Source organism: Engystomops pustulosus, chromosome 5 (assembly GCF_040894005.1).
Source record: "Engystomops pustulosus chromosome 5, aEngPut4.maternal, whole genome shotgun sequence".
Taxonomy (NCBI): Eukaryota; Metazoa; Chordata; class Amphibia; order Anura; family Leptodactylidae; genus Engystomops; species Engystomops pustulosus.
The window spans coordinates 118,611,718-118,900,075 of record NC_092415.1 but is presented as its reverse complement, the minus strand read 5'-3'; positions in this window follow the sequence as shown (position 1 = coordinate 118,900,075).

Sequence of the window (288,358 nt, the reverse complement as noted above, 5' to 3'; positions counted from 1 at the left end):
TTTGTCTCCTAACTCATTTTCCTAACAAGACAACCTCAATGATAAGACGCACACTGTTTTTAATGCCTTTCAGGCTAAAAGAGCTAAGATCGTGATTGTCTCTGTTGCTGAATGAGCTAGGACGCTATTTAACTCTAATCTAAGAGAGACTCACTAACTTCATGTAGGAACACCGTTACTTTGTCTCCTAACTCATTTTCCTAACAAGACAACCTCAATGATAAGACGCACACTGTTTTCAAAGCATTTCTTGCTAAAAGAGCTAAGATCGTGATTGTCTCTGTTGCTGAATGAGCTAGGACGCTATTCAACTCTAATCTAAGAGAGACTCACTAACTTCATGTAGGAACACCGTTACTTTGTCTCCTAACTCATTTTCCTAACAAGACATCCTCAATGATAAGACGCACAGTGTTTTCAATGCATTTCTGGCTAAAAGAGCTAAGATCGTGATTGTCTCTGTTGCTGAATGAGCTAGGACGCTATTCAACTCCAATCTAAGAGAGACTCACTAACTTCATGTAGGAACACCGTTACTTTGTCTCCTAACTCATTTTCCTAACAAGACAACCTCAATGATAAGACGCACACTGTTTTCAATGCATTTCTGGCTAAAAGAGCTAAGATCGTGATTGTCTCTGTTGCTGAATGAGCTAGGACGCTATTCAACTCTAATCTAAGAGAGACTCACTAACTTCATGTAGGAACACCGTTACTTTGTCTCCTAACTCATTTTCCTAACAAGACATCCTCAATGATAAGACGCACAGTGTTTTCAATGCATTTCTGGCTAAAAGAGCTAAGATCGTGATTGTCTCTGTTGCTGAATGAGCTAGGACGCTATTCAACTCCAATCTAAGAGAGACTCACTAACTTCATGTAGGAACACCGTTACTTTGTCTCCTAACTCATTTTCCTAACAAGACAACCTCAATGATAAGACGCACACTGTTTTCAATGCATTTCTTGCTAAAAGAGCTAAGATCGTGATTGTCTCTGTTGCTGAATGAGCTAGGACGCTATTCAACTCCAATCTAAGAGAGACTCACTAACTTCATGTAGGAACACCGTTACTTTGTCTCCTAACTCTTTTTCCTAACAAGACAACCTCAATGATAAGACGCACACTGTTTTCAATGCATTTCTGGCTAAAAGAGCTAAGATCGTGATTGTCTCTGTTGCTGAATGAGCTAGGACGCTATTCAACTCTAATCTAAGAGAGACTCACTAACTTCATGTAGGAACACCGTTACTTTGTCTCCTAACTCATTTTCCTAACAAGACAACCTCAATGATAAGACGCACACTGCTTTCAATGCATTTCTGGCTAAAAGAGCTAAGATCGTGATTGTCTCTGTTGCTGAATGAGCTAGGACGCTATTCAACTCTAATCTAAGAGAGACTCACTAACTTCATGTAGGAACACCGTTACTTTGTCTCCTAACTCATTTTCCTAACAAGACAACCCCAATGATAAGACGCACAGTGTTTTCAATGCATTTCTGGCTAAAAGAGCTAAGATCGTGATTGTCTCTGTTGCTGAATGAGCTAGGACGCTATTCAACTCCAATCTATAAAAGACTCACTAACTTCATGTAGGAACACCGTTACTTTGTCTCCTAACTCATTTCCCTAACAAGACAACCTCAATGATAAGACGCACACTGTTTTCAATGCATTTCTGGCTAAAAGAGCTAAGATCGTGAGTGTCTCTGTTGCTGAATGAGCTAGGACGCTATTCAACTCTAATCTAAGAGAGACTCACTAACTTCATGTAGGAACACCGTTACTTTGTCTCCTAACTCATTTTCCTAACAAGACAACCTCAATGATAAGACGCACACTGTTTTCAAAGAATTTCTTGCTAAAAGAGCTAAGATCGTGATTGTCTCTGTTGCTGAATGAGCTAGGACGCTATTCAACTCTAATCTAAGAGAGACTCACTAACTTCATGTAGGAACACCGTTACTTTGTCTCCTAACTCATTTTCCTAACAAGACAACCTCAATGATAAGATGCACACTGTTTTCAATGCATTTCTGGCTAAAAGAGCTAAGATCGTGATTGTCTCTGTTGCTGAATGAGCTAGGACGCTATTCAACTCCAATCTAAGAGAGACTCACTAACTTCATGTAGGAACACCGTTACTTTGTCTCCTAACTCATTTTCTTAACAAGGCAACCTCAATGATAAGACGCACACTTTTTTCAATACATTTCTTGCTAAAAGAGCTAAGATCGTGATTGTCTCTGTTGCTGAATGAGCTAGGACGCTATTCAACTCTAATCTAAGAGAGACTCACTAACTTCATGTAGGAACACCGTTACTTTGTCTCCTAACTCATTTTCCTAACAAGACAACCTCAATGATAAGACGCACACTGTTTTCAATGCATTTCTGGCTAAAAGAGCTAAGATCGTGATTGTCTCTGTTGCTGAATGAGCTAGGACGCTATTCAACTCTAATCTAAGAGAGACTCACTAACTTCATGTAGGAACACCATTACTTTGTCTCCTAACTCATTTTCCTAACAAGACAACCTCAATGATAAGACGCACACTGTTTTCAATGCATTTCTGGCTAAAAGAGCTAAGATCGTGATTGTCTCTGTTGCTGAATGAGCTAGGACGCTATTCAACTCCAATCTAAGAGAGACTCACTAACTTCATGTAGGAACACCGTTAGTTTGTCTCCTAACTCATTTTCCTAACAAGACAACCTCAATGATAAGACGCACACTGTTTTCAATGCATTTCTTGCTAAAAGAGCTAAGATCGTGATTGTCTCTGTTGCTGAATGAGCTAGGACGCTATTCAACTCCAATCTAAGAGAGACTCACTAACTTCATGTAGGAACACCGTTACTTTGTCTCCTAACTCATTTTCCTAACAAGACAACCTCAATGATAAGACGCACACTGTTTTCAATGCATTTCTTGCTAAAAGAGCTAAGATCGTGATTGTCTCTGTTGCTGAATGAGCTAGGACGCTATTCAACTCCAATCTAAGAGAGACTCACTAACTTCATGTAGGAACACCGTTACTTTGTCTCCTAACTCATTTTCCTAACAAGACACCTCAATGATAAGACGCACACTGTTTTCAATGCATTTCTGGCTAAAAGAGCTAAGATCGTGATTGTCTCTGTTGCTGAATGAGCTAGGACGCTATTCAACTCCAATCTAAGAGAGACTCACTAACTTCATGTAGGAACACCGTTACTTTGTCTCCTAACTCATTTTCTTAACAAGACAACCTCAATGATAAGACGCACACTGTTTTCAATACATTTCTTGCTAAAAGAGCTAAGATCGTGATTGTCTCTGTTGCTGAATGAGCTAGGACGCTATTCAACTCTAATCTAAGAGAGACTCAATAACTTCATGTAGGAACACCGTTGCTTTGTCTCCTAACTCATTTTCCTAACAAGACAACCTCAATGATAAGACGCACACTGTTTTCAATGCATTTCTGGCTAAAAGGGCTAAGATCGTGATTGTCTCTGTTGCTGAATGAGCTAGGACGCTATTCAACTCTAATCTAAGAGAGACTCACTAACTTCATGTAGGAACACCGTTACTGTGTCTCCTAACTCATTTTCCTAACAAGACAACCTCAATGATAAGACGCACACTGTTTTCAAAGCATTTCTTGCTAAAAGAGCTAAGATCGTGATTGTCTCTGTTGCTGAATGAGCTAGGACGCTATTCAACTCTAATCTAAGAGAGACTCACTAACTTCATGTAGGAACACCGTTGCTTTGTCTCCTAACTCATTTTCCTAACAAGACAACCTCAATGATAAGACGCACACTGCTTTCAATGCATTTCTGGCTAAAAGAGCTAAGATCGTGATTGTCTCTGTTGCTGAATGAGCTAGGACGCTATTCAACTCTAATCTAAGAGAGACTCACTAACTTCATGTAGGAACACCGTTACTTTGTCTCCTAACTCATTTTCCTAACAAGACAACCTCAATGATAAGACGCACACTGTTTTCAATGCATTTCTTGCTAAAAGAGCTAAGATCGTGATTGTCTCTGTTGCTGAATGAGCTAGGACGCTATTCAACTCTAATCTAAGAGAGACTCACTAACTTCATGTAGGAACACCGTTACTTTGTCTCCTAACTCATTTTCCTAACAAGACAACCTCAATGATAAGACGCACACTGTTTTCAAAGCATTTCTTGCTAAAAGAGCTAAGATCGTGATTGTCTCTGTTGCTGAATGAGCTAGGACGCTATTCAACTCTAATCTAAGAGAGACTCACTAACTTCATGTAGGAACACCGTTACTTTGTCTCCTAACTCATTTTCCTAACAAGACAACCTCAATGATAAGACGCACACTGTTTTCAATGCATTTCTGGCTAAAAGAGCTAAGATCGTGATTGTCTCTGTTGCTGAATAAGCTAGGACGCTATTCAACTCCAAACTAAAAAAGACTCACTAACTTCATGTAGGAACACCGTTACTTTGTCTCCTAATTCATTTCCCTAACAAGACAACCTCAATGATAAGACGCACACTGTTTTCAATGCATTTCTGGCTAAAAGAGCTAAGATCGTGATTGTCTCTGTTGCTGAATGAGCTAGGACGCTATTCAACTCCAATCTAAGAGAGACTCACTAACTTCATGTAGGAACACCGTTACTTTGTCTCCTAACTCATTTTCTTAACAAGACAACCTCAATGATAAGACGCACACTGTTTTCAATGCATTTCTGGCTAAAAGAGCTAAGATCGTGATTGTCTCTGTTGCTGAATGAGCTAGGACGCTATTCAACTCCATTCTAAGAAAGACTCACTAACTTCATGTAGGAACACCGTTACTTTGTCTCCTAACTCATTTTCCTAACAAGACAACCTCAATGATAAGACGCACACTGTTTTCAATGCATTTCTTGCTAAAAGAGCTAAGATCGTGATTGTCTCTGTTGCTGAATGAGCTAGGACGCTATTCAACTCTAATCTAAGAGAGACTCACTAACTTCATGTAGGAACACCGTTGCTTTGTCTCCTAACTCATTTTCCTAACAAGACAACCTCAATGATAAGACGCACACTGTTTTCAATGCATTTCTTGCTAAAAGAGCTAAGATCGTGATTGTCTCTGTTGCTGAATGAGCTAGGACGCTATTCAACTCAAATCTAAGAAAGACTCACTAACTTCATGTAGGAACACCGTTACTTTGTCTCCTAACTCATTTTCCTAACAAGACAACCTCAATGATAAGACGCACACTGTTTTCAAAGCATTTCTTGCTAAAAGAGCTAAGATCGTAATTGTCTCTGTTGCTGAATGAGCTAGGACGCTATTCAACTCCAATCTAAGAAAGACTCACTAACTTCATGTAGGAACACCGTTACTTTGTCTCCTAACTCATTTTCCTAACAAGACAACCTCAATGATAAGACGCACAGTGTTTTCAATGCATTTCTGGCTAAAAGAGCTAAGATCGTGATTGTCTCTGTTGCTGAATGAGCTAGGACGCTATTCAACTCCAATCTAAGAAAGACTCACTAACTTCATGTAGGAACACCGTTACTTTGTCTCCTAACTCATTTTCCTAACAAGACAACCTCAATGATAAGACGCACACTGTTTTCAAAGCATTTCTTGCTAAAAGAGCTAAGATCGTAATTGTCTCTGTTGCTGAATGAGCTAGGACGCTATTCAACTCCAATCTAAGAAAGACTCACTAACTTCATGTAGGAACACCGTTACTTTGTCTCCTAACTCATTTTCCTAACAAGACAACCTCAATGATAAGACGCACAGTGTTTTCAATGCATTTCTGGCTAAAAGAGCTAAGATCGTGATTGTCTCTGTTGCTGAATGAGCTAGGACGCTATTCAACTCCAATCTAAGAGAGACTCACTAACTTCATGTAGGAACACCGTTACTTTGTCTCCTAACTCATTTTCCTAACAAGACAACCTCAATGATAAGACGCACACTGTTTTCAATGCATTTCTTGCTAAAAGAGCTAAGATCGTGATTGTCTCTGTTGCTGAATGAGCTAGGACGCTATTCAACTCCAATCTAAGAGAGACTCACTAACTTCATGTAGGAACACCGTTACTTTGTCTCCTAACTCATTTTCCTAACAAGACAACCTCAATGATAAGACGCACACTGTTTTCAATGCATTTCTGGCTAAAAGAGCTAAGATCGTGATTGTCTCTGTTGCTGAATGAGCTAGGACGCTATTCAACTCCAATCTAAGAGAGACTCACTAACTTCATGTAGGAACACCGTTACTTTGTCTCCTAACTCATTTTCTTAACAAGACAACCTCAATGATAAGACGCACACTGTTTTCAATGCATTTCTGGCTAAAAGAGCTAAGATCGTGATTGTCTCTGTTGCTGAATGAGTTAGGACGCTATTCAACTCCATTCTAAGAAAGACTCACTAACTTCATGTAGGAACACCGTTACTTTGTCTCCTAACTCATTTTCCTAACAAGACAACCTCAATGATAAGACGCACACTGTTTTCAATGCATTTCTTGCTAAAAGAGCTAAGATCGTGATTGTCTCTGTTGCTGAATGAGCTAGGACGCTATTCAACTCTAATCTAAGAGAGACTCACTAACTTCATGTAGGAACACCGTTACTTTGTCTCCTAACTCATTTTCCTAACAAGACAACCTCAATGATAAGACGCACACTGTTTTCAATGCATTTCTGGCTAAAAGAGCTAAGATCGTGATTGTCTCTGTTGCTGAATGAGCTAGGACGCTATTCAACTCCAATCTAAGAAAGACTCACTAACTTCATGTAGGAACACCGTTACTTTGTCTCCTAACTCATTTTCCTAACAAGACAACCTCAATGATAAGACGCACACTGTTTTCAAAGCATTTCTTGCTAAAAGAGCTAAGATCGTAATTGTCTCTGTTGCTGAATGAGCTAGGACGCTATTCAACTCCAATCTAAGAAAGACTCACTAACTTCATGTAGGAACACCGTTACTTTGTCTCCTAACTCATTTTCCTAACAAGACAACCTCAATGATAAGACGCACAGTGTTTTCAATGCATTTCTGGCTAAAAGAGCTAAGATCGTGATTGTCTCTGTTGCTGAATGAGCTAGGACGCTATTCAACTCCAATCTAAGAAAGACTCACTAACTTCATGTAGGTACACCGTTACTTTGTCTCCTAACTCATTTTCCTAACAAGACAACCTCAATGATAAGACGCACACTGTTTTCAAAGCATTTCTTGCTAAAAGAGCTAAGATCGTAATTGTCTCTGTTGCTGAATGAGCTAGGACGCTATTCAACTCCAATCTAAGAAAGACTCACTAACTTCATGTAGGAACACCGTTACTTTGTCTCCTAACTCATTTTCCTAACAAGACAACCTCAATGATAAGACGCACAGTGTTTTCAATGCATTTCTGGCTAAAAGAGCTAAGATCGTGATTGTCTCTGTTGCTGAATGAGCTAGGACGCTATTCAACTCCAATCTAAGAGAGACTCACTAACTTCATGTAGGAACACCGTTACTTTGTCTCCTAACTCATTTTCCTAACAAGACAACCTCAATGATAAGACGCACACTGTTTTCAATGCATTTCTTGCTAAAAGAGCTAAGATCGTGATTGTCTCTGTTGCTGAATGAGCTAGGACGCTATTCAACTCCAATCTAAGAGAGACTCACTAACTTCATGTAGGAACACCGTTACTTTGTCTCCTAACTCATTTTCCTAACAAGACAACCTCAATGATAAGACGCACACTGTTTTCAATGCATTTCTGGCTAAAAGAGCTAAGATCGTGATTGTCTCTGTTGCTGAATGAGCTAGGACGCTATTCAACTCCAATCTAAGAGAGACTCACTAACTTCATGTAGGAACACCGTTACTTTGTCTCCTAACTCATTTTCTTAACAAGACAACCTCAATGATAAGACGCACACTGTTTTCAATGCATTTCTGGCTAAAAGAGCTAAGATCGTGATTGTCTCTGTTGCTGAATGAGCTAGGACGCTATTCAACTCCATTCTAAGAAAGACTCACTAACTTCATGTAGGAACACCGTTACTTTGTCTCCTAACTCATTTTCCTAACAAGACAACCTCAATGATAAGACGCACACTGTTTTCAATGCATTTCTTGCTAAAAGAGCTAAGATCGTGATTGTCTCTGTTGCTGAATGAGCTAGGACGCTATTCAACTCTAATCTAAGAGAGACTCACTAACTTCATGTAGGAACACCGTTACTTTGTCTCCTAACTCATTTTCCTAACAAGACAACCTCAATGATAAGACGCACACTGTTTTCAATGCATTTCTGGCTAAAAGAGCTAAGATCGTGATTGTCTCTGTTGCTGAATGAGCTAGGACGCTATTCAACTCCAATCTAAGAAAGACTCACTAACTTCATGTAGGAACACCGTTACTTTGTCTCCTAACTCATTTTCCTAACAAGACAACCTCAATGATAAGACGCACACTGTTTTCAAAGCATTTCTTGCTAAAAGAGCTAAGATCGTAATTGTCTCTGTTGCTGAATGAGCTAGGACGCTATTCAACTCCAATCTAAGAAAGACTCACTAACTTCATGTAGGAACACCGTTACTTTGTCTCCTAACTCATTTTCCTAACAAGACAACCTCAATGATAAGACGCACAGTGTTTTCAATGCATTTCTGGCTAAAAGAGCTAAGATCGTGATTGTCTCTGTTGCTGAATGAGCTAGGACGCTATTCAACTCCAATCTAAGAAAGACTCACTAACTTCATGTAGGTACACCGTTACTTTGTCTCCTAACTCATTTTCCTAACAAGACAACCTCAATGATAAGACGCACACTGTTTTCAAAGCATTTCTTGCTAAAAGAGCTAAGATCGTAATTGTCTCTGTTGCTGAATGAGCTAGGACGCTATTCAACTCCAATCTAAGAAAGACTCACTAACTTCATGTAGGAACACCGTTACTTTGTCTCCTAACTCATTTTCCTAACAAGACAACCTCAATGATAAGACGCACAGTGTTTTCAATGCATTTCTGGCTAAAAGAGCTAAGATCGTGATTGTCTCTGTTGCTGAATGAGCTAGGACGCTATTCAACTCCAATCTAAGAGAGACTCACTAACTTCATGTAGGAACACCGTTACTTTGTCTCCTAACTCATTTTCCTAACAAGACAACCTCAATGATAAGACGCACACTGTTTTCAATGCATTTCTTGCTAAAAGAGCTAAGATCGTGATTGTCTCTGTTGCTGAATGAGCTAGGACGCTATTCAACTCCAATCTAAGAGAGACTCACTAACTTCATGTAGGAACACCGTTACTTTGTCTCCTAACTCATTTTCCTAACAAGACAACCTCAATGATAAGACGCACACTGTTTTCAATGCATTTCTGGCTAAAAGAGCTAAGATCGTGATTGTCTCTGTTGCTGAATGAGCTAGGACGCTATTCAACTCCAATCTAAGAGAGACTCACTAACTTCATGTAGGAACACCGTTACTTTGTCTCCTAACTCATTTTCTTAACAAGACAACCTCAATGATAAGACGCACACTGTTTTCAATGCATTTCTGGCTAAAAGAGCTAAGATCGTGATTGTCTCTGTTGCTGAATGAGCTAGGACGCTATTCAACTCCATTCTAAGAAAGACTCACTAACTTCATGTAGGAACACCGTTACTTTGTCTCCTAACTCATTTTCCTAACAAGACAACCTCAATGATAAGACGCACACTGTTTTCAATGCATTTCTTGCTAAAAGAGCTAAGATCGTGATTGTCTCTGTTGCTGAATGAGCTAGGACGCTATTCAACTCTAATCTAAGAGAGACTCACTAACTTCATGTAGGAACACCCTTGCTTTGTCTCCTAACTCATTTTCCTAACAAGACAACCTCAATGATAAGACGCACCCTGTTTTCAATGCATTTCTGGCTAAAAGAGCTAAGATCGTGATTGTCTCTGTTGCTGAATGAGCTAGGACGCTATTCAACTCCAATCTAAGAAAGACTCACTAACTTCATGTAGGAACACCGTTACTTTGTCTCCTAACTCATTTTCCTAACAAGACAACCTCAATGATAAGACGCACACTGTTTTCAAAGCATTTCTTGCTAAAAGAGCTAAGATCGTAATTGTCTCTGTTGCTGAATGAGCTAGGACGCTATTCAACTCCAATCTAAGAAAGACTCACTAACTTCATGTAGGAACACCGTTACTTTGTCTCCTAACTCATTTTTCTAACAAGACAACCTCAATGATAAGACGCACAGTGTTTTCAATGCATTTCTGGCTAAAAGAGCTAAGATCGTGATTGTCTCTGTTGCTGAATGAGCTAGGACGCTATTCAACTCCAATCTAAGAAAGACTCACTAACTTCATGTAGGAACACCGTTACTTTGTCTCCTAACTCATTTTCCTAACAAGACAACCTCAATGATAAGACGCACACTGTTTTCAAAGCATTTCTTGCTAAAAGAGCTAAGATCGTAATTGTCTCTGTTGCTGAATGAGCTAGGACGCTATTCAACTCCAATCTAAGAAAGACTCACTAACTTCATGTAGGAACACCGTTACTTTGTCTCCTAACTCATTTTCCTAACAAGACAACCTCAATGATAAGACGCACACTGTTTTCAATGCATTTCTGGCTAAAAGAGCTAAGATCGTGATTGTCTCTGTTGCTGAATGAGCTAGGACGCTATTCAACTCCAATCTAAGAGAGACTCACTAATTTCATGTAGGAACACCGTTACTTTGTCTCCTAACTCATTTTCCTAACAAGACAACCTCAATGATAAGACGCACACTGTTTTCAATGCATTTCTTGCTAAAAGAGCTAAGATCGTGATTGTCTCTGTTGCTGAATGAGCTAGGACGCTATTCAACTCCAATCTAAGAGAGACTCACTAACTTCATGTAGGAACACCGTTACTTTGTCTCCTAACTCATTTTCCTAACAAGACAACCTCAATGATAAGACGCACACTGTTTTCAAAGCATTTCTTGCTAAAAGAGCTAAGATCGTGATTGTCTCTGTTGCTGAATGAGCTAGGACGCTATTCAACTCTAATCTAAGAGAGACTCACTAACTTCATGTAGGAACACCGTTGCTTTGTCTCCTAACTCATTTTCCTAACAAGACAACCTCAATGATAAGACGCACACTGTTTTCAATGCATTTCTGGCTAAAAGAGCTAAGATCGTGATTGTCTCTGTTGCTGAATGAGCTAGGACGCTATTCAACTCCAATCTAAGAAAGACTCACTAACTTCATGTAGGAACACCGTTACTTTGTCTCCTAACTCATTTTCCTAACAAGACAACCTCAATGATAAGACGCACACTGTTTTCAAAGCATTTCTTGCTAAAAGAGCTAAGATCGTGATTGTCTCTGTTGCTGAATGAGCTAGGACGCTATTATACTCTAATCTAAGAGAGACTCACTAACTTCATGTAGGAACACCGTTGCTTTGTCTCCTAACTCATTTTCCTAACAAGACAACCTCAATGATAAGACGCACACTGTTTTCAATGCATTTCTGGCTAAAAGAGCTAAGATCGTGATTGTCTCTGTTGCTGAATGAGCTAGGACGCTATTCAACTCTAATCTAAGAGAGACTCACTAACTTCATGTAGGAACACCGTTACTTTGTCTCCTAACTCATTTTCCTAACAAGACAACCTCAATGATAAGACGCACAGTGTTTTCAATGCATTTCTGGCTAAAAGAGCTAAGATCGTGATTGTCTCTGTTGCTGAATGAGCTAGGACGCTATTCAACTCCAATCTAAGAGAGACTCACTAACTTCATGTAGGAACACCGTTACTTTGTCTCCTAACTCATTTTCCTAACAAGACAACCTCAATGATAAGACGCACACTGTTTTCAATGCATTTCTTGCTAAAAGAGCTAAGATCGTGATTGTCTCTGGTGCTGAATGAGCTAGGACGCTATTCAACTCCAATCTAAGAGAGACTCACTAACTTCATGTAGGAACACCGTTACTTTGTCTCCTAACTCATTTTCCTAACAAGACAACCTCAATGATAAGACGCACACTGTTTTCAATGCATTTCTGGCTAAAAGAGCTAAGATCGTGATTGTCTCTGTTGCTGAATGAGCTAGGAGGCTATTTAACTCTAATCTAAGAGAGACTCACTAACTTCATGTAGGAACACCGTTACTTTGTCTCCTAACTCATTTCCCTAACAAGACAACCTCAATGATAAGACGCACACTGTTTTCAAAGCATTTCTTGCTAAAAGAGCTAAGATCGTGAGTGTCTCTGTTGCTGAATGAGCTAGGACGCTATTCAACTCTAATCTAAGAGAGACTCACTAACTTCATGTAGGAACACCGTTACTTTGTCTCCTAACTCTTTTTCCTAACAAGACAACCTCAATGATAAGACGCACACTGTTTTCAATGCATTTCTGGCTAAAAGAGCTAAGATCGTGATTGTCTCTGTTGCTGAATGAGCTAGGACGCTATTTAACTCTAATCTAAGAGAGACTCACTAACTTCATGTAGGAACACCGTTACTTTGTCTCCTAACTCATTTTCCTAACAAGACAACCTCAATGATAAGACGCACGCTGTTTTCAAAGCATTTCTTGCTAAAAGAGCTAAGATCGTGATTGTCTCTGTTGCTGAATGAGCTAGGACGCTATTTAACTCTAATCTAAGAGAGACTCACTAACTTCATGTAGGAACACCGTTACTTTGTCTCCTAACTCATTTTCCTAACAAGACAACCTCAATGATAAGACGCACACTGTTTTCAAAGCATTTCTTGCTAAAAGAGCTAAGATCGTGATTGTCTCTGTTGCTGAATGAGCTAGGACGCTATTCAACTCTAATCTAAGAGAGACTCACTAACTTCATGTAGGAACACCGTTACTTTGTCTCCTAACTCATTTTCCTAACAAGACAACCTCAATGATAAGACTCACACTGCTTTCAATGCATTTCTGGCTAAAAGAGCTAAGATCGTGATTGTCTCTGTTGCTGAATGAGCTAGGACGCTATTCAACTCTAATCTAAGAGAGACTCACTAACTTCATGTAGGAACACCGTTACTTTGTCTCCTAACTCATTTTCCTAACAAGACAACCCCAATGATAAGACGCACACTGTTTTCAATGCATTTCTGGCTAAAAGAGCTAAGATCGTGATTGTCTCTGTTGCTGAATGAGCTAGGACGCTATTCAACTCCAATCTAAAAAAGACTCACTAACTTCATGTAGGAACACCGTTACTTTGTCTCCTAACTCATTTTCCTAACAAGACAACCCCAATGATAAGACGCACACTGTTTTCAATGCATTTCTGGCTAAAAGAGCTAAGATCGTGATTGTCTCTGTTGCTGAATGAGCTAGGACGCTATTCAACTCCAATCTAAAAAAGACTCACTAACTTCATATAGGAACACCGTTACTTTGTCTCCTAACTCATTTCCCTAACAAGACAACCTCAATGATAAGACGCACACTGTTTTCAATGCATTTCTGGCTAAAAGAGCTAAGATCGTGAGTGTCTCTGTTGCTGAATGAGCTAGGACGCTATTCAACTCTAATCTAAGAGAGACTCACTAACTTCATGTAGGAACACCGTTACTTTGTCTCCTAACTCATTTTCCTAACAAGACAACCTCAATGATAAGACGCACACTGTTTTCAAAGCATTTCTTGCTAAAAGAGCTAAGATCGTGATTGTCTCTGTTGCTGAATGAGCTAGGACGCTATTCAACTCTAATCTAAGAGAGACTCACTAACTTCATGTAGGAACACCGTTACTTTGTCTCCTAACTCATTTTCCTAACAAGACAACCTCAATGATAAGATGCACACTGTTTTCAATGCATTTCTGGCTAAAAGAGCTAAGATCGTGATTGTCTCTGTTGCTGAATGAGCTAGGACGCTATTCAACTCCAATCTAAGAGAGACTCACTAACTTCATGTAGGAACACCGTTACTTTGTCTCCTAACTCATTTTCTTAACAAGACAACCTCAATGATAAGACGCACACTGTTTTCAATACATTTCTTGCTAAAAGAGCTAAGATCGTGATTGTCTCTGTTGCTGAATGAGCTAGGACGCTATTCAACTCCAATCTAAGAGAGACTCACTAACTTCATGTAGGAACACCGTTACTTTGTTTCCTAACTCATTTTCTTAACAAGACAACCTCAATGATAAGACGCACACTGTTTTCAATACATTTCTGGCTAAAAGAGCTAAGATCGTGATTGTCTCTGTTGCTGAATGAGCTAGGACGCTATTCAACTCCAATCTAAGAGAGACTCACTAACTTCATGTAGGAAAACCGTTACTTTGTCTCCTAACTCATTTTCTTAACAAGACAACCTCAATGATAAGACGCACACTGTTTTCAATACATTTCTTGCTAAAATAGCTAAGATCGTGATTGTCTCTGTTGCTGAATGAGCTAGGACGCTATTCAACTCTAATCTAAGAGAGACTCACTAACTTCATGTAGGAACACCGTTACTTTGTCTCCTAACTCATTTTCCTAACAAGACAACCTCAATGATAAGACGCACACTGTTTTCAATGCATTTCTGGCTAAAAGAGCTAAGATCGTGATTGTCTCTGTTGCTGAATGAGCTAGGACGCTATTCAACTCTAATCTAAGAGAGACTCACTAACTTCATGTAGGAACACCGTTACTTTGTCTCCTAACTCATTTTCCTAACAAGACAACCTCAATGATAAGACGCACACTGTTTTCAATGCATTTCTGGCTAAAAGAGCTAAGATCGTGATTGTCTCTGTTGCTGAATGAGCTAGGACGCTATTCAACTCCAATCTAAGAGAGACTCACTAACTTCATGTAGGAACACCGTTACTTTGTCTCCTAACTCATTTTCCTAACAAGACAACCTCAATGATAAGACGCACACTGTTTTAAATGTATTTCTTGCTAAAAGAGCTAAGATCGTGATTGTCTCTGTTGTTGAATGAGCTAGGACGCTATTCAACTCCAATCTAAGAGAGACTCACTAACTTCATGTAGGAACACCGTTGCTTTGTCTCCTAACTCATTTTCCTAACAAAACAACCTCAATGATAAGACGCACACTGTTTTTAATGCATTTCTGGCTAAAAGAGCTAAGATCGTGATTGTCTCTGTTGCTGAATGAGCTAGGACGCTATTTAACTCTAATCTAAGAGAGACTCACTAACTTCATGTAGGAACACCGTTACTTTGTCTCCTAACTCATTTTCCTAACAAGACAACCTCAATGATAAGACGCACACTGTTTTTAATGCATTTCTGGCTAAAAGAGCTAAGATCGTGATTGTCTCTGTTGCTGAATAAGCTAGGACGCTATTCAACTCTAATCTAAGAGAGACTCACTAACTTCATGTAGGAACACCGTTACTTTGTCTCCTAACTCATTTTCCTAACAAGACAACCTCAATGATAAGACGCACACTGTTTTCAATACATTTCTTGCTAAAAGAGCTAAGATCGTGATTGTCTCTGTTGCTGAATGAGCTAGGACGCTATTCAACTCTAATCTAAGAGAGACTCACTAACTTCATGTAGGAACACCATTGCTTTGTCTCCTAACTCATTTTCCTAACAAGACAACCTCAATGATAAGACGCACACTGTTTTCAATGCATTTCTGGCTAAAAGAGCTAAGATCGTGATTGTCTCTGTTGCTGAATGAGCTAGGACGCTATTCAACTCTAATCTAAGAGAGACTCACTAACTTCATGTAGGAACACCGTTACTTTGTCTCCTAACTCATTTTCCTAACAAGACAACCCCAATGATAAGACGCACACTGTTTTCAATGCATTTCTGGCTAAAAGAGCTAAGATCGTGATTGTCTCTGTTGCTGAATGAGCTAGGACGCTATTCAACTCCAATCTAAAAAAGACTCACTAACTTCATGTAGGAACACCGTTACTTTGTCTCCTAACTCATTTTCCTAACAAGACAACCTCAATGATAAGACGCACACTGTTTTCAATACATTTCTTGCTAAAAGAGCTAAGATCGTGATTGTCTCTGTTGCTGAATGAGCTAGGACGCTATTCAACTCTAATCTAAGAGAGACTCACTAACTTCATGTAGGAACACTATTGCTTTGTCTCCTAACTCATTTTCCTAACAAGACAACCTCAATGATAAGACGCACACTGTTTTCAATGCATTTCTGGCTAAAAGAGCTAAGATCGTGATTGTCTCTGTTGCTGAATGAGCTAGGACGCTATTCAACTCTAATCTAAGAGAGACTCACTAACTTCATGTAGGAACACCGTTACTTTGTCTCCTAACTCATTTTCCTAACAAGACAACCTCAATGATAAGACGCACACTGTTTTCAATGCATTTCTGGCTAAAAGAGCTAAGATCGTGATTGTCTCTGTTGCTGAATGAGCTAGGACGCTATTCAACTTCAATCTAAGAGAGACTCACTAACTTCATGTAGGAACACCGTTACTTTGTCTCCTAACTCAGTTTCTTAACAATACAACCTCAATGATAAGACGCACACTGTTTTCAATACATTTCTTGCTAAAAGAGCTAAGATCGTGATTGTCTCTGTTGCTGAATGAGCTAGGACGCTATTCAACTCTAATCTAAGAGAGACTCACTAACTTCATGTAGGAACACCGTTACTTTGTCTCCTAACTCATTTTCCTAACAAGACAACCTCAATGATAAGACGCACACTGTTTTCAATGCATTTCTGGCTAAAAGAGCTAAGATCGTGATTGTCTCTGTTGCTGAATGAGCTAGGACACTATTCAACTCTAATCTAAGAGAGACTCACTAACTTCATGTAGGAACACCGTTACTTTGTCTCCTAACTCATTTTCCTAACAAGACAACCTCAATGATAAGACGCACACTGTTTTCAAAGCATTTCTTGCTAAAAGAGCTAAGATCGTGATTGTCTCTGTTGCTGAATGAGCTAGGACGCTATTCAACTCTATTCTAAGAGAGACTCACTAACTTCATGTAGGAACACCGTTACTTTGTCTCCTAACTCATTTTCCTAACAAGACAACCTCAATGATAAGACGCACACTGTTTTCAATGCATTTCTGGCTAAAAGAGCTAAGATCGTGATTGTCTCTGTTGCTGAATAAGCTAGGACGCTATTCAACTCCAAACTAAAAAAGACTCACTAACTTCATGTAGGAACACCGTTACTTTGTCTCCTAACTCATTTCCCTAACAAGACAACCTCAATGATAAGACGCACACTGTTTTCAATGCATTTCTGGCTAAAAGCGCTAAGATCGTGATTGTCTCTGTTGCTGAATGAGCTAGGACGCTATTCAACTCCAATCTAAGAGAGACTCACTAACTTCATGTAGGAACACCGTTACTTTGTCTCCTAACTCATTTTCTTAACAAGACAACCTCAATGATAAGACGCACACTGTTTTCAATGCATTTCTGGCTAAAAGAGCTAAGATCGTGATTGTCTCTGTTGCTGAATGAGCTAGGACGCTATTCAACTCCATTTTAAGAAAGACTCACTAACTTCATGTAGGAACACCGTTACTTTGTCTCCTAACTCATTTTCCTAACAAGACAACCTCAATGATAAGACGCACACTGTTTTCAATGCATTTCTTGCTAAAAGAGCTAAGATCGTGATTGTCTCTGTTGCTGAATGAGCTAGGACGCTATTCAACTCTAATCTAAGAGAGACTCACTAACTTCATGTAGGAACACCGTTGCTTTGTCTCCTAACTCATTTTCCTAACAAGACAACCTCAATGATAAGACGCACACTGTTTTCAATGCATTTCTGGCTAAAAGAGCTAAGATCGTGATTGTCTCTGTTGCTGAATTAGCTAGGACGCTATTCAACTCCAATCTAAGAAAGACTCACTAACTTCATGTAGGAACACCGTTACTTTGTCTCCTAACTCATTTTCCTAACAAGACAACCTCAATGATAAGACGCACACTGTTTTCAAAGCATTTCTTGCTAAAAGAGCTAAGATCGTAATTGTCTCTGTTGCTGAATGAGCTAGGACGCTATTCAACTCCAATCTAAGAAAGACTCACTAACTTCATGTAGGAACACCGTTACTTTGTCTCCTAACTCATTTTCCTAACAAGACAACCTCAATGATAAGACGCACAGTGTTTTCAATGCATTTCTGGCTAAAAGAGCTAAGATCGTGATTGTCTCTGTTGCTGAATGAGCTAGGACGCTATTCAACTCCAATCTAAGAAAGACTCACTAACTTCATGTAGGAACACCGTTACTTTGTCTCCTAACTCATTTTCCTAACAAGACAACCTCAATGATAAGACGCACACTGTTTTCAAAGCATTTCTTGCTAAAAGAGCTAAGATCGTAATTGTCTCTGTTGCTGAATGAGCTAGGACGCTATTCAACTCCAATCTAAGAAAGACTCACTAACTTCATGTAGGAACACCGTTACTTTGTCTCCTAACTCATTTTCCTAACAAGACAACCTCAATGATAAGACGCACAGTGTTTTCAATGCATTTCTGGCTAAAAGAGCTAAGATCGTGATTGTCTCTGTTGCTGAATGAGCTAGGACGCTATTCAACTCCAATCTAAGAGAGACTCACTAACTTCATGTAGGAACACCGTTACTTTGTCTCCTAACTCATTTTCCTAACAAGACAACCTCAATGATAAGACGCACACTGTTTTCAATGCATTTCTTGCTAAAAGAGCTAAGATCGTGATTGTCTCTGTTGCTGAATGAGCTAGGACGCTATAAAACTCTAATCTAAGAGAGACTCACTAACTTCATGTAGGAACACCGTTGCTTTGTCTCCTAACTCATTTTCCTAACAAGACAACCTCAATGATAAGACGCACACTGTTTTCAATGCATTTCTGGCTAAAAGAGCTAAGATCGTGATTGTCTCTGTTGCTGAATGAGCTAGGACGCTATTCAACTCTATTCTAAGAGAGACTCACTAACTTCATGTAGGAACACCGTTACTTTGTCTCCTAACTCATTTTCCTAACAAGACAACCTCAATGATAAGACGCACACTGTTTTCAAAGCATTTCTTGCTAAAAGAGCTAAGATCGTAATTGTCTCTGTTGCTGAATGAGCTAGGACGCTATTCAACTCCAATCTAAGAAAGACTCACTAACTTCATGTAGGAACACCGTTACTTTGTCTCCTAACTCATTTTCCTAACAAGACAACCTCAATGATAAGACGCACACTGTTTTCAATGCATTTCTGGCTAAAAGAGCTAAGATCGTGATTGTCTCTGTTGCTGAATGAGCTAGGACGCTATTCAACTCCAATCTAAGAGAGACTCACTAATTTCATGTAGGAACACCGTTACTTTGTCTCCTAACTCATTTTCCTAACAAGACAACCTCAATGATAAGACGCACACTGTTTTCAATGCATTTCTTGCTAAAAGAGCTAAGATCGTGATTGTCTCTGTTGCTGAATGAGCTAGGACGCTATTCAACTCCAATCTAAGAGAGACTCACTAACTTCATGTAGGAACACCGTTACTTTGTCTCCTAACTCATTTTCCTAACAAGACAACCTCAATGATAAGACGCACACTGTTTTCAAAGCATTTCTTGCTAAAAGAGCTAAGATCGTGATTGTCTCTGTTGCTGAATGAGCTAGGACGCTATTCAACTCTAATCTAAGAGAGACTCACTAACTTCATGTAGGAACACCGTTGCTTTGTCTCCTAACTCATTTTCCTAACAAGACAACCTCAATGATAAGACGCACACTGTTTTCAATGCATTTCTGGCTAAAAGAGCTAAGATCGTGATTGTCTCTGTTGCTGAATGAGCTAGGACGCTATTCAACTCCAATCTAAGAAAGACTCACTAACTTCATGTAGGAACACCGTTACTTTGTCTCCTAACTCATTTTCCTAACAAGACAACCTCAATGATAAGACGCACACTGTTTTCAAAGCATTTCTTGCTAAAAGAGCTAAGATCGTGATTGTCTCTGTTGCTGAATGAGCTAGGACGCTATTATACTCTAATCTAAGAGAGACTCACTAACTTCATGTAGGAACACCGTTGCTTTGTCTCCTAACTCATTTTCCTAACAAGACAACCTCAATGATAAGACGCACACTGTTTTCAATGCATTTCTGGCTAAAAGAGCTAAGATCGTGATTGTCTCTGTTGCTGAATGAGCTAGGACGCTATTCAACTCTAATCTAAGAGAGACTCACTAACTTCATGTAGGAACACCGTTACTTTGTCTCCTAACTCATTTTCCTAACAAGACAACCTCAATGATAAGACGCACAGTGTTTTCAATGCATTTCTGGCTAAAAGAGCTAAGATCGTGATTGTCTCTGTTGCTGAATGAGCTAGGACGCTATTCAACTCCAATCTAAGAGAGACTCACTAACTTCATGTAGGAACACCGTTACTTTGTCTCCTAACTCATTTTCCTAACAAGACAACCTCAATGATAAGACGCACACTGTTTTCAATGCATTTCTTGCTAAAAGAGCTAAGATCGTGATTGTCTCTGGTGCTGAATGAGCTAGGACGCTATTCAACTCCAATCTAAGAGAGACTCACTAACTTCATGTAGGAACACCGTTACTTTGTCTCCTAACTCATTTTCCTAACAAGACAACCTCAATGATAAGACGCACACTGTTTTCAATGCATTTCTGGCTAAAAGAGCTAAGATCGTGATTGTCTCTGTTGCTGAATGAGCTAGGAGGCTATTTAACTCTAATCTAAGAGAGACTCACTAACTTCATGTAGGAACACCGTTACTTTGTCTCCTAACTCATTTCCCTAACAAGACAACCTCAATGATAAGACGCACACTGTTTTCAAAGCATTTCTTGCTAAAAGAGCTAAGATCGTGAGTGTCTCTGTTGCTGAATGAGCTAGGACGCTATTCAACTCTAATCTAAGAGAGACTCACTAACTTCATGTAGGAACACCGTTACTTTGTCTCCTAACTCTTTTTCCTAACAAGACAACCTCAATGATAAGACGCACACTGTTTTCAATGCATTTCTGGCTAAAAGAGCTAAGATCGTGATTGTCTCTGTTGCTGAATGAGCTAGGACGCTATTTAACTCTAATCTAAGAGAGACTCACTAACTTCATGTAGGAACACCGTTACTTTGTCTCCTAACTCATTTTCCTAACAAGACAACCTCAATGATAAGACGCACGCTGTTTTCAAAGCATTTCTTGCTAAAAGAGCTAAGATCGTGATTGTCTCTGTTGCTGAATGAGCTAGGACGCTATTTAACTCTAATCTAAGAGAGACTCACTAACTTCATGTAGGAACACCGTTACTTTGTCTCCTAACTCATTTTCCTAACAAGACAACCTCAATGATAAGACGCACACTGTTTTCAAAGCATTTCTTGCTAAAAGAGCTAAGATCGTGATTGTCTCTGTTGCTGAATGAGCTAGGACGCTATTCAACTCTAATCTAAGAGAGACTCACTAACTTCATGTAGGAACACCGTTACTTTGTCTCCTAACTCATTTTCCTAACAAGACAACCTCAATGATAAGACTCACACTGCTTTCAATGCATTTCTGGCTAAAAGAGCTAAGATCGTGATTGTCTCTGTTGCTGAATGAGCTAGGACGCTATTCAACTCTAATCTAAGAGAGACTCACTAACTTCATGTAGGAACACCGTTACTTTGTCTCCTAACTCATTTTCCTAACAAGACAACCCCAATGATAAGACGCACACTGTTTTCAATGCATTTCTGGCTAAAAGAGCTAAGATCGTGATTGTCTCTGTTGCTGAATGAGCTAGGACGCTATTCAACTCCAATCTAAAAAAGACTCACTAACTTCATGTAGGAACACCGTTACTTTGTCTCCTAACTCATTTTCCTAACAAGACAACCCCAATGATAAGACGCACACTGTTTTCAATGCATTTCTGGCTAAAAGAGCTAAGATCGTGATTGTCTCTGTTGCTGAATGAGCTAGGACGCTATTCAACTCCAATCTAAAAAAGACTCACTAACTTCATATAGGAACACCGTTACTTTGTCTCCTAACTCATTTCCCTAACAAGACAACCTCAATGATAAGACGCACACTGTTTTCAATGCATTTCTGGCTAAAAGAGCTAAGATCGTGAGTGTCTCTGTTGCTGAATGAGCTAGGACGCTATTCAACTCTAATCTAAGAGAGACTCACTAACTTCATGTAGGAACACCGTTACTTTGTCTCCTAACTCATTTTCCTAACAAGACAACCTCAATGATAAGACGCACACTGTTTTCAAAGCATTTCTTGCTAAAAGAGCTAAGATCGTGATTGTCTCTGTTGCTGAATGAGCTAGGACGCTATTCAACTCTAATCTAAGAGAGACTCACTAACTTCATGTAGGAACACCGTTACTTTGTCTCCTAACTCATTTTCCTAACAAGACAACCTCAATGATAAGATGCACACTGTTTTCAATGCATTTCTGGCTAAAAGAGCTAAGATCGTGATTGTCTCTGTTGCTGAATGAGCTAGGACGCTATTCAACTCCAATCTAAGAGAGACTCACTAACTTCATGTAGGAACACCGTTACTTTGTCTCCTAACTCATTTTCTTAACAAGACAACCTCAATGATAAGACGCACACTGTTTTCAATACATTTCTTGCTAAAAGAGCTAAGATCGTGATTGTCTCTGTTGCTGAATGAGCTAGGACGCTATTCAACTCCAATCTAAGAGAGACTCACTAACTTCATGTAGGAACACCGTTACTTTGTTTCCTAACTCATTTTCTTAACAAGACAACCTCAATGATAAGACGCACACTGTTTTCAATACATTTCTGGCTAAAAGAGCTAAGATCGTGATTGTCTCTGTTGCTGAATGAGCTAGGACGCTATTCAACTCCAATCTAAGAGAGACTCACTAACTTCATGTAGGAAAACCGTTACTTTGTCTCCTAACTCATTTTCTTAACAAGACAACCTCAATGATAAGACGCACACTGTTTTCAATACATTTCTTGCTAAAATAGCTAAGATCGTGATTGTCTCTGTTGCTGAATGAGCTAGGACGCTATTCAACTCTAATCTAAGAGAGACTCACTAACTTCATGTAGGAACACCGTTACTTTGTCTCCTAACTCATTTTCCTAACAAGACAACCTCAATGATAAGACGCACACTGTTTTCAATGCATTTCTGGCTAAAAGAGCTAAGATCGTGATTGTCTCTGTTGCTGAATGAGCTAGGACGCTATTCAACTCTAATCTAAGAGAGACTCACTAACTTCATGTAGGAACACCGTTACTTTGTCTCCTAACTCATTTTCCTAACAAGACAACCTCAATGATAAGACGCACACTGTTTTCAATGCATTTCTGGCTAAAAGAGCTAAGATCGTGATTGTCTCTGTTGCTGAATGAGCTAGGACGCTATTCAACTCCAATCTAAGAGAGACTCACTAACTTCATGTAGGAACACCGTTACTTTGTCTCCTAACTCATTTTCCTAACAAGACAACCTCAATGATAAGACGCACACTGTTTTAAATGTATTTCTTGCTAAAAGAGCTAAGATCGTGATTGTCTCTGTTGTTGAATGAGCTAGGACGCTATTCAACTCCAATCTAAGAGAGACTCACTAACTTCATGTAGGAACACCGTTGCTTTGTCTCCTAACTCATTTTCCTAACAAAACAACCTCAATGATAAGACGCACACTGTTTTTAATGCATTTCTGGCTAAAAGAGCTAAGATCGTGATTGTCTCTGTTGCTGAATGAGCTAGGACGCTATTTAACTCTAATCTAAGAGAGACTCACTAACTTCATGTAGGAACACCGTTACTTTGTCTCCTAACTCATTTTCCTAACAAGACAACCTCAATGATAAGACGCACACTGTTTTTAATGCATTTCTGGCTAAAAGAGCTAAGATCGTGATTGTCTCTGTTGCTGAATAAGCTAGGACGCTATTCAACTCTAATCTAAGAGAGACTCACTAACTTCATGTAGGAACACCGTTACTTTGTCTCCTAACTCATTTTCCTAACAAGACAACCTCAATGATAAGACGCACACTGTTTTCAATACATTTCTTGCTAAAAGAGCTAAGATCGTGATTGTCTCTGTTGCTGAATGAGCTAGGACGCTATTCAACTCTAATCTAAGAGAGACTCACTAACTTCATGTAGGAACACCATTGCTTTGTCTCCTAACTCATTTTCCTAACAAGACAACCTCAATGATAAGACGCACACTGTTTTCAATGCATTTCTGGCTAAAAGAGCTAAGATCGTGATTGTCTCTGTTGCTGAATGAGCTAGGACGCTATTCAACTCTAATCTAAGAGAGACTCACTAACTTCATGTAGGAACACCGTTACTTTGTCTCCTAACTCATTTTCCTAACAAGACAACCCCAATGATAAGACGCACACTGTTTTCAATGCATTTCTGGCTAAAAGAGCTAAGATCGTGATTGTCTCTGTTGCTGAATGAGCTAGGACGCTATTCAACTCCAATCTAAAAAAGACTCACTAACTTCATGTAGGAACACCGTTACTTTGTCTCCTAACTCATTTTCCTAACAAGACAACCTCAATGATAAGACGCACACTGTTTTCAATACATTTCTTGCTAAAAGAGCTAAGATCGTGATTGTCTCTGTTGCTGAATGAGCTAGGACGCTATTCAACTCTAATCTAAGAGAGACTCACTAACTTCATGTAGGAACACTATTGCTTTGTCTCCTAACTCATTTTCCTAACAAGACAACCTCAATGATAAGACGCACACTGTTTTCAATGCATTTCTGGCTAAAAGAGCTAAGATCGTGATTGTCTCTGTTGCTGAATGAGCTAGGACGCTATTCAACTCTAATCTAAGAGAGACTCACTAACTTCATGTAGGAACACCGTTACTTTGTCTCCTAACTCATTTTCCTAACAAGACAACCTCAATGATAAGACGCACACTGTTTTCAATGCATTTCTGGCTAAAAGAGCTAAGATCGTGATTGTCTCTGTTGCTGAATGAGCTAGGACGCTATTCAACTTCAATCTAAGAGAGACTCACTAACTTCATGTAGGAACACCGTTACTTTGTCTCCTAACTCAGTTTCTTAACAATACAACCTCAATGATAAGACGCACACTGTTTTCAATACATTTCTTGCTAAAAGAGCTAAGATCGTGATTGTCTCTGTTGCTGAATGAGCTAGGACGCTATTCAACTCTAATCTAAGAGAGACTCACTAACTTCATGTAGGAACACCGTTACTTTGTCTCCTAACTCATTTTCCTAACAAGACAACCTCAATGATAAGACGCACACTGTTTTCAATGCATTTCTGGCTAAAAGAGCTAAGATCGTGATTGTCTCTGTTGCTGAATGAGCTAGGACACTATTCAACTCTAATCTAAGAGAGACTCACTAACTTCATGTAGGAACACCGTTACTTTGTCTCCTAACTCATTTTCCTAACAAGACAACCTCAATGATAAGACGCACACTGTTTTCAAAGCATTTCTTGCTAAAAGAGCTAAGATCGTGATTGTCTCTGTTGCTGAATGAGCTAGGACGCTATTCAACTCTATTCTAAGAGAGACTCACTAACTTCATGTAGGAACACCGTTACTTTGTCTCCTAACTCATTTTCCTAACAAGACAACCTCAATGATAAGACGCACACTGTTTTCAATGCATTTCTGGCTAAAAGAGCTAAGATCGTGATTGTCTCTGTTGCTGAATAAGCTAGGACGCTATTCAACTCCAAACTAAAAAAGACTCACTAACTTCATGTAGGAACACCGTTACTTTGTCTCCTAACTCATTTCCCTAACAAGACAACCTCAATGATAAGACGCACACTGTTTTCAATGCATTTCTGGCTAAAAGCGCTAAGATCGTGATTGTCTCTGTTGCTGAATGAGCTAGGACGCTATTCAACTCCAATCTAAGAGAGACTCACTAACTTCATGTAGGAACACCGTTACTTTGTCTCCTAACTCATTTTCTTAACAAGACAACCTCAATGATAAGACGCACACTGTTTTCAATGCATTTCTGGCTAAAAGAGCTAAGATCGTGATTGTCTCTGTTGCTGAATGAGCTAGGACGCTATTCAACTCCATTTTAAGAAAGACTCACTAACTTCATGTAGGAACACCGTTACTTTGTCTCCTAACTCATTTTCCTAACAAGACAACCTCAATGATAAGACGCACACTGTTTTCAATGCATTTCTTGCTAAAAGAGCTAAGATCGTGATTGTCTCTGTTGCTGAATGAGCTAGGACGCTATTCAACTCTAATCTAAGAGAGACTCACTAACTTCATGTAGGAACACCGTTGCTTTGTCTCCTAACTCATTTTCCTAACAAGACAACCTCAATGATAAGACGCACACTGTTTTCAATGCATTTCTGGCTAAAAGAGCTAAGATCGTGATTGTCTCTGTTGCTGAATTAGCTAGGACGCTATTCAACTCCAATCTAAGAAAGACTCACTAACTTCATGTAGGAACACCGTTACTTTGTCTCCTAACTCATTTTCCTAACAAGACAACCTCAATGATAAGACGCACACTGTTTTCAAAGCATTTCTTGCTAAAAGAGCTAAGATCGTAATTGTCTCTGTTGCTGAATGAGCTAGGACGCTATTCAACTCCAATCTAAGAAAGACTCACAAACTTCATGTAGGAACACCGTTACTTTGTCTCCTAACTCATTTTCCTAACAAGACAACCTCAATGATAAGACGCACAGTGTTTTCAATGCATTTCTGGCTAAAAGAGCTAAGATCGTGATTGTCTCTGTTGCTGAATGAGCTAGGACGCTATTCAACTCCAATCTAAGAAAGACTCACTAACTTCATGTAGGAACACCGTTACTTTGTCTCCTAACTCATTTTCCTAACAAGACAACCTCAATGATAAGACGCACACTGTTTTCAAAGCATTTCTTGCTAAAAGAGCTAAGATCGTAATTGTCTCTGTTGCTGAATGAGCTAGGACGCTATTCAACTCCAATCTAAGAAAGACTCACTAACTTCATGTAGGAACACCGTTACTTTGTCTCCTAACTCATTTTCCTAACAAGACAACCTCAATGATAAGACGCACAGTGTTTTCAATGCATTTCTGGCTAAAAGAGCTAAGATCGTGATTGTCTCTGTTGCTGAATGAGCTAGGACGCTATTCAACTCCAATCTAAGAGAGACTCACTAACTTCATGTAGGAACACCGTTACTTTGTCTCCTAACTCATTTTCCTAACAAGACAACCTCAATGATAAGACGCACACTGTTTTCAATGCATTTCTTGCTAAAAGAGCTAAGATCGTGATTGTCTCTGTTGCTGAATGAGCTAGGACGCTATAAAACTCTAATCTAAGAGAGACTCACTAACTTCATGTAGGAACACCGTTGCTTTGTCTCCTAACTCATTTTCCTAACAAGACAACCTCAATGATAAGACGCACACTGTTTTCAATGCATTTCTGGCTAAAAGAGCTAAGATCGTGATTGTCTCTGTTGCTGAATGAGCTAGGACGCTATTCAACTCCAATCTAAGAGAGACTCACTAACTTCATGTAGGAACACCGTTACTTTGTCTCCTAACTCATTTTCCTAACAAGACAACCTCAATGATAAGACGCACACTGTTTTCAATGCATTTCTTGCTAAAAGAGCTAAGATCGTGATTGTCTCTGTTGCTGAATGAGCTAGGACGCTATAAAACTCTAATCTAAGAGAGACTCACTAACTTCATGTAGGAACACCGTTGCTTTGTCTCCTAACTCATTTTCCTAACAAGACAACCTCAATGATAAGACGCACAGTGTTTTCAATGCATTTCTGGCTAAAAGAGCTAAGATCGTGATTGTCTCTGTTGCTGAATGAGCTAGGACGCTATTCAACTCCAATCTAAGAAAGACTCACTAACTTCATGTAGGAACACCGTTACTTTGTCTCCTAACTCATTTTCCTAACAAGACAACCTCAATGATAAGACGCACAGTGTTTTCAATGCATTTCTGGCTAAAAGAGCTAAGATCGTGATTGTCTCTGTTGCTGAATGAGCTAGGACGCTATTCAACTCCAATCTAAGAGAGACTCACTAACTTCATGTAGGAACACCGTTACTTTGTCTCCTAACTCATTTTCCTAACAAGACAACCTCAATGATAAGACGCACACTGTTTTCAATGCATTTCTTGCTAAAAGAGCTAAGATCGTGATTGTCTCTGTTGCTGAATGAGCTAGGACGCTATTCAACTCTAATCTAAGAGAGACTCACTAACTTCATGTAGGAACACCGTTGCTTTGTCTCCTAACTCATTTTCCTAACAAGACAACCTCAATGATAAGACGCACACTGTTTTCAATGCATTTCTGGCTAAAAGAGCTAAGATCGTGATTGTCTCTGTTGCTGAATGAGCTAGGACGCTATTCAACTCTAATCTAAGAGAGACTCACTAACTTCATGTAGGAACACCGTTACTGTGTCTCCTAACTCATTTTCCTAACAAGACAACCTCAATGATAAGACGCACAGTGTTTTCAATGCATTTCTGGCTAAAAGAGCTAAGATCGTGATTGTCTCTGTTGCTGAATGAGCTAGGACGCTATTCAACTCCAATCTAAGAGAGACTCACTAACTTCATGTAGGAACACCGTTACTTTGTCTCCTAACTCATTTTCCTAACAAGACAACCTCAATGATAAGACGCACACTGTTTTCAATGCATTTCTTGCTAAAAGAGCTAAGATCGTGATTGTCTCTGGTGCTGAATGAGCTAGGACGCTATTCAACTCCAATCTAAGAGAGACTCACTAACTTCATGTAGGAACACCGTTACTTTGTCTCCTAACTCATTTTCCTAACAAGACAACCTCAATGATAAGACGCACACTGTTTTCAATGCATTTCTGGCTAAAAGAGCTAAGATCGTGATTGTCTCTGTTGCTGAATGAGCTAGGAGGCTATTTAACTCTAATCTAAGAGAGACTCACTAACTTCATGTAGGAACACCGTTACTTTGTCTCCTAACTCATTTCCCTAACAAGACAACCTCAATGATAAGACGCACACTGTTTTCAAAGCATTTCTTGCTAAAAGAGCTAAGATCGTGAGTGTCTCTGTTGCTGAATGAGCTAGGACGCTACTCAACTCTAATCTAAGAGAGACTCACTAACTTCATGTAGGAACACCGTTACTTTGTCTCCTAACTCTTTTTCCTAACAAGACAACCTCAATGATAAGACGCACACTGTTTTCAATGCATTTCTGGCTAAAAGAGCTAAGATCGTGATTGTCTCTGTTGCTGAATGAGCTAGGACGCTATTTAACTCTAATCTAAGAGAGACTCACTAACTTCATGTAGGAACACCGTTACTTTGTCTCCTAACTCATTTTCCTAACAAGACAACCTCAATGATAAGACGCACACTGTTTTCAAAGCATTTCTTGCTAAAAGAGCTAAGATCGTGATTGTCTCTGTTGCTGAATGAGCTAGGACGCTATTTAACTCTAATCTAAGAGAGACTCACTAACTTCATGTAGGAACACCGTTACTTTGTCTCCTAACTCATTTTCCTAACAAGACAACCTCAATGATAAGACGCACACTGTTTTCAAAGCATTTCTTGCTAAAAGAGCTAAGATCGTGATTGTCTCTGTTGCTGAATGAGCTAGGACGCTATTCAACTCTAATCTAAGAGAGACTCACTAACTTCATGTAGGAACACCGTTACTTTGTCTCCTAACTCATTTTCCTAACAAGACAACCTCAATGATAAGACGCACACTGTTTTCAAAGCATTTCTTGCTAAAAGAGCTAAGATCGTGATTGTCTCTGTTGCTGAATGAGCTAGGACGCTATTTAACTCTAATCTAAGAGAGACTCACTAACTTCATGTAGGAACACCGTTACTTTGTCTCCTAACTCATTTTCCTAACAAGACAACCTCAATGATAAGACGCACACTGTTTTAAATGTATTTCTTGCTAAAAGAGCTAAGATCGTGATTGTCTCTGTTGTTGAATGAGCTAGGACGCTATTCAACTCCAATCTAAGAGAGACTCACTAACTTCATGTAGGAACACCGTTGCTTTGTCTCCTAACTCATTTTCCTAACAAAACAACCTCAATGATAAGACGCACACTGTTTTTAATGCATTTCTGGCTAAAAGAGCTAAGATCGTGATTGTCTCTGTTGCTGAATGAGCTAGGACGCTATTTAACTCTAATCTAAGAGAGACTCACTAACTTCATGTAGGAACACCGTTACTTTGTCTCCTAACTCATTTTCCTAACAAGACAACCTCAATGATAAGACGCACACTGTTTTTAATGCATTTCTGGCTAAAAGAGCTAAGATCGTGATTGTCTCTGTTGCTGAATAAGCTAGGACGCTATTCAACTCTAATCTAAGAGAGACTCACTAACTTCATGTAGGAACACCGTTACTTTGTCTCCTAACTCATTTTCCTAACAAGACAACCTCAATGATAAGACGCACACTGTTTTCAATACATTTCTTGCTAAAAGAGCTAAGATCGTGATTGTCTCTGTTGCTGAATGAGCTAGGACGCTATTCAACTCTAATCTAAGAGAGACTCACTAACTTCATGTAGGAACACCATTGCTTTGTCTCCTAACTCATTTTCCTAACAAGACAACCTCAATGATAAGACGCACACTGTTTTCAATGCATTTCTGGCTAAAAGAGCTAAGATCGTGATTGTCTCTGTTGCTGAATGAGCTAGGACGCTATTCAACTCTAATCTAAGAGAGACTCACTAACTTCATGTAGGAACACCGTTACTTTGTCTCCTAACTCATTTTCCTAACAAGACAACCCCAATGATAAGACGCACACTGTTTTCAATGCATTTCTGGCTAAAAGAGCTAAGATCGTGATTGTCTCTGTTGCTGAATGAGCTAGGACGCTATTCAACTCCAATCTAAAAAAGACTCACTAACTTCATGTAGGAACACCGTTACTTTGTCTCCTAACTCATTTTCCTAACAAGACAACCTCAATGATAAGACGCACACTGTTTTCAATACATTTCTTGCTAAAAGAGCTAAGATCGTGATTGTCTCTGTTGCTGAATGAGCTAGGACGCTATTCAACTCTAATCTAAGAGAGACTCACTAACTTCATGTAGGAACACTATTGCTTTGTCTCCTAACTCATTTTCCTAACAAGACAACCTCAATGATAAGACGCACACTGTTTTCAATGCATTTCTGGCTAAAAGAGCTAAGATCGTGATTGTCTCTGTTGCTGAATGAGCTAGGACGCTATTCAACTCTAATCTAAGAGAGACTCACTAACTTCATGTAGGAACACCGTTACTTTGTCTCCTAACTCATTTTCCTAACAAGACAACCTCAATGATAAGACGCACACTGTTTTCAATGCATTTCTGGCTAAAAGAGCTAAGATCGTGATTGTCTCTGTTGCTGAATGAGCTAGGACGCTATTCAACTTCAATCTAAGAGAGACTCACTAACTTCATGTAGGAACACCGTTACTTTGTCTCCTAACTCAGTTTCTTAACAATACAACCTCAATGATAAGACGCACACTGTTTTCAATACATTTCTTGCTAAAAGAGCTAAGATCGTGATTGTCTCTGTTGCTGAATGAGCTAGGACGCTATTCAACTCTAATCTAAGAGAGACTCACTAACTTCATGTAGGAACACCGTTACTTTGTCTCCTAACTCATTTTCCTAACAAGACAACCTCAATGATAAGACGCACACTGTTTTCAATGCATTTCTGGCTAAAAGAGCTAAGATCGTGATTGTCTCTGTTGCTGAATGAGCTAGGACACTATTCAACTCTAATCTAAGAGAGACTCACTAACTTCATGTAGGAACACCGTTACTTTGTCTCCTAACTCATTTTCCTAACAAGACAACCTCAATGATAAGACGCACACTGTTTTCAAAGCATTTCTTGCTAAAAGAGCTAAGATCGTGATTGTCTCTGTTGCTGAATGAGCTAGGACGCTATTCAACTCTATTCTAAGAGAGACTCACTAACTTCATGTAGGAACACCGTTACTTTGTCTCCTAACTCATTTTCCTAACAAGACAACCTCAATGATAAGACGCACACTGTTTTCAATGCATTTCTGGCTAAAAGAGCTAAGATCGTGATTGTCTCTGTTGCTGAATAAGCTAGGACGCTATTCAACTCCAAACTAAAAAAGACTCACTAACTTCATGTAGGAACACCGTTACTTTGTCTCCTAACTCATTTCCCTAACAAGACAACCTCAATGATAAGACGCACACTGTTTTCAATGCATTTCTGGCTAAAAGCGCTAAGATCGTGATTGTCTCTGTTGCTGAATGAGCTAGGACGCTATTCAACTCCAATCTAAGAGAGACTCACTAACTTCATGTAGGAACACCGTTACTTTGTCTCCTAACTCATTTTCTTAACAAGACAACCTCAATGATAAGACGCACACTGTTTTCAATGCATTTCTGGCTAAAAGAGCTAAGATCGTGATTGTCTCTGTTGCTGAATGAGCTAGGACGCTATTCAACTCCATTTTAAGAAAGACTCACTAACTTCATGTAGGAACACCGTTACTTTGTCTCCTAACTCATTTTCCTAACAAGACAACCTCAATGATAAGACGCACACTGTTTTCAATGCATTTCTTGCTAAAAGAGCTAAGATCGTGATTGTCTCTGTTGCTGAATGAGCTAGGACGCTATTCAACTCTAATCTAAGAGAGACTCACTAACTTCATGTAGGAACACCGTTGCTTTGTCTCCTAACTCATTTTCCTAACAAGACAACCTCAATGATAAGACGCACACTGTTTTCAATGCATTTCTGGCTAAAAGAGCTAAGATCGTGATTGTCTCTGTTGCTGAATTAGCTAGGACGCTATTCAACTCCAATCTAAGAAAGACTCACTAACTTCATGTAGGAACACCGTTACTTTGTCTCCTAACTCATTTTCCTAACAAGACAACCTCAATGATAAGACGCACACTGTTTTCAAAGCATTTCTTGCTAAAAGAGCTAAGATCGTAATTGTCTCTGTTGCTGAATGAGCTAGGACGCTATTCAACTCCAATCTAAGAAAGACTCACAAACTTCATGTAGGAACACCGTTACTTTGTCTCCTAACTCATTTTCCTAACAAGACAACCTCAATGATAAGACGCACAGTGTTTTCAATGCATTTCTGGCTAAAAGAGCTAAGATCGTGATTGTCTCTGTTGCTGAATGAGCTAGGACGCTATTCAACTCCAATCTAAGAAAGACTCACTAACTTCATGTAGGAACACCGTTACTTTGTCTCCTAACTCATTTTCCTAACAAGACAACCTCAATGATAAGACGCACACTGTTTTCAAAGCATTTCTTGCTAAAAGAGCTAAGATCGTAATTGTCTCTGTTGCTGAATGAGCTAGGACGCTATTCAACTCCAATCTAAGAAAGACTCACTAACTTCATGTAGGAACACCGTTACTTTGTCTCCTAACTCATTTTCCTAACAAGACAACCTCAATGATAAGACGCACAGTGTTTTCAATGCATTTCTGGCTAAAAGAGCTAAGATCGTGATTGTCTCTGTTGCTGAATGAGCTAGGACGCTATTCAACTCCAATCTAAGAGAGACTCACTAACTTCATGTAGGAACACCGTTACTTTGTCTCCTAACTCATTTTCCTAACAAGACAACCTCAATGATAAGACGCACACTGTTTTCAATGCATTTCTTGCTAAAAGAGCTAAGATCGTGATTGTCTCTGTTGCTGAATGAGCTAGGACGCTATAAAACTCTAATCTAAGAGAGACTCACTAACTTCATGTAGGAACACCGTTGCTTTGTCTCCTAACTCATTTTCCTAACAAGACAACCTCAATGATAAGACGCACACTGTTTTCAATGCATTTCTGGCTAAAAGAGCTAAGATCGTGATTGTCTCTGTTGCTGAATGAGCTAGGACGCTATTCAACTCCAATCTAAGAGAGACTCACTAACTTCATGTAGGAACACCGTTACTTTGTCTCCTAACTCATTTTCCTAACAAGACAACCTCAATGATAAGACGCACACTGTTTTCAATGCATTTCTTGCTAAAAGAGCTAAGATCGTGATTGTCTCTGTTGCTGAATGAGCTAGGACGCTATAAAACTCTAATCTAAGAGAGACTCACTAACTTCATGTAGGAACACCGTTGCTTTGTCTCCTAACTCATTTTCCTAACAAGACAACCTCAATGATAAGACGCACAGTGTTTTCAATGCATTTCTGGCTAAAAGAGCTAAGATCGTGATTGTCTCTGTTGCTGAATGAGCTAGGACGCTATTCAACTCCAATCTAAGAAAGACTCACTAACTTCATGTAGGAACACCGTTACTTTGTCTCCTAACTCATTTTCCTAACAAGACAACCTCAATGATAAGACGCACAGTGTTTTCAATGCATTTCTGGCTAAAAGAGCTAAGATCGTGATTGTCTCTGTTGCTGAATGAGCTAGGACGCTATTCAACTCCAATCTAAGAGAGACTCACTAACTTCATGTAGGAACACCGTTACTTTGTCTCCTAACTCATTTTCCTAACAAGACAACCTCAATGATAAGACGCACACTGTTTTCAATGCATTTCTTGCTAAAAGAGCTAAGATCGTGATTGTCTCTGTTGCTGAATGAGCTAGGACGCTATTCAACTCTAATCTAAGAGAGACTCACTAACTTCATGTAGGAACACCGTTGCTTTGTCTCCTAACTCATTTTCCTAACAAGACAACCTCAATGATAAGACGCACACTGTTTTCAATGCATTTCTGGCTAAAAGAGCTAAGATCGTGATTGTCTCTGTTGCTGAATGAGCTAGGACGCTATTCAACTCTAATCTAAGAGAGACTCACTAACTTCATGTAGGAACACCGTTACTGTGTCTCCTAACTCATTTTCCTAACAAGACAACCTCAATGATAAGACGCACAGTGTTTTCAATGCATTTCTGGCTAAAAGAGCTAAGATCGTGATTGTCTCTGTTGCTGAATGAGCTAGGACGCTATTCAACTCCAATCTAAGAGAGACTCACTAACTTCATGTAGGAACACCGTTACTTTGTCTCCTAACTCATTTTCCTAACAAGACAACCTCAATGATAAGACGCACACTGTTTTCAATGCATTTCTTGCTAAAAGAGCTAAGATCGTGATTGTCTCTGGTGCTGAATGAGCTAGGACGCTATTCAACTCCAATCTAAGAGAGACTCACTAACTTCATGTAGGAACACCGTTACTTTGTCTCCTAACTCATTTTCCTAACAAGACAACCTCAATGATAAGACGCACACTGTTTTCAATGCATTTCTGGCTAAAAGAGCTAAGATCGTGATTGTCTCTGTTGCTGAATGAGCTAGGAGGCTATTTAACTCTAATCTAAGAGAGACTCACTAACTTCATGTAGGAACACCGTTACTTTGTCTCCTAACTCATTTCCCTAACAAGACAACCTCAATGATAAGACGCACACTGTTTTCAAAGCATTTCTTGCTAAAAGAGCTAAGATCGTGAGTGTCTCTGTTGCTGAATGAGCTAGGACGCTACTCAACTCTAATCTAAGAGAGACTCACTAACTTCATGTAGGAACACCGTTACTTTGTCTCCTAACTCTTTTTCCTAACAAGACAACCTCAATGATAAGACGCACACTGTTTTCAATGCATTTCTGGCTAAAAGAGCTAAGATCGTGATTGTCTCTGTTGCTGAATGAGCTAGGACGCTATTTAACTCTAATCTAAGAGAGACTCACTAACTTCATGTAGGAACACCGTTACTTTGTCTCCTAACTCATTTTCCTAACAAGACAACCTCAATGATAAGACGCACACTGTTTTCAAAGCATTTCTTGCTAAAAGAGCTAAGATCGTGATTGTCTCTGTTGCTGAATGAGCTAGGACGCTATTTAACTCTAATCTAAGAGAGACTCACTAACTTCATGTAGGAACACCGTTACTTTGTCTCCTAACTCATTTTCCTAACAAGACAACCTCAATGATAAGACGCACACTGTTTTCAAAGCATTTCTTGCTAAAAGAGCTAAGATCGTGATTGTCTCTGTTGCTGAATGAGCTAGGACGCTATTCAACTCTAATCTAAGAGAGACTCACTAACTTCATGTAGGAACACCGTTACTTTGTCTCCTAACTCATTTTCCTAACAAGACAACCTCAATGATAAGACTCACACTGCTTTCAATGCATTTCTGGCTAAAAGAGCTAAGATCGTGATTGTCTCTGTTGCTGAATGAGCTAGGACGCTATTCAACTCTAATCTAAGAGAGACTCACTAACTTCATGTAGGAACACCGTTACTTTGTCTCCTAACTCTATTTCCTAACAAGACAACCCCAATGATAAGACGCACACTGTTTTCAATGCATTTCTGGCTAAAAGAGCTAAGATCGTGATTGTCTCTGTTGCTGAATGAGCTAGGACGCTATTCAACTCCAGTCTAAAAAAGACTCACTAACTTCATGTAGGAACACCGTTACTTTGTCTCCTAACTCATTTTCCTAACAAGACAACCCCAATGATAAGACGCACACTGTTTTCAATGCATTTCTGGCTAAAAGAGCTAAGATCGTGATTGTCTCTGTTGCTGAATGAGCTAGGACGCTATTCAACTCCAATCTAAAAAAGACTCACTAACTTCATATAGGAACACCGTTACTTTGTCTCCTAACTCATTTCCCTAACAAGACAACCTCAATGATAAGACGCACACTGTTTTCAATGCATTTCTGGCTAAAAGAGCTAAGATCGTGAGTGTCTCTGTTGCTGAATGAGCTAGGACGCTATTCAACTCTAATCTAAGAGAGACTCACTAACTTCATGTAGGAACACCGTTACTTTGTCTCCTAACTCATTTTCCTAACAAGACAACCTCAATGATAAGACGCACACTGTTTTCAAAGCATTTCTTGCTAAAAGAGCTAAGATCGTGATTGTCTCTGTTGCTGAATGAGCTAGGACGCTATTCAACTCTAATCTAAGAGAGACTCACTAACTTCATGTAGGAACACCGTTACTTTGTCTCCTAACTCATTTTCCTAACAAGACAACCTCAATGATAAGATGCACACTGTTTTCAATGCATTTCTGGCTAAAAGAGCTAAGATCGTGATTGTCTCTGTTGCTGAATGAGCTAGGACGCTATTCAACTCCAATCTAAGAGAGACTCACTAACTTCATGTAGGAACACCGTTACTTTGTCTCCTAACTCATTTTCTTAACAAGACAACCTCAATGATAAGACGCACACTGTTTTCAATACATTTCTTGCTAAAAGAGCTAAGATCGTGATTGTCTCTGTTGCTGAATGAGCTAGGACGCTATTCAACTCCAATCTAAGAGAGACTCACTAACTTCATGTAGGAACACCGTTACTTTGTCTCCTAACTCATTTTCTTAACAAGACAACCTCAATGATAAGACGCACACTGTTTTCAATACATTTCTTGCTAAAAGAGCTAAGATCGTGATTGTCTCTGTTGCTGAATGAGCTAGGACGCTATTCAACTCTAATCTAAGAGAGACTCACTAACTTCATGTAGGAACACCGTTACTTTGTCTCCTAACTCATTTTCCTAACAAGACAACCTCAATGATAAGACGCACACTGTTTTCAATGCATTTCTGGCTAAAAGAGCTAAGATCGTGATTGTCTCTGTTGCTGAATGAGCTAGGACGCTATTCAACTCTAATCTAAGAGAGACTCACTAACTTCATGTAGGAACACCGTTACTTTGTCTCCTAACTCATTTTCCTAACAAGACAACCTCAATGATAAGACGCACACTGTTTTCAATGCATTTCTGGCTAAAAGAGCTAAGATCGTGATTGTCTCTGTTGCTGAATGAGCTAGGACGCTATTCAACTCCAATCTAAGAGAGACTCACTAACTTCATGTAGGAACACCGTTACTTTGTCTCCTAACTCATTTTCCTAACAAGACAACCTCAATGATAAGACGCACACTGTTTTAAATGCATTTCTTGCTAAAAGAGCTAAGATCGTGATTGTCTCTGTTGTTGAATGAGCTAGGACGCTATTCAACTCCAATCTAAGAGAGACTCACTAACTTCATGTAGGAACACCGTTGCTTTGTCTCCTAACTCATTTTCCTAACAAGACAACCTCAATGATAAGACGCACACTGTTTTTAATGCATTTCTGGCTAAAAGAGCTAAGATCGTGATTGTCTCTGTTGCTGAATGAGCTAGGACGCTATTTAACTCTAATCTAAGAGAGACTCACTAACTTCATGTAGGAACACCGTTACTTTGTCTCCTAACTCATTTTCCTAACAAGACAACCTCAATGATAAGACGCACACTGTTTTCAAAGCATTTCTTGCTAAAAGAGCTAAGATCGTGATTGTCTCTGTTGCTGAATGAGCTAGGACGCTATTCAACTCTAATCTAAGAGAGACTCACTAACTTCATGTAGGAACACCGTTACTTTGTCTCCTAACTCATTTTCCTAACAAGACAACCTCAATGATAAGATGCACACTGTTTTCAATGCATTTCTGGCTAAAAGAGCTAAGATCGTGATTGTCTCTGTTGCTGAATGAGCTAGGACGCTATTCAACTCCAATCTAAGAGAGACTCACTAACTTCATGTAGGAACACCGTTACTTTGTCTCCTAACTCATTTTCTTAACAAGACAACCTCAATGATAAGACGCACACTGTTTTCAATACATTTCTTGCTAAAAGAGCTAAGATCGTGATTGTCTCTGTTGCTGAATGAGCTAGGACGCTATTCAACTCCAATCTAAGAGAGACTCACTAACTTCATGTAGGAACACCGTTACTTTGTCTCCTAACTCATTTTCTTAACAAGACAACCTCAATGATAAGACGCACACTGTTTTCAATACATTTCTTGCTAAAAGAGCTAAGATCGTGATTGTCTCTGTTGCTGAATGAGCTAGGACGCTATTCAACTCTAATCTAAGAGAGACTCACTAACTTCATGTAGGAACACCGTTACTTTGTCTCCTAACTCATTTTCCTAACAAGACAACCTCAATGATAAGACGCACACTGTTTTCAATGCATTTCTGGCTAAAAGAGCTAAGATCGTGATTGTCTCTGTTGCTGAATGAGCTAGGACGCTATTCAACTCTAATCTAAGAGAGACTCACTAACTTCATGTAGGAACACCGTTACTTTGTCTCCTAACTCATTTTCCTAACAAGACAACCTCAATGATAAGACGCACACTGTTTTCAATGCATTTCTGGCTAAAAGAGCTAAGATCGTGATTGTCTCTGTTGCTGAATGAGCTAGGACGCTATTCAACTCCAATCTAAGAGAGACTCACTAACTTCATGTAGGAACACCGTTACTTTGTCTCCTAACTCATTTTCCTAACAAGACAACCTCAATGATAAGACGCACACTGTTTTAAATGCATTTCTTGCTAAAAGAGCTAAGATCGTGATTGTCTCTGTTGTTGAATGAGCTAGGACGCTATTCAACTCCAATCTAAGAGAGACTCACTAACTTCATGTAGGAACACCGTTGCTTTGTCTCCTAACTCATTTTCCTAACAAGACAACCTCAATGATAAGACGCACACTGTTTTTAATGCATTTCTGGCTAAAAGAGCTAAGATCGTGATTGTCTCTGTTGCTGAATGAGCTAGGACGCTATTTAACTCTAATCTAAGAGAGACTCACTAACTTCATGTAGGAACACCGTTACTTTGTCTCCTAACTCATTTTCCTAACAAGACAACCTCAATGATAAGACGCACACTGTTTTTAATGCATTTCTGGCTAAAAGAGCTAAGATCGTGATTGTCTCTGTTGCTGAATAAGCTAGGACGCTATTCAACTCTAATCTAAGAGAGACTCACTAACTTCATGTAGGAACACCGTTACTTTGTCTCCTAACTCATTTTCCTAACAAGACAACCTCAATGATAAGACGCACACTGTTTTCAATACATTTCTTGCTAAAAGAGCTAAGATCGTGATTGTCTCTGTTGCTGAATGAGCTAGGACGCTATTCAACTCTAATCTAAGAGAGACTCACTAACTTCATGTAGGAACACCATTGCTTTGTCTCCTAACTCATTTTCCTAACAAGACAACCTCAATGATAAGACGCACACTGTTTTCAATGCATTTCTGGCTAAAAGAGCTAAGATCGTGATTGTCTCTGTTGCTGAATGAGCTAGGACGCTATTCAACTCTAATCTAAGAGAGACTCACTAACTTCATGTAGGAACACCGTTACTTTGTCTCCTAACTCATTTTCCTAACAAGACAACCCCAATGATAAGACGCACACTGTTTTCAATGCATTTCTGGCTAAAAGAGCTAAGATCGTGATTGTCTCTGTTGCTGAATGAGCTAGGACGCTATTCAACTCTAATCTAAGAGAGACTCACTAACTTCATGTAGGAACACCGTTACTTTGTCTCCTAACTCATTTTCCTAACAAGACAACCTCAATGATAAGACGCACACTGCTTTCAATGCATTTCTGGCTAAAAGAGCTAAGATCGTGATTGTCTCTGTTGCTGAATGAGCTAGGACGCTATTCAACTCTAATCTAAGAGAGACTCACTAACTTCATGTAGGAACACCGTTACTTTGTCTCCTAACTCATTTTCCAAACAAGACAACCCCAATGATAAGACGCACACTGTTTTCAATGCATTTCTGGCTAAAAGAGCTAAGATCGTGATTGTCTCTGTTGCTGAATGAGCTAGGACACTATTCAACTCCAATCTAAAAAAGACTCACTAACTTCATGTAGGAACACCGTTACTTTGTCTCCTAACTCATTTCCCTAACAAGACAACCTCAATGATAAGACGCACACTGTTTTCAATGCATTTCTGGCTAAAAGAGCTAAGATCGTGAGTGTCTCTGTTGCTGAATGAGCTAGGACGCTATTCAACTCTAATCTAAGAGAGACTCACTAACTTCATGTAGGAACACCGTTGCTTTGTCTCCTAACTCATTTTCCTAACAAGACAACCTCAATGATAAGACGCACACTGTTTTCAAAGCATTTCTGGCTAAAAGAGCTAAGATCGTGATTGTCTCTGTTGCTGAATGAGCTAGGACGCTATTCAACTCTAATCTAAGAGAGACTCACTAACTTCATGTAGGAACACCGTTACTTTGTCTCCTAACTCATTTTCCTAACAAGACAACCTCAATGATAAGATGCACACTGTTTTCAATGCATTTCTGGCTAAAAGAGCTAAGATCGTGATTGTCTCTGTTGCTGAATGAGCTAGGACGCTATTCAACTCCAATCTAAGAGAGACTCACTAACTTCATGTAGGAACACCGTTACTTTGTCTCCTAACTCATTTTCTTAACATGACAACCTCAATGATAAGACGCACACTGTTTTCAATACATTTCTTGCTAAAAGAGCTAAGATCGTGATTGTCTCTGTTGCTGAATGAGCTAGGACGCTATTCAACTCTAATCTAAGAGAGACTCACTAACTTCATGTAGGAACACCGTTACTTTGTCTCCTAACTCATTTTCCTAACAAGACAACCTCAATGATAAGACGCACACTGTTTTCAATGCATTTCTGGCTAAAAGAGCTAAGATCGTGATTGTCTCTGTTGCTGAATGAGCTAGGACGCTATTCAACTCTAATCTAAGAGAGACTCACTAACTTCATGTAGGAACACCGTTACTTTGTCTCCTAACTCATTTTCCTAACAAGACAACCTCAATGATAAGACGCACACTGTTTTCAATGCATTTCTGGCTAAAAGAGCTAAGATCGTGATTGTCTCTGTTGCTGAATGAGCTAGGACGCTATTCAACTCCAATCTAAGAGAGATTCACTAACTTCATGTAGGAACACCGTTACTTTGTCTCCTAACTCATTTTCCTAACAAGACAACCTCAATGATAAGACGCACACTGTTTTAAATGCATTTCTTGCTAAAAGAGCTAAGATCGTGATTGTCTCTGTTGCTGAATGAGCTAGGACGCTATTCAACTCCAATCTAAGAGAGACTCACTAACTTCATGTAGGAACACCGTTACTTTGTCTCCTAACTCATTTTCCTAACAAGACAACCTCAATGATAAGACGCACACTGTTTTCAATGCATTTCTTGCTAAAAGAGCTAAGATCGTGATTGTCTCTGTTGCTGAATGAGCTAGGACGCTATTCAACTCCAATCTAAGAGAGACTCACTAACTTCATGTAGGAACACCGTTACTTTGTCTCCTAACTCATTTTCCTAACAAGACAACTCAATGATAAGACGCACACTGTTTTCAATGCATTTCTTGCTTAAAGAGCTAAGATCGTGATTGTCTCTGTTGCTGAATGAGCTAGGACGCTATTCGACTCCAATCTAAGAGAGACTCACTAACTTCATGTAGGAACACCGTTACTTTGTCTCCTAACTCTTTTTCCTAACAAGACAACCTCAATGATAAGACGCACACTGTTTTCAATGCATTTCTGGCTAAAAGAGCTAAGATCGTGATTGTCTCTGTTGCTGAATGAGCTAGGACGCTATTCAACTCCAATCTAAGAGAGACTCACTAACTTCATGTAGGAACACCGTTACTTTGTCTCCTAACTAATTTTCTTAACAAGACAACCTCAATGATAAGACGCACAGTGTTTTTAATACATTTCTTGCTAAAAGAGCTAAGATCGTGATTGTCTCTGTTGCTGAATGAGCTAGGACGCTATTCAACTCTAATCTAAGAGAGACTCACTAACTTCATGTAGGAACACCGTTGCTTTGTCTCCTAACTCATTTTCCTAACAAGACAACCTCAATGATAAGACGCACACTGTTTTTAATGCATTTCTGGCTAAAAGAGCTAAGATCGTGATAGTCTCTGTTGCTGAATGAGCTAGGACGCTATTTAACTCTAATCTAAGAGAGACTCACTAACTTCATGTAGGAACACCGTTACTTTGTCTCCTAACTCATTTTCCTAACAAGACAACCTCAATGATAAGACGCACACTGTTTTTAATGCATTTCTGGCTAAAAGAGCTAAGATCGTGATTGTCTCTGTTGCTGAATAAGCTAGGACGCTATTCAACTCTAATCTAAGAGAGACTCACTAACTTCATGTAGGAACACCGTTACTTTGTCTCCTAACTCAATTTCCTAACAAGACAACCTCAATGATAAGACGCACACTGTTTTCAATGCATTTCTGGCTAAAAGAGCTAAGATCGTGATTGTCTCTGTTGCTGAATGAGCTAGGACGCTATTCAACTCTAATCTAAGAGAGACTCACTAACTTCATGTAGGAACACCGTTACTTTGTCTCCTAACTCATTTTCCTAACAAGACAACCTCAATGATAAGACGCACACTGTTTTCAAAGCATTTCTTGCTAAAAGAGCTAAGATCGTGATTGTCTCTGTTGCTGAATGAGCTAGGACGCTATTCAACTCTAATCTAAGAGAGACTCACTAACTTCATGTAGGAACACCGTTGCTTTGTCTCCTAACTCATTTTCCTAACAAGACAACCTCAATGATAAGACGCACACTGTTTTCAATGCATTTCTGGCTAAAAGACCTAAGATCGTTAATGTCTCTGTTGCTGAATGAGCTAGGACGCTATTCAACTCTAATCTAAGAGAGACTCACTAACTTCATGTAGGAACACCGTTGCTTTGTCTCCTAACTCATTTTCCTAACAAGACAACCTCAATGATAAGACGCACACTGTTTTCAATGCATTTCTGGCTAAAAGAGCTAAGATCGTGATTGTCTCTGTTGCTGAATGAGCTAGGACGCTATTCAACTCCAATCTAAGAGAGACTCACTAAGTTCATGTAGGAACACCGTTACTTTGTCTCCTAACTGATTTTCGTAACAAGACAACCTCAATGATAAGACGCACATTGTTTTCAATGCATTTCTGGCTAAAAGAGCTAAGATCGTGATTGTCTCTGTTGCTGAATGAGCTAGGACGCTATTCAACTCCAATCTAAGAGAGACTCACTAACTTCATGTAGGAACACCGTTGCTTTGTCTCCTAAATCATTTTCCTAACAAGGCAACCTCAATGATAAGACGCACACTGTTTTCAATGCATTTCTGGCTAAAAGAGCTAAGATCGTGATTGTCTCTGTTGCTGAATGAGCTAGGACGCTATTTAACTCTAATCTAAGAGAGACTCACTAACTTCATGTAGGAACACCGTTACTTTGTCTCCTAACTCATTTTCCTAACAAGACAACCTCAATGATAAGACGCACACTGTTTTCAAAGCATTTCTTGCTAAAAGAGCTAAGATCGTGATTGTCTCTGTTGCTGAATGAGCTAGGACGCTATTCAACTCTAATCTAAGAGAGACTCACTAACTTCATGTAGGAACACCGTTGCTTTGTCTCCTAACTCATTTTCCTAACAAGACAACCTCAATGATAAGACGCACACTGTTTTCAATGCATTTCTGGCTAAAAGAGCTAAGATCGTGATTGTCTCTGTTGCTGAATGAGCTAGGACGCTATTCAACTCTAATCTAAGAGAGACTCACTAACTTCATGTAGGAACACCGTTACTTTGTCTCCTAACTCATTTTCCTAACAAGACAACCTCAATGATAAGACGCACACTGTTTTCAAAGCATTTCTTGCTAAAAGAGCTAAGATCGTGATTGTCTCTGTTGCTGAATGAGCTAGGACGCTATTCAACTCTAATCTAAGAGAGACTCACTAACTTCATGTAGGAACACCGTTACTTTGTCTCCTAACTCATTTTCCTAACAAGACAACCTCAATGATAAGACGCACACTGCTTTCAATGCATTTCTGGCTAATAGAGCTAAGATCGTGATTGTCTCTGTTGCTGAATGAGCTAGGACGCTATTCAACTCTAATCTAAGAGAGACTCACTAACTTCATGTATGAACACCGTTACTTTGTCTCCTAACTCATTTTCCTAACAAGACAACCTCAATGATAAGACGCACACTGTTTTCAATGCATTTCTGGCTAAAAGAGCTAAGATCGTGATTGTCTCTGTTGCTGAATGAGCTAGGACGCTATTAAACTCCAATCTAAGAAAGACTCACTAACTTCATGTAGGAACACCGTTACTTTGTCTCCTAACTCATTTTCCTAACAAGACAACCTCAATGATAAGACGCACACTGTTTTCAAAGCATTTCTTGCTAAAAGAGCTAAGATCGTGATTGTCTCTGTTGCTGAATGAGCTAGGACGCTATTCAACTCTAATCTAAGAGAGACTCACTAACTTCATGTAGGAACACCGTTGCTTTGTCTCCTAACTCATTTTCCTAACAAGACAACCTCAATGATAAGACGCACACTGTTTTCAATGCATTTCTGGCTAAAAGAGCTAAGATCGTGATTGTCTCTGTTGCTGAATGAGCTATGACGCTATTCAACTCTAATCTAAGAGAGACTCACTAACTTCATGTAGGAACACCGTTACTTTGTCTCCTAACTCATTTTCCTAACAAGACAACCTCAATGATAAGACGCACAGTGTTTTCAATGCATTTCTGGCTAAAAGAGCTAAGATCGTGATTGTCTCTGTTGCTGAATGAGCTAGGACGCTATTCAACTCCAATCTAAGAGAGACTCACTAACTTCATGTAGGAACACCGTTACTTTGTCTCCTAACTCATTTTCCTAACAAGACAACCTCAATGATAAGACGCACACTGTTTTCAATGCATTTCTTGCTAAAAGAGCTAAGATCGTGATTGTCTCTGTTGCTGAATGAGCTAGGACGCTATTTAACTCCAATCTAAGAGAGACTCACTAACTTCATGTAGGAACACCGTTACTTTGTCTCCTAACTCATTTTCCTATCAAGACAACCTCAATGATAAGACGCACACTGTTTTCCATGCATTTCTTGCTAAAAGAGCTAAGATCGTGAGAGACTCACTAACTTCATGTAGGAACACCGTTACTTTGTCTCCTAACTCATTTTCCTAACAAGACAACCTCAATGATAAGACGCACACTGTTTTCCATGCATTTCTTGCTAAAAGAGCTAAGATCGTGATTATCTCTGTTGCTGAATGAGCTAGGGGGCTATTCAACTCCGATCTAAAAGAGACACACTAACTTAATGTAGAAACACCGTTATTTTGTCTCCTAACTCATTTTCCTAACAAGACAACCTCAATGATAAGACGCACATTGTTTTCCATGCATTTCTTGCTAAAGGAGCTAAGTTCGTGATTATCTCTGTTGCTGAATGAGCTAGGAGGCTATTCAACTCTAATCTAAGAGAGACTCACTAACTTCATGTAGGAACACCGTTACTTTGTCTCCTAACTCATTTTCCTAACAAGACAACCTCAATGATAAGACGCACACTGTTTTCCATGCATTTCTTGCTAAAAGAGCTAAGATCGTGATTATCCCTGTTGCTGAATGAGCTAGGGGGCTCTTCAACTCCGATCTTAATGAGACACACTAACTTAATGTTGAAACTATTTCTATTTCAGTTATTTTGTCTCCTAACTGATTTTCCTAACAAGACAACCTCAACAATTGTATAGACTAGGGTCTGAAGGAAATGACCTGTCAGCATCCAATTAGAATATTCAAGTTGTACAAAAGGATAGGGATACCCAAGAATGTATAGCAAACTATAAAGATTTTATTATAAATTCAAGTACATACATTTAAAAACATTTAAAAAGCACTAACTGTGCAAAGAACAGTCCAGACAACCCCATGCCCATCGAGTGTTAGTAATAATAAAGTACAGGTAAATCAACAGCCATAAATAAATATAGACAAGATAAGTAACAAATCCACAAGTGTGGTATAAGTGAATTAGCTGTGCAGCAGATCAAACCATAATTACCTACATAGTGTGAATATGGTAGTTAGGCACCGGGAGCTGGAGAGATCCCCACGCTTTTCGCCTGTGGGACCAGGCTTCCTCAGGGGTACCTGGGTATAGGTATGATATCATTATACAGTCTACCTGCCCCGGACATCCGGCACGGACCAACCGCGTTGTGCGGTTCAAGAGTGCGGCGTGCGCGCCAAACACCGGAAGTGTATAGATCACATGCTCGTGTGTGAGTCACGTGCACGTCCGAAGACCGGAAGTGAAAATAATATATCCAAGATGGAGTGTAGCAAATTATAGCGCATGCGCAGGTGGCGTGACAGACACGAGGGTCCTGTCACGAGCTTATATTTTGACTGATTCATTCCATAGCGCTGCGCAAACGTAAGTACATGTGTGCATAGACCCCTTTTTCTTTTTCTTTTTTTTTTTTTTTTTTCTCCCTATATCCCCTTTTTCTTTCTCACATTTGGTCCTCCCTATAGAACTATATATATTTTTTGTGTGTGCATTTGTGGACCCCTCTTTGACCAGGGCCTCAACAGTGTGATACCTGCATACTCACCTCTGCGGGTCGCACGCTTGGCCCCCGGTCTCATATCACCACTTTTGATTGAGTTTTTTTCACTATGGGATATCTGTTTTTCTAAAAAATTTTTACTTTATTCCTATTTCACAATAGGTATTGCACTAAATTTCCCCCTGTACATCCTGGGTAACACGTCACGACTCATCTAATTCCAAGTCACTTCCTTTGGCAGAGATCTAAGGAGAGAAAAAGAAGAAAAAGAAGAATTACTTACCAGGTTCCTAGTTCCTATGGATGTAGACTTTTGTCTTTAAGACAGATATGGACTCCTCTCTAATTTGAAATAATCCCTGACTATGGTCTTTTAAAACAGCTTATCAACCTGATTCCTGTTAGGTCTCCCTCAAATTTTCTTATTGATAATATACCTTTATTTGATTGTATTCTACCTTCACTTCTAACACATTGCCTCTCTATTTTCTTTTAATACTAAAAAATAAATGCTATACATAATGAAAAAATTCTCTCTGCCTGCCCCTGGCATCTGACACGAACCACCCTTGCGGTTCACATTACCTCCCTAATAACCGCTTCTAGCACTATTTCGCGCTTGCAATTGATATCACATAGTATCTAATTCATCTTTACATTATGCACTTAGGCACTTTATCACCCCATACTTATCTGCACAGCTCTTAGCACACACCCATGATATATTCAAGTATTGTACATATTCTCTATTTATTTAATCCTTCCCACCTATCCTATGCACCTTTCTTACACACGTTTTTATCTACATATTCCTTATTAATACCACTGTGATCATTGATTTCTTTGGGATTCCGTGTCTGTTATACTTCTCAGACACTTGTCCCATGTTACTATAATGTTTGCGGTCTATGCACACATGTACTTACGTTTGCGCAGCGCTATGGAATGAATCAGTCAAAATATAAGCACATGACATGATCCTCGTGTCTGTCACGCCACCTGCGCATGCGCTATAATTTGCTACACTCCATCTTGGATATATTATTTTCACTTCCGGTCTTCGGACGTGCACGTGACTCACACACGAGCACGTGATCTATACACTTCCGGTGTTTGGCGCGCACGCCGCACTGCTGAACCGCACAACGCGGTTGGTCCGTGCCAGATGTCCGGGGCAGTTAGACTATATAATGATATCATACCTATACCCAGGTACCCCTGAGGAAGCCTGGTCCCACAGGTGAAACGCGTGGGGATCTCTCCAGCTCCCGGTGCCTAACTGCCATATTCACACTATATAGGTAATTATGGTTTGATCTGCTGCACAGCTAATTCACTTATACCACACTTGTGGATTTGTTACTTATCTTGTCTATATTTATTTATGGCTGTTGATATACCTGTACTTTATTATTACTAACACTCGATGGGCACGGGGTTGTCTGGACTGTTCTTTGCACAGTTAGTGCTTTTTAAATGTTTTTAAATGTATGTACTTGAATTTATAATAAAATCTTTATAATTTGCTATACATTCTTGGGCATCCCTATCCTTTTGTACAACTTGAATATTCTAATTGGATGCTGACAGGTCATTTCCTTCAGACCCTAGTCTATACAATTGTTGATACGTAACTTATCACTCTGTCTTCTATACAGAGTGCTTCTTGGATTCACCCTTTATGTTAATACGTGGAGGTCTTATTCATGTATATTTATCCTTTTCTGCAATAGTAATTGGGATGGACCTACAGGCCCGGGAAGCTACTTGGACCAGTCAGGTGTCCTCGGTTTTTATGGATACACAACAAACAAGGCCGGATGATGATTTCAAAATGATAAGCAATGAATTGTTGGAGGCGCACAAAGCCCTTACCAGAGTCTGGTGGAACATAAGGAGTCTTGAAGAGTACCATAAGCTCAAAATGTCACCCAGAGGGTTGAGGGTACATATCTTCCCTTCTTGGGAAATAGAGACTATGGAAAAAGAACGATGGGAGAAAGGACTACACCAGTGCTCCTGTATCTTAATCAATATGCTCCTGGATCACGACAGGGGCCTTATATGCCAAATTCGTGAACAAATTAAAAAATGTGAAAATAACCTAGCCAAATTTGATCAGGAGACACAGGTAATTCCTTTCCAAACTAAACTTAAGGAGACCATTGATTGATATGAAAGAGACATAATCAAGGGCAAAAGAGAGAAATTTGCTAGAGATAGGAAAGACTATGAGAGAGGACGGGTATACAAGTGGAACCATAAAGGAAACAAAAGACGTTTTCACCAACGGCCCCGCTCAAATGTCGCCTACACAGACACTGCCTCAAGCGAACCTCCATCATCGGATACCAGCGAATGTGAAAACTCTCAAGATGAAGGTGCGAGATCTACAAACAGGAAGAGGGGAGCTAGGCACCGAGATTGGTCACCCACCTATAAGAGGGATAGACCTGCACGTGCCAAAAAAGATACCAAAGGTAACCTACAAATCATAAATCTATCCCCTTACCAACTCTCCGAGGTTGAAATTAGGGTCTTACAAAAAGGGCTATCCTTTTCTCCAATGAATTATCTAAATAAATTTGAATTGACCAAAGATTTATATCTGTTTTGCCGACAGTTAACATTTAAATTATTGTATCATCAACCGTCCCTACTTGATTCATTGCCAGACAACGATAGACGCGTTCTGAGGGACCTACTGGAATTGTTGGATGAGAACGAAGCACCTTCAGGTAGGAAACCATTCCCCACGAAAATCCCCTCCCAAAATACACCTAACTTTAAGTTATTTCCAGCCATTCAAATTTTCTTTGACCGAGTGTCATTGGAAATAAAGAAACTTAAAGTGGATAGGAATTGTATGGAGAACCTGTCCAAACAGGAACGCATTGCCCTAAGAGGTTTGCAAAATCATAAAGACTTCCTAATTAAGGAAGCGGACAAGGGGGGTAACATTGTGATATGGCCGATGGAATTATATGTTAAGGAAGCCAAACGCCAATTAAACAACAAGGAATTTTACACTCTGTTACCCTCCGATCCCTCCCAGATTTTTAAGAATAAGGTTGATCGCACCCTGAAGGCAGCATTACACTGTGGGATCATTACTAAGAAGGAGCACAGATTCCTAACCGTGGAGAATCCAAAAACACCGACATTTTATTTACTGCCCAAGATCCATAAATCCCTCGAAGAACCGCCAGGTAGGCCGATAGTGTCTGGGATTGGTTGCCTTAATGAGAAACTCTGTGCTTATGTTGACTTTTTCCTACAGCTATTCGTTACAAAACTTCCCGCCTATGTACGCGATACCACGCACTTGATACAGCAAATTGAAGGAATACATCTACCGGAGAGTGCAATGCTGGTTACGCTGGACGTTGAATCGCTGTACACAATTATTGATCATCAGGTGGGTCTTGAGGCCGTAGAGTTCTTTTTGAACAAACAGATTTCCCTTGACCGCCGACATGATTCATTTATTATAGACTTGCTATCTCTCATCTTATATCAAAATTACTTCACTTTTGATAGGTCTTATTTCAAACAGGTGTCCGGGACGGCCATGGGTGCACGGTGCGCTCCCTCATATGCCAACCTCTTTCTTGGTTGGTGGGAGGAGCGCACCGTGTACCAGTTGGCTGACTTTGATGCCAATGTTGTGGGATGGTACAGATACATCGATGATGTATTTATGATCTGGAAAGGGACACATGACCAGTGCCTCACATTCATCCAAGACCTCAATAAAAATCTGTGGAAAATCATACTGTCTGCCTCCATTTCAGATACATCCGTGGAATTTTTGGACCTTAAAATCAAGAAAGAAGGAACCCATTTGATCACCTCTCTCCATAGGAAACAGACTGCCACCAACAGCTTACTATCCTTCACCAGTTTTCACCCGAAACATCTGAGACAAAGCATCCCGGTGGGACAATTCCTGCGAATCAGGAGGAACTGTAGTGACATCACTGACTTTTATAAACATGCAAAGGATCTCACTGGACGTTTCAAAACACGTGGATACCCGAAAAAGGTAATCTCGAAAGCCTTTGTCAGGGCAAGGGACAGTGATCGACAGACTCTGTTACAATCTAAAACACGGGACAATGAGTCCAAGCCCTGTTTAACTACCATGTACAACAACCAATGGACCGATGTTTATCGTATCCTCGATAACAACTGGGATATCCTTCTAAGTGACACCAGACTTCATGCACATATCTCCAACAAACCCCGGCTCATTGCCAAACGAGCCCGTAATTTAAAAGATGTACTTACATCTAGCCACTTCTCGAGACCCACAACACCCCTTGGGAGAGGCCTACAATTGAAGGGGTCCTTCCCCTGTGGTGACTGCTCCATCTGTCCCCGGATGCCAGCCACAAACATCTACATACACCCCAACAACCATTTGGAATTCAAATTACACAACTTTGTAAATTGTAAAACCAAGAATGTCATATATGTGTTGAAATGTTCTTGCCCAATGATTTATGTGGGACAAACAGGTCAAGAGCTGAGAAGAAGAATACAGCAACATCTATCCTCAATTACGACGGCGTCAAGTGACCTGGCCAAGGGGAAAACTCTATCTACGGTGGCGGCAAATTTTCTGCAGGTACACCGGGGAAACAATTCCAGCCTTAGGGTGTGTGGGGTGGAGAGGGTACAATGGAATCCCAGGGGAGGTAGTTGTAGCAAAGAACTGTTAAGATTGGAATCAAAATGGATCTACAGACTTGACTCCTTGGCTCCACTGGGCTTAAATGCAGATTTACTGTTTACAGGCTTTTACAAGGACTAGGCCTCCCTCTTGATCTAATGCCTCTTTTTGATCTAATACTGTCTATTTGTCCCCTTTTTCTTTTTTTTTTCTTTTTTTTTTTTCTCCCTATATCCCCTTTTTCTTTCTCACATTTGGTCCTCCCTATAGAAATATATATTTTTTGTGTGTGCATTTGTGGACCCCTCTTTGACCAGGGCCTCAACAGTGTGATACCTGCATACTCACCTCTGCGGGTCGCACGCTTGGCCCCCGGTCTCATATCACCACTGTTGATTGAGTTTTTTTCACTATGGGATATTATCTGTTTTTCTAAAAAAATTTTCCTTTATTCCTATTTCACAATAGGTATTGCACTAAATTTCCCCCTGTACATCCTGGGTAACACGTCACGACTCATCTAATTCCAAGTCACTTCCTTTGGCAGAGATCTAAGGAGAGAAAAAGAAGAGAAAGAAGAATTACTTACCAGGTTCTTAGTTCCTATGGATGTAAGACAGATATGGACTCCTCTCTAATTTGAAATAATCCCTGACTATGGTCTTTTAAAACAGCTTATCAACCTGATTCCTGTTAGGTCTCCCTCAAATTTTCTTATTGATAATATACCTTTATTTGATTGTATTCTACCTTCACTTCTAACACATTGCCTCTCTATTTTCTTTTAATACTAAAAAATAAATGCTATACATAATGAAAAAATTCTCTCTGCCTGCCCCTGGCATCTGACACGAACCACCCTTGCGGTTCACATTACCTCCCTAATAACCGCTTCTAGCACTATTTGCAATTGATATCACATAGTATCTAATTCATCTTTACATTATGCACTTAGGCACTTTATCACCCCATACTTATCTGCACAGCTCTTATCACACACCCATGATATATTCAAGTATTGTACATATTCTCTATTTATTTAATCCTTCCCACCTATCCTATGCACCTTTCTTACACACGTTTTTATCTACATATTCCTTATTAATACCACTGTGATCATTGATTTCTTTGGGATTCCGTGTCTGTTATACTTCTCAGACACTTGTCCCATGTTACTATAATGTTTGCGGTCTATGCACACATGTACTTACGTTTGCGCAGCGCTATGGAATGAATCAGTCAAAATATAAGCACGTGACAGGACCCTCGTGTCTGTCACGCCACCTGCGCATGCGCTATAATTTGCTACGCTCCATCTTGGATATATTATTTTCACTTCCGGTCTTCGGACGTGCACGTGACTCACACACGAGCACGTGATCTATACACTTCCGGTGTTTGGCGCGCACGCCGCACTGCTGAACCGCACAACGCGGTTGGTCCGTGCCGGATGTCCGGGGCAGGTAGACTATATAATGATATCATACCTATACCCAGGTACCCCTGAGGAAGCCTGGTCCCACACTGCTGAACCGCACAACGCGGTTGGTCCGTGCCGGATGTCCGGGGCAGGTAGACTATATAATGATATCATACCTATACCCAGGTACCCCTGAGGAAGCCTGGTCCCACAGGCGAAACGCGTGGGGATCTCTCCAGCTCCCGGTGCCTAACTACCATATTCACACTATATAGGTAATTATGGTTTGATCTGCTGCACAGCTAATTCACTTATACCACACTTGTGGATTTGTTACTTATCTTGTCTATATTTATTTATGGCTGTTGATATACCTGTACTTTATTATTACTAACACTCGATGGGCACGGGGTTGTCTGGACTGTTCTTTGCACAGTTAGTGCTTTTTAAATGTTTTTAAATGTATGTACTTGAATTTATAATAAAATCTTTATAATTTGCTATACATTCTTGGGCATCCCTATCCTTTTGTACAACTTGAACAAGACAACCTCAATGATAAGAGGCACACTGGACCGAATACCGAGGGGTGGCCGCCGCCATGATGTTGTGAAAGGCCTCGGTCTCTACCAGCCTATAGGGTAGCATCTCCAGGCTGAGTAATTTGGAGATGTGGAAGTTGAGGGCTTGGGCGTGTGGGTGAGTTGCACTGTATTTCCTCTTGCGCTCCAGAGTCTGGGGTATAGAGAGCTGGACGCTGCGCATGGAGACATTGGTGTTTGCTGTGGAGGATCGTGGAGGCGAAGGTGTGGTTTTCGCACGGGAGGTGTTTGGGCCGGGGTCCTGGGCAGGGGGCTGACTAGCAGAAGCAACAGATGACACAGGGGAAGGTGAACGGCATTGGTTCCATTGAGTGGGGTGTTTAGCATTCACATGCCTGCGCGTACTGGTGGTGGTTAAGCTGGTAGTGGTGGAACCCCTGCTGATCCTGGTGTGGCACAGTTTTCACACCACAGTCCGTCGGTCATCCAGTTTTTCTTTAAAGAACCTCCAGACTTTTGAAAATCTAGCCCTCGCCACGGGAGCTTCACTATGTGAAACATTTGGCGCTGATGCACCAGCTCTGGCCCTGCCTCTCCGTCTGGCCCAAGCACTGCCTCTTCCAACCTGTTGTCATCGAGGACTCACCTCCGTCTCAGAAGCACTGTGTTCACCCGGCCTATAAACCCAGCCTGGGTCTGTCACCTCATCATCCTCCGATCCCTCAGTCTGCTCCCCCCTCGGACTTCCTGCCCTGACAACAACTTCACCACTCTCTGACAACCGTGTCTCCTCATCGTCCGACACCTCTTTACACACTTCTTCCACTACGTCAACAATGTCATCATCACCCACAGAATGCGACCAGTGGAAAACCTGGGCATCGGGAAAGAGCTCAGCAGCAACCGGACAAGTGATTTGTGACTCTGGGAAGGGTCCAGATAACAGTTCCTCAGAGTATGCTGGGTCAAATGCCAAATTTTCCTGGGAGGGGGCAGACTGGGGGGAAGGAGGCTGAGGTGGAGGAGCTGGAGGAGTGCTGATTACGGTGACATGGGTGGACTGCGAGGAAGACTGACTGGTGGACAAATGGCTAGAAGAATTGTCCGCAATCCACATCACCTGTTCGCACTGTTCTGGCCTCAACAGTGCTCTACCACAAGTCCCAATAACTTGAGACATGAACCTAGGGAGTGTAGCTCTGCGGCGTTCCCCTGCTCCCTCATCAGCAGGTGGTGTCTCACCCCGCCCAGGACCACGGCCTCTGACTCCTGCAGTAGTTGGATGCCCACGTCCTTGTCCTCTACCTCTACCCCTGGCCCTCGGGTTCAACATTTTCAAAATTAAAGTGTTAACTGTATTTTTTGGTTTTTTTGTGTTTTTTTTTGGTTTTTATTTTTTTTTTAACAAAACAATCAGAAGAAATCACACAGCAACCACAGAAGATGCTGACAGAAGGGTGCTGACAGCACACAACAGGATTTTGTGCTGTGCCTGTGATTACTTTCAGTTTTGAAAAAAAAAAAAAAAAGCGGCAGACTGTGCCTAATTCAATCAAACCCCTAATAAATTGTCCCACTTAGGTGTTTGAGATGGATATGTGTATCACTAAGAGCTAAATAGAACGTTCGCAAGTCTCCCTGCAAATTCGTCACAATATGGTACTAGCTGCACTACTAGTGCCAGCAAGGCCAGCCACAAGCAAATAAAAATAAATAAATATATATAACGCTATTGTAGCCCTAAAAAAGCTGGTTGGGTTCTTGTATGGCTAGTTTCTAACCTACACTGACAGCACACAACTGGATTTTGTGGTGTGCCTGTCACTTTAAGTTTTGAAAAAAAAAATCGTCAGACTGCCTAATTCAATCAAACCCCTAATAAATTGTCCCACTTAAGTGTTTGAGATGGATATGTGTGTAACTAAGAGCTAAATAGAACGTACGCAAGTCTCCCTGCAAATTCGTCACAATATGGTACTAGCTGCACTATTAGTGCCAGCAAAGCCAGCCACAAGCAAATTAAAAAAAAAATATATATATATATATATAACGCTATTGTAGCCCTAAGAAAGCTGGTTGGGTTCTTTTATGGCTAGTTTCTAACCTACACTGACAGCACACAACTGGATTTTTTGCTGTGCCTGTGATGATGACTTTTAGTTTTGAAAAAAAAAAATAAAAGTAAAAAAAAAAAATCGTCAGACTGTGCCTAATTCAATCAAACCCCTAATAAATTGTCCCACTTAGGTGTTTGAGATGGATATGTGTGTCACTAAGAGCTAAATAGAACATTCGCAAGTCTCCCTGCAAATTCGTCACAATACGGTACTAGCTGCACTACTAGTGCCAGCAAGGGCAGCCACAAGCAAATTAAAAAAAAATTATATATAACGCTATTGTAGCCCTAAGAAAGCCGGTTGGGTTCTTGTACGGCTAGTTTCTAACCTACACTGACAGCACAGAACTGGATTTTGTGGTGTGCCTGTCACTTTAAGCTTTGAAAAAAAATAAATAAATAAAAAATCGCAGACTGTGCCTAATTCAATCAAACCCCTAATAAAATTGTCCCACTTAGGTGTTTGAGATGGATATGTGTGTCACTAAGAGCTAAATAGAACGTTCGCAAGTCTCCCTACAAATTCGTCACAATATGGTACTAGCTGCACTACTAGTGCCAGCAAGGCCAGCCACAAGCAAATTAAAAAAATATATATATATAACGCTATTGTAGCCATAAGAAAGCTGGTTGGGTTCTTGTATGGCTAGTTTCTAACCTACACTGATAGCACACAACTGGATTATTTGGTGTGCCTGTCACTTTAAGTTTTGAAAAAAAAAAAATTCATCAGACTCTGCCTTATTCAATTAAACCCCTAATAAATTGTCCAACTTAGGTGTTTGAGATTGATATGTGTGTCACTAAGAGCTAAATAGAATGTTCGCAAGTATCCCTTCAAATTCGTCACAAAATGGTACTAGCTGCAGTACTAGTGCCAGCAAGCCCAGCCACAAGCAAAGACAAAAAAATATTCTAGCCCTAACAAGGGCTGTTGGGTTCTTTTAGACTCACTCCTGCCTAACAGTAACATAATATAATACCCTAACGCTATCCCTGCAGCAGCAGCAGCTCTCTCCTTAACGGCATCCAGACAGAGAATGATGCGAGCAGCGCGGGCAGGGGCTAGTCTATTCCAGGGTCACCTGATCAGGCCAGTCAACCACTGCTATCGACGTGTAAGTGTACCACGTCATGCTGGGTGGAGTGCAGAGTCTCCTGGCTTGTGATTGGCTCTGTTTCTGGCCGCCAAAAATCAAAACGGCGGGAGATGCCATTTTCTCGAGCTGGCGAAATATTCGAGTATGCTAATGCTCGAACGAGCATCAAGCTCGGACGAGTGTGTTCGCTCATCTCTTATAGCGAGCACATATAATAGTGGGCTCAGAGGACAACCCTGTCGGACTCCAGACCCGACCTCAAAAGGGTGCCTAACCCAACCGTTTACAAGGTGGAAGGTCTCAGCCCCAGCATATAAGGTCTGAAGCCAATTAACAAACCCACCCGGTAGACCGTACCGCAAAAGTACCGACCAGAGGTACTCATGGTTGACTCTGTCAGCTTTCGCCTGATCTAAGGACAGCATATACCCCTTCCAGTTACCTGCCTTACACTACTCCACTGCCTCCCGGACACCGAGCACAGCACTAAAAGTACTTTGGCCTGGAACAGAGCAATGCTGGACCCCTGAAAGAAGCAGGGGTGCAAACTGCACCAGCCGATTAAATAGTACCTTTGCCAGAACCTTCCTGTCTGTATTGAGAAGCACTATGGGCCGCCAATTCTCAATGCGTGACGGGTCCTTAACCTTTGATAGAATGATTACAGCCGACCTCCTCATTGACTTTGGCAAAGTGCCCGAGGAAAGACACTCGTTAAAAACCTCAGTCAAGAGGGGAATTAAACTTCCTTTAAAGGTCTTATAGAACTCGGATTTTAAGCCATCCAGAACAGGCGATTTCTTGAGGGCAAGACCCTCGATCGCCTGTCCTACTTCCCCTTCACTAATTGGTTCTATCAAAATGCCAAGGGAGGGGTCTAACCCTTTCTCAGGGACTGCCTCAGCCAGAAAAGCCGACATCACATCTCGATCCAGTTCCTTCTTCCCCAAGAGATGCCCGTAAAAGGATCTGATGACTTCCAGGATCCCTGATTTGGATCTCTTCAGGGAACCCGTACTGTCTCTCAGTCCTGTCACAATTTTACTATTTACTGACATTTTGCAATACCTGTAAGGGTCGGGCGAACAGTATTTCCCGAAATCCCTCTCAAGAATCAAAGATGCGTGCCTATTGTACTGACATTTCTTGAGCAAAGATTTGACTCTGGAGATCTCCTCCCTACTACCTCCAGTCAAGACTAGATGTTCGAGTTTCCTCCTCAGACCTTGGTACAATCTATACACATCAAGGCTTCGGAGGCTTGAGAGCTGACGGAAATACTTTGCCACTCTTTTTTTGAATATCTCCCACCACTCAGCCTGGGATCTAACAATAGTGTAAAAATCCCCTCAGAAAACCACTTGCCCGGCTTGTAAAAAGAAAAGGCTTAATCCTCATAAAAAGATCCTTGCGGCCACCTCGTGTTTGGGGGCCATATATATTAATCAGACGCAAATCTTGTCCTTTCATGAGAACATCAAGGATTAGACACACCCCATTTCTAATCTAATCATTCGTCGGCATTCTACCTGTGCAGTAAAAAGAACCGCCACTCCGCTATATGGCTCAGCCACAAGAGACCAATAAGATGGTCGCCTTGTCCCTTCCTGCCTTGCTTTGGCTACCCCAGGCAATGTGGATATCCTGGTCTCTTGCAAAAATAAAATGTCAGCTTCAACCCGGCTGAGAAAATCAAAGCTGCAAATCTAGCCATATTAGACTTAATGCTAGCCACATTTATGGAGGCTAGCGTCAACGGAGTGAGTGCTGCCATAGAGAATGATTAAATTAGACAGCCTTCTTCTTGCCCCCCTTCCCTCCATCCCCATCTGATGAGGATCCCTTTCTCCTTTTTAATGAGGGTCCACTCATATCCATTTTTTTCCCTTTTTCTTTTTCCTACAGGTCTCATCTTCAGATTCCAGGCTAGCCTTCTCCCCTGAAGACGGTGGTCTCATCAGAGGAAGGGGATATGTCCCTGAGGGCTTGGTAGCGATTTGAAGTAATGCCAGAACGGCCGCAGGTTTCTACTTCCTTCAATCGGATTGCAAGGGATTTTGACCTGCCAGTATCCAGTTTGTGGCCCTCAGCTCCACCCTCTCTCTTCTCCTCCCCTGCACTTTCATTACAGTAGAGGCCAGAGGAAAGGCTTTGCTCCTCCATCTCGATCCTTCCTAGCTCCTCGTCCACCTCCTCGTCCCTCGGGGTCTCTGTCACATCCCTTTCAGTATGGGGCTCAGGACATGCTACAGAACTTAATCTTTGCACCCCTGGCTCCCTCTTTTCCTCCGCTCGACCTCCCGCCTCAGCTGAGAGGGGGACTTCTTCTTTGACCCCTTTGCTCCCCCACCTCCGCCACCCCCCACCACTGAAGGATTGCGAAGGAGCGCGGGCACCGGCTGAACGGGTGACCCAACTCACCACACAGGTGACAGCAAATATCTCCACAGTCTGCAGCAAGATGTCCAGACCCCCCACAAAGTGAGCACCTCCGCACATTACAGTTTGCACTGAGGTGGGAGGGGTCACCGCACATGTGGCAGAGCTTCAGCTGTCCCTGGTAGAAGACAGTAAAGTCCCGCCATTCCGGCTGAGCCTTCACCAGTTCTTAATTCGCCCAGAAGACCTCAAGACCCTCTGGGCGAACAAAACTGATGTCAAAATCAGGGGTCCCATGAGGATGTATTAAAGGGAACCTGTCACCTGGAGACCCATTTTTAGCACTGCCCCAGTTCCCACAGAACATAGTACATACACTGCCAAAGTGTTTTTGTATAAAAAATTGGTTTTACATTAAAAAAGATATGTTATATTGTACCTTTCATTAGCATCTGCTGTGTGACTAGGCAGTTGCCAATTGGGAGGGGCTGGAAAGGAGCAGTTCCCCCCCACCCTTGGGAAACATGTGACCTTTTCAAATATATGAATAACTCCCCACACTCGGGATTGGCTGTAGAGGAGCAGGGGGCGTCGCTAAGCCAAGTGATGGGTGTTTTCATAGAATTGAAAAGGTCACATGGAGTAGCTGTTCCCCAAGGGTGGGGGGGGCTGCTCCTTTCCAGACCCTCCCATTTGGCAACTGCCTAGTCACACAGCACATGCTAATGAATGGTACAATATAACATATCTTTTTTTCTGTAAAAGTTCCACCACCCTTTTCCTTGGGGGGCAACCATCATTACCTCTCCACCTAAGATGGACGACATTCCTCCTTGAGACCCCCTGCCCATTTGTAGGGAGTGACCAAACTACCTCCCCTTCCCTTCTCTCTCGTAAGGCCCCAAGACCATGCCTCTCAATCCAAAAGGACAGGTCCACCTGCTCATGGTACTTTGCCCAGCACTCAAGGCTTTGAGAAGGCGCCTTTGCAATGTGCCGTCCCCGGAATCTGAAGATGGGAGCTGTCCCGGGGCCCCACCCACCACACTGGCATAACTCCTACCAACCATGCGCCAACTTGGAGCCTCCAGGCCTCACCACCTCTTCACTCACACTTATTTCCATACTGGCCAGGTTTGGGGGGGAGACTTCCTGTTCGTTTACGTCACCAGTAATCTCAGATGAAAGTCCCTGCCCTCCACTGGCAGTACCTGGAACAGTTTTTTTCTCCTTTCCCTGGGCGGGAGAGGGCAGATGTCACAATCTCAGGAGAATAGTGAGTGGACTCCCTGGACCACCGCGGGGGATAACAATACTAGCCACAACCCGGGAGCGGACCTCAGATGGCAGGATCACAGGACCTCGGATGGCAGGCAGGACCTCGGATGGCAGGACCACAGGGCCTCGGAAGGCTACTGGATTACCGGACCACCACAGCATTGGACACCAAAAAATCTGATCCAGAATTCGCTGCCCAAAAACATGGCTGGGGGACAGAAGCAACAGGAGGAGTCGCAGGAGCCTGCTGCTGGGAGGCAATAATCTGCAGGGTGGCAGCGAGTTTGTCCAAGTTCTTTTTGCGCAGCAATCTCTTGGGACTGCTGGGCAATAGTGCTGGGAAGGTCACCCAGAAGCTGGAATGGATCCTTGACACTGTCCATGGCTTTTGCAGAGATCATGACTTTGGCAGAGTGCATGGCCGGATCTTACTGTCACAATCTCAGGGGAATAGTCAGTGGACTCCCTGGACCACCCCGGGAGCGGAGTCTAAGTGAACTCCTGGTCTTCGCCAGAGCCCGACGCAAAGCGCAACTGCAGGGAAGAAGCATGCAGCCTACACGCTGGGAGCCAGAGTACAGGCCCGAGCCAGGAGAAGTAGGTGAGGGCAGCAGGCATGGGTGCACCCGCGATCCATACCGAGGATTGCGGGTGCAACCGTGACAGCAGAACAGGGATATCCTCTGCAGAGACCACATCCTCCCTAGGAGAAGCTGCATTTGTGGCCCCTGGCACCACTGAAACACTACCCCCTGCCACATCAGGGAAACTTGCTGCACCAGGACCCTTTTTTATGCCACCTCCTGCCTTATTTGGCTCCACCACCATGTTACCACCATGCTCTGCACTGCCACCAGAGAAGGGGCCTTTTGCCACAATCATAGCCATATGATTCTCCCCGCTTTTATAACCCTGTTCCACCACAGAAACAGAGGCGTGCACTGCGGGACCCACTCCCTTTACAGGGGGCGAGTTGTGATGCACATGAACTAACTTCACCTCCTCCTTCACCTTCAACTTTTTCTTTGGGGAAGACTCTTCCTCTTCCCCTCTAGATGCTCCTCCGGACCAGGGTCGTCCCCAAACAAGAATCCCTCAAGATGCACTTGGGACTCCAACTTCCTTATTTGGGCCATCACAGCCTCACCGCTAATGTTCTCAACCCAATCAGACTCACCAGAGGAGCTCTGGGGTAACCGAGCCTGTTCTGGTGTGAGAGGCACGCTTGAGGACAAACAACCCCCCTCCACACCAGCAACTGAACTCCTGCAGGAGTAAACCTCTCCAGACGCCATTTGGGAAAATCTGTTTCTCACCAAAAGGCCCTCCAGCCGCAATAATCTGCTGCTTCTTTGCCTCCAAATCCTCTATGTCCTTCTTAAGGGCTTTAGCCATGGCAATACACTCCTGTCTTTTCTTCTGGGGTGCACTGCTCACCGCCACGAGGCTCCATGCAGGACGCCGAGTCTCCCAAGCCCGGCACAGGTGTTGACTCCGGGCTTGATTGAAAGGGACTCCTCCCGGATACGGACCTCCTGGTTCTCAGCGGAGCTGCAAACAGACATGTCCAAATCGCCGGAAGACCCGAATCCACCGCAGAGAACGCGCCGCTTGATCGCGAATGGACCGGGTAAGTAAATCTGCCCCATTGTTTTCCATGCATTTCTCACCATTGGAGCTAAGTTCGTGATTATTTCTGTTTCTGAATGAACTAGTTGGTTATTCAGCTCAGATCTGAGAGAGGCATACTGACTACATGTAGAAACACTGTTACTTTGCCTAAACTCATTTTCCTAACAAGAAAACCTCAATGATAGGCAAAGATAACAAGGAGGCTATTCAGCTCAGATCTAAAAGAGACCAACTGACTGCATGTAGAAACACTGTTTACTTTGCAAATTGTTTCTTTGCATTTCTCGCAAATGGAGCTAAGTTTATGATTATCTCTGTTGCTGGATGAACTAGGTGGTTATTCAGCTCATATCTGAGAGAGACCAACTGACTACATTTAGAAACACTGTTACTTTGCCTCTTAACAAAACAACTTCAATGATAGGCAATGATAGACGCCCTTTTTTTCCATGCATTTCTTGCTAAGAGAACAGAATGAAAAAACAACAAGAGAGGACGGCGCCTCGTGTAATACTGTTAAGATCAATGGTTGGTGAGAGAAGAGAGTACTGCTCCCCTGAAAGCACCTTGTTACAGTGCAGTTTGTAGCCCACCCTGGGGAAGGGTTCCGGATCGTACGGCTAATTGAAGCCAATAGCAGGAGTAGATGGATGGTTTGTTCTAAGCAGCTCCCACAGCTCCAAAATACCCGGACCTCGAATAGAGGCTGGTGTAGACAGTGGAGTAAAAAACGGAAAAAACAGGAGAAAGAAGCTATCGTGGGGCGCTAAAAGGCCAAATCGTATCTACAATAGTGATAAATAGCTGGAAATAATCTGTATTGAAAATCTTTTATTATATAAAACAACAAGCAGTGATAAAAATAAAAGTCTAGTTATAAAAGTTTATAATAAATAAAAGTTTCGGTTATAAAAACCTTCTTCAGACCAAAATAGACAGATAATACAACCGGCAGATAACCTGTATGTAGATAGATAAAAAAAATAGATACTTACAATAGCTGAAATTACATTATATGAATATAATATAATGTAGACTTCACCTAAAGTCTACCTAGTTTATCTATTATTTATTTATTTTTTTATTTATTTTTTTTAAATGTATTATTTTGAGAGTTATAGAGTATTTGAGACAGTAATTTTATCATACACTAATTTTGTTTACATCTATATGTGATGCTACTCAATGTAAATGATTATTCCTTACATCATATTGCATTATTCTTGCTTTCAAACTATTCGTATAATGTAATTTCAGCTATTGTAAGTATCTATTTTTTTTATCTATCTACATACAGGTTATCTGCCGGTTGTATTATCTGTCTATTTTGGTCTGAAGAAGGTTTTTCTAACCGAAACGCGTTACCTAGACTTTTATTTTTATCACTGTATGTTGTTTTATATAATAAAAGATTTTCAATACAAATTATTTCCAGCTATTTATCACTATTGTAGATACGATTTGGCCTTTTAGCGCCCCACAAATAGCTTCTTTCTCCTGTTTTTTCCGTTTTTTACTCCACTTTCTCGCTAAGGGAGCCAAGTTTGTGATTATCTCTGTTGCTGGATGAGCTTGGAAGTTAATCAGCTCAGATCTATGAGACACCAACAGACTGTCAGGCTCACGGGATGTGGATCCTCTGGACCACTGCAGACGATGACTCAAGCCACTACCTGGGACCGGTGTCTAAGTGGTACCCGGTTTTCACCAGAGCCCGCCGCAAAGCTGGTTAGACAAGCTGCGGCGTGGTACCACCAGGTCATTCCTCAGGTGTGACTTGTCTGCAGTGGCGGCCAAGGTTGATGTACAGAAACAGCAGTTAAACTCGAGGTCACAGTCCAGGCACAGGGTCAGGGCAGGTGGCAGAGATGCAGCAACAGGGTCAGCAACAGGAGGTTCAAGCAGAAAGGTACGGGAACACAACACACACGATAGCAGCACGGAGGAACACTGGTACACGGGAACACGGAGGAGGTCAGGTAACACAGGAACATGGAGGGAGTCAGGAACGCAGGAGACACAGGAACACAGGAGACACTGGAACGCAGGCAAATCGCAACAGAGCTTTCTCTAAGGCTGTGAGGCACAAAGATCCGGCAGGGTTAGATGGGAGAGGCAGGTATAAATAGCCTCATGGGAAATGGCCAGCGCCAATTAATGACGCACTGGCCCTTGAAATTTTCTAAAGCTGCCGTGCGCGCGCCCTAAGGCACGGGGACACGCGCAAACAGAGCGAAGCCGGGATTCGGGAGCGGGGAGAGGTATGATGCGCTGGCGCTGCGCCTGCGGGCAGTGAGAGGCACAGGTGAGCCCGCGACCCACGATATGGCTCGCGGGACCACCCGTGACACAGACTATATGTAGAAACACTGTTACTTTGCCTCTTAACTCATTTTCCTAATAAGACGACCTCAATGCTAGGCAATGATGGACGCACATTGTTTTCCATGCATTTCTCGCTAAGGGAGCTAAGTTCGTGATTATCTCTGTTGCTGAATGAGCTAGGGAGATATTCAGCTCCAATTTAATAGAGACCAACTGACTTCATGTAGAAACACTGTTACTTTGCCTCCTAACTCATTTTCTTAACAAGACAACTTCAATGATAGTCAATGATAGCCGCACATTGTTTTCCATGCATTTCTTGCTAAAGGAGCTAAGTTCGTGATTATCTCTGTTTGTTGAATGAGCTAGGAGGTTATTCAGCTCAGATCTAAGAGAGACCACCTGACTTTATGTAGAAACACTGTTACTTTGCCTCCTAACTCATTTTCCTAACAAGACAACCACAATGATAATCATGATAGCTGCACATTGTTTTCCATGCATTTCTTGCAAAAGGAGCTAAGTTCGTGATTATCTCTGTTGCTGAATGAGCTAGCAGGTTATTCAGCTCAGATCACACCCACAACCTTGCAGGTGGAAGACGGGAGCTCTACCAGATTAATAGAGTTTGCCTGGCTTTGGTAACTTTATAGAAGACTCCTAAACAGGATTACACAACTAGCAGACGGTTCAACCAATTCGTCACATGATATAATCGAGCTGTGACGGGATTCAAAACCACAACCTTGCAGTCAGAAGACTGGAGCTCTAACAGTAAGATGTGCCCTCAACAGTGAGTTTCTGGTGCTAACTAAGAGGATTAATAGAGTTTGCCTGGCTTTGGTAACTTTACAGAAGCCTCCAAAAAGGGATTACGCAACTAGCAGATGGTTCAACCAATGCACCACATTATATGATCGAGCTGTGACGGGCGGAAGACATGAGCTCTACCAGTAAGCTACGCTCTCAACAGTGAGTTTCTGGTGCTTACTAAGCGGAGTAATAGAGTTTGCCTGGCTTTATAGAAGTCTCCAGAATTGGATTAGGCAACTAGCAGACAGTTCAACCAATGCCTTACATTATATGATCAAGCTGTGAAGCAATTCAAGCCCACAAGCTTGTGGGCAGAAGTTGGGAGCTCTACCAGTAAGCTATGCTCTCAACAGTGAGTTTCTGCTGCTTACTAAGAGAATTAATAGAGTTTGCCTGGCTTTATAGAAGTCTCCAGAATTGGATTAGGCAACTAGCAGACAGTTCAACCAATGCCTTACATTATATGATCAAGCTTTTTCGGAATTCAAACCCACAACCTTGCGGGCGGAAGACCGGACCAGTAAACTATGCTCTCAACAGTTAGTTTCTGGTGCTAACTAAGAGGATTAATAGAATTTGACTGGCTTTGGTAACTTTATAGAAGCCTCCAAAAAAATTATGCAACTAGCACACAGTTCAATCATTGCATCACATTATATGATCAAGTTGTGACGGGATTCAAATCCACAACGTTGTGGGCAGAAGACTGGAGCTTTACCAGTAAGCTACGCTCTCAATAGTGAGATTGTGGAGATTATAGAGTTTGCCTGGCTTTAGTAACTTTATAAAAGCCTACAAAAAGGGGTTACACAACCAGCTGATGGTTCAACCAATACATCACATTATATGATTGAGCTGTGACAGGATTCAAACCCACAACCTTGCGGATGGAAGACGGGAGCTCTAACAGTAACTCTCAACAGTGAGCATCTATTGCTTGCTAAAAGGATTAATAGAGTAGCAGGTTGGGTGAAGGGTGGAAGCAGCTGTGAGAGGAAAATGAAAAGGGGAGGGGTGGGCAGTTTGAGTTGGTAGGAAGGGGGGTGTCAGTTGAGTGGTGAGGAGGGGAAGGGGTGTTTAGCAGGCAGAGTAAGCTGGAGATGGGGGAAATGAGGGGGGGAATCAGTCGAGGGAGAGGGAGGGAAAGTGGAGTGTCAGTCGAAGAAGGGAAGGAGGGAGAGGGATAGTGGGGTGTTGAGGGGGAAAGTGGGGTGTCAGTCGAGGGAAGAAGAGGGAAAGTGGGGTGTCAGTTGCGTGTCGAAGTGGAAAAGTGGAGGGGTACAGGTTCTATGAGAAGCTGACTCAGGAGGACTCCTTAGGAGGAGTAATTAGTAGTAATAGTAGTAGCAGTAGTAATTAGGAGTGTTGGAGGGGGAGGGGGGGTTTATAGTTGGTGTGAGAAATATAACCTGGGTGACCTTTCCATTATTTATAAAAAAAAAAAAAACTCCTTTGTTCAAATGAAACCCCCCCACCCCTGCCTCCGTCCCTCCCACCTTGTCTTCCAACTTCTCTAAGGAAGGGAGGTTTAGCTACATGTTAGATTACACGCCACTCTAACGTGTAAGAGGACAGTATATAATCCATTCCCTCCACTAATCTCCTTACGCTGTTCACTCTCTTCCTTGGAGCCAGTCAAAGAGGAAGAAGTGTCCAGGCTCCTTTCCTCTGCTCGACCCACTACCTGCATCAGTGACCCCATCCCCTCAGATCTCGTACAGTCCCCCTCCCCAGCTGTGACTTCTCACCTAAAAGTTATCCTGAAGTTCGGTAAATAGTTTATTGCTGGCTGAGATGTTTAAAGCTTTTGATTTAGTAAAATTTATTTTGAAGTTTGAGAGGGTTCCAAATTGTTCTATAGGTGACAATATGTGGTAACAGGTCATCTGCGAACACAGCATTTAAATGGGTTGTGTTGTTTACCTTTAGACCCTTGATGTCTGGGTGCTCTCTAAGGCCCGTTCCACACTTGCGAGTGTGATGCGATGAACTCGCATCACACTCGCAACGCATGCTGCCAGGAACGCACAGCCCGAACGCTGCACACTGGGAGTGAACTGACATGCTGAGTTCACTCCCAGTGTGCAGTGTTCGGGCCGTGCGTTCCCGGCAGCTTGCGTTGCGAGTGTGATGCGAGGTCATCGCATCACACTCGCAAGTGTGGAACGGGCCTAAGTGACTGCATACTTAGTGTCCCTGGTTCTTGTGGGCTTCTGTCTCGCGTTGGGCTAAAGGTCATATTCATGGCAGAGCACTTGCCTGCTGCCTGGTTACTTTCTGGTTCTAGGCGATTTTGTGGAACCCACTACGGACAATTGCTGATGTTGTGGTAGAGGTGGTAATTCTAGTGAATGTTCCGGAACCGCTTGCCAGGATTGGATTTTCAGTGGACTGATGTCCAATATGTCCCATGCTTGCGGAAGATATTCTGGTGTTCTAATCTTGCATCTTTTCCCTCTGAATTGAAAGGTGAGACCAAAAGGATATAGCCAGCGGAATAAAATCATTTTGCTCTTTAAATAATCTGTAAGCGGTCGCAAGTGCCTTCGCTTATTGAGAGTGGAGGAGGACAGATCTTGGAAGAAGCTGATTTTATCTCCTTTGTAGGTGTACTCGCCCTTCTCCCTGGCTGCTCGCAAGATGGCGGCTTAGCAAACCGCATGTGATATCTCATGGCGGGTCGTCTTTCTTGGGCACTGGTCTCAGGGCCCTGTGTATGCGTTCAATGCACACTTGGTTTGCCCTTTCTGTGGTTAACAAGTCTGCAAATAAATCCATTGCGTAGCACTGCAAGTCCTCATAAAGGATTACCTCAGGGACTCCTTTAATTCTCATGTTTTTCCTCCTGCTGTGGTAATCCTGGTCCTCTATTAAAGAGAAAGCAGAGTTAATTGCTCACAATTGGGCTTTGTGGCGTTCCTCCATGGCCACGCTGTGGTCTAGAATGGCGTCTTGTGCTTCTTCTAACGCCTCTACTCTCCTCCCCATTTGCCTGATCTCTGATTTCAGTTCCTTTGCAACAGGTGTTAAGGCTTGGAAAAGCGTCTTTTTCAGGAAAGACCTAGTTAGAGGCACCTCAGAGGCTACTGCTGCATCACTGTTGTCTGCTAGACTTTTCAAGTCTGAGGCCCCTTTCACACTTGCATTTTTCACGCGTGTTTTCTGCTCGTGCTTTTGACGCACAGAACTTGCATTGCACTCTGACCCATTGTAACCATTGTTCAGACTTGCATTTTTTTTCACGCACACATTCGCGTTTTTTTTAAATGCGCATTTAAATCTCGACATGCTCTACTTTTGCAAGTCACGCACGTGAAAAACGCACCATACAAGTCTATGGAGATGCATCAAAAACGCATTGCACTCTGAGACACTTGCAAGTGCATGAAAGTGCAATGCGTTTTTCCTGCATCAATTGCCATAGAAAAGATAAAGCTCAGTCCTGAGTCCATTTTACGCGCATTTCCTGCGCGTGAAAACGCATTGAAATTGCATTGAAATTGCATTGAAAACGCGCATGAAAAATTGAGACACTGAACAAACTCTGACTGAAAACTGATTGCCAACCAAAAAACCAAACCCTGATCGCACCCTGAGCAAACTCTGACGTGATCTGCAATGCAAGTGTGCAAGGGGCCTGACTCTTCCGGCACATCTTGCGCCCCATGACTGGCGGGGTTCTTTTTAGAAAATTGTCTAGATCACCTTGATGTTTCCTTGATCTCGGCGTCTCCGCAGCTCTCTCCTTAGCTTTGCCCATCTCGGAAGCAAAATGGTTGCTGCTTTCTGGCGGATGACGTATCCTCACAGCATGATACGGCCGTCTCGCTCAGCGCTCAGGCTCCACCCCTCCCTTTTATCTCCAAACTCCTGGAATGCCTGGCCGCTATCTCTCAGCTAACTCCCTTCTAGACCCCCTGCAGTCTGGTTTCCGCTCTATGCACTCCACTGAAACTGCTCTTTCTGAATTCTCCAATGATCTCCTCACTGCAAAATCTCTCAGTGTCGGGGTTCCTCAGGGCCCAGTCCTAGGTCTTCTTCTTTTCTCCCTCTATACTGCCCCCATTGGACAAACTATCAGCTGGTTGAGTTTCCAGTATCATCTCTATGCTCATGACACCCAAGCTATATACTTCTGCACATAACATCACCCCTGCCTTAATCCAGAACACTAGTGAATGTCTCTCTGCTGTCTCTAGCATCATCCTCTCTCTTCTTGAAACTTAATCTTTCTAAGACTGAACTTCTTATCTTTCCACCATCTACTAACTTGCCTAACTCTTACCTCTCCATCTCAGGCCCGCTGTCTTGGGGTTGTGTTGGACTCTGACCTCTCCTTTTCACCATATATTCAATCTCTTGCTCACTCTTGCCACTTGTATCGAGGAAACATCTCCAGAATCCACCCATCTTGAACAAATGAAACTTCTAAAATGCTAATTGTTGTACTTATTCACTCTCGACTAACCTACTGTAACTCCCTACTAATCAGTCTTCCACTTGCTAAACTCTCTCCTCTACAATCTATTCTTAATGCAGCTGCCAAGCTCCTCTTTTGGACCAAACACTACACAGATGCATCCGGTTTGTGCAAATCACTGCATTGGCTGCCTGTCTCCTTCCGTATTCACTTAAAATAATAACCCTCATCCACAAAGCTCTGAATAATGCTGCACCTCCCTGCCGGTCACTGATTGGCTTACAGGTCTGTAGATGTCATCGGGGGTGTTCCTTTCTCCTTCCCAGAGTTCTCTGCCCCATGTAACTCGTCTTTCTCGTGCCCATTTAGCTGAAAAAAGAGAAAAAAAAAAAAACTTCATTCCCGCGAATCAGCATAAACTTCGGCTTTGTGACTAATCGAATTTTTCCTGAAATTCTAACCGAAGTTAGAATCTTTAGAATCGATTCGCCCATCTCTACTGAAAGTACAGTACCTGCCATAGATGGGAATTATTTTTTTGTGTACCACCCCACACAAACACACAAGAACACCAATGAAGCCAATCAGTACATATTTCATCAGTACAAAAGGAAAATTAGAAGAAGGGGAAAGCGGGAAGGAAAAAAGAAGAATGAAAAGACCAATAGAGGGAGAAATCTACAAGAACCAATAAAAATCTTTAACCTCTCCTCCCACCAAATAAACCCCCATGAAAGATTAGTCCTAGAAAAGGAACTCTCTTTTTGCCCTACCAATAATATGAATTGTTTTGAGACATTCCTCCCTCGACCTAGAAAAATTCATAAGAATATTGACAATTAAAAGGCATTTTGCCATTCAACAGCTCAATCCTAGCTTACAAGATAATGCTATAGACCCATATATACCGTATTTTTCGGACTATAAGGCGCACTTAAAAGCATTGGATTTCCGTGGAAATCCAAAGTGCGCCTTATAGTCCGGTGCGCCCTATGTATGGCGCTGGGCACAGGGCAGCGGACCATACTTACATAGGTCCCCGCTACCGGAGACCGGAGACAGCAGATCTCCAGCGGGAACTGCAGACCACGCGGCACGAACAACTTCTGCCGCGTGGTCTGCAGTTCCCGCTGGAGATCTGCTGTCTCCGGTAGCGGGGACCTATGTAAGTATGGTCCGCTGCCCTCCTCCACCTCCCCCTCACCTTCCCCGCTCACCTTCCCCGCGTTCCCCGTCGCATCTCGGCGTCGCGTCCCGTCGCCGCGTCCCGTCGCCGCGTCCCGTCGCCGCGTCCCGTCGGGTCTCCGCCACGCCCCCGGACCTCCGCCACGCCCCCGGCCCCCGGACCCCGCGCCTTATAGTCCGATGCGCCTTATATATGTAATTATTACATATATAAGGCGCATCGGACTAATGCGCCTTATAGTCCGGTGCGCCCTATAGGGCAAAAAATACGGTACATTTGGAAGGAAAACCACCCAGTACTTTCTACCCTATTCATAACCAGAGTCATTTTATTAAAACATTCCATGATTTGGTCCTTAATGATCTCCAAGAACTTAATCAAACAATTACTAAGCAAACAAGAGACAGGAATAACTACACTAAAAAGGTCCCACCAACAAAACCAAAAAAACATATAACACAAATTTCTAAAACTAATTTATCTACAGAAGAATCTATAGCCCTAAAACTGCTGTCCCAGAACGTGGACATCGTTTTTAGATCAGCAGATAAATGGGCTGGTAATGTAATAATTGACTTTCCAGACTAGAACTCGAAGCTGATTGCATTCTATCGCATGAAACATACTATATTGAATTGAGATACGACCCATTTCCACAACTAGAAATCAGGAGTTTATTAAAAAATATGCAAAATTTTCAGCAAACCTTTTTTTTATTATTTACCTAGATTCATAAAAGTCTCACTTCTTCCCCTGGCCGGCCCATCATTTCAAATACCAATAGTCTCACCAGTAACCTATCTCATTATATAGATTTATTTCCTTAAAAATGTGTAATCAAAATGAATAGCTATCTCAGGGACTCTTATTAGTATCCTAAATGAAACCACATGGGAAGAAAATTTTATATGGGTTACTTTGGTTGTTACAGCTCTCAACACCAACATTGACCATGTGTTGATTCTATCTTAGAAGAAGACCCTAACATGCTATATATTCAAAAACAATTTCTAATAGAAGGTCTTTCTTTTATACTCAATAACAACTGTTTCATTCATGGGAAGAACATATTCCATCAGCGGAAGGGAACAGCCATTGGTACTAAAGTCGCGCCGTCCTAAGCCAATTTATTCATGCAGATGTTCGAAAATACCTTCATTATGCCTGAGAGAATACATCTGGTAAACCTAAAACTATATAAAAGGTACATCGACTACCTGTTCATTATGTGGCAGGGCGAAACTACTTCTCTCCAGCATTTCTGCACCAAAATAAATCAAAATGATTGGGGACTCCAAACCATAGCACACAATGGGGCACATTTACTTACCCTGTCCCGTCGCGATCCCTCGGTGCATTGTCCGACATGGATTTGGACGGGCGCAATTCACTACGATCGTGCGTCCGAGTTCCTTCCTGTGTCGCTGCTGCGCTGAGGTCTGCCAGAGTTCACCTTCTTCTTCCCGATGCATGTGAGTACTTGATCTTGTGACACAAAACCTTTTTTAAATTCCGCGGTTTGTCCGAATCCGTCGGGTTGTTCTATGGCCACGCCCCCCATCTCCGATGCGTGCAAGCCTGCAACAAAATCCGATTGCGATGCAGTTTTAACTGCAACAAGTGAACACACCCCTAAGCCAAGTTGCTTCCACTTTCCAACAGCTGCTTGACTCTCGGCCTCAGCATCAGGCCTCTGTGACTACTTCTGCGGCAGTTCCTGCGACTACCTCTGCGATTTCTCCTGTCAACCCGGCTAGTTCATCAGCACCAGAGCATAGGCTGAGTATGTCTATGCCTAATAAATACGATGGCGATCCCAAACAGTGCAGAGGATACATCAACGTGTGCTCGCTGCATATAGAGTTAATGTCATCTCAGTTGGTCAGCGAGCATTCCAAGGTGGCGTTCATCATCAGCCTCCTCACCGGGAAGGCCTGGGCTACTCCTCTGTGGGACAGGAATGATCCAATTATGGCCACCCTTACCAACTTCCTGGCAGAGTTCCAGTACGTGTTTGAGGAACCTGCACGAGCCTCCTCAGCGGAAACAGCACTACTGAATCTACGCCAAGGAGACTCATCTATGGGTGAATACGCCGTCTAGTTCCGCACCTTGGCGTTTGAACTCAGTTGGAACAAGGCGGCCTTATGTGCGACTTTTAAGAAAGGATTGTCCTCCCATATAAAAGATGCATTGGCTTCGAATGAGCTGAAGAGTTGCGGCACGAATGACCTCTAGTCCGGCTTCCACTTCTGCATCGGTTGGCTCCAGTCTTCCAGAAGCCGTTCCAGCCTCTGGTCGTACAATTTGCAGGTTAACCTATGCAGGTTGACAGGGCCTGACTTACGCCTGGGGAACGATCTAGACATTTCCAAGAAATCCAGTCCATTCCCAACGTCCGGGAAACACCAGCACCTAGGGCTTCTGGGAGAAGCGTTCTTAGGTGTGAATTCAGCTTCTCCACGCCTGACTATTCCAGTGCTCCTCGGTGTCAGTACCGGCCCTCCTGTGCAAGTCTTCACATTCCGGTGGTTCCCCTCAAATCACCCCTGGTCATTTCCTCCGTGTGCGGACAGCTTCTTTCTGATCCGGTCCGGTACTGCACGGAACCCATCCACCTTCAAGTTGGAGTCCTACATCAAGAAAGACTGGTCTTCTATGTTCTGCCTCGCTCCACATCAGCCCTTCTTCTGGGTCTTCCTTGGCTTCAACTTCACGCTCCGGTCCTCTATTGGAAGACTGGTGAGATCCTGCATTGGGGTCCTTAATGCCAAGCTCGATGCATGGTGGCACCACTTCCGGTCCTGAACTCTTCTGTGTCTTCCAAGTGTCTGGAGGGTCTACCAGCTTGTTACCAGGACTTTGCAGCTGTTTTCTCTAAGAAACAAGCCGAGACTTTGCCACCGCAACCTCCCTATGATTGCCCTGTGGATCTCCTTCCGGTTGCCACTCTCCCCAGAGGTTGTGTCTATCCGCTTTCTGTTCCCAAGATGGCTGCCATGACCACATACGTCAAAGAGAATCTGCAGAAGGGTTTCATACGCAAGTCCTCCTCTCCAGCTGGCGCAGGTTTCTTCTTTGTCACCATGAAGGACGGCTCCTTATGTCCCTGTATCATGAGCTGAACAAGATCACGGTTAAAAACCGCTACCCCCTCCCGTTGATTACGGAACTCTTTGATCGCCTGCTTGGTTCCAGGGTGTTCTCCAAGCTGGATCTCCGTGGTGCTTATAATCTCATACGGATCCACAAAGGTGACAAGTGGAAGACGGCGTTTAATACCCATGGCGGGCATTTTGAATATTTAGTCATGCCCTTTGGACTGTGTAATGCCCCTGCTGTCTTTCAGGAATTTGTTAATGACATTTTCCGGGACCTTCTCTATATGTGTGTCGTGGTCTACCTAGATGACATCTCCAGACCTTGAATCCCACCAGACACACGTACGTCAAGTTCTTAGTCGACTTCGTGCCAATCATCTCTATGCCAAGCTGGAGAAATGCCAGTTTCACCAACACAGCCTTCTATTCCTCGGTTATATAATTTCCGACAAAGGTCTCCAGATGGACCCTGGACAACTGTCTGCAGTTTTTCAGTGGCCCCACCCAGAAGGCCTCCGAGCCATACAGAGGTTCCTGAGTTTTTCAAACTATTACCGGCAGTTTATTCCACATTTCTCCACATTGGTGTCTCCCATCGTGGCATTCACCAAGAAGGGTGCCAATCCACGTGCCTGGTCTCCTACAGCTGAAGAGGCCTTCTCCAAGTTGAAGTCTGCTTTTGCCTTGATTCCAGTACTCACCAGGCCTGATACTAATAAGCCCTTTCATCTTGAGGTGGATGCGTCATCCGTAGGAGCTGGAGCGGTGCACACCCAGAAAGGGCCCAAGGGCCGAACTTCCACCTGCGGCTTCTTTTCCAAGACCTTTTCTCCAGCTGAAATAAATTATTCGATTGGAGACAGAGAGCTGTTTGCCATCAAACTCGCTCTGCAAGAGTGGCGGTATCTTCTGGAGGGAGCTCTCCACCCTGTGAGTATGTAAACTGACCATAATAACCTACTGTACCTCCAGACAGCTTAGAGTCTGAATCCCAGGATGGTGGTCATTGTTTTTCTCCCGATTCGACCTGCTAATTTATTTTCGTCCAGCTGACAAGAATATCAAGGCTGATGCCCTGTCCCATGCTTCAGATGTTGTTGGAGAAGAATCGGCCCCTCGGCACATAATTTCTCCTGACCAGCTTGTTGTTGCAGCTTCAGTGGAACTTCGGCAGCTACCTCTCGGCAAGACTTATATTAGACCTGCTCTCCGGAAGAGGATTCTATCTTGGGACATTCTTCTCATGTTGCTTGGCACCCTGGGGTGCAACGCACCATGGCCCTCATCTCCCACTACTACTGGTGACCAGACCTGGTCAAAGATGTTTGGGAGTTTGTGGGATCCTGCTCCTCCTGTGCCCGCAACAAAGCCTCTCATCTCAAACCAGCTGGACTGAAACTTCCGTTGCCGATACCCAGTTGCCCGTGGTCCCACGTGGCAATGGATTTTATCAACGATCTGCCTGTCTCTTCGGGCAGTACTGTCATCTGGGTGGTGACGGACCGGTTTTCCAAGATATCCCACTTTGTGCCCCTTCCAGGTCTTTCATCTTCTCCACGGCTTGCCAGTTTGTTCTCCGAACATACCTTCCAGCTGCATGGTTTCCCGCTACACATTGGGGCAGACATACTTACCCGGTCCTGTCGCAATCCAGAGGCGCTGTCTCTGACGAGGATTCTTCCGCCGATTCAGCAAGCTTGTGCGTCCAACTTCCTGCAGGTGTCACTACTGCAGGTGTCACTACTGGAATTCACCATCTTCTTCCCGGTGCATGTGCGTGCTTGATTTTGCGACACACTTCATTTTTTAAATTCTGCGTTTTTTCCGAATCCGTCGGGTTGTCTGACGGCCACGGCCCCTGATTTCTGTCGCATGAAAGCCAGCGTGATTGCGGCACAATCCGATTGTGTGCGCCAAAGATACAGGCAAATTGGTGCAAATCGGAAAGATTCGGGAAAACCCCGACGGATTCGCGTCTGCGGACTCTTAGTACCCTTAGTATCGTGTGCACCAAAAACCCAGGCAAATCGATGCAAATCGGAAAGATTCGGGAAAACCCAGACGGATTCGCGTCTGCGGACCCTTTACGAAGTGTGTCACAAAATCAAGCACTTACATGCACCAGGAAGTGTGAGGGTCAAGATAATGATTATATATGTCTCTAATGATTATATGCTTTATAATTGTATACATGCGCCCTTTGCCCTATATTTTGTACTCTGTCTGCTGTGAAATACAGAGCTTTTCCCTTACATCAGCCCTAACCAGACATGCAACTGTCAGCGGAACTCAAGTCTTGCGATGGAAAGCAGATGTTACCCAAAAGATAGCACCAGCTTCTGGACCAAAGGTCAATTTCCTAACCACCAGGCTACAGGAGATTACTCTAGCATGGCAACCATGATCTAATTTTGAGGACCAATCAGCAAGAGTCAGAGGCCAGACATATATGCTTAGCTATAACCAATTATAATGATTTTAATGTATGTAACCACACCTTTTTGTATGAGTATAAGAAGCTATGTATCAGGAAATAAAGGCAGTTCAGTTCTCTTTTCTGTATGGCAAGTTAAGAGCATGAACTTAGGATAAAACAGAATTTCAGTCTTCTGTCTTTTCTTACCAAAACATGCACGCATGCTCAAATAATTTGGGTTGTCTGAGAGAAGAGTGTAAGGCGGTCTTGCGCTGCCCCGAAAATTGGCGCCCGAACAGGGACCATCCCCGCTGATACCGTACACCCGAGGACCCGAGGACGGGGGACGAACGCTTGTCCACACCTCACTGAGTCACGGTAAGTTAATGCATATTATATATGTGTTAGACTTCCCTGTGATCATTGGTGTGGAATAAGTTAGTAGCCTCTGATGCTCTTCGGGTCTAAGGGCTAATTATCTGAGTGGTGAGACTCATTTTCTTTACGGTGATCTCTGGGGTGGTTCAGAACTGATGTATGTATAGTGACACTTCCCTACGGTGTGTCACTGAATCACCACGCCTTATTCTCTCAGGCACTGAGTCAGACCTCTGGGAGAAAAGTGAAAGTAAAAGGCTTCATTGTGACATATAGAGTCTCTGCCCCCTTCTGTAGAAGCTGGGGAGGAAGTTTGCAGACTGAGAATAGTACAGATTGACATCCTCTGTTCTGGGGACACTGGGTATTACGTGTCCGGGATTGTTTTTACTATTTTATACGGGGGGAGGGAAGGGAAAGGGAATTAAGGCGGTCTAGGTTAGAGACCGGGAAAATAGCATTGGCTCATTAGGAGACCGGCTGGCTAAGGTACCGAGGGAAGCACGGTTTTTGGGCTTTAAGTGGCCCTAACGGGTGTGTGATCAGGGTTGTTAGCATAGGGATTTTGTTATTTTGCTGACAGACAACGGTGAACCGGGGCCCCTGCGTCGAGTGAGTAGCTACACCAACGTGTACCTTGTTTAGAACATGATGTTAGGTGTGTTTAAGAAAGTGCTGATATGCCCTCAAAGGGAAGCCTGCAGTCTTCAGTGTGGAAACAAATTCTGACCACAAGTAGAGGTGTGTTAGAAGATAAGGGCATATTGGAAGCCGCTCAGGCTCACTACAGAGTGGCCAGAGCATTGCAAGATGAAGGATGGTCAGAAGTGAAGGGAGATGGTGGTTCAGCAAAAGCGGAAGTGCTATATGGATATGTGAAGCTTTTAGATAGAGATGTGAAATGTGGAACTAAGATGGCGACAGCACCATGTGCCCAGTCACCGCCCTATAATGGCAGCCAACACTGTCCGGAAGGGTGGACGTGTACAGTTTATGGTTTACAAAATCCTGAGTGGGCGGAATCATGCCGTCAATGTGGTGTCCCTAGACCCACCCATAAGTTGGTTCAACCCCCTTTGGCCCAAGCCCCGCCTTTAGCCCCACCTAGCAGTGGCCATCATGGTACACCCATAGTTCAACCCCTATTCCCTCTCATTACCTCCTCCGGTCAGTACTATCAGGGTCCAGCCCCTGTGGCCTCGCAAATGGGACCTGGAGCTAGGAATGTACTGGGTGAGAAGTCAACTGAAGACCCCACCCCAGTGTTCATGGGACAATCAAGAAGGCAAGCCCCTAAGCCAAGACAAAAAGGTTCTCCTCATGCCCCACCAGCCCCTCCTCTAAACATGCATGTCACTAGTACGCCGCAGGCGCAGAGGCAGGAGCTTCAGGAAGCTGTCCTGATGCGTAGGTCAGTTATACGGTCAGATGATGAGGATGAAGAGGAGGAAGAGCATCAGGTCATACGCTCTCCAAAGCTAGATGCTAAAAGCCCAGCCCCAAAGCCCTGCCCATCTCTAAAGCCACAGTTCTCAAACTCAGACCCACCTCTACAGCCCCGGTCCTCCGAGGAATTACCCACAAATTCTGCCCGAAGTTGCTCCTGGGTAACTAAAGATTCATTATCAATTCCTCCACAATTATTGCCCCCCCCACCACCCATGCTAGAACAGGAAAAGTGGGCCCCTAGGCTCACTCGGATGTATAATACCCCTACAGGAGGTCAGCTAATTCTTACCCTGGGACATGGGGACATAACTACCCATGAAGTAGGAGCCGTAGTGAATCCGGCCAACACAAGCCTCAAACATTATGAAGGTCTAGCCGGGGAGATAAGCAAGAAAGGGGGTCCACAGATTCAGCGTGAGAGCACGCAATTTATACAGAATAACGGTTATCTTGAACCAGGAGCCGTGGTAGTTGCTAATTCCGGGTATTTACCATGCGATGTCCTCATTCATGCAGTGGGTCCTATTTGGGATGGGCAGGAGCCGGAGATACGAGCCAGCACTCTCCGGTCAGCAGTCTGGAATTCATTAGTGTTTGCTGCTAAAGTGGAGCACCGGTATATGCCTTGCAGAAGTGTGTCTCTACCCATTATATCCCTAGGTATCTACCAATATCCAGTAGCTGAATGTGTTAAAATATATTTGCAAACTGTCCTTCAATTCATAAAATCCCCCGAATCAGCAGACATAGAAGAGATTAGGTTGGTTTCTAATTCCCCTCCCACCACTCAAATTCTGTGTCACACTGCTAAGCAGATGGGACTGGTGGATAATGAAGATGTTGTCCCTGTGACCCCTGTAAACATAGTGCAACCAGATGAAACCGAGATTACAATAAGATATGTCCCTTTCAGTCCCAAACAGTTGGACTCACTGGTGGAAAAACTCCCCGAACCTGATAAATTCCCTATGCAGTTTGTCCGTATACTGGACATTAATAGGAAAATATTTGGGGGAACTTGGAAAGATCTGTTTAATGTGATCACTGTTAGGGCACCTGAGACCTATCTCAAAACAATACTCCAACACTTAGATGCATCCAAAATCACTGATCACATGATTCAGGCATACAATTTATTGAGCAATTAAAAGGGTGGGCACAAGCTTGTCTCAGTGATCAAGCAGGCAGCATTCAGGATGTCCAGCAGGAACCTGATGAATCAGCAGAAAAATATGCTGCTAGAATGGTACAGCAGTTTGAGGATCTCGGATTCTCAGCACACAACAAAATTCAGGCTACCATATTAGTAAAGGCTTTTATCGATGGGTTGGAAGAGGACCTTAAGGAAAAGATTATCAGAACCAGACCTGAGATATATTCTGCGGACTACAAAGATGCAGTCACCATAGTAAAAGGATTTCAACGTTCCATGGCTAAGGATAAGAAAGAGAAGAAAAAGAAGAAAATCATGATGCTTACAACGAGAAATGCCGAAAATAGCGAGGAGGAGGATGATGAAGGGGGGATCCCCATCATGATGCAACAGCAATCCAGTAGCTATCCGCCATATAATGAACCAGGCCCCAGCCCAAATTATCACTCAGAGAATTGGCCACAACAATGGCAAGTTTCCCGCAGGGACCAACAACGTCAGCAACATCCTGGGCTAGCCCAAGCCAGGCCCCCTACCTGGCAAACTGAGCCTCCTGTCTATTGGAGATGTCACCGCCCAGGTCACTTTAAAAGAGACTGCAAGGCCAACCTCCCGGCCGACCTGCCACCCCAGCCTCATCCCTCATGGGATCAGCGCCCCAGAAGAAACCCCAGGGCTGAACCAAGATCCTACCGTCCCCAACAACAACCCTGGGATTCTAGGCAATGAAGGTCAGGCCAGCCAGTCCCCATGTGCCCCAATACTTCCAAACATTCACCCTGTGGAATGGTAACTTTACAAGTGGATCAACAACCCCTTAGTTTTATGGTGGATACTGGCGCGGCCACTTCAGTTATCTCAGCTAAAGCCATGCCCCCTACTGTCCCTTTGTCAGAAGATACTCTTACTTGTATTCGCATTGAAGGTACTACCCACTCTTCCCCACAAACTGTCCCTATATCTGCTGGTCCCTTTCCAGACACAATGATACAATTCCTTGTCTCGGACACTTGCCCCATCAATCTATTGGGAGCTGACTTTCTACAGAAACTAAGAGCCAACATCTCATACACGGCAGAAGGCATGACTTTGGAACTTAAAGACCCCACCTCCCAGGGTGGAGACTCTTATCGATGCCTATTAAAGGCCCTACCCAGCATCATGTCTCTACAGATCAAGGATTCTTTGAATATGACGGACCTGTTTAACCAGTTACCCAGTGGTCTCTGGTCTCAAGAACCCGATGATGTTGGGTTACTCCCAGTTCCACCGGTCATGGTGTACCTTAAAGAAGGAGCCGCATACCCCAGATTGCCTCAATATCCGCTCAAGGCCTGTCAAGAAGAAAGCCTGGGAGAGCAAATATCAACTCTCGTGGAGGCGGGAGTATTGGTGAGATGCACCTCCCCGTGCAATACCCCATTGTTTCCAATAAAGAAGAAATCAGTCAAAGGTCAACCACCCAAATACAGACTGGTACAGGACTTGAGGGCTGTGAATGCTGCCACCATCCTGGAGACCCCTGTGGTTCCCAACCCCAACACCCTGCTCTCTGGGGTCCCTGCTCAGGCTGATTTGTTCACCGTGATTGACTTGGCAAACGCCTTCTTCAGAGTGCCATTACACGAAAGCTGCCGATACCTTTTCGCTTTTACACAACAGGGGGGACAACTAACCTGGACCAGGACACCACAAGGGGCCCAGAACAGTCCCAATCAATTCACCCAGGCTAGAAGACACTTCTACAACCATGGATTCTAGAGAACCCCAAGGTCACACTGTCACAATACGCGGATGACCTTTGCTTTGTGGCGCTGCCTCCACCATCGTTCCTGCTTCACTGTCTTTACTCCATTTTCTGTATACCATCAATTACAGAGTCTCCAAGGACAAGGTGCAATGGTGCCAGTCCAGAGTTGTGTTTCTTGGACACTGCATCTCTCAGGGTGCAAGACACCTCACCGGGGAAAGAAAGCTGACCATTCTAGCCCTCCCTTACCCAGGAACTATTTCCCAACTCCAAACCTTCTTGGGCCTAGTCACCTACTGCCGTCAATGGATACCGGATGCTTCAGTCAACATGCAGCCTCTTTACGATTGCTTGAAAACAGGAGGCCCATTGCCACAATATGCTGTGGATTGGGCAACCTACCAGCGACAAGTGGACTCTTTCAACTACCTGCAGAAGGCAGTCGCTAGTGCTCCAGCGTTGGGCATCTCAAACTATGACAAAGAATTCAACCTCTTTATTTCAGAAGCTCATTGGCATGCATCTGGAGTGCTGACACAACTCCATGCTGGGAGACAAAGACCGATCAGATACTATTCAGCCAGACTTGACCCAGTCGCCAGAACAGCACCCACTTGCCTGAAGGCTGTACATGCCGCACATCTACTGTTGGATAAAACCGCGGATATCGTCCTGGGACATGACTTGGTGATACAGGCACCGCATGACCTGGCAGCAGTACTACAACAAACTCTGCCCAGACATTTGACACAGTGTTCGCTACTACTGCCTTCACACATTACTTTTAAAAGATGTCTAACATCTTTATATCACAGTTCTCTGGAGAAGTGAAAAGGGCAGAGTGTGTGTAATGATAGGAGAGGACTGTTGCACTTACATCCCTCAGAATTCAGGTGCAGGTGGCAAAACGCTGATAGCAATAAAGAAGATCACAGCATTGGCGACCGAGATGAAGGAAAATGCAGGGGTAGATACCTCCTGGGCAGCGTGGTTTACGAACTGGGCAGGGGGGTGGAAGGCCCTTTTCCAACAGATAGGATTGGTACTACTCGGGATGTTCATCCTGGCCCTATTTCTCTTATGTTGCTGTATACCATTATATAAAAGGTTGGCCAAGAAAATTGCGAATAACAAGGCTAAAGGAGTTTTTCCCAATATAGAAAAACAATCTGTTTGTTATATGTCAATGAGGAATAGAAATCTGCCCGATTTGCCTGATATCTCAGCTCTGTCAGATCAGCCTGATGTTCCAGTTCTGAAGCACCCAAATTCTTCCCCAATAGATGACCTACCTACTATTGTGATCTCGGAATACTCAGCCCCCTCCCCAATAGTGGAAGCTCTGGTGTAAGGGAAAGAAAGAGGACTCCATGGGGCACATTTACTAAGGGTCCGCAGCCGCGAATCCGTCGGGTTTTTCCCGAATATTTCCTCTTTGCGCTGTATTTCACGGAATTGTGGCGCACGCGATCGATTTTGGCGCAATCGCGCTGACTTTCGCGCGACAGAAATCAGGGGGCGTGGCCACCGGACAACCCGAAGGATTCGGAAAAACCGCAGAATTTAAAAAGCCATTTGTGTCGCAAGATCAAGCACTCACATACACCAGAAAAAAGCAGGTGAACTCCAGCGGACCTCGGCGCAGCAGCGACACCTGGTGAATATCGGCGCACGGACCTTAGTGAATCCAGGCAGAACCCGAATCAGCGCCGGAGAACCCGCCGCTGGATCGCGACTGGACCGGGTAAGTAAATGTGCCCCCATGTGTCAGTTAGGTTAGTGCTGGGAAATTGATCCGAGTGTCACAAGGGCACGTTGGGTCGATGACTCAGTGAAGCGATCCCCTCCCCTCTCCCACCACATGGATAGCCTACAGGTGAAAATAAACCCTAGTGAAGTGTAGGGAAAAGCTCAGTATTTAGGGGGGGATTGTGGGGGGCAAGATAATGATTATATATGTCTCTAATGATTATATGCTTTATGATTGTATACATGTGCCCTTTGCCCTATATTTTGTACTCTGTCTGCTGTGAAATACAGAGCTTTTCCCTTACATCAGCCCTAACCAGACATGCAACTGTCAGCGGAACTCAAGTCTTGTGATGGAAAGCAGATGTTACCCAAAAGATAGCTTCTGGACCAAAGGTCAATTTCCTAACCACCAGGCTACAGGAGATTACTCTAGCATGGCAACCATGATCTAATTTTGAGGACCAATCAGCAAGAGTCAGAGGCCAGACATATATGCTTAGCTATAACCAATTATAATGATTTTAATGTATGTAACCACACCTTTTTGTATGAGTATAAGAAGTTATGTATCAGGAAATAAAGGCAGTTCAGTTCTCTTTTCTGTATGGCAAGTTAAGAGCATGAACTTAGGATAAAACAGAATTTCAGTCTTCTGTCTTTTCTTACCAAAACGTGCACGCATGCTCAAATAATTTGGGGTGTCTGAGAGAAGAGTGTAAGGCGGTCTTGCGCTGCCCCGAAAGAAGAAGATGATGAATTCCAGCAGACCTCGGCGCAGTAGTGACACCTGCAGGAAGTTGGACGCACAAGCTTGCTGAATCGGCGGAAGACCCGAATCCTCATTGGAGACCGCGCCGCTGGATTGTGCCCTATTGTGTCCAAGTTCTGGCATTCCTTGTGTAACCAGCTGCAGATCAACCTTGACTTTTCTTCCGCCTACCATCCTCAATCAAATGGTCAAGTGGAGAATGTGAACCGGAATTTGGGCTCCTATCTCTGCCACTTTGTCTCAGCTCGTCAAGACAATTGGGCTGACCTTCTACCTTGGGTTGAGTTTTCCTACAATTCCTTGAACTCGGGGTCTACTGGCTCGGCTCCATTCTTTGTGGTCTACGGACATATTCCTCGCCCTCCTCTTCCGCTGTCTACTCCCTCTGATGTTCCTGCAGTGGAGGATCTGGTTCAGGACCTCAAGTCTATCTGTGATCAGACCCGCCAGTCACTTCTACGAGCTACAGACCGTACCAAGAACCAGGCTGATAAGAAACATCGAGCTCCTCCTGTTTTCTCTCCTGGTGACAAGGTATGGTTGTCCTCCAAATAAGTCTCGCTTAAGATACCCAGCTACAAACGTGTTCCCAGTTCCTTGGTCCCTTTGAGATAATTAAGCCCATCAATCCAATGGCCTACAAGCTCCACCCTTCTCCATCTATGCGCATCCCGAACTCCTTTCAAGTCTCTCTCCTAAAGCCTGTCATATTGAACTGCTTCTTCCAGCAATTCCCTCCTCCTTCACCTGAGGCGGATTCCCCAGATGTCTATTAAGTAAAGGAGGTTCTGGACATGAAGATCGTAAGCGGTTCTTTCTATTAGACGGGAAGGGGTTCGGGCCTGAGGAGAGATCCTTGGAGCCCGAGGAGAACATTTTGGATCAGACTCTCCTCCAGAGATTTTTTGGGACCAAGAAGAAGAGGGGGAGGCCGAAAGGGGGGAGTACTGTCACGGGTGTTCCCGCGATCCCGGTCTCAGATCGCTTGCGCACCCGTGTCTCTTCGTGTGCCTCCGGTGCCTGGCGCCTCTTACCTCCCCTGGCTCCAACGATCTCCGCTGCTCCCACGGCCCGGTGCACTCGTACCAGTCTCCTAGGGCAGTGATGGCGAACCTTTAAGCGGCCGAGTGCCCAAACTGAACCCAAAATCCCCCTTATTTATCGCGAGGTGCCAACCAAAAACTTATTGCTCCCTGTTCAACAACTTTATATTTGCCTCCTGAGGACATCAACACAGTAGAAAGATGGAAATTTTTCATAATTTTAGCTTCTTTCCATTGTCCCTCTGAGAATCGTGGGGCCAGCAGGAGGTCCTCCAAAGATAATTCGGCCCTGTCTACTCATTCTCCCTCTTCCTACAGTCACAATTAGCAAAGCAAGTATCAAAATATCACTGAAGGCAGCATCTTTTAAGTTGTTTGGAACTAGAGGAAGATTCTTTAAGTCCTGTCTGGTGTGCTGGGGTGATGGCCCGGGTGCCCACAGAAAGGACTCTGAGTGCCGCCTCTGGCACCAATGCCATAAGTTCGCCACCACTGTCCGGCTTGCTAAGATTTAAAGGGCCAACGTGCCGATAATTGGCACTGGCCTGATATAAATTCCTGCCCCTTCCTACGACCCTTGCCGGATCTTCATGCCTTCCCCTGAAGAGAAAGCTCCCTTGTGTATCCTGCGTTCCTGTGATTCCTGCGTTCCTGTGTGCCAGTCCGTTCCTTCGATTTCTGCGTTCCTGTGTGCCAGTCCGTTCCTGTGATTCCTGTGTTCCTGTGTGCCAGTCCATTCTTGTGATTCCTGCGTTTCTGTGTGCCAGTCTGTTCCTGTGATTCCTGCGTTCCTGTGTGTCAGTGCGTTCCTGTGATTCCTGCGTTCCTGTATGCCAGCTCCTGCAATTCCTGAAGTGAGTCTTAGTGTGCCTTTCTGTGATATTTTCCTGCATTACTACCTTGGCAGCCACCGCAGGCTAGTCGCACCTGTGGATCAGGTGTCGGCTAGTACTAGAGGGTCCACAGACTCCCAGCCCTGACAGTATCCAAAAGAAGTACTCGCAGATGCTGTTAAACAAGCTAGTTCACTTACCCAAATAGAAAGCGTACTTCCCAAAAACAAGGAACAAACAGAACCATCTTACCAACTAAATTTTATCACTACATTCAGTAAAGACAGTAGAAAGATTTTAGATATTTTAAAAACACACTCGAACATTATCAAATTAGATGCACTATTAACAAAGGCTGTACCAGACAATATATCCTGCACTTACAGGAGGGCACCAACATTAAAACACCCACTAGCTCCTAGCATCCCAAAACAATATAAGCTACCAAGAGGACCAGTCCTTAACCGAAAAGGTAGTTTCAAATGTGATAAACCTCAATGTCTATGCTGCAAAATAATAAAGACATCAGACATATTTACATCAAACAATACTAAGGAAACATTTAATCTGAAATATAGGCTAAACTGCAGCGGCCAATATATAATATTGAATGTCAATGCGGCCTGCAGTACGTAGGAAGAACCTTTGAGGCCCTTCACTGCAGGGTCAATCAGCATCAATATATCATTAAGCACAAGATTTTGAAACATGGTCTTTCCAAACATTGTACATTGAAACATTAAGGAGAAGAAAAATTTCCATCATCCCAATTGATCATATCAGTCAGGAGGTTAATAATAGATTCGGAGCATTAAAAAGAGGGAAATATATTGGATATATAGGTTAAAAACCCTCAAACCCTCGGGACTTAACAAGATGACAGAGACAATTTTGACCTAAATCCACCATCTCCTTAATAGCCGCTTATATGTCATACTAGAACTAGACTATTATTACTTTTCTTTATACTCAATAAATTATACTCACCACATTGCCCACGATATAGCACCTTACTATGGGCCCCACGGTAGATTGCTCCTTTCCATGGACCCCAGCAGTCTCCGTTGCTCCTTGGATCACATCTCCTTCGGGACTTTTGCTTTCCACCTATTGGGGGTCATTTACTAAGGGCCCGATTCGCGTTTTCCCGACGTGTTACCCGAATATTTCCGATTTGCGCCGATTGTACCTGAATTGCCCCGGGATTTTGGCGCACGCGATCGGATTGTGGCGCATCGGCGCCGGCATGCGCGCGACAGAAATCGGGGGGCGTGGCTGAACGAAAACCCGACGTATTCGGAAAAACCGCCGCATTTAAAAAACGAAAAAGTGTCGCTTAGGAAGCGCTTACCTTCACCTGGTCCGAGGTGGTGGATTCCGGCGCGTTGAGATGATTTTCAGCGCAGCAGCGCCACCTGGTGGACGGAGGAGGAACTACCTTCATAAGTCCCAGCCGGACCCGAATCCTGTGCAGAGAACGCGCCGCTGGATCGCGAATGGGCCGGGTAAGTAAATCTGCCCCATTGTGTCTTACAGAGGCTTCCAAAGTCCCGCACACAAATACATAGAGATATAAAGACAACAACTAGGTAATCTATGCCTACAAATCTTTGTTTCCTAATTGTCCGCTACAGATCACATTGATACTGTTTAAATGTTTATTGTAGCTATATGAAATGATGTTTTATGTATGATAAAATGTTTTTATCTGTTTTATTTAACCCCTTAAAGACACAGCCATTCTGTCCTATTTTTTGGATTCTGACTTGCGTCGCTTTATATGGTTATAACTTTTGAACACTGTTACTTATCTAAACAATGCTGAAATAGTTTTTTCCCCACATGTTGTACTTCATTTTAGTGGTAAATTTTGGCTGATAAGTTTTGCGTTTATTTACAAAAAAAAAAACAAGAATGAATTTTTAGAAAAATTTGCCATTTTCGAAATTCGAAATCATCGCGTTTGAGGGGCGTGGCTGGAGCCTGACCGAGATGGCCGCACATTAAAAGAGCTCTACAGCCCCGGTGCCGATTTAACCCCAAAGGAGGGGTTCTACCCTGGCCACTAGGCACAAAAAGACCCCCAGAAGGGGAAAGAAGCTACCAGGACCCCAAAAAGGGAAAAAAGTGGGTGAAACACCGCTCACCCGGTTCCTTCTGCGCTCCGCGGACACCTCCAGAGCAGGACCACGTGTCAGGCAGAGGTCCGGCACCACACACGCCACGGACCAGCACCCGGAGGAACCGATCAACATGCCTCCGAAACCGACGGCAAGTAAGCGCGGAGCGGCGGTGTCCTCCGCTCCACCGCCCGCACATAAGTGCCGCAGCGCGCCCGAGGAAGCCTCCCGGAATGCGCCGAGCCGCCCAGCCAGCAGGACAGCGCGGCTCCCCTGAGGCGCAGCAGCGCCAGAAAACGGCAGAGAGCCCGCAGAATCGTGATTTGGGCGCATGCCAGTGCCACATTGGAGGGGGGGACCCCCCTCAACCTAAAGGTACTGTCTCACCCCCAGCACAGTCCCCAGATCACAACTGCAGCCAGATGTTGCCAGGCGGGGGGGAAGATGATGGGATTAGAAGACTCCCTGGGGACCCCCTGCTAAGATCCCCCCACCTACCGCAGCCAGGAGAATTCATCCCCGGTTTCCCATATGTCCCCAGAACACAAGGGATGGAGGACGAGTTGGGTGCTACCCCCACTCTCGCCCGCTATGCTGCTCCTTCTCCAGAGTGGGCGTCATCACCTGAGCACTATAGTAGGGACACTATCCCAGATAAGAGACCGTCGACATCAGAACCACCCTGGCACGCTCACCTCCAGAATCTGCCTACTAAAGAGGACTTTAAATCCTTAATTGCCGAAGTCAAAGAGGCATTCAAATCCGAAATTTCGGAGATACGGCGTGATATTCAGGGTATGGCACAGAAGATTGATAACTTAGAAGCTGAACAAGTAGACTCAAGGCGCCAGATTATGCAGACGCAACATGCCGTGCATTCTCACTCTGTCGCAATGCAGGACATGGCCAGGCACCTGGAGGATCTCGACAACAGAGGCAGACGCAACAATATTCGGGTGCGGGGTCTATCGGAGGTGGAGGGTAAAGAGGATGTCCGGATCACGCTACAAGCTCTCTTCTCAACAATATTAGGAGAACCGGACACACAGGTGAAGCTTGACAGAGCTCATAGAGCATTGAGGCCTAAAGTGGCGGGGGCGAATCCGAGAGACATCATTTGTTGTGTGCACGACTTTGAATTAAAGGAACGTCTCATGCTGGCGGCGAGGAAGAAGAAGAACTTGGTCTTCAATGGGGATGCTATACAGCTCTACCAGGATCTTTCTGGGATCACCCTTCAAAAGAGGCGGATCTTACGACCATTATTAGATATCCTGCGCGAGAACGACATATCCTATCGTTGGAATTTCCCTTTTGCCCTGTCTGCCACCAAAGATGGAATAACGGCAATGCTTTCAGTAATGGAGGAACTGCAGGAATTCTGCGCCATCTGGAACATCCCGACCCCACGACTGGAAGATTGGGGGAGTCTCCCCCCTCAACTGCGCCAACCGCAAAACAAGAACCAACCGCAACAAAAGAGAAGACGACCGCGAACCAGAGCCCTGTCTCAGGACTCTTATGAATAGAAGAGAATGCTCGCTGAATACATATCCTTTGTGGTTCTTGCATCTGAGGGTCTGATGAGGGTCTTATGTTAGCTTATGTTTGCCTATGTTAGCCTATGTTTGCATATATTAGGGGTATCTATCCCCTCCTTAGTTATATAGGTAGTAATGGGCATTTAGGCACCGGGGTTAATCTCTGGATAGATAGTAATATTTTTTACATTTTCAAATTTTGTGTGATATTATAATTGACGTATTTTTCCCCCTTCAAAAGGATTCCACCGCCACGTTATCCCCTAACTGGTGGGTCCCTGCTTGATCTCACCCTCTGGCCCTGACCAAGGGTTTATACGGGAGGTGGTGATTCCAGACCAGCTGACTATACTCCCCCGACTTAGGGGTAGACCGGCTGAGTAGACCTGCACCAGGGTCAGGAGGTTTCTCCTCTCCTTGGTTATACAACTAGGAGTTTATTCTTGTTTTTTATTACTTCCTTATTACTTTTTGACTTGTTTTTATTCGTTTTAACTGTTTGTCTTGTGGTGTGTAAGTTTTGTCTCCCCATTGTCGAACCCCCTTGTCCTCTCCCCCCCTACTGTCATATTAGGCCTACATACACGGGTACTCTCCTCCACTCCCAGAGTCTTATTGTGTAAGCTACACATAACTCGTACAACCCCCTCCCTCCCCTAGGACCTGTTTTACTGCATATTACATAGAAGCGTACCGGACACCTTGGTCGGGAACCTTGGCTGGCTCATCCACCATGGTCCAGCTCTTGACACTGAATGTAAAAGGGCTCAACTCTGCCCGGAAGCGCCGACTTACACTCAACGAGCTTAAGAGAAGTAGGGCAGATGTAGTGTTCTTGCAGGAGACGCACTATGATACGACGGGGAATTTTAACTTTGCTAAGCATCTTTACCCGGTATCCTATATGGCGTCCACCGAGAATAAAAAAGCGGGAGTGGCGATCCTATTTTCAGCTTCATGTCCCATAGTGCCTGACGTTGTGACATCAGATCCTATGGGTCGCTTCATTATTGTACAGGGTAAACTGTTCGGTTCGCTGGTGCTATTATGCAATATATATGCCCCCAACTCATCGCAGGTCCGTTTCATCACCAAAGTCCTGAATAAAATAGCTAAATTCCCAGCGGCACCTTTACTGATAGGAGGGGACTTTAACGTTATTTTCTCAGAAAACATGGACCGGCTGGCAGTCAACCCCTCTCCCGCCAATAGATCGCAAAGCACTACCTCAGCGGCTTTTCGCAGAGTCATCAGGAGATTTGCTCTGTTTGACTTATGGAGAGTGGGCAACCCAGGGGACCGTTCTTTTACCTTTTATTCTGCCCCACATGGCACCCATACCCGTATAGACTACTGGTTTGGAGATATACAATTCCTGCGAATGATGCATACTGCAGAGGTGGGAGACATATCGTGGTCAGATCACGCACCAGTTTTTTTACGACTTAATGAAGGCCTATCTACAACTAGGGTATGTCACTGGCGACTCAATTAATCCCTTCTTAAAAAACCCCTGATCCAGGAGGAGTTGACTGGAGCATTGAGGGAATATTTCCAGTTTAATGAGGATTCCATCCCTTCTGTCCCTATGATGTGGGAGGCACACAAAGCGGTTTTCCGCGGTCATTGTATAGAACAGGGAGCTAGACTAAAAAGAAATAGGGCCCATCTAGAAAAGGAGTTAAGAAAACAGATAGCCAAACAGGAGGCAGCCTTGTTAGCTAATCCGACTAGGAGGAGACTCCAACAGTTAATTGAGGTAAGGGAACAGTTGCGAGAGGTCCAGACGCAAGCAGTAGAGAAATTGTTGGTGTTCACTAGACAAAGATACTACGAGCTAGCAAACAAACACCACTCTCTTCTGGCAAAACAACTGAGGGAGAAGAGGGAACACCAAACCCCCCATATTATACGGGATTCTGGGGGGAATTTACTACATGACCCGAGAGCGATCGCCTCTTGCTTCCAAGAATTTTACTCAAAATTATACTCCTTGCCAAATACCCTGCCCCTGGACGAGACCCTTAGGAAAAAATCACTAGTAGATTTTTTGAATTCTTGCTCCATTCCTGGAATCCCCTCGGAGGCTATAGAGACACTCGGTTCAGAGTTCACATTGGAAGAGATTGAGGAGGTCATTAAGGGAATGCCCAATGGAAAATCCCCGGGTCCAGATGGACTTACGTATCTTTATTATCAAACCTTCTCCCCTGTGTTGTTGCCACGTATGACGAAGGTGTTTAATGCGTTCCTGCAAGGTGCACCTATGCCTACAACCTTTACTCATTCTTACATCACTCTTATTCCCAAACCCGGGAAAGATGCAACTGATTGTGCCAATTATAGGCCGATTGCATTACTGAACGCAGATTTAAAAATTTTTACAAAACTGCTGGCCAATCGTTTGATACAGTGGATCCCTCAAGTAATCCATAAAGATCAGGTAGGCTTTGTACCGGGACGGCAAGGTGGTGACAACACGAGGAGAACAATTGACCTCATAGATGTGGTCAATAAACAAAAAGACCAAGCTCTGATCCTTAGCTTAGACGCTGAGAAGGCGTTTGATCGCCTTAGTTGGCCCTTTATGTTTCAAGTACTTGAGCATGTGGGAATAAGGGGTCCCTTTCTACAGGCCTTGAGGGGACTATATTCAAACCCCACAGCTGAAATTAAGCTTCCACATGCGTCCTCCCCACCTCTGCAGATAAGGAACGGTACCCGACAGGGTTGTCCACTTTCTCCTCTCCTGTTCATACTTTGTATTGAGCCTTTGGCATCCATCATCCGACAAGACCCTAATATCCATGGTATTATGGTCAGAGACAAGGAATTCAAACTGTCTTTATTTGCGGATGATATCTTACTAACGATAACTCAACCTTTAATCTCTCTACCCAACTTACAGGCACGGTTGCAGCAGTATGGCCGCCTTTCCGGTTATAAAGTAAATACTTCAAAAACGGAGGCCTTACCTCTTAACCTTGACCAACCCCTGGTAGACCAACTGAAGGCCGCGTTTAGATATAACTGGAAAGCAGATGCTATAAAGTATCTGGGGATACTACTGACCCCCTCTTATAATACGCTTTATGCGCAGAACTTCCCCAGTAGTTTTCGGGAAATAAGGACTCTGCTCGACAATTGGAATAGCCTCCCCCTCTCCCTTTTTGGTAGGATAGCGGCGGTCAAAATGACCATCCTACCCAAGCTGCTTTATCTCTTTGAAACCTTGCCAGTCCCTGTCCCGCTGGGCGTTCTGAGGGCCCTGCAGGCATCCATAGTGCACTTTATCTGGGCAAAAAAAAGACATAGAATCTCCATTACTGTCCTAATCGCCCACAAGTCTAAGGGGGGCCTATCGGTACCGGATATCACCAGATACTACTGGGCAACACATCTGCGGCGCATTCCAGCATGGTCCACTTTGCTGGCATTCTCCAAATGGATGGAGATAGAGAAACTGTGGTTGGCCCCTTTCCATCCCAATTCTTACCTCTGGCCTAAAGAAGCACCTGCGTTGCCTGACTCCCAACTAGGCCCCATCTCCTTCACGATTAAACTGTGGAGAGCTTGTCTGGCCAGGTTCCCATTGGTTTCTAAATGCTCTCCCATGCAATCTTTCTTACACACCCCCCTTATGCAGCAGGCAGGAGTCGGGCAGGAAACTAAACCCTGGCACGAGAAGGGGTTGTTTAGGTTTGCAGACATTGTGGACTATCGAGACAGGAAGATTTTGCCTTTTGCGGCATTGCAGGATAAATTCCATCTCCCGCACGCAGCAAATTTTCATTACTTACGAATTAGGCACCTTTTACAGGCTTTGAACAGCACTGAAACGGTTTCGACACCCACTACATTTGAACACATCTGCAAAACCGCCACCCACACTTCGGGTCTCATATCCGACATTTACATGATCATACTACACCCGAACTCAGATGAACCTATTACACACCCATACATGGCCAAATGGGAGAGCATAGTGGGGAGCCCAATTTCTCAGGATACGTGGCAACTAATCTGGAACAGAGCGGCTAAGACCTCCTTATGTGCTACACACAAGGAGAATCAGTACAAATTGATGTTGCAATGGTATCATACCCCATCCGTGCTACACAGGCTTTTTCCTGATACGCCGGACACATGCTGGCGATGTGGCTCGACTGGGTGCTCTCTTCAGCACATCTATTGGACATGCCCATTGTTGCAGCCCTTTTGGCAGGAGGTCAAGTCTCTCCTCAGGGAGGTCATAGCAGTAGACATTCCACTCTCCCCACTGTACTACCTGCTGAATGTTTCTCCCCAACCCATGGCTAAGACGGTTACGAAATTGAGTCTGCACATACTTACAGCGGCAAGGTGCTTGATAGCGCAATTCTGGAAAAGACAGGCCCCCCCCTCCCGAATGGACCTCCTCTCTAGGGTGAGGGAAACACGTAGTATGGAGTATCTGACTGCCTCTTTGAACAATCGTATCCCACTATTTGACAAGACCTGGGAACAGTGGGACCGATACTGGTTGGAGGAGCGAGCGGGAGGTGAAGAGTGATGTGGTCCTCCCCTTTTGTTTTCACCCAATTGTTACCTGTCGTCATGGTGAGTTTGTATGATTGTCTTTTGTTGATACCCCCCTTCCCCCCAAACCCACCTCAACCGATTAGGCGTAAGGCTGATACCATACTGGGCAAGTGTGTAAACACAAGGAAACACTGTATGGTCAGGCCTAGTGTCCTGATACACAAATGGATGATATAGGCTGTTAATGTATATTGAAACAAAACTTGTCTTTCGGTTGTACTGTTATTTGAAATACTTTATTGTAAAATATGTACATATTAGCTTTGTTGTTAAATTTCTTTGAAAAAACGACAATAAAAATACAATTATATAAAAAAAAAAGAAATCATCGCGTTTTCAGGCAGATAGATTTACCACCTAAATAACTTGCTGAATAACATTTCCCATATGTCTACTTTACATTTTCATAATTTTTGAAATGTCTGGATAATTTTTTTGACGTCACGCGGCTTGCAAATCGAATAGCGATTTTACGTATTTTCAAAATTGACTATTTTGGGGATAAATACTGTTTGAAATGGGGGCGGAGCCTGACCGCTGAGCGAGACGGCCGCATGTGAGTTAGCTCCCACTGTGGAGGTGTAAGATTCATCATATAGCAGACGTGATTTTCCAGCAGAGTTGTGGAGACTTACCAAGGAGAGAGCTGTGGAGAGAATGGAGACTCCCAGATCCAGAAAACACCAGGGAGACCTTGATAAGTACTTAAAAAAGAATCTGGCAACCCCTCCGGCACTGGGGCCCAAAATGGCGCTGGAAGACATACGGCAGCCTCAAAGGTACCCCTTTCCAGATCTTTTCTCAAAAAGACTTTATTTCAAGCCCTAACCCCGGTCGCTAAGGAATTAGCAGACCTTAAGACGGGGATTAAACAGATAGGGAGAAGGGTAGAAGCTTTAGAGCAGCGGTGGCGAACCTATGGCACGGGTGCCAGGGATGGCACTCGGAGGCATCTCTGTGGGCACAAGGGCTGTCTTCCAGGCACAGAATTTGCCAGACATGGCATCTTCCTGCAGTCTCAGGCAGTCCAAGTAGTACCCTGCTATTTTAAAGTGACCCATCCTGTGCTGCTTGGTCCTGTCCGAAGGGTGAAAAGGTGTCGGATTGGAGCTCAAAGACTCTGGTAGCAATAAGTTTGTTACTGCCTAAATTGCCATTTTGGCACTTTGGGAAAAGCTAATGGATTTTGGGTCTAATTTTGGGCACTCGATCTCTAAAAGATTCGCCATCACTGCTTTAGAGGAAACACAAGACGCCATTATCAATCACAGTGCAGCTATGGAGGAAGGATATAGAGCACAACTGAGAGCAATAAACTCTGCCTTCTCTCTATTAGAAGACCAGGAGAATCGGAGCAGGAGGAAGAATATAAGAATAAAAGGGGTCCCAGAAACAATCTTATATATTGTATTATCTTATATGAGGATCTGCAGAAAGTTGAGACCCATACCCAAACATGATGACCCACCGCGAGACGTAATATGCGGGCTGTTAAGTTATGTGGATGCAGCCGCCATTTTAAGAGCAGCACTAGAAAGAGAAGACTTCATGTTCAAAGGAGACAAGATCAGCTTCTTCCAAGACTTAGCATCATCCACCTTAAATAAGAGGAGAATGATTAAGCCTCTAACAGATTATCTGAGGAACAATAAAATCCTATTTTGTTGGCTTTATCCTTTCGGTCTTACTTTTCAGTTCAGAGGTAAAAGATGGACTATCCGAATCCCTGATGATCTACCGCAGGCATGGGACATAATGGATATTAACCCTTTAGAGATTTCATCCTGGCAAGCAGTTCCGGAACATCTCCTTGAGCTCCCGAATCTACCACAACCCCAGCAATGGTCAGTAGCGGGGTCCACAAAGTCGCTGAGAGCAAAGAAAGGGACATAAGTATCACAGTCTATGGGGATTAGTCCCTTAGGACTAAGTAAGTGGACTCCCTGGACCACCGCGGGAGATAACAACCTTAGCCGCACCCGGGAGCGGAGTCTTAGTGAAATCCTGGTCTTCGCCAGAGGCGACCGCAAAGCGGGATGGTCTTGCTGCGGCGGGAGTCACCAGGTTGCTCCGCGGGTGCGACTAGGCCCACGGCGGCAGCCAAGGTAGGGACACAGGGACCACGGGAAGGCAGGCAGTATCTCAGGAAGGCAGGAAAGACCTCTGAAGGACAGCTGGCAGGACCTCTGAAGGACAGCTGGCAGGAACTCTGAAGGACAGGTGGCCCTTTAAGGCTGGGAGAAGTCCGCGCGTGCCCCCTCTAGTGGCAGGAGCACGCGACTGCATAGAAGAAGCATGCGGCCTACACGCTGGGAGCAAGAGTGCAGGCCGGAGCCAGGAGAGGTAAGTGAGAGCTGGGGGAGCGGGGACCACGGCAGCAGGCACAGGTACACTCTCCTCTGTACCGAGGGTCGCGGGTGTAACCGTGACAGTACCGCCCCCCTTAGGGTCCATCTTCTCTTCTTCTTCAGCCCGCTGTTCTCCGCCTCCTCCAATTCTTCTTGGTGATGAGACACCTTAGGAGGAGAGAAGGCACCGGGAAGACTTGGGAAGCCGCAGGCTGGGTCGGCTCTAGGCACACCGGAGCGGCCTCAGGGGAGGCTGGTGGAGACTCTGGAGCGGTCTCATGGGAGGCCGGTGGAGACTCTGGAGTGGCCTCAGGGGAGGCTGGAGCAACACTGGCAAGCTGTGGAGTCTGGAGCGCCCCTGGAACAGCTGTGGGAAGCTGCGGAGCCTCTGGAGCAGCCGTGGCAAGCTGTGGAGTCTGGGGCACCACTGGAGCAGCCGTGGCAAGCTGCGGAGTCTGGGGCACCACTGGAGCAGCCGTGGCAAGCTGCGGAGTCTGGGGTGCCACTGGAGCAGCCGTGGCAAGCTGCGGAAACTGGGGGACCACAGGAGCAGCCGTGGCAAGCTGCTGAGTCTGGGGCACCACTGGAGCAGCGCTGGCAAGCTGCGGAGGCTGGAGAGTCTCTGGAGCAGCACTGGCAAGCTGCAGAGTCTCTAGAGCAGCCATGGCAAGCTTCAGAGTCTGGGGCGCCACTGTAGCAGCCGCGGGGAGCTGCGGAGCCACTGGAGCAGCCGCGGGGACCTGCGGAGACACTGGAGCAGCCGTGGGGAGCTGCGGAGCCACTGAAGCAGCCGTGGGGAGCTGCAGAGCCACTGGAGCAGCTGTGGGGAGCTGCAGAGCCACTGGAGCAGCCACGGGGAGCTGCGGAGTCACAGGAGCATCTCTGGGGAGCTGCAGAGTCACAAGAGCAGCTCTGGGAAGCTGCGGAGTCACAGGAGCAGCTCTGGGAAGTTGTGTAGGCTTGGGCGCCGCTGGTGCAGCTCTTGTAAGCTGCGGAGGCTTGGGCGCCACTGGTGCAGCTCTGGGAAGCTGCGGAGGCTTGGGTGCCGCTGGTGCATCTCTGGGAAGCTGCAGAGGCTTGGGCGCCGCTGGTGCAGCTCTGGGAAGCTGCGGAGACACTGGGGACACTGGAACCATGCAGGACAGATGAGGTGGTCGAACTTGAGGTGGTTCAAACCTGGACTGGATTTTTTCCAGGAACTTAATATGGGTAACCATGTCCGGGTCACCACTATCCCATAGAGGAGTAGCCCAGTCCAACGCCTCTCCAGTGAGAAAAGAAAAAAACACATGCCAACTTAGTGCGTTCGGGGGTGGACTGGGAGGACGTCAGTTTGATGTACAATGAGCACTGGGCAACAAAACTCCTGCAAAAATTGGGGTTACCATCAAATTTGTTTGGCATCAAAAAATCTGTTCCAGAGTTCGCTGCCGAAAAACATGGCTGGAGGACAGAAGCAACAGGAGGAGTCACAGGAGTCTGCTGCTGGGAGGCAATAATCTGCAGGGTGGCAGCGAGTTTGTCCAAGTGTTCTTTTTGCACAGCAATCTCTTGGGACTGCTGGGCGATAGTGCTGGGAAGGTCACCCAGAAGCTGGTATGGATCCTTGACATTGTCCATGGCTTTGGCAGAGGTCATGACCTTGGCGGAGTCCATGGCCGGATCTTACTGTCACAGTCTATGGGGATTAGTCCCTTAGGACTAAGTAAGTGGACTCCCTGGACCACTGTGGGAGATAACAACCTTAGCCGCACCCGGGAGCGGAATCTAAGTGAACTCCTGGTCTTTGCCAGAGCCAGCCGCAAAGCGGGATGGTCTTGCTGTGGCGGGAGTCACCAGGTTGCTCCGCGGGTGCGACTAGGCCCGCGGCGGCAGCCAAGGTAGGGACACAGGGACCACGGGAAGGCAGGCAGGACCTCTGAAGGACAGCTGGCAGGACCTCTGAAGGACAGCTGGCAGGACCTCTGAAGGACAGCTGGCCCTTTAAGGCTGGGAGAAGTCCGCGCGCCCCCTCTAGTGGCAGGAGCACGCGACTGCATAGAAGAAGCATGCGGCCTACACGCTGCGAGCAAGAGTGCAGGCCGGAGCTAGGAGAGGTAAGTGAGAGCTGGGGGAGCGGGGAGCGGGGACCGCAGCAGCAGGCACGGGTACACTCTCAATCTGTACTAAGGGTCGTGGGTGTAACCGTGACAATAAGCTTCAAGGAATGAAAAAACCTCCAGTGCGGTAACATTTGCATCCTAGTTATTAAGCTTTATGGCACAGAAACAACTCTGTTAGAAACATACTATAAGGTCGTATGAGTTAAAGGTTAACACACCTGTTTATATAACGTTATTTGAAAACAAGTGCTAGTCCCACCAGAGACAAACTACTCTCTGACATTATAGAAGGCTCCCTTGTGACACTTTCCACACAAGCTCCAAAGGGACCGGTCTAATCCCCCCACTCAGCTTTGATCCCATAACTGGATCATACTAACCCACCTCGATCAGGACACTATATCCCCCCACCACACACTAAACATCCAAGTGGGTGGTGAGGGTGTTAATCAACCAAACCCACACTTTCTGATCCCCAATCAAGGCTTCATATAGCTTTATTAAGGCAAGATGAGACACAAAGTCGTAAAGAAAGTAATATGAGACAAAAGTATTTCTAGTTCAGGTTATGTTGGTTCTACAATTCCTGGTTATACCCCCAAATTCCTAATCCCAACAGATGTCATTGCACAACTCAGCAAACTCAAAAATGTCAGCCGATATAAAATAGCTAATCGTGATATTAAAAAATGACAATAATTAATATAACGTCATTCAACGTCAAGGGTTTAAACATTCCGCAAAAAAGGTCACAGATAATGACTGTAATTAGAAAAATGAAGACAGACATATGTTTTATACAGGAGTCACATTTCAAACTGGGGAAGCTTTCCAACCTACCCACATGCCACTTCAACCAATGGTTCCATAGTTGCCACACACAGGCAAGTAGAGGTGCTACCATAGCAATTAACAAAAGAGTCCCATTCAAACATATCTCAAGCTTTCAAGATCCTGATTGAAGATTTTTATTTGTACTGGGCAAAATAGGCTCAACCAAAGTCACGCTAGCAAATTTATATGCACCTAGCACGAATCAGGTGAACTGGATAAGGGACACATTGGAGAAGCTGAATACTTTTGCAGAAGGCATGTGGATAGTGGGAGGTGATCTTAATATAACACTAAACCTAATCCTAGACTCATCTACTGGAAAATCAGATCACTCACAGAGAGCTTTGGCAAGTATCATGAAAACACTATACACCTACTCTTTAACAGATACATGGAGGCTGTCACATCCACAGGAGAAGGATTTCTCCTTTTATTCCCAAGATTACCATTCACTCCAATGCCTCGACTACATATTCCTAAACAGTAGCTATATAGATGCAATCAAAAAAGTAGAAATAGGCTCAATAACGGTCTCAGACCATGCAACAGTCCTTATGCATAAACTCTCTCCCCTCCCAGTCAGGAACATGGAGATTAAATGAGACATTGCTTGACTCAGAGGAAAAAAATAAACTTATAAGTGACAAGCTCACTGCTTTCTTTAATAGAAATATTTCAGAAGAAACGTCCATACCAAATAATTGGCAGGCACATAAAATCTTCATCAGTGGAGAATTCATGTCTCTAGGAGCCTATTACGAAAAAGAGAGAATGAAAACAATGGACGAAATTCTAGAAAAAATATATAGATTGGAGTCTACACTCAAGAGATCTAAACTAGATGCTACCTTCAGGGAACTATGCGTAGAAAGGAGAAAGTTAGCTGACCTTTTAAATGCCAAAGCAGCCAAGAACTATCTATACGCTAAATTTAGACACTATTCCCATGGTAACAAAGGAAACAAATTAATGACCCTACAAATCAAAAAGCAAAAAGATTCTTCAACAATCTTCAGTATTGCCCAATTGCCCACACAAGTCGCGGAAAAGGACCCAAGAGATAGCAGAGGAGTTGAAAAAATTCTATGAGCAACTATAAAATCTTTCTCCCCAACATGCACCAGACAACCCACAAACATCTGTCCTCATACAAGCATTCTTAAGTAAGCTTAAATTATCTACAATATCACACTCAGATTTAGAGGAACTGGTTAAACCAGTTACTCGGGAGGAAGTAGAAAAAGTTTTATACTCATTACCCCTACATAAAGCCCCAGGCCCAGATGGTCTTCCATCCACATACTATCGTAAACTAGCGCACATACTGCTGCCGCATCTAATGGAATGGTGTGAAGTTCTAAGAAAAGGAGCTCCATTACCGCCGCAAGCTTTAGAAGCAACCATCACCGTAATCCCTAAAGAGGGCAAAAATCCTGAACATTGCAGCAGCTAACACCCATTCTCGCTTATAAATGTGGATGCCAAAATATGGGCAAAAATACTATCTACCCGCCTTAATAAGATATTACAACAACTATTAAACCCAGAACAAGCTGGGTTTGTACCAGGGAGAGAGGGTAATCAGAACTCCACCAGAATAATCCATGCCATTTCCCATGCAACAAAACATAAAATAACACTAATCCTTCTCAGCACAGATGCCGAGATGGCATTTGATAGAATCAATTGGAAATTCGATTTACCCCAGCAATTTATAGACTCGGTGATGTCACTTTACTCAAGACCCAGTACGAGAGTGAGAGTGAATAACTTCCTTTCAGCTCCCTTCTTGATCAAAAATGGGACGAGACAAGGTTGCCCTCTCTCTCCGTCACCATTTGTCCTCATAATGGAGACTTTATTACAGGCACTAAGGGAACACCCACATATACATGGATTAAAAATAGGGAATACACCTAAACGCAGCGTTCGCGGACGACCTGTTAATACTCGTAACAAATCCAAAGGAAGCCTTCCCCCACATAATGGACTTATTTGACAAATTCGCCTCTAACTCCAATTTCAAAATAAACTTCACCAAATCTGAAGCGTTAAATATCACGGCCCCTGGTAAAGTAATTACAGGGCTCCATGAAAATTCCCATTCACCTGGCATACTAACCAAATAAAATACCTATGAATAAATATCACAAAAGATCCCTCATATTTATTTGCAGCAAATTACAAAACCCTATTGAGACCAATAGACCAATGTCTAAACTCATTAAAAATCCCTTTTGTATCCTGGATGAGTAGGAAAAACTTGTTAAAGGCATATATAATGCCAAGACTGCTCTATCTACTACAAATGCTACCACTATACATTTCAAAACACTTCTTCCAACTAGTACAAGCATCATTTCGCAGGTTCTTCTGGCAAGGCAAAGGAGCTAGGATAAAATACTCACGTCTCACACAACACAGAAAAAGAGGGGGTATGGGACTCCCTGACCCCCTGCTATATTACACTGCAGTCCACATTAAGAGATGGCTACAGGTCAATGCGCCCTCTAACAGGTTACTGGGTTCGGCTACAGAACTTGCAAATGTATCCGATGACCAACTGGCTTGGGCATGGGGACTTACTCAAACATTAAAAAGAACACCGTATAATTTGTTGACCAAAGGCACATTGATGGTCATGAGACAACACAGTTCTCTATTCTCCTCTCTATCACCTGTAATGCCAGCACGTCTTCTTCATTACTACACCCAACCCACTTCCACTGACATATTAGGAATATGGAGTAAATTGGAACTTATTCCAGACAGTGAAATATTACAGAAAACAGGAAACAAAGAGGAATTAATGGAATTCATGAATAACCTCTTTCCGGACATGCACTTTCTACATAAGATTGAAATAAATAATTTTGTGAGACACATAACATCTAAAACATATGGGTCTACAGAAAATACATGGGTAGTGGAGTTGATGAGCAAACCGATTATACCAAAAGGTCTAATTTCTATAATAAGCTACTGGAGGACACACTGGGAAAAAGGAAGCCTGACTATATTGCTAATTGGGAAAAAGATTTAGGCCTCACCTTTAATGAAATAGAGATTGCCAAAATTCATAAAAACTCTCACGGCTTCTCAAGCTGTGTGAAAGTTCAAGAGAACTCATATAAACTAATGACCAGGTGGTATAGAACTCCTAAAACTCTTAACCAGATGGGCCTAACAACACACAACAAATGCTGGAGATGTGATAGCGCGGTCGGATCACATTCACACATATTCTGGTCCTGTCCAGGGATTCAGAAATTCTGGAAAGAAGTTGCTAGAATAACTAATCAGATAGCATCCCAGGCACTACTCTTGTGGCTACCTAACAAAACTTGGACACCTGACAAACAGAACCTAGCAACTGCGCTAGTACAGGCAGTGAAGTTACTTATACCTTTATATTGGCTGAACAAAACGCCCCCTACAATACCTGAGTGGCTTAATAAAGTAGACCAAATGTGTCGACTAGAGGAATTAACAAGTTGGTCAGATAGAAAACATGACACATTTAGTAAAATGTGGGCTCCCTGGCACAATTATAGGCAACAGTGAGGAAAATATATCAAACGTTTCCACTCCTCGATTCTGGAAGGTTAAAAAATTTTGTAAACATTCACTGGGCATACGCTTAATATTACTAAGAAACCCTTGAAGTGTTACTTATTGGAAATAATTAGTCACCAACTAGTAATCCAAGTTCTAACATCGTATACAACTAAATATGGTTAAAATGACATCTGTATCCTTCTTCCCCATCACCTCCTCCCTTTTTTTTTTTTTTTTCGTGTTCACCGTACAGCCCAAAAATCATGTTATCTTTATTTTATGGGTCGATACGATTACAGGGATACCAGACATGAATATTTTTTCTTATGTTCCACTAAATTTGCCAAATAAAACCCTAACGTGGGGGAAATTTGTGCATCACCGTCTTCCAAGTGGCATAACATTGTTAAGTTTTTGGCATTACCGAGTGGTAATATGAATGAATTGCTACTATAAACTATGTTTTTGTTTACATTTTAACGTCACATTTTAACGTAATTTTAACGTAACATCCCCTCAATTTCGCGCCAAAACACCACTAAATATGTCAGGTATGTTTTAATGTAATTTTATGCTGTATGTAACTGAGGAAGAGCCCAGTTCGGGCTTGAAAGACTTAATACCCAGCTTATTAATAAAGAAATTTGATTATGATAAGGAACGGTTCCGAGTGATTGGCGCCACAGATAACCTGGAATATTGCCATATATCTGTCTTATCTTGTCCTCCAGCAAACATCATAACATAGGTATAAATAATGGAGGATGGTGTGAAATAAAAACTTTATTCCGGAACATGCGTGTGTTTTTAGTGTTACATATAACTTTATGAAATTCAAAAACAAGAAAAAGAATGTATCCAAAAAGGCTCATTGGGTAATGCAAAAATCAAGAACAAATTTTATTGATGCAAAACAGATAATAAACAACATATTAAAAACATTTAAAATACACAAAGTGACTTTGTCATATAACTTTATGGACGTGTTCTGGGCAACAGTGTTAATATGTAAGCAGAAACCACATCTTCATTTTGCTACATAGTGGGACCAGGCATCAAGCCCTCCACCCTCAGACTACGGAATTGCTCCCAAACACATTAAATACCACAAGAAAAAATAAGGAGTCTCTCAATTCTCCAATAAAAATACATAAAGTTTTTATTTCATTAATATGTTAAAAATTAATTACAATGGATGTTAAATGGAGGATATCCAAAAATATTGGTCTGAGTTAATTGCCTACCACACTAACAAGAGGGTATGTTCACCATAAATCTATCACAGTTATTGCTTGTTTCCCCAGTAGGTAGATAAAGTGCATATATGCCTGGAGAACACCTTCTTAAATACAGTATTTTAGCCTTGATGAAACTTTAAATATAAGAACAGTGTCTTACCCATGATGTAGTGTAAGTAGGAACAACACCCAGGGCGTAAGTGCACCAAAAAACATTTCTAAAAGCAGAGCACATCGGAAATCGGCGGGTTATTCCGACAATAGTGCAGACCACGGACCCTTAGTAAATGGGCCCCACTATGCGATGTGTGGCTTGACCTGTGATAAGTAGAAAGGCAAAACTGCATTATTTTTTAGACAATAAGCTGCATTTTTCAGCAAGAAAAAATCTTGCTAAAAAGTGCCTACGTTGTATAGTCCAAAGGTCAGGAGGATCCAGTACTGCCAAAATAAAACAAAACAAAAATCTTGACACTTATAGTGGCACTGACATCCAGTAAATATAAAATAAAATTAAAATTATATAAGAACAATAAATTTATACTGGTCTCCCTGAAAGAGGAGAATCTCTTCTTTCAAGTGAATCTAACATTGTGTTTCTGGGTGTCAGGGAACCAGATATATTTATGTTTAAAGTAAGAATTTCTGGTAGAAACACAAATTTAGATGCATATAAAAGAGGAAGTTAGATTCAAGGTGTCATAGAGCCAGAGATATAGCCCTCTGAAGTTTGTCCCCTTCCAGATTCTTAGCCATCAGGCTGCAGTGAGAATTTGGAGGAGGCTGCACACTGGAACTGCCTGCTCACAGATAATGCAAATATTGATTTTGCACCACACTTTTTTCTGACTTTGCGCTTTCTTCTAGGATAAAACGACTTGCACAGGTATTTAAGAAGTGTCTGCAGCACTATTCTGTCGCACTATTCTTTGATCGGATTTTGGCGCATTGGCGCCAGCTTTCACGTGACACAAATCGGGGGGCGGGCCGTCGGACTATCTGACGGATTCAGACTACACGCAGGATTAAAGAAAGCAATTTGTGTCGCAAGATCAGCACTCAAATGCACCGGGAGAAGATGGTGAACTCCGGGAGACCTCAGCGGGGATGATTATCATTGCCCTTGATTATCATTGCCCTTGCCTCTCGATTAATGCATTTGTCATTACAGTCGGTCCCCTACTTAAGGACACCCGACTTACAGACAACCCATAGTTACAGACAGACCCCTCTGACCTCTGGTGAAGCTCTCTGGATGCTTTACTATAGTCCCAGATTGCAATAAACAGCTGTAAGGTGTCTGTAATGAAGCTTTATTGATAATCCTTGGTCCCATTACAGCAAAAAATGTTTAAACTCCAATTGTCACTGGGGCCAAAATTTTTTTTGTCTGGATCTACAATTATAAAATATACAGTTTGACTTGCATACAAATTCAACTTAAGAACAAACCTCCAGACATTTTCTTGTACGTAACCCAGGGACTGCCTGTACTACACACAAACAAATTGTTCTCCTTTTGGAGTACAATAGGTACCTTATTTTCTATGTGATGAGTTGTCCTTTTCAGTGGTACCATTTTGGCACACATAACTTTTTTGATCACTTTTTGGAACATTTTTGTGAAGGGATATTATGAAAAATTTACATATTTGGCAAGTCTTTCAGGTTTTGCTTTTACCGAACGGGTCCAATAATGTTTCTCAGTAATTAAACAGATTGTTATGGACACTGCAATACCAAATATGTGGGTTTTTTTGGTGAGTTTTTTTTTTTTTAACTTTATTAGATGTGTATAGGGAATGTTTGTGTTTAGGGGACTTTCGCTTTATTTAATTCTTTTTATTACAGAAACTTGTATTAAACTTTATTATTATTATTATTTTTTATTTTTTAACAGGTTGGCTTGAACAAGCGATGCTTTGATCGCTTGTTCAAGCCGTCATTCTTATAACACACTGTAATACAGATGTAGCATACTCAGTGTGTTACAGCCGGGTCCTGCTAAGAGGCAGGACCCGGCTCCGAGAGAGGACTGTGCAGCCCTGGGGCACTGGCAAATCCCGCGGCTGCTATCGGAGCAGCGGACCCCCGGGTAAGCTTCACGTGAAATGCCCCTTACACGCCTTACAATACTGTGACCGCGACGTGTAAGGGGTTTACACCCGCGAATGGAGGAATCTCCAATCGGGGCCGTTAGAGGCAGTGTCGGCTATAATATACAGCCGACACCTGCAGCTTCTGGCGTTGGCTCAGTTCAGGATCCGGAGCCATAAGCTTGACGTAATAGTACTGGAAAATGTGGGAACGCACCTTCCACCATGCTTTACTATTACATCAAGTGTTGGGAAGAGGGTGCATAACTGTTATAGCTGTTAATTGTAGCCTAGGGCTAAAGTACAGTAAATTACCAATTACCAGAGGTCCATTTGTAACTAAGGGTACGTCTGTAAGTCGGGTGTTCTTAAGTAGGGGACTGCCTATATCACATTTTATTAGAATAAAAATTTCTGTAAGTAGTTCTGTTGATCCAGGGAGTTAATCTTAAATTCTAGTGGTCAGGAAGGAATTTTTCCCTACTTTCGGCCAATTGACATCAGCCAGTTTCTTAGTCTACCTACCTCTGAATCAACACTGTATGATGTATGATTAAAAGAATGAGGTGTTTTTCTAACTTGATTTACTGTGATTTGTTTTGATTTACTTTTAAAGCGTAAAGCTATAGTGATTTTGCCAAATTATTATATGTAATTCCCCCTTTGAAAACAAATAGAACAATGCCTACTTTGTGCTGCTCGTGCTTTTATTTTCAAAGTTCTGGAATTTTATGTTCTGAAAGTGTTTAACAAAAATCTTTCTTACCAGAGATGAAGTGGGCGGAGACTAATATCTGTCAGTCTATGCTCTCAGGCTGAGGCCAGCTACTTTGTCCACAGATCCCATGATCCCTTGTGTTCTCTCTCAAAGTAATTCTCTCAAAGTGTTAAATACACTTAGTTTCCCACAAGTAAATCCACTGAACACTGCACAGTGCACATAAAGAATGAATAAGGTGACCAGCCTGGCAGCTTGCATCACACGGAGGAGCAAGGAAGATGTAATAAGTAGTACAAATCATTAGTACACCAGTTACATGCAGTCTGTGCTGTGTAAGTAGTAAAGGTTAATAGCTTATGTTTAAAGAGCTGTAGAATCACAGACTGGAATGGAGGGACCGATAGGAAATAGGTAAGATCTTGTACCTCACTATTCTGTGCAAGAGACATCTGCATTTTATTGTTCTGCATGCTTCCAACTCTGCTACATTCACTGTTACATAACCTCTTCCCCTATGAACAGGTAATAAACCTAACTGGCTGGAGTGCTTTATTTCATTTCCCCCTCTGCCCTGAGCATTCTCTCCCATGTTTACAAAGCTTTGTTGGAGGGAGATGCACCCACTAGACCACAGTACATAAAAACTTCTTAATTGAAGCTGCAATCTGATCAAGAGACTATTTCTTTCATTTTGACACATACCCATGGCTCTTTGCAATATGTGTAATTCCAGCAATTTGGTTTTTTTTTTTAAACTGTTTTATTGAAAAATATGCATAAAACCAGATATCGCATGCAAGCGAGGTAAAATGATACATGACTTAGTAAAGAATTACTTCTATACATACATCAAGAGCAATCATTAGAAAATAGACAATCAGGAACTTTAACATGAGTTCCAGTGGAAAATACCATAGTAATCAGGACTAACAGATTGATTTCCATCTGTGATTCTAATGACATGTTAGCAATTGTTAAAGATATTATACTGGACTCAGACGCCATCTTACATACTGTCAGACATTTTAAAGACTCAGCATTCATTTCATATAACTTTGTGTAGTGATAACTAAGTTTGGGTGTTTCCCTAAGCACACAAAGACTTAGTGCTCACTAGCACTACCTAGTGGAAGGTATCCAGGCGAACACCTGGGAAGTTTCAGTATTTGCATGTAGCCAATAGTATTAGACTCCTTTGTGTGCTTACATCCAATAGTGTTACATTTCCTGGGTGAGAACACCCAATTATAGTTGCTGCTTTCCTAATTACACGCCTTATGTAAAGTGCCTTATGGTTTTCTATAAATGTGGGTCCCTCAATAAACTTATCAGTCATGTTGCTAACTTCCTGCAAGGACAGGTCTTGTCTTTTCTTCAAGTTAGTCAAATTCCAGCGCTGGACACAGACTCATTTAATTTGAAAGCCACCTTACAATGATTAGGGGTTTGAGCCCCAGATATAAATCTAAATCGGCGTCCCTGGGTGGGCATACTTTTATGGACATCTAACCATCGAGGTGACCTCCGCAAGAGTCCAGGCGGCCAGTGACCAGAACTGACAATGAGCGCTCGTCAGTCAAGTCTATTTTTGTCTACCTTCACTGGCTGAAAGGGACTGGGTAAGGTCATCTCCTTGTGTGATATTATGTACTTTGCCTTATATGTCCATGTATAATAGTATGTTTACTTTAATTGTGATAAAGGATCTCTTGTAAGGTGATTGACTGACAGAGACTGGACGTGACAATGTATGTTGTAGAAAAAGGTCTGCAGTGCCCTCTTGTGAATTGTTGATGTAGTTCAGAAAGTTTGTGATGGTGTTGAGATTTTTGTTCATGTAAGCGCGGATAAAATCTGGAAGTTTGCAGAGACAAATTCTGGCCAAATTTACGTATCGTTCCTTCGGGATTGATGCGGCCCCGTGATGCGGAAAGGACAGTAGAGGCAGGAAGGACACTGACGGGAATTTTACAGTTGAGCGTTATCTCCTTGATTTCTGAAATATTGTGTGAAGGTCTCTAATTTGTACTTACTGATAGCGGGTAGCGGGGTAGTCTGGAGCTCTATGTACGGAGGATATCTATAGCCCTTGAACAAAATCAGGTATTCCACAGATTCCACAAAATGGGTAGTGAGCAAAGTAAGACTGTAGCTGGACACTGCAGACCTAAAAAGGCGACTGACATAGTGTCACACAGGAAAGGTAAAGAGTGGGTAAAAGGAAGTTATGAGGTATTGAAGTTTTGGGTATGTTAGATGATCCCCTGAGTGTGCAGAGGTAGGAGACAGCACTTGATGTAAATGGTGGCTGGCTCAAAGACAAAAAGTGGCACACCCAGGCAGAAGGTTGTTTTGATGTAAGTAGAGAGCTAATGACAAAGAAAAGTGGATGGGGTTGATTACTGGAGACTTAGACCAGTGACTACGGATGGACCAGGAGAGTGGGACAGGAATCCTAGAGAGAGCTCATTAAAAAAAAAAAAAAAAAAAAAAATCTTTTGGAATGCAGACCAGCACCCTCTTAGACTCCACCCCCATATCTGGGGGGTTAGAGAAGATGACACGCCCTACCATCTTTTAGTGGTGGCCATCTTAAGACAGTAAATTTCCTCCAAGTCCCTGAAAGTTAATTGCCTATAACTCTACACTGTAGGCTGGTTCTAGGATAGCAGCAGCTTCACCCTTGAGGCATCCTGGCGGACGTTTGAAATAAAATGCCGGCAGGTGAATATTTTCACCAATTTCAAACATTTGCTATGGGTCTTGAGTGTGCAACGCTGTTTGTTTATTTTAAAACTTATTTGATCTTGACAATTGCAGAAAAATTACTAGAAAATGTGTTGCAATGTCTCTGGTACCTGCTTTCTGGAGTTGAAAGAGTTAATCAGGGGGAGATCTGTGGGCAGCTGGGCTTTGCTTTGCCTTATCTGTGTCTGTGAGAAGTGGCCTTGAAGAGCACAGAAAGCATCTGTGTTGAGTGAGGGAAACAGAGCTGACAATCTAAAAGACTTAAAGGAATTTGCTTGTGATAAGAATACAAAGAGACACACTCTAGGAAACGTAGACGGCCCCAACAAGTTTGATGTGGAAGCCATGAAAACAACCCAAAATTCTGCCTGACACAGCTCGTTTGATAAGGGGACCATGTATGGAGGCAGTGAACTAGTAGTAGATTAAAGGTGCTGCAGTTAAAACTATGTTAGTTGGATCTTGGGATGGAGCTGGCGCTCCGCTGCCAGGCGAGCTTTCGCCAATCCAAGCCCCTGTCTCTAGGCTACTCCCCAAATAGCACTTCTAAGAACCTTTTGTATAAGATCAAGTGTAGTAGCGTTCTTATAAGTTTGGGTTCTGGCGGGTGAGGGGAATGTAAACAGATGCGCAAGAAGCACTGAAATAATATTGGTAAATGATAAAAGTTTGCCAGTATATTTTGTGGATTACACAGCAGGGTGGCGACAAAGTTAACATGGAAGCCATGAAAACAATCCAAAATTCTGCCTGACACAGCTCGTTTGATAAGGGGACCATGTATGGAGGCAGCTATATGGACTACTTTTGGAGGCAGCTATGGCGATGACGTGTGGAGGTAGCAATGGAGACAACGTGTGAAGGCAGCTAAAAAGACGACGTGTGGAGGCTGCTATGGAGACAATTTAATTTGGATAGTGCCTGTATGTGGCAGTCCAAAAAAGTTTTCAAACCAGAGGAGCAGGTAGCTGGTCCTCCAGAAAAATTACATAGATTGAGTGCCTGTATGTGGCAGTCCAAAAAAGTTTTCAAACCAGAGGAGCAGGTAGCTGGTCCTCCAGAAAAATTACATAGATTGAGTGCCTGTATGTGGCAGTCCAAAAAAGTTTTCAAACCAGAGGAGCAGGTAGCTTGTCCTCCAAAAAGATTAAATAAATTGAGTGCCTGTATGTGGCAGTCCAAAAAAGTTTTCAAACCAGAGGAGCAGGTAGCTGGTCCTCCAAAAAGATTAAATAAATTGAGTGCCTGTATGTGGCAGTCCAAAAAAGTTTTCAAACCAGAGGAACAGGTAGCTGGTCCTCCGGAAAAATTACATAGATTGAGTGCCTGTATGTGGCACTCCCAAAAATTGTTTAAAACAGAGGACAGGGTAGTTGGCCCTCCAGAAAAATTAAATACATAGAGTACTATAGCCAGAGACAGTTGGCCCTGGCAAAAAAATAGCCAGTTTCCTCTGCTTTAGTGTACAAAGAGGAGGAGAAGGAGGACAATGAGGAGGAGGAGTGCATACATTATTCAGGTTCAGCTTCTTTCACCTGGTGGAGAATGGAAATGCGGAGAAATCCAGGCTTTATTCATCTTGATAAGCGTCAGCCTGTCAGCGCTGTCAGTCGACAGGCGTGTACGCTTATCGGTGATGATGCCACCAGCTGCACTGAAAACCCGCTCGGACAACACGCTAGCGGCAGGGCAGGCAAGAACCTCCAAGGCGTACAGCGCCAGTTCGTGCCACATGTCCAGCTTTGAAACCCAGTAGTTGTAGGGAGCTGTGTGATCATTTAGGACGATGGTATGGTCAGCTACGTACTCCCTCACCATCTTTCTGTAAAGATCAGCTCTACTCTGCCGAGACTGGGGACAGGTGACAGTGTCTTGCTGGGGTGACATAAAACTGGCAAAGGCCTTGTAAAGCGTACCCCTGCCAGTGCTGGACAAGCTGCATGGTCGCCTACTCTCCCTCGCTACTTGTCCCGCAGAAGTACGCCTTAGTGCTGTCAGAAGGGAAATACTGTTTCAGCTTGTGCACCAGGGCCTGCTGGTATTCATGCATTCTCACACTCCTTTCCTCTCCAGGGATGAGAGTGGAAAGATTTTGCTTGTACCGTGGGTCCAGGAGAGTGAATACCCAGTAATCGGTGCTGGAATAAATTCTTTGAACGCGAGGGTCACGGGATAGGCAGCTTAGCATGAAATCTGCCATATGCGCCAGAGTCCCAACGCACAAGAATTCACTCCCCTCACTGGCCTGACTGTCCATTTCCTCCTCCTCCAACTCCTCTTCTTCTGCCCATACACGCTGAACAGTGAAGGACTGAACAATGGTCCCCTCTTGTGTCTCGCCAACATTCTCCTCCTCTTCCTCCTCATCCTCCTCCACATCCACCTCCTCCGATATGCGCTGAGAAACAGACCTAAGGGTGCTTTGGCTATCAACAAGGGAATCTTCTTCCCCCGTCTCTTGTGACGAGCGCAAAGCTTCTGACTTCATGCTGACCAGAGAGTTTTTCAACAGGCCAAGCAGCGGGATGGTGAGGCTGATGATGGCGGCATCACCACTGACCATCTGTGTTGACTCCTCAAAGTTACTCAGCACCTGACAGATATCAGACATCCACGTCCACTCCTCATTGTAGACTTGAGGAAGCTGACTGACCTGACTACCAGTTCTGGTGGAAGTTGACATCTGGCAGTCTACAATCGCTCTGCGCTGCTAGTAAACTCTGGATAACATGGTTAGTGTTGAATTCCACCTCGTGGGCACGTCGCACAACAGTCGGTAAGCGGGCAGTTGGAGGCGGCGCTGCGCTGCCCTGAGAGTGGCAGCATCTGTGCTGGACTTCCTGAAATGCGCACAGATGCGGCGCACCTTCGTGAGCAAATCAGACAGATTGGGGTATGTCTTGAGGAAACGCTGAACTATGAGATTTAACACATGGGCCAGGCATGGCACATGTGTCAGTCTGCCGAGTTGCAGAGCTGCCACCAGGTTACGGCCGTTGTCACACACAACCATGCCTGGCTTCAGGTTCAGCGGTGCCAGCCACAGATCAGTCTGCGCCGTGATGCCCTGTAATAACTCTTGGGCTGTGTGCCTTTTATTGCCTAGGCTCAGCAGTTTGAGCACCGCCTGCTGTCGCTTAGCGATGGCACTGCTGCTGTGCCTAGAGCTAGCGACTGATGGCGCCATGCCCACGGATGGTAATTCAGAGGAGGAGGTGGAGGAGGGGTGGGCGGAGTAGGAGGCATAGTAGGCCTTTGAGACCTGGACCGAGGTAGGCCCCGCAATCCTCGGCGTCGGCAGTATATGACCAGCCCCAGGGTCAGACTCGGTCCCAGCCTCCACCAAGTTAACCCAATGTGCCGTCAGCGACATATAGTGGCTCTGCCCGGCAGCACTCGTCCACGTGTCCGTGGTCAGGTGGACCTTGTCAGAAACGGTGTTGGTCAGGGCACGGAGGATGTTCTCTGACACGTGCTTGTGCAGGGCTGGGAGGGCACATCGGGAAAAGTAGTGGCGGCTGGGGACCGAATACCGAGGGGCCGCCGCCACCATGAGGTTTCGAAAGGCCTCGGTCTCTACCAGCCTATAGTGCAGCATCTCCAGGCTAAGCAACTTGGAGATGTGGACGTTGAGGGCTTGGGCGTGTGGGTGGGTTGCGCTATACCTCCTTTTGCGCTCCAGCGTCTGGGGTATGGAGAGCTGAACGCTGGTGGATGCTGTGGAGGATCGGGGAGGCGAAGATGGGGTTTTCGCACGGGAGGTGTTTGGGCCGGGGTCCTGGGCAGGGGGCTGACTAGCAGATGACACAGGGGAAGGAGCAGTGGTGTGCCCGGCCGGAGATGAACGGGCTTGGTGCCATTGAGTGGGGTGTTTAGCATTCAGATGCCTGCGCATACTGGTGGTAGTTAAGCTAGTAGTGGTGGAACCCCTGCTGATCCTGGTTTGGCAAAGGTTGCACACCACAGTCCGTCGGTCATCCGGTGTTTCTTTAAAGAACCTCCAGACTTCTGAAAATCTAGCCCTCGCCACGGGAGCTTGACTACGGGCAACATTTGGCGCTGATGCACCAGCTCTGGCCCTGCCTCTCCATCTGGCCCCACCACTGCCTCTTCCAACCTCTTCCTGCTATAGGAATCGCCTCCATCTCAGAAGCACTGTGTTCACCCGGCCTATCAACCCAGCTTGGGTCTGTCACCTCATCATCCTCCGATCCCTCAGTCTGCTCCCCCCTCGGACTTCCTGCCCTGACAACAACTTCACCACTGTCTGACAACCGTGTCTCCTCATCGTCCGACACCTCTTTACACACTTCTTCCACTACGTGAATAATGTCATCATCACCCACAGACTGCGACTGGTGGAAATCCTGGGCATCGGAAAATAGCTCAGCAGCAGGACAAGTGGTTTGTGACTGTGGAAAGGGTCCAGAAAACAGTTCCTCAGAGTATGCTGGTTCAAATACCAAATTTTGGTGGGAGGGGGCAGACTGGGGGGAAGGAGGCTGAGGTGGAGGAGCTGGAGGAGTGCCGATTTCGGTGACATGGGTGGACTGCGTGGAAGACTGACTGGTGGACAAATGGCTAGAAGCATTGTCCGCAATCCACGACATCACCTCTTCGCACTGTTCTGGCCTCAACAGTGCTCTACCACGAGTCCCAGTAACTTGAGACATGATGAACCTAGGAAGTGTACCTCTGCGGCGTTCCCCTGCTCCCCCATCAGCAGGTGGTGTCTCACCCCGCCCAGGACCACGGCCTCTGACCCCTGCAGTAGTTGGACGCCCACGTCCACGCCCTCGTCCTCTACCCCTAGCCCTCGGGTTAAACATTTTCCAAATTAAAGTGTAAACTGGAAAAAAAAAAAATTATGTGTTTATTTTTTTTTAGTTTTTTATTTTTTTTAAAAAAACAATGCTATCCTATTGCTATGGCTAGTTTCTAACCTACACTGACAGCACACAACTGGATTTTGTGCTTTGCAAGATGAGTTTGAGCTATAAAATGAAATAAAGGTAAAAAAAAAAAAAAATCAGCAGACTCTGCCTAATTCTACTCAAACCCCTAATAAATTGTCCCACTTCGGTGTTTGAGGTGGATATGCGTGTCACTAAGAGCTAAACACAACGGTCGCAGGTCTCCCAGCAAATTCCTCACAGTATGGTACTAGCTGCACTACTAATGCCAGCAAGCCCAGCCACAAGCAAACAAAAAAAAGGAAAATATAACGCTATTGTAGGCCTAAGTAAGCCGTTGGGGTTCTCCTATGGCTATTTTGTAGCCTACAATGAGAGCACACTGCTTTGCAAGAGGAGTTTGAGCTATAAAATGAAATACAGCTAAAAAAAAAAAAAATCAGCAGACTCTGCCTAATTCTACTCAAACCCCTAATAAATTGTCCCACTTCGGTGTTTGAGGTGGATATGCGTGTCACTAAGAGCTAAACACAACGGTCGCAGGTCTCCCAGCAAATTCCTCACAGTATGGTACTAGCTGCACTACTAATGCCAGCAAGCCCAGCCACAAGCAAACAAAAAAAAGGAAAATATAACGCTATTGTAGGCCTAAGTAAGCCATTGGGGTTCTCCTATGGCTATTTTGTAGCCTACAATGAGAGCACACTGCTTTGCAAGAGGAGTTTGAGCTATAAAATGAAATACAGCTGAAAAAAAAAAAATCAGCAGACTCTGCCTAATTCTACTCAAACCCCTAATAAATTGTGCCACTTCGGTGTTTGAGGTGGATATGCGTGTCACTAAGAGCTAAACACAACGGTCGCAGGTCTCCCAGCAAATTCCTCACAGTATGGTACTAGCTGCACTACTAATGCCAGCAAGCCCAGCCACAAGCAAACAAAAAAAAGGAAAATATAACGCTATTGTAGGCCTAAGTAAGCCGTTGGGGTTCTCCTATGGCTATTTTGTAGCCTACAATGAGAGCACACTGCTTTGCAAGATGAGTTTGAGCTATAAAATGAAATACAGCTAAAAAAAAAAAAAATCAGCAGACTCTGCCTAATTCTACTCAAACCCCTAATAAATTGTCCCACTTCAGTGTTTGAGGTGGATATGCGTGTCACTAAGAGCTAAACACAACGGTAGCAAGTCCCCCTGCAAATTCCTCACAATATGGTACTAGCTGCATTACTAGTGCCAGCAAGCCCAGCCACAAGCAAATAAAAAAAAAAAAAGTATAACGTTATTGTAGCCCTAAGAAGGGCTGTTGGGTTCTTGTAGAATCACTCCTGCCTAACACTATTCTAATAGAACACCCTAACGCTTTCCCTGACCAGCAGCAGCTCTCTCCCTAGCGGCATCCAGACACAGAATGATCCGAGCAGCGCAGGCAGGGGCTAGTCTATTCCAGGGTCACCTGATCTGGCCAGCCAACCACTGCTATCGACGTGTAAGGGTACCACGTCATGCTGGGTGGAGTGCAGAGTCTCTTGGCTTGTGATTGGCTCTGTTTCTGGCCGCCAAAAAGCAAAACGGCGGGAGATGCCATTTTCTCGAGCGGGCAAAGTATTCGTCCAAGCAACGAGCAGTTTCGAGTACGCTAATGCTCGAACGAGCATCAAGCTCGGACGAGTATGTTCGCTCATCTCTAACAATTATGTAATTTGAGTATGCAGGCCTGTAACCCCCGAGTGACTGGTCTCCAGGGGATCTGGTGAAGAGTTAACAAGTCCAGCAGGTAAGGGCTTAGCCTACCTGTGGGTACCTGGAGTTTGAGGAGGTCACCCTGGACAAAGTTACAGGCCATGCAAAGCTCAAAAGGGGGGAAATGTTAAAGATATTATACTGGACTCAGACACCATCTTACATACTGTCAGACATTTTAAAGACTCAGCATTCATTTCATATAACTTTGTGTAGTGATAACTAAGTTTGGGTGTTTCCCTAAGCACACAAAGACTTAGTGCTCACTAGCACTACCTAGTGGAAGGTATCCAGGCGAACACCTGGGAAGTTTCAGTATTTGCATGTAGCAGTATCCTTGTACTGTCCGTTCAGGTATTTGTACATTGTAATGAGGTCTCCCCTCAGTCGTCTTTTTTCTAAACTGAATAATCCCAAATTTTGTAATCTGTCATTGTATTCTAGTCCCCCCATTCCCCTAATAATCCTGGTTGCTCTCCTCTGCACCCGTTCCAGCTCTACTATATCCTTTTTATACACTGGTGCCCAAAACTGTACACAATATTCCATGTGTGGTCTGACCAGGGATTTGTATAAGGGCAGAACTATGTCTTTATCATGAGAATCTATTCCTCTCTTGATACATCCCATTATTTTTTTTGCTTTAGCAGCAGCCGCCTGGCTCTGGTCACTAAAATTAAGTTTACCATCCACCAATACGCCCAAGTCCTTTTCAGCTTCAGTTTTACTAAGTAATTGACCGTTTAGAACATAATTATACTTTTTGTTTCCATGGCCCAAGTGCATAACTTTACATTTATCTACATTAAACCTCATCAACCACAAATCCCTCTGTAATGCTAAACTATCGACCTCAGTATTTATTACTTTACACAGCTTAGTATCATCTGCAAATATTGAAACTTGACTGTGTAAACCCACTACAAGGTCATTAATAAAAATATTAAAAAGAAGTGGCCCCAATACTGACCCCTGTGGCACTCCACTGGTAACATCAACCCAATCTGAGAATGTGCCATTAATGACCACCCTCTGTTTTCTATCACTAAGCCAATTACTTACCCAGATACACAGATTTTCTCCTATTCCCAGCAGTCTCATTTTATATACCAACCTTTTATGTGGCACGGTGTCAAATGCCTTTGAAAAGTCCAGATATACAACATCCACAGCGTCCCCCAGATCCAGTCTTGAACTTACCTCCTCGTAGAAACCAATCAGATTAATCTGACAGGACCGATTTCTCATAAACCCATGCTGACGCTGGGTTATAAGGTTGTGCACAGTGAGATACTCCAGGATAGAATCTCTAATAAACCCCTCAAATATTTTCCCCACCACAGCAGTTAGACTTACGGGTCTGTAGTTTCCAGGATCGCTATTTGATCCTTTTTTGTATATTGGTACCACATTTGCTATGCGCCATTCCTGTGGAACATAACCAGTCCTCAGTGAATCTTCAAATATTAAAAATAACGGTCTGTCTATCACCGTACATAATTCATGCAGAACCCGGGGGTGTATGCCATCTGGCCCAGGTGATTTATCTATCTTAGTGGTTGCGAGGCGGCGCCGTACCTCTTCCTGGGTTAAACTGTTGACATTATAAAAAGAATTTACATTATTCCTCATTGTGTCTTCCACCAAGGGATTTTCCTGGGTAAAGACAGTTGAGAAGGCGACATTCAGTAGATTGGCCCTTTCCTCATCTCCTTCCACCATGACCCCCATGTTATTTCTAAGGGGACCCACACTCTCTGTTTTTAGTTTCTTATCATTTATATACTTGAAAAATAATTTGGGATTATTTTTGCTCTCCCTGGCAATATTTCTTTCAGTCTCTATTTTTGCGGCCTTTATCTGCTTTTTACAGGATTTATAACCATCTATAGTAACAGCCCAGTCATAGCTACTGTCCAGCCATGTCTCGCTGATAACCACTATATCATATTTCCGTTCCAACATCAAGAGTTCCAGTTCCTCCATTTTGTTTGTGAGGCTTCTGGCATGGGTGGACTGCGTGGAAGACTGACTGGTGGACAAATGGCTAGAAGCATTGTCCGCAATCCACGACATCACCTCTTCGCACTGTTCTGGCCTCAACAGTGCTCTACCACGAGTCCCAGTAACTTGAGACATGATGAACCTAGGAAGTGTACCTCTGCGGCGTTCCCCTGCTCCCCCATCAGCAGGTGGTGTCTCACCCCGCCCAGGACCACGGCCTCTGACCCCTGCAGTAGTTGGACGCCCACGTCCACGCCCTCGTCCTCTACCCCTAGCCCTCGGGTTAAACATTTTCCAAATTAAAGTGTAAACTGGAAAAAAAAAAAATTATGTGTTTATTTTTTTTTAGTTTTTTCTTTTTTTTTAAAAAACAATGCTATCCTATTGCTATGGCTAGTTTCTAACCTACACTGACAGCACACAACTGGATTTTGTGCTTTGCAAGATGAGTTTGAGCTATAAAATGAAATAAAGGTAAAAAAAAAAAAAAATCAGCAGACTCTGCCTAATTCTACTCAAACCCCTAATAAATTGTCCCACTTTGGTGTTTGAGGTGGATATGCGTGTCACTAAGAGCTAAACACAACGGTCGCAGGTCTCCCAGCAAATTCCTCACAGTATGGTACTAGCTGCACTACTAATGCCAGCAAGCCCAGCCACAAGCAAACAAAAAAAAGGAAAATATAACGCTATTGTAGGCCTAAGTAAGCCATTGGGGTTCTCCTATGGCTATTTTGTAGCCTACAATGAGAGCACACTGCTTTGCAAGATGAGTTTGAGCTATAAAATGAAATACAGCTAAAAAAAAAAAAAATCAGCAGACTCTGCCTAATTCTACTCAAACCCCTAATAAATTGTCCCACTTCGGTGTTTGAGGTGGATATGCGTGTCACTAAGAGCTAAACACAACGGTCGCAGGTCTCCCAGCAAATTCCTCACAGTATGGTACTAGCTGCACTACTAATGCCAGCAAGCCCAGCCACAAGCAAGCAAAAAAAAGGAAAATATAACGCTATTGTAGGCCTAAGTAAGCCATTGGGGTTCTCCTATGGCTATTTTGTAGCCTACAATGAGAGCACACTGCTTTGCAAGAGGAGTTTGAGCTATAAAATGAAATACAGCTGAAAAAAAAAAAATCAGCAGACTCTGCCTAATTCTACTCAAACCCCTAATAAATTGTGCCACTTCGGTGTTTGAGGTGGATATGCGTGTCACTAAGAGCTAAACACAACGGTCGCAGGTCTCCCAGCAAATTCCTCACAGTATGGTACTAGCTGCACTACTAATGCCAGCAAGCCCAGCCACAAGCAAACAAAAAAAAGGAAAATATAACGCTATTGTAGGCCTAAGTAAGCCGTTGGGGTTCTCCTATGGCTATTTTGTAGCCTACAATGAGAGCACACTGCTTTGCAAGATGAGTTTGAGCTATAAAATGAAATACAGCTAAAAAAAAAAAAAATCAGCAGACTCTGCCTAATTCTACTCAAACCCCTAATAAATTGTCCCACTTCAGTGTTTGAGGTGGATATGCGTGTCACTAAGAGCTAAACACAACGGTAGCAAGTCCCCCTGCAAATTCCTCACAATATGGTACTAGCTGCATTACTAGTGCCAGCAAGCCCAGCCACAAGCAAATAAAAAAAAAAAAAGTATAACGTTATTGTAGCCCTAAGAAGGGCTGTTGGGTTCTTGTAGAATCACTCCTGCCTAACACTATTCTAATAGAACACCCTAACGCTTTCCCTGACCAGCAGCAGCTCTCTCCCTAGCGGCATCCAGACACAGAATGATCCGAGCAGCACAGGCAGGGGCTAGTCTATTCCAGGGTCACCTGATCTGGCCAGCCAACCACTGCTATCGACGTGTAAGGGTACCACGTCATGCTGGGTGGAGTGCAGAGTCTCTTGGCTTGTGATTGGCTCTGTTTCTGGCCGCCAAAAAGCAAAACGGCGGGAGATGCAATTTTCTCGAGCGGGCAAAGTATTCGTCCAAGCAACGAGCAGTTTCGAGTACGCTAATGCTCGAACGAGCATCAAGCTCGGACGAGTATGTTCGCTCATCTCTAACAATTATGTAATTTGAGTATGCAGGCCTGTAACCCCCGAGTGACTGGTCTCCAGGGGATCTGGTGAAGAGTTAACAAGTCCAGCAGGTAAGGGCTTAGCCTACCTGTGGGTACCTGGAGTTTGAGGAGGTCACCCTGGACAAAGTTACAGGCCATGCAAAGCTCAAAAGGGGGGAAATGTTAAAGATATTATACTGGACTCAGACACCATCTTACATACTGTCAGACATTTTAAAGACTCAGCATTCATTTCATATAACTTTGTGTAGTGATAACTAAGTTTGGGTGTTTCCCTAAGCACACAAAGACTTAGTGCTCACTAGCACTACCTAGTGGAAGGTATCCAGGCGAACACCTGGGAAGTTTCAGTATTTGCATGTAGCCAATAGTATTAGACTCCTTTGTGTGCTTACATCCAATAGTGTTACATTTCCTGGGTGAGAACACCCAATTATAGTTGCTGCTTTCCTAATTACACGCCTTATGTAAAGTGCCTTATGGTTTTCTATAAATGTGGGTCCCTCAATTAACTTATCAGTCTTGTTGCTAACTTCCTGCAAGGACAGGTCTTGTCTTTTCTTCAAGTTAGTCAAATTCCAGCGCTGGACACAGACTCATTTAATTTGAAAGTCACCTTACAATGATTAGGGGTTTGAGCCCCAGATATAGTATCATAGTATCATAGTATATAAGGCTGGAAGGAGACGCAAGTCCATCAAGTCCAACCTTCAAGAATTAAATAAATGTTTTATCCCCATAACCCGTGATATTTTTTCTCTCCAGAAAGTCATCCAGGCCTCTCTTGAACATGTACATAGAGTCCGCCATTACAACCTCCTGCGGCAGAGAGTTCCATAGTCTCAATGCTCTTACAGTAAAGAACCTTTGTCTATGGTGATGGTAGAATCGCCTCTCCTCTAGGCGTAGAGGATGCCCCCTTGTCCTGGTCACAGGCCTAGGTATAAAAAGATCTTTGGAGAGATCCTTGTACTGTCCGTTCAGGTATTTGTACATTGTAATGAGGTCTCCCCTCAGTCGTCTTTTTTCTAAACTGAATAATCCCAAATTTTGTAATCTGTCATTGTATTCTAGTCCCCCCATTCCCCTAATAATCCTGGTTGCTCTCCTCTGCACCCGTTCCAGCTCTACTATATCCTTTTTATACACTGGTGCCCAAAACTGTACACAATATTCCATGTGTGGTCTGACCAGGGATTTGTATAAGGGCAGAACTATGTCTTTATCATGAGAATCTATTCCTCTCTTGATACATCCCATTATTTTTTTTGCTTTAGCAGCAGCCGCCTGGCTCTGGTCACTAAAATTAAGTTTACCATCCACCAATACGCCCAAGTCCTTTTCAGCTTCAGTTTTACTAAGTAATTGACCGTTTAGAACATAATTATACTTTTTGTTTCCATGGCCCAAGTGCATAACTTTACATTTATCTACATTAAACCTCATCAACCACAAATCCCTCTGTAATGCTAAACTATCGACCTCAGTATTTATTACTTTACACAGCTTAGTATCATCTGCAAATATTGAAACTTGACTGTGTAAACCCACTACAAGGTCATTAATAAAAATATTAAAAAGAAGTGGCCCCAATACTGACCCCTGTGGCACTCCACTGGTAACATCAACCCAATCTGAGAATGTGCCATTAATGACCACCCTCTGTTTTCTATCACTAAGCCAATTACTTACCCAGATACACAGATTTTCTCCTATTCCCAGCAGTCTCATTTTATATACCAACCTTTTATGTGGCACGGTGTCAAATGCCTTTGAAAAGTCCAGATATACAACATCCACAGCGTCCCCCAGATCCAGTCTTGAACTTACCTCCTCGTAGAAACCAATCAGATTAGTCTGACAGGACCGATTTCTCATAAACCCATGCTGACGCTGGGTTATAAGGTTGTGCACAGTGAGATACTCCAGGATAGAATCTCTAATAAACCCCTCAAATATTTTCCCCACCACAGCAGTTAGACTTACGGGTCTGTAGTTTCCAGGATCGCTATTTGATCCTTTTTTGTATATTGGTACCACATTTGCTATGCGCCATTCCTGTGGAACATAACCAGTCCTCAGTGAATCTTCAAATATTAAAAATAACGGTCTGTCTATCACCGTACATAATTCATGCAGAACCCGGGGGTGTATGCCATCTGGCCCAGGTGATTTATCTATCTTAGTGGTTGCGAGGCGGCGCCGTACCTCTTCCTGGGTTAAACTGTTGACATTATAAAAAGAATTTACATTATTCCTCATTGTGTCTTCCACCAAGGGATTTTCCTGGGTAAAGACAGTTGAGAAGGCGACATTCAGTAGATTGGCCCTTTCCTCATCTCCTTCCACCATGACCCCCATGTTATTTCTAAGGGGACCCACACTCTCTGTTTTTAGTTTCTTATCATTTATATACTTGAAAAATAATTTGGGATTATTTTTGCTCTCCCTGGCAATATTTCTTTCAGTCTCTATTTTTGCGGCCTTTATCTGCTTTTTACAGGATTTATAACCATCTATAGTAACAGCCCAGTCATAGCTACTGTCCAGCCATGTCTCGCTGATACCCACTATATCATATTTCCGTTCCAACATCAAGAGTTCCAGTTCCTCCATTTTGTTTGTGAGGCTTCTGGCATTTGTGTACATACACTTTATATGGTTTTCCCTGTCCGTATTCCTTCTGTCCTTATTCCCCAATCTCATTCCAGCCCCCCTTCCTATAAGACAATAAACAAGCAATTTATTATTAGACCATCTACTCAAAATTAAAATACATTATCTATTTATACTAGAGACCAAATTATCCGGTGTGTATGACGTGAGTGAGGAGTCACACCAGTTTCGCCACACTTTATCGCATTTCATTGCACAGCCTCGCTTTTTGTATATTACTTTCTCATATGGGACTATTTGATTCACTAATTGAATCCATTTGGGAAAGAGAGGGGGTAGAGTCTCCCATCCATTTCAGGGCAATAGCTTTCCTGGCTTGGAATAGTGTCTCACGTAGAAAAATATTTTTGTGATGCGTCCAGGCTTCCTCATCGACAATACCAAAAAGGCAAGTCAAGGGAGTCCTAGAGATTGGTTTGTTTATAATTTGAGATAATAAATTAATCACCGAGTTCCAGAAAGTCTCTATACATGGGCATTCCCAATACATATGCCAGAAAGGGACCAAAGACTCACCAGCCCTAAGTGATCAACAAGCCTCTTCTCAGGGTATGAGGGAGGTATGTGTGTTAGCCATTGACTTAGAGGAGAGGAAGAAAAATTGTGGGGGATTTGTTTCGAGCCAGGCGCCAAATGATGTGTGCACAAAAGTGGGGGAGGGGAGTGTTGGGTTGGAGTTGCAGCGTTGGACCCCGGAGCTGGAATATGGATCCAGATAAAATGTACGGGGAAAGGGAGAAAAGACGGGGTCGAATAGTGAGACGCGCTACATCCAAAGTGATATTAATATTTTTATTGGGAAGTAGGACTACGCGTTTCAACACCGTAACGGCGTCTTCATCAAGTCAAACACTGTACAATTACATAATACGAGACAAAAACAGAAACAGAACATGACGTATTATGGTTAGTAATAGGTGAGCTTAACAGGACACAAGATTTCATAAAAACAATGGTTTAGTAAAACAATGGTTACAAGGATGATTCACATATACAGTGTACAGACATATGAATAGACATATATAGAATTAGACATATATAGGAGTATTGTTAAGACATATATAGCGGGTAATGAATCTAGATGATTGAATAAATAAATACGTAAATAACTAGATACACTGTATGATAAAGTGGATTGAGTAGGCTGGGTAAGTGCATTAATGAGCTGGCGAATGGGTAATGGATGAATATATAAATAAATAAATAAATTAAATTAATTAAATAAATAAATTAATTAATTAATTGAATGGATGATAAGGTATGTAAGGTGTGGAGTAAAAGTACCTGCAGGGGGTCCTGCTGGTTCTGTGGCAGGATCTATGCGGCCTAGGTGTTCAAACCTGGTGGGGGAGAAAAGGGTAAAAATGATGCCGACATTCAGAGTGAGCAGATGGGGTCCGGGTGTTTGTAGTGTGGGAGATACTTACCGCAGTGTTTCAGTGCAGCAGAGAGAAGGCTGCGTGCTGTCACTGGCGCGGGATGAACAGGGCGCGCGCCGAGAAGACACGCGGTTTTTATTGACTGACAGCCGGACTGGGGTGGTGACAATGCGCATTACCCAGCCTACTCAATCCACTTTATCATACAGTGTATCTAGTTATTTACGTATTTATATATTCAATCATCTAGATTCATTACCCTCTATATATGTCTTAACAATACTCCTATATATGTCTAATTCTATATATGTCTATTCATATGTCTGTACACTGTATATGTGAATCATCCTTGTAACCATTGTTTTACTAAACCATTGTTTTTATGAAATCTTGTGTCCTGTTAAGCTCACCTATTACTAACCATAATACGTCATGTTCTGTTTCTGTTTTTGTCTCGTATTATGTAATTGTACAGTGTTTGACCTGATGAAGACGCCGTTACGGTGTTGAAACGCGTAGTCCTACTTCCCAATAAAAATATTAATATCACTTTGGATGTAGCGCGTCTCACTATTCGACCCCATCTTTTCTCCCTTTCCCCAGCCATTGACTTAGAAACTTATGCTGATAATATAAGAAATATAAGAAAAGATCAGGTAGAGCCATACCGGCCTGATCTCTAGGTCTTTGCAGTTTTGCCAGTTGTAATTTTGACCTGGAGGAGCTCCAAAAAAATGTAATTATTATAGAATCTAAGGATTTAAAGAAGTGTTTTGGAATTGGGCAAAAAATATGTTGGAGTACATATAAGCATTTAGGGAGTACTACCATCTTAATGAGGTTTATCCTACCTGCCACTGACAAAGGAAGGGAAGACCAAGTTTCACATTTATCCCTAAAGTATCCCAATAACGGAAATACATTGACCTCTAGGGAAATCTTAGGAGATTTAGACAATATTACCCCGAGATATTTGAATTTATCCATAACTAGCAGGTCCGTAGCCTCTGCTGGAGGGGTAGTGGCCCTGTCTGGAGATAGATACATTAAGCATGACTTGCTCCAGTTAATTTGGAGACTTGAGTAAGATCCAAATTCATTTATTAGGGTTATTGCTCTAGGGAGTGAGCTGTCCGGGTGCGACATAAACAGGAGAAGATCGTCGGCATATAGTGCCAGGCAAACCTGTCCCGCCCCATGTGGCACTCCATAATAGACAGCATCTGTTCGTAACTTAATAGCTAATGATTCTATCGCCAAAGCAAAAAGGATTGGGGAAAGTGGACAACCCTGCCTGGTTCCCCTCTCGAGAGTAAATGGGGTGGAGAGTAGGCCATTAACTGACACTGATGCTTGCGGCTTTTGGTAAATTATAGAAACCCATTTCCTAAATCTAGGTCCGAACCCAAATTACTGTAATACCATCTGTAAATAGTTCCATTCTATGGAATCGAAGGCCTTGGCCGCATCTAATGAGGCCAGGGCCCAGTCTTCTTTCACTTCTGACCCTACCTGAAGGATTATTTGTGATCTACGCAAGTTATCTGATGTGGACCTGCCCGGTATGAAGCCCGTTTGATCGGTATGTATCAATGCAGTAATGACTTTATTTAATCGGCAGGCTAGGATTTTAGTTAAAAGTTTATAGTCAATATTTAACAAAGATATGGGTCTATATGAACAACATTCTTTTGGGTTTTTATCAGGTTTAAGAATGACTACTATGTTAGCCATATAAAAGGAGTTAGGGAGAGACCCCTTCTCCCAGGAGGTCTGTAACATCTGTAGCATTGATGGCAATAGAACGTCCTGATATTGGGCCCACATTTCCAATGGGAGGCCATCATGTTCGGAGGCTTTTCCTCTAGCCATTAATTTCAGGGCCTCCTGCAACTCCTCAAGTGTAAGAGGGGCATCAAGGAGGTCCCGTTGGTCCTGACTAAGTTTTGGACATTCAATTGCATCTAAGTAGGTGCCTATCTCGTCTGTAGAACAAGTGGTCTGCTTGGAATAGAGCGCCCTGTAAAACTCTGAAAAAGAGGTTAATATCTCGTCATTGGAGGTAATAGCTATTCCATTTGAGGAGGTCAGTTGTAATATTGTAGGAGAGGCTGTATTTTGTTGTATCAGGTGCGCCAGTAAACTACTCAACTGGTTCCCAAGTTCAAAGTATTTCTGATGCGCAAAAAAGGATCTTCTCTTGTCCCTTCTCATACAACTTGAGATACTGTCTACCAGTGGATAACCATTTCTCCTTATTAACCCCAGTGGGATTTCCAGTGTATATCGCCTCCAAGTGGGCACGCCGCGCCCCTAATTCTTCTTCCTCTCTACGAGCATCCCTTTTAATGTGGGTGATTGCAGACTGCAAACATCCTCTGATATAGATTTTCAGTGCATCCCAAAATACGGAGTGCGATTCCGACATATCATTACTGGCTAAGTATTCCTCAATTAAAGCAGGGGTTCGGTCAGTGGCAGGCAGGAGAGAAAACCAAAATGGATGTATTTTACGTGGGGTAGTATAAGTGTGAGTTACTGGGAATCTAAGCTCAACTAAAATAGGGGTATGATCCGAAACTCCTCTTGGCAAATGGTTAACACTATGTAGCAATGCGACTGAGCTACTATTTCCACAAACATAGTCAATCCTTGAAAGGGTGTCCCTCCCAGGGGTGTGACATGTGAACTCTCTAAGCTGTGGGTGCAGTAACCTCCAAAACTCAATCCACCCAAGTTCCAACATCAGGCGGGCTAGTTGGGTCTGAACATCAACAGGGTCTGGTATAGGGTCACTTCTAAACCTATCTAGGCTGGAATCATGGGTGGCATTAAAGTCTCCCATACAAAGCAGGGCAGCTTGTGGAAATTGTGCAGCGAAACAAGCAGCTTCATGCAGTACAGTCAAGGGAGCAGTAGGTGGGTTATATATGCCAAGAATCACAAACTGGCTTGGACAAACAGGAATCTACCCTCTGGATCCCGCTTTACCAGCCCTGGTCCCCACCGTAAAGACCGGTGAATCAGTACTGAGACCCCTCTGGAGTGTGAAGTGTGTGTCGAATGTTGGGAGCATTGTACCCAGGGTCTATGAAGGGACCTAACTGTTGTTTGCGTTAAATGAGTTTCCTGTAGGCATATAATGGACGGTGTCCCTGTTTGCATGATAGTACTATATTGCGTTTTCTATCATCTCCCAATCTTCTCACATTCCAGGAGAGTAGTTTAAGTGATGTAGCATAGGGGTACTATGAGTGATGGTTACACTAAACACAGATGGAATACAAGTCCTATGTGTTCACAAATAGGAAAATGCTGCTCAATAGGAGCACGTTAACTAAAGCTCCTACGGAGTAACTAAAAGCGGCTGGATTTATGTTCCAACTAACCGCTTATAAACAGTATGGGGTAGCCTGTGTTACAAGTGACCTCAGTAAACACAAGCTATCACTCCCAGGTAGAGCATCATCTCGTCTCAATGTTAATATATAGACCAAACAAAATAGAGAAGTAAACAGCATTCTCTCTCCAACCGAAGGGAGTTAAGGCTGGTTATTACTTTAATCTTATAATTAACACCCTATGCGGGCCGAAAGGCAATTACATTTATAAGTATCATGAGTAACTTATAAGAAAAACATTGGCCATGTCTCATATGTTTGAGGTAACCAAATTAAAAGAATAGTATCTGGGTACGCAAATTAAACAGTGAATCATTAAGCCTTGTGACTAACATAAGGTATACTTAGCACATCAAGATTCAAGAGTCCCCTTGTAAAACCATACGTGTAGACTCATGGTAGTGAGGATCAAAATGGCGATGTCAAGGCCTAGCCGGACATCTTCTGGTGTTCAGCCAGTCATCAGCTTCTGTTGGAGAGTTGAAGAACATCACTCAATCTTCGTAAATAACTCTCAGGCAAGCTGGAAAGGCCATGGAGTAGGAAATGTGGTGCGTGATTTTTGCAGAGCCGCAGAAAAGTCTGGGTATAGCGCAACATTGCTGCTATGATAGGTGATAGAACCTGCACATCTAGCCGCTCCCAAAAAAGCATCTCTGTCTTTACTGCACAGTATGCGCACCAACATAGGTCGTGGCGGAGCTCCTGGCGGCGGGGGCTTTGCATGGACCCAATGTGCCCTTTCCACAGCATAAAACGGTGAAACAGATAGATTTGGGACCATTTCCTTAAACCACGATTCCATGAATCCAATGGGGTTGGCACCCTCAGATTTTTCGGGGAGACCCAGTATTTTGATATTATTCCGCCTTTGGCGGTTTTCATGGTCGTCTGACTTTTGGGCCCACATTTCAGCTGCTTTTTTCTAGCGTAGCCAGTTGTGCCGGTATCGGAGCGTTGCCGTCTTCTGTCATAGATAGGCGCTCCTCCGCGTCTTTAACCCGGTCCCTCAGCTTTTGCATATCCTGTCGGATTAGTCCAACATCCAGCCGAATGTCCTCAATTTTCGTGGTTAAGGATACCGGGGATTGCTGTATAGCTGTTAAAAGCTGGGCTGAGACTTCTTTAAGCGAGAGTTCTGGCTCATCTTCCGTAGCTGAGGAGTCCTCAGACTCTGATGCGGCCCGCTCTTGCCGCGCACACGAGGCCGCGGCGCCATTTCGGGTCTCCACTCAGGCAGCCGCAGAATTTCGAGCCTTGCTCATGGTGCTTACCCCTCGGCTGGAGGAACGTCTGACCCGTGACCAGGGTATGTTTGTCTAAATTTCGGCAGGATTATAGCGGTAAAGTGTGCGCAGCACCGGAGCTCCTCTCAGATGCGTCTGCTCATACCGGAAGCCAGGTGACGCCCCCCCACAGCAATTTGTTTTTAAGTAATTAACATGTTGGGATTAAGCCGGCTTGTCTCTCCTCTTGTGAAATGCTAATATGGAACAGGAAATCATGTTCATATCTGATACTCTTGGGACCAAGTCACTTAAACTATGTACCCTATATGTTCCCCAGCTTTTAGCTCACTACTGAATTGCTCCTTTGTGGGCCCCCTCAGAGGAGTTTATACCAAAAAGGAGGAATCTCAAACTCTATTTAATGTTATCTGTGGCTCTCGATTCCCCCACAGTGTCACAGTGGTGTGAGAAAATAGACGAGCTGTTCAAATTTGATGAACTACTGATCTGACTAAGTGACTAATGTCAGAATAAGATTTGAGGTCACCTGTGTTCACTTACCACCTGCCTGACATTGTATTTGATCTGCTTTTTTAACACTTTAATGGAATCAGGCTACTTATCAATTATTACATTATCACTGATAAATTGGAGAACTCCCCCCCATTTTTTCTGAATCCTTATTCTCTATACCCCCCATCCTGACTATGTTCACATTGGGTTCTTTTATGTATTTTGCAGGAAGCATGCATTTCCTTTTTTTTCTTATCATCTTCAAGGCATGAAAACGTCTCACACCTGCTATGAAAATTATGACTTTAAAAACATTTGCACCCAGTTTGCAGCTTTAGTAAAAATGTGGACAAAACAGGGTGAAATGTCCCTATTTTTCTAAAACATTGGCAAAAACTGAATGAAATGTATACAAGCCCCTTACTGATGTAGATTTCAATTCTCGGTTACTTATCTGTGTTGCTTGGATTAGTTTTGACTGTGATCACTTGCCCCAAACAACTTAGTTACAGTATGGCTCCTGAAAATGTGTGTTTGAATTTTGTTACCCTATAATCATGATGAGAATAAATATTACCTACTGTTACCTACCAACATTTTGATTAATCAGGCAAATCGAGGGACGCCAACTACACTCAACCAATATTTGTCCTGACAATTTCCAATATTCTTACACAAAAGACTTGTGTTAATCACAAAGTAAATACAGTTTGAATCTGTTTTATAATTGCAGAAGTATATTACAAAGATTTTTCTCAATTTTGTGACAAAACACTGACTGTCTATAGAGGGCACTCTTGGCATACTTAGCAGTCAATAAGCAATGACAAATGTGCCTGGTTCCCCTATAACTAAAAATTAGCAATATAAATCACAATAAACAAATAAGTATACAAACTTTTGAAACATTTGAAATTTGCCTGTTTGTATAGCACAAATGTATTTTTATTTTTTGAACATTCTTTTAGGCTGGTATTAGTATAGTACAGATGACAGCATGTATAAGCATTTAAAATCTTCTGTTTTTAAATGCACAAAAATGATAAAAATACATTCTCTGCCAATTCCCAGGAAAAATGTAGTTATTTTCAATAAGTAAACTTGTAAAAATAGACAAATCATTTTTAAACTGTATTTGCCTATAAAAACAGTGTTTTTCTAGAAAGCACAATGTTATTTCTTAAACAAACATCAGAACAAAACAATATCTAAGAGGCTAGTATGTAAATTTAATGCACGTCTTAAAAAGATGTGTACAAAATTAATTACTTATAAAGGAAAACATGAGTTTTGACTTTTGTTGGCAGAAATCGAAATTATGTGTGGCATCAATTTTTAACTGACAAAGATTGAAAATGTGCATTAGTCACTTTACACTTATTTAATATTTTAGCAAAAGTTGTACTGAAGGATAAATCTTAAGCAATCTGACACATTGTACAAAAATAAAGATTATTATTATTTTTAGAAAAGTTTGAAGACAAAGGTGAAGCAAATTTGTCACTTTACATGATGTGTTAGTAATGCAGTTAAAGCTTAATTTCATACCAATGATATTAACAACTTCCTTTTGTAATACGTTTTATTCTGTTAAATGGCACCAGTTAATGTTTTAGTGAACCAATATAGATGATACCACAAACCTATATAAACATGAATGAGAGCTGGTTCTAAATAACAAAAGCATTACTTGGATATCTGATATTAACCAAGCACCGGGCCCTTTCCCGTTTTTTCATTTCCATTTTTCACTCCCCACCTTCAAAAATCTATAACTTTTTTATTTTTACACGTAAAAAGCTATGTGACGGCTTGTTTTTTGCGTAACAAATTGCACTTCATAGAGATCTCATTGAATATTTCATGCCATGTACTGGGAAGCCGGAAAAAAATTCCAAATGCAGTGAAAATGGTGAAAAAACGCATTTGTGTCGTATTCTTGTGGGCTTGGATATTACGGCTTTCACTTCACGCCACAAATGACGCATCTAATTTATTCTTTGGGTCAATATGATTACAGGGATACCAAATTTGTCTAGGTTTTATAATGTTTTCATACATTTACAAAAATTAAAACCTCATGCACAAAATTTTTTTTTTTATTTTGCCGTCTTCTTGTGCTTATAACTTTTCCATACTTCGTTGTATGGAGTTGAGGGTGGTGTCATCTTTTGCGAATTTTGATGATGTTTTCAGTTATATTATTTTTAGGACTGTATGACCTTTTGATCACTTTTTATAGAATTTTTAATTTTTTTTTAAATGGCAATAAAGTGCCAGTTTTGACTTTGGACACGATTTTCCGTAACGGGGTTAAACGCAGTGAAAAACCGTTATCATATTTTGATAGATCGGGCATTTTCGGATGCGGCGATACCTAATGTGTTTATGATTTTTACTGTTTATTTATATTTATATCAGTTCTAGGGAAAGGGGGGTGATTTGAATTTTTAGGTTTTTTTATTATAATTTTTTTTTTAACTTTTTTTTTATTTTTATTTTTACTATTTTTCAGACTCCCTAGGGTACTTTAACCCTAGGTTGTCTGATCTATCCTACCATATACTGCCATACTACAGTATGGCAGTATATGGGGATTTTACTCCTCATACATTACAATGTGCTGATAGCACATTGTAATGAATGGGTTAACCCGAAGTAGCTTCGGGTCTTCGTGAGACCCGAAGCTACCATGGCGACACGGGGAGCGACGATCCTCAGAAAGATGGCGTCAGATTTGCCGACGGCGATCAGCAAGAAAACACGGCACCGATCGCGGGTGTTACCGGTAAGCCTTTGCTGCAATATGCAGCAGAGACTTCCCGGCTATGGAGAGGGCTCGGCCCTCCTTGCATCGGTTAAACAATGACAAAGCTAATGGGGGTGAGTCTACAATATTGTAGAAAGTATAAAGAAAGAAGAAAGTTTATCATAGTATATCAAATAATTCAGCAATGGGGCCCATAAGCATCAGGTTATCCTGGATGCTAATACATTTTATGCTTAAAATAATAATTCTATCCTATATTTAGGAGATTTATTATCCTTCCAAGTGTTGCTAGTAGTTCCATCACTTCTTATTATTTAATTCCTGCATGCATTGTTTGAAGCCTTCTATTGAGAAATGCACCTAAACAGTCTTAATATTTACAGGTCAAAACATTTCAGTTTTGTGTGTGATGTGTAGTTTCCCTTCCAGTTAATGTACATCTTTGAAGTTGCTAATCTAAAAATAGGACCAAGCAAGTTTTTTTTAGCTTTAATAATAACAAAAAGAAATAAGGATTTCCGTAATATTGAATTTTTTTTTAAATTTATTCTTTTATTATTCGTCTACAGCAGTGGTGGTGAACCTATGGCACTGGTGCCAGAGGCAGCACTCTGAGCCCTCTCTGTGGGCACCCAGGCCATCAACCCAGCATGAAGTTCACCAGACAGGACTCAAAGAATCTTCCTACAGAATCTTCCTACAATGATAGGCGGATTTGCCCTCCTCTTTTCAACTGCGTTGGTGTCTTTAGGAGGCTGAACGATTGAAAGTTGTCAAAGAACAAGGAGAAATACATTACTGCTTAAATTGCTGTGCTGGCACTTTGTTATAAATAAGTGGCTTTTGGTTGAAGTTTGGGCACTCAGGCCCTAAAAAGTTCGCCATCACTGGTTTCTACAGTATGTGTACACACATGTATATTGCATATTATCTGATTACAAGAATACTTATATCTGCTTTCATGATTTCTTAATTTTCTCACTCATCTCAATAATTGTTTCAGTATATTCTCCATGCATATATATTTTTTCTTCCAATTTTCTAAAGGAATAAACATGCAGCCTATAGTAAAAAAGTTATTTACAAGACACTAAGTAAAAAAAATATGGATAAAAGCAGTTGTAAGTCTGATTATCTGATGTCTGATTATCTTGTGACATTGTATCACTTTATACCAGCAGTGCTTTAGCACTGCATTGTTTCATCACAACCAAATACACAGATTATTCAGAACATCTTAAAAAGTTTATTTTGTCTCTGGTTTCTACTGACTAGTATTTTTTTTCTTTGATGGTGAACATTACTTATAACTTCAGGGACCTGCTTCTCCCACTTGCTTGCAAAACATTATGTGGCATGGTGAGGGAGGCATATCCATTATTATGCACATAATTATTTGGCACCATACACATACAGCGATATTATCATATTGGCCAATTGTCGCAATAGCAGTACCTGTCATATATAATGTTACATTGGCCTGGATAGTGTTAGGCCAACACCAGCGTTGTATATACATGTAATAGTGTACCCCTCCAGTTTTCCCACACTGTCCGTATTTGCGTTTGTTTTTAGATGTGCTTTTTTTAATGTTTTTTTTTTTCTATTTATGTATTTCTGTAATATACTGTTGATTGAAATTACAATAAAGATTCTGATTTATTTATCGATTGAAGCATATTTGTGCTCTTCTATAGGCTTATTTTGATGTTTCTGGGGCCTTCCTACTCTTTTGAGCAGAGATATTTGACTAGATACTGATTTATTCCTGCAGTTAAAGATTTTTCTGTTGTTATACATACAGTATATACTGTGTTACAGCACAGACAACAACACAAAATACAATAAATAAAAATTCACTCTTAGCTCACAAGAGTATAATCCACAACTATAGCATGGAAATGCTACACTTGCATACTGCTCGGTCAATTAACCTAACAAAACCCGCATGGCATTTCAATTATGGCAACAACCTAGTGTAAATTTGGGAAAGGGTGTGGGGAGAAAGGGGAGAGGGTGGGGGTATCACTGTCCCGAAGATTAATTGAAATACAGACACACAACAGGGAAAAATAGGAAGGGGACCTGCCAAAAGTCCACTTCCTGGTTTGCTTGATTTGCATAATATATGCAAAACCCACAATCCCCTGCAAAAGTTCAAAAAGTCTGCAAACTGAGTGTTTTCCGGTGGGAGCTGGATGGCACTGCTGCTGCTGGGGTTCTCCCCGAGGAAGGTGTTGAGCTACGGGGGTGGCGAGCCAGCTCACAGCAGGGGGTCCAACAAATCTGGTATAATCTGATCTGCTCTCACTGTTTCCTTGCGGTAAAGATATAGACTCCTGCTAGGGCAGCGTCATCGTCAATATCTACCTTTGAACAGGCAGAGGGGAGGGCTCCCACCATAGATCTCCTCCTCTTCTTTGTCTATCTGCTATTGCATAATCCAGGTTGTAATACAGACCAGTCGGCAGCAATCCAATGTTGTCAAGGTCATCTTGTGCCAAGTGAGGAGTCTCCTGGTGTACCAGATGGTATCTTTAAAGCAATTTATAAGGAGCCAGGTATCCTGGATATTCTCAATGAGTGCCCTGAAACAGTCCATAAAGTAATGCATGGTACGTCATGGTGATCCTGGGAACAGAGTCTGGGATTTGGTGTTCCAGAGCGTCCAGCAGGCTCTGAGCAAAGAGACACTCCCAAAACAGGTGCAGAGGGGTCTCCTCCTTCCTGGGCCACCTGGGGCAGTAGGGAGTGCAGACGCACAAGGGCCAGGACCAGATGCGCCAGGACTGGTCAGGGTGGACGATCTTACAAATGACTCCCTTCTGCCTGTTGGCCAGCACGTTGGCCAGGATCTTGTAGTCCACGTTGAGCAGAGAGATGGGATGCCAGTTCTTCAGGTCACAATCCTCTCCCTTCCATTTGTACAAGACCGTGATCAGTCCTTGCCTCAGCGATGGCAGAATCCTGCCCTCCACCACATCTCCTCGTAGAGCTCCAACAAGTGCGGACAGATGAGGTCCCCCAGCGCTATGTATACCTTGGCCGGGAGATCGTCAGTGCCCGGAGTCCTCCTGGGTCTGATGGATTTTGCAGCAGAGAGCAGCTTGGCCGCCATCAAAGGGGCGTCCGTAGCCTCAGCACCTGTAGGATCAAGGGTGTTAGCTATACCTGAGAGGAGCCTCTTGGCAGCTTCGTTGTCCGTGGGCTTCAGGGAGTAGAGATTGCTGTAGAAGCCTCTGACAACTCCCATGACAGCCCCCTTCCCCTTCCGCATGCATGCGCTTTCGTCTTCATCTTTTGCCAGGGTGTGTGGCTGGCGTGGACGTTCCTGAAAAAGGAGTTACACTTCTCACCCTTCTCAACTCCTCCACTTCGTCCGTCTTCACAATTTCTTGCTGGTGGAGTAGCTGACGGGGCTGTCCCTCTGTTTTCTCTTCCTTTGCTTTGGACCTGGAAAGACAAAATCGGAGACAGGGGTGTGAGAGAGGTAGGGGAAGTTTGCCTCTGTCACGGCAAGGGGAGAGGAGGCGAGGAAGAAGGTCATTAGTGGCACTTTTCCGAATGGGGTAGGGATGGACTGGGGTGGGAAGGTTGCCTTAGGGGTTGCCGACAGAATGTTTGAGATACCAGCTAGGGGGAAGGTGGCATTCTCAGCTGGGGAAAGGGGGAGGAAGGGTTATGGGAGGCCAGGGAGGGCTGGGAGGTGGAAGGTGTCACCTTCTTTGTCTTATTAGACTTCAGCTTTGATGTCTCCGGCTCCTTGTTTGCATTCTTTGATGCCTTGGTCTGGTTCTTTGTCACCTTTGTCCTGGGCTGAAGTGTCGTCACAGCGGGCGTCCAAACTTCCAAGTTCTTGGCAGGAGCCAGTGCTGCCACGTCTGTCCAGGTCTTTTTCCAACCCTTGGGCAATCCTTAGAAACGTGTACTGTCAACTGGCAGTTCTTGCATGCTACCTCCTTGCAGGCCTTCATCACGTAGGGCAAATAAGGGCTATTTGCCGCATTTCTGGCAGGTCTGTGGCATGTCCGGATAGTAAATCAGGCCATAGGAGTTCCCCAGCGGGATCGACTGAGGCAGGTGCTTGAGTCAGTCTTTGGCTTCCAGGTCCGGGATGAGACAGACGGTCACCAACCACTTACCCATCCAGAAGCTGTAGCAGTTCAGGATCTTCGTGGGCTCCTTCACCACTATGCAGAACCTCTTGAGCAAAGTGTTGATGTTGCAGCCGGGGGTCCGCAAGTTCCACATAGACACCATGATCTTTCTCTCTTCCCTCTGCAGCAAGCAGTGTTGTTGACAAAGTTGGAGAAGGGAGAGTCCAGTATCTTCAGAAGGTCACGTAGAAGAGCTCGGTGACCATGGCCTGGATACCGAAGATGTCAGAGGCTTGGACCTGCTGGTCCAGCAGCATCTTTATGCAGAACACTTTTTTTGTCCTGACCTTTACTCTTCCATCTACCTTCTTTAGTCACAGCACCACCGTGTCCCTCATGTAGGGTGGAAGCTTTGGGGGCTCTGGGCTGGTCTGTGTAGCTGCTGGTGACTGCTGCTAAGAGGAGGAGGCTTCTGGTGTTGCTGGTGCCTGGGGTTCCCCTTCCATCTTCTTTTCTAGGGTGTGCTTTGTCTTTTTCAGTTTATTTGTTCTGGTGGCTTTGTTTGAAGAGGCCATAGCTTCTTTCAGGCTTCCTCCGGAGGTGTGAAATCTTCCAGTCAGGCTTGCTCGCTCAGCTTCCAAAAAGGGGACGGAGCTATGAAAATCTTCCCAGGCGAGTTCTTCTCAAAGGCTTCTTAGTTTCTCTTTAGGTGAATCGAGAGTGAGTACTAGCTCTGTGTTCTTAAAAGAACAATACTCCGCTTAATCTGCAGAAAGATTAATTCGCTATGAAGAGAAACGAGAACAAGTTCACACTAAGAGCAATACAGGGTTCAGATGGAAGGGCATAGAAAGGGTCCTTAAACAAACAAGAGGAGGAGACACAGAGAGAGTTATTGGATGTACATACTGAGCAGTCAAGAACTGCAAGGTCTGAACATCAGGCAGGACTTAATTCTTACTTATTAAGTTCCTGTGCAGACATATATTACATTCATGCTTTTCTTCACCATCCTTATTGTCACAATGAGAAATTGTATAGACCCCAATATACCACCAACATTTCACACACCTCCAGTATTTTTCATTTAGGCTAATTAGTTGGTATCTTTTCTTACCATACATAATACTGAAAAAGGCTTAATTGCACTTTAGTACATTTTGATGTAAAATGGGATTGGTACATAATGGGGCAGATTTATCAAGCTGTCTGAAAGTCAGACTATTTCTAGTTGCCCATGGCAACCAATCAAAGCTATTCATGAGCACTGTTAAAATGAAAGCTGAGCTGTGATTGGTTGCCATGGGCAACTAGAAATATTCTGACTTTCAGACAGCTTGATAAATCTGCCCCAATATGTGTAAGATTTAGGCAGCCTTTGATATGCCCGATTTAATTATATTGCTATGCTAACACAATTGCTATGCTAACACAAGTGATGCTTTGTATTATCTTGATATATGTGCATAGATTTTCTTCCTGTGAACATAGTTACTTTATATTTCTTCAGTTATATGTTATTCCATAAGTTTTACTGTATCATGCTGTTCTCATGCTTACATCATTACAGAGGTGAGATATTCCTTATAACCTTATAACCTCAGTCACGTGATTTGGTAGGAGGGTCCTGCCATCATGTGAACCAGGGCGGGACATTTTAAATAGTGTTTGTTCGTAACAATTTTTAGACCATGAATAAGGCGTAACAGCCAAAACGCGTAGGTCTTTGTGTTGTTCTCTATGGATATGTGCTTTACACTCAATATGGATTGAGTGTAGAAACAACTCAATGAAGAAGATTTTACAGCTACGTTTGATCCTGCAGATTAGGGCCGAGATTGATCCTGTTTTTTGGTTAGTTGGTTGTTGAAACTTCTGCATGGATCTACGAGCATGCAATCAGAAACAGAGCGGCTAGAAGGGCGAGCTGGTTTCGCACACAGTACGACATATTGTTCTTATAAACTACAGTCTGGCACCCGTGCCATAGGTTCGCCATCACTGGTCTATAGAATAGAGGAGGAAAGCACAAGATTCAGGTAACTAATACAATTGCAAAAGGGCTTAAAATTACATACCCTACAACATATCAAAAGTTTTTCAATGACAGTTACTCTTCAATTATGTTTCCTAGGGTAGTACAATTGTTTATTGTTAATAGATAGAGATGAGCGAACATACTCGTCCGAGCTTGATGCTCGTTCGAGCATTAGCGTACTCGAAACTGCTCATTGCTCGGACGAATACTTCGCCCGCTCGAGAAAATGGCAGCCCCGCCGTTTTGCTTTTTGGCGGCCAGAAACAGAGCCAATCACAAGCCAGAAGACTCTGCACTCCACCCAGCATGACGTGGTACCCTTACACGTCGATAGCAGTGGTTGGCTGGCCAGATCAGGTGACCCTGGGATAGACTAGCCGCTGCCCGCGCTGCTCGGATCATTCTGTGTCTGGATGCCGCTAGGGAGAGAGCTGCTGCTGGTCAGGGAAAGCGTTAGGGTGTTCTATTAGAATAGTGTTAGGCAGGAGTAATTCAACAAGAACCCAACAGCCCTTCTTAGGGCTACAATAACGTTATACTTTTTTTTTTTTGTTTGCTTGTGGCTGGGCTTGCTGGCACTAGTAGTGCAGCTAGTACCATATTGTGAGGAATTTGCAGGGGGACTTGCTACCATTGTGTTTAGCTCTTAGTGACACACATATCCACCTCAAACACCAAAGTGGGAAAATTTATTAGGGGTTTGATTTCAATTAGGCACAGTCTGCCATTTACTTTTTATTTTACGTTTATTTTTTCATAACTCAGCGTCATCTCATCTGGCATAGCAGTGTGCTTTCATACTTGGCTAGAAAATAGCCATAGGAGAATCCAAACGGCTTACTTACGCCTACAATAGCGTTATATATATTTTATTTCTGGTTGATCTGCTGGTGGCTGTCCTTGCTGCAGTGCATCTACTAGCCAATTGTGAGGAATTTGTAGTGAGACTTGCGACCGCTGTGTTTAGCGCTTAGTGACGCACATATCCATCGCAAAGACCGAAGTGGGAAAATTTATTAGGGGTTGGATTTCAATTAGGCACAGTCTGCCATTTCCTTTTTATTTTACGTTTATTTTTTCATAACTCAGCGTCATCTCATCAGTGTGCTTTCATACTTGGCTAGAAAATAGCCAAAGGAGAATCCAAACGGCTTACTTACGCCTACAATAGCGTTATATATATTTTATTTCTGGTTGATCTGCTGGTCGCTGTCCTTGCTGCAGTGCATCTACTAGCCAATTGTGAGGAATTCGTAGTGAGACTTGCGACCGCTGTGCTCAGCGCTTAGTGACGCACATATCCATCGCAAAGACCGAAGTGGGAAAATTTATTAGGGGTTGGATTTCAATTAGGCACAGTCTGGCAGTTTCTTTTTATTTTACGTTTATTTTGTCATAACTCAGCGTCATCTCATCAGTGTGCTTTCATACTTGGCTAGAAAATAGCCAAAGGAGAATCCAAACGGCTTACTTACGCCTACAATAGCGTTATATATATTTTATTTCTGGTTGATCTGCTGGTGGCTGTCCTTGCTGCAGTGCATCTACTAGCCAATTGTGAGGAATTTGGAGTGAGACTTGCGACCGCTGTGTTTAGCGCTTAGTGACGCACATGTCCATCGCAAAGACCGAAGTGGGAAAATTTATTAGGGGTTGGATTTCAATTAGGCACAGTCTGGCAGTTTCTTTTTATTTTACGTTTATTTTTTCATAACTCAGCGTCATCTCATCAGTGTGCTTTCATACTTGGCTAGAAAATAGCCAAAGGAGAATCCAAACGGCTTACTTACGCCTACAATAGCGTTATATATATTTTATTTCTGGTTGATCTGCTGGTGGCTGTCCTTGCTGCAGTGCATCTACTAGCCAATTGTGAGGAATTTGGAGTGAGACTTGCGACCGCTGTGTTTAGCGCTTAGTGACGCACATATCCATCGCAAAGACCGAAGTGGGAAAATTTATTAGGGGTTGGATTTCAATTAGGCACAGTCTGCCATTTCCTTTTTATTTTACGTTTATTTTTTCATAACTCAGCGTCATCTCATCTGGCATAGCAGTGTGCTTTCATACTTGGCTAGAAAATAGCCATAGCAATAGGATAGCATCGTTTGGTTTTAAAAACTAAAAAACACAAAAAAAACCGAAAAAACAAAAAAAAACACAAAAAAAAGTTAAAAAAAAATTAAAGTTATAACTTTAATTTTCAAAATGTTTAACCCGAGGGCTAGGGGTAGAGGACGAGGGCGGGGACGTGGGCGTCCAACTACTGCAGGGGTCAGAGGCCGTGGTCCTGGGCGGGGTGAGACACCACCTGCTTATGAGGGAGCAGGGGAACGCCGCAGAGCTACACTCCCTAGGTTCATGTCTGAAGTTACTGGGACTCGTGGTAGAGCACTGTTGAGGCCAGAACAGTGCGAACAGGTGATGTCATGGATTGCCGACAATGCTTCGAGCAATTTGTCCACCAGTCAGTCTTCCACGCAGTCCACCCATGTCACCGAAATTGGCACTCCTCCAGCTCCTGCACCTCAGCCTCCTCCCCCCCAGTCTGCCCCCTCCCATGAAAATTTGGCATTTGAACCGGCATACTCTGAGGAACTTTTTTCTGGACCCTTCCCACAGTCACAAACCACTTGTCCGGTTGCTGCTGAGCAATTTTCCGACGCCCAGGTTTTCCACCAGTCGCAGTTTGTGGCTGATGATGACCTTCTTGACGTAGTGGAAGAAGTGTGTAAAGAGGTGTCCGACGATGAGGAGACACGGTTGTCAGACAGTGGTGAAGTTGTTGTCAGGGCAGGAAGTCCGAGGGGGGAGCAGACTGAGGGATCGGAGGATGATGAGGTGACAGACCCAAGCTGGGTTGAGAGGCCGGGTGAACACAGTGCTTCTGAGACGGAGTAGAGTCCTCGACCAGAACAGGTTGGAAGAGGCAGTGGTGGGGCCAGACGGAGAGGCAGGGCCAGAGCAGGTGCATCAGCGCCAAATGTGTCACGTAGTGAAGCTCCCGTGGCGAGGGCTCCCACGGCGAGGGCTAGATTTTCAGAAGTCCGGAGGTTCATTAAGGAAACACCGAATGACCGACGGACTGTGGTGTGCAACCTTTGCCAAACCAGGATCAGCAGGGGTTCCACCACTACTAGCTTAACTACCACCAGTATGCGCAGGCATATGAATGCTAAACACCCCACTCAGTGGCACCAAGCCCGTTCACCTCCGGCCGTGCACACCACTGCTCCTTCCCCTGTGTCAGCTGATAGTCAGCCCCCTGCCCAGGACCCTGGCACAAAAACCCCATCGTCGCCTCCACGATCCTCCACAGCATCCACCAGTGTTCAGCTCTCCATACCCCAGACGCTGGAGCGGAAACGTAAATATAGTGCAACCCACCCGCACGCCCAAGCCCTTAATGTCCACATCTCCAGATTGCTTAGCCTGGAGATGCTGCCCTATAGGCTAGTAGAGACCGAGGCCTTTCGCAACCTCATGGCGGCGGCCGCCCCTCGGTATTCGGTCCCCAGCCGCCACTACTTTTCCCGATGTGCCGTCCCAGCCCTGCACCAGCACGTGTCAGACAACATCATCCGTGCCCTGACCAACGCCATTTCTGACAAGGTCCACCTGACCACGGACACGTGGACGAGTGCTGCCGGGCAGGGCCACTATATATCGCTGACGGCACATTGGGTTAACTTGGTGGAGGCTGGGACCGAGTCTGACCCTGCGGCTGGTCATATACTGCCGACGCCGAGGATTGCGGGGCCTACCTCGGTCCAGGTCTTTCAGGCCTACTATTCCTCCTCCTCCTCCCACCCCTCCTCCACCTCCTCCTCCGAACTACCATCCGTGGGCATGGCGCCATCAGTCGCTAGCTCTAGGCACAGCAGCAGTGCCGTCGCTAAGCAACAGCAGGCGGTGCTCAAACTGCTGAGCCTAGGCGATAAAAGGCACACCGCCCAAGAACTATTACAGGGCATCACGGCGCAGACTGATCTGTGTCTGGCACCGCTGAACCTGAAGCCAGGCATGGTTGTGTGTGACAACGGCCGTAACCTGGTGGCGGCTCTGCAACTCGGCAGACTGACACATGTGCCATGCCTGGCCCATGTGTTAAATCTGATAGTTCAGCGTTTCCTCAAGACATACCCCAATCTGTCTTATTTGCTCACGAAGGTGCGCCGCATCTGTGCGCATTTCAGGAAGTCCAGCACAGATGCTGCCACTCTGAGGGCAGCGCAGCGCCGCCTCCAACTGCCCGCTCACCGACTGTTGTGCGACGTGCCCACGAGGTGGAATTCAACATTAACCATGTTATCCAGAGTTTACCAGCAGCGCAGAGCGATTGTAGACTGCCAGATGTCAACTTCCACCAGAACTGGTAGTCAGGTCAGTCAGCTTCCTCAAGTCTACAATGAGGAGTGGACGTGGATGTCTGATATCTGTCAGGTGCTGAGTAACTTTGAGGAGTCAACACAGATGGTCAGTGGCGATGCCGCCATCATCAGCCTCACCATCCCGCTGCTTGGCCTGTTGAAAAACTCTCTGATCAGCATGAAGTCGGAAGCTTTGCGCTCGTCACAAGAGACGGGGGAAGAAGATTCCCTTGTTGATAGCCAAAGCACCCCTAGGTCTGTTTCTCAGCGCATATCGGAGGAGGTGGAGGAGGATGAGGAGGAAGAGGAGGAGAATGTTGGCGAGACACAAGAGGGGACCATTGTTGAGTCCTTCACTGTTCAGCGTGTATGGGCAGAAGAAGAGGAGTTGGAGGAGTTGGTGGAGGAGGAAATGGACAGTCAGGCCAGTGAGGGGAGTGAATTCTTACGCGTTGGTACTCTGGCGCATATGGCAGATTTCATGCTAGGCTGCCTATCCCGTGACCCTCGCGTTCAAAGAATTTATTCCAGCACCGATTACTGGGTATTCACTCTCCTGGACCCACGGTACAAGCAAAATCTTTCCACTCTCATCCCTGGAGAGGAAAGGAGTGTGAGAATGCATGAATACCAGCAGGCCCTGGTGCACAAGCTGAAACACTATTTCCCTTCTGACAGCGCTAGCGGCAGAGTGCGTAGTTCTGCGGGACAAGTAGCGAGGGAGAGTAGGCGAGCAGGCAGCTTGTCCAGCACTGGCAAGGGTACGCTTTACAAGGCTTTTGCCAGTTTTATGTCACCCCAGCAAGACACTGTCACCTGTCCCCAGTCTCGGCAGAGTAGGGCTGATCTTTACAGAAAGATGGTGAGGGAGTACGTAGCTGACCATACCATCGTCCTAAATGATCACACAGCTCCCTACAACTACTGGGTTTCAAAGCTGGACATGTGGCACGAACTGGCGCTGTACGCCTTGGAGGTTCTTGCCTGCCCTGCCGCTAGCGTGTTGTCCGAGCGGGTTTTCAGTGCAGCTGGTGGCATCATCACCGACTGACAGCGCTGACAGGCTGACGCTTATTAAGATGAATAAAGCCTGGATTTCTCATAATTTCCAATCTCCACCAGGTGAAGGAAGCTCAACCTGAATAATTTATGCACTCCTCCTCCTCCTGATTTTCCTCCTTCTCCTCCTCTTTGTACACTAAAGCAGAGGAAACTGGCTATTTTTTGACAGGGCCCACTGGCTCTAGCTATAGTACTTTATGCATTTAATTTTTCTGGAGGGCCACCTACCCGGTCCTCTGTTTTAAACAATTTTTGGGAGTGCCACATACAGGCACTCAATCTATTCAATTTTTCTGGAGGGCCACCTACTTGCTCCTCTGGTTTGAAAACTTTTTTGGACTGCCACATACAGGCACTCAATCTATTTCATTTTTCTGGAGGGCCACCTACCTGCTCCTCTGGTTTGAAAACTTTTTTGGACTGCCACATACAGGCACTCAATCTATTTCATTTTTCTGGAGGGCCACCTACCTGCTCCTCTGGTTTGAAAACTTTTTTGGACTGCCACATACAGGCACTCAATCTATTTCATTTTTCTGGAGGGCCACCTACCTGCTCCTCTGGTTTGAAAACTTTTTTGGACTGCCACATACAGGCACTCAATCTATTTCATTTTTCTGGAGGGCCACCTACCTGCTCCTCTGGTTTGAAAACTTTTTTGGACTGCCACATACAGGCACTATCCAAATTAAATTGTCTCCATAGCAGCCTCCACACGTTGTCTCCATTGCTACCTCCAAAAGTCGTCCATATAGCTGCCTCCATACATCGTCCCCTTATCAAACGAGGTGTGTCAGGCAGAAATTTAGGTTGTTCATGGATTCCACATCAAAGTTGTTAACTTTGTCGCCACCCTGCTGTGTTATCCACAAAATATACTGGCAAACTTTTATCATTTACCAATATTATTTCAGCGCTTCTTGCGCATCTGTTTACATTCCCCTCACCCGCCATATCCTAAACTTATAAGAACGCTACTACGCTTGATCTTATACAAAAGGTTCCTAGAAGTGCTGTTTGGGGAGTAGCCTAGAGACAGGGGCTTGGATTGGCGAAAGCTCGCCTGGCAGTGGAGCGCCAGCTCCATGCGCATCATGTGCTTCTTGCGCATCTGTTTACATTCCCCTCACCCGCCATATCCCAAACTTATAAGAACGCTACTACACTTAACTTGGTGCAGGCTGGGACCGAGTCTGACCCTGGGGCTGGTCATATACTGCCGACGCAGAGGATTGCGGGGCCTACCTCGGTCCAGGTCTCAAAGGCCTAGTATACCTCCTCCTCCTCCCACCCCTCCTCCACCTCCTCCTCCTCCGAATTACCATCCGTGGCCATGGCGCCATCAGTCGGTAGCTCTAGGCACAGCAGCAGTGCCGTCGCTAAGCGACAGCAGGCGGTGCTCAAACAGCTGAGCCTAGGCGATAAAAGGCACACCGCCCAAGAGCTATTACAGGGCATTCCACATCAAACTTGTTAACTTTGTCGCCACCCTGCTGTTTAATCCACAAAATATACTGGCAAACTTTTATCATTTACCGATATTATTTCAGCGCTTCTTGCGCATCTGTTTACATTCCCCTCACCCGCCATATCCTAAACTTATAAGAACGCTACTACACTTGATCTTATACAAAAGGTTCTTAGAAGTGCTGTTTGGGGAGTAGCCTAGAGACAGGGGCTTGGATTGGCGAAAGCTCGCCTGGCAGCGGAGCGCCAGCTCCATGCCAAGATCCAACTAACATAGTTTTAACTGCAGCACCTTTAATCTACTACTAGTTCACTGCCTCCATACATGGTCCCCTTATCAAACGAGCTGTGTCAGGCAGAATTTTGGGTTGTTTTCATGGCTTCCATGTTAACTTTGTCGCCACCCTGCTGTGTAATCCACAAAATATACTGGCAAACTTTTATCATGTACCGATATTATTTGAGCGCTTCTTGCTCACCTCCTTTGGTTCCTCTCTGCCACCCATTGGTTTGAAGCCTGAGTCCATTTAGGGTATGTCGCCATGCCACTCTCTAGCCTGCCACTGCCTCTGCATGCCGTCCTCTATAGTGTCAGGGTCAATTATTGGATGTTTTAGATGCTATCTAGCTTCATTCTGTCACTCTGTCATGGCCATGCTGTTGCCCATAATTTTGGCATAATGGTGCGATCAAGCAGCCTCAGAGGCATCCATGCATGCTGCCCCTGCTGTTTCCTGTCCATTTCCGTGGTGTTTCCATCCTTTTCTGAGGTTCCCAGGTGTTTGGCCAAGCTTCCCTGTGCAGAGCCTTGGTCGCCTTGAAAAATGCTCGAGTCTCCCATTGACTTCAATGGGGCTCGTTATTCGAGACGAGCACTCGAGCATCGGGAAAAGTTCGTCGGAGCATCGGGAAAAATAACTATTATTCACCCAAGAAAATTGCTAAATTTTCAAAAAAATAAACGTAAGAGAAGAGACGGCGGAGAGGCTGATGATGCAGATTTTCATAGTATATAAGGCTGGAAAAAGACACAAGTCCATCAAGTCCAACCTATAAGAATTAAATAAATGTTTTATCCCCATAACGCGTGATATTTTTTCTCTCCAGAAAGGCATCCAGGCCTCTCTTCAACATGTACATAGAGTCTGCCATAACAACCTCCTGCGGCAGAGAGTTCCACAGTCTCACTGCTCTTACAGTAAAGAACCTTTGTCTATGTTGATGGTAAAATCGCCTCTCCTCCAGGCGCAGAGGATGCCCCCTTGTCCTGGTCACAGGCCTAGGTATAAAAAGATCTTTCAAGAGATCCTTGTACTGTCCGTTCAGGTATTTGTACATTGTAATGAGGTCTTTTTTCTAAACTGAATAATCACAAATTTGGTAATCTGTCAGTGTATTCTAATCCCCCCATTCTCCTAATAAGGTTGCTTTCCTCTGCACCCGTTCCAGCTCTACTATATCCTTTTTATACAATGGTGCCCAAAACTGTACACAATATTCCATGTGTGGTCTGACCAGGGATTTGTATAAGGGCAAAACTATGTCTTTATCATGAGAATCTATTCCTCTCTTGATACATCCCATAATTTTATTTGCTTTAGCAGCAGCCGCCTTGCTCTGGTCACTAAAATTAAGTTTACCATCCACCAATACCCCCAAGTCCTTTTCAGATCCAGTTTTACCAAGTAATTGATTGTTTAGAACATAAATTTACATTTATCTACATTAAACCTCATCAACCATTTCTTAGCCCACTCTTCACCAAAATCCCTCTGTAATGCTAAACTATCTACCTCAGTATTTATTACTTTACAAAGCTTAGTATCATCTGCAAATATTGAAACTTGACTGTGTATGCCCACTACAAGGTCGTTAATAAAAATATTAAAAAGAAGTGGCCCCAATACTGACTCCACTGGTAACATCAACCCAATCTGAGAATGTGCCATTAATGACGACCCTCTGTTTTTATCACTAAGCCAATTACTTACCCAAATACACAGATTTTCCCCTATTCCCAGTAGTCTCATTTTATATACCAACCTTTTATGTGGCACGGTGTCAAATGCCTTTGAAAAGTCCATATATACAACATCCACAGCGTCCCCCAGATCCAGTCTTGAATTTACCTCCTCGTAGAAACCAATCAGATTAGTCTGACAGGACCGATTTCTCATAAACCCTGACGCTGGGTTATAAGGTTGTGCACAGTGAGATACTCCAGGATAGCATCTCTAACAAACCCCTCAAATATTTTCCCCACCACAGAAGTTAGACTCACGGGTCTGTAGTTTCCAGGATCGCTTTTTGATCCTTTTTTGTATATTGGTACCACATTAGCTATGCGCCAGTCCTCTGGAACATAACCAGTCCTCAGTGAATCTTCAAATATTAAAAATAACGGTCTGTCTATCACGGTACATAGTTCATGCAGAACGCGGGGGTGTATGCCATCTGGCCCCGGTGATTTATCTATCTTAGTGGTTGCGAGGCGGCGCCGTACCTCTTCCTCGGTTAAACTGTTGTCATTCCAAAAAGAATTTACATTATTCCTCATTGTGTCTTCCACCAGGGGATTTTCCTGGGTAAAGACAGTTGAGAAGGCGACATTCAGTAGATTGGCCCTTTCCTCATCTCCTTCCACCATGACCCCCATGTTATTTCTAAGGGGACCCACACTCTCTGTTTTTAGTTTCTTATCATTTATATACTTGAAAAATAATTTGGGATTATTTTTGCTCTCCCTGGCAATATTTCTCTCAGTCTCTATTTTTGTGGCCTTTATCTGCTTTTTACAGGATTTATTTTTCTCTCTGCAATCCTGTAATGCATCATAGATACCTTCACGTTTTAGCACCTTAAACGCCTTATCTTTCTCGCTTATAGCTTTCCTTACAAGACTAGTTAGCCATATTGGCTTTTTCTTGTTCCTCTTACGCTTTTTCCCATAAGGTATGTGTTTCTCACAGGACTTTTTCAGAATATATGAGAAAAAGTCCCATTTTTGGGGGGGGGGCTTTTATCTTTGAGAACATTATCCCAGTCTATGCCTTTAAGGTCTTCCCTTAGTTGCTAAAAATTTGCCCTCCTGAAGTTTAGAGTGTTGGTTGCCCCTTCTCTAACGCTCTTAGTAAAGCGCAACACAAAATCAATGATATTATGATCACTATTACCCAGGTTCCCCCCAACCTGTAGTTTTGATACCCTATCAGGTCTGTTGGTAAGGATAAGGTCCAGCAGTGCCCCCCCTCTTGTTGGCTCCAGGACTAGTTGCGACAGGTAATTGTCTTTTGTTGTTGACAAGAACCTGCTGCCTTTGAAGGACCTGCAGGTTTCTGCCCCCCAGTCAATATCTGGGTAATTGAAGTCCCCCATGATAAGTACTTCACCATGCTTTGAAGCCGCATCCATTTCACTTATCAGCATTTCCTCTGCTTCCTCCATTATATTTGGAGCCTTATAACAAACCCCTAGTAATAGTTTATTATTCTTTTTCCCTCCTCTTATCTCCACCCATAGGGACTCCACATTTGCATTTGCTTTACTGATGTCATCTCGCAAGACAGGCTTCAGGCAAGAATTCACATATAAACAAATCCCTCCCCCTTTTTTATTTATACAATCCTTTCTAAAAAGACTATAACCATCTATAGTAACAGCCCAGTCATAGCTACTGTCCAGCCATGTCTCGCTGATACCCACTATATCATATTTCCGCTCCAACATCAAGAGTTCCAGTTCCTCCATTTTGTTTGTGAGGCTTCTGGCATTTGTGTACATACACTTTATATGGTTTTCCCTATCCCTATTCATTTTGCTCTTATTCCCCAATCTTATTCCAGCCCCCCTTCCTCCCCCATGGACTATGACTCTTCCCAGCTCTCTATCTACACTGTCTATTTGCGCTGCACAAATGTAGTTGCCCTCCCCCTAGGTCTCTAGTTTAAACACTCCTCTAACCTTCTAGCCATTTTTTCCCTCAAAACAGCTGCACCCTCCCCATTGAGGTGCAGCCCATCCCTACTGTAGAGACTGTAGCCGACAGAAAAGTCAGCCCAGTTCTCCATGAACCCAAAACCCTCCTTCCTACACCAACTTTTGAGCCACTTATTTACCTCCCTGATCTCCCGCTGCCTTTCTGGTGTGGCACGTGGTACAGGTAGTATTTAGGAGAAAACTACCTTTGAGGTCCTTGCCCTAAGCTTATGGCCTAAATCCCTGAAATCATTTTTAAGGTCCTTCCACCTACCTCTTACTTTGTCATTAGTGCCAATGTGGATTATGACTGCTGGTTCCTCACCAGTAATCTGTCAATCCGATCCGCAATTTGCCAAACCCGAGCACCCGGCAAACAACAAACTGTTCGGTATGCACGGTCTTTGTGACAGATTGCCCTGTGTGTTCCCCTAATAATCGAATCTTCCGCTACCAGCACCTGTCTGTCATTGCCTGTGCTCCCATTACCCTTCTTACTGGAGCAGAGAGTCCCCTGGTTGCTAAAGGCCACGTCTTGCAGCAGCATTGCTACCCCAGAGCTGATATCCCCCTCATCCGCCAGCCTGGCAAACTTATTGGGGTGCACCAGATCAGGACTAGACTCCCTACAACTCTTCCCTCTACCCCGCTTTCTACATGTTACCCAACTAGCTGCCCCCTCACTCTGCACCTCCATACTTCCCTCCCCACACCCATCTTCCCCAGAGAGTTTGTGCTCCAGGAGCAGCAAACTTCGCTCCATAATGTCAATTGCCCGCAGCCTTGAAACTTGCTCATTTAGATCCAGAATCTGGGCTTCCAGATGAGCAATTTTCACACATCCCACACAGCAGTATTCCTCCTCGAATGGCTGTTCAAGGAAAGCATACATGGCACAGGATGTACAGTGTATAGCAATGCCACTTAGAGTCCATTTTTCTAATGGGGATTACAATAGAAATATTCACAAAAATAAGAATTTACAGTCGCTCCCACACTCGCTTTTCTGATGCTTTTTAAAAGGTTATGTGCCACAGAAATCTGCTGAGCTCACTGCAACAAGATCTGGCTGCAATGTTCTATTTTATTGTCCAAGAATTCAAGAATATTGGAAGGAAATATTAAGAGAAATTTGGGAGATGTAGAAAGTTTCTCTATCATGTACATTAAAAACAGTTATTTAGGGTATAGAACTATTTAAGCCATCACCAAGCTATTTATGTATGCCAGAGTAACAGCGATTGAAAAATCTCTAAAATTTTGATTATTCATAAAAAGATATTCTATGAAGAAATGGGAAGTGGATGCATTTTGAATTTAAAATCAATATGGGCTCCCTGGATCAAAAGTAATATGTTATGCGATGGTGAAACAGGATATATTGCTAAAGATGTGTAATTATAATTTATGCAAGGTGATCTTTTATAGTATAATGTTGATAAGGATATATTTATATGAAATTTGAAATTTAAAAATGATCTTTAATTGTAGTAAGCTTGTTAATAAAAAAAAGTAAAAAAAATGCTGTATATACACACACTTTATGGTCTGAAAACACATATGTGTTTATTATGTGCATGTTTTCATATTTTTCAGACTATACAGAATATAAGGTGTTAAAAGAAATTTAGCTATGGAATGCGATGTCAAAAAATTCGAAGAAATTTGAGAGCTTCATGTCCAATTAATGCTGTGTGCAATGTGTGACCTTTGCATTTTTTAGTAATTGTGAAACCTGCCGACGTAGGTAACAAAGCTTTCACAGAATATCTAATTTATTGCTCACCTTATTTCAAAGAATGATAGCAGAATATTTATTTTACATCTTTAACACATGACATCTTTAGGACAATAATTAGCACCCATATCACTCATATGATCTCATTACCCTTGATAACCATATGCACTATTGAGTGAAGTAAGTGCTTAGATGCTGTGTGATGCAGTCTTCACTATTAAAGCAGACTTGAAAAGACTGTTTTTGTTAACATCCATTTTTTAACATTACTGAACCCATATAGGATAAACATTTGTTTTCTGCATGCACCATAAGAGTTGATTCTTAATTATATGCATTTTAGCTGTGTGGATAGTTCAAAGCTGATTGGGTCATGTTGCAAACTATAATCTTATAAGGGCTACTGAGGTTCTGAGGATATCTCAGCCTATACTCAAAATCTTGAGTCTATGTGTAAAATAATGTTGAAAATACAAAGTCATTGCTTCTGTTACTTTGTTATACATTACCTATTGTACTGCATCTCTTAAGGGTTTGTGTGGTTCACAAGGCTGAATTACATTTCAAAGGCCGTTATTACAGCTGTTTTATTCTATGGCTACTGCTTCTGGAAGTTTGTTATTTATGCAACTTCAATTGTTATTACTTCATTCATGTGTTTGACAGAAGGCAATGACAAAGTTATATATAACCTATTTACTGATGTGTGCAACTGCAACCTCACTAATGCAGCATAAGCTGCGGGTTCTTCTTTGCAGAAAAAAAATGTAGTTTTTCTTAGCGAGTACACAGTAAAAGGAAAAAAATCATAATCAGATTTCGCAAGCGTGTAATCGCACATGTCATTTATTGTGTAGGATTTTAACCACTACCAGAAATAGTGAGATTGGATATTTGGCAGGTACAATAAATTATGTTTTCACTGACAGAAGTTAAATCTAAACTAAGTATTTCCTGAAACAGGAAGAGAGAAAACCTTTTACATGCTGATCCTTTGTCCTTGGAGGACACAAAACAAATATGTTTTTAAAGCTTGACAGTATTATTTGATGTGGCCTCAGGCTATATGCTTTCCTTTCTTCCATTTTTCCCGAACTGAAGGGGGTAAGAAAACAGCTTTGCATTAAGGGGAATGCATTGTACTGGTTAAACATAACCAGCTCTAAATTCAAATACTGCCAAGAAAATAATGGAGAATGTGTGCCAGGGGAGAAGTAAAGCTTGTTGTAGAGGCAGCAATGGAACAATTACATCATCTCTGCATGTGCCTAGCAATTTCAGGCATGTACTGCACAATTAATATTTTATAAAGCTAGAAATAAATTTCTATCATTGTTGACAAGAGCTAAAACGTTTAAAAAATTAATTGGCTTAAAGTTCATTTCAGTGTTTCTTACTCCTTTCCTTTTACATACTCTCTAACAAGACAGGTAATTTAAATTTAAGGCAAAGGGACACTTTACATGGAAGTGAATGAGAATGGCATCTGGATATCTAGAGCAGGCGCTACAATAATACAGAATGTACATCTGTAACAGCACAGTTTGTTTCAAACAGAGTTCCTTGCCATTTACTCATTCGAGAAGTGATAAGTGTAATACTTTCATATGATGATTAGTGTTGAGTGAAACTAAACCGCAAAGTTTTGGTTTGTATCATAATAATTAAAGCCGGAAAAAGACGCAAGTCGATTAAGTCCAACCTTTAAGAAATAAATAAATGTTTTATCCCCATAACCCATGATATTTCTTCTCTCCAGAAAGGCATCCAGGCCTCTCTTGAACATGTACATAGAGCCCGCCATAACAACCTCCTGCGGCAGAGAGTTCCATAGTCTCAATGCTCTTACAGTAAAGAACCTTTGTCTATGTTGATGGTAGAATCGCCTCTGCTCTAAGCGTAGAGGATGCCCCCTTGTCCTGGTCACAGGCCTAGGTATAAAAAGATCTTTGGAGAGATCCTTGTACTGTCTGTTGAGGTACTTGTACATTGTAATGAGGTCTCCCCTCAGTCGTCTTTTTTCTAAACTGAATAATCCCAATTTTTGTTGTCTGTCATTGTATTCTAGTCCCCCTGATCCCCTAATAATCCTTGTTGCTCTCCTCTGCACCCGTTCCAGCTGTACTATGTCCTTTTTATACACTAGTGCCCAAAACTGTACACAATGGGGGTCATTTACTAAGGGCCCGATTCACGTTTTCCCGACATGTTACCCGAATATTTCCGATTTGCGCCGATTGTACCTGAATTACCTCGGGATTTTGGCGCACGCGATCGGATTGTAGCGCATCGGCGCCGGCATGCGCGCGACGGAAATAGGGGGGCGTGGCCGAACGAAAACCCGACGTATTCGGAAAAACCGCCGCATTTAAGAACGGAAAATGTGTTGCTCGGGACATGCTTACCTTCACTCAGCCCGAGCCGGTGAACTCCAGCGCGTTCAGATGCTTTTCAGCGCAGCAGCGCCACCTGGTGGATGGTGGGGGAACTACCTTATTAAATCCCGGCCGGACCCGAATCCAGCGCAGAGAACGCGCCGCTGGATCGTGAATGGACCGGGTAAGTAAATCTGCCTCAATATTCCATGTGTTGTCTGACCAGGGATTTGTATAAGGGCAAAACTATGTCTTTATCATAAGAATCTATTCCTCTCTTGATACATCCAATAATTTTATTTGCTTTAGCAGCAGCCACCTGGCTCTGGTCACTAAAATTAAGTTTACCATCCACCAATACCCCAAAGTCCTTGCAGCTTTAGGCACCCCAACAGCATTTAAATCATAAACATTCTGGGTGAATTGTCACTTCACAATAGGATGCTGCAACCCTCCTGAAAAGCACACCGTGCAGCGCTCCCACAACATAATAGTATACCTGCCAACAATAGTATGGACTCAGATTTTAATGGGACCGCTTATCACTAATGATGATTTGATATTGTTTATAAGCACAAATGTTACAGCTTCATATTGTAAGTCCACATATAATTTCTAGCATTTAGAGCAAAGTAATGGGATATTTACAGCACATTCAAATTTTTGCACAAAATGTAACTACTGTACTAGAAGAAGGATGGAGTAAGCATGCAGTAAAATCCAGTTATCAAATCTCACGTATCTGTAAATTGTGTGATAACATGCTAAAAAGTCCATTAATTTAGTCAATATATATATATATATATATATATATATATATATATATATACATTCAACGGCCACTTTATTAGGTACACCCGTCCAACTGCTCGTTAACACTTAATTTCTAATCAGCCAATCACATGGCGGCAACTCAGTGCATTTAGGCATGTAGACATGGTCAAGACAATCTCCTGCAGTTAAAACCGAGGATCAGTATGGGGAAGAAAGGTGATTTGAGTGCCTTTGAACGTGGCATGGTTGTTGGTGCCAGAAGGGCTGGTCTGAGTATTTCAGAAACTGCTGATCTACTGGGATTTTCACGCACATCCATCTCTAGGGTTTACAGAAAATGGTCCGAAAAAGAAAAAACATCCAGTGAGCGGCAGTTCTGTGGGCGGAAATGCCTTGTTGATGCCAGAGGTCAGAGGAGAATGGGCAGACTGGTTCGAGCTGATAGAAAGGCAACAGTGACTCAAATCGCCACCCGTTACAACCAAGGTAGGCAGAAGAGCATCTCTGAACGCACAGTACGTCGAACTTTTAGGCAGATGGGCTACAGCAGCAGAAGACCACACCGGGTGCCACTCCTTTCAGCTGAGAACAGGAAACTGAGGCTACAATTTGCACAAGCTCATCGAAATTGGACAGTAGAAGATTGGAAAACGTTGCCTGGTCTGATGAGTCTCGATTTCTGCTGCAACATTCGGATGGTAGGGTTAGAATTTGGCGTCAACAACATGAAAGCATGGATCCATCCTGCCTTGTTTCAACAGTTCAGGCTGGTGGTGGTGTCATGGTGTGGGGAATATTTTCTTGGAACTCTTTGGGCCCCTTGGTACCAATTGTGCAGCGTTGCAACGCCACAGCCTACCTGAGTATTGTTGCTGACCATGTCCATCCCTTTATGACCACAATGTACCCAACATCTGATGGCTACTTTCAGCAGGATAATGCGCCATGTCATAAAGCTGGAATCATCTCAGACTGGTTTTTTGAACATGACAATAAGTTCACTGTACTCAAATGGCCTCCACAGTCACCAGATCTCAATCCAATAGAGCATCTTTGGGATGTGGTGGAACGGGAGATTCGCATCATGGATGTGCAGCCGACAAATCTGCGGCAACTGTGTGATGCCATCATGTCAATATGGACCAAAATCTCTGAGGAATGCTTCCAGCACCTTGTTGAATCTATGCCACCAAGAATTGAGGCAGTTCTGAAAGCAAAAGGGGGTCCAACCCGTTACTAGCATAGTGTACCTAATAAAGTGGCCGGTGAGTGTATATATATATATATATATATATATATATATATATATATATATATATAATCTTTTTAAAGTAGTACAGTATACCATGTGTTTAGAGTATATGCAATTTTTGTCTTACTATGTATCAGGGTCAGTGGTGGTGGACACACTAAACCACCGTGAGCAATGACGTTATCTGACACCAGGAAGCGGAGTCTAGGTGGCACACGGTTTTCACCAGAGCGAATTGGACTTGCTGCAGCGAGATACCACCAGGTGATGTTTTAGTGGGATCCATCTGTAGACCTTTGTCAGAAAAGATATACCTGAGGAAAGGCAGGCTCTTTTGATGAAATATACACTTCTTGAGCTTGGCAAACAGGTCCATAGGAGATGAAGGTCTAGTCGTACTTGAGCCTGATGGGTCTCGAGGTCCGTAGAGGACAGATATATAGTAAGTCTCTGAAAATATCATTGACAAACTCTTGGAATATGGCTGGTGTGTTACAGAGCCATGTTACAGAGCCAAGATTATCAAATTGTCCATCACATCAAGTATTGAAGGCGGTCTTCCACTCATAGCCAATGCAGTTATACGCCCAAACGTAGGTCTAGTTTGGTAAGGACCTTGGCTCCACGTGGGTGGTTGAAAAGTTCTGTGATAAGAGGCAATGGGTAGCAGTTCTTCACTGTATTTTTGTTAAGACCTCGATAGTCTATGCATGGCCGGAGTTAACCATCCTTTTTGGCTACAAAGAAGAACCCAGCAACAACAGGAGAAGAGGACTTGTGTATGAACCCCTTCTGCAGGTCCTCCTTCATGCAGTTTCAGGCACTGACGGTGGCTTCACCCAACCCTGTGGAGGAGGCATGCCTAGCAACAGGTGGCAGAGTCTCCACTTGCTTTTCTGAGAAGATATCCACAGAGTCCATTTATGAATCTGTTAGACCAAACAGAGGCTTGGAGGACACCAGTGACGCTGTGGTGGATACGGGATAAGGTGCCACCAAACAATGTGACTGTCATTCCCGTCCCCAGCGAAGAATCTCACTGGTCTGCCCAGTTGAGCACAGGAGCATGACATTGCAACAATGGAAGGTAGCACCTAGAATGTCTCTCCTTGTGCAATGCCCTAATTTGCAGGCACAGAGGCTCGGTGCGGTACAGAAACTTTTAACTGGCTACCTGTCCCAGAGCTGAGGAGCGCAGGTAAGTTTGGGCGTGGAGAAGCTTTGCTCTCACCTAGGGAAAGTTCTCCCAAGAACCCTAGGTGTGTGCATTTTCCAGGCACTCTGGATGGAGTGGACAAGTCCCGGGGAGATGCTCTGGCTGGCCCCACACAGGCAAAGATTCCCCTGTCTTCACCTGGAGCGCTCTTGAGATGTCGGAAGAGACTTACCCACCTGCATGGGCTCCTCTGCAGACGACACGGAGGGTGGCTGATGTGGTCTTTGGAATACTGGAGCCAAGCAGGACAGTCGACGGGTCCCGATTTGTGCTTGTTCAAGACGCTGCTCCTCCAAAAAGCGTAGAAATCCCAAGGGAAAAAACGATCCAGCGCATACGGTTAACCCCTTAACGACTTGGCCTTTTTTAGTTTTTTCACTTCCATTTTTCACTCACCAAATTCAAAAATCTATAACTTTTTTATTTTTCCACATAAAGAGCTGTGTCATGGCTTATTTTCTGCGTAACAAATTGCACTTCATAGTGACGGTATTTCATATTCTATGGCGTGTACTGGAAAGCGGGAAAAAAATTCCAAATGTAGTGAAAATGGTGAAAAACCACATTTGTGACGTTTTCTTGTGGGCTTGGATTTTACAGCTTTCACTCTGCGTCCCAAATGACATGTCTACTTTATTCTTTGGGTGGGTCCGATCACATGGATACCAAATTTGTATAGGTTTTATAATGTTTTCATACATTTAAAAAAATTAAAACCTCCTGTACAAAATATTTTTTTTTTATTTTGCCATCTTCTGGGGCCAATAACTTTTTCATACTTTGGTGTACAGAGCTGTGGATAGTGTCATTTTTTGCGAATTTTGATGCCGTTTTCATTACTATAATTTTTGGGACTGTGCGACCTTTTGATCACTTTTTATTAATTTTTTTATATTTTTCAAAATGGCAAAAAAATGCCATTTTCGACTTTGGACGCTATTTTCTGTTACGGGGTTAAACATAGTGAAAAAACATTATCATATTTTGATAGGTCGGGCATTTTCGGATGCGGCGATACCTAATGTGTTTATGATTTTTACTGTTTATTTATTTTTATATCAGCTCTAGGGAAGGGGGGTGATTTGAATTTTTAGGTTTTTTTATTATAATTTTTTTTTTTTAAACTTTTTTTTATTTTTACTTTTACTATTTTTCAGACTCCCTAGGGTACTCTAACCCTAGGTAGTCTGATCGATCCTATCATATACTGCCATACTACAGTATGGCAGTATATGTGGATTTTATTCCCCATGCATTACAATGTGCAATTAGCACATTGTAATGCATGGGTTAAAACGAAGTAGCCTCGGGTGTTCGGAACACTCGAGGTTACCATGGCGACGGATCGCCACTCCCCGTGACGTCATCGGGGAGCAGCGATCCACAACAAGATGGCGGCGCCCATGCGGCGCCATCTCTTTGAAGCCGCCGGCAGCATTGCCGGCGGCGATCGCGGAGAAAACACCCGCGATCGGTGTTACCGGTAAGCCTTTGCTGCAATATGTAGCAAAGACTTACCGGCTATGGAGAGGGCTCGGCCCGCGAGCCCTCTCCATGCACCGGGACCCGGCGCGCGCCGTACTAGTACGGCGCGCGTCGGGAAGGGGTTAAAAGATGCCTCCAAATTTTATTGCAAACTCCAGGTAGAGCAATACATGGAGAAACACACTACAGCACTGCGTCCTGAAGGTGGGCTACAGGCACAAGCCTACGGGTTTCGAGCGCCTTACACGCTCTTAGTCATGGCTATTACACATCTATGTGCGGGAGACTGAAATAGTATGCACGTGAAGAACGTCAGAGGGGGAGGAACGAAAGTCCTACCTCCAACAGTAACGTAACGTGGGATGAACGTGCAAGTCTGCCGCACAGGTATGTTTACATCTTAATGCTTTAAAAACACATTTATTTATACAATCCTTAAAATAGGCACCTTTGTAAACAAAAAGCATAATAACATTAAAATGTGAAATAGAACATGTAGCCATAGAGAAAAGCAAGATGTAAAGTCAAATGTACTTTTAAATGAGACAGTGGGCTGAGGATTAAATTGACAGGCATAAGATAGTAATAATAACGACCCAAATAGACCTTAAGTATAAACTATTTTGTGTGTATGTGCATGTGGGGAGAATTTTTATCATCAAGTTTTTTTTTTTTGACCTTTTCAAATAAAGGGAGAACGGTGCATAACCCGGCATATTTATAGAAACGTATTCAGACTGGAGAATATACTAGTATGCACTATATCGTGTGAAAAACAGAGGTTTTGCAAATGGACTACTGTCAATAGTGAAACATGAATTCATGTTTGAAATTCATCCCCTTGGGGAATCTAGTGTCAAGATGCAGTATCCAAAACGCTTCCCTGTCAAAGAGATTTTTACTTCGATCTCCTCCTCTTGTGTTTTGACGAATTTGTTCTATGCCGTATGCTAGGAAACCTGTGGTATTGCCCCCATGTTGTTCGATGAATTGTTTGGAAGCTCCCGATATAGTTTTTTTGCGGGTTAAATTATTAGCTCCGGTTTTACCTATGTCTCCCAAGTGTTCAAGAATACGACGTTTTAACTTACGGGTTGTGGCACCTACATATTTGACATTGCATAGCGTGCATTCTATAATATAAACGACGTAATCGCTATTGCAATTTATGTACATTTTGATGTCAAAATTTTGTGAATTGTCTGAGTTTGAAAATTGTTTTTTGATCTTAACTACTTTACAAGTTGTACTTTTACAGTGGTAAAAACCTTTGTAAGAGAGCCAAGTGGAGTTCGATTTAATGTTATGTTTGAAACTGGGTGAAATCATGTTACCTATGGTTAATGCTTTTTTTGATACCACATTGCAACCATTTTTTAATATTTGTGCCAATTTTTCATCTTGGTAAAGAATGGGTAAGTGTCGCAGAACCAGTTTCTTAATGTCATCAAATTGGTTACTATATTGCAAAACTAGAAAAGGATTGTCATTGTATTGATCATCTTGTCTTGTTTTCTCTGTCAATAAATCCTCTCTCTGTTTATGATTGACAATGCTACTTGCCCGATTTAACATGCCATCAGTATAACCCCTTTTAAATAGCCTCCTTTTTATATTCCTAGATTCTATCAAATAATCCTGCTCCAAGTTACAATTTCTTTTCGCTCGCAGGTTCACCCACAGGTATTGACCGTATAGTGTGCTTCGGGTGTAAACTGCAGGCATGCAGAATGGTGTTCCCTGCCACTTTTTTTCTAAATGTGTTTGTATTGATATGACCCTCGTTGGTACATAGGTTAAGGTCCAGGAACACCATATGATCCTTATTGATTGTGCAAGTAAAAGTGAGGTTACACTCATTGTTATTCAAAAAGTTCATGAATTCTGGCACGGCAGACACATCGGCGGACCAAATGAATAGCAAATCGTCGATGTATCTGCCGCACCAGAAGATAGCATCGACAAATGGGTTAACATCGCTGTACAAATAACATTCCTCCCACCATGCCATTGTGAGGTTGGCTATGGAGGGTGAAAATTTAGCCCCCATAGAAACCCCCTTTGTTTGGAGGTAAAACGTTCCATTATAGAGAAAAAAATTATGAGTCATTAGGAACCAAAGAACATCCCCAATGTAATTCTTCAGATCAGCATCATAAGTACTATATTTGTTGAGATGGAAGTTGAGAGCTAACATAGCTTTTTCATGGGGGATGGACGTGTACAGCGATACTGCATCGCAGCTGACCCAGGTGAACTGATAGGACCATTTAATGTTATTGAGACTTCTGAGAACGTCCCCCGTGTCTTTGAGGTAGCCAGCTGTTCTAATGACCAAAGATTTGTAGGAGTGTTTCCAAACATTCACAAAGGGGCTCATTCAGCGACACAATACCCGAGATTATGGGTCGCATGGGTGGTGGACTTTCCCCCTTGTGAACCTTAGGTAGAGTGTACAAAATGGAAGTAACTGGATTTTTCACTAGCATGTGATCTCTCTGTTTCGTGTTAATGACTCCTAGTTGGAAACCCCCATGGATTATGGTTGTAATTTTTTTGCTAAAAATTTCTGTGGGGTTGGAGGGCAGTGTGCGATAAGTGGTGCTATCTGATAACATATTTTCAACTTGTTGGATATAATCTTGAGTGTTCATTACCACCACTGTACGTACCCCCCTTATCCGCCATTCTAATTGTTAGTCCCTGGTCTTCTCTTAGTTCTTTGAGGGCGCATCTGATTTTGTGTTTGGATTTGTTAGTGTCCGAAAGTTTTTTCAGTTCACGTTCCATAACATCTTGAAATACATCCATAGAATTTGTCCTGGATTGAATAGGGTAGAAGTTGGAATTCCTAATGTTTCCAGTTTAAGGCACAGACACGTTTTCTGTGGTCTGAAAAGTGTCCAGATCCTGTAAAGTCATAAGCATCCGTTGTTCCTGAAAAGTAAGTTTTTTATAAACATTGGGTTCCTTTTTGCAATTATTTCGTTCTGAAATATCGTCTGTACTGTTGTTTTCCATGAAGTGTCTCTTGACTGTAAGATTTCGAATGAATTTATTAATATTTTTTAAAGTAGAAAAAAGATCAAAATTTGTAGATGGTGCATAATTCAAACCCAGAGAGAGAACGTCGATCTGATCTTTGGAAAGGTTTTTGTCTGATAAATTGAGAACATTTACTTCACTGTCCTTTGAAGGGTCAAATTATTTGTTGGTCGTTTTTTGTTTTTGTTGGCTCCTCGGGTTGTGGTCTAACTCTGTATCTTTTTATCGGGTGTTTTCTGCCAACTCTTCTTTTGCGTTTTTTATCACTTTATTTGGTTTATTTTTCTGAAAATATGCGGATTGAGAGTGTTGTCGTGTGTTTGCTTCATTATCTGATGGGTCAGGTGTTACGTCTGAGAGATCTGCTTCCTATGAACTGAAGCTAACTTTGGCTTTTTTCTTAGAAAATCGCCTTCTATTAGGTTTCTTAAGGATTGATTTGGGAGTGCCCCAGTATTGTTCTCTTCTTCCCCATTCGTACACCTGATTCTGGTTGTAATCAAAGAGGTCTCTCTGGAATTTCTCTTTTTTGATTTCCGATATACTTTCCTCAATATTATTTATGAGGTCCTGGATTCTTTGTTCCTCTTTGTCAAAAGCTGTCTGTTCCATTTTTATTTTTAGTTCCTGTTTGATGTTATCAAGTTCCTGATCAATTTCTGTAAGTTTCTTGTTTTCTTCTGAAATGATAAGTTTCATCAAATCTAAGGAGCAGGCAGACAAGATGTTATTCCACTCCGTTACAAAATTCGGGGAGTATATGTAGGTGGGTATTTTGCGCAACCTCAGACCCCGAGGTATCATATTTTTAGACATAATTGCTGAGAGTGGTTGAATCCCACCAGATTCGGCATTCCTGGGTCGCCAAATTTTCCCACTGTATCATTTAGAATGTTTCAGAATCTTGCTTATTCTCTATACCTCTCTCTTCTTTTATCTTGGCTAGAAGTTGCCATATTGTAATGTTCAATGAGGGAATATTGCAGGTCTTTTTGTGGACGCAGGCTGTATTCTGCGATAAATATAAATGTAGTGCTATAGTGCGTTTCTCCATGTATTGCTCTACCTGGAGTTTGCAATAAAATTTGGAGGCATCTTTTAACCGTATGCGCTGGATCGTTTTTCCATTGGGATTTCTACACTTATTGGACACGCTGGTCACGTGGAGATCCGTGCTGCTCGATTGGAAGTCCTCCCTGAAAAATCTTCAGAACGGGTGAGCCATACATACCTTCCATACAAAAACCTCTTCTATAGCTGCTCCTCCAAACACTCAAAGAACCGGATGTTGATCCGATTGGCTAGGGAGATGAGGTCAGGTCCCGTGCAGCAAGAGTGGCTGTAATACAACAGGCCAAACCTTTCTTAAAGGTGGCAACCGAGGCCGCTACATTCCAAAAGAGCTTGGAGGTAAGGGTGTGGAACTGCACCACGCAGTCACCAACAGAAAAGTCCCCATAACAAAGATTCAGCAGGGTGGTTTTAGCAGAAGATGCCCGGGCTGGTTCCTCGAAGACGGACCATAATTCAGCCAGGAGTACATTGAGATTTGTATTGACTGGGTAGTTCCTGTCCCAGAGAGGGGTACTCCATGCCAGGGTTTTCCTGGAGAGAAGACTTATCACAAATGCCACCTTTGACCATTCTATGGGGAACTGTGTAGGCATTAATTCGTTGTACAGGGACACTGAGTGATGAAACCTCTGCACAACTTGGCGTCTCTGTCATATTTGGAGGGCAGGGATCATTGCAGTCAGAGTTCTGCAGTAGGTAGTATGGATGCTGTAGCAGAAGGTGCCACAGGAACTGGACGTTGTTGCTGCTGGGTAGACAACAATTGCTGCATAATGGTGGTGAGTTGACCAAGTTCTTGGCCCTGCATGGCATTCTCTTGTGACTGCTGATCCACGATGGTGGTGAGATCAGCCAGTTTAAATAATGGAACATTGGTGGGATCCATTACCGAATCTTACTGTCAAGGTTGGTGGTAAGGGACCCACTGAACCACCATAAGGAAGCAGGAAAACCGCCAATACACTCTTCTCTCAGATACTCCAAATTATTTGAGCATGCATGCACTTTAGTAAGAAAAGACTCAGGTTCTGTTTAGTCTTAGCTCATGCTCTTAACTCGCCATGCAGAAAAGAGAACTTAACTGAACTTTATTTCCTGATACATAACTTTTTATATTCATATAAAGAGGCGTGGTTACAAACATTAGAATCATTATAATTGGTTATAGCTAAGTATATAGGTGTGGCCTCCGACCCTTGCTGATTGGTCCTCAAAACTAGGCCTTGGTTGCTATGCCAAGGGAATTTCCAATCATCGTTGTCTACAGTAAATCGACTGTTAGTCTGGATGCTGATGCTATTCTTAACAAACATCTGTTTTTTGATCATAAGACTTGAGTTTCGCTGACAGTTGCATGTCTGGTTAAAACGGATGTAAGGGAAAAGCTCTGTATTTCATAACAAACAGAGTACAAAAATATAGGGCAAAGGGCACATGTATACAATCATAAAGCATATGATTATTATGGACATATAATCATTATCTTGACCCTCACAATTCCCCCCTAAATACTGAGCTTTTCCCTACACTTCGCTAAAGTTCATCTTTCCTGTAGGCTGTCCATGTGGTGGGAGAGGGGAGTGGATTGTTTCACAGAGTCGTCAACCCAACAGGCCCTTGCGGCGCTCAGGTTAACTTCCCAGCAGTAACCTGACTAACATATGGTGTCCTTTTTCCTTTCCTTACACCAAGGCTTCCATTATTGGGGAGGGGTCTGAGTATTCTAAGATCATAATAGTAGCTAAGTCATCTGTCGGGGAGGAGTTTGGATGCTCCAGAACTGGAACATCAGGCAAATCGGGCAAATTTCTATTCCTCATTGACATATAGCATAGGGACTGTTTTTCCACATTCAGAAAAACTCCATTGGCTTTGCCACCAGCAATTTTCTTGGCTAACCTTTTATACAGGGGTATACAGCAACACAGGAGAAACAAGGGCAGAATGAACATCCCAAGTAGCACCAGTCCTATTTGTTGAAATAGAGCCTTCCATCCTCCTGCCCAGTTGGTAAACCATCCCGCCCAGGAGGTGTCTATCCCTGAGTTTTCCTTCATTTCTGCTGATAAATTAGTGATCTTTTTTATTGCTGTCATTGTTTTGCCATCCACACCTGAATTCTGAGGGATGTAAGTATCATCCCACACACCCCACCCTTTTCTGCAAGTATCATATCCAGGGTCATTCTAATTTGTAGGGTCATCAAAGAGGCGTGAATAGAATACTGTAATGCTATTGGCCATAATGAATTTACCAGTACATTTCTCAGAAAAGGCTATTAGACCTTGTTCACAGACATATTTATCTACAAAATGTCTCCAGAAGCTTCTTCATAACCAAAACAAATAATAAGAAAACAGAGACCGAAGGACAGTAAAAATGCCAAGGATAATGTGAAAGGCAAACAACAGTTTAAATAAGAAAAATAGCTGAATTAAAACATTTAACTCTATAGCTGCTGAGTGGGCAACATACACCCCCCCACCACCACCACGCCCCAGGGCGGACCTGTAATGGCGTTTTAGTTCTCTTGCTCAAGTTGGCCGACGTAGAGGAATATATCACCAACAATTCCCCCCTTTTGAGCTTTGCTGGCCTGTAATTCCATCCTGTGTGACCTCCTCAAACTCCAGGTACCCACAGGTAGACTTGTTAACTCTTCACCAGATCCGCCAGAGGCCAGTCACTCAGTGGTTACAGGTCTGCACACTCAAATCACATTACTGAGTTCCCCTAGTTCATAGGTCTGTAAACAGGCTGGTTCTCCAACAAGCAGCATCATCCTCCGCTCCGGGCACTCCTGTCCATCTAGGACATGGTGGATTTGATGAGGGGGACCACACAACCCGCAATAAGTGATAAGAGCAAAATCACAATCCCCAATATCACCCCCACTTAAAGGAAACCCTTCCAATCCCCCAACCACAAAGTGAAGGACAAAGTGTTTCTCCCAGAGTTTCTCTTTGGTTCCCTAGACAGTCCTTCAATCTTTTCACGAGCATGGGTAATGGATCCATAGGGGGCAATGTCATCCGGGATGTACATGCAACAAGCCGCTCCCACCATCTTACAGACTCCTCCCTCCTCAGCAAGGATCATGTCCAAAGTCATGCGGTTCTGGAAAGCATCTCGGATATAATTCACAAATCTCTGTTGATTACAATAAAAACAGTTAACCCACAATCAACATCTTTGCTCAAAGCTCTCTGGGGAATAATGGACTCTAGACCTGCCCATATCTGATTGTGGGCCTTGTACTCATCTGGGACCCCCCCTTGGTGCTCCCACCGTATCTATATAAATGTTGTCATCTAGGTGCTTCTCTTAGACCTTCAGAATCCTTTGGGATTCTCTACCTTTCCTTTATGTGTCTGATCAAACTTATCCCTGGGGATCACAAGGAAGGAATGCACAAGTGTTATCAGAGTACACTCATCTTCCCAGCCTCTAGGCCTGACCTGACTCTCCCATCCCCACAAATCCTGTACACACCAGACACTGCTAATACAGGGTTACCTGTGCTGTCAATGTTAAAGACGGTCATTGTCTTGTTGCACCGACCATAGGTAAAGTCTCCTACTCTGGGGGCATCCTGGTCACCCCTATAGTTACAGTGATAGTCATAGTTGGGGTGTCCCTGAGCATACAGGCAGTCAGAAGAGACCAGCTAGCAAGAAGAATAAGTAAGTTTGCGATAGAAAGCGTGGAAGCGCGCTGGCTTCCCTCCTGCTTCACAGACGTGGCACTGGTCAGCAGGACTTGGAAAGGACCATCGTAGCGAGGCTCCAGACTCTCCTCTGGTGTCTCTTTACCACCACGTAGTCTCCAGGCTTCAGGTTATGTGTCCTGAGGTCTCTGTCTGGATCTGAAAAAGGAATCAGAAACACTTTTGCAGACCTGGCTCAACTGTGTGGCAGGTTCCACCTAGTTTCCTGCCATCAGCTATAGGGTCTGTGGGAAGTAGGGGCCTAGTCTGGGTGCACAGCCAAAAAGTACTTCAAAGGGGGACAATCCCATCTTTCTGTTCGCCTATTCTACACCCAGGAGGGACAAGGTTTCAGGTCTTTACCAGTCCAGTGAAGTGGGTTTTGCAACCGGACTCTATGGTCTCTGGAAGTCCAAACCTGCAGAAAAATCTCAACTTCTTGGCTGCAGCTCTGGCAGTAGCCTTGGTCATGGGAGAAGCTTCTGGCCACGCTGGAAAGAGATCAATGCACACAGGCACGTATTCCTACATACCACTTTTTGGTAGCTGGATAAAATCCATCTCTAGTCTTTGGAAGGGATACAGCAGCTTGGATGTCACCTTCTGTGGGGTCTTTACCACCTTAACCGGGTTGTGGCGGGCACAGACTATAAAGGCTTTCACTAGTCTAGCGACAGGGGTAGTAATGCCCGGGCAAACCACTTGTGGTTTATGAGCACTAGCATGGCCATTTTGGATATGTGTGTGTGTCCGTGGGCTACTTGACTTACTGTCAGGTGCAGGGCTCTGGGCAGGCACACCCTCTCTCCCAGCATCCAGGTCCCATCGGCATCTGGGCTCCAGCTTTCCTCCACACTTCCTTCTCTTCTGATGACTCTCGGGCCACCAGGGACTGGAACACCTGTGGATCAAACTTTTAGCTCAGAACTCACCGCTGAGACTTCAGGACAGTCTCTGGGTTCCATCTGTGCAGCTGCCTTCGCCACCCCGTCAGCCACATACTTGCCCTTGGCTTGTTTAGTTACCAAATTGTGTGTGCTTTTACTTCTACTCTTCCCACCTCTTGTGGAAGTAAGAGAGCATCCATGAGCTCTTTAATCAGCGTGCCATGCTTAAAAGGGGTCCCTGCAGAGGTCAGGAAATCTCTAGCCTTCCATATGGGTTCATAGTCATGTTTAGACTCCAGGACTATACCTTGAGTATAGATGTTTGCTCTTTTACCTTCCACCAGCTGTAGTGCTTCCCTGAGTGCCATCACTGCACCTCCTGCGCTGACCTGTGTGGAGGGAGTGGTTCTACTTGTACTACCTCATGTGCGTCACTGACCACTGTATATCCAGTGTAGAACCGTCTGTCTTCTCCTGCAGACCTGGAGCCATCTATGAGAAAAAAACTCAACATCTGGGTTAATCACCCTCCCCCCCCCCCTCTCTGAATCCTGGAAGACTGGTGACAGAACGGCAGGATTCAGAGCTGTGCACCTTATCAGTGTGACCTGGGGCATCAGGAGTGCACACTGGAGTCTGAGCTGTCTGGCCTTTGCTCAGATGCTTGGGCTGTCCTTGGGTCAGGACACTGTGTAAGGTATGTGGGGTTCACACTGTAACTGAGTGATCTAGGGTCTAGGATCACTGGCTTTGCTGAGCAGATTGCTGGCTGCAGCTACCGACACATGAGGGGCTCCCCTCACGACTGAATCTAACCGGGCCTAATAATGGGCCACTGGGGAGGCCACACCTAAGACATCTGTGGCCTAGATACTCGGTGCAAAAATAAAATAAAAGGGTTGGTTCAGTGGCATATGCCTAGGGCCGGGGCAGACAGGATTTGCCCCCTTAAGGCTATAGAATGCATCAATTGCCTCCTGACTAAGTGCAAATGGGGAAGAGGCAATGCAGTCAGAAAGGGGAAACATCAGGCTGGAGGCAGCAGACCTTATCCCAGGCCTGCAGGTGCTGGCCAGACCTAGAAACATGTGAAGAGGCTTACGGCCTCAGGGCAGGGGTACATTCTGGACTGCCAGCTTTCTTTCCTCTGTCAGGTATCTGCCTGTGGCTGAGAAGCAGTGGCCTAGGAAGACCACCTTCTCCTGGCGGTACTGGAGTTTGTCTCTGGAAACTTTGCAACCCTTCTGGAACAGAAAACACATAAGGTCAATAAATGCATCCTGGCAAACAAAAACAGTAGGTCCTCCGCATACTGAAAAGGAGAACATCCAGTAAGGGGCTAGTCTGCCAGTCTACTCCCTGTAGGGCCGTGGGGTATTGGCTAGAGGAGTTTTACCTCCCTTGTGGGAATCTGCATCAGTTATACTGGAATACTAAACTGGTAAAGGCAAATAGGTAGTGTCAATCTTCATGCAGGAGCACAGAGAGAAAAATATTTGCCAAGTCAATAACAGTGAATAATTTGTCACTCTCGGGGACTGCTGCCAATGTGGGGCACTCATTGGCAGCTTGGAGATCATAGACCATCCTACATGTATCCGGCTGTTCTTTCTGGGTCTTTTTCTTGACTGGGAATGGGTTAAAATCATCACTGGGCTAGCAGGGGAGGGTTTGACAATGAGAGAAGCTGTCTGGGGGGATGCACTTGCTGACGTCCTCGTTAGTTACCGCCCCCCTATTAGAATATGGCCACTCACTTTAGTCACTTCAGTAATGTCTTCTCCCAGTAAGTGGAAGCACGCCCCCTTGAGCTGGGCTAGTCCGGGATCGAAACTTTTGTTAGTCTTACTTTGGCGTGGGCTGTGAAACTACCAACCCTGAAGTACACTACACTCTCAGGTCACCTCCATTACCGTGTGCGTCACTGCTTTATCTCGTCCAGAAATACAGGCGGTCCCCTACTTAAGGACACCCGACTTACAGACGACCCCTAGTTAAAGACGGACCCCTCTGCCCACTGTGACCTCTGGTGAACCTCTCTGGAAGCTTTACTACAGTCCCAGATTGCAATAATCAGCTGTAAGGTATCTGTAATGAAGCTTTATTGATTATCCTTGGTCCAATTACAGCAAAAAATTTTGAAACTCCAATTGTCACTGGGGCAAAAAGTTTTTTGTCTGGAACTACAATTATAAAATATACAGTTCCGACTTACATACAAATTCAACTTAAGAACAAACCTATGGACCCTATTTTGTATGTAACCCGGGGACTGCCTGTATAGGAATTTCTTAACCATATATAAACTTCTGGCCAATCTCCAATGTCTCAACAAAATCCAGGTACATTTATGTTGAATTTTTTTTTTTAGTCATAAAAGGAATAAAAGTCAGTCATAGGCTCTGTCATATAGTTGGGGGGCTTGTTCTTGCTTAGTCTGTTCGTGGGGTACACATGAGGACATCACATCATACTGTATTCTTGTATCACTAATGGCACATTCTCAGATTGGGTTGAGGTTACTAGTGGAGTGCCACAGGGGTCAGTATTGGGGCCACTTCTTTTTAATATTTTTATTAATGACCTTGTAGTGGGTTTTCACAGTCAAGTTTCAATATTTGCAGATGATACTAAGCTGTGTAAAGTAATAAATGCTGAGGTTGATAGTTTAGCATTACAGAGGGATTTGTGGAAGCTTGAGGAGTGGGCAGAGAAATGGTTGATGAGGTTTAATGTAGATAAATGTAAAGTTATGCACTTGGGCCATGGAAACAAAAAGTATAATTATGTTCTAAATTATGTTCTATTACTTGGTAAAACTGGAGCTGAAAAGGACTTGGGGGTATTGGTGGATGGTAAACTTAATTTTAGTGACCAGAGCCAGGCGGCTGCTGCTAAAGCAAATAAAATAATGGGATGTATCAAGAGAGGAATAGATTCTCATGATAAAGACATAGTTTTGCCCTTATACAAATCGCTGGTCAGACCACACATGGAATATTGTGTACAGTTTTGGGCACCAGTGTATAAAAAGGATATAGTAGAGCTGGAACGGGTGCAGAGGAGAGCAACCAGGATTATTAGCGGAATGGGGGGATTAGAATACACTGACAGATTACAAAATTTGGGATTATTCAGTTTAGAAAAAAGACGACTGAGGGGAGACCTCATTACAATTTACAAATACCTGAACGGACAGTACAAGGATCTCTCCAAAGATCTTTTTATACCTAGGCCTGTGACCAGGACAAGGGGGCATCCTCTGCGCCTAGAGGAGAGGCGATTTTACCATCAACATAGACAAAGGTTCTTTACTGTAAGAGCAGTGAGACTATGGAACTCTCTGCCGCAGGAGGTTGTTATGGCGGACTCTATGTACATGTTCAAGAGAGGCCTGGATGCCTTTCTGGAGAGAAAAAATATCACAGGTTATAGGGATAAAACATTTATTTAATTCTTAAAGGTTGGACTTGATGGACTTGCGTCTTTTTCCAGCCTTATATACTATGATACTATGATCACAAGCAAGTTCCCTCTGTCGCCCCCCTTTTTGTAAACTTGCACTTGCCAAGTCACTGTCTCTTCAGGGCCAGTTCTCACACACAGATTGCAAGCAGCTATGGAGAAATTTAGCCATCAAGGAATAAAATCTTTTTCTCAAATTCTCTCCACATCAAAATCTTTGAAATGTCCCTTATCGCCTGTCTCTTTCTCAATGGGCATTCTGAAGGATTCCTGTCACTTTGTCCTGGTGTCCGTCTGTCAAAGTCAGAGGCTCTAAGTGTCTGTTAGCAAATCTGATCAAGTTTTTTTTTTTTTTCCTCACTTGTACAATCATCAGATCCTTTAACACATCCCAAAACTTTCAAACCTTCTACTACTTTTCTTTTCAGCACATGCTACCAGCCCTTATGTCCATTATATCAACTTGCACTTTTCCATCGGTCCTACTTAACTCAACAACCTTCTGTCTACTTACATCTTTACACTCTACAGGTCCACCCTTCCAGACCGTGTTGGCCGCCATTATAGGGCGGTGGCTGGGCACATGGTGCTGTTGCCATTTTGGTTCCGCATTTCACATCTCTATCAGAAAGCTTCACATATCCGTACAGTACTTCCGCTTTTTCTGAACCCCCTCCTCCCCGCACTTCTAACCATCCGTCATCCTGCAATGCCCTGGCTACTCTGTAGTAAGCCTGGGCTGCTTCCAATATGCCCTTATCTTCTAACTGGCCTCTGCTTGCTGTTAGAATCTGTTTCCACACTGAAGGCTGCAGCCTTCCCTTTGAGGGCATATAATACATATAATCTTCCACAATTAGTAACATACTTCCTTACTTCCCTTTTTTCTACAAATCTGCCCCATCCGGGAGTGTGTGTGCTTTCTTAAATACACCCAACATCATGTTCCAAACGAGATACACGTCGGTGTAGCTACTCACTCGACGCAGGGGTTCCGGCTTACCGTTGTGTGTCAGTAAAATAACAAAATCCCTACACTAACAGAACTCTGACCACACACCCATTAGGGCTCCTCCCATAAGCCGTACTCCCTCGGTACCTCAGCCAGCACGGTCTCCTAATGAGCCAATGCTATTTTCCCGGTCTCTAACCTAGACCCCCTTAATTCCTTCCCCTTCTCCCGTATAAAACAATAAAAACAATCCCGGACATGTATTTTGTTCCCGGAACAGAGGATGCCAATCTGTATTATTCTTAGTCTGCAAACTTTCTCCCGAACTTCTATAGGAGGGGGCAGAGAAGCTATATGTCACAGTGAAACTTCTTCTTTCACTTTCTCCCTAGAGGTCTGTCTCAGTGTCTGAGAGAATGAGGCGTGGTGACTTCCAGTGACATACAGTAAGATAGTGTCACTATAAATACATCAGTTCTAAACTCACCCCAGTGATCACCGTAAAGAAAATGAGTCTCACCACTCAGACAATTAGCCCTTAGACCCGAAGAGTATCAGAGGCTACTAACTTATTCCACAACAATGGTCACAGGGAAGTCTAACACATATATAATATGCATTAACTTACCGTGACTCCTCTATTGGTGTGGACAAGCGTTCGTCCCCCGTCCTCTGGCTCGGGTCCTCGGGTGAACGGTATCAGCTGAGGTGAGTCCCTGTGCATGCGCCACTTGATAAGGTAGCGGGAAAACTGCCAACACACTCTTCTCTCAGATACTCCAAATTATTTGAGCATGCGTGCACTTTAGTAAGAAAAGACAGACTCAGGTTCCGTTTAGTCTTAGCTCATGCTCTTAACTTGCCATGCAGAAAAGAGAACTGAACTGAACTTTATTTCGTTATACATAACTTTTTATATTCATATAAAGAGGCGTGGTTACATACATTAGAATCATTATAATTGGTCATAGCTAAGTATATAGGTGTGGCCTCCGACCCTTGCTGATTGGTCCTCAAAACTAGGCCTTGGTTGCTATGCCAAGGGAATTTCCAATCATCGTTGTCTACAGTAAATAGACTGTTAGTCTGGATGCTGATGCTATTCTTAACAAACATCTGCTTTTTGATCATAAGACTTGAGTTTCGCTGACAGTTGCATGTCTGGTTAAAACTGATGTAAGGGAAAAGCTCTGTATTTCATAACAAACAGAGTACAAAAATATAGGGCAAAGGGCACATGTATACAATCATAAAGCATATGATTATTATGGACATATAATCATTATCTTGACCCTCACAAGTCTAAGTGGCACCCGGATACCACCAGGTCGCTGCAAAGACGCAACTTTGCTTGCATTGATGGCCAAGGCCTGGCACTGAGTCAGCAGGCAAAATTGGAGTCATTGTCAGGAAGAAGGTCAGGATAGGCAGCACAGGATCGGAGTCGGGATGTAGCGGAAGGTCAGGACAGTTGGCAGAGAATTGAGGTCAGGAATGTAGCAGGAGGGCACATTATATAATACACAGCCAGACTGGGAAAGCTTTCTCCAAGGCATAAGAGCACAAAGATGAGGTCAAAGGAAGGGGCTGGCTACTTATAGGTGGCACAATGGCACACTAGAAGATGGGGACGTGCGCCCCAAACCACAGCAACCGACACACGTAGGAACCCGGGTGCGCCTTTGACCCAAGGTATGGCTCACTGGGGCACGTGTGACACTATTCTTACTAAACCTTACTATTTTACTATGCATGGACTGTGCGAGTATTAACCGAATTATTATTATGAACATTTTGTAATGTAATGCTGCTTTGAGGGAACAGACAATAAAATGAAAAGGTAGTACAGACATTGACAGTGAGCCCTAATGCTAGACACCTCCTAGCTGTCCCTATACTGTATAATTGCTCATCTTACCATAAATTATAGGTGACAACTAGCATTGTTCCCTTCCTATGCCAAAGTGAAAACCCAGAGACAAAAAACAGGACAAAATAACACAGAGGAATATTTGAATAAATTTGAGTCAAAACTAAGAGCCCAATGCAGTACAGAGGCAAAAGGAAGGTCAGAAAGGTAAAACAAAATCCCTAATAGCTCTTAAACTCTAGCAAGCTCCAAGGAATACTTATAGCAAGCAATGGTAAGTGGGCAGACATTCCTCTTATGAGATATCACAGTCCCAGGCCAGAATTGTGATTAGACTGGTCTCCTTACATCCAGACAATTTAGACTAGCAGGGAATGAATAGAAGAGTCATTTGTGAGTTTCACAATTTCACAGTGAGCTTTACTGTCTGAAGCACAGAACAAAGTCAACAAGAGACAGAAAGGTGAGGCAGGAATCAATTAAAACAAGCAGGAGTGAAATTAAGAATTTTTAAATAGTGTAGGAAATAATGCAAACTAAAAACAAAATCACATCATCTGCCATACTTTCCAAGAGGCAAAGGTGTGAAGCTCCTCAGTGTTCATTAGACACAGACCACAACTAAGAAAATAAAATTATATAGGTTACATCATTTACCTATGTAATACATCTATGGGACCCGACAGAACACCAAGCCTGTCGACACCATCGAAGGGTTCACTTTTCTGTCCCCTAAACAAAACAGGAATCACTGTGCCTCCACCAAGGATCGCACCACACCACTTCTTGCCTCTGTTTGCCTCCAACACCACTTCCTCTTCTCCTTCCTCCTCATCCAGTCAGCATAGGCAGGCATTATCAGTTTCTGCACAGCCATAGGGAGATATATCAGGGCCAAGTTTTTGCCATGGCATCTTTTATAGAAGAGAGAGTGAGGGTCAACTTTTTCCCATTGCATCTGCAACATCCCCCACCGGGGCCTGGCCTTTCTTTGGTGGCTGTGGACAGCCGGGACCCAGAAAACCGGAGTGGCTGGCTTATGCAGCCTTGGCCATGCTATGATCGCGGTGCTTGGTATTGGGACTGGAGGACAGGGCTACAGCCTGGCAGGTCTCCAGCAGGTGGTGTGTGCAAGAAATATGGAGAGAGAGGCTGATGCAACGTCAATAGATTCACACGCTTACTAACCTTTAAGAGATGTTTTTTTCCAAGATGAAGATTGCAATCAGCCCTACTTGAACCCTGTGTGCACGGATGTCTATAATATAAGAGGCCACTCAGTTTTTTCTAATGAACTTTCATTCAAGGAACAAACTACTTTGTTGCAATTGGTGGAATTACAGGACATGCAACCAAATACATCTTGTTCTGTCACTCATGCCTCAGAGCACATAAAGACTGTCAACCCATATTTTTATCCTGTAAACTCATGAGCTACCATTATGGATCAATCCCAGTCCCTTGTGGGAAGAAATATAACTGTGTTGCATGAGCCCAACACAGAGACAACACGAAAAATAACACACATAAAGAGTTTGTGGCTATTTAAGAATTAAAAACGAATCCCCATATAATAATCCAAGCCTCAGACAAAGGCGGAACAATTGTGTGTTTAGATAAATCACTTTACCAAGGCGAAGCAATGAGGATGCTAGAAGACAAAGATACTTATATTAAGATTTCTTGTGATCCCACTTCTACAGTTAAAAACATCCTGGAAAAACTTGTACAGGAATGTGTCTCGCTTGGTATTTTCGTAATCTAATACCAGAGTATCTGAATATGCCCATTTTTTATATGTTGCCAAAAACACAGATATTTTTCCTCCCACTTTCAGACCATTTTCAGAGTAGCCTCTTTATTGGAAAACATGTCATCAAGGTTGGACAATATCTTACAACCTTTTGTCAAACGTGGTCTAGGCTTCATCAAAGATAGTTTTGAAGTACTCAATACTAGGAAGAAAATGAATTAGCACAATGACTATTCATGGGTAATATGTGACATTACCTCTTTATATACCACTATATTACACCATCTGGCTATACCAGCAGTGTCTTTTCATCTACACAAATACAGTACTTTTTCTAATGAATTAATGGATATTCTTTTTTTCTTACTGGCCAACAATTTTTTTTATGTTCAACATTACATATTATCAGTGTCAAGGGTGCTCAATGGGGTCTAAATTTTCACCCACCCTAGCTAACTTATGCATGTCCTGGTTTGAAGAATTATACATTTACAATAACAGCAATCCCTACCACACACACATTTGTTGGTATGGTTGCTACATTGATAGTTATATGGTCAGGTCACAAACAAACATACAGTAATTTGTCATTTCTGTTCATCTGTTTCTATGCTCTTGCTTGACATAGAGATGATAGGTGACAAAACTACTGGAATGTACTTACCAACATGTATAGAAAACCTACAGCAGGCAATACCTTCGTGCAAAATGTATTTGTTTCACTAATGAGATGTATGAATCCACCACCAATGATATCGATTAAAAATGAGGGGTTACAGTAAAATTCGCTCATAAATCTAGGGGAGACATGCTACATTATAAAAATAAAAATAATAGAAGAATCAAAAATAATGAAAAGACACACCCGATTACTTTTAGAACTACTTACAGTACTCAGTATAAAGATGTCATCAGAATTATTAAAAAACATACAGTATCTCAGGACAAATATCTCATATTTTACACCTGGACAAAATTCTATCAACGGTCCTAAATAATGGTGTACGATATGTTTCCATAAAGGCACCATTGTTAGGTAAAACTCACTGAACCTTTTCCAATCACATAGTAATCGTACGTCGTGGTTCTTGCTGTAACTTATGCAGATATATTTGAAAATCCACCTCTTTTTCACCTTCTGTTACATCTAGATCTTACAGCATGAACAGCTATGTCAATTGTGAAATATATAGTACAGTGATGGTGAACCTATGACACTGGTGCCAGAGGTGGCACTCAGAGCTCTTTCTATGGGCACTCAGGCCATCACCCTAGGACAGAGTTCACCAAACACTTCCAATCTTCCTGCAGTCCCAGGCAAATTAAGGGATGCTGCTCTCTCAGTGCTATTCGACACTTTGTTGGCTGTTTGCAACTGCAGGAAAAGTGAGGTTTTGACAGAACTGCATTATCTTTGGAGGTCATCATGTTGGACCCGACCATTGTTCCTTTACAGAGAGACCCTGGAGAGAAGCTACAACGATAATTTGAATTTACCCTCCGTCTTTTAACTGGTGGCCTCAAACCGCCAATACAATTGAAAGATGTGAAAGAACAGGTAGCAATAAGTTACTGCTTAAAATTTCATGTTGGCACTTCACGGTAAATACATGGATTTTGGTTGTAGTTTGGGCACTCAGTCTCTAAAAGGTTCGCCATCACTGATATAGTATATTTAGCCACATGCTCAGCCTACAATATACTATATGTCGGCTGTATAACGCGCAAATTAAAAAAGAGAATCTTAGAACACATAACTGACATGTCTAAATCAACCTCTTCCCCTTTACAAGGCATTTTGGTATTATCAGAACATTTTAGAGACTACCTTAGCGTACCGTAGAGTTGCACGACTGCCCCGGGGGGGAGACTGGACGAGATCACTACGGTCACGTGAGGCCATGTAAATATTACTCTTACAAACATGAGTTCCGAATGGTCTAAATCAAAAAAATTATCTGATGTATTTATATTTGCTGTATATGTTATATTTATATCATTCGTATACATCAGTCATATATAATAATGTATTTTTTTACTGACGTACCTCCAGGGGTGTTGATTTTATTTAAATAGCTTGTGCATTTACACCTATCTAGGGTATAACTAAGAACCCACGGGGTTGAAACACGTCAGACATTTTTAATTAATTTTTTCTAATAAAATGGATTTTTAATTTGTCAAAACTTTTTCTACAATACTTGGAAGCTGGATTTCACTTTCTTTCTTCTAACCTCGATGAGTACTGGTTCCGCAATCCAGACATCCATGCTATCTTTGTGTAGATGACAACTGATTTAGGAGGTGAGCTGAACCCTACATATGGTTTTTTCCGCTGATGCAATAGGTTTCTCCCTGGAGCAACCCTTGAGGTGTATGGAGGAGTCCCTGGATGATGGAGGATGGGGAGCCCGTGATGGTGATACAGCCTAATCCAGGGTTTTACACAGAGGCATGTTGTGCAAATGGTTAAAGCTGGGCTGGTAAAGATGTCCAGATAGTGGACCTCTTCTCTGTGGCTTAGTCTCTGGACTTGCCCGAGGTGCCAAGCAGTGGCCTGAGGCGCTTCTGGTTCCTAGTAGTGTGCCTGGATTGCAGCTGTACAGGAGCTGCACACTGGACCTGCTTCTCTCTCTGCTCACTGGAACATACTAGAACTTCTACGCATGCGCTCCCGCCCACCAGGGATTTTTATACTCCCCTGGTCAGGTTGTAGCACCCTCCAACCAGTTTCCAGCTGGCTTTACAATATTACAAGGAATAGAATTGGACAATAACATTTGCTTAACTCTTGCCTCACCAGGAAGTGGCTCAAGGATGAGTTGCGCAGCCTCACCGGATAGATCCTGCCAAGGTGAGGGTGGTATTCGAAACAACCACCTTGCCTATGCATTGGCAGGGGTGTTGCATAACCCCATGGTAAATGAGTGAGCCGCCCACAGCTTGGCTATGGACTGGTTGGGAATATAGGCTGAAGCTGTCCAGCAACACATAGCTTTCAGATGGTCCAGGCACACTACAACCTGTAGGGGCACAAATAAAGTGCCCTCAGGGTGAATTGCTAAGGCTACGTGCAGTACATATAGTGTGTAGGACGACAAGCTGCCCACCGTCCTGGCTATAGGAACAGGGGTTGGTGTCGTACTAAGTACATGTACATAGCATACAATACAGTTGGTAGCTACCACCCTTAAACCAACTGTGGTGTCATGTCCTGTATTCCACTTCTTGTACCAAGGCCTGAAATTTGTCCGAAGACCCATCACCTAGGTGGAGTGATAATATTCACATATAGTACAAACAGTACACATTATTCTTGGTATCCTTGCCGTCTGACAATCTTACCCTTAGACACCCTGATCCCCTAAAGACCCGATGTTTACAGAGGCCACACAGATATGGAGCTCTGATTTGAGACGTAATCCTGCAGTCAGGATTTGACAGAAATACCAAGATAAAGATGGTCTGACACAGTCTTTTTCGGCTGGCGGTAAAGTCTATTAGCCCGTTCTGGTCTGAGCCATTTTAGGGCCTTAGGACCAGGCAAATTTTTCAAAAAAATTTCATTCGACCCGAATCATAACGAATCACGTTAAAAAACAGGTATTTCCTAGCTGCAGAGAGCCTGTTGTAGAACATTGTACCATGCTTAAATTTGTATAGGGAGCATGGTTTGGTCTTCAAACAATTCTGTGTTTTAGTATGACACGCACATAACCGCTGCCGCTCTTAGATTTGCTTCGCTATTCACTTCCATGTGCACTTACATAGGCCAACTTCACCAAAAAAGCAAAGCGGGAACGCAGCCTGACAAGGTAACGTCTGTGCCAGCTCGAAAGGACCGAGCTGACGGCCAAGATCCCACTATAACATCAAAGAGTGCACTCTTTTTACACTGACATCAGATGATTACATACATTACGACAGAACCTATTCTGTTAAATGGGGATACATGTAGAAAGAGTGAAGAGAGCAGAGAGTGTCGGCAGTAATTTTGCATTGACCTCACAGATCATTTTGCCCTTCTTTGCATCCGTCAGTGTCCTCTTTCAATCGGTCAATAATCCATCAGTATTGCTAAAGCCAAAAACAAACAGGAGTTTATCCAGAATAGAGACGAGCAGTAAATTGGATACTTGCATGTTCTGTGTGTTCTGTATCCACTCCTGCTTTTGGCTATCAATCCTGAAGCTTTTCATCCTTCTGGTAGATGAAATGGAGGGGAAAACCAAACAGTAGCAACGTCATAGAGTGGTGGAGGGTGAAAACAGCATTATGGAAATCACAGGGTGTTCCAGGGAGACAGCGGTCAGTTGGCAGCAGCATGAGTAGGCTGCAGAGTGGCACAATGACAAATGATGGAGGTGGCAGAAACATGGTAGGCCACAAAGTGGCACAATGATAAGAGTGTGAAGGTGGTGGAAGCAGAAGTAGCAGCAGGAGCCCACAGGTGGCAGCAACATGGAAACCCACAGAGTGGCGCAATGATATAGAGTGAAGGTGGCATCAACAGGAGCCCACAGGTGGCAGCAACATGGAAAGCCACAGAGTGGTCCAATGACAGAGTGTGGAGGTGGCGGCAGCAACATCAGCAGTAGCAACAGGAGGCCACAAAGTGGCACAATGATAAGAGTGTGGAAGTGGCAGTATCCTTCTGGTAGATGAAATGGAGGGGAAAACCAAACAGTGGCAACGTCATAGAGTGGTGGTGGGTGAAAACAGCATTATGGAAATCGCAGGGTGTTCCAGGGAGACAGCGGTCAGTTGGCAGTAGCATGAGTAGGCTGCAGAGTGGCACAATGACAAATGATGGAGGTGGCAGAAACATGGTGGCAGCAAAAGTAGCAGCAGGAGCCCACAGGTGGCAGCAACATGGTGGCAGCAACATGGAAACCCACAGAGTGGCACAATGATATGGTGTGAAGGTGGCATCAACAGGAGCCCACAGGTGGCAGCAACATGGAAAGCCACAGAGTGGTCCAATGACAGAGTGTGGCGGCAGCAGTATCAGCAGCAGCAACAGGAGGCCACAAAGTGGCACAATGATAAGAGAGTGGAGGTAGCAGTACCAGCAGCAGGAGCCCACATGTGGCAGCAACATGGTGGCAGCAACAGCAGCAATTATATAGTGTGAAGGTGGCATCAGTGGCAGCAGCAGCAGGAGCCCGCGGAGTGGCACAATTATAAAGTGTGAAGGTGGCATCAGTAGCAGCAGCAGCAGGAGCCCGCAGAGTGGCACAATCATATAGTGTGAAGGTGGCATCAGCAGCAGCAGGAGCCCGCAGGGTTGCACAATGATATAGTGTGGAGGTGGCGTCAGAAGCAGCAGCAGGAGCCCACAGAGTGGCACAATGATATAGTGTGGAGGTGGCATTAGTAGCAGCAGCAGCAGGAGCCCACAGAGTGGCACAATGGTATAGTGTGGAGGTGGCATCAGTAGAAGCAGGAGCCCGCTGAGTGGCACAATGATATAGTGTGATGGTGGCATCAGTAGCAGCAGGAGCCCGCAGAGTGGCACAATGATATAATGTGAAGGTGGCATCAGTAGCAGCAGCAGCAGGAGCCCGCAGAGTGGCACAATGATATAATGTGAAGTTGGCTTCAGTACCAGCAGGAGCCCGCAGGGTGGCACAATGATATAGTGTGGAGGTAGTGTCAGCAGCAGCAGCAGGAGCCCGCAGAGTGGCACAGTGATATAGTGTCAAGGTGGTGGACAATTCCAGTCCCTGGTAAAGATGGTAGGAGGCAGATGGAGCAACTGGCAGCAGATGTGTGGCATCAGGCGGGTGGCAGCATCAGAATAGTGGCTGAGGCAGGTAGTTAGAACCCAGACTCATTTCTCAACGTTTGGTGGAGGCATCATGGCTGATCGAATCTGATGCATTAGGCATTGGCGAGTTGAAATCCTGGCCGATCCAAGCCTGATTCATCCTGACAAAAGTCAGTCTCTCCACATTACGGGTGGACAAGAAAATTCTCCTTGGGGTAACGATGGCCCCCGCCGCACTGAACACCCTCTCTGATGCCACACTACTGGCCAGGACAGCTTCTGTACTGCAAACTCCGCAAGTTGCGGCCACGCATCAAGTTTGGCTGCCCAGTATTCCATGGGATCCTCTACCTGAGGTGGTGAAGTGCTGTCCAAGTAGGCCACCACCTGCTGGTGCAGGATCTGCTCCATGTCCTGCTGCTGGTGGCGGTTACCTTCCTCAATAGGTGGGTGAAGGAAGTTGCAGCGTGGACACCATGTTCCTCCTATTGTCTATCATCATGGTTCCGATTTTTAGTTGTTGCGGAGAAAGCCACACATTGGTTTCTTTTTGCATGATGCGGAGAAGTTCCTCTCCTGTGTGCCCTGCACATGTACTATGATGGAGAAGCACTTGTGGAGGCTGAGGTGGTGGTGGAGAAGGAGGAGGCGGACACTGGCACAGCAGTTTGACAACGTGGAGGAGAAAGCGCTGTCTCTTGTGGATGTTGTTGGTGTGGCTGGGCGTGAAGCACATTCATCCAGTGGGCTGTAAAGGACATGCACTAGCCCTGACCATAGTTACAGCTCCACACGTGTGCGCTGCCGTGCACCTTGGAAGAAATGGATAAGCTCAAGGACTGGCCCACCTTCTGTTGTACATATTGGTGAAAGGCTGGCACAGCCTTTTTTGGAAAAAATATTGCGGATTGGAACTCTCCACCTCGGTTCGGCACAAGCCATTAGTTCTCTGAAGGGTCCACAACTTGAAAAGGGATAGACTGCAATACCAACAACTTTGACAAGAGCACGGTCAGCTTCTGCACCTTAGGATGGCTGGACGCATAGAGTTGTCTCTTTGTAATCGCCTTGCTCAACGACTGCTGGTGCCATGCATAGAGAGGAGCAGGAGCATCTGGACTGGGAGATGATGTCAAAGACAAACAGTTCCATTTGGCAGAGGTGCTGGAGCCTTGACATGCTGAAACAGCATGTGTGCCACTAGGTGCTGCTGCTGTTGCTGCGCCTGCAGGATGGACCACATCTGACACCCCTTTTTCCCAGGCATTGGATGGTGAGGCTCCACGTGTTGGCGCAGGGCTGTGGTGCCAACGTTAGCTCCCTGGCCACGCTTCACTTTCTGCCCGCAGATACAACATATACCCACGCTCCGCTCTTCTGGTGTCTTTACAGAAAACTGCCTCACCGCCGAGGTGGTAATTTTACAGCCAACACTCGGCACTGAGCGACTACTACCACCGCTGCCTCACTGAGCCCCTGTGCCACTGCTTACTTGGACCTGCGAATCGGGATTTGTACCCAGCGAACATTTGGCTCCAGTCCTCACACTGCTGCCACCCTGCTGACTCACGGCCACAGTAGCAACTTGCTGCCTGCTCCGCTGCCTGAAGCGCAAGCTGACACTCTCTTCACCTTCCCCTGTTGCACCCAGCTCCCAAGTGCGGGAAAGGAACTGGACAGAGGCTGGTTGAGGACAGGTGAGGGCGGCTGACCTGCTCCTGGGCCATGCCAACTAATTGTTGTATCTGAGGAACCCACGGACTCTTGGCTAGGGTTGTCAGATGTTATTTGAGGAATTGGATGACCTAGTTAACCATTTATCAACCTTTGGGTAGTTAATCAACACACTGCCGCTAGATGATAATAGCAGTTCTGGCCTCACAGAGCCACCCCTGCTGTGTGGGCTCATTACTTACTGGGGGAGCTCTGTGGGCTCATTACTTACTGGGGGCTGTGTGGGCTCATTAATTACTGGGTGGCTATGTGGGGGACATTACTGGGGGCTGTGTGGGGGACATTACTGGGGATCTGTGAGGGGACATTACTTAGTGGGGATTGTATGGGGGAAATTTCGGGGGGTGTATGGGAAACATTACTGGGTGGCTGTGTGAGCAAATTACTTCCTGGGGGGCTGTATGGGGCACATTACTTACTGGGGGCTTCGTGGGCACATTACTTACCAGGGGTCTGTGTGGGCACTTAAGGTACTAGGGGGCTGTGTGGGCTCATTACTTACTGGGGGGGCTGTGTGGGCTCATAACTTACTCGGGGGGCTGTCTGGGCTCATTACTTAGTGGGTAGCTGTGTGAGCACATTACTTACTGGGGGGCCGTGTGTGCACATTTCTTACATGGGGGCTGTGTGGGCAATTACTTACTGGGGAGCTGTGTGAGCACATTACTTACTGGGGGCTGTGTGGGGCACATTACTTATTGGGGGGGCTTCATGGGGACATTACTTACTGGGGGGCTGTGTGGCACATTCCTTACTAGGGGTCTGTGTGGGCACATTACTTACCAGTTGACTTTGTGGGCACATTACATATTAGGGGGCTGTGTGGGCTCATTACTTACTTGGGGGGCTGTGTGGGCTTATTACTTACTGGGGGGGCTGTGTGGGCTTCTTTCTTACTGGGGGGGCTGTGTGGTCTCATTACTTACTGGGGGGCTGTGTAGGCTCATTACTTACTGGGGGGGGGCTGTGTGGGCTCATAACTTACTTTGGGAGCTGAGTGGGCTCATTACTTACTGGGGAGCTGTGTGAGCACATTACTTACTGGGGGGCCGTGTGTGCACATTTCTTACTGGGGGGCTGTGTGGGGACATTACCACCACTGTACGTACCCCCCTTATCCGCCATTCTAATTGTTAGTCCCTGGTCTTCTCTTAGTTCTTTGAGGGCGCATCTGATTTTGTGTTTGGATTTGTTAGTGTCCGAAAGTTTTTTCAGTTCACGTTCCATAACATCTTGAAATACATCCATAGAATTTGTCCTGGATTGAATAGGGTAGAAGTTGGAATTCCTAATGTTTCCAGTTTAAGGCACAGACACGTTTTCTGTGGTCTGAAAAGTGTCCAGATCCTGTAAAGTCATAAGCATCCGTTGTTCCTGAAAAGTAAGTTTTTTATAAACATTGGGTTCCTTTTTGCAATTATTTCGTTCTGAAATATCGTCTGTACTGTTGTTTTCCATGAAGTGTCTCTTGACTGTAAGATTTCGAATGAATTTATTAATATTTTTTAAAGTAGAAAAAAGATCAAAATTTGTAGATGGTGCATAATTCAAACCCAGAGAGAGAACGTCGATCTGATCTTTGGAAAGGTTTTTGTCTGATAAATTGAGAACATTTACTTCACTGTCCTTTGAAGGGTCAAATTATTTGTTGGTCGTTTTTTGTTTTTGTTGGCTCCTCGGGTTGTGGTCTAACTCTGTATCTTTTTATCGGGTGTTTTCTGCCAACTCTTCTTTTGCGTTTTTTATCACTTTATTTGGTTTATTTTTCTGAAAATATGCGGATTGAGAGTGTTGTCGTGTGTTTGCTTCATTATCTGATGGGTCAGGTGTTACGTCTGAGAGATCTGCTTCCTATGAACTGAAGCTAACTTTGGCTTTTTTCTTAGAAAATCGCCTTCTATTAGGTTTCTTAAGGATTGATTTGGGAGTGTCCCAGTATTGTTCTCTTCTTCCCCATTCGTACACCTGATTCTGGTTGTAATCAAAGAGGTCTCTCTGGAATTTCTCTTTTTTGATTTCCGATATACTTTCCTCAATATTATTTATGAGGTCCTGGATTCTTTGTTCCTCTTTGTCAAAAGCTGTCTGTTCCATTTTTATTTTTAGTTCCTGTTTGATGTTATCAAGTTCCTGATCAATTTCTGTAAGTTTCTTGTTTTCTTCTGAAATGATAAGTTTCATCAAATCTAAGGAGCAGGCAGACAAGATGTTATTCCACTCCGTTACAAAATTCGGGGAGTATATGTAGGTGGGTATTTTGCGCAACCTCAGACCCCGAGGTATCATATTTTTAGACATAATTGCTGAGAGTGGTTGAATCCCACCAGATTCGGCATTCCTGGGTCGCCAAATTTTCCCACTGTATCATTTAGAATGTTTCAGAATCTTGCTTATTCTCTATACCTCTCTCTTCTTTTATCTTGGCTAGAAGTTGCCATATTGTAATGTTCAATGAGGGAATATTGCAGGTCTTTTTGTGGACGCAGGCTGTATTCTGCGATAAATATAAATGTAGTGCTATAGTGCGTTTCTCCATGTATTGCTCTACCTGGAGTTTGCAATAAAATTTGGAGGCATCTTTTAACCGTATGCGCTGGATCGTTTTTCCATTGGGATTTCTACACTTATTGGACACGCTGGTCACGTGGAGATCCGTGCTGCTCGATTGGAAGTCCTCCCTGAAAAATCTTCAGAACGGGTGAGCCATACATACCTTCCATACAAAAACCTCTTCTATAGCTGCTCCTCCAAACACTCAAAGAACCGGATGTTGATCCGATTGGCTAGGGAGATGAGGTCAGGTCCCGTGCAGCAAGAGTGGCTGTAATACAACAGGCCAAACCTTTCTTAAAGGTGGCAACCGAGGCCGCTACATTCCAAAAGAGCTTGGAGGTAAGGGTGTGGAACTGCACCACGCAGTCACCAACAGAAGAGTCCCCATAACAAAGATTCAGCAGGGTGGTTTTAGCAGAAGATGCCCGGGCTGGTTCCTCGAAGACGGACCATAATTCAGCCAGGAGTACATTGAGATTTGTATTGACTGGGTAGTTCCTGTCCCAGAGAGGGGTACTCCATGCCAGGGTTTTCCTGGAGAGAAGACTTATCACAAATGCCACCTTTGACCATTCTATGGGGAACTGTGTAGGCATTAATTCGTTGTACAGGGACACTGAGTGATGAAACCTCTGCACAACTTGGCGTCTCTGTCATATTTGGAGGGCAGGGATCATTGCAGTCAGAGTTCTGCAGTAGGTAGTATGGATGCTGTAGCAGAAGGTGCCACAGGAACTGGACGTTGTTGCTGCTGGGTAGACAACAATTGCTGCATAATGGTGGTGAGTTGACCAAGTTCTTGGCCCTGCATGGCATTCTCTTGTGACTGCTGAGCCACGATGGTGGTGAGATCAGCCAGTTTAAATAATGGAACATTGGTGGGATCCATTACCGAATCTTACTGTCAAGGTTGGTGGTAAGGGACCCACTGAACCACCATAAGGAAGCAGGAAAACCGCCAATACACTCTTCTCTCAGATACTCCAAATTATTTGAGCATGCATGCACTTTAGTAAGAAAAGACTCAGGTTCTGTTTAGTCTTAGCTCATGCTCTTAACTCGCCATGCAGAAAAGAGAACTTAACTGAACTTTATTTCCTGATACATAACTTTTTATATTCATATAAAGAGGCGTGGTTACAAACATTAGAATCATTATAATTGGTTATAGCTAAGTATATAGGTGTGGCCTCCGACCCTTGCTGATTGGTCCTCAAAACTAGGCCTTGGTTGCTATGCCAAGGGAATTTCCAATCATCGTTGTCTACAGTAAATCGACTGTTAGTCTGGATGCTGATGCTATTCTTAACAAACATCTGTTTTTTGATCATAAGACTTGAGTTTCGCTGACAGTTGCATGTCTGGTTAAAACGGATGTAAGGGAAAAGCTCTGTATTTCATAACAAACAGAGTACAAAAATATAGGGCAAAGGGCACATGTATACAATCATAAAGCATATGATTATTATGGACATATAATCATTATCTTGACCCTCACAATTCCCCCCTAAATACTGAGCTTTTCCCTACACTTCGCTAAAGTTCATCTTTCCTGTAGGCTGTCCATGTGGTGGGAGAGGGGAGTGGATTGTTTCACAGAGTCGTCAACCCAACAGGCCCTTGCGGCGCTCAGGTTAACTTCCCAGCAGTAACCTGACTAACATATGGTGTCCTTTTTCCTTTCCTTACACCAAGGCTTCCATTATTGGGGAGGGGTCTGAGTATTCTAAGATCATAATAGTAGCTAAGTCATCTGTCGGGGAGGAGTTTGGATGCTCCAGAACTGGAACATCAGGCAAATCGGGCAAATTTCTATTCCTCATTGACATATAGCATAGGGACTGTTTTTCCACATTCAGAAAAACTCCATTGGCTTTGCCACCAGCAATTTTCTTGGCTAACCTTTTATACAGGGGTATACAGCAACACAGGAGAAACAAGGGCAGAATGAACATCCCAAGTAGCACCAGTCCTATTTGTTGAAATAGAGCCTTCCATCCTCCTGCCCAGTTGGTAAACCATCCCGCCCAGGAGGTGTCTATCCCTGAGTTTTCCTTCATTTCTGCTGATAAATTAGTGATCTTTTTTATTGCTGTCATTGTTTTGCCATCCACACCTGAATTCTGAGGGATGTAAGTATCATCCCACACACCCCACCCTTTTCTGCAAGTATCATATCCAGGGTCATTCTAATTTGTAGGGTCATCAAAGAGGCGTGAATAGAATACTGTAATGCTATTGGCCATAATGAATTTACCAGTACATTTCTCAGAAAAGGCTATTAGACCTTGTTCACAGACATATTTATCTACAAAATGTCTCCAGAAGCTTCTTCATAACCAAAACAAATAATAAGAAAACAGAGACCGAAGGACAGTAAAAATGCCAAGGATAATGTGAAAGGCAAACAACAGTTTAAATAAGAAAAATAGCTGAATTAAAACATTTAACTCTATAGCTGCTGAGTGGGCAACATACACCCCCCCACCACCACCACGCCCCAGGGCGGACCTGTAATGGCGTTTTAGTTCTCTTGCTCAAGTTGGCCGACGTAGAGGAATATATCACCAACAATTCCCCCCTTTTGAGCTTTGCTGGCCTGTAATTCCATCCTGTGTGACCTCCTCAAACTCCAGGTACCCACAGGTAGACTTGTTAACTCTTCACCAGATCCGCCAGAGGCCAGTCACTCAGTGGTTACAGGTCTGCACACTCAAATCACATTACTGAGTTCCCCTAGTTCATAGGTCTGTAAACAGGCTGGTTCTCCAACAAGCAGCATCATCCTCCGCTCCGGGCACTCCTGTCCATCTAGGACATGGTGGATTTGATGAGGGGGACCACACAACCCGCAATAAGTGATAAGAGCAAAATCACAATCCCCAATATCACCCCCACTTAAAGGAAACCCTTCCAATCCCCCAACCACAAAGTGAAGGACAAAGTGTTTCTCCCAGAGTTTCTCTTTGGTTCCCTAGACAGTCCTTCAATCTTTTCACGAGCATGGGTAATGGATCCATAGGGGGCAATGTCATCCGGGATGTACATGCAACAAGCCGCTCCCACCATCTTACAGACTCCTCCCTCCTCTGCAAGGATCATGTCCAAAGTCATGCGGTTCTGGAAAGCATCTCGGATATAATTCACAAATCTCTGTTGATTACAATAAAAACAGTTAACCCACAATCAACATCTTTGCTCAAAGCTCTCTGGGGAATAATGGACTCTAGACCTGCCCATATCTGATTGTGGGCCTTGTACTCATCTGGGACCCCCCCTTGGTGCTCCCACCGTATCTATATAAATGTTGTCATCTAGGTGCTTCTCTTAGACCTTCAGAATCCTTTGGGATTCTCTACCTTTCCTTTATGTGTCTGATCAAACTTATCCCTGGGGATCACAAGGAAGGAATGCACAAGTGTTATCAGAGTACACTCATCTTCCCAGCCTCTAGGCCTGACCTGACTCTCCCATCCCCACAAATCCTGTACACACCAGACACTGCTAATACAGGGTTACCTGTGCTGTCAATGTTAAAGACGGTCATTGTCTTGTTGCACCGACCATAGGTAAAGTCTCCTACTCTGGGGGCATCCTGGTCACCCCTATAGTTACAGTGATAGTCATAGTTGGGGTGTCCCTGAGCATACAGGCAGTCAGAAGAGACCAGCTAGCAAGAAGAATAAGTAAGTTTGCGATAGAAAGCGTGGAAGCGCGCTGGCTTCCCTCCTGCTTCACAGACGTGGCACTGGTCAGCAGGACTTGGAAAGGACCATCGTAGCGAGGCTCCAGACTCTCCTCTGGTGTCTCTTTACCACCACGTAGTCTCCAGGCTTCAGGTTATGTGTCCTGAGGTCTCTGTCTGGATCTGAAAAAGGAATCAGAAACACTTTTGCAGACCTGGCTCAACTGTGTGGCAGGTTCCACCTAGTTTCCTGCCATCAGCTATAGGGTCTGTGGGAAGTAGGGGCCTAGTCTGGGTGCACAGCCAAAAAGTACTTCAAAGGGGGACAATCCCATCTTTCTGTTCGCCTATTCTACACCCAGGAGGGACAAGGTTTCAGGTCTTTACCAGTCCAGTGAAGTGGGTTTTGCAACCGGACTCTATGGTCTCTGGAAGTCCAAACCTGCAGAAAAATCTCAACTTCTTGGCTGCAGCTCTGGCAGTAGCCTTGGTCATGGGAGAAGCTTCTGGCCACGCTGGAAAGAGATCAATGCACACAGGCACGTATTCCTACATACCACTTTTTGGTAGCTGGATAAAATCCATCTCTAGTCTTTGGAAGGGATACAGCAGCTTGGATGTCACCTTCTGTGGGGTCTTTACCACCTTACCCGGGTTGTGGCGGGCACAGACTATAAAGGCTTTCACTAGTCTAGCGACAGGGGTAGTAATGCCCGGGCAAACCACTTGTGGTTTATGAGCACTAGCATGGCCATTTTGGATATGTGTGTGTGTCCGTGGGCTACTTGACTTACTGTCAGGTGCAGGGCTCTGGGCAGGCACACCCTCTCTCCCAGCATCCAGGTCCCATCGGCATCTGGGCTCCAGCTTTCCTCCACACTTCCTTCTCTTCTGATGACTCTCGGGCCACCAGGGACTGGAACACCTGTGGATCAAACTTTTAGCTCAGAACTCACCGCTGAGACTTCAGGACAGTCTCTGGGTTCCATCTGTGCAGCTGCCTTCGCCACCCCGTCAGCCACATACTTGCCCTTGGCTTGTTTAGTTACCAAATTGTGTGTGCTTTTACTTCTACTCTTCCCACCTCTTGTGGAAGTAAGAGAGCATCCATGAGCTCTTTAATCAGCGTGCCATGCTTAAAAGGGGTCCCTGCAGAGGTCAGGAAATCTCTAGCCTTCCATATGGGTTCATAGTCATGTTTAGACTCCAGGACTATACCTTGAGTATAGATGTTTGCTCTTTTACCTTCCACCAGCTGTAGTGCTTCCCTGAGTGCCATCACTGCACCTCCTGCGCTGACCTGTGTGGAGGGAGTGGTTCTACTTGTACTACCTCATGTGCGTCACTGACCACTGTATATCCAGTGTAGAACCGTCTGTCTTCTCCTGCAGACCTGGAGCCATCTATGAGAAAAAAACTCAACATCTGGGTTAATCACCCTCCCCCCCCCCCTCTCTGAATCCTGGAAGACTGGTGACAGAACGGCAGGATTCAGAGCTGTGCACCTTATCAGTGTGACCTGGGGCATCAGGAGTGCACACTGGAGTCTGAGCTGTCTGGCCTTTGCTCAGATGCTTGGGCTGTCCTTGGGTCAGGACACTGTGTAAGGTATGTGGGGTTCACACTGTAACTGAGTGATCTAGGGTCTAGGATCACTGGCTTTGCTGAGCAGATTGCTGGCTGCAGCTACCGACACATGAGGGGCTCCCCTCACGACTGAATCTAACCGGGCCTAATAATGGGCCACTGGGGAGGCCACACCTAAGACATCTGTGGCCTAGATACTCGGTGCAAAAATAAAATAAAAGGGTTGGTTCAGTGGCATATGCCTAGGGCCGGGGCAGACAGGATTTGCCACCTTAAGGCTATAGAATGCATCAATTGCCTCCTGACTAAGTGCAAATGGGGAAGAGGCAATGCAGTCAGAAAGGGGAAACATCAGGCTGGAGGCAGCAGACCTTATCCCAGGCCTGCAGGTGCTGGCCAGTCCTAGAAACATGTGAAGAGGCTTACGGCCTCAGGGCAGGGGTACATTCTGGACTGCCAGCTTTCTTTCCTCTGTCAGGTATCTGCCTGTGGCTGAGAAGCAGTGGCCTAGGAAGACCACCTTCTCCTGGCGGTACTGGAGTTTGTCTCTGGAAACTTTGCAACCCTTCTGGAACAGAAAACACATAAGGTCAATAAATGCATCCTGGCAAACAAAAACAGTAGGTCCTCCGCATACTGAAAAGGAGAACATCCAGTAAGGGGCTAGTCTGCCAGTCTACTCCCTGTAGGGCCGTGGGGTATTGGCTAGAGGAGTTTTACCTCCCTTGTGGGAATCTGCATCAGTTATACTGGAATACTAAACTGGTAAAGGCAAATAGGTAGTGTCAATCTTCATGCAGGAGCACAGAGAGAAAAATATTTGCCAAGTCAATAACAGTGAATAATTTGTCACTCTCGGGGACTGCTGCCAATGTGGGGCACTCATTGGCAGCTTGGAGATCATAGACCATCCTACATGTATCCGGCTGTTCTTTCTGGGTCTTTTTCTTGACTGGGAATGGGTTAAAATCATCACTGGGCTAGCAGGGGAGGGTTTGACAATGAGAGAAGCTGTCTGGGGGGATGCACTTGCTGACGTCCTCGTTAGTTACCGCCCCCCTATTAGAATATGGCCACTCACTTTAGTCACTTCAGTAATGTCTTCTCCCAGTAAGTGGAAGCACGCCCCCTTGAGCTGGGCTAGTCCGGGATCGAAACTTTTGTTAGTCTTACTTTGGCGTGGGCTGTGAAACTACCAACCCTGAAGTACACTACACTCTCAGGTCACCTCCATTACCGTGTGCGTCACTGCTTTATCTCGTCCAGAAATACAGGCGGTCCCCTACTTAAGGACACCCGACTTACAGACGACCCCTAGTTAAAGACGGACCCCTCTGCCCACTGTGACCTCTGGTGAACCTCTCTGGAAGCTTTACTACAGTCCCAGATTGCAATAATCAGCTGTAAGGTATCTGTAATGAAGCTTTATTGATTATCCTTGGTCCAATTACAGCAAAAAATTTTGAAACTCCAATTGTCACTGGGGCAAAAAGTTTTTTGTCTGGAACTACAATTATAAAATATACAGTTCCGACTTACATACAAATTCAACTTAAGAACAAACCTATGGACCCTATTTTGTATGTAACCCGGGGACTGCCTGTATAGGAATTTCTTAACCATATATAAACTTCTGGCCAATCTCCAATGTCTCAACAAAATCCAGGTACATTTATGTTGAATTTTTTTTTTTAGTCATAAAAGGAATAAAAGTCAGTCATAGGCTCTGTCATATAGTTGGGGGGCTTGTTCTTGCTTAGTCTGTTCGTGGGGTACACATGAGGACATCACATCATACTGTATTCTTGTATCACTAATGGCACATTCTCAGATTGGGTTGAGGTTACTAGTGGAGTGCCACAGGGGTCAGTATTGGGGCCACTTCTTTTTAATATTTTTATTAATGACCTTGTAGTGGGTTTTCACAGTCAAGTTTCAATATTTGCAGATGATACTAAGCTGTGTAAAGTAATAAATGCTGAGGTTGATAGTTTAGCATTACAGAGGGATTTGTGGAAGCTTGAGGAGTGGGCAGAGAAATGGTTGATGAGGTTTAATGTAGATAAATGTAAAGTTATGCACTTGGGCCATGGAAACAAAAAGTATAATTATGTTCTAAATTATGTTCTATTACTTGGTAAAACTGGAGCTGAAAAGGACTTGGGGGTATTGGTGGATGGTAAACTTAATTTTAGTGACCAGAGCCAGGCGGCTGCTGCTAAAGCAAATAAAATAATGGGATGTATCAAGAGAGGAATAGATTCTCATGATAAAGACATAGTTTTGCCCTTATACAAATCGCTGGTCAGACCACACATGGAATATTGTGTACAGTTTTGGGCACCAGTGTATAAAAAGGATATAGTAGAGCTGGAACGGGTGCAGAGGAGAGCAACCAGGATTATTAGCGGAATGGGGGGATTAGAATACACTGACAGATTACAAAATTTGGGATTATTCAGTTTAGAAAAAAGACGACTGAGGGGAGACCTCATTACAATTTACAAATACCTGAACGGACAGTACAAGGATCTCTCCAAAGATCTTTTTATACCTAGGCCTGTGACCAGGACAAGGGGGCATCCTCTGCGCCTAGAGGAGAGGCGATTTTACCATCAACATAGACAAAGGTTCTTTACTGTAAGAGCAGTGAGACTATGGAACTCTCTGCCGCAGGAGGTTGTTATGGCGGACTCTATGTACATGTTCAAGAGAGGCCTGGATGCCTTTCTGGAGAGAAAAAATATCACAGGTTATAGGGATAAAACATTTATTTAATTCTTAAAGGTTGGACTTGATGGACTTGCGTCTTTTTCCAGCCTTATATACTATGATACTATGATCACAAGCAAGTTCCCTCTGTCGCCCCCCTTTTTGTAAACTTGCACTTGCCAAGTCACTGTCTCTTCAGGGCCAGTTCTCACACACAGATTGCAAGCAGCTATGGAGAAATTTAGCCATCAAGGAATAAAATCTTTTTCTCAAATTCTCTCCACATCAAAATCTTTGAAATGTCCCTTATCGCCTGTCTCTTTCTCAATGGGCATTCTGAAGGATTCCTGTCACTTTGTCCTGGTGTCCGTCTGTCAAAGTCAGAGGCTCTAAGTGTCTGTTAGCAAATCTGATCAAGTTTTTTTTTTTTTTCCTCACTTGTACAATCATCAGATCCTTTAACACATCCCAAAACTTTCAAACCTTCTACTACTTTTCTTTTCAGCACATGCTACCAGCCCTTATGTCCATTATATCAACTTGCACTTTTCCATCGGTCCTACTTAACTCAACAACCTTCTGTCTACTTACATCTTTACACTCTACAGGTCCACCCTTCCAGACCGTGTTGGCCGCCATTATAGGGCGGTGGCTGGGCACATGGTGCTGTTGCCATTTTGGTTCCGCATTTCACATCTCTATCAGAAAGCTTCACATATCCGTACAGTACTTCCGCTTTTTCTGAACCCCCTCCTCCCCGCACTTCTAACCATCCGTCATCCTGCAATGCCCTGGCTACTCTGTAGTAAGCCTGGGCTGCTTCCAATATGCCCTTATCTTCTAACTGGCCTCTGCTTGCTGTTAGAATCTGTTTCCACACTGAAGGCTGCAGCCTTCCCTTTGAGGGCATATAATACATATAATCTTCCACAATTAGTAACATACTTCCTTACTTCCCTTTTTTCTACAAATCTGCCCCATCCGGGAGTGTGTGTGCTTTCTTAAATACACCCAACATCATGTTCCAAACGAGATACACGTCGGTGTAGCTACTCACTCGACGCAGGGGTTCCGGCTTACCGTTGTGTGTCAGTAAAATAACAAAATCCCTACACTAACAGAACTCTGACCACACACCCATTAGGGCTCCTCCCATAAGCCGTACTCCCTCGGTACCTCAGCCAGCACGGTCTCCTAATGAGCCAATGCTATTTTCCCGGTCTCTAACCTAGACCCCCTTAATTCCTTCCCCTTCTCCCGTATAAAACAATAAAAACAATCCCGGACATGTATTTTGTCCCCGGAACAGAGGATGCCAATCTGTATTATTCTTAGTCTGCAAACTTTCTCCCGAACTTCTATAGGAGGGGGCAGAGAAGCTATACGTCACAGTGAAACTTCTTCTTTCACTTTCTCCCAAGAGGTCTGTCTCAGTGTCTGAGAGAATGAGGCGTGGTGACTTCCAGTGACATACAGTAAGATAGTGTCACTATAAATACATCAGTTCTAAACTCACCCCAGTGATCACCGTAAAGAAAATGAGTCTCACCACTCAGACAATTAGCCCTTAGACCCGAAGAGTATCAGAGGCTACTAACTTATTCCACAACAATGGTCACAGGGAAGTCTAACACATATATAATATGCATTAACTTACCGTGACTCCTCTATTGGTGTGGACAAGCGTTCGTCCCCCGTCCTCTGGCTCGGGTCCTCGGGTGAACGGTATCAGCTGAGGTGAGTCCCTGTGCATGCGCCACTTGATAAGGTAGCGGGAAAACTGCCAACACACTCTTCTCTCAGATACTCCAAATTATTTGAGCATGCGTGCACTTTAGTAAGAAAAGACAGACTCAGGTTCCGTTTAGTCTTAGCTCATGCTCTTAACTTGCCATGCAGAAAAGAGAACTGAACTGAACTTTATTTCGTTATACATAACTTTTTATATTCATATAAAGAGGCGTGGTTACATACATTAGAATCATTATAATTGGTCATAGCTAAGTATATAGGTGTGGCCTCCGACCCTTGCTGATTGGTCCTCAAAACTAGGCCTTGGTTGCTATGCCAAGGGAATTTCCAATCATCGTTGTCTACAGTAAATAGACTGTTAGTCTGGATGCTGATGCTATTCTTAACAAACATCTGCTTTTTGATCATAAGACTTGAGTTTCGCTGACAGTTGCATGTCTGGTTAAAACTGATGTAAGGGAAAAGCTCTGTATTTCATAACAAACAGAGTACAAAAATATAGGGCAAAGGGCACATGTATACAATCATAAAGCATATGATTATTATGGACATATAATCATTATCTTGACCCTCACAAGTCTAAGTGGCACCCGGATACCACCAGGTCGCTGCAAAGACGCAACTTTGCTTGCATTGATGGCCAAGGCCTGGCACTGAGTCAGCAGGCAAAATTGGAGTCATTGTCAGGAAGAAGGTCAGGATAGGCAGCACAGGATCGGAGTCGGGATGTAGCGGAAGGTCAGGACAGTTGGCAGAGAATTGAGGTCAGGAATGTAGCAGGAGGGCACATTATATAATACACAGCCAGACTGGGAAAGCTTTCTCCAAGGCATAAGAGCACAAAGATGAGGTCAAAGGAAGGGGCTGGCTACTTATAGGTGGCACAATGGCACACTAGAAGATGGGGACGTGCGCCCCAAACCACAGCAACCGACACACGTAGGAACCCGGGTGCGCCTTTGACCCAAGGTATGGCTCACTGGGGCACGTGTGACACTATTCTTACTAAACCTTACTATTTTACTATGCATGGACTGTGCGAGTATTAACCGAATTATTATTATGAACATTTTGTAATGTAATGCTGCTTTGAGGGAACAGACAATAAAATGAAAAGGTAGTACAGACATTGACAGTGAGCCCTAATGCTAGACACCTCCTAGCTGTCCCTATACTGTATAATTGCTCATCTTACCATAAATTATAGGTGACAACTAGCATTGTTCCCTTCCTATGCCAAAGTGAAAACCCAGAGACAAAAAACAGGACAAAATAACACAGAGGAATATTTGAATAAATTTGAGTCAAAACTAAGAGCCCAATGCAGTACAGAGGCAAAAGGAAGGTCAGAAAGGTAAAACAAAATCCCTAATAGCTCTTAAACTCTAGCAAGCTCCAAGGAATACTTATAGCAAGCAATGGTAAGTGGGCAGACATTCCTCTTATGAGATATCACAGTCCCAGGCCAGAATTGTGATTAGACTGGTCTCCTTACATCCAGACAATTTAGACTAGCAGGGAATGAATAGAAGAGTCATTTGTGAGTTTCACAATTTCACAGTGAGCTTTACTGTCTGAAGCACAGAACAAAGTCAACAAGAGACAGAAAGGTGAGGCAGGAATCAATTAAAACAAGCAGGAGTGAAATTAAGAATTTTTAAATAGTGTAGGAAATAATGCAAACTAAAAACAAAATCACATCATCTGCCATACTTTCCAAGAGGCAAAGGTGTGAAGCTCCTCAGTGTTCATTAGACACAGACCACAACTAAGAAAATAAAATTATATAGGTTACATCATTTACCTATGTAATACATCTATGGGACCCGACAGAACACCAAGCCTGTCGACACCATCGAAGGGTTCACTTTTCTGTCCCCTAAACAAAACAGGAATCACTGTGCCTCCACCAAGGATCGCACCACACCACTTCTTGCCTCTGTTTGCCTCCAACACCACTTCCTCTTCTCCTTCCTCCTCATCCAGTCAGCATAGGCAGGCATTATCAGTTTCTGCACAGCCATAGGGAGATATATCAGGGCCAAGTTTTTGCCATGGCATCTTTTATAGAAGAGAGAGTGAGGGTCAACTTTTTCCCATTGCATCTGCAACATCCCCCACCGGGGCCTGGCCTTTCTTTGGTGGCTGTGGACAGCCGGGACCCAGAAAACCGGAGTGGCTGGCTTATGCAGCCTTGGCCATGCTATGATCGCGGTGCTTGGTATTGGGACTGGAGGACAGGGCTACAGCCTGGCAGGTCTCCAGCAGGTGGTGTGTGCAAGAAATATGGAGAGAGAGGCTGATGCAACGTCAATAGATTCACACGCTTACTAACCTTTAAGAGATGTTTTTTTCCAAGATGAAGATTGCAATCAGCCCTACTTGAACCCTGTGTGCACGGATGTCTATAATATAAGAGGCCACTCAGTTTTTTCTAATGAACTTTCATTCAAGGAACAAACTACTTTGTTGCAATTGGTGGAATTACAGGACATGCAACCAAATACATCTTGTTCTGTCACTCATGCCTCAGAGCACATAAAGACTGTCAACCCATATTTTTATCCTGTAAACTCATGAGCTACCATTATGGATCAATCCCAGTCCCTTGTGGGAAGAAATATAACTGTGTTGCATGAGCCCAACACAGAGACAACACGAAAAATAACACACATAAAGAGTTTGTGGCTATTTAAGAATTAAAAACGAATCCCCATATAATAATCCAAGCCTCAGACAAAGGCGGAACAATTGTGTGTTTAGATAAATCACTTTACCAAGGCGAAGCAATGAGGATGCTAGAAGACAAAGATACTTATATTAAGATTTCTTGTGATCCCACTTCTACAGTTAAAAACATCCTGGAAAAACTTGTACAGGAATGTGTCTCGCTTGGTATTTTCGTAATCTAATACCAGAGTATCTGAATATGCCCATTTTTTATATGTTGCCAAAAACACAGATATTTTTCCTCCCACTTTCAGACCATTTTCAGAGTAGCCTCTTTATTGGAAAACATGTCATCAAGGTTGGACAATATCTTACAACCTTTTGTCAAACGTGGTCTAGGCTTCATCAAAGATAGTTTTGAAGTACTCAATACTAGGAAGAAAATGAATTAGCACAATGACTATTCATGGGTAATATGTGACATTACCTCTTTATATACCACTATATTACACCATCTGGCTATACCAGCAGTGTCTTTTCATCTACACAAATACAGTACTTTTTCTAATGAATTAATGGATATTCTTTTTTTCTTACTGGCCAACAATTTTTTTTATGTTCAACATTACATATTATCAGTGTCAAGGGTGCTCAATGGGGTCTAAATTTTCACCCACCCTAGCTAACTTATGCATGTCCTGGTTTGAAGAATTATACATTTACAATAACAGCAATCCCTACCACACACACATTTGTTGGTATGGTTGCTACATTGATAGTTATATGGTCAGGTCACAAACAAACATACAGTAATTTGTCATTTCTGTTCATCTGTTTCTATGCTCTTGCTTGACATAGAGATGATAGGTGACAAAACTACTGGAATGTACTTACCAACATGTATAGAAAACCTACAGCAGGCAATACCTTCGTGCAAAATGTATTTGTTTCACTAATGAGATGTATGAATCCACCACCAATGATATCGATTAAAAATGAGGGGTTACAGTAAAATTCGCTCATAAATCTAGGGGAGACATGCTACATTATAAAAATAAAAATAATAGAAGAATCAAAAATAATGAAAAGACACACCCGATTACTTTTAGAACTACTTACAGTACTCAGTATAAAGATGTCATCAGAATTATTAAAAAACATACAGTATCTCAGGACAAATATCTCATATTTTACACCTGGACAAAATTCTATCAACGGTCCTAAATAATGGTGTACGATATGTTTCCATAAAGGCACCATTGTTAGGTAAAACTCACTGAACCTTTTCCAATCACATAGTAATCGTACGTCGTGGTTCTTGCTGTAACTTATGCAGATATATTTGAAAATCCACCTCTTTTTCACCTTCTGTTACATCTAGATCTTACAGCATGAACAGCTATGTCAATTGTGAAATATATAGTACAGTGATGGTGAACCTATGACACTGGTGCCAGAGGTGGCACTCAGAGCTCTTTCTATGGGCACTCAGGCCATCACCCTAGGACAGAGTTCACCAAACACTTCCAATCTTCCTGCAGTCCCAGGCAAATTAAGGGATGCTGCTCTCTCAGTGCTATTCGACACTTTGTTGGCTGTTTGCAACTGCAGGAAAAGTGAGGTTTTGACAGAACTGCATTATCTTTGGAGGTCATCATGTTGGACCCGACCATTGTTCCTTTACAGAGAGACCCTGGAGAGAAGCTACAACGATAATTTGAATTTACCCTCCGTCTTTTAACTGGTGGCCTCAAACCGCCAATACAATTGAAAGATGTGAAAGAACAGGTAGCAATAAGTTACTGCTTAAAATTTCATGTTGCCACTTCACGGTAAATACATGGATTTTGGTTGTAGTTTGGGCACTCAGTCTCTAAAAGGTTCGCCATCACTGATATAGTATATTTAGCCACATGCTCAGCCTACAATATACTATATGTCGGCTGTATAACGCGCAAATTAAAAAAGAGAATCTTAGAACACATAACTGACATGTCTAAATCAACCTCTTCCCCTTTACAAGGCATTTTGGTATTATCAGAACATTTTAGAGACTACCTTAGCGTACCGTAGAGTTGCACGACTGCCCCGGGGGGGAGACTGGACGAGATCACTACGGTCACGTGAGGCCATGTAAATATTACTCTTACAAACATGAGTTCCGAATGGTCTAAATCAAAAAAATTATCTGATGTATTTATATTTGCTGTATATGTTATATTTATATCATTCGTATACATCAGTCATATATAATAATGTATTTTTTTACTGACGTACCTCCAGGGGTGTTGATTTTATTTAAATAGCTTGTGCATTTACACCTATCTAGGGTATAACTAAGAACCCACGGGGTTGAAACACGTCAGACATTTTTAATTAATTTTTTCTAATAAAATGGATTTTTAATTTGTCAAAACTTTTTCTACAATACTTGGAAGCTGGATTTCACTTTCTTTCTTCTAACCTCGATGAGTACTGGTTCCGCAATCCAGACATCCATGCTATCTTTGTGTAGATGACAACTGATTTAGGAGGTGAGCTGAACCCTACATATGTTTTTTTCCGCTGATGCAATAGGTTTCTCCCTGGAGCAACCCTTGAGGTGTATGGAGGAGTCCCTGGATGATGGAGGATGGGGAGCCCGTGATGGTGATACAGCCTAATCCAGGGTTTTACACAGAGGCATGTTGTGCAAATGGTTAAAGCTGGGCTGGTAAAGATGTCCAGATAGTGGACCTCTTCTCTGTGGCTTAGTCTCTGGACTTGCCCGAGGTGCCAAGCAGTGGCCTGAGGCGCTTCTGGTTCCTAGTAGTGTGCCTGGATTGCAGCTGTACAGGAGCTGCACACTGGACCTGCTTCTCTCTCTGCTCACTGGAACATACTAGAACTTCTACGCATGCGCTCCCGCCCACCAGGGATTTTTATACTCCCCTGGTCAGGTTGTAGCACCCTCCAACCAGTTTCCAGCTGGCTTTACAATATTACAAGGAATAGAATTGGACAATAACATTTGCTTAACTCTTGCCTCACCAGGAAGTGGCTCAAGGATGAGTTGCGCAGCCTCACCGGATAGATCCTGCCAAGGTGAGGGTGGTATTCGAAACAACCACCTTGCCTATGCATTGGCAGGGGTGTTGCATAACCCCATGGTAAATGAGTGAGCCGCCCACAGCTTGGCTATGGACTGGTTGGGAATATAGGCTGAAGCTGTCCAGCAACACATAGCTTTCAGATGGTCCAGGCACACTACAACCTGTAGGGGCACAAATAAAGTGCCCTCAGGGTGAATTGCTAAGGCTACGTGCAGTACATATAGTGTGTAGGACGACAAGCTGCCCACCGTCCTGGCTATAGGAACAGGGGTTGGTGTCGTACTAAGTACATGTACATAGCATACAATACAGTTGGTAGCTACCACCCTTAAACCAACTGTGGTGTCATGTCCTGTATTCCACTTCTTGTACCAAGGCCTGAAATTTGTCCGAAGACCCATCACCTAGGTGGAGTGATAATATTCACATATAGTACAAACAGTACACATTATTCTTGGTATCCTTGCCGTCTGACAATCTTACCCTTAGACACCCTGATCCCCTAAAGACCCGATGTTTACAGAGGCCACACAGATATGGAGCTCTGATTTGAGACGTAATCCTGCAGTCAGGATTTGACAGAAATACCAAGATAAAGATGGTCTGACACAGTCTTTTTCGGCTGGCGGTAAAGTCTATTAGCCCGTTCTGGTCTGAGCCATTTTAGGGCCTTAGGACCAGGCAAATTTTTCAAAAAAATTTCATTCGACCCGAATCATAACGAATCACGTTAAAAAACAGGTATTTCCTAGCTGCAGAGAGCCTGTTGTAGAACGTTGTACCATGCTTAAATTTGTATAGGGAGCATGGTTTGGTCTTCAAACAATTCTGTGTTTTAGTATGACACGCACATAACCGCTGCCGCTCTTAGATTTGCTTCGCTATTCACTTCCATGTGCACTTACATAGGCCAACTTCACCAAAAAAGCAAAGCGGGAACGCAGCCTGACAAGGTAACGTCTGTGCCAGCTCGAAAGGACCGAGCTGACGGCCAAGATCCCACTATAACATCAAAGAGTGCACTCTTTTTACACTGACATCAGATGATTACATACATTACGACAGAACCTATTCTGTTAAATGGGGATACATGTAGAAAGAGTGAAGAGAGCAGAGAGTGTCGGCAGTAATTTTGCATTGACCTCACAGATCATTTTGCCCTTCTTTGCATCCGTCAGTGTCCTCTTTCAATCGGTCAATAATCCATCAGTATTGCTAAAGCCAAAAACAAACAGGAGTTTATCCAGAATAGAGACGAGCAGTAAATTGGATACTTGCATGTTCTGTGTGTTCTGTATCCACTCCTGCTTTTGGCTATCAATCCTGAAGCTTTTCATCCTTCTGGTAGATGAAATGGAGGGGAAAACCAAACAGTAGCAACGTCATAGAGTGGTGGAGGGTGAAAACAGCATTATGGAAATCACAGGGTGTTCCAGGGAGACAGCGGTCAGTTGGCAGCAGCATGAGTAGGCTGCAGAGTGGCACAATGACAAATGATGGAGGTGGCAGAAACATGGTAGGCCACAAAGTGGCACAATGATAAGAGTGTGAAGGTGGTGGAAGCAGAAGTAGCAGCAGGAGCCCACAGGTGGCAGCAACATGGAAACCCACAGAGTGGCGCAATGATATAGAGTGAAGGTGGCATCAACAGGAGCCCACAGGTGGCAGCAACATGGAAAGCCACAGAGTGGTCCAATGACAGAGTGTGGAGGTGTCGGCAGCAACATCAGCAGTAGCAACAGGAGGCCACAAAGTGGCACAATGATAAGAGTGTGGAAGTGGCAGTATCCTTCTGGTAGATGAAATGGAGGGGAAAACCAAACAGTGGCAACGTCATAGAGTGGTGGTGGGTGAAAACAGCATTATGGAAATCGCAGGGTGTTCCAGGGAGACAGCGGTCAGTTGGCAGTAGCATGAGTAGGCTGCAGAGTGGCACAATGACAAATGATGGAGGTGGCAGAAACATGGTGGCAGCAAAAGTAGCAGCAGGAGCCCACAGGTGGCAGCAACATGGTGGCAGCAACATGGAAACCCACAGAGTGGCACAATGATATGGTGTGAAGGTGGCATCAACAGGAGCCCACAGGTGGCAGCAACATGGAAAGCCACAGAGTGGTCCAATGACAGAGTGTGGCGGCAGCAGTATCAGCAGCAGCAACAGGAGGCCACAAAGTGGCACAATGATAAGAGAGTGGAGGTAGCAGTACCAGCAGCAGGAGCCCACATGTGGCAGCAACATGGTGGCAGCAACAGCAGCAATTATATAGTGTGAAGGTGGCATCAGTGGCAGCAGCAGCAGGAGCCCGCGGAGTGGCACAATTATAAAGTGTGAAGGTGGCATCAGTAGCAGCAGCAGCAGGAGGCCGCAGAGTGGCACAATCATATAGTGTGAAGGTGGCATCAGCAGCAGCAGGAGCCCGCAGGGTTGCACAATGATATAGTGTGGAGGTGGCGTCAGAAGCAGCAGCAGGAGCCCACAGAGTGGCACAATGATATAGTGTGGAGGTGGCATTAGTAGCAGCAGCAGCAGGAGCCCACAGAGTGGCACAATGATATAGTGTGGAGGTGGCATCAGTAGAAGCAGGAGCCCGCTGAGTGGCACAATGATATAGTGTGATGGTGGCATCAGTAGCAGCAGGAGCCCGCAGAGTGGCACAATGATATAATGTGAAGGTGGCATCAGTAGCAGCAGCAGCAGGAGCCCGCAGAGTGGCACAATGATATAATGTGAAGTTGGCTTCAGTACCAGCAGGAGCCCGCAGGGTGGCACAATGATATAGTGTGGAGGTAGTGTCAGCAGCAGCAGCAGGAGCCCGCAGAGTGGCACAGTGATATAGTGTCAAGGTGGTGGACAATTCCAGTCCCTGGTAAAGATGGTAGGAGGCAGATGGAGCAACTGGCAGCAGATGTGTGGCATCAGGCGGGTGGCAGCATCAGAATAGTGGCTGAGGCAGGTAGTTAGAACCCAGACTCATTTCTCAACGTTTGGTGGAGGCATCATGGCTGATCGAATCTGATGCATTAGGCATTGGCGAGTTGAAATCCTGGCCGATCCAAGCCTGATTCATCCTGACAAAAGTCAGTCTCTCCACATTACGGGTGGACAAGAAAATTCTCCTTGGGGTAACGATGGCCCCCGCCGCACTGAACACCCTCTCTGATGCCACACTACTGGCCGGGACAGCTTCTGTACTGCAAACTCCGCAAGTTGCGGCCACGCATCAAGTTTGGCTGCCCAGTATTCCATGGGATCCTCTACCTGAGGTGGTGAAGTGCTGTCCAAGTAGGCCACCACCTGCTGGTGCAGGATCTGCTCCATGTCCTGCTGCTGGTGGCGGTTACCTTCCTCAATAGGTGGGTGAAGGAAGTTGCAGCGTGGACACCATGTTCCTCCTATTGTCTATCATCACGGTTCCGATTTTTAGTTGTTGCGGAGAAAGCCACACATTGGTTTCTTTTTGCATGATGCGGAGAAGTTCCTCTCCTGTGTGCCCTGCACATGTACTATGATGGAGAAGCACTTGTGGAGGCTGAGGTGGTGGTGGAGAAGGAGGAGGCGGACACTGGCACAGCAGTTTGACAACGTGGAGGAGAAAGCGCTGTCTCTTGTGGATGTTGTTGGTGTGGCTGGGCGTGAAGCACATTCATCCAGTGGGCTGTAAAGGACATGCACTAGCCCTGACCATAGTTACAGCTCCACACGTGTGCGCTGCCGTGCACCTTGGAAGAAATGGATAAGCTCAAGGACTGGCCCACCTTCTGTTGTACATATTGGTGAAAGGCTGGCACAGCCTTTTTTGGAAAAAATATTGCGGATTGGAACTCTCCACCTCGGTTCGGCACAAGCCATTAGTTCTCTGAAGGGTCCACAACTTGAAAAGGGATAGACTGCAATACCAACAACTTTGACAAGAGCACGGTCAGCTTCTGCACCTTAGGATGGCTGGACGCATAGAGTTGTCTCTTTGTAATCGCCTTGCTCAACGACTGCTGGTGCCATGCATAGAGAGGAGCAGGAGCATCTGGACTGGGAGATGATGTCAAAGACAAACAGTTCCATTTGGCAGAGGTGCTGGAGCCTTGACATGCTGAAACAGCATGTGTGCCACTAGGTGCTGCTGCTGTTGCTGCGCCTGCAGGATGGACCACATCTGACACCCCTTTTTCCCAGGCATTGGATGGTGAGGCTCCACGTGTTGGCGCAGGGCTGTGGTGCCAACGTTAGCTCCCTGGCCACGCTTCACTTTCTGCCCGCAGATACAACATATACCCACGCTCCGCTCTTCTGGTGTCTTTACAGAAAACTGCCTCACCGCCGAGGTGGTAATTTTACAGCCAACACTCGGCACTGAGCGACTACTACCACCGCTGCCTCACTGAGCCCCTGTGCCACTGCTTACTTGGACCTGCAAATCGGGATTTGTACCCAGCGAACATTTGGCTCCAGTCCTCACACTGCTGCCACCCTGCTGACTCACGGCCACAGTAGCAACTTGCTGCCTGCTCCGCTGCCTGAAGCGCAAGCTGACACTCTCTTCACCTTCCCCTGTTGCACCCAGCTCCCAAGTGCGGGAAAGGAACTGGACAGAGGCTGGTTGAGGACAGGTGAGGGCGGCTGACCTGCTCCTGGGCCATGCCAACTAATTGTTGTATCTGAGGAACCCACGGACTCTTGGCTAGGGTTGTCAGATGTTATTTGAGGAATTGGATGACCTAGTTAACCATTTATCAACCTTTGGGTAGTTAATCAACACACTGCCGGGGGGCTGTGTGGGGCACATTACTTATTGGGGGGCTTCGTGGGGACATTACTTACTGGGGGGCTGTGTGGGGACATTACTTACTGGGGGGCTGTGTGGGGACTTTACTTACTGGGGGGCTGTGTGGCACATTCCTTACTGGGGGTCTGTGTGGGCACATTACTTACCAGTTGACTTTGTGGGCACATTACATATTAGGGGGCTGTGTGGGCTCATTACTTACTTGGGGGGCTGTGTGAGTTCCTTACTTACTAGGGGGCTGTGTGGGCTCCTTACTTACTGGGGGGGCTGTGTGGTCTCATTACTTACTGGGGGCTGTGTGGGCTCATTACTTACTGGGGGGGCTGTGTGGGCTCATAACTTACTCGGGGGGCTGTGTGGGCTCATTACTTACTGGGGAGCTGTGTGAGCACATTACTTACTGGGGGGGGTTGTGTGCACATTTCTTACTGGGGGCTGTGTGGGCCATTACTTACTGGGGAGCTGTGTGAGCACATTACTTACTGGGGGGCTGTGTGGGGCACATTACTTACTGGGGGGCTGTGTGGGGACATTACTTACTGGGCGGCTGTGTGGGCACATTACTTACTGGGGTGCTGTGTGTGTTCATTACTTACTGGGGGGCTGTGTGGGCACATTACTTACTGGGGGGCTGTGTGTGTTCATTACTTACTGGGGGGCTGTGTGGGCTCAATCCTTACTGGGAGGGGCTGTGTCGGCTCATTACTTACTGGGGGGGGGGGGTTGTATGGGCTGATTACTTACTGGGGTGCTTTGTGGGGGCCATTACTGGGGGGCTGTGTGGGGAACATTACTGGGGACATTATTTAGTGGGGGTTGTGGGGAAAATTTTGCAGGGTGTATGGGAGACTGGGTGGCTTTGTGAGGCACGTTACTGGGGGGATGTGGGGCACATTTCTTGAGGCGTGTTCACACGTGACACTAGGACAGGCCTCGGTTTGATCTCATTTGTATTTCCAGTGAAACACATATGATGGGTAAAAAGCACCTGGTGTTGTTTAAATGCAAGACGAGTGGGTGAGTGCAGCCTTACAGTATTTGGGGGAGATTGTTAGGGGCGGCAGCAGGATAATGCTGTCAGGGAACCAAGATGTTGGGACAATGAGGAACATAAGATGTGGTGATGCCGAAGCTTAATGGAGTCACCTGGAGGGAACAGGTAGGGATTTCTCCTGTGTTTTTGTAGCTGTATAAGCAGTAAAGTTGTTATTGGCACAACCACATGTGAGAGGTTTATGTACAGGTGGGGTCATTACTATAAGAGCGCTACATATGCATTGGGGCCCGTGCCCCGGATCTTTTACAACCCTAGCAAGCAACACCCCTGGTATACAGGGAACAAGGGGGGGGAGCTGAGGCTGTGTATATGGGGGAGCCTAAGACTGTATACAGGGGGGAAGCTGAGACAGCATACGGGGGGGAGGGCTGAGACTGTATACGACGAGTGGTGGAGGAGCTGAGACTGTATACGACGGGTGGGGGGGGAGCTGAGACGAGACTGTATACGACGGGTGGTGGGGGAGATGAGACTGTATACGACGAGTGGGGGGGGAGCTGAGACTGTATACGACGGGTGGTGAGGGAGCTGAGACAGCATACAGGGGGGGAGCTGAGACTGTATATGACGGGTGGTGGGGGAGCTGAGACTGTATACGACGGGTGGTGGAGGAGCTGAGACTGTATACGACGGGTGGTACTACAAAAACAGAAAAACGGGAACAACAGAGGACGGTGCCTCGGGTAATAAAGTCGGGTACTTGAGTTTTCAAGGTAGTATAGAGGGTGCTCACCTTGTGAGAAGTTTGGTGTTATGCATAAAATCCTCACTCCTGGGGAACGATCCTTGGTATTTCCAATCCGGAATTGGCTTGGTGTTTAAAGATCAGCAGCTCCCACAACTCTACATACCCAAAACCAAAGGTTTCGGTAAAAGCATATATATAGAAGAACAACAGTGTAAGAGTTAACGTGGGGTGCTATATCAAACACGACCACTTGAGCCCTTGAATGTAGGAGACCTCCAGTGGGGTCATATAAACCACGGTCCAGCCGATATAATGCAAGGAAATCATTTATTTCAGATCCTACCGATCAGTATGGAATAAAATGGTACAAATTAATGGTCCCTACGACGGGTGGGGGGTGGGGGGGCTGAGACGAGACTGTATACAACGGGTGGTGGGGGAGCTGAGACTGTGTACGACGAGTGGTGGGGGAGCTGAGAATGTATATGACGGGTGGTGGGGGAGCTGAAACTGTATACGACGGGTGGGGGGGAGAGTGTAGACAAGGGGGGTGCTGAGGCCCTGTATACAGGGGGGTAGAGGAGAGGCTGTGTATTCAGGGGGGTAAAGGAGAGGCTGTTTATTCAGGGGGCGTACAGTTGGGGCCAGAAATATTTGGACAGTGACACAATTTTCGCGAGTTGGGCTCTGCATGCCACCACATTGGATTTGAAATGAAACCTCTACAAAAGATTTCAAGTTCAGATTGTAACGTTAAATTTGAAGGGTTGAACAAAAATATCTGATAGAAAATGTAGGAATTGTACACATTTCTTTACAAACACTTCACATTTTAGGAGCTCAAAAGTAATTGGACAAATAAACATAACCCAAACAAAATATTTTTATTTTCAATATTTTGTTGCGAATCCTTTGGAGGCAATCACTGCCTTAAGTCTGGAACCCATGGACATCACCAAACGCTGGGTTTCCTCCTTCTTAATGCTTTGCCAGGCCTTTACAGCCGCAGCCTTCAGGTCTTGCTTGTTTGTGGGTCTTTCCGTCTTAAGTCTGGATTTGAGCAAGTGAAATGCATGCTCAATTGGGTTAAGATCTGGTGATTGACTTGGCCATTGCAGACTGTTCCACTTTTTTGCACTCATGAACTCCTGGGTAGCTTTGGCTGAATGCTTGGGGTCATTGTCCATCTGTACTATGAAGCGCCGTCCGAACAACTTTGCAGCATGTGGCTGAATCTGGGCTGAAAGTATATCCCGGTACACTTCAGAATTCATCCGGCTACTCTTGTCTGCTGTTATGTTATCAATAAACACAAGTGACCCAGTGCCATTTAAACAGTCAAGGGGTGCTGTGGCGGTGGTCAGTCTTACTGCTTTATACGATTTGTGGCTACACACTACACCCTGGTGGGTAAATATTATTGGTTACAGCCCATTTGTGTATACTATTGCTTGTTTGGTACTTTGAATGTATTTACCATGTACTGTAATACCTTGGACCAACGCCACACCTTTGTGTGATTTTTAAGTCTGTTTTTAACCGTATGTTTTTGATTAAATAAAATTATATATTGTTTTTCACGGATTGAGTTTGGAATTACATATTTACTATTCAGTTATTTTGGGTATCCTATATACTTCTATTGGTATTGCATGCCAGTGCCATTTAAAGCCATGCATGCCCATGCCATCACGTTGCCTCCACCATGTTTTACAGAGGATGTGGTGTACCTTGGATCATGTGCCATTCCCTTTCTTCTCCAAACTTTTTTCTTCCCATCATTCTGGTACAGGTTGATCTTTGTCTCATCTGTCCATAGAATACTTTTCCAGAACTGAGCTGGCTTCTTGAGGTGTTTTTCGGCAAATTTAACTCTGGCCTGTCTATTTTTGGAATTGATGAATGGTTGGCATCTAGATGTGAACCCTTTGTATTTACTTTCATGGAGTCTTCTTTACTGTTGACTTACAGACAGATACACCTACTTCACTGACTGAGAGTGTTCTGGACTTCAGTTGATGTTGTGAACCGGGTTCTTCTTCACCAAAGAAAGTATGTGGCGATCATCCACCACTGTTTTGAGTTCCCAAGCTCACCAGTCAATTCCTTTTTTCTCAGAATGTACCCGACTGTTGCTTTTGCTACTCCAAGCATGTCTGCTATCTCTCTGATGGATTTTTTCTTTTTTTTCAGCCTCAGGATGTTCTGCTTCACCTCAATTAAGAGTTCCTTTGACCGCATGTTGTCTGGTCACAGCAACAGCTTCCAAATGCAAAACCACACACCTGGAATCAACCCCAGACCTTTTAACTACTTCATTGGTTACAGGTTAACGGGGGAGACACCTTCAGAGTTAATTGCAGCCCTTAGAGTCCATTGTCCAATTACTTTTGGTCCCTTGAAAAAGAGGAGGCTATGCATTACAGATCTATGATTCCTAAACCCTTTCTCCAATTTGGATGTGGAAACTCTCATATTGCAGCTGGGAGTGTGCACTTTCAGCCCACATTATATATATAATTGTATTTCTTAACATGTTTTTGTAAACAGCTAAAATAACAAAACTTGTGTTACTGTCCAAATATTTCTGGCCCTAATTTGTAGGCTGTGTATACAGGGGGGTAGGGGACAAGGCTGTGTATAAATGGTAGAGAGGAGAGGCTGTGTATACAGGGAGGGGGGAGTGGCTGTTCATTATTGGGGGGGCTTGGTTAGGGCACCTAATTGAATTGCTCTATATGCTGTAATTTGAGTGACTAAAGGATGTTTTATGTTGGGATTAGTTTGTTCAGTCATGTTGTGAGGATAATATATATTAGAATCACAATCCATTATACTTTAAGTGACTGTGGTATTTTTAAAGGAACCATGGGGAGTTGTGCTGCATTGAGTTGAAAACATTTCTTTGTGAATTCAGAAGAGGAAAACCAAGGGAGAAAGTGTAAAGAAGTCCTCTTCCTGATGGAGTAGATGGTCACCAGCAAGGTACTAGAGGTCACTAATATCTGTGACTAATGACTGACTTTTAGTGTGTAAGGTAGCATCACCAGGGGCACGCACGCATGTGCAAGCGCGTGCCGGGGGGGGCTGCAGCATTTTCAATTTTCGCCTCAGGCAGCAAAAAGGCTAGAATCGTCCCTGGGTGTGCCTTATAGTCCAGTGCGCCTTATATATGAACCGTACTTACAGACAACAGCTGCCTTGAACTGTGCACAGGTCTGCCACCTGCTGGTCATTCATCCTTATAATCAGGTCTGCCTTATATATGAATCTAGACGTCATTTTTGCATTTTCCCAACGTGTTACCCGAATATTTCCGATTTGCGCAGATTTTTCCTGAATTTCGCCGGGTTTTTGGCGCACGGGATCGGATTGTGGCGTATCGGCGCCAGCATGCGCGCAACGGAAATGGGGGGGGCGTGGACGAACAAAAACCGGATGGATTCGGAGAAACCGTCGCATTTAAAAAAAAAAAGGGTTGCTGGACATGCGCTTACCTTCACCAAGAATAGGATCGTGAACTCCGGCGAATTTCGGCGGACTTCAGCACAGCAGTGACACCTGGTGGAAGTGGGAGGAACTGCCTTACTGAATAGCCGGAAGACACGAATCCACCGCAGAGAACGCGCCGCTGGATCGCGAATGGACCGGGTAAGTAAATCTGCCCCAATGTGTTATCTTTATTCTATGGGTCATCACTAGAGATGAGCGAGCACTAAAATGAGACAAACTTTTCCTGATGCTCGAGTGCTCGTCTCGAATAACGAGCCCCATTGAAGTCAATGGGAGACTCGAGCATTTTTCAAAGGGACCATGGTTCGGGAATAAAATGTGTTATTTAATTGAAAAAGAATGTCTTCTGATAAGTTAGCAGATGTATGCAAACATCTGCAATCTATTCTTCACTGTTCCGCACGTATATTATCTCCCGACAAGTTAGCAGATGTGAAGAACAGTGAAGAATAGAATAAAAACAGTGAACACAGTGAACACAGGATCATTTAAGTGAAAAACGCAGTGAAGAACACAGTGAAGAATAGATTGCAGATGTTCTGCATATTTGCTTACTTGTCGGGAGATACGCTGTCCCGGGATCCGCTCCTCTTCTTCCACTGAAGTCTCCGTGCTGCCCCGATGTCTCCATGTGCTGCCCTGATGTCTCCATATGCTGCCCCGATGTGTCTCCGTGCTGCCCGATGTGTCCATGCACTGCCCCGATGTCTCCATGTGCTGCTCCCCGGTGTCTCCATGTGCTGCTCCCCGGTGTCTCCATGTGCTGCTCCCCGGTGTCTCCATGTGCTGCTCCCCGGTGTCTCCATGTGCTGCCCCGATGTGTCTCCGTGCTGCCCCGATGTGTCTCCCTGCCCTGCCCCGATGTTTCCATGCGCTGCCCCGATGTTTCCATGTGCTGCTCCCCGGTGTCTCCATGTGCTGCCCCGATGTGTCTCCGTGCTGCCCCGGTGTCTCCGTGCTGCCCAGATGTGTCCATGAGCTGCCCCGATGTCTCCATGCGCTGCCCCGGTGTTTCCATGTGCTGCTCCCTGGTGTCTCCATGTGCTGCTCCCTGGTGTCTCCATGTGCTGCTTCCCGGTGTCTCTGTTCTGCTCCCCGGTGTCTTTGTGCTGCTCCCCGGTGTCTCTGTGCTGCTCCCCGGTGTCTCTGTGCTGCTCCCTGGTGTCTCTGTGCTGCTCACCGTGTTCTTCAATGTGTTCTTCACATACTATTTTGTTTGCACCGTTTCGCGCGTATCTTCCGACAAGTAAGCAGATGTGCCGAACACCTGTAATCTATTCTTCACTGTGTTTTTCACTGTGTTTTTCACTTAAATGATCCTGTGTTCACTGTTTTTATTCTATTCTTCATTGTTCTTCACTGTGTTTTTTAAATTAAATGCTCGATTTTGAGCAGGGGAAATACTTGTCCGAGCAACGAGCCGTCTCGAGTACCTTAATACTCGAACGAGCATCAAGCTTGGACGAGTATACTCGCTCATCTCTAGTCATCACGATTGCGGCATTACCCTATTTATTTAGCTTTTTATGGTTAACTTGTTTTACAGAATATAGAACTCAGTTTGTGAGAAATTTGCTAATTTTTACATTGCATTGTAACTAGAGATGGGCGAATCGATTCTAAAGATTCTAACTTCGGTTAGAATTTCAGGAAAAATAAGATTCGTCACGAAGCCGAAGTTTATGCTGATTCGCGGGAACAAAGTTGTTTTTTCTCCCTCTTTTTTCAGCTAATGGGTGCAAGATCAACGTGTTACATAGGGCAGAGAACTCTGGGAAGGAGAAAGGAACACCCCCAATGACATCTGCAGACCTGTAAGCCAATCAGCGACCGGCAGGCTTATGTGATGTCACACAGCCCTATAAAACCCAGCCATTTTCAATCTCGGCACTTCACACTTCATGTGCTGCCTGTAGCGTCTAGCGTCTTGCTGCAATCCCTGGTTGTTCTTTAAGGGGGATCTGTATACCCCAAATAGCAGTTCTATTTAGTGACAAATTCGAATAGGAAGAAATCTGTTTGACTTTCATGCACTGCAGTAGCGATTGGTGGACCAATCCCTGGTTGTTCTTTATGGGGGATCTGTATACCCCAAATAGCAGTTCTATTTAGTGATAAAATCGAATAGGAACAAATCTGTTTGACTTTCATGGATCTGCAGTAGCGATTGGTGGACCAATCCCTGGTTGTTCATTAAGGGGGATCCTTATACCCCAAATAGAAGTTCTATTTAGTGACAAAATCGAATAGGAAGAAATCTGTTTGACTTTCATGCACTGCAGTAGCGATTGGTGGACCAATCCCTGGATGTTCTTTAAGGAGGATCTGTATACCCCAAATAGCAGTTCTATTTAGTGACAAAATCGAATAGAAACAAATCTGTTTGACTTAAATGCATCTGCAGTAGCGATTTGTTTATGCAGCTGCTGTAGTGATTTGTGGACCTCTCACAGGGTGTCAGTTGTGGGGTATCTGTATAATGTACATTACCATACCTTTTTGGGCTATAGTTTACAGACAGATTTACGTGTCAAATCCACATAGTTTATACAGTGATTTTCGCTGAAATTACACTGTCAGTTGTGGGGTATCTGTATATCGCACATTGCCATACCTTTTTGGACTATAGTTTATAGCCAGATTTATGTGTGAAATCCACGTAGTTTATACAGAGATTTTCACTGAAATTACACTGTCAGTTGTGGGTTATCTTTATAACGCACATTGCCATACCTTTTTGGGCTATAGTTTACAACCAGATTTACATGTGAAATCCACGTAGTTTATAAACCATTATGTCAGACAGAAAGGTGGCAGGTGGAGCAGGCAGAGGTGGCAGCACAGTAAGGGGACATCGTAGCAGATTTGACTCTGTGAGGCCAGAATTGCTGTTATCATCTAGCGGCAGTGTGTTGATCAACAACCCAACATCTGACAACCCCAGCCAAGAGTCCGTGAGTTCCTCAGATACAACAATTAGTTGGCATGGCCTGGGATTAGGTCAGCGGCCCTCACCTGTCCTCAACCAGCTCTGTCCTGTTCCTTTCCCACAGCCAGAGAGCTACCAGGTGGTCTGGGCTCAGCGCCACTATTCAGCGGGGACGAAGTGTTTGAGGACAGTCAGCAGCAGCTTGGCAGTGAAGCGGTGGGGCAGACTTCCACTGCTTCCTGCAGAAGCAGGCTGTGCATACTGACACCGATGAGGAGAGTAGCAGTGACCGGGAAACGCAAATTGACGATGATGTAGCTGATCACACTTGGGAGCTGGGTGTAGCAGTGGATTCATCATCGTTAGGCGAAGAGAGTGTTAGCTTGCGCGTCAGACAGCAGAGCAGGCAGCAAGTCGCTACGGTGGCCGTGAGTCAGCAGGGTGGCAGCAGTGTGAGAACTGGAGCCAAACATCCACGAGCTAAAAATCCCGACTTGCAGGTCCAAGTAAGCAGTGGCACAGGGTCTCAGCAAGGCAGCGGCGGTAGTAGTCGCTCAGTGCAGATTGTTGGCAGTAAAATTACCACCACACCAGGGGAGCCGAGCGTGGGTACATGAAGTGAAGAGTGTGAAGAAAGTGAAGCGTGGCCAGGGAGCTAACCTTGGCACCCCGGCCCTGCGCCAACACATGCAGCGTCACCATCCAATGGCCTGAGAGAGACGGGTGTCAGATGTGGTCCATCCTGCAGGCGCAGCAACAGCAGCAGCAGCACCTAGTGGCAAAAATGCTGTTTCAGCAAGTCAAGGCTCCAGCACCTCTGCCGAAGGGAGCTGTTTGTCTTTGACATCATCTCCCAGCCCAGATGCTCCTACTCCTCATATGCGTCCAGCCATCCTAAGATGCTGAAGCTGACCGTGCTCTTGTCGAAGTTGTTTGTACTGCAGTCTCTCCCTTTCCAAGTTGTGGACTCTGCAACCTTCAGAGAACTAATGGCTTGTGCCAAACCGAGGTGGAGAGTTCCAAGCCACAATTTTTTTTCAAAAAAGGCACTGCCAGCCCTTCACCATTATGTACAACAGAAGGTGGGCCAGTCCTTGAGCTTATCAGTTTCCTCCAAGGTGCGCGGCAGCATGGACGTGTGGAGCTGTAACTATGGTCAGGGCCATACAGCCCACTGGGTGAATGTGCTTCCCGCCCAACGACTTCCACAAGAGACGGAGCTTTCTCTTCCACGTAGTCAAACTGCTGCTCCTGCGCCAGTGTCTGCCCCCCCTCCTCCTTCTCCACCACCACCTAAGCCTCCACAAGTGCTGCTCCATCATACCACATGTGCAGGGCACAGCGGTCTCACTCAGTTCTACATCTGGTTTGCCTGGGCGAACGAAGTCACACAAGGGAGGAATTGCTCCACATCATGCAACAAGAAATCAATGTGTGGCTTTCTTCGTGAAAACTAAAAATCGGAATCATGGTGACAGACAATGGGAGGAACATGGTGTCTGTGCTGCACCAAGGAGGGATGGCCCATGCACCCTGCATGGCGCAAGTGTTTAATCCGGTAGTCAACAAGTTCCTGAAGTCTTACACCCATCTGCAAGACATTCTAAAAATGGCCAGGACACTGTGCACGCACTTCAGCCATTTTTACAAAGCCAAGCACACCCTCCTCGAGTTGCAGCATCAGAACGGCCTACCCCAACATAGTCTGATATGCGATGTTTCCACCCGTTGGAATTCCAGCCTCCATATGTTAGACCACCTGTATGAATAGAGAAAAGCCATTAATGATTTTTTGATGATGCAAGCGGACCGTAGTATTCCCCTGTGTAACTTTGATGTCAGCCTCTGGTAGCTCATGCGTGACACCTGTCATTTTCCCAGCCTCTTTGAAGAGGCCACATTATTTGACTGCGGGATAAATAGGAGAGGAGAGGAGGAGCAGGAGCATCCAAAGGAGGTAGAAGACGAGGCAGATGATCCAGAAGCACCGTGGCAGTATACTGTGGAGATAAAGGCCGGGAGTCCCTCAGAGTCACTTGCGCAGATGGCCCGCAGCATGCTGCTTTGCCTAACTAGTGACAGCCGAATAGTCAACATCCGAATAGGGATGACTTTTGGCTCTCCACCCTCTTGGACCCTCGCTACCGGTCAAAATGAGAGGGAGAAACAACTGGCATACTATAGAGAAATACTCTGCACACAATTGGCCGCTACCTATGTGCGACATTGTCCATCCTTTGTCAGGTCTGACCAGGGGATTCCTGGCAGTCATCACCTGGTGCTACTGCCACGGCTACTGTGGGGAGATGGGGGGGGGGGGGTAGGAGCAGTAGCAGCTCCATCAGCAGCAGCTTAAGTCTGGATTCCTTATTGAGCAACTTTCTTCACCCACCTATTGAGGAGCCACCAGCAGCAGGACATGGACCAGATCCTGCACCAGCAGGTGGTGGTCTACTAGGACAGCACTTTACCACCTCAGGTAGAGGATCCCATGGACTACTGGGCAGCCAAACTTGATGCGTGGCCGCAACTTGCAGAGTTTGCAGTACAGAAGCTGTCCTGCCTGGCCAGTAGTGTGGCATCAAAGCGGGTGTTCAGTGCGGCGGGGGCCATCGTTACCCCAAGGAGAACTCGCTTGTCCAAGATGAATCAGGCTTGGATATGCCAGGATTTCAACTCGCCAATGCCTAATGCATCAGATTAGATCAGCCATGACGCCTCCTCCAAACGTTGAGAAATGAGTCTGGGTTCTAACTACCTGCCTCAGCCACTATTCTCAGTTGCTCCATCTGCTTTCTACCATCTTTACCAGGGACTGGAATTGTCTGCCACCGCCACACTATATCATGGTGCCACTCTGCAGGCTCCTGCTGCTGCAGATGCCACCTCCACACTATATCATTGTGCCACCCTGCATGCTCCTGCTGATGCTGATGCCACCTTCACACTTTATCATTGTGCCACCCTGCGGGCTCCTGCTCCTTCTGATGCCACCTCTACACTATATCATTGTGCCACTCTGCAGGCTCCTGCTGCTGCTACTGATGCCACCAACTCACGATAACATTGTGCCACTCTGCGGGCTCCTGCTGCTGCTGCTACCGATGTCACCAACACACTATATCATTGTGCCACTCCGCGGGCTCCTGCTGCTACTGATGCCACGTTCACACTATATCATTGTGCCACTCTGCGGGCTCCTGCTGTTCCTGCTACTGATGCCACCTCCAGACTCTATCATTGTGCCACCCTGCAGGTTCCAGCTGCTACTGATGCCACCTCCACACTATATCATTGTGCCACTCTGACCACACTCCACACCTCTGACCTCATGCTGCTGCTGGCACCACCTTTGGAGTTCTTTTTTGTCAAAGGCCTGATATTTTCAGGAAAACTGTAATGCATTATGGATGTGGCGTCTCTAATCTACAAATTTAAAATGGAAAATTTCAACTTCTAATTAATTTCAAACTTTGTCATTGTGCCACAATGTGGCCCCTCTGCTGTTGGCTATATGGGCTCCTGCTGCCGCCACCTCCAGACTCTCTGTGGCCTACCTTGTTGCCGCCACCTCCACACCTCTGACCTCATGCTGCTGCTGCTGGTGCCACCTTTGGAGTTCTTTTTTGTCAAAGGCCTAATGTTTTCAGGAAAACTGTAATGTATTATGGATGTGGCGTTTCTAATCTACAAATTAAAATTTACATTGAATACTTCGAATTCAAATTCATTTCAAACTTCATCATTGTGCCACAATGAGGCCTCCTCTGCTGTGGGTTTTGTGGGCTTCTGCTGCTGCCACCTCCACACTATATAATTGTGCCACCCTGTGGCTTTCCCTGTTGCTGCCACCATGTTGCTGACACCTGTGGGATTCTGCTGCTTCAGCCACCTGCACACTCTTATCATTGTGCCACTTTTTGGCCTCCTGTTGCCGCTGCTGATGCTGCTGCTGCCGCCACCTCCACACTCTGTTATTGGACCACTCTGTGGCTTTCCATGTTACTGCCACCATGTTACTGCCACCTGTGGGCTCCTGTTGATGCCACCTTCACACTATATCATTGTGCCACTCTGTGGCTTTCCATGTTGCTGCCACCATGTTGCTGCCACCTGTGGACTCCTGCTTCTGCCTCCACCTCCACACTCTTGTCATTGTGCCACTCTGTGGCTTTCCATGTTGCTGCCACCATATTGCTGCCACCTTTGAGCTCCTGCTGCTGCTTCTGCTGCCGCCGCAACCTGCACACTCTGTCATTGTGCCACTCTGTGGCTTTCCATGTTGCTGCCACCATGTTGCTGCCACCTGTGCCCTCCTGTTGCTGATGCTGCTGCCGCCACCTCTTATCATTGTGCCACTTTGTGGCCTACCATGTTTCCGCCACCTCCATAATTTGTCATTGTGCCACTCTGCAGCCTACTTATGCTGCTGCCAACTGACCAATATCTCCCTGGAACACCCTGTGATTTCCATAATGCTGTTTTCTCCCTCCATCACTCGATGACGTTGCCACTGTTTGGTTTTCCCCTTCATTTCATCTGCCAGAAGGATGAAAAGCTTCAGAATTGATAGCCAAAAGCAGGAGTGGATACAGAACACACAGGACATGCAAGTATCCCATTTGCTTGTCATCTCTGGATCATATTATGGATCAACTCCTGTTTGTTTTTGGCTTTAGCAATACTGATTGATTATTGACTGATTGAAAGCGGACACTGATCCGTGAAAGAAGGGCAAAATGATCAGTGATGTCAATGCAAAATTACTGCCGACACCCTCTCCACTCTTTTGGGGGGTTTCTACATGTATCCGCATTTAACAGAACAGGTTCTGTAGTAATCTATGGAATCATCTGATGTCAGTGTAAAAAGAGTGCACTCTTTGATGTTATAGTGGGATCTTGGCCCTCAGCTCGGTCCTTTCGAGCTGGCACAGACGTTATGTTGTCAGGCTGCGTTCCTGCTTCACTTATTTGGTGAAGTTGGCCTCTGTAAGTGCACATGGAAGTGAAGAGTGAAGCGATTCTAAGAGCGGCATCTGTCATGTGCGTGTGACACAGCATTGTTTGAAGACCAAACCATTCTACCTATGTATATTTAAAGGGGTATTCTCGTCTGGGCATTCACATTCTGTTTCATTAATCTACCATATATAAATATTTCTTCAATTAGATGTTATTAAAAAAATATTCCTGTGTGAAGATAATTTCTCATAAATGTAATCAGTCTCATGGTCCCTTATAAACTAGACTGACTCCTTGATTACGGCCACCTCTGCTGGAGTGACTGCACAAAGAAACAAAAGGTTTTTGTATATGAAATGTCCTGGAGTTACTGCATCTCCCACAGCTGTCCTGTGGTAATGATCGCTGAATTCAGGTTGTCCGGCAGGACAATAGCACGTCTGGCCACAGCTGCCAGAATGTGAGGTGGTCGTATCCGAGGAGGCTATCTCAATTCTAAGGGACAACATGACTACGTTTATGAGATATTATCTTCATACAGGAAATTTTTTTTTAAATAACATCCTATTGAAGAAATGTTTATATATGGCAAATGAATTAAATGTAAATGCCCAGATGGGAATACCCACAACGTTCTTCAACACCATACAGGCTCTCTGCATCCAGGAAATACCTGTTTTTTACCGTGATTCGTCCTGATTCGATTCGGACTGAATCAAATTTTTTCGAAAAATTTGACGAATTGGGAGGAACCGAATTTTAACAAATTCGCCCATCTTTAATTGTAATAATGGGCAGAGGTCAGATGTGAAAATTTAATAATTTTTGAGAAGTTGTTTGGTGTTTTTTTAAAGCATTCACTGTAAAGTTTCACCGACAATTTTATTTTTACTGTAAGGGTTCTTATGGACGTTGTGATACCCAATATGTTGTGTTTTTTTGGGTGATTTCCACTTTTTATGTTTTATTTAATTATTGCATGGGATGGGACTTCAGGAGACTTTTATTCTTTTTTAATATATTTTTTAATGGCACTTTTTTTTTTGCTTTTTTATACTGTTTTATTTTGTCCCAGCGTGGGACATGAACAAGTGATCATTTGATCACTTGTTCATTGCAATATACTGCAATACTAATGTATTGCAGCATATTACATAGACAGCCTATGCTTTCTGCACAGTGCACGATCCTAACAGGCAGCTTCTATAGGCAGCCCTGGGGTTGGACCTCAAGTTTGCATAGCAATGAACGTAACCCCCGTGCCCTGCACGGAGGTTGCCCAAAGTTGTGCCAATGTACTATAGACATCAGGATCACTATGACCACGGTGTCTATTGGGTTAAACAGACAGGATTGCGGCTCTTACTTCGGGATCCCATGGTGATTGCCCGGGCTCGAGGCAGGTGCAAAACTACCCACATCCTATGACGTAAAATTTACGTAAAGGTTAGAGATGGGCGAATTTGTTGAAATTCGGTTCGACCCAATTCGCCAGATTTTTCGAAAAAATTTGATTCAACCCCAATCGAATCATGACGAATCACGTTAAAAAACAGTTATTTCCTGGATGAAGAGAGCCTGTAGCCTGTTTAAGAATGTTGTGCCATGCTCAAATATGGATAGGGAGCATGGTTTGGTCTTCAAACAATGCTGTGTATGCAATGCTGTGTATGTACTAATGTATGACACGCATATGACAGCCGCCGCTCTTAGAATTGCTTCACTCTTCATTTCCATGGGCACTTACAGAGGCCAACTTCACCAAATAAGTGAAGCGGGAACGCAGCCTGACAAGGTAACATCTGAGCCAGCTCGAAAGGACTGAGCTGAGGGCCAAGATCCCACTATAACATCAAAGAGTGCACTCTTTTTACACTGACATCAGTTGACTCCTTAGATTACGACAGAACCAGAAACGCGGAAACATGTAGAAACCCCCTAAAAGAGTGGAGAGGGTGTCGGCAGTAATTTTGCATTGACGTCACTGATTATTTAGCCTTTCATTTCATCCGTCTCTGTCCGCTTTCAATTGGTCAATAATCCATCAATATTGCTAAAGCCAAAAACAAACAGGAGTGGATCCAAAACAGAGATGACCAGTTAATGGGATATTTGCATGTCCTCTGTTCTGTATCCACTCCTACTATGGTAGGCCACAGAGTGGCACAATGACAGAGTGTGTAGGTGGCGGTAGAAGCAGGAGCCCACATTAGAGTGGCACATTAACAGAGTATGGAAGTGGCAGCAACATGGTAAGCCACAGAGTGTCACAATGACAGAGTGTGGAGGAGTCAGCAATGGGTAATCCACAGAGTGTCACAATGATAGAGTGTAGAGGTGGCGTCAGCAGCAGCATGAACCCACAGAGTGTCACAATGACGGAGTGTGGAAGTGGCAGCAACCTGGTAGGCCACAGATTGGCACAATGACAGAGTGTGGAGGTGGCAGCAACATGGTAGGCCACAGAGTGCCACAATGACTGTGGAGGTGGCGGACAATTCCAGTCCCTGGTTATGATGGTGGGTGGCAGATGGAGCAACTGTTAGCAGATGTGTGGCATCAGGCGGGTGGCAGCATCAGAATAGTGACCGAGGCAGGTAGTTAGAATCCAGACTCATGTCTCAACGTTTAGCGTCATGGTTGATCTAATCTGCTGCATAAGGCATTTGTGTTTTGAAAGCCTTTCTGGCCGATCCAAGCCTGATTCATCTTTGCAAAGGTCAGTCTCTCCACAAGTGGGTTCTACTTGGGGTAATGATGGCCCCTGCCGTACTGAACACCCGCTCTGATGCCACACTATTGGCCAGGCAGGACAGCTTCTCTACTGCAAACTCCGCAAGTTGCGACCATGCATCAAGTTTGGCTGCCCAGTAGTCCAGGGGATCCTATTCCTGGGATGGTAAAGTGCTGTCCATGTAGGCCACCACCTGCTGGTGTAGGGTCTGCCCCATGCTGGTGGCAGCTACCCTTCTCACTAGGCGTGTGAAGGAAGTTGCTCATTAAGGACTCCAGACTCAAGCTACTGCTGATGGAGCTGCCATCTGTCTTTTCAGTATATCTCAATAGTATGGCAGTTGTACCTCCCTCTCAGCAGTTGGAAAAAAGTCACCCATTTTGACCAGTAGCGAGGGTCCAAGAGGATGGAGAACTCATCCCTATGCCGGATGTTGACTATTCGGCTGTCACTATTTAGACAAAGCAGCATCTGCTGCAAATGCTGCATCTGCGCAAGTGACTCTGAGGGACTCCCGGTTTCCATCTCCACCGTATACTGCCTTCTGGGTCATCTGCCTCGTCTTCTACCTCCTCCGGATGCTCCTGCTCCTCCTTTTTTGTCACCTGAGTGGAAAAACCACTGATTTCACCAAACTGCTTGTGCTCCAATGTCCTCCTCCTCCACTTCAGCCCCCACTGGACTCATGGCCGTTCTGCCGCTGCAACTCGAGGAGGGTGTGCTTGACTTTGTGAGAATGGCTGAAGTGCATGCACAGTTTCCTGGCCATTTTTAGAATGTTTTTCAGATGGTGGAAGACTTGAGGAACCAGTTGACAACCAGATTGAACACGAGCGCCATGCACTGTGCATGGGTCATCCCTCCTAGGTACAGCGCAGACACTATGTTTCTCCCACTGTCTGTCACCATAGTTCCAATTTTCAGTTGTCGCGGAGAAAGCCACAGATCTCCCATGTGTGATTTTGTTTGCCCAAGCAAACCAGGTGTAGAACTGCTTATCTGAAGGCTGCAGAGTCCATGACTTGGAAAGGGAGGGACTGCAGTACCAACAGCTTTGACTGGAGCAGGGTTAGCTTCTGCATCTTGAGGATGGCTGGACGCATACATATGTCTGTAATCACTTTTGTAATCACCTGCTGCCATCGTTTGTGGCGAGGAGCAGGAGCATCTGGACCAGGAGATGATGTCAAAGACAAACAACTACCTTCGGCAGAGTTTCTGGAGCCATGACTGGCATAAATGGCATGTGTACCACTAGGTGCTGCTACTTTTGCTGCGACTGCAGGATAGACCTCCACATCTGTACCACGCTTCTCCCAGGCCCTTGGATGGTGACGCTGCATGTGTTGATGCAGTGCCATGGTACCAACGTTAGCTCCCTGGCCACGCTTCACTTTCTGCCTGCAGATTCTACATATACACATGCTCAGCTCCTTTGGTGTCTTGAAAAAAAACTGCCAGACCACCGAGGTGGTGATTTTACTGCCAACACTCTGCACTGATTGACTACTAACGCTGCTGCCTAACTGAGACCCTGTGCCACTGCTTACTTGGACCTGCAAATTGGGGGTTTGTATCCCGTGGCCGTTTGGCTCCCGTCCTCGCACTGCTACAACCCTGCTAACTCAGCCACAGCAACGACTTGCTGCCTGATGTGCAAGCTGACACCCTCTTCTTCTGACGGTGATGAAGCCCTGGCTCCACCCGGCTCCCAAGTGCAATCGGCTACATCATCATCAATTTGTTTTTCCCTGTCATTGTTATTCTCCTCAACAGTCTCAGTATGCACAGCCTGACTACTTGCAAATGCAACATAACCTCCCTGCCACTCTCCACATCTCTACTTTCCCGTCTACTGCACAAAGCAGCAGATGTCTGCCCCACCTCTTCCCTGCCAAGCAGCTGCTGACTGTCCACAAGGAATTCATCCTTGCTGTACAGTGGCGCCGACCCCAGACCACTTAGTAGATCTCTGGCTGAGCGAAATGAACAGGACAGAGGCTGGTTGAGGACAGGTGAGGGCCGTTGACCTACTGCTGGACCATGCCAACTGTTGTATTTGAACCCACAGACTCTTGGCTTGCGTTGTCACATATCATCTGGATGGAAATGGATGACCGTGTCAACCAATCGACAACCTTTGGGTTGTTTATCAACACACTGCCGCTAGATGACATTGGCAGTTCTGGCCTCACAGAGTCACCCCTGCCGCAACGTCCCCTTACAGTAGTGCGACCTGTGCCTGCTCCACCTGTCAACCTGCATGACATATTGGTTAATCAATTATGTTGATTTGACACGGATCTACTTTATCTACCAGAAAAACTTAAAATTTGGGGTATACAGAAGCACAAGAACTGACACCCTGGGATATGAGCAAAAATCGCTACAGAAAGTATGTGGATTTTACACAGATTTCTTCCTGTTCAGTTCAGCAACAAAAAAGAACTGCTAATTGGGGTATACATATCCCCCAAAACGGACACCCTTGGAGCAAAAATCGCTACAGCAAAATATATGGATTTTACACATCACATCACCCCTGAGGAAGCCTGCGTGCACAGGCGGAATGTGTGGGGATTCTTCCTTAGTCCCTGGTAATTATGACCAACTAACTTTGATTATGTAGGCAACATTGGCTTTATGATTGTGCTTATACTTATTCTGTAACTTATACCATTTGAGATGGATTTGATGTTTATACTACCTATTTGATCTGAATCTTGGACAAACTGTCTATTTTTGCCTTGTTACTGTATCTCTCGATTTTTTGTGTACACCGGGACCACTGCTTTGTCTTCTGTTTAATGCACTCTGAGTGCTTTTTAATTGTTTTTAATCATGTTATTTACTTATTTAATAAAGACTTATGAATTTGTACCATGAACACCCTCTTGTACTTACACTTTGTTTTAGGATTTATACCGGGTGTTACTCAGTTACTTTCTAGGCCCTCCGATTTTTTTATTGCAGTATTTCTTCCTATTCACTTCAGCAACTAAAGAAGAACTGCTATTTGGGGTATACAAATACCCCAAAATGGACACCCTGGAATTGGACCAGAAATCACTACAGAAAGTATGTGAATTTTACACAGAATTCTTCCTATTCACTTCAGCAACAAAAAAGAACTGCTATTTGGGGTATACAGATCCCCCAAAACGGACACCCTTGGAGCAAAAATCGCTACAGAAAGTATGTGGATTTTACACAGATTTTTTCCTACTCACTTTAGCAACAAAAAAGATATGCGATTTGGGGTATACAGATCCCCCAAAACGGAACGCGGAACACCGGGACTACTGCTTTGTCTTTTGTCTTCTGCACTATGAGTGCTTTTAAATTGTTTTTAATCATGTTATTTACTTATTTAATAAAGACTTATGAATTTGTACCCTCTTGTACTTACTCTTTGTTTTAGGATTTTTATTTTTTTAAATTGTAAACTTTTATTCACGAATAATTATGCAGTACATACAGTCAAGAGAAGAGAATTTACAGAATTGCCACATAACCAATTTGCTTCTGCTAGAGCTGGTGTTAGTAAACTCATTGCTTTCATTTTATTAGTATATTGTGAGTTAGTTGTTGGTTAGTCTTTTAGTTTGTTACAGTTGGTTATTGTCAAATAGCAATAACAGTATCTCTTGCTGGTGTCCGTTATTGTACACTTGTCTATTGACTCGAAACCATTCCCCCAATTGTTTGCCGAGTCCCGAAACTACTAGGGGATGGTGAGTAAACCAATTATAAAAGAAAGAATGTAAAAATGAAACGTCTAACTAGGTTTGTAGTAGTGTTGCTTTATTCCCGTAGGTCCCGTTGAGGATGAAGCTGATATGTTGTTGATTATTCTTTCAAGTATGGGCTTTTGGTCCAGCTTTCCCATTGAGTTTCAAAGTGTGATAATTTATTGTTCTGTGTCGCAATAGCTTTTTCATAAGCATAGGTGGTGTTTATTTGTTGGATTACCTCGTTAATATTGGGACATATGGGATCTTTCCAGTGGCGGGTCACTATTAACTTGGTTGACATGACTAAGTGTGCTATTACTGTGCGTTTTTTCTGTTCGGTGAACTCTTTCAGGTTTAGTAGTAATAAATCTTGGTGTGGCTGAAGTTTTGTTTGCTGGTTGGTTAGAGATGATATCAGGTGGTTTATTGACTCCCATAGGTGTGCGATTTTCGGACAGTCCCATAGCGTGTGTAACAAGGTTCCTCTATTGTTGCAACCTCTCCAGCAGAGTGGTGATGAAGTGGGGTAAATAGTATTAAGCTTGGATGGGGTGAAGTACCATCTGTGCATGGTCTTGATTATGGCTTGATTATGTAGATTGTATCCGACTAAGTGCCTCTCTCCATTGTTTCGGGAGGAAGGAAATTTGTAAGTCTCTTTCCCACTTGTGCATGTATGGAAGCTTTTCTTCCACTGGAGATTCCTGAAGGAGATTGTAGTAAAAAGAGATCCCTCTGGTTTTGGATGATGTTTTTTCTGATTCTGATTCTTGCGTAAATGAAGATGTCGCTACCTGGTAGTTTGAATTTAGATGCGATAGTCTGGAAGGGTAAGATGCTGTTGTGGCCCCATATATCTTGTATTGTTTTGATACCTTTGTTCGTCCAAGGAGATATGTCCAAGTTTTTGGTGCAATATTTGAGGAAGGATAGTGGAATAGTGCTTAGAGGGAGCGGGGTTGCTTCTTTCTTTCGTTTTTGAAGGAGCATAGTTCAAGCTTTGTCTGTTGCTCTTATTGACATCGCTTCAGAATGGGGTGGTTTTTTCCCCCACAAGCCGGAGTATCCTCATTTTTGCTTTCCCAAACGAATTTGGTCATTTGTTTGTTTGCTTTCTGGAAAAAGGAATCTGGGATAGGGATTGCCGCACCACGAGAGGATGCCTTTAGAGTATTTTTCTAATTCTTTATCCACTGTGTTAAGCAATGGAGTGAAGTTATTATGTATAGGGCAGAGGAAGGGTTAGTTAACTTTACTCCTAAATATGTTATTTGTTTCTCTTGCCAGTCTAGGTCAAACCTCCTCTTCATTAGTCTCAGGGTACTTGTTGGAATGTTGATTGGGAGAATTTGGGATTGTGTGTTGTTGATTTTGTAAAACGATATTTTGCTGAACTCTTCTATTGTCTTTAGGGCGTATTTGAGGGATTCTGCTGGGTCGCTTAGGCTTAAAATGATGTCATCTGCGAATAATGTTATTTTGTATTCTTTATCTCCTATAGGGATTCCTTTAATGTTTTGTTTTTCCCTAATTAGTTTCGCCAATGGCTCAATGGACAAAATGAAGAGTAGAGGTGAAAAGGGGCATCCTTGGCGAGTACCATTTGTTAGTTTAAATGAGGGTGATAAAATACCGTTTACGAAAATTTGGGCTATGTGGTTTGAGTATAGAGCTGAGATGGCTGTGTGGATCTGCCCTTTTATACCAAATTTTTCTAGGACAGCAAATGCATATTTCCAATTTATTCTGTCGAACGCCTTTTCGGCGTCGACAGTTAATAGTAGTGATTGTTTTTTAGATGTTTCAGTGTTGTAGGATATTGATAATTTTCCTTGAATTATCTGGGACCTGTCTTCCCTGTATGAATCCTGCTTGATCTGATTTAATCAGGTGTGGTATAATGTTTTTGAACCTATTTGCAATTATTTTTGCATAAATTTTTATATCATGGTTCAGAAGTGATATGGGTCTAAAGTTGGATGGAGAATCCGGTGATTCCCCTTGTTTTGGCAGGGTTACTATCAGTGCAGAGAGCATTTCACTAGGAAATTCTCCATTTTTTGCCGCCATAGTGAAGAATTTCATAAGATGTGGGATAAGTGTGGAGGCAAATTTATAAAATTCCCCTGGAAGGCCGTCGGGCCCTGATGCTTTTGCACTGGGAAGGGATTTCATTGTTTTGAGTATTTCCTCTTCAGTAAAGGGAGCATTAAGGGTTTGTAGTTGTTCTTTAGTTATGTTAGGTAGGGATATGTTTTCTAAGAAATTGTCTATTTCTTCTTTGGTAGGGATGTGTCATTTTTTAAATTGTATAGGTTAGAATAATAATCTTTGAAGGCGTCTGCGATTCCGCTCAGTGATAGGATTTTTTCTTTGGTTTGCGGATGATTGATTGTTTCATTCTTTGCTTTAATATTTTGGCCAGTAGCTTCCCTGCCTTTTGGTCCTGTGAATATTGTTTAATTTTGAGTTTCTTTAGGGAATATGCGTAGTTATGGAGGTATAAGTTTCTTAGGTGCTCTCTGGCTTTAGAAAGCTCTTCATAGATTGCAAAGGTCGGAGTTGTTTTGTGTATTGATTCTAGTGTTGCTATTTTGTTTGTTGTATTTTTAATGTCTTTATTTCTTATTTTATTCATTCTTATACCTATCTTTATTAGTTCCCCTCTAATATATCGCTTGTGGGTTATCCAGACTGGGAAATCGTTTTTTCTTTTGTGTTAAAATTCATGAATTCTTTTGATGCACACTCTAAGAATTCTACATGTTTTTTATTGGAGAAGATAGAAGTGTTTGCTTTCCACACAAAGTCATTTATATTACAGAGTTGGTCTGAGATTGTCAGAGTTATGGGTGCGTGATCTGATCAGTGTATTGAGCCTATTGTGGCTTCTTCTACTCTGTCTAGCAATGATTGTTCTGCGATAAACATGTCTATTCTTGAGTAAGTGTGGTGGCTTGCTGAATAAAAGGTGAAATCTTTTTCGCTTGTATGCTGGATTCTCCATGTGTCAAAAAGGTTGTTCTGCCACAACCATGTATTGAGTGTGAACGCTCGATTGGGAGTTTTAGCTGTGGTATCAAATGATATGTGGTTGATTGTGTTAAACTCTCCTCCTATTATAACTTCCCCTTTTTTATGCCGTGCTATTTTTTTAATATTTTGCCTAAGAAGGCTTGTTGGTGTTTGTGAGGTGCATATATATTTATCAGTGTGTACATTAGGTTATTGATATTACATACTAAGATTATGTACCTGCTTTGGGGATCTATTTCTTGGTATTCAATAGATACTGCAAGGGTTGAACGGAACCCTATCAGTACCCCTCTTTTTTTCTTGGGGAATGTGAAGTGCACTATGGTTGGGAAGGCAGGGTGTGTTATTCTAGGTGGATTGTTTTCTTTTATGTGAGTTTCTTGGATAAAAATGATATCTGCTTTTTGTTGGAACGACTCTTTCCATAGCAGAGACCGTTTGTAGGGGCTGTTTAGACCTTTTGTATTTAGGGATAGTAATTTGATACCCATTTTCCTAGTTTGGTTTGTGTGCTACTGAGAGACTTAGGTGGGATTGGGAGCCTGGACCTACAGTTGTTTTGACATGAACAATCTCTTACAAACCTTAAACAAGAAAACAACAACAACATTTTACTTCAACTGTATATATTACAATGAAGCACTAACCAAAGAAAATTATTGAACAAAAAGAAGAAAAGAAAGATTTTTCCTGTTGCTGTAAGATGTCGGGTTAGCCAACTGGATTCCACTCTGGATCTATTCTAGTTAAGTCCCTTCTCTCCTAAGGGGGAAATTTTCCTCGTATGGAATTCCCCATTTTTTAAGAATGCTAAAGCCCTCCATCAGGCTTTTGATGGGCACTAGGGAATTTTGATGCTTCACTAAGATCTTTGTGGGGAACCCCCATCTGTAGTGTTTGTTGCTTTTCCTCAGTGCAGCAGTTATTAGTGTCAATTCTCTGCGTGCCTGCAGGGTGGCTGCAGAAAGATCCACGAATAGTTTTATATCCTCATAGGGGGATGGTAATGTGTCGAGGTTTCTAGATTTTGTCATTAATTGTTCCTTCACGTGGAAGAAAGTGAATCTCGCCAGTACATCCCGTGGGATGAATTCTGGTAAGGAGCCTGGTTTTGTGTGCTCTATCAATACTTAATTCATAATCTGCTAACTCTGGCAGAATTTGTTTAGTTAGGCGTTGTATGTAAGAGCGTAGGTGTATTCCCGGTACTGTCTCCGGTATGCCCCGGAATTGTACATTGTTGCACTTATCTCTATCTTCGTGCTTGTATGGATGAAACCTTTTCTTCTAACTCATTGGGGCACATTTACTTACCCGGTCCAGTCGCGATCCAGCGGCGGGTTCTCCGACGCTGATTCGGGTTCTGCCGGGATTCACTAAGGTCCGTGCGCCGATATTCACCAGGTGTCGCTGCTGTGCCGAGGTCCGTCGAAGTTCACCTGCTTTTTTCTGGTGTATGTGAGTGCTTGATCTTGCGACACAAATGGCTTTTTAAATTCTGCGTTTTTTCCGAATCCTTCGGGTTAGCTGGTGGCCACGCCCCCCGATTTCTGTCGCGCGAAAGTTGGCGCGATTGCGCCAAAAATAGATCGCGTGCGCCACAATCCCGTGAAATACAGCGCAAAGCGGAAATATTCGGGAAAAACCCGACGGATTCGCGGCTGCGGACCCTTAGTAAATGTGCCCCATTGTGTAAATTGACCACCACATTGTGCGCATTAGATAGTGATGCTACTTTGTCCTCTACTTGTGATACTCTTTCACCCATGCTATTTAGCGAGTATTGCAGTGGAGAAATAAGCTTGGATAAGTCTTTCTGTAAAGAGAGTTTGAATACTTCTAGCATCTCCTTCAGTTTGCATTCTGTCACTGTTCTATCTGAGGTCTGAAAAGCTGTGAAACAGTTTAGTGTCATAGGGGTCTGTGCCTGCATAGAATTTTGTAGGCTTACCTCCAGATCACATGAGTCATCTTGTCTGCGAGCCTTTTGTTTCACTGGGCTTATGCTGGGTGACAGTGAGGTTTCACTGGCTTGCCTTGCCTGTGAGTTTGAGGATTCTGTTTTGCAGCTGCAGCTGTAGTGAAGGCATACTGTGCTCCTCTTCCACATGTGCCGGTGACAGCGCCATGTTGCTAGATCCCCTCAGGCTTCTCGTGCCTGCGTTCCATCTTCCTGCCGTGCTTTGTTCAGGTGAGGGTTTGCTGGGTCTGGGAAGCTTGGATGCCTGTTTATTCATTGCGGGTTCCGGCATGTCTTGCTCATCAGGGGTAGCGTTTATGGCGCGTCTGTTACCCGCGGCGCCATCTTTCCTTTTGGCGGGCCCGGGGGAAAGTGGAAGCCAATCGACTTAATTTGTGCTTCCATCAGTGCCCAAAACTGTACACAATATTCCATGTGTGGTCTGACCAGGGATTTGTATAAGGGCAAAACTATGTCTTTATCATGAGAATCTATTCCTCTCTTGATAAATCCCATAATTTTATTTTCTTTAGCAGCAGCCGCCTGGCTCTGGTCACTAAAATTAAGTTTACCATCCACCAATACCCCTAAGTCCTTTTCAGCTCCAGTTTTACTAAGTAATTGACCGTTTAGAACATAATTATACTTTTTGTTTCCATGGCCCAAGTGCATAACTTTACATTTATCTACATTAAACCTCATCAACCATTTCTCTGCCCACTCCTCAAGCTTCCATAAATCCCTCTGTAATGCTAAACTATCGACCTCAGTATTTATTACTTTACACAGCTTAGTATCATCTGCAAATATTGAAACTTGACCTTGTGTAAACCCACTACAAGGACATCACATAAGCCTGCCGGTCGCTGATTGGCTTACAGGTCTGCACGTCATGGAGGGTGTTCCTTTCTCCTTCCCAGAGTTCACTGCCACATGTAACACGCTGTGCTCACTTTACATTTTGGTAATAAAGGAAAAAAAAAATAGTTCCCATGAATTACCGTAAACTTCGGATTTGTGACCAATCAAATTTACCCTGAAATTCAGACCGAATTCCACTTCATTGGAATCGATTTGCCCATCTCTAGTCAGGGTACTTGAAGGAGTTGAAGGGGTAACTCAAAACTAACATATAGGAGCAGATTTACTTACCCGGTCCAGTCGTGATCCAGTGGCGCGTTCTCCGACACTGATTCGGGTTCTGCTGGGATTCACTATGGTCATGCGCCCGATGTCCACTAGGTGCTCCCACAAACTATGCTTATGCTGTTTAACTATTAAAGATAATAGCACACACTTTAAATCTAATGTTACATCGCAAGTGTTTCCAGTTAAAACATCCATGACATGCAAGTCCTGCTATGTCATCTATTTAATTGAGTGTCCTTGTGGGTTGCAATATATAGGGAGGACAACTCAGGAATTGCATGATAGAGTCACCGGCCATAGGCTCAATATCAGGAAAGGGTTCCTTAAACATGGGCTCTCTAAACACTTCCTCTTTAAACACCAAAAAGATGAGACTCTGTTTACCATTATGCCAATTGATCATATTCCCCAAAGTGATAATAATAGATATCAGACCCTCTGCCGTAGAGAAATCTACTGGATCTATAAAATGCAAACCTTGAGCCCAAACGGACTCAATGAAGTATCTGAAACCATTATGTGATCCCTTCGGCACATTAATCTTTTCCCAGTATTTATATACTTACAATCCACGACCCTGTGTTTGCTCCTCCGTAGGACAGTTGCAATGTATTACACCTGATCACACATCCCCCGATCACATGACCATTTCCTTAATCACGTGATCTGATCATGTGATCTGCTCAGTATGACCACTTCCAGTCAATTGTTTGTGTTCCACCACAGCGATCTAGTGAGTTCTTATTATATACAATTTCTTTTTTAAAAAATGATCTTTGGGTTCCTTAAGAATAGTTGATATTATGTAGTATTGATTTTATTATGCCCCAACAGGCTTTTTTAGACTGTTTAATGTATTATGTTAATTTGTATACTGGCTGTGACATCACTTCCTCTAAGGGGATATATATATATCACTCTATCAGTAATGTGAATTTAGACCTGATGAAGCGTCCGATTGAGAGGACGCGAAACGCGTTGTCTGTATTTTAAATCGGTTTTATTAGATTAAATAAAATCGTATCTGTTTTACCAAAATCTTGGATCGGTGTGCGCCCTGGAAATAGTCTTTTTTTCGGACCTGCAAGGAAGGTAGTGTATCCCAGCCTTGCGGACAATTTTTGCACTTAATATGAAGTATCACAGCCAGGTAGACATGAACTTCACAGAAAGCCAGAGCCATTGGCATTAGTGTTTCATCGTTAACATAGGTCTCTCATGAAAGTCCAATAAATACCAACAAAAAGCATACAAGACCAAGAAATCCTACTCCAAGTACCAAAACGTAATTCTGAATGCAAATCTTTATTAATACATATAGGAAATCAAATATTGGACATTAAAAGCATACACGTTAAAACCACGCAAACAAACAACATGGTGGTGGTCAGTCCATTATCCATAGTACACAATAACACCTCATATAGACATACAAAATGGATCAATAAATGTAGAGATAGGGGCTAAGCTGAGCACCAAGACTGTAAAGACCATCAAAGTGATATCACAAGTGTTTAAGTAAGGTACCTGTGCCTCAAGTCAAATGAGCCCCAGACCACCACCACAGCACTCCAACGCGCGTTTCGCCGTCGCTTCCTCAAGGGGGTGTGCTGTGGCAGGGCGGGAAGAGGATATATGTGCCATCACACTCATAACCAGCTGGTCTTTGTAAACCAATAATAAAGCATCTTACCCAAGATTTGTAAAGTGGGCAAGTGTATGTTAGTGGCGCATCGCTCCGGTCGACAAGCCCGCGACCGGAAGACAGGCCGGAGTTCCGGAAAGTGGATGGCGTGCAGTCATGTGCGTCATCACTAACCGGAAGTTTGGGTCCGTCGCCAGAATCCGCGCATGCGCCAGAGAGATGCGCATCACCCGCCCATCTTAGGTGCTGGCAAGGAGTGTGGGCAAGGATCATATCGAGAACCCCCCTAGCTGTAAAAGACAGGGAGATAAAGGGTTGTTGCAATGTGTGCAGGTAACAGTAATATGGTAACATCAGGTGTATATGGAGACCCGCAATGATTATGTATACAATGAACTTGTATTACTGTGTGAGTGATGTGAAGAAATGACTCATTATAAGTTTATATCATGAACTATTGATTATTTATTAATTACTTATGTGCATGTCAAAAATCGTGAAAGAAAGACAAAACCAACAAAAAATATTATAAAGACATGAAAGTCCATCCCCCCCTCCTTATCCTCCAACAAAATTCTTGTGAAACTTGTAACTTTATCTTTGAGGTGGATGGGCCAAGGAATCCTTACTAGGAGAGTCATCATACACTTTGAAGTGGGGGTGAAGTGGAAGTCTCTGCACCTACAACTGAGGATAAGAATGGCGAAGATAATGCTATGGAAGTTAATGTCTTCCATGTAATAGACCAATGCCTTAACTTTGTGTTTCCGATTCTGGCATGCCAGTGTATGCCGCACACTCTGGCGACTACTTGCACCAGAGGAACATGGAGCAGGCAGAGATGGATCACATCCTTCCTGCAGCTCCAGCTCCTTCACCAACACCAGCAGCAAAACCACAACCACATCCCTGTCCCTTAATTCCTGATTTCCTCAATACTTTGACAGCACCTTTATAATCAAGGTATTACTGAATGCGATGCACAGACAACAAAACAAAACTTTTTGGATACAGTATTACTGTGACAACATAACTTTTCCGAAAAATGTGTTCCTGTATGCTACTCTGTGACAAGAACAGGTATGTTCTTCTGCAATATTCTGTGCCAACAAAATATTTTGGATAGATTGTTCCAGTGTGCTATTCTGTGTTCAACACTACTTTTCTGATTCAGAAAATTGTATGCACTATTCACAGGAGTAACTTTGCAATTTAGGTATGATTGATGATGATTTTTCTGGAACTGAATACTATACAGGGACAAGATCTTGCTGGATGATACAGTGAAAGCTAATAAACCTCCTGTATAATCCACTACAATGCAAATCTTCACACTTCATGTATACTTCATTGAATGTTGCTTCCTAGCTGAATGAGTCGGAGTGCCGATCTGAGTATCCCGCATTAGAAAAGGAGCACCGCTTATCTGCACTGGTCACCTCCTACCTACCGACCGTCCAGAGACAGATTAATTATGCCCTGCAGCTATCCTATCATTGCAGCTGAGCAAGTACTGCTGTGGAAGTTAAAAAGGGGAGAGATTGTTTCCGAAGCTAGGTGTAAATTGGTTCACCTCCCAGGGAACAGGGACTGTGCATTAAAGGGACCATGTCCCCATTACCAGTCATTGCTCACAGCAAGAGACATTACTACACCTCTTAACCCCTCGGACTTTGCCAGCCATGCCAGCTAAACTTCCTCTAGTGTCAGAAGAGATTGCTGTCCTGGTTGAGCAGGTCACCGTTTTGGCAGACACCATTAGCAAAATGATTGAACGACTAGCGGAGCTGGAAGTGACTTCTCCTTCAAAGAGAAGACAACCTCCTGCTACTCCCTTTCAGACGGCCTCCTTTTGTGTCTCCCGGGCCCACCAGCTTCCAACTCTGATGAAGTCCGTAAACACCTTGGTTTCTGTCGCCAATTCAGACATGAAGAGCACGACTGTCCACAGTTAGCACGACAAGCACTTGAATCTACGGGACAAGAGTCCCACTGGCCTTAATCGACACCGGTTATCAGCACAACCTTAGAGAAATGCCAATTAGGGGCATCCCTGCTACAGCCTCCTAAGGCTTATTTAAACATCATCGGTACTAATGGGAAAACTGTACCCATTCGTGACTTCCGGGGAGCCCACTCTAACTATCAAGTTATCAAGACAAGGCATAGTAGAAACACAAAAGCCTGAAGAAGGTAACTTCTCCCTGGTATTGTGTACCAATGTCCTCCACCGCTGCTACCCAGAAGTGCTGAAGGTACTCAAGAATTCCCTACCATCCATGACCAGTGACTCCAGAAAGGCAATTCAAGGGACAATGATCCTGGCAGCGTAACAAAAGTTTGCCAGCCCTGACAGAGAAATTTGCCTTCAACCTGGGACTGAGATGTTGGTATGGGGGCAAAACCTGCATTGGTGTCCAGGGTCAAGACTATCAGGCCTTGGTAGACCCTTAGCAGCCGATGAAGATCTACCCAAGATGTCTGGTCATCATGTACTATTGGGCTGTTGAATGTTGGAGACAGTCCGGTGGATCTGAGAAGATACCAAGCCGTAGCCAACCTCTTCAGTGTTCATCACGAAGACTTAGTTGAAACATCCCTATCTTCCAATTGGAGTACTGAAGGCGAAGGGCTATGCATTCCTGGTGGCTCAAGCTCAATATTGGAGATGATGACTCACTCCTGGTGATCAGGTGCAAGGTGTACTGGAAGTCGTTATGCAACACCACTTTCACCAAACACCCATGGACTTTGGGCAGACCATCTTGATATAGTGTAAAGGGAAGTGTCCATTCATGTACGTATTATTTTATGTATGTATTTGTATATATATATATATATATGTGTGTATATGTATGTGTATATATATATATATATATATATATATATATATATATATATATATATATATATATCCCTCTGCCATATTCCTTTCCCCTGGGAAAGAGCACACCTGCCTTACTACGGATATACTGAGGGCCTTTGGGCAACAGGATGTCAACCCCCTTTATTATGGGAAAGTCATTCAAACTCCTTAGGGTCAGTTATTCGGAGACACTTTATATCTCTATATCTCAATGGGAATCCAGGCCCTTTTGTTTCTAAAGTTGTTTCCGAATAACTGAAATAACTTTGTTTCTAAAGTCGTTTAACTACCCAGGGTCAGTTATTCGGAGACTATATGTCTAGATGGGAATCTAGGGTCTTTTGTCATTTCCCACCTGAGGGGGGGGCTGAATGGGTGACCAAATTGGGAAGGTAAAACATCTGTTGTTCACCATTCTGGGGGGAAGGGACAAGGGGCAGACTTATAAGGGCATGAGTGTAGAGGAGAGAAAAAAGGAAAAATCTTCCCTACAGACCAACTAGGAAGGGAGAAAGAATCAGCCCTGAATACCAGCAAGGAAGGGAGAAGGAGCTAGGAGGATCACCCCACAGACTATATCACCTTCCCGGATTGGGCTGAGTACCTGTATCTCTGTACCCCTGTTTCCCCGCTTCCATCTATTAACCTATCTCTGTACCCCTGCTTAACCCATCTCTGTACCCCTGCTTTCCTGTTTCCATCTATTAACCTATCTCTATACCCCTGCTTTCCTGTTTCCATCTATTAACCTATCTCTATACCCCTGCTTTCCTGTTTCCATCTACCTCTATACCCCTGCTTTCCTGTCAATCTCCCTGTCCCCCTTCGTTCTCTGTAATAATAGGGATAGTTAGGTGTGAGGATTATTACATGTGTGTGTGTGTGTGTTTATATGCATTGTGGTGGGTTGGATTCTGTGGGTTTGTGGGTATTGTGATTAACATTGTATACTTCTAGTGTGTTAATAAATATTATTGGTATTAACCCTGAGTGTGGTAAATTATAGTGTACAACACAGAGACTAGAAACAGGAGATATAGAATATAGTAAACAGTACAAGGAAGGTAGCGATAGTAACCGCTACACTGCATAACAAGTTAGAGAACTACCAGCGTCCTACAACATATAGCATACCATCCCCACTGGCTCTCACCCTCCTATCCATGAGAGATACTGTCCAATCCCATCTGCCAGCTATAAAGAATTGAAGAAGCTGGTAAAGGTCAATGTGTCAATGTGATCCGAGAGCCTGTAGGCTGCCCCTCTGGTCCTTGTAAAAAAGAAGGACGGGACCCTTCTGCATTGATAACAGGAAAATAAACAATATCAATATAATAAATATAAACAAACAGTAAAAATCATAAATACATTAGGTATCGCCGCATCCGAAAATGTCCGATCTATCAAAATATAATAACGTTTTTTCACTGCGTTTAACCCCGTAACGGAAAATAGCCTCCAAAGTCGAAAATGGCATTTTTTTGCCATTTTGAAAAATATAAAAAAATTTATAAAAAGCGATCAAAAGGTCGCACAGTCCCAAAAATTATAGCAATGAAAAAGCCATCAAAATTCGCAAAAAATGACCCACCCACAGCTTCGTACACCAAAGTATGAAAAAGTTATTGGTGCCAGAAGATGGCAAAATCAAAAAAAAATATTTTGTACAGGAGGTTTTAATTTTTTTAAATGTATGAAAACTTTATAAAACCTATACAAATTTTGTATCCACATGATCGTACCGATGCAAAGAATAAAATAGACATGTCATTTGGGACGCAGAGTGAAAGCGGTAAAATCCAAGCCCACAAGAAAACGTTGCAAATGTGGTTTTTCACCATTTTCACTGCATTTGGAATTTTTTTCCCGCTTCCCAGTACACAGCATGGAATATTAAATACCGTCACTATGAAGTGCAATTTGTTATGCAGAAAATAAGCCATAACACAGCTCTTTATGTGGAAAAATAAAAAAGTTATAGATTTTTGAAGTTGGTGAGTGAAAAATGGAAGTGAAAAAACTAAAAAAGGCCAAGTCGTTAAGGGGTTAAGGTCAGCTAATTGCTTCTCCACCCTCGTCCTGACCATTGGCTGCTGGCAGGTGGCCCTGGCGCCTGCAGATAGGGAGAAGACAGCCTTTATCACCCCAGTGGGACTCTTCAAGTTCAACAACATGCCCTTTAGCTTGAGCAAAGCCAAGGGCACTTTTCAGCAATTAATGGAGAGATGTTTTGAACATAGGAACTTTAAAACCATCCTACTTTACCTAGATGACATCATCATCTACTCCAAAAAGCTACTTCAAGACCACCTCTAACATCTTGCTAAAGTTTCCCAAATCCTGAGCCAGCATGGGCTGAGGGTGAAATCATCTATGTGCCATCTGCTACAGCCTGGTGTAAAATACCTGGGACATGGGTTGAGTGCTGTTGGAATTGAGCCATACCTGAGAAGAATGCAGCTGTCCACAACTTGCCTGCTCTGTCTTTAATCCGGGATGTCAAAAGTTTTCCTGAAATTTGCCCAGCTAGCTGCATCCCTACAAGGGCTCCTAAGGGGACTTCCTAAGGACGGCCAACCGTCCTGAGTGCGCATTGCTTGGACAGAAGAGCGAGAATATGTATTCCAGAAGCTGACATAAAGGCTAAAGGAGCCTCTGGTATTAGAATATCCAGACTGCAATCTGCCTTTCAGACTGCAATGGGCTGTGCTATCCCAGTTCCAAAACGGAACCGATAGGGTCATAGCCAATGCCAGCCATTCCCCCAGGGAGCCGGAGCAGAAATACCAAACCTACATCTCATTAAAGTTGGAGTTCCTGGCGTTAGTCTGGGCAGTGACCAAAAAGTTTAATGACTACCTGGCTGCTTCCTTCTTTACCATCTTTACTGACAATAACCCCTTGCTGCACTTTATTTCGGCGTGGCTTGGGGCATTTGTGCAGCGTTGGGTCACTGCCCACTTCCTGACCATCTTCCTAACCAGGTAGCTGGGCCCTCCACTAAAGCCCAGTGGGAAGACGTTGAGAAGACTGGCTTTTATGCCGGATTCGTCCGGCAAGATGCCCAGAGAGTCAACTGGAGGGAGGAGCATGTGAGCGGATGTGGCATTGTGCCGCCCTTGTGATGCTGAAGCCACATGGAGTTTAACATATGCGACATTGAATGCTGCTGATTTTTCTTACCAGCTTTGGGTATGAGCAGACCTGGTGGTAGCCAACGCTGGATTGGAAGGAGTTTATACCAGCAACATCGGTAAAGGTCATACAAAGTTATTATCCTGACTTAACCCAGAAGGAAGCCTTCTGAAGTATTGGAAGCCAAAGTAAGACAACCCTCGGCGTCCTGGAGAGGAGGTTTGGAGATCTTCTAGTCAGTATCTAGGCGCTGCCTGGAGTGGCAGCCTGTTACAGCAGCTCCTGCTCACCTATGAGCTTATTCTCTTTTTTTTTCTTTTTTTATTACTTCTATTACTCTACTTAAGAGAGATTGAATTATGGACAAAGGACTAAGGACTTGGATTGGGACCCTTGCAATACTTTTTATAGATTTTCCACTTAGAACTATACTGGTGTCTGGAGAGCCTATATGGAACCGAGGGTCTATTGTCTACACTAGGGAACAGCTGCTGGAGCTTAGTGACACATCAGTGCAGCATGCTATCAGACCTTACATCCCCCAAGAACTGAGGAAAAAAAGGAGACGAGGATGTAGGGCTGGAGCTTTTCGGAGAGCCAGGAGGAGATGTCATAGACCTGTTCTACCCTCCATCATTATGGGCAAGATCTATCTCAAATAAGATGGAAGAACTGACGGCGCTGACCCGGTATCAACAGGAGTTTCGGAAGTGCAGCATGATGCTGTTTACAGAGACTTGGCTTACTGGACTTACTCCGGACACACTCGTCTCCTTGGATGGTTTAAAACAGACAGGACAAGGAATAGCGGTAAGAGGAAAGGAGGAGGGCTGGCAATATTTGTGAATGAAAGATGGAGTGAGCCTAGGCACATTACAATTAAGGAGCAAACTTGCTGTAAAGGCATTGAACTGTTAGCTACGAGTATGAGACCATTTTATCTGCCAAGGGAACTATCCCATTGTCATTGTTATAGCTGCTTATGTGCCCCCCTCTGCGGATGCTGATACTGCCTGTGATGTCCTACAGTCTGCGCTGAGCCGGCTGCAGATACTGCACCCCCAGGCCCTCTTTCTGGTGTCTGGAGATTTTAACCACGTTTGTCCAACATCTGCATTGTCAAATTTTACACAGTATGTATCCTCACAAGGGAAAATAAAACACTGGACCTCTTTTTTGCCAACATAAAGGAGGCATATAAGTCATCAGCCCTACCTCCCCTGGGAAGAGCAGATCACAACATTGTGCACCTATGCCCTGTGTACCTACCCCTTGTACAGAGAGAACCAGTTATTATCCGCGCAGCGAGGATATGGTCTGCGGAGGCTGAATAGGCTTTGAGGGATTGTTTCAATACAGCTGTATGGGAAGTCCTGCAGGATTCTTATGGGGATGACATTGATGGCCTAACACACTGCATAACGGACTATATTAACTTCTGTACAGAGAACACGGTACCCACAAAAATGGTGAGGTGCTTCTCTAACAACAAACCCTGGATTAACCCTGATATAAAAGCTCTTCTTAAAGAGAAAAAGAGATTTTTTAGATTAGGTGACAGGGGAAACCTGAGGCGAGTAGATTGGAGCTGAGGCGACAAATAAGGGAGGGGAAATCCAGATACAAGAGGAAAATAGAAGAGCAGATGCAACAGGAAAACATCAGTGGGGTCTGGAAAAGCCTCAAATCAATATCTGGTCACAGACAGCCTGTCTCTCAGGTTACAGCAGATAAGGAGTGGGTTATTGAACTTAATCTATTCTTCAAAAGGTTTGATCACACACCTGCCAAATTGGATAAGATAAGGGAGGAGATGGCAGCAAAATTAGACAAATATGTACTCTCCCCTAGCTCCAGAAAAACATCTGAAAAGAAAAAGGAACAAAAGAGTGGGAAAGGGGAAGGAAAAAAGTCAGCTATGCTTATCTTGAATACTTCTGAAGATTTACTTAGTAAAAGCCACATTTTCTGACAATATGAGTGTGCATGAGGGCAAAGGGAACCCTAGATTGGACATTGAAAAAGAAGAGAGAGAAAGGGTGGGATCCCGAAGAAAAGTTTCTCTGCACCCAGAGAAATTATGGCCATAATAATGCAATGTAAAGGGGCAATAGGGGATTTGATGAAGCAGGTGGGCTTGTTCCAGGAGAAGCTATTGTTGGTAAGGGCATGTCAGGGGTGACCCTGCGATCCATGTTGTGGATCGAGGGTACACCCGTGCTCCAATACGTGCAACCCCGTCCCGGACTCGCAACTTACCTCTCGCAACTTACCTCTTACCTCTCTTCCTGGCTCTTGGATCTGTTCTGGACCCGTGGCGGCGCTCCTGCCGTTTAACTAGGCCTGCGCGTGCACCGACTCTCGAGGAATTTAAAGGCCCAGCTTCCTGCTAATTGGCGTTTGCATCTCCTGCCGGATCTTCAAGTTATTCTAACTGAAGTGAAAGCCTCCTGAGCGCTTCTAGACGCCTCCGCGTTTCCTGAGCGTTTCCAGACGCCTCTGTGTTCCTGTGGTGTTCCCGTGATTCTGCGGTGTTCCCGTGTTCCTATGGTGTTCCTGTGGTGTTCCCGTGTTCCTGTGGTGTTCCCATTTTCCTGTAATCCTGTGGCAGTCCTGTAATCCTGTGGAGGTCCAGTGTTCCTGTGGCAGTCCGGTGTTCCTGTGGCGGTCCTGCCATCCTGAGGTCCTGCCGTCCGAGGTCCTGCCTATCCGAGGTCCTGCCTATCGAAGGTCCTGCCTATACAAGGTCCTGCCTATACAAGGTCCTGCCTATACAAGGTCCTGCCTTCCCTTGGTCTCCGTGTCCCTAACTTGGCTGCCACTGTGGGCCTAGTCACACCCATGGAGCGACCTGATGGCTCCCTGCCACAGCAAGACCATCCTGCTATGCGGCAGGCTCTGGCAAAGACCAGGAGTCCACTTATACCCTGCTCTCGGGTTGCGGCTAGTATCTTTATCCTCCGAGGTGGTTTAGGGAGTCCACAGACTCTTGTCCCAAAGAGACTCTTCCCACACCCCAGTGCGTGACAGGGCAGATGTGCAGAGGCAGGGTGACAGGATACAGCAAGCAGAAAACAGGGTGTAGACTTAGAGAATCGAACAAGGAGATATAATGTCCGGGGTGGTCCTCAGTCCACAGAAGGTGATGATGTAACAAAATTTATAGAAGGTTGGCTAAAGAAGGAACTGGTGAAGGACATCTGGGAGTTTTCCTAATTTGTTGAGAGAACCCATCGTGTTCCTAACAAGATGCCTCCCCCAGGATTCCATCCAAGGGCAATAATTTTAAAGTGTTTGCTATCAAAGGATAGGGATAGTATACTGAACAAAGCCAGAGAAAAGGATGAATTGACGTATAATGGTCAAACTATAAGGGTTTTTCTGGACTTCGTAGCAGAAACAGTTAAATAAACGTAAGACATTTGTGGAAGTTAAAAAAAAAATACTGTGGTCCAAAGAGATAAAATACGCTATGATGTTTCCAGAGAGATTAAAGATATTTTGGCAGGAAAGAGCTATATTTTTTGAGAGTCCAGGGGATGCTAGCCAGTGGATAGAAAAAAATTTAAAAAGGACTGGCAATGCTACAATGTAGTACTGATATGGTTTGACTATGGGAATACGTAAGTGGCTTCAGTGGCAGTGGGGGAAAAGATTCTAGGTTTAGATGTTGGTATGTTCCCAGGGTTTTTTGTCCCTCGTTTACATGATAACACTCAAGAAGGGTGGGGTGGGGGGTTGTAAATGTTTTTTTTTCTCCCCTCTCTGCTCTCACTTCCTTTCTCCCCTTACCCTTGCCCCGATTGGAGTATTGGAGTATGTAGGGAAAAGAGGAAAAATATAATTGGTAAAGAGGAATTAAGGTATTTTCATGGAACGTCCGAGGTTTAGGAAATATGTACAAGAAGGTTGCAAAGTTTGATTTAATAGCCAGACACGATCCTGATATTATTGAATTACAAGAGACCCACATGGTTCCAGAGAAAGTGGGATGGATGAACAAAAGTTGGGTAGGAGAAATATATGATTGATATTGCATAACTTTCTCACAGGGAGTAACAACCATACTTCATCGTAGGCTGGACTACTGTGAAGTAAAAGTAGACTCAAAGAAAAAAAAAAGACTGTATGGGCACCACATGTGTAAAACCTGATATGGCTAAAAATAAAGTTACATAAAGTTACATAAAAGCATAAAATACATAAAAAAACTGTGTGGTTATAAACTTGTCGTTTTGGCGCAAATCTGAGGCGTGTGATGCGTCAGCATGTCCTCAGAATGTAAACAAAAACATAGTGGGGCACATTTACTTAACCATCCGGAGGAGTTCACTGAAAGTGCATTGTCCGACGATCATGCACTGTGCCGCGATTCACTAAGATCGTGCGGCCGATATCCTGCATGTATTGCTTCCCTGCTCAGGTCCAATGGAGTTCACCTTCTTCTTCCTGGTGTACGTAAATGTGCTTGATCTTGCGACACAACTTGAAAGTTAAATTGCACGCTCAGTCTGAATCAGTCTGATCGTCTGACGGCCTGTGACACAATCCCCTGTTAAATACCTGTCACAGCCGTGCGAACCCCCAAAACACCAAAAAGTCCAAAGAAAGTGTGATTGTGGACTATTAGTAAATAAGCCCCAGTGTGTGATAATGTTCATTCATAAAACCGATCAGCGCTGGCTGATGGGTCTATTTTTAGCACGAGAACAAATCGAAGTAAGTCGAATGCCTGTCCAGTAGGGACAGGAAAAGTGCACAAATTTTGGCAGATATTAATAAAAATTAAAAATAAATATACCGTATATACTCGAGTATAAGCCGATCTGAGTATAAGCTGAGACCCCTAATTTGGACACAAAAACTGGAAAAACATATTGACTCGAGTATAAGCCGAGGGTGGGAAATGTATTGGTCACAGCCCCCCCAGTATATAGCCTGCCAGCACCCTGGAGTATATAGCCAGCCAGCCCCCTGGAGTATATAGCCTGCCAGCCCCCTGGAGTATATAGGCTGCCTGCCCCCTCAAGTATATAGCCCTCCTGCCTGCCCCCTCGAGTATATAGCCTGCCAGCCCCTCCCACTCCTCCCAGGCATCATGATGTCAGCTGCGGCTAACATCACAAAGACTGTGACGAACCAGAACCCGATGTAGGAGATGCGATGGATGCTGGGGAGCGTCAGAAGGTGAGTTCACTTTTTGTTTTTTTCCTTGACTCGAGTATAAGCCTAGTTAGGGGTTTTCAGCACATTTTTTGTGCTGAAAAACTAGGCTTATACTTGAGTATATATGTATATATGTGTATATGTGTATATATATATATATATATATATATATATATATATATATATATATATAAATATTTCATATAAAATCAACCAATTAAAATATCAATATAAATATTAGAATTGTGCCTATGGCTTTAATAGGACTAGATTGCTGTGCTGCTGCCTGGTGTCTTTGGGGCTACGGAAGCTGATATGGTATAAAAAGTGGAAAGGCGAACTCTCACATAAGTAGATGGTGGTGTTCTCCGATGTTAGGAGCGATTGTGCCTGTGTCTCCAATGGGATGGTAAGTATCAATGTTACTGAAAGACCATGTTTGGTGTTAAAGCTGTCATTTCTGGAAGGAAAAAAGAGTGTGAGATGATGATAAAAAATGTGAAATAGCAAATCTAACCATGATACATATTTAAGTAAGTACTGTTTCGTGCATCTCTTTCCTTTTTAGTACCCCAAATCTATTGTTAATCTCAGGGCTGATGTAATCGATTGGGATGATGCTGATTTTCCCTTCCCCCTTATGTTTAAGCGCACAGTGTTTGGACAATCCATGTTTCCAGTGTTTTTTCAAGATCCCCAAAATGTTCTGGCTGTCCTTACTGAATGTGGTAATTAATTTTATTTGGTAAGAAGATTCTGCAGTTTTTACAAGGTTAGATATGTTATTTACAAATGGAAGAACACTGCACTTGTATAAAAAAGCCACATACGGGCTTAGAGGGGTGTCAAACCATACCATACACCATTGATAGTGTTGGTAGACACAACACATAGTTGGAAATTAACCAACTTTAAAAATTTCACCAGGATGGATGGGAATACTAGGTAATCAACAGTGGTTCGTGCAGCAAATTGATGAATATTTTCAATCTCATGTAGGATCAGCCTCAATAGGCACAAAGGGAAGGAAAAGGGAAACTGCAAAGGTTTTTTTAGGGAAATATATAAAACACAAATAAAGAGGTATAAGATAGCTGTAAAAAGGAAACATTGTTAGAACAGAAGATTGTATATAGAGAAACAATTTTGTTGCAAGAGCCTACAGATGAAAACAGAAGTGCATGGAAACAATCCCAGAATTGCTATACTGATCTAGTGAGAGAACTAGAAGGAAATGAGAATTAGTGCATCTAAATATTATCTAGAGGCAAATATGCCAGGGAAAGCATTGGGAAACATCAGAGACAATATGAAAAACTATATACTTCACAGAAGGCACATAGGGCCACATTTATCACTTTTGTGCACCTAAGTGTAGTAGTTACGCCTAAATTCTGGCGCACTGTTTTGCCAGAATTATCACAAGCTACAACCATCTGCCTCTTATTAATCACTTTACTTTAACACAGTGTAGGTGCAATTTTGGCGCAGTTTAGGCGCAATGTTTGATTCAGGCAGTTACATGTCATCCTGCTACAAGCTCCTCCCTGCTTCTCCCACAGCCCAGAATGAAGATAACACCCAGGTGTGTGACACCTGCACCCAGTGACCTCCTCAGCAGTGGCTTCTCCTGGAGGGGATCCCCCAATGCTGGTCTCCTGCTGCACCCCTGTAATTCTGCACAATATCCCCCTCAGACACTGTTCAGAATTACATGGGGGACACTTGTTTGTAGTATCTGCAAACTTCTGCAAGCTTCTGCAAACTTGTACAAAGTTCTCTTCTCTCTTGCTGTGAGCTCAGCGTTTTGTAGAATATTTTGTACATAGAAGGTGATGAACTGTAAATAGAGTCTGCAGCTCCTGTCTGTAGTGTATCTAATGTATCTATTATATGTTCCAGTGTCTGGCTGAGCTTTGCTGCTAGAAATGAGCTGTTCTGCAAAGGGGCTCAGTGCTTTCTTCTCAGATAACGGCACCTTCGGGCTGGAGTAGTTTTGCGCCCGTTTTTGCGCCTAAATGAAAACGTTGCAAGTGATGAATATCATTAGGCGCAGCAAAACATCTGGATTGGTAAGATAGATGAGGGAAAGCTGCTTATTTTTGCTGCGCGGCTAGTTTGGCGTGTAATCGCAAAAATGGCGCAAAAACGGTGCGCCTGAATGAAAAGGCGCAAAAACAACAGAAAAAACGAGTGATAAATGTGGCCCATAGTTCACATGAATTGCAGGGATATACACTCACCAGCCACTTTATTAGGTACACCTGTCCAACTGCTCGTTAACACTTAATTTCTAATCAGCCAATCACATGGCGGCAACTCAGTGCATTTGGGCATGTATCTCCTGCAGTTCAAACCGAGCATCAGTATGGGGAAGAAAGGTGATTTGAGTGCCTTTGAACGTGGCTGGTCTGAGTATTTCAGAAACTGCTGATCTACTGGGATTTTCGCGCACAACCATCTCTAGGGTTTACAGAGAATGGTCCGAAAAAGAAAAAACATCCAGTGAGCGGCAGTTCTGTGGGCGGAAATGCCTTGTTGATGCCAGAGGTCAGAGGAGAATGGGCAGACTGGTTCGAGCTGATAGAAAGGTAACAGTGACTCAAATCGCCACCCGTTACAACCAAGGTAGGCAGAAGAGCACCTCTGAACACACAGTACGTAGAACTTTGAGGCAGATGGGCTACAGCAGCAGAAGACCACACCGGTCCGAAAAAGAAAAAACATCCAGTGAGCGGCAGTTCTGTGGGCGGAAATGCCTTGTTGATGCCAGAGGTCCGAGGAGAATGGGCAGACTGGTTCGAGCTGATAGAAAGGTAACAGTGACTCAAATCGCCACCCGTTACAATCAAGGTAGGCAGAAGAGCACCTCTGAACACACAGTACGTAGAACTTTGAGGCAGATGGGCTACAGCAGCAGAAGACCACACTGGGTGCCACTCCTTTCAGCTAAAAACAGGAAACTGAGGCTACAATTTGCACAAGCTCATTGAAATTGGACAGTAGAAGATTGAAAAAATGTTGCCTGGTCTGATGAGTCTCGATTTCTGCTGCGACATTCGGATGGTAGGGTCAGAATTTGGCGTCAACAACATGAAAGCATGGATCCATCTTGCCTTGTATCAACGGTTCAGGCTGGTGGTGGTGGTGTCATGGTGTGGGGAATATTTTCTTGGCAATCTTTGGGCCCCTTGGTACCAATTGAGCATCGTTGCAACGCCACAGCCTACCTGAGTATTGTTGCTGACCATGTCCATCCCTTTATGACCACATTGTACCCAACATCTGATGGCTACTTTCAGCAGGATAATGCGCCATGTCATAAAGCTGGAATCATCTCAGGCTGGTTTCTTGAACATGACAATGAGTTCCCTGTACTCAAATGGCCTCCACAGTCACCAGATCTCAATCCAATAGAGCATCTTTGGGATGTGGTGGAACAGGAGATTTGCATCATGGATGTGCAGCCGACAAATCTGCGGCAACTGTGTGATGCCATCATGTCAATATGGACCAAAATCTCTGAGGAATGCTTCCAGTACCTTGTTGAATCTATGCCATGAAGAATTGAGGCAGTTCTGAAGGCAAAAGTGGGTCCAACCCATTACTAGCATGGTGTACCTAATAAAGTGGCCGGTGAGTGTATAATTGAATCAAATGTTAAGAAACTAAATGATGAAGAAAGGAGCCTGCTAGAGACCCCAATTACGAGAGGAGAGGTGTTAGAGGCCTTGGAGGTGCAACACCTTTGCCAATGTGTAGGCAAGGGACTGCTTGCGAATTAGGCCCTCCATCTGTAGTATCATTCTAGAGGAGTCTGATCAACTCTTTTTTAGGGTAATACAGTGCAAGAGCTAAAACTATTAAATACTGTCATTTAATTGTATTTCAATCTGTAAAATGGAGTGTGATTGCAGAGTGAGCACCACCTGACCAGGGAATGATAAAACCCCTGGACAGGAAGGGGCAAGTCCTCTTAAGATAGAGTCTTCTTGCCAGCCAGCTCTCTTACCAAAAGAGTCCTTAGAGCACATGCTCTGACCCCAGGCCTCCTAGGCCTCAGCTCATCTTCCAGAACACACAGTGTGTCAGTGCACCACCAGCACAGACACAGAGAACACCCAGGACAAAGCTGCAACTTCCAGCATTGGACACAGCTACCTCCCAGCCTGCACATACTACCAGGCTGGTGAATCTACTCCTAAGGATCACTCTCCATGACCACTCCGGTAATCCGGCATTCTCCAATAATCCGGCATCTGTTCTGAAATTGTTTGGCCCGTTGCTTGCAGTTGTTCCAATAAAGAACCGTCAAAGGACCGGCAAAGTTGCCTCCATCTGGTCCCTGAATACGGCTATAACACCATCACGGGCGCCCCATCCATTACCGAGGGACTCATGCTACAGACATGCACACACCACCTGTTGGAGACCTGCCAGGCTGTAGGACAGTCCTCCGGTCCTCATACCAAGCACCGTGACACCAGCATGTCTAGGCAGCAACCGCCAGCCACTCCGGTATTCTGGGCCCTGGCTGCCTCCAGGCCCCAAGAAAAAGGCTAAGCCGCGGTGGTGGATGTTGCAGAGGCAACTGCAGGGGAGAAGGCTCCAGTGTTGGATGGGATTCCATTAGAATTTTATGGACTATATAGAGAAAAGGTGGTAGACCACCTGATAGCAGTCTGGAATGCGTCTGTAGAGGCCGGTAAGCTTCCAGCATCTATGAGAGAAGCTCAATATTAATAGCCAAGGAAAAACCCAGAGGAATTTGACTCGTATCACCCAATATCTTTGATTAACACGAACAGTAAGCTCTTGGAAAAATTCCTGGTGGGAGATTATAGAAAGTTATTCGGATATTGGTATATACAGATCAGAGTGTCTTTAAGTCAGCCACAATGGACAAACACTCCTGCGACCTGTGATCCTTGGTGTGCCCCATCACCCTGTCTTACCTCTCCTCATTCCTGATTCCCGTTCGGCAGCCGTGCAAGCATTCCCGTCTCCTCCCGTGCGCCGGCTTCAAAAGATTTAAAGGGCCAGCGCCCCAGGACATGGATAAAGCCCGGCATCTCCCAGCATTCCCTGCTGGATCTTCATGCTATATGCTGTCAAGAAAGCTTTGTCTTGTGTTTAGTGCTTGTGATTGGATTCACCGTTGTGACCCCGAACCTCTTCCCGTTTATGCTCCTACGCTGCCTTCCCTGAGCTCCTGCTCCGTCCCCGACCCTGAATCATTGTCATCTGCCTTGACCATCTGCCTGTCCCCGACCACAAGATTGCCTGACGATTTTGTTTCACGACCTTGGCTGCCACTGCGGACAAGTCACACCTGTGGAACGACCTGGTGGTACCTAGCCGCAGCAATACCAACCCACTTTGCGGCAGGCTCTGGAGAAAACCGCAGTGATTCAGCGGGTTTAAAGGACTTTCGTCTCAAATTAGCAACTCACTTTTGAGCTCGCTCAGTTTTGGCTTGTGATTCCAAGTGGCTAGTGAGCTTAAGTGGAGTTGAAAAAAGCGGAGTTTTGTGTGTGTTAAGAGTGGATCTGTTGTTTGGGTGATTGTGGACTGAGTATATAGGTAATAGCACTTTTCTTAGTGTCACAATTTAAATAGATTTTATTTTACCTTTCTTTGCCTGATCTGCTAATTGGGAGGAGGGATTAGTGTTCACACCTGATAAATTAAGGTCTAGCAACTCACTTTTGAGCTCACTCAGTTTTGGCTTGTGATTCCAAGCTTAAGTGGAGTTGAAAAAAGCTGAGTTTTGTGTGTGTTAAGAGTGAATCTGTTGTTTGGGTGATTGTGAACTGAGTATATAGGTAATAGCACTTTTCTTATTGTCACAATTTAAATAGATTTTTTTTCCTTTCTTTGCCTGGTCTGCTAATTGGGAGGAGGGATTAGTGTTCACACCTGATAAATTAAGGTCTAGCAACTCACTTTTGAGCTCGCTCAGTTTTGGCCTGTGGTTCCAAGTGGCTAGTGAGCTTAAGTGGAGTTGAAAAAAGCGTAGTTTGAAAAAGAGAAGTCCACAGAACTGTAAGTAATTTATATTTTATATCTCTTGATTTATATACTCATCACAGTTTTGTTACTAGGATATGACTAGCAAGATTGGTGGTATGCTCCAGTGCACACTCTGCCGCATGTATACACTGCTGGAGCAAGAGTTCGAGGGTGAATACAGCTGTGACAGATGTGCCCATATTTTTCTACTAGAAGCTCGTGTTAGAGATCTGGAGGAAGATATTGCACGGCTGCGAGCAATTGACAATCTTGAGAGGAGTATGCTTCTCACTGAGCAAGCAATAAGCGGGATAGAAGTGGAGGGTGGAGAGGAAAGCCAGCAGGGCCAGGTGGGTAGCTGGGTTACTGTAAATAGAGGGGGTAGGAAGGGGTCAAAGAAAAGGAAGGCCAACTCTGACTCTGAACATCCAAGCAAAATTGCAAAATTGTGCAATGATGTAAGGACGTCAGTGTCAGAAATGGCAGCCCTAGCGGATCCTGCTCTCCCTTACAGCCGGGGGAGCAGACCAGCTAGTAGTAGGGTGGATGGGAGTGCAGGTAAGCCAAGGCAGCTAGTGGTTGTAGGGGACTCTATAATAAGGAAGACGGATAGAATAATTTGTCACCAAGACCGCCTCAACCGAACGGTTTGCTGTCTCCCTGGTGCCAGGGTTCGGCATGTGGTGGAAAGGGTGGATAAATTACTGGGAGGGGCTGGGGATGACTCAGCTGTCGTGGTCCATGTTGGTACCAATGACAGAATAGATGGTAGGTGGAGGAGCCTGAAGAATAATTTTAAAGAATTAGGTTCAAAGCTTAAGGAAAGGACCTCCAAGGTAGTATTCTCCGGAATTCTATCTGTGCCAGAGCAGACAGCGGGAGCTCAGGGAGTTAAATGCATGGCTCAGATCCTGGTGTAGAGCAGAGGAATTTGGGTTCCTAGAGCATTGGGCTGACTTTTCACTGGGATGCAAGCTGTTTTCCGCAGATAACTTGCACCTAAATGGAAGGGGGGCTGCTGTGCTGGGGGAGAAGATCCTAGCAGGGGTGGCGGAGTATTAAAACTAGGATCGGGGGAGGAGGAAAAGGAAGACACTGAAGGGGTAGACAGGTCAGAGAGGGGGCAGGTTATGTTGGTGGGTGGTGATGTGGGCGGTGTATGGGGGCCTAAGGCAGTGGATAAGGAGATCCACAAGTTGCAGAACAGTGGTGAGGATATATGTGCCAGTAAAATAACTTTAAATCAGATAAATAACTGTGGAAAATTAAATTGTATGTTCACAAATGCCAGAAGTATCACAGGCAAAATGGGCGAGCTTGAGGCTCTGATATTAGAGGAACAGTTAGATGTTGTTGGTGTAGCAGAGACATGGCTTGATGCATCGCATGATCGGGGTGTTAATATTCAAGGTTTTACACTCTTTCGGAAAGACAGGGCAAATAGGAGGGGAGGTGTGTATGTCTGTATGTCAGAAGAGACTTAAAAGCGATTGTGAATGAGTCAGTGGTCTCAGAGTGTGAGGAGGCTGAAACTTTATGGGTTGAAATTCAAAGCCAAGATAGCTTTGAGAAAATTATTTTTGGTGTAATTTAACATCTAACATCTCTGAGGAAATAGAGGGTCACCTATGGATGGAGCGGGCTGCACAGGAGGGGACCGTAGTGATAATGGGAGACTTTAACTTTCCAAATATAAACTGGGGTCAGGGCTCGTCTTCATCTGTGAAGGGGAGAAATTTTAGGAACATTCTTCACGATAATTTTATGGTGCAGCTTGTAGAAGATCCCACAAGAGGTGACGCATTGTTGGACCTTGTGATTTCTAACAATGTGGAGATTGTCCAAAATGTCAGTATCCGGGAACCCCTTGGGAACAGCGATCATAATTAGAGATGAGCGAACATACTCGTCCGAGCTTGATGCTCGTTCGAGCATTAGCGTACTCGAAACTGCTTGTTGCTCGGACGAATACTTCGCCCGCTCGAGAAAATGGCAGCTCCCGCCATTTTGCTTTTTGGCGGCCAGAAACAGAGCCAATCACAAGCCAGGAGACTCTGCACTCCACCCAGCATGACGTGGTACCCTTACACGTCGATAGCAGTGGTTGGCTGGCCAGATCAGGTGACCCTGGGATAGACTAGCCGCTGCCCGCGCTGCTCGGATCATTCTGTGTCTGGATGCCGCTAAGGAGAGAGCTGCTGCTGGTCAGGGAAAGCGTTAGGGTGTTCTATTAGCTTACTGTTAGGCAGGAGTGATTCTACAAGAACCCAACAGCCCTTCTTAGGGCTACAATAACGTTATACTTTTTTTTTTTTTTATTTGCAGCTAGTACCATATTGTGAGGAATTTGCAGGGGGACTTGCTACCGTTGTGTTTAGCTCTTAGTGACACACATATCCACCTCAAACACCAAAGTGGGAAAATTTATTAGGGGTTTGATTTCAATTAGGCACAGTCTGCCAGTTTCTTTTTATTTTACGTTTATTTTTTTAATAACTCAGTGTCATCTCATCTGGCATAGCAGTGTGCTTTCATACTTGGCTAGAAAATAACCATAGGAGAATCCAAACGGCTTACTTACGCCTACAATAGCGTTATATATATTTTATTTCTGGTTGATCTGCTGGTGGCTGTCCTTGCTGCAGTGCATCTACTACCAAATTGTGAGGAATTTGTAGTGAGACTTGCGACCTTTGTGTTTAGCGCTTAGTGACGCACATATCCATCGCAAAGACCGAAGTGGGAAAATTTATTAGGGGTGGGATTTCAATTAGGCACAGTCAGCCAGTTTCTTTTTATTTTACGTTTATTTTTTCATAACTCAGCGTCATCTCATCAGTGTGCTTTCATACTTGGCTAGAAAATAGCCAAAGGAGAATCCAAACGACTTACTTACGCCTACAATAGCGTTATATATATTTAATTTCTGGTTGATCTGCTGTGGCTGTCCTTGCTGCAGTGCATCTACTACCAAATTGTGAGGAATTTGTAGTGAGACTTGCGACCGTTGTGTTTAGCGCTTAGTGACGCACATATCCATCGCAAAGACCGAAGTGGGAAAATTTATTAGGGGTTGGATTTCAATTAGGCACAGTCTGCCAGTTTCTTTTTATTTTACGTTTATTTTTTCATAACTCAGCGTCATCTCATCAGTGTGCTTTCATACTTGGCTAGAAAATAGCCAAAGGAGAATCCAAACGGCTTACTTACGCCTACAATAGCGTTATATATATTTTATTTCTGGTTGATCTGCTGGTGGCTGTCCTTGCTGCAGTGCATCTACTACCAAATTGTGAGGAATTTGTAGTGAGACTTGCGACCGTTGTGTTTAGCGCTTAGTGACGCACATATCCATCGCAAAGACCGAAGTGGGAAAATTTATTAGGGGTTGGATTTCAATTAGGCACAGTCTGCCAGTTTCTTTTTATTTTACGTTTATTTTTTCATAACTCAGCGTCATCTCATCAGTGTGCTTTCATACTTGGCTAGAAAATAGCCAAAGGAGAATCCAAACGGCTTACTTACGCCTACAATAGCGTTATATATATTTTATTTCTGGTTGATCTGCTGGTGGCTGTCCTTGCTGCAGTGCATCTACTACCAAATTGTGAGGAATTTGTAGTGAGACTTGCGACCGCTGTGTTTAGCGCTTAGTGACGCACATATCCATCGCAAAGACCGAAGTGGGAAAATTTATTAGGGGTTGGATTTCAATTAGGCACAGTCTGCCAGTTTCTTTTTATTTTACGTTTATTTTTTCATAACTCAGTGTCATCTCATCAGTGTGCTTTCATACTTGGCTAGAAAATAGCCAAAGGAGAATCCAAACGGCTTACTTACGCCTACAATAGCGTTATATATATATATTATTTCTGGTTGATCTGCTGGTGGCTGTCCTTGCTGCAGTGCATCTACTACCAAATTGTGAGGAATTTGTAGTGAGACTTGCGACCGTTGTGTTTAGCGCTTAGTGACGCACATATCCATCGCAAAGACCGAAGTGGGAAAATTTATTAGGGGTTGGATTTCAATTAGGCACAGTCTGCCAGTTTCTTTTTATTTTACGTTTATTTTTTCATAACTCAGCGTCATCTCATCAGTGTGCTTTCATACTTGGCTAGAAAATAGCCAAAGGAGAATCCAAACGGCTTACTTACGCCTACAATAGCGTTATATATATTTTATTTCTGGTTGATCTGCTGGTGGCTGTCCTTGCTGCAGTGCATCTACTACCAAATTGTGAGGAATTTGTAGTGAGACTTGCGACCGTTGTGTTTAGCGCTTAGTGACGCACATATCCATCGCAAAGACCGAAGTGGGAAAATTTATTAGGGGTTGGATTTCAATTAGGCATAGTCTGCCAGTTTCTTTTTATTTTACGTTTATTTTTTCATAACTCAGCGTCATCTCATCAGTGTGCTTTCATACTTGGCTAGAAAATAGCCAAAGGAGAATCCAAACGGCTTACTTACGCCTACAATAGCGTTATATATATTTTATTTCTGGTTGATCTGCTGGTGGCTGTCCTTGCTGCAGTGCATCTACTACCAAATTGTGAGGAATTTGTAGTGATACTTGCGACCGTTGTGTTTAGCGCTTAGTGACGCACATATCCATCGCAAAGACCGAAGTGGGAAAATTTATTAGGGGTTGGATTTCAATTAGGCACAGTCTGCCAGTTTCTTTTTATTTTACGTTTATTTTTTCATAACTCAGCGTCATCTCATCAGTGTGCTTTCATACTTGGCTAGAAAATAGCCAAAGGAGAATCCAAACGGCTTACTTACGCCTACAATAGCGTTATATATATTTTATTTCTGGTTGATCTGCTGGTGGCTGTCCTTGCTGCAGTGCATCTACTACCAAATTGTGAGGAATTTGTAGTGAGACTTGCGACCTTTGTGTTTAGCGCTTAGTGACGCACATATCCATCGCAAAGACCGAAGTGGGAAAATTTATTAGAGGTTGGATTTCAATTAGGCACAGTCTGCCATTTCCTTTTTATTTTACGTTTATTTTTTCATAACTCAGCGTCATCTCATCTGGCATAGCAGTGTGCTTTCATACTTGGCTAGAAAATAGCCATAGCAATAGGATAGCATCGTTTGGTTTTAAAAACTAAAAAACACCAAAAAAAAAAAAACCACAAAAAAACACAAAAAAAAGTTAAAAAAAAATTAAAGTTATAACTTTCATTTTCAAAATGTTTAACCCGAGGGCTAGGGGTAGAGGGCGAGGGCGGGGACGTGGGCGTCCAACTACTGCAGGGGTCAGAGGCCGTGGTCCTGGGCGGGGTGAGACACCACCTGCTGATGAGGGAGCAGGGGAACGCCGCAGAGCTACACTCCCTAGGTTCATGTCTGAAGTTACTGGGACTCGTGGTAGAGCACTGTTGAGGCCAGAACAGTGCGAACAGGTGATGTCGTGGATTGCCGACAATGCTTCCAGCAATTTGTCCACCAGTCAGTCTTCCACGCAGTCCACCCATGTCACCGAAATCGGCACTCTTCCAGCTCCTGCACCTCAGCCTCCTCCCCCCCAGTCAGCCCCCTCACAGGAAAATTTGGCATTTGAACCGGCATACTCTGAGGAACTGTTTTCTGGACCCTTCCCACAGTCACAAACCACTTGTCCGGTTGCTGCTGAGCAATTTTCCGATGCCCAGGTTTTCCACCAGTCGCAGTCTGTGGGTGATGATGACCTTCTTGACGTAGTGGAAGAAGTGTGTAAAGAGGTGTCCGACGATGAGGAGACACGGTTGTCAGACAGTGGTGAAGTTGTTGTCAGGGCAGGAAGTCCGAGGGGGGAGCAGACTGAGGGATCGGAGGATGATGAGGTGACAGACCCAAGCTGGGTTGAGAGGCCGGGTGAACACAGTGCTTCTGAGACGGAGGAGAGTCCTCGACCAGAACAGGTTGGAAGAGGCAGTGGTGGGGCCAGACGGAGAGGCAGGGCCAGAGCAGGTGCATCAGCGCCAAATGTTGCCCGTAGCCAAGCTCCCGTGGCGAGGGCTAGATTTTCAGAAGTCTGGAGGTTCTTTAAAGAAACACCGGATGACCGACGGACTGTGGTGTGCAACCTTTGCCAAACCAGGATCAGCAGGGGTTCCACCACTACTAGCTTAACTACCACCAGTATGCGCAGGCATATGAATGCTAAACACCCCACTCAGTGGCACCAAGCCCGTTCACCTCCGGCCGTGCACTCCACTGCTCCTTCCCCTGTGTCAGCTGATAGTCAGCCCCCTGCCCAGGACCCTGGCACAAAAACCCCATCGTCGCCTCCACGATCCTCCACAGCATCCACCAGCGTTCAGCTCTCCATACCCCAGACGCTGGAGCGGAAACGTAAATATAGTGCAACCCACCCGCACGCCCAAGCCCTTAATGTCCACATCTCCAGATTGCTTAGCCTGGAGATGCTGCCCTATAGGCTAGTAGAGACCGAGGCCTTTCGCAACCTCATGGCGGCGGCCTCCCCTCGGTATTCGGTCCCCAGCCACCACTACTTTTCCCGATGTGCCGTCCCAGCCCTGCACCAGCACGTGTCAGACAACATCATCCGTGCCCTGACCAACGCCGCTTCTGACAAGGTCCATCTGACCACGGACACGTGGACGAGTGCTGCCGGGCAGGGCCACTATGTATCGCTGACGGCACATTGGGTTAACTTGGTGGAGGCTGGGACCGAGTCTGACCCTGCGGCTGGTCATATACTGCCGACGCCGAGGATTGCGGGGCCTACCTCGGTCCAGGTCTTTCAGGCCTACTATGCCTCCTCCTCCTCCCACCCCTCCTCCACCTCCTCCTCCGAACTACCATCTGTGGGCATGGCGCCATCAGTCGCTAGCTCTAGGCACAGCAGCAGTGCCGTCGCTAAGCGACAGCAGGCGGTGCTCAAACTGCTGAGCCTAGGCGATAAAAGGCACACCGCCCAAGAACTATTACAGGGCATCACGGCGCAGACTGATCTGTGTCTGGCACCGCTGAACCTGAAGCCAGGCATGGTTGTGTGTGACAACGGCCGTAACCTGGTGGCGGCTCTGCAACTCGGCAGACTGACACATGTGCCATGCCTGGCCCATGTGTTAAATCTGATAGTTCAGCGTTTCCTCAAGACATACCCCAATCTGTCTGATTTGCTCACGAAGGTGCGCCGCATCTGTGTGCATTTCAGGAAGTCCAGCACAGATGCTGCCACTCTCAGGGCAGCGCAGCGCCGCCTCCAACTGCCCGCTCACCGACTGTTGTGCGACGTGCCCACGAGGTGGAATTCAACATTAACCATGTTATCCAGAGTTTACCAGCAGCGCAGAGCGATTGTAGACTGCCAGATGTCAACTTCCACCAGAACTGGTAGTCAGGTCAGTCAGCTTCCTCAAGTCTACAATGAGGAGTGGACGTGGATGTCTGATATCTGTCAGGTGCTGAGTAACTTTGAGGAGTCAACACAGATGGTCAGTGGCGATGCCGCCATCATCAGCCTCACCATCCCGCTGCTTGGCCTGTTGAAAAACTCTCTGATCAGCATGAAGTCGGAAGCTTTGCGCTCGTCACAAGAGACGGGGGAAGAAGATTCCCTTGTTGATAGCCAAAGCACCCTTAGGTCTGTTTCTCAGCCCATATCGGAGGAGGTGGAGGTGGAGGAGGATGAGGAGGAAGAGGAGGAGAATGTTGGCGAGACACAAGAGGGGACCATTGTTCAGTCCTTCACTGTTCAGCGTGTATGGGCAGAAGAAAAGGAGTTGGAGGAGTTGGAGGAGGAGGAAATGGACAGTCAGGCCAGTGAGGGGAGTGAATTCTTACGCGTTGGTACTCTGGCGCATATGCATGCTAGGCTGCCTATCCCGTGACCCTCGCGTTCAAAGAATTTATTCCAGCACCGATTACTGGGTATTCACTCTCCTGGACCCACGGTACAAGCAAAATCTTTCCACTCTCATCCCCGGAGAGGAAAGGAGTGTGAGAATGCATGAATACCAGCAGGCCCTGGTGCACAAGCTGAAACACTATTTCCCTTCTGACAGCGCTAGCGGCAGAGTGCGTAGTTCTGCGGGACAAGTAGCGAGGGAGAGTAGGCGAGCAGGCAGCTTGTCCAGCACTGGCAAGGGTACGCTTTACAAGGCTTTTGCCAGCTTTATGTCACCCCAGCAAGACACTGTCACCTGTCCCCAGTCTCGGCAGAGTAGGGCTGATCTTTACAGAAAGATGGTGAGGGAGTACGTAGCTGACCATACCATCGTCCTAAATGATCACACAGCTCCCTACAACTACTGGGTTTCAAAGCTGGACATGTGGCACGAACTGGCGCTGTACGCCTTGGAGGTTCTTGCCTGCCCTGCCGCTAGCGTCTTGTCCGAGCGGGTTTTCAGTGCAGCTGGTGGCATCATCACCGATAAGCGTAAACGCCTGTCGACTGACAGCGCTGACAGGCTGACGCTTATTAAGATGAATAAAGCCTGGATTTCTCATAATTTCCAATCTCCACCAGGTGAAGGAAGCTCAACCTGAATAATTTATGCACTCCTCCTCCTCCTCATTTTCCTCCTTCTCCTCCTCTTTGTACACTAAAGCAGAGGAAACTGGCTATTTTTTGACAGGGCCCACTGGCTCTAGCTATAGTACTTTATGCATTTAATTTTTCTAGAGGGTCACCTACCCGGTCCTCTGTTTTAAACAATTTTTGGGAGTGCCACATACAGGCACTCAATCTATTCAATTTTTCTGGAGGGCCACCTACCTGCTCCTCTGGTTTGAAAACTTTTTTGGACTGCCACATACAGGCACTCAATCTATTTCATTTTTCTGGAGGGCCACCTACCTGCTCCTCTGGTTTGAAAACTTTTTTGGACTGCCACATACAGGCACTCAATCTATCCCATTTTTCTGGAGGGCCACCTACCTGCTCCTCTGGTTTGAAAACTTTTTTGGACTGCCACATACAGGCACTCAATCTATTCAATTTTTCTGGAGGGCCACCTACCTGCTCCTCTGGTTTGAAAACTTTTTTGGACTGCCACATACAGGCACTCAATCTATTTCATTTTTCTGGAGGGCCACCTACCTGCTCCTCTGGTTTGAAAACTTTTTTGGACTGCCACATACAGGCACTCAATCTATTTCATTTTTCTGGAGGGCCACCTACCTGCTCCTCTGGTTTGAAAACTTTTTTGGACTGCCACATACAGGCACTATCCAAATTAAATTGTCTCCATAGCAGCCTCCACACGTTGTCTCCATTGCTACCTCCAAAAGTCGTCCATATAGCTGCCTCCATACATCGTCCCCTTATCAAACGAGGTGTGTCAGGCAGAAATTTGGGTTGTTTTCATGGATTCCACATCAAAGTTGTTAACTTTGTCGCCACCCTGCTGTGTTATCCACAAAATATACTGGCAAACTTTTATCATTTACCAATATTATTTCAGCGCTTCTTGCGCATCTGTTTACATTCCCCTCACCCGCCATATCCCAAACTTATAAGAACGCTACTACACTTAACTTGGTGCAGGCTGGGACCGAGTCTGACCCTGGGGCTGGTCATATACTGCCGACGCAGAGGATTGCGGGGCCTACCTCGGTCCAGGTCTCAAAGGCCTACTATACCTCCTCCTCCTCCCACCCCTCCTCCACCTCCTCCTCCTCCGAATTACCATCCGTGGCCATGGCGCCATCAGTCGGTAGCTCTAGGCACAGCAGCAGTGCCGTCGCTAAGCGACAGCAGGCGGTGCTCAAACTGCTGAGCCTAGGCGATAAAAGGCACACCGCCCAAGAGCTATTACAGGGCATTCCACATCAAACTTGTTAACTTTGTCGCCACCCTGCTGTGTAATCCACAAAATATACTGGCAAACTTTTATCATTTACCGATATTATTTCAGCGCTTCTTGCGCATCTGTTTACATTCCCCTCACCCTCCATATCCCAAACTTATAAGAACGCTACTACACTTGATCTTATACAAAAGGTTCTTAGAAGTGCTGTTTGGGGAGTAGCCTAGAGACAGGGGCTTGGATTGGCGAAAGCTCGCCTGGAAGCGGAGCGCCAGCTCCATCCCAAGATCCAACTAACATAGTTTTAACTGCAGCACCTTTAATCTACTACAAGTTCACTGCCTCCATAATAATAATAATAATAATCTTTATTTATATAGCGCCATCATATTCCGTAGCGCTTTACAAATCATAGGAAACAAATACAAATGTAATGTAACAGAGCACAACATTTGTATGGAACAACAGGAGTGAGGTCCCTGCTCGCCAGAGCTTACGGTTTATGAAGATGATGGGGTAACACGAGGTAAAAGAATATTTAATGGTCAAGCCATTCTTCTTAGGGAATAGAACAAAATATAATAAATGGAATTGCTGTCGCTTGAACCACTCAGCCGTCATCTTATATACCAGGTCCAGGGTGAATGGGACTGCAGAGAAGTCTGGTGCCTGTTGGTTGCTGGATAACAGATGGGAGGACGACACAGGATGGGTTAGTAGAAGAGTTAAAACTTCATGCAGTTAATGAGTGTTATAGGCTTGCCTAAAGAAATGGGTTTTAAGAGCACGTTTGAAACTTTGGAGGTTAGGTATTAGTCTGATTGTCCGGGGCAGAGCATTCCATAGAATTGGTGCAGCTCTAGAGAAGTCTTGGAGACGCGAGTGGGAGGTCCGCACTAGGGTAGAGGTTAATCTAAGATCACTGGCGGATCTAAGAGCACGGGTTGGGCGATAGACTGAGATAAGAGAGGAGAGGTAGGGGGGGGTGCAGCATTATACATAGCTTTATGGATGAGGGTTATTATTTTAAACTGTATTCGAAAGGAGACTGGCAGCCAGTGCAGCGACTGGCATGAACTGTAGGCATACATGGTCCCCTTATCAAACGAGCTGTGTCAGGCAGAATTTTGGGTTGTTTTCATGGCTTCCACAACAAACTTGTTAACTTTGTCGCAAACTTTTATCATTTACCAATATTATTTCAGTGCTTCTTGCGCATCTGTTTACATTCCCCTCACCCGCCATATCCTAAACTTATAAGAACGCTACTACACTTGATCTTATACAAAAGGTTCTTCGAAGTGCTGTTTGGGGAGTAGCCTAGAGACAGGGGCTTGGATTGGCGAAAGCTCGCCTGGCAGCGGAGCGCCAGCTCCATGCCAAGATCCAACTAACATAGTTTTAACTGCAGCACCTTTAATCTACTACTAGTTCACTGCCTCCATACATGGTCCCCTTATGAAACGAGCTGTGTCAGGCAGAATTTTGGATTTTTTTCATGGCTTCCATGTTAACTTTGTCGCCACCCTGCTGTGTAATCCACAAAATATACTGGCAAACTTTTATCATGTACCGATATTATTTGAGCGCTTCTTGCTCACCTCCTTTGGTTCCTCTCTGCCACCCATTGGTTTGAAGCCTGAGTCCATTTAGGGTATGTCGCCATGCCACTCTCTAGCCTGCCGCTGCTGCCGCTGCCTCTGCATGCCATCCCCTATAGTGTCAGGGTCAATTATTGGATGTTTTAGATGCTATCTAGCTTCATTCTGTCACTCTGTCATGGCCATGCTGTTGCCCATAATTTTGGCATAATGGTGCGATTAAGCAGCCTCAGAGGCATCCATGCATGCTGCCCCTGCTGTTTCCTGTCCATTTCCGTGGTGTTTCCATCCTTTTCTGAGGTTCCCAGGTGTTTGGCCAAGCTTCCCTGTGCAGAGCCCTGGTCCCCTTGAAAAATGCTCGAGTCTCCCATTGACTTCAATGGGGCTCGTTATTCGAGACGAGCACTCGAGCATCGGGAAAAGTTCGTCTCGAATAACGAGTACCCGAGCATTTTAGTGCTCGCTCATCTCTAATCATAATATAATTATTTTCCTCTTAAACTTTAAAAAGCAGAAACAGGTGGGAAAATCGAAAACTTTTAATTTTAAGAGGGCTAATTTCCAAAAATTCAGGGCTGCAATACATGATATAGACTGGGATCAGATACTGTCACATGGTGATACTAATGTTAAATGGGAGAAATTCAAATCTATCCTGGGTTTTTATACTTCTAAATGTATTCCAATAGGTAACAAGTATAGACGGGCTAGATTACACCCCTCGTGGCTTACAGCTACAGTTAAAAGGGCAATTAATGAGAAAAAGAGGGCATTTAAAAAATATAAATCTGACGGGTCACCTGAGGCTTTCAATACTTACAAAAAACTTACCAAAATCTGTAAAAAGGAAATCAAATCAGCCAAAATACAAAATGAAAGACAGGTGGCTAAAGATAGCAAAACAAATCCCAAGAAATTTTTTAGGTATATCAATGCAAAAAAAAATGGGTCACAACAGGTTGGACCCCTTTATTCTGAAAATGGGGCATCGGTGACTGGAGACCAAGAGAAGGCGGAGATACTTAATAGGTTTTTTAGCTCTGTTTATACAATAGAAGAGAGAACTTCTGACTTGGGTGGTGCCAATGCGGGTCATGCACCCTGTAACATAGTAGACTGGCTGATTGTAGGCATTATCCAATCTAAGCTCAATAAAATCAATGTGTACAAAGCTCCTGGACCAGATGGGTTACACCCCAGAGTTCTTAAAGAACTCAGTTCTGTTATTGCTGTACCACTGTCTAAAATCTTCAGGGATTCCGTAATGTCTGGTGTGGTGCCAAGTGACTGGCGCAAGGCAAATGTAGTGCCAATATATAAAAAGGGCTCTAGAACTTGTGTTGGAAGGGTTAGTAAAAGACTACATACTGGAGTATGTGACATCAAATAGAATAATAAGTGATAGCCAGCATGGGTTTACTAAGAATAGAAGTTGTCAAACTAACCTTATCTTCTTCTATGAAGAGGTGAGCAGGTGCCTGGATGGAGGAGCAGCTGTGGATATTGTGTTCTTGGACTTTGCAAAGGCATTTGACACTGTCCCTCATAGACGTCTGATGGGTAAAATTAGGGCTATTGGTTTGGCAGAAATAATTTGCAATTGGATTGAAAACTGGCTGAAGGATCGTATCCAGAGAGTTGTGGTCAATGATTCCTACTCGGAATGGTCACCAGTTATGAGTGGTGTACCTCAGGGTTCTGTGCTTGGCCCACTACTATTTAATATATTTATTAATGATATAGAGGTAGGAATTAATAGCACTGTGTCTATTTTTGCAGATGACACCAAACTGTGTAGTGTAATACAGTCTATGGAGGATGTTCATAGGCTGCAGGGTGACTTGGACAAACTGAATGTTTGGTCATCCACTTGGCAAATGAGGTTTAATGTGGATAAATGTAATGTTATGCACCTGGGGGCCAATAATCCAAAGGCAAAATATGTCCTTGGGGGAGTAAATCTGGGAGAGTCCCTTGTTGAGAAGGACCTGGAGGTACTAGTAGATCATAAAATGAATAACAGCATGCAATGTCAAGCAGCTGCCTCTAAAGCTAGTAGGATCATGTCATGTATCAAAAGTGGAATGGACTCTCGTCATAGGGATGTAATATTACCACTATACAAGGCACTGGTTCGGCCACACCTGGAATATGCTGTCCAGTTCTGGGCACCGGTCCATAAAAAGGATGCCCTGGCGCTGAAGAGGGTTCAACGTAGAGCCACAAAACTGATAAGGGGTATGGAGGGTCTTAGTTATGAGGAAAGATTAAAACAACTAGATTTATTTAGTCTGGAAAAGCGACGACTACGAGGGGACATGATTAATTTTTATAAATATATGAATGGTCCATACAAAAAATATTTTGGTAAGTTGTTTCAGATTAAATCACATCAAAAGACGAAGGGGCACTGTCTCCGTTTGGAGAAACCAAGGTTTAATCACCGGAGGCGACAGGGCTTTTTTACTATGAGAAATGTCAATCTGTGGAATAGCCTGCCTCAGGCGCTGGTCACAGCAGGGACAGCGGAGAGCTTCAAGAAGGGTCTAGATTAGAGATGAGCGAACATGCTCGTCCGAGCTTGATGCTCGGTCGAGCATTAGGGTACTCGAAACTGCTCGTTACTCGGACGAATACTTCGCCCGCTCGAGAAAATGGCAGCTCCCGCCGTTTTGCTTTTTGGCGGCCAGAAACAGAGCCAATCACAAGCCAGGAGACTCTGCACTCCACCCAGCATGACGTGGTACCCTTACACGTCGATAGCAGTGGTTGGCTGGCCAGATCAGGTGACCCTGGGATAGACTAGCCGCTGGCCGCGCTGCTCGGATCATTCTGTCTCTGGATGCCGCTAGGGAGAGAGCTGCTGCTGGTCAGGGAAAGCGTTAGGGTGTTCTATTAGCTTACTGCTAGGCAGGAGTGATTCTCAAAGAACCCAACAGCCCTTCTTAGGGCTACAATAACGTTCTACTTTTTTTATTTTAATTTGCATCTTTTACCATTTTGTGAGGAATTAGCAGGGGGACTTGCTACCGTTGTGTTTAGCTCTTAGTGGCACACATATCCATAGCAAAGACCGAAGTGGGAAAATTCAGTAGGGGTTGGATTTCTATTAGGCAATAACTCAGTGTCATCTCATCTGGCATAGTAGTGTGCTTCCTTTGATACTTGGCTAGAAAATAGCCATAGGAGAATACAAACAGCTTCTTGAAGCCTACAGTAGCGTTCTATATATTTGATTTCTGGTTGATCTGCTGGTGGCTGTAGTTTCTGCAGTGCATGTACTTGCCAATTCTGAGCAATTTGTAGTGAGACTTGCGACCGCTGTGTTCTGCGCTTAGTGGCGCACATATCCATAGCAAAGGCCGAAGTGGCAAAATTCAGTAGGGGTTGGATTTCTATTAGGCAATAACTCAGTGTCATCTCATCTGGCATAGTAGTGTGCTTCCTTTGATACTTGGCTAGAAAATAGCCATAGGAGAATACAAACAGCTTCTTGAAGCCTACAGTAGCGTTCTATATATTTGATTTCTGGTTGATCTGCTGGTGGCTGTAGTTTCTGCAGTGCATGTACTTGCCAATTCTGAGCAATTTGTAGTGAGACTTGCGACCGCTGTGTTCTGCGCTTAGTGGCGCACATATCCATAGCAAAGGCCGAAGTGGCAAAATTCAGTAGGGGTTGGATTTCTATTAGGCAATAACTCAGTGTCATCTCATCTGGCATAGTAGTGTGCTTCCTTTGATACTTGGCTAGAAAATAGCCATAGGAGAATACAAACAGCTTCTTGAAGCCTACAGTAGCGTTCTATATATTTGATTTCTGGTTGATCTGCTGGTGGCTGTAGTTTCTGCAGTGCATGTACTTGCCAATTCTGAGCAATTTGTAGTGAGACTTGCGACCGCTGTGTTCTGCGCTTAGTGGCGCACATATCCATAGCAAAGGCCGAAGTGGCAAAATTCAGTAGGGGTTGGATTTCTATTAGGCAATAACTCAGTGTCATCTCATCTGGCATAGTAGTGTGCTTCCTTTGATACTTGGCTAGAAAATAGCCATAGGAGAATACAAACAGCTTCTTGAAGCCTACAGTAGCGTTCTATATATTTGATTTCTGGTTGATCTGCTGGTGGCTGTAGTTTCTGCAGTGCATGTACTTGCCAATTCTGAGCAATTTGTAGTGAGACTTGCGACCGCTGTGTTCTGCGCTTAGTGGCGCACATATCCATAGCAAAGGCCGAAGTGGGAAAATTCAGTAGGGGTTGGATTTCTATTAGGCAATAACTCAGTGTCATCTCATCTGGCATAGTAGTGTGCTTCCTTTGATACTTGGCTAGAAAATAGCCATAGGAGAATACAAACAGCTTCTTGAAGCCTACAGTAGCGTTCTATATATTTGATTTCTGGTTGATCTGCTGGTGGCTGTAGTTTCTGCAGTGCATGTACTTGCCAATTCTGAGCAATTTGTAGTGAGACTTGCGACCGCTGTGTTCTGCGCTTAGTGGCGCACATATCCATAGCAAAGGCCGAAGTGGCAAAATTCAGTAGGGGTTGGATTTCTATTAGGCAATAACTCAGTGTCATCTCATCTGGCATAGTAGTGTGCTTCCTTTGATACTTGGCTAGAAAATAGCCATAGGAGAATACAAACAGCTTCTTGAAGCCTACAGTAGCGTTCTATATATTTGATTTCTGGTTGATCTGCTGGTGGCTGTAGTTTCTGCAGTGCATGTACTTGCCAATTCTGAGCAATTTGTAGTGAGACTTGCGACCGCTGTGTTCTGCGCTTAGTGGCGCACATATCCATAGCAAAGGCCGAAGTGGCAAAATTCAGTAGGGGTTGGATTTCTATTAGGCAATAACTCAGTGTCATCTCATCTGGCATAGTAGTGTGCTTCCTTTGATACTTGGCTAGAAAATAGCCATAGGAGAATACAAACAGCTTCTTGAAGCCTACAGTAGCGTTCTATATATTTGATTTCTGGTTGATCTGCTGGTGGCTGTAGTTTCTGCAGTGCATGTACTTGCCAATTCTGAGCAATTTGTAGTGAGACTTGCGACCGCTGTGTTCTGCGCTTAGTGGCGCACATATCCATAGCAAAGGCCGAAGTGGCAAAATTCAGTAGGGGTTGGATTTCTATTAGGCAATAACTCAGTGTCATCTCATCTGGCATAGTAGTGTGCTTCCTTTGATACTTGGCTAGAAAATAGCCATAGGAGAATACAAACAGCTTCTTGAAGCCTACAGTAGCGTTCTATATATTTGATTTCTGGTTGATCTGCTGGTGGCTGTAGTTTCTGCAGTGCATGTACTTGCCAATTCTGAGCAATTTGTAGTGAGACTTGCGACCGCTGTGTTCTGCGCTTAGTGGCGCACATATCCATAGCAAAGGCCGAAGTGGCAAAATTCAGTAGGGGTTGGATTTCTATTAGGCAATAACTCAGTGTCATCTCATCTGGCATAGTAGTGTGCTTCCTTTGATACTTGGCTAGAAAATAGCCATAGGAGAATACAAACAGCTTCTTGAAGCCTACAGTAGCGTTCTATATATTTGATTTCTGGTTGATCTGCTGGTGGCTGTAGTTTCTGCAGTGCATGTACTTGCCAATTCTGAGCAATTTGTAGTGAGACTTGCGACCGCTGTGTTCTGCGCTTAGTGGCGCACATATCCATAGCAAAGGCCGAAGTGGCAAAATTCAGTAGGGGTTGGATTTCTATTAGGCAATAACTCAGTGTCATCTCATCTGGCATAGTAGTGTGCTTCCTTTGATACTTGGCTAGAAAATAGCCATAGGAGAATACAAACAGCTTCTTGAAGCCTACAGTAGCGTTCTATATATTTGATTTCTGGTTGATCTGCTGGTGGCTGTAGTTTCTGCAGTGCATGTACTTGCCAATTCTGAGCAATTTGTAGTGAGACTTGCGACCGCTGTGTTCTGCGCTTAGTGGCGCACATATCCATAGCAAAGGCCGAAGTGGCAAAATTCAGTAGGGGTTGGATTTCTATTAGGCACTAACTCAGTGTCATCTCATCTGGCATAGTAGTGTGCTTCCTTTGATACTTGGCTAGAAAATAGCCATAGCAATAGGATAGGATTGTTTGGTTTTAAAAACTCAAAAAAAAACAAAAAACACAAAAAAAAAAAAAAACACAAAAAAACACAAAAAAAACAAAAAGAAGTAAAAAAAAAAAAAAAGTTATAACTCTCATTTTAAAAATGTTTAACCCGAGGGCTAGGGGTAGAGGACGAGGGCGGGGACGTGGGCGTCCAACTACTGCAGGGGTCAGAGGCCGTGGTCCTGGGCGGGGTGAGACACCACCTGCTGATGAGGGAGCAGGGGAACGCCGCAGAGCTACACTCCCTAGGTTCATGTCTGAAGTTACTGGGACTCGTGGTAGAGCACTGTTGAGGCCAGAACAGTGCGAACAGGTGATGTCGTGGATTGCTGACAATGCTTCGAGCAATTTGTCCACCACCAGTCAGTCTTCCACGCAGTCCACCCATGTCACCGAAATCCCCACTCCTCCAGCTCCTGCACCTCAGCCTCCTCCCCCCCAGTCTGCCCCCTCCCAGGAAAATTTGGCATTTGAACCGGCATACTCTGAGGAACTGTTTTCTGGACCCTTCCCACAGTCACAAACCACTTGTCCGGTTGCTGCTGAGCAATTTTCCGATGCCCAGGTTTTCCACCAGTCACAGTCTGTGGGTGATGATGACCTTCTTGACGTAGTGGAAGTGTGTAAAGAGGTGTCCGACGATGAGGACACACGGTTGTCAGACAGTGGGGAAGTTGTTGTCAGGGCAGGAAGTCCGAGGGGGGAGCAGACTGAGGGATCTGAGGATGATGAGGTGACAGACCCAAGCTGGGTTGAGAGGCCGGGTGAACACAGTGCTTCTGAGACGGAGGAGAGTCCTCGACCTGAACAGGTTGGAAGAGGCAGTGGTGGGGCCAGACGGAGAGACAGGGCCAGAGCTGGTGCATCAGCGCCACTGTCAACTAGTGAAGCTCCCGTGGTGAGGGCTCTTGCGGCGAGGGCTAGATCTTCAGAAGTGTGGAGGTTCTTTAAGGAAACACCGGATGACCGACGGACTGTGGTGTGCAACATTTGCCAAACCAGGCTCAGCAGGGGTTCCACCACTACTAGCTTAACTGCCACCAGTATGCGCAGGCATATGAATGCTAAGCACCCCACTCAGTGGCAACAAGCCCGTTCACCTCCGGCCGTGCACACCACTGCTCCTTCCCCTGTGTCAGCTGCTAGTCAGCCCCCTGCCCAGGACCCTGGCACAAAAACCCCATCGTCGCCTCCACGATCCTCCACAGCATCCACCAGCGTTCAGCTCTCCATACCCCAGACGCTGGAGCGGAAACGCAAATATAGTGCAACCCACCCGCACGCCCAAGCCCTTAATGTGCACATCTCCAGATTGCTTAGCCTGGAGATGCTGCCCTATAGGCTAGTAGAGACCGAGGCCTTTCGCAACCTCATGGCGGCGGCCGCCCCTCGGTATTCGGTCCCCAGCCGCCACTACTTTTCCCGATGTGCCGTCCCAGCCCTGCACCAGCACGTGTCAGACAACATCATCCGTGCCCTGACCAACGCCGTTTCTGACAAGGTCCACCTGACCACGGACACGTGGACGAGTGCTGCCGGGCAGGGCCACTATATATCGCTGACGGCACATTGGGTTAACTTGGTGGAGGCTGGGACCGAGTCTGACCCTGGGGCTGCTCATATACTGCCGACGCCGAGGATTGCGGGGCCTACCTCGGTCCAGGTGTTTCAGGCCTACTATGCCTCCTCCTCCTCCCACCCCTCCTCCACCTCCTCCTCCGAACTACCATCCGTGGGCACGGCGCCATCAGTCGGTAGCTCTAGGCACAGCAGCAGTGCCGTCGCTAAGCGACAGCAGGCGGTGCTCAAACTGCTGAGCCTAGGCGACAAAAGGCACACCGCCCAAGAGCTATTACAGGGCATCACGGCGCAGACTGATCTGTGTCTGGCACCGCTGAACCTCAAGCCGGGAATGGTTGTGTGTGACAACGGCCGTAACCTGGTGACGGCTCTGCAACTCGGCAGACTGACACATGTGCCATGCCTGGCCCATGTGTTAAATCTGATAGTGCAGCGTTTCCTCAAGACATACCCCAATCTGTCTGATTTGCTCACGAAGGTGCGCCGCATCTGTGCGCATTTCAGGAAGTCCAGCCCAGATGCTGCCACTCTCAGGGCAGCGCAGCGCCGCCTCCAACTGCCCGCTCACCGACTGTTGTGCGACGTGCCCACGAGGTGGAATTCAACACTGACCATGTTATCCAGAGTTTACCAGCAGCGCAGAGCGATTGTAGACTGCCAGATGTCAACTTCCACCAGAACTGGTAGTCAGGTCAGTCAGCTTCCTCAAGTCTACAATGAGGAGTGGACGTGGATGTCTGATATCTGTCAGGTGCTGAGTAACTTTGAGGAGTCAACACAGATGGTCAGTGGCGATGCCGCCATCATCAGCCTCACCATCCCGCTGCTTGGCCTGTTGAAAAACTCTCTGGTCAGCATGAAGTCGGAAGCTTTGCGCTCGTCACAAGAGACGGGGGAAGAATATTCCCTTGTTGATAGCCAAAGCACCCTGAGGTCTGTTTCTCAGCGCATATCGGAGGAGGTGGAGGTGGAGGAGGATGAGGAGGAAGAGGAGGAGAATGTTGGCGAGACACAAGAGGGGACCATTGTTGAGTCCTTCACTGTTCAGCGTGTATGGGCAGAAGAAGAGGAGTTGGAGGAGTTGGAGGAGGAGGAAATGGACAGTCAGGCCAGTGAGGGGAGTGAATTCTTACGCGTTGGTACTCTGGCGCATATGGCAGATTTCATGCTAGGCTGCCTATCCCGTGACCCTCGCGTTCAAAGAATTTATTCCAGCACCGATTACTGGGTGTTCACTCTCCTGGACCCACGGTACAAGCAAAATCTTCCCACTCTCATCCCTGGAGAGGAAAGGAGTGTGAGAATGCATGAATACCAGCAGGCCCTGGTGCACAAGCTGAAACAGTATTTCCCTTCTGACAGCGCTAGCGGCAGAGTGCGTAGTTCTGCGGGACAAGTAGCGAGGGAGAGTAGGCGAGCAGGCAGCTTGTCCAGCACTGGCAAGGGTACGCTTTACAAGGCTTTTGCCAGCTTTATGTCACCCCAGCAAGACACTGTCACCTGTCCCCAGTCTCGGCAGAGTAGGGCTGATCTTTACAGAAAGATGGTGAGGGAGTACGTAGCTGACCATACCATCGTCCTAAATGATCACACAGCTCCCTACAACTACTGGGTTTCAAAGCTGGACATGTGGCACGAACTGGCGCTGTACGCCTTGGAGGTTCTTGCCTGCCCTGCCGCTAGCGTCTTGTCCGAGCGGGTTTTCAGTGCAGCTGGTGGCATCATCACCGATAAGCGTACACGCCTGTCGACTGACAGCGCTGACAGGCTGACGCTTATTAAAATGAATAAAGGCTGGATTTCTCAGAATTTCCAATCTCCACCAGGTGAAGGAAGCTCAACCTGAATAATTGATCCACTCCTCCTCCTCCTCATTTTCCTCATTCTCCTCCTCTTTGTACAGTAAAGCAGAGGAAAATGGCTATTTTTTGACAGGGTCCACTGGCTCTTGCTATAGTACTTCATGCATTTAATTTTTCTGGAGGGCCACCTACCCGGTCCTCTGTTTGAAACAATTTTTGTGAGTGCCACATACAGGCACTCAATCTATTCCATTTTACTGGAGGGCCACCTACCTGCTCCTCTGGTTTGAAGAATTTTTGGGACTGCCACATACAGGCACTCAATCTATTCCATTTTACTGGAGGGCCACCTACCTGCTCCTCTGGTTTGAAACATTTTTGGGACTGCCACATACAGGCACTCAATCTATCCCATTTTACTGGAGGGCCACCTACCTGCTCCTCTGGTTTGAAAAATGTTTGGGACTGCCACATACAGGCACTATCCAAATTAAATTGTCTCCATAGCAGCCTCCACACGTTGTCTCCATTGCTACCTCCAAAAGTCGTCCATATAGCTGCCTCCATACATCGTCCCTTTATCAAACGAGGTGTGTCAGGCAGAAATTTGGGTTGTTTTCATGGATTCCACATCAAAGTTGTTAACTTTGTTGCCACCCTGCTGTGTTATCCACAAAATATACTGGCAAACTTTTACCATTTAGGGATATTATTTCAGCGCTTCTTGCGCATCTGTTTACATTCCCCTCACCCGGCATATCCTAAACTTATAAGAACGCTACTACACTTGATCTTATACAAAAGGTTCTTAGAAGTGCTGTTTGGGGAGTAGCCTAGAGACAGGGGCTTGGATTGGCGAAAGCTCGCCTGGCAGCGGAACGCCAGCTCCATGCGCATCATGCGCTTCTTGCGCATCTGTTTACATTCCCCTCACCCGCCATATCCCAAACTTATAAGAACGCTACTACACTTAACTTGGTGCAGGCTGGGACCGAGTCTGACCCTGGGGCTGGTCATATACTGCCGACGCAGAGAATTGCGGGGCCTACCTCGGTCCAGGTCTCAAAGGCCTACTATACCTCCTCCCACCCCTCCTCCACCTCCTCCTCCTCCGAATTACCATCCGTGGGCATGGCGCCATCAGTCGGTAGCTCTAGGCACAGCAGCAGTGCCGTCGCTAAGCGACAGCAGGCGGTGCTGAAACTGCTGAGCCTAGGCGATAAAAGGCACACCGCCCAAGAGCTATTACAGGGCATTCCACATCAAAGTTGTTAACTTTGTCGCCACCCTGCTGTGTAATCCACAAAATATACTTGCAAACTTTTACCATTTAGGGATATTATTTCAGCGCTTCTTGCGCATCTGTTTACATTCCCCTCACCCGCCATATCCTAAACTTATAAGAACGCTACTACACTTGATCTTATACAAAAGGTTCTTCGAAGTGCTGTTTGGGGAGTAGCCTAGAGACAGGGGCTTGGATTGGCGAAAGCTCGCCTGGCAGCGGAGCGCCAGCTCCATGCCAAGATCCAACTAACATAGTTTTAACTGCAGCACCTTTAATCTACTACTAGTTCACTGCCTCCATACATGGTCCCCTTATCAAACGAGCTGTGTCAGGCAGAATTTTGGGTTGTTTTCATGGCTTCCATGTTAACTTTGTCGCCACCCTGCTGTGTAATCCACAAAATATACTGGCAAACTTTTATCATGTACCGATATTATTTGAGCGCTTCTTGCTCACCTCCTTTGGTTCCTCTCTGCCACCCATTGGTTTGAAGCCTGAGTCCATTTAGGGTATGTCGCCATGACACTCTCTAGCCTGCTGCCGCTGCCTCTGCATGCCGTCCCCTATAGTGTCAGGGTCAATTATTGGATGTTTTAGATGCTATCTAGCTTCATTCTGTCACTCTGTCATGGCCATGCTGTTGCCCATAATTTTGGCATAATGGTGCGATTAGGCAGCCTCAGAGGCATCCATGCATGCTGCCCCTGCTGTTTCCTGTCCATTTCCGTGGTGTTTCCATCCTTTTCTGAGGTTCCCAGGTGTTTGGCCAAGCTTCCCTGTGCAGAGCCTTAGTCCCCTTGAAAAATGCTCGAGTCTCCCATTGACTTCAATGGGGTTCGTTATTCGAGACGAGCACTCGAGCATCGGGAAAAGTTCGTCTCGAATAACGAGTACCCGAGCATTTTAGTGTTCGCTCATCTCTAGTCTAGATGCCTTTTTACACCTAAATAATATTGATTGTTATGCTATATAGGATTGTTTCCCATAAATCCCTTCCTCATCCAATCCCTACCCTTCCTTGGTTGAACTTGATGGACCGTATAAACTATGAAAGTTAAGGACGCATATGCTGCTGGTGACTTGCCTTCAAAACTAAGTGGTCCCATCACTCTGGCCACTTGGATCGACGTGTGGTTTATGGAGCGTGCTGAGTAGTCAGGGCCGGATTAAGGGTGGTGGGGGCCCCTGGGCACAAACTGGTGGGGGCCCTTCCAATAATGTTTTTGGAAGTATATAGCCAGCCAGCCCCTGTAGAATATAGCTGCCAGCCCCCTGTAATATACAGCCACCAGCCTCCTGTAGAAAAAAGCCACAAAATAATAAAATTTATACTTGCCTCACCTTCCCTTCCAGTGATCCCACGACGCTGCAGGCTCTTCCTCGCTTTTCGAGCAGCCGTCGGCCACTGAAGACACAGCTGCCATCACTGGTGGAGATCACGATGCACTGTTTAGGTGGCAGCATGTCCCACGTCCCATCGCAACCTGCTTCAGCCGAAATAGTGCATCTGCGATCTCCCCTAGCAATGGCAGCTGTGTCTCACTGACACAGCTGACATCCTAGACCTCTATGTGTGATGCTGCGTATCGCACTCAGAGACAGTCAGTGACTCAGCTGAGCTGAGTCGCTGACTGTGGGAAACTGGTGGGGGCCCCTTTAAAAGTGAAAGTGGTGGGGGCCCCGGGGCTCGAGCCCCAGGAGCCCCTCCTTTAATCCGGCCCTGTGAGTAGTTATGTCTTGAGCATCCACAAGCACCTGTCTTCGAAAGGCTGCTTCATCCTACAGCCGTACGGTCTGAAGAGGAGCCTATGCAGGTGGACAAGGCCTAACTCTCCTCCCAGGAAACGTCGTCAGGAGAATCTGAGCCTGTACTGCGCCATTCCGGAGCACTTCAATGGGACTTGTCCTATCCGTCCCCAACGTCTGGGAAACAACAGCACCTAGGGTTCTTGGGAGAAGCGTCCCTAGGTGTGAGAAAAGCTTCTCCACATGTGACTGTTCCTGTGCTCCTCAGCTTTGGCACCCGCACCCAGTCCCAGGTCTCTGCTTTCTTGGACTCTGGTTCTGCGGGGAATTTTGTGGATGCTGCTCTGGTCTCCCGGCACCATGTCCCTCTGGTCCTTATTGAGAAGCCTCTGGTCATCTCCTTGGCCAGCGGCCAAATCCTCTCTGATCCGGTATCGCACTGAGCCTATTTCCCTGCAAGTTGGTGCTCTGCATAAGGAGAGACTGACCTTCTGTGTACTGCCATGCTCTTCCTCGTCTTTTTTGCTGGGCCTTCCCTGGTTGCAGCTCCACGCTCCTATCCTTAACTGGAAGACTGGGGAGATTCTGCACTGGGATCCAAAGCAGGGCCGGATTATAAGTGAGCCCCGTGGCCCCCACCATCTTGCCCCTACAGGGTGCCCCCACCAGATGAAGGTCTCTGACATTATCAGTCAGACTTTTGTATGCCCGCATGGTGCACCGCTGATGCTCCTAGACAGAGAGTAATCACTCTCTGAACCTGGGAGCATTGCGCAGCGGTGATTCTGCAGAGCATCTCTCCCAGTCAGCCAGAGACAGGCAGCTTGCAATCAGAGCAGCTGCACAACGCACCATACCCACATCCCAGATACAGTCCCGAGTGCAAGACAGCTGTGAGCTATCTGTCTCTGGCTGGAGCAATGCACTGCAGCGGTTCTTCAGCACATCGCTCCCAACTACCGACAGTCAGCTCACAGGGACAAGACAGCAGACACATCTCCCATAATACAGCTGGCTACTTCTACATTGCACTGGCTTCTGTAAGGTGTGATGTCAGGGGAAGGGGCGGAGCTTCCCAAGACAATCTCTTCACACTGGAGGAAGCAAAAAAGCTGTAATGTCTGACTACACCTGGAAGAGAGTGTCTGTATACATGTGTATGGAGTTGAGGGGCCTGACAGTGTCTGTATACATGTGTATGGAGGTGAGGGACCTGACAGTGTGTATATACATTTGTATGGAGGTGTATGGGGATTAAGCGGCTGTATGTAGCAGTGTTATTGTGGGTAAGGCGGCTGTATGTAGCTGTGTCACTGGGAAGGAGGCGGCTGTATGTAAAGGTGTTACTGGGGATGAGGCAGCTGTATGTAGATGTGTTACTGGTGATGAGGTGGCTGCATGTAGTTGTGTTGCTGGGGATGAGGCAGCTGTATATAGCTGAGTAATTGGGGGTGAGACGGCTGTATGTAGCTTTCACTGGGGAGGAAGCGGCTGTATGTAACTGTGTTGTTGGGGGTGAGGCGGCTGTATGTAGCTGTGTTACATATTTTAAGACGCACAGGCATATGATCATATAGATGACTGAATGGGTTTCACAGTTTATATGTTGTTTAATCTTATATAAGTGGGGTTCTTTGTTGCCTCCAAATTCTTTCAGTATCCCTTTATCTCCCCAAACCCTATTCTTACATCCCTGGCATTTCTTGCAGCTAAAGAAGCCTGGTACAGTGGAGTCTTTCTTACTTTCTTCTCTCACGTGGCTGGATGTGATTAAATCCTTGATGTTATTGGCTCTCTTAAATACTACTGTAGGTATGTCTGAATACTGTTTTTAATATTGGATCTTTAGTTATAAGGTGCCAGTGTCTTTCAATAATTCTCCTAACTCCCAATGCTTCCTTGTTAAATTTAGTCACGAAAATCGGGTCCATTGGGTTCCTCTCTTTCTTTTCTCTCACCTTCTGTATGTTGTTAGTAACTTCTTTGAAGGCTTTATCAAGGAGATTCTCCGTATAGTTCCTTTCTCTAAATCTCTCCATTACTACCTGTGCTTGAATATCGAAATCCTACTGCAATTTTTCTGAATTCTAGTCAATTGTCCCTTAGGTATATTTTCAATCCACGGGCGGTGGTGACAACTATTAAACTCTATATAGCTGTTCACGTCCATGGGTTTGAAGGCATTTTATGTAAAAATCTGATCTCCCTCTATGTAAATTTCTAAATCCAAGAAGTTTAAATTTTTATTGCTACTCTCATGTGTGAACGACAAAATTAAATGTGTTGTTAAATGTGTTGCTCAATCAATTTATTAAATTCTTGAATGGATTCAGTCCATAGGACAGTGGTGGCGAACCTATGGCACGGGTGCCAGAGGTGGCACTCAGAGCCATTTCTGTGGGCACTAAGACCATCACCCCAGGACAGACTTCACCAAATAGGACCAAATCCACCAAATCTTCCTGCAGTCCCAAGCAATTTAAGAGATGCTGCTCTCAGAACTGTTTTAAGGTGACACTTCATTGGCTGTTTGGAACTGCAGGAAAAGTGAGAAGGTGTTGATAGAACTGCATTATCTTTGGAGGTCCTCCTGCTGGACCCACCGTTCTTCCTGTACAGAAAGACCCTGGAGTGAAGCTACAAAAACAAATTGTCTAAGAAGCTTTTCCCTCTGCATCAACGTCTTTCAGGTATTCAATGTAGATGTGGGACAGTACCTTAAATCTGGTAAGCGATGTAATAACAAGGTAAGATCATCAGGTTCTCCATGTGTCACTGGCTCTCATGTCTCCACTTGCGGTATGTAATGGTGTTACTGGGTGTGAGGTGGCTATATGTAGCTGTTACTGGGGAGGAGACGGCTGTATGTAACTGTGTTATTGGGGGTGAGGCGGCTGTATGTAGCTGTGTTACTGGGAGTGAGGAGGCTGCATGTAGCTGTGTTACTGGGGATTAGGCGGCTGTATGTAGTTGTGTTACTGGGGGGTTGGTGGCTGTATGTAGCTGTGATACTGGGGAGGAGGCGGCTGTATGTAGCTGTATTACTGCGGAGTAGGCGGCTGTATGTAACAGTGTTACTGTGGGTGAGATGGTTGTATGGAGCTGTTACTGGGGAGGAGGCAGCTGTATGAAACTATGTCATTGGGGTGAGGTGGCTGTATTTAACTGTGTTACTGGGGGTGAGGTGGCTGTATGTAGCTGGCTTACTGGGGGGTTGGCGGCTGTATGTAGCTGTCTTACTGGGGGTGAGGAGGATGCATGTAGCTGTGTTGTTGGGGGTGAAGCAGCTGTATGTAGCTGTTTTACTGGGGGGTTGGCGGCTGTATGAATCTCTTACTGGGGAGGAGGCAGCTGTATGTAGCTGTGTTACTGTGGAGTAGGCGGCTGTATGTAACGGTGTTACTGTGGGTGAGACGGTTGTATGTAGCTGTTACTGGGGAGGAGGCGGGTGTATGAAATTTTGTTATTGGGGTGAGGTGACTGTATTTAACTTTGTTACTGGGGGTGAGGTGGCTGTATGTAGCTGTGTTACTGGGGGGTTGGCGGCTGTATGTAGCTGTTACTGGGGAGGAGGAGGATGCATGTAGCTGTGTTGTTGGGGGTGAGGCAGCTGTGTGTAGCCGTGTTACTGGGGGGTTGGCGGCTGTATGTAGCTGTGTTACTGGGGGCGAGGCGACTGTATGTAGCTGTGTTACTGGGGAGGAGGTGGCTGTATGTAGCTATGTTACTGGGGAGGACGCGGCTGAATGTAATGGTGTTACTGGGGGTGGAGGTGGGTGTATGAGCTGAACCAGCTTCGGGACCCGGCTTCGTGACCGGCTATAACTAATAGCTGACACCCCAGTGTAGCACCAGTGGTCGGATCGGGCTACGATCGCGGGTGTTTAACCCGTCAAATGCCTTTGGGTTTTTTTCCCCCCACAATGCCTACCCCCCTTGTGCCGTTTTCGGGGGGGTTGCGTGGCAACCCTGGTGTCCCATAAGATCCCAGAGCTGCCTGTAGGCGCTGCCTGAAAGATGGTGTCTGCGACGTCATCTTATAGGCACAATGTCAGCCTATGTATGCATAGTACATCAGTATTGCAGAGTATTATCATCAACAAGCAATCAGATGAGTGCTTGTTCACGTCCCATGGTGAAAATAGTCAATTGTTGTCTCTCAAGTGCCTACGGGATATATGAGATTAAAATCTCATGCCTTAATAGGGAATAGACATATTTATGTCTGTAAAGTAGTTGCGTCATGTAAAACGGTACCTAAATAGACTTATGAAATAGAAACACGTTGTCATGTAACTTTCTATATGCTCTGATGTACTGTTATATGTATAAATGTAATGTTAAAATCTCAATAAAAATAATCAAAAAATAAAAAGGAAATAGTCAAGAAGTAAAAAAAAAAGTTCTTCAATTAAAAATAAAGTAATAAATCAATAAAAATGCCCATAATCCCCATAACATATAAAGAGACATATAACGCTAAAAAAAAGTCTAAATCCTGAGACAAACCCCACATATATGGTATCACTGCGTCTGTAATAACCCGTAGAATAAAAGTAAATAATTATTGAACCAGCATGATGAATGCTGTTAAAAAAAAAGGTTAAAAACCCGCCAATAACATATGTACTCCACAATGATACTGTTGCAAAGTACAACATGTCCTGCAAAAATCAAGCTATCAACCAGCTCTGTAGCCAAAACAGTAAAAATGTTATGGCACTTGGAAGACGGCAATGCAAAAATCATAGATACCACTGGGGGCAGACTGTATACCACTGGGGGCAGGCTGTATACTACTGGGGGCAAACTGTATACTACTGGAGGCAAACTGTATACTACTGGGGGCAGGCTGTATACTACTGGGGGCAGGCTGTATACTACTGGGGGCAGGCTATATACTACTGGGGGCAAGCTGTATACTACTGGGGCAAACTGTATACTACTGGGGGCAAACTGTATACTACTGGGGGCAAACTGTATACTACTGGGGGCAGGCTGTTTACTACTGGGGGCAAGCTGTATACTACTGGGGGCAAGCTGTATACTACTGGGGGCAGGCTGTATACTACTGGGGGCAGGCTGTATACTACTAAGGGCAGGCTATATACTACTGGGGGCAAGCTGTATACTACTGGGGGCAGGCTGGGATGGCTGTATACTATAGGGGGCTGGTTGGTGGGGTCTGTGACCAATGGATTTCCCACCCTCGGCTTATACTCGAGTCAATAGTTTTTCCCAGTTTTTGGTGGTAAAATTAGGGGTCTGGGCTTATACTCGAGTATATACGGTAATTTAGTATAATGTAAGAAAATATATTCAACTATGGTATCCCCGTAATTGTACTGTCCCATAGAATAAAGATAACATTATTATTAGGCTATACAGTGAACATGAAAAAAAAAATCCAACACAAAATTGATGCTTTTCTGCTCCTGCCCTCAAGAAAATATTCCTAGATTCTCAACAAGTGGATACCAACCCAAAAATGGTAACACTGGAAAAATCATCTCATCCCGCAAAAAAAAATGCCATCAAATGGCCCCAATAAATGGGCCAATGAGCAAACTAAACTCCTGGCAGCTGCAGGGTGCTCCTTCCCTGCTGCGCCTCGCTGTGCCATCATAAAACAAGTAACGGCCATATGTGGGGGGTCTCTGTACTCTGTAGAAATTGCATAACAAATTTTATGATGGGTTTTCTCTTTCTATCTTTTGAAATGTGTAAATTTTAGGGCTAAATTAAATTAATACAAAACATACTGGTAGGTTGTTTAGATTGTGAGCTCCATGAAATGCTTTGTGCAGCGCTGCGTAATCCGTGTGCACTATATAAATAAAGAATTATTATTATTATATAATGTATAACTGACACAATTTGAACATTCTAAATTTCACCTCCATTTTGATGTAATTACTATGAAGATCTCAAGGTGTTAACAATCTTCTTAAAAGCTGTTTCTGATAGTTTGAGGGGTGCAGATTTGAAAATGGGTTGATTATATAGGGGGTTTTGATGTAAATATGTTAAAATTTGATTCAAAACAGTATTTATCTCCAAAATAGTCAATTCTGAAAATACAGAAAATCGATGTTCGATTTGTAAGCTGCGTGACATCAAAATAAATTTTCCAGACATTTCAAAAATTATGAAAATGTAAAGTAGACAAATGGGAAATGTTATTCAGCAACTTAATTAGGTGGTAAATCTATCTGCCTGAAAACGCAATGATTTCGAATTTCGAAAATGGCAAATTTTTCAAAAAATTCATCATTTATTCTTTTTTTTTTTTTTGTTAATAAAATGCAAAACTTATCAGCCAAAATTTACCACTTAAATTTAAGTTCAACATGTGAGGAAAAAATAATCTCAGAATTACTTTGATAAGTAGTAGTATTCAAAAGTTATAACCATATAAAGCGACGCAAGTCAGAATACAAAAAATGGGACTGAGCCTTAAGCTATAAAATGGCTGCATCCTTAAGGAGTTAAGAACTGCTTTCCGTTGACGTGGATCACGGAGCTCTTTGACCGCCTGCGTGGCTTCAAGGTTTTCTCCAAGCTGGTCTCCATGGAGCCTACAACCTCATCCGGATCCACAACGATAATGAGTGGAAGACTGCTTTAAACTCTTGTGATGGACATTTAGAGTACTTTGTGATGCTGTTTGCACTGTGTAACGCACCTGCCGTATTTCAAGAATTCATCAATTACATCTTCAGGGATCTGCTGTATATTTGTGTCATAGTCTACCTTGATGACATTCTGGTATTCTCCCCGAACCCCGAGTCTCACCGGTCCCACATACGGCAAGGTCTTGGACGTCTTCGGGCCAACAGAGTCCTCCAGATGGATCCTACCAAAGTGTCTGCTGTTCTACAATGGCCGCGTCCGGAGGGTCTATGTGCCATACAGAGGTTCCTGGGCTTTGCAAACTATTACCGGCAGTTTATCCCACTATTCTTCACTCTTGTATCCCCCATCGTGGCGCTCACCAAGAAGGGTGCTAAACCACGCCTATGGTCTGGCGGCTGCAGAAGCCTTCTCAAGTTTGAAATCCGCTTTTGCCTCAGCCCCAGTTCTCACTAGGCCTGATACAGAAAAGCCTTTTTATCTGGAGGTTGATGCATCCTGGGTGCGGCGGCGGTGCTCACCCAGAAACGGTCTAAAGGCCGATCTCACCTGCGGCATTTTCTCTAAGACATTTTCCCCAGCCGAAAGGAATTACTCCATAGGAGATAGAGAACTCCTGGCCATCAAACTTGCTCTGGAAGAATGGCGATATCTTCTGGAGGGAGCTCACCATCTGATCTGCGTATATACAGACCATAAAAATCTCCAGACAGCCCAACACCTCAACCCTAGGCAAGCCCGTTGGTTTCTCTTCATCTCACGCTTCAACCTCCTGATCCACTTCCGTCCTGCTGAGAAGAATATCAAGGCTGATGCTCTTTCCCATGCCCCTGATGTCATAGGAGAGGAACCAGCTCCTTGGCACATTATTTCTCCTGAACAGCTGGTTGTTGCTGCTTCGGTGGATCTTCGTCAACTACCTCCTGGCAAGACCGGCTCCACGGAAGAAAATTATGACTTGGGGACATTGCTCATGTGTCGCTGGGCACCCTGGGGTGCAGCGCTCTGTTGCTCTCATGTCCCAATTCTATTGATGGCCAGATCTGGTCAAGGATGTTCAGGAATTTGTGGCTTCCTGCGCTTCCTGTGCCCGGGATAAGCATCTCAAGCCTGCTGGTCTCCTTCTGCCGTTGCCGATATCCAGCTGCCCGTGGTCTCACTTGGCTATGGACTTCATCACCGACCTTCCGCCTTCCTCAGGCAATACCATCATCTGGGTGGTGACAGACCGTTTTTTTCCAAATTGTCCTATTTTGTCACTCTTCCAGGTCTGCCTTCTTCTCCACGTCTTGCCAGTCTCTTCTTCCACATCTTCCGGCTCCATGTACCTCCCCAACTCATTGTTTCTGATTGAGGGGTTCAATTCATCTCCAAATGCTGGCGTTCTCTGTGTAACCAGCTACAAGTAAAGTTGGACTTCTCTTCCGCCTATCACTCACAGTCTAATGGTCAGGTGGAGAGAGTTAACCAGACTTTGGGCAATTTTCTTCGCCATTCTGTTTCGGCCCATCAGGATGATTGGTGCACTCTGTCGCCATGGGTGGAGTTTTCCTATAACTCCCTAGACCCTGCTTCTGCCGGCTCATTACCTTTGATTATCAACTATGGACTGCATCCACGCCCTCCTCTTCCTCTACCTGTGTCCTCGGATGTCCCGGCGGTTGAAGAAGTGATACAGGATCTAAAGTCCATATGGGAGCAGACTCGCCTTTCCCTGCTAAAGGCTAATTCAGGCAGATACGAAGCGCAGGTCTCCTGCCATCTTCCCAGTTGTCCTCCAGGTATGTCCAACTGAAGATCCCTGGTTATAAACTTGGTCCTCGTTTCCTGGGCCCCTCGAGGTGCTCACTCGCATCAATCCAGTGGCCTACAAGTTGCGCCTTCCTCCCACCATGTGCATTCTGAACTCCTTCCATGTCTCTTTACTCAAGCCGGTCATCCTAAACCACTTCTCCCAGCAATTACCTCCTCCTGCTCCTGAGGCTGACTCCACCAACGTCTTCGAGCTAAGGGACTTCCTAGATATGATGACGGTGAAGGGTAAGCGGTTCTTCTTGGTTGACTCGAAAGGGTTTGGGCCAGAGGAGAGATCCTGGGAACATTCTGGACCGCAGTCTCCTGCAGAGATTTCTCTAGCCAAAGAAGAGTGGGAGGTAAAGGGGGGGGTACTGTCTTGGGTTGCAGATTCACCCGTGATCCTTGGTGTCCCTCAGCGCCCCTCCACTCTGTTTTACCTCTCCTCATTCCTGATTACCGTTCGCAGCTGTGCACGCGCATTCTCGTCTCCTCGGGCACGCGCACGCCAGCTTCAGAAGATTTAAAGGCCCAGCGCACCGCTAATTGGTGCTGGCACTTTTCAGGAAATGGATAAAGCCTGGCGTCTCCCAGCATTCCCTGCCGGATCTTCATGCTATATGCTGTTGAGAAAGCTTTGTCCTCTGCCTAGTGCTTGTGATTGGATTCCCTGTTGTGACCCAGGACCTGTTCCCCTTTAGGCTCCTTCGCTTCCTGCCCTGACCTCCTGCTCCGTCCCAGAACCTGAATCGTTGCCGCCTGTCTTGACCATCTGCCTGTCCCCAACCATGAGATTGCCTGCCAATTTTGTACCACGACCTTGGCTGCCACTGCGGACAAGTCGCACCTGTGGAACGACCTGGTGGTACCAAGCCGCAGCAGGCTCTGGTGAAAACCGGGTGCCACTTAGACTCTGGTCCCAGGTGTTGGCTTGTGTCATAGTCCGCAGTGGTCCAGGGGGTTCACTGACCCAGAAGCCTGACACAACCTCCATAGATTGTTTATGAATCAACAGCTGATCCCATCCAACCCTACACAAAGAACTATTACGATGTTGGATGCAGGTATCGTTTCAATACCCTGGAATGGGATAAATGCAGAATCTACTGTGAGAATGCTTATTAACGGGGAAATCTTGCACCGTTTTAAGCTGTCATAAGGTTCCAGGCAGGGCTGCCGCAGTCTCATATGTTATTTGCTTTACATATGGAGGCACTGGCATCAAGAATCAGACAGGACCCGGAAATTGTGGGTTTCAAATATGGACCTGTGCAAGGAAAAATATCACTTTGTGCAAACGATATATTATAATATTTGGGTAGTCACTATTCCATAAACGTTTTGGATATTTGCTGAGTTTGGGAAAAAAATCGGGACTTCACATCAATTTGGAAAAATTATCATGTTTGCCCTTAGCATGACTATCCCACTTGGCAGCGGGCTCTGGTGAAGACCAGGTGCCACTTAGATTCTGGTCCCAGGTGTCGGCTAGTACCATCTACCTCAGTGGTCCAGGAGGTTCACTGACCCCGAACCCTGACAGTAAGATCTGGCCATGGACACCGCTTAGGTGCCACTTCCAATTCTGCCTAATCTTTCCAGTGTTGTTGCCCAGCAGTCGCAGCAGATTGCATTGCAAGGCTTGCCAATCAGCATCCGCATCAGGCTCCAGCTACTACTCCAGCCTCAACCAAGGCTCAGACTTTCCATGCCTGATGAGTATGACAGGATCTCAAGCTCTGCAGAGGCTTCATTACCCAGTGCTCATTGCATATTGAGCTGATCCCCTGCCAGTTTGTCACTGAATACTCCAAGGTGGCATTCATCCTCAGCCTCCTCTCTGCAAAAGCCCTAGCCTGGGCTACCCCTCTATGGGACAGAGGCGACCCAGTCACGGCTACCCATACTGCATTCCTGGCTGAATTCCATTCCATGTTCGAGTGACCCGCACAAGCCATACAGAGGTTCTGGGTTTTGTGAACTATTATCAGATTTTTTCACTCTGTTGTCTCCCATCGTGGCACTTACCAAGAAAGGTGCCAATACCCGTGCCTGGTGCCCTGCGGCTGAAGAAGCCTTCTCCTTGTTGAAGTCTGCTTTTTCCTTGGCTTTTCTCACTAGGCCAGACTCTGAGAAACCCTTTCATCTTGAGGTGGATGCCTCTTCCATGGCAGCTGGAGCAGTGCTCACCCAGATAGGGCCGAACTCTCACCTGCGGTTTCTTTTCCAGGACTTTTTCTTGGTGACAGAGAACTGTTGGCCATAAAACTTGCTCTGGAAGAGTGGCGGTTTCTACTGGAGAGAGCTCTCCATCCCGCTTGTGCACAGACCTCAAGAGCCTTCTCTACCTCTAGACAGCCCTGCACCTAAATCCCAGGCAAGCCCGTTAGTCGCTTTTCGTCTCACACTTCGTCTCACACTGCTGATCCATTTCCGTCCTGTGTGACAAGAATAGAAAGTCTGATGCACTGTCCCATGCTTCGTATGTAATTGGAGAAGAGCCAGTCCCTCATGTTCTCTCCTGAACAACTTGTTGTAGCAGCTCCGGTGGATCTTCGGCAGTTACCTCCTGCTAAGACGTATGTCAAGCCTGCACTCCAGAAGAGGATTAAATCTTGGGGACATTCTTCGTGACTGGCTCGAGTTCCATGGCTCTCATCTACCGCTACTACTGGTGGCCAAGCCTGGTCCAAGATGTTCGGGATTTTGAGGGATCCTGCTCCTCCCGTGCCCCCAACAAAGCCTCTCGTCTCAAATCAGCTGGACTGTTGTTTCCGTTGCTGATACCCAGTCACCTGTGGTCTCATGTGGCAATGGACTTTGTCACTGATCTGCCTCTCTCCTCTGGCAATACTGTCATCTAGGTGGTGACGGACTGGTTTCCCAAGATGTCCCATTTTGTTCCCCTTCCAGGTCTTCCATCTTCGCCACTGCTTGCCGGTTGGTTCTTCAAGCATATCTACTGGCTGCATGGACTCCCACTGTACATCGTGTCTGACCGAGTGGTCCAGTTTGTGTCTAAGTTCTGGCGTTCCTTGTGTAAGCAAGTGAAAGTTAACCTTAACTTTTCTTTTGCCTACCACCCTCAGTCGAATGGCCAAGTAGAAAGGGTGAAACAGACTTTGAGCTGTTATCTCCGCCACTTTTTCTCTGCTTGTCAAGATAACTGGGCTAATTTGCTTCCTTGGGCTGAGTTTTCCTTGGCGCAGCTCCATTCTTTGTGGTCTACGGACAAATTCCTCGTTCTCCTCTTCCGCTGTCTACTCCTTCTGATGTTCTGGCAGAAGAGGATCTGGTGCAGGACCTTAAATCAATTTGGGACCATACCCTTTAGTCTCTTTTATGTGCCACTGACTGCACCAGGACGCAGGCTGACAAGGAGTGGCAGACTCCTCCTGTCTTCTCTCCGGGTGACAAGTTGTGGTTATCTTCCAGATATGTACGGCTGAAGATACCAAGCTACAAGCTTGGTCCCCGCTTCCTCGGCCCCTTTAAAGTTATCAAGCGCATCAACCCAGTGGCCTAAAAACTCTGCCTTCCTCCCCGAACTCCTTCCATGTTTTCCTCCTGAAGCCTGTTATCTTGAACCTCTTCTCTTAGCAATCTCCTCCCTCCTGTTCCAGAGGCTGACTCTACAGATGTCTATGAGGTGAGAAGGAAGTGCTGGACATGAAGCCAGTGAGAGGTAAAGGTAAGCACTTCTTCCTTGTAGACTGGTAGGGGTTCGGGCCCAAGGAGAGATCCTGGAAGATCGTAAGCCTCTTCACATGTTTCTAGGACAGGCCAGCTACTACAGGTCTGGGATAAGGTATATTGCCTCCACAAACCTCCACAGACACCTTGTTTTGACACAGCCTCTCAGATGAGGAACTGTTTAACCCAGATTTTGAGGTTTTATGTAAATGGCTCCAGGTCTGCAGGAGAAGATGGACGGTTCTATATTCAGTGGTCAGTGGCACACATGAGGTAGTAAAAGCAGAACCCCTCCCTCCACACAGGTCAGTGCAGGAGGTGACGGCAATCAAGGAATCACTACAGCTGGCGGAAGGTAAAAAGGCAAACATCTATGTCAAAGGTGCTCACGCGACCCATGTCTCGGGTTGCGGGCTCACCCGTGCCCCTCTCCGTGCTCCAGCGTGGCGCCTGCTTCACTTACCTGTCCCACTTTGACTCCTGTCCCAGGTGTTGGCTTATGTTATCGTCCATGGTGGTCCAGTTGGTCCACTACCCCTGGTGCCTGGTAGTAAGATCTGGTCATGGATCCTGTCAAGGGGAAGAACCGGCTCCTCAGCATGTCATCCCTCCTGAGCAACTGGTTGTGGCCGCTCCAGTGGATCTTCGGCAACTACCTGCTGGCAAGACCTATGTCCGAGCTGCTCTTTGGAAGACATTTGGGGACATTGCTCACATGTGGCTGGACCGATTTCAAGGCCAATAAGAAACGCAGACGCCCTTTCATCTTCTCTACAGGTGACAAAGTCTGGTTATCCTCCAGGTATGTCCGGTTAAAGATCCCTGGCTACAAACTTTGTCTATGTTTCCTGGGTCCTTTTGAGATGCTGAGGAGAATCAATACTGTGGCCTATAATCTGCGTGTTCCTCCCACCATGCACGTCCTGAACTCAATCCACATATCTCAGCTCAAGCCATTTATTCTGAACCACTTTTCCCGGAAAGTTCCTCCTCCTGTTTCTGAGGCAGACTTCACCGACATTTTCAAGGTAAAAGAGGTTCTAGACATGAACACGGTGAAAGGTAAGCAGTTCTTCTTGGTTGACTGGGATCCTGGGAGCCCAAGGACAATATACTGGACTGTGGACTCCTGCAGAGAATTCTCCAGACCAACAAGAGGGGGAGGCCTCTCCCTGCACAACCCGCTGGATTTTTGTGCTGTATAGCCATTGAAAATGCTTGTCCCTGATGTCCTGCATTTCCTCTGCAATTCCTGTTATGACCCCAGTTCCATTGTTGACTCTGATCCCGTGCTTCCTGTCCTGACCTACCGCTATGTCTCCGACCCTGTGATGCCTGTCTCAACCTCCTGCCTGTCTCCGACCACGAGCTTGCCTTAAGATTCTGTTTTCCTTAGCCACCATCGCGTACAAAGTCACGCCTGTGAAGTGACCTGGTGGTACCACGCCGCAGCAAGTCAAACCTACTTTGCGGTGGGCTCTGGTAAAAACCGGGTGCTACTTAGACTCCGCTCTCAGTTGTCGTCATTGTCCGCAGTGGTACAGTGGGTCCAGTACCCCTGGTGCCTGGCAATCTATACTAACTCTAGGTATAGTTTTGGAGGTCTGACACAGCTATGGACCCATATGGAAGGCTAGAGATTTTCTCACCTCTGCAGGGTCTCCCATTGAGCATGGTATGCTTATTGAAGAGCTCATGGATGCTCTCTTACTTCCCCAAGAGGTAGGGATAATAAAAGGGCAAATATGTGGCTGACAGGGCAGCGAAGGCAGTTGCATACATGGAACCCAGATAGTCCGATAGTCTCAACAGTGAGTACTGAGCCTGAAAAGTTTAAATGCACAGGTCTTCCAATCCTTGGTGGCCCAAGTGTCATCAGAATAGAAGGAGGCTTGGAGGGAATCTGGGGCCCAGATGCAAGCTGATGGGATCTGGTTTCTGGGAGAGAGGGTGTGCCTGCCAAGAGCCCTGTTCCCGGCAGTAAGTCAAGTAGCCCATGGACACACACACACACATCAAAGTCAATAGCAGATGACCAGGTAAATGAGTGTGAGTTCTCAACCCAAAATAATCCAAGCAGGCATGATGATGGTTAACTTTACAACCAAATGGATGCATCATACAACCCGAAAAGGAATGCGTTAACATCACTTTTAAATTAATTTTGAAAGAGAATTGGATGAAAAAGATATAACAAATTGTCACGGGCACCCCCGCGATCCACACCACGGATCGCGGGTGCACCCGTGCCTCCGTTGCGGGCACCCCCGCGATCCATATCGCGGATCGCGGGTGCACCCGTGCCTCCCTCCGC